The sequence below is a fragment of the Gorilla gorilla genome, chromosome 13, assembly GCF_029281585.2.
Source record: "Gorilla gorilla gorilla isolate KB3781 chromosome 13, NHGRI_mGorGor1-v2.1_pri, whole genome shotgun sequence".
Taxonomy (NCBI): domain Eukaryota; kingdom Metazoa; phylum Chordata; class Mammalia; order Primates; family Hominidae; genus Gorilla; species Gorilla gorilla.
Window position 1 is genome coordinate 106,609,980 of NC_073237.2, and position 286,733 is coordinate 106,896,712.

The window sequence follows — 286,733 nt, forward strand, 5'->3', positions numbered from 1 at the left end:
CGGCTCACTGCAGCCTCGACCTCCCAGGTTTAAGCAACCCTCCTGCCTCAGCCTCCCCAAGTAGCTAGAACTACAGGCATGCATGACCATGCTTGGCTAATTTTTGAATTTATTTTATTATTATATTATTATTATTTAGTTTTTAGAGATGGTGTTTCTCCATGTTGCTCAGGCTGGTCTGGAACTACTGAGCTCAAGCTATCTGCCCACCTCAGCCTTCTAAAGTGCTAGGATTATAGGTGTGAGGCATCGCACCCAGCTTTTTTGGCTGTATTTTTGTTTTTATGATTATAAATGACAAAGATCAACAAGGTTTGGAAGTTAATGGACTATGAGTAAATTTATTGGAAGGTAGATTCATAAGCATGTAAGAAAGACTGGAAAGTGAATGTCAAGAGAAAGAAGGAGGAGTCAGTGGCTGAGGGATGCCTATGGTAGTGAAGAGAACCACTAGGATAATCAAGATCTCTTTCATCCTTTCTGCATTCCTCCACAGTGCTACAACACACTCCAAGGTCTGTGTGGGAGCAGTTTTCCCAGAGGATGGAGGCAAGTTGATTGTGAGTTTCCTATTTTAAAACAAAATCTAGGGTTTGACTTTATTTTCTGAAGTCTGGGGAAGTCTTCGTCTTGGTACAATTATTGTGATAGAGGTAGGTGACAGTGAGGACTGAGGGGCAGCTCAGCTTTCTCTTAGGTGGCTGCAATTCTTTTTTGCAGGTGGGACCAGGAGCACAGCTCTGGGGAACGTTTCCCATTTGCCTTTTTCCTTCTCTTTCCCTGTCTTCCCCTTCCTCCCAAAATAGTGAGTTGTGGGATTACCAGTCCGGGTATCAGCTCTCTGTTAATCTTCCAGTTCTTGCATTTCTTATTCCAGCCACGAGAAAGAAGGCTAGCACTTTCATTGTGAACCAAGGTCATTATGCTGTTTCTCCACATCCATGAAGTTAATGCCTACGGCTTTTCAAATGTTGAGAAAAGAATTAGCCAGGCTACCCTAAGTACCAGGACATAATTACGTGGTGGAGAGTACCAGGTCCAACAGTTACTCTCTGATTAAATGAAAGAAAAAGCTTTTATTATTACACATATTGTATAGAAGATGGAACCAGAACAAAGGGGTTTCCTTTATTGTAAGGGGTCTCCTATGTGGTGCCAGTGGCACAGATGAAAGATCATGAGTCCTCTCTATGAATCCCTTGGCCACCTCATAAAATGGTACTATCCAGCAAAATATTATTTAGTAGCAAAATATATTTTAATTGAAAAATCTTTTTAAGTAACTAAATAAAAATGTGTACCAGGAACTTTCCCAATAGACAGCAGAATATGTACATTTTGTGAGGGTAGAGCAGCATCTATTTAATATAATTTTTATATAGAAAATACAGGCATATTTAAAAATGGAAACATGTAAGAAAGTATGTCACAAGGAATAACAAAATATATCACAAAATAAAAAAAGTAACCCCAAATAACAAGTTTACTAAACAAGACCCAGCACCATGTTGGACTTTCTTTGCATAAGTTCCAGGATGCCCAGGCACTACCGAGGAGAGATGATCCTGCTTTTGGGAGAGCCAGCTGGTTGTGCAGTGGTTAAAACCCAGTCCTCCTTTTCCTGGGGGGGGGGGGAAAAAAAAAGCAACCAAATAGATTCAAAAGAAGAAATTGAACTGAAGAGCTAACATCTCTTTAGGGGTTGATGAAAGCAGGATTGAAAGTCCCAGATACCTGGGCATTATCTGTGATGTTTATACGGATGGGGGTCATTCTTTGAGATAACTAAGAGGCATGGGAAACAAGTGCTAACTTACGGAAAGATCTAAGAAGCATCAGACCTGAGTTTTAGTCTTGATTCTGCCACTAGTTTTCTATCTATCTTACAATTCTCTCTTCTGTAAAATGAGGGGTTTGGATCTAATGAACCTAAAGGTCTCTTAGTCCATTAACAATCTATGGTTTTTCATTATGATATTTGCTTAGGATCAGTTTTCTGAAGATGTGCACAGAGGTCAGAGGAAACACAATTTCCTTCTGAACAACTGAATTATCTGGGGAAAAGGCCAGGTCAGTCTTATTTATCAGTAGAGAAGGTTAAACATTGAGGGATTTAATGGATGCCACAAGGCATTTCTCTACCAACTGACATTCATGCCAGGAAATTGCTCCATCTGTTAACAAGCCTTTATTGAGCAGCGACTTTTGTGCCTGTACAAGGCACTAGGCATATATATATATTTTTAAAACAAGATCTTACTCTGTTGCCGAGGCTGGAGTGCAGTAGCACAATCTTGGCTCGCTGCAACCTCCGCCTCCTGGGTTCAAGCAATCCTCCCACCTCAGCCTCCTCAGTAGCTGAGATTACAGGTGTGTGCCACCATGCCTGGCTAATTTTTCTGGGTATTTTTTGTAGAGACGGGATCTTCCTATGTTGCCCAGGCTGGTCTTGAACTCCTGGGCCCAAGTGATCCGCTTGCCTTGGCTTCCCAAATTGCTGGGATTACAGGTGTGAGCCATCACACTCGGCCCAGCAAACAAACTTTAAGGCATTCAGTCTCATAGGAGAGAAGGAAAAAATTATACGGTAACATTTATTGTTTATTTCTCAGAAAAGCACTCTTCCCCCCTCCCACTTTCTTTTCTTCTGGGAATTGACAGACTCTCCTCCCTTTTACCAAGTTTTTTGCCAAAATTACCCTTTATGTTGGTACAACATAATCCAACCTAGGACTGTAGTTCATTGATTTATGCTTGGCCAATGAATCAATCTGGACCAATCAGAGTCCTGGATTCTATGTCTCCGGATACTGTATGGTGACATGTAAAAAATTCTGTAAGAAATTTTGTCCTGGCCAGGCATGGTGGCTCATCCCTGTAATCCCAGCATTTTGGGAGGCCAAGGCAGGCAGATCACTTGAGGTCAGGAGTTCGAGACCAGCCTGGCCAACATAGTGAAACCTCATCTCTACTAAAAATACAAAAATTAGCTGAGTGTGGTGGCATATGCCTGTAGTCCCAGCTACTCAGGAGGCTGAGACAGAATCGCTTGAACCCATGAGGCGGAGGTTGCAGTAAGCTGAGATTGCACACTGCATGCCAGCCTGGGCATCTGAGTGAGACTCTGTCTTTAAAAAAAAAAAAAAAAAAAAGAAATTCTGTCCTTCCCTTCCACGTGAACTAAACAGAAGAAAACCACTCTGTAGCAAGACAGAGGATGGAGCAGACCCTGGAAGAGGTGGTGACATGGGAGGTGGAGAGGTACACGTGGCTTTCAAGTCCCCAGTCTGGTCCTCCTGATGCTCAACCACTCCTCTGTCTTTGGGTTCCATACAAGGTCCCTCTATTGTGATAATAAATCCTCTTCTTTGCTTAAACTAGTTAGAGTTTTAACAAGAATTACAGTATATACAGGAGGAGGAACCTGCCTGGTCCTCTGGTTTGCTAGTTAGCCTTCCCTTGAAGGTGAGCTACACCTCTCAGCTTAATTTGCCATTATTTTTCTTGGATGCCTACATCAAACTTTTGCATAAAAAATCTAGATCTTGTTTTCCTGATTAATGTACAGTATTTTAATACATGCTAATAATTATCCTTTCCTCAATCAAGAAAGAGCTCCTATCGACAGTTTTTAAATCACACAAACTCTCTCTGGGCTTTTCTTTATCTGAAAAATGAAGAGGTTGAAATATAAAACCTAATATTATAAAAAAGTACTAAATACTTTTTTTTGAGTCACTGTTTTTTTTTTCTCTTTTATTTCCTCTCTTTTGGCTCTCATTTTCTTAAATTCAACTCTGCTCTCAGGTAAAGGTATAATCTTGGCAGTTTCTAAATATATTTGTCCATTTCAAATTTGCTGTTTAGGGTTCAGTTTATTTTTTCTCCTTTTGCAGAGATGGCATATACTTGAGATGATGTGATGAAATTCACTGGCATTGGACAGATTTTTTTTTTGTTGTTAGGTTTTACTTTAATTGCTTTTTTTATATTTGCAAGTTGACTTTGACATTCCAATCAAAATAACAAATCAGGAAATGAAAAATAAAAGTTTTCAGTTAACTGAATTTTTCCCACTTTAAAAAATGAATATGGAAATACCCATTTGTTTTTAATGAGTCCTATATGATAGGGGTAAGTGTACATAATACAAATCTAAGTGCAGTGATATATATTGAAAGTCTTAAAATATAGCTGATAATATTTCAACATTGCAACATTGGTGAGGACAATGTTTGAATATTGAAAATATTTTATCTGTGGTATGTCACAATATGGCTGATATTTTCCTGATGTTTAAAAAGTTATAAATGATCTTTTAAGTATTTTCCCTTTGACTTATTTTTGCGATAGTATTTTTAAACTGTGATATTTATCTGGTCAGAAGTGAGAAACCAATGAAAAAACATTTTTACATAATCTTTTTGTAGTCAATGCTACGCATAGAAACACTAAAATACAAAATATTTTACTTTAAAATAAACGTTTCCTATCAATTCAATACTATTTTTATTGTAATGAAGAACTTAAACATCTATTGGGTCATTTTCAATAAAATTACATTGAGTTTATTTATTTTACATCCTTGCATCTGTAGGATGCAATCTTCTGTTCAAGAAGATGATTTATTTATTTATATAACCCATTTTTTTTTAACTGCAAAAACTGTGGAATGCTTCACAAATTTGTGTGTCATCCTCTAGCATGGGTCATACTAATCCTCTCTGTGAAGTTCCAGTTTTAGTGTATGTGCTGCTGAAGTGAGCACAAGACTGCTTATTTTTGAGATATTCTTGTTTTGTCAATCCTGAACTAATATTTCTTAGCTTTGGCTTTAGTTCAAATTTAGAGAGCCTGTCTCAAAATGGATGTTTTCACATACAAAATACTTACAGTCAAACTAGACAGAGATAACTTCTGGCTCTTACAACAATTTACTTGAATTTTAGAGTCTTCATGTTATAGGCGAACATTAGTTTTTGGTTATCTTACCTGGAACAGTTATGTCCCGTCCAAGAAGAAAGACAGTGACATCGGTTTGGTCTTACACATTTTCCACCATTTAAGCAGGGAGACTGGCAAACAGCTGGAATAAAAAAACCCATGCATTTATTTAATTAATACTTAGCAATTCTGGTGATATCCATAAAGGCACGTAAGATAATTTGCCTCTACTTCCTGCAGCAGCCACTGTTGGTCTTCATGTACCGTTAGCATTATCCATTTCTGCTGTTCTGCTTGACCTCACATCCTTATGTGGTACCACCTCCCTTTTTCCTTCCAAGCTGTTCAATTTTCACATTTAAGTCCCAGATTAAGTTCTACCTACTTATTGAAGCCTTTGCTGATCACTCCAAGTCCACTGATTTTCCTCTTCTCTAATCTTTTTTTATTTATGAAACCAATCTAACACTTTGAATGTTTTGAACTATAAATTTTTTTGTGTTCAATTAGATTGTACATTTCTTTCCACTGATTTGAAGCTCAAGATTGTAAATTCCTCGAGGGAGTTAGCATTGAACTCTATGATTGATTGGGTGATTAAGTCAGACGTCAACTTTTATGATAATAAATTAGGCACATGGATTGTCTAAAATAACAGATGATTCAGCATCCCTTTGTGTTTGGAGAGGAGACATATTTCACGGCTTTTGTCAGCTTTAACTAGAATTACAGAAACTGGTTAGCCACAGATAAAACCCTGAGAGGACACTGAAAGATTTACTATCTAGGTGTTTTTCTCACAAATCCATAATCTCATAACCAAACTCTTCATCTGCATAAATTTATTTGTTAAAAAACCTGAAAATGCTGGTATTTGGTCTAGATGAATTTTTAGCAAGTGTAACATATCAAAGAGAAAGGAGAACTCCCTGTAGGAAGGAAATAAAATGTCTGTTGGGATAAAGCTGGAAGTAAGAACCATTCCAATATCTGTAGCACAGAAAGGCAGGCTCTTTCCTGGATGAAAAACTTATATGTATATAATATACATATTTTTGGTGAATTATAAGTAAATGTCCTTTCTTCAGTCATTCATTCATAAAATATGGAGAAAATGTCTGCTAAGCAAGTAGCAGGCACTTGATAAGCACTGGTCCTTGTCCAGAGAGAACAAGAGAAGACAAGTGAAATACGTCTTTCCCCTTGGGGAGCTCTCTTGGTTAAGTTAAGAGTAAGAGCTGGCCAGCAGAATGCACTTATTAGCAATCTAATGGGAAAGAAAATTATGAAACAAAGCAGGATTAAAACAAACAAAAATAAAACTCGATAATTGAAAACCAACTCCCCATAGTTTCTGCTTGCTGATATAAGAACACGTTACTCCTTTTCAGGACTATGCTGAATTAGCAGTGCCTGACTGCACTAACAAACTAGTCATTACATTTACTTCCTTGTGTAAAAGCTTAAGCCTCCTTCCCTATCACGTCGGTGGTCCCAGTATTCCATTCAGGGCCACCTTTTCATGTTGCGTGTCTTCTGCAGTGTTATTTTTTCCTCCCATGAGTATTTTTCACTGATGACTTATAAATCTCTGTCTTCATCTAAATGAATTTTCTGGGAACCTAAACTATCATCCAACTGCTTATCACTCCCCTTGTATGTTTCACAGTCCTCTCAGACTCAGCGTGTCCATACTTAACTCCTTATCTCTACTCTCAAGCTTGCTTCTCCTGGCTTCTCTATCTCAGTAAATGGCAACACCTTCCACTCCAGTGCCCAAGCTGGAAACAGCTTTTAGTCTTCCAAGTAGTATTTGACTCCTCAAAATAGATCTGTAACCAAGTAGCATTGATTCTTACTCTTTACTGTCTCTCAAATCTGCTCTTTTGTGGTTGTTTCTCCAGACTTCATTAATTCTTGCCAATTCTGCTTTCACAACCCCCCAATGAATCTCTCTATTGTAAGTCTTGTTTTCTTCCACTTTTCATACTGCTGCCAAAATCAGTTTTCTAAAAGAAAATCCGATCACATGATTTTCCTGCTTAAGATCCTTCAGTGGCTTCTGTTGCTCTCAACACATAATTTAGCATCTTGCACTTGGCATGTGATGCGTTTCCTGATCAGATGCTGCCCATCTTTAGAGCTTCATTCCAGCCACTCCCCTGCATTTCCTCTATAGCTTTGGTTATCCTTTGCTGAACACACCTGTATATTTTGTGGTCCATGCCTTTAGCTGCAACGATTTTCTTCTGGGGACTCCTTTTGTTTCTCCTCAGATTCTATGCTTGAGTAGCTTTTTCTGAACTTCAACATTTGGTTAGTTTACCCATTTCACTGTTGTCATAGCCCATTTTATAGATTTTGATTAGCCTCTATCTTAACACGTCCTAGTTATCTATTTATAGGCCATTCCACATCCCTTCCCCTTTCCTAGATTGAAATTCTGGAGGGCAGGAGCCCCTGTTTTATATGGTTATGGTATGCTTAGTGCTTAAGGGTGTAAGTAGGATCTATGCTGAGGTAGCTGCTGTAAGATTTGGCAAAACGAAGGCTACAGAGTTCAGTGTCATTAGGAGCATATTCTTATTAGGGAGCTAAGGTGTTAAAAGAAATGCAAATAAACCAGATCTATTCATTAGCTTTAAACTGCATGATTCTAACTAGTTGTGTAACATTTATAGAAATGGAATGTTAGAAAGTAGATTATTGTGATATTGAACAAGTTTAGATATCAGAGGAAACTTAGGCAGGACTTGGGGGTTGAGTGAGGCTAGAATAGGTGGAGGAAAGAGGAAGATTATGCGCAAATGTAAGGAGACTGGGGAGGAGAAGAGGCTGCTTGCGGGGGTAGTGAGAAAACCGTCACTGCAGGGCACAGTGTGTGGTCGTAGGATAACAAGTGAGTTGTGCTTCAGCTGTGCTGAAGCTGGCTTATGCAGCACCTTGGAAGTCAGAAGAATTCAGGGTGGATGTGGAGACTAAAATAGAGAACCATTTTAGCCTCTTAAACATGGCAAAGACATGCCAAAGTAGTACATTGATGATGTTCAGTCTGGAGGGACACGGAGACAAGAAGGTCAACTAGGCCATGATCCAGAGTCTTTTACTGACTGGTGACAGTGGTGTGGAGTAGAATGTGAGAGATGCTGAGCAGGAAGGAACAAAAATAGTGATGGTGCTGTAACCTCAGATGAAAGGGAGAGTGAATCAAGAGTAATTCATTCATTACCTGCACCAGTAAGGTACCTGGAAAAAAGCAGAGCTTGTTTGTAGATGAGCAGGAGAAACGTGGGTAAATATCAAAGTTGATTTGTTATAAACAGACACTATATAGACTGCTTTCAGAGTTTCAAATAAGGCCTTCAAATTCAGCCTCCAGGACATATTTCCTTCTCTACATTCATGAATGGCTCAATTTTGGCTTTAGGTAGGGTGACAACTGCACGTCTGCTTTTGTTTGTAACAGTACTTTTCAGTCTCATTTCTCTGGTTTACTTATTAATAGTGCCTCTTTTACTCTCAAAAATGTCCTGGTTTGGAAGCTAAATTATATGGTCTTCCCAGCCTTAGGGTTCATGACAAGCTCTGGTGTCAGGAAGCCCTGTCTATACTTTACATGCCATTTATGTTTTACTCCACTGAGGAAGTGGTATAAACATTGTTTATAGGAGGAACATGGTATGTCAGAATTAATACTTCATAAATATACCAAGCCCTGTGTTTTAAATGGTGGCTTAAAATTTTAGGACATTAGAAGGTAGTTTGTCATTTTAAATTGAGTTATTTGACATTTACTAAAAATATCTACTATATTTCGGCACTATGCTAAGCACTGAGGATATAAAGATGATAAAAAAAAAATCCTTGCCCTCAAGTGGCGTATAATCTAGTGGGGGAAGGGACAGATAATCAAGCAATTGAACAGATGTCAAAGTACAGTGGGCCAAATGCTGTATTTGAGGTCCGCAAGAGGTGCTAAGAGGATGTTTGTTACTAATCAGTCAACTACCATTTGTTACTGTTGTCCATGATAAGAAACCATCTCTTTGATGAGTTTTGTAATATTTTTCCATTTCTTTTTCTTTAAACTTTTTTTAACTTTTATTTTAGGTTCAAGGGTACATGTGCAGGTTTGTTATATAGGTACACTTGTGTCATGGGAGTTTGTTGTACAGATTATTTCATCACTCAGGTACTAAGCCTAGTTCCCAATAGTTATTTTGTTCTGATCCTCTCCTTCCTCCCACCCTCTACCCTCAAGTAGGCTCCAGTGTCTATTGTTCCTATGTGTTTATGTGTTCTCATCATTTAGCTCCCACTTATAAGTGAGAACATGGGGTATTTGGTTTTTTGTTCCTTTTCTAAGGATGATGGCCTCCAGCTCCATCCATATTCCACAAAGGATATGATCTCATTCTTTTTTATGGCTGCAGGGCTATTACTAAAAAGTAAAAAAATAGGCTGGATGCAGCGGCTCATGCTTGTGATCTCAAAACTTTGGGAGGCCAAGGTGGGTGGATCACTTGAGGTCAGGAGTTCAAGATCAGCCAGGCCAACATGGTGAAACTCTGTCTCTACTAAAAATAGAAAAATTAGCAGGGTATGGCAGCAGGTGACTGTAATCCCAGCTACTCGAGAGGCTGAGGCAGGAGAATTGCTTGAACCTGGGAGGCAGAGGTTTCAGTGATTCAAGATTGCCCCACTGCACTCCAGCCTGGGTGACAAGAGTGAAACTCTGTTCTCAAAAAACAAAACAAAACAAAACAAAAACAGATGCTGGGGAGGTTGTGGAGAAAAGGGAACACTTATACACTGTAGGTAAGAGTGTAAATTAGTTCAACCATTGAGGAAAGCAGTATGGCGATTCCTCAAAAACCTAAAAACAGAACTACCATTCAACCCAAGCAATCCCATTACTGGGTATATACCCAAGATAATAGAAATCATTCTACCATAAAGATACATGCTTGTGTATGTTCATTGCAGCACTATGCACAATAGCAAAGACATGGAATCAACCTAAATGCTCATCAATGGTAGACTGGATAAAGTGTTTTTTTTTTTTCATTTTAACTTAAATTTTATTTATGTATAACCTTGTTCTTTCTAAAGAGTAAGCATGAATTTAGTAGTTTAGCTTCTTAGAGATTAAAAGAAGTATTATTCTGAACCTCTGTGTAATGTCTTCTCTATGCTCTGCAAAATGAAGCAGATGACATAAAGAAGACAGATAATTGAGTAGACTTAGATGCTATTCTTTGGCACATGACCTGGAAACGTGTTTAGGCAACCATAAAATTCAGTGTTGAGACACCAATCAAGGGATCATCTTGAAGAATTTTTGAGAAACATCAGTACTTTTTCGCTTTGCCACCACTTCTAAGTCACACTCTTCAATGTCCTCTGGAGTTTCATGGGCCTGAGCCACCAAGAAAACAAACCATGAAAGAGGCCTACCTGTATGACAGCGAGACCCCGTCCAGCCAGGCGGGCAGTCACACTGGTAAGGGGCCACACAGCGACCTCCATTCAGACAGGGAAGAATACAGATTGCTAAAAAAAAAAAAAAAAAAGGAGGGGTGGGGATTGAAATGGCGTTGATCAAAGTACACATCTTAGATATGTTCAAGGGTTCAGAAAACATTTTGCAGGAGTGAAACCTTATATGACTCACTAAATAAGTTTCCTGCATGTGTTCTGCTTATTAATGAGTATCATTGGGAAAACACAATCAGGAAAGTAAGCCTGGATTCTTAGCCACATGTAATGACTTTAAGGCCAAATCCACTTTCAGTGAAGACACTCGGTAATCAGTGTCTGCAAAGTGCTTTGCTTTATTTAACTCTTCACAAAATAAGCAGAACGGTCTCCATGTATTATAGTTTCAAATTTCCATTACAAATTACATAAAATGTTCTAAGAGGATTTGGCTGCCTTGAGGCTCTCTTCCTGTCTTGAACTAAATGTGAGAATGGGAATCAGATAGGCTGTAACATAGGGTTGGAGTTTGCAACGTTTTGGTAGCAATGGGACAACACACCCTTTATTTCCGAGAAGCTGAGGACTGATGGTGACTGAATGATGCCTCCCCAACACTGTTCATGACTATCATTCCTCCTGCTAGAAATCACTGAAATCTTTAAAGAGGCATAGTCTGTTTAAAAGATGTGAGTTTGTTGCCTTGCTCCCCAAAATCAAGTTCCATAACCCCAATAGTCTTTGCATCACCTAGGAGTTGGTTAGCAATGCAGATGTCAGGTACCAACCCAGATCTGCTGATCTCCCAGATGATCTGTATGCACAGCAAAGCTTGGGAAGCGCTGGTATAATGAAGGAGGGCAGGCACATGCTCAGTGAGCCAGACCAGCTAAGGCAGCAAGCCAGACCTGTCGTGGGGTACCCCAAAGTCAATGCTCACTAAGTCTTTGGACTCTTGACATAAGGGCAGGCTAAGTCTGGGAGCTCTAGGTGAAATGGAATGATTGGGGTGAGCTGGAAGAGAAAAGTGTGATTTCTCTTCTTTTTTAATCATTTGAGAATACTTGTTTTGGTGAGTTGTTAGCAGCCTAAATTTATTTCCATCATACATTTTCCTTTATAGATTAGTTGAAAAAAGTCACACTTAAAACATTTTAGTCTCTTATAAAGTTCCTGCCCTGCAGGAAAAACTGGTATAGACCAATGGCCATCACATGAATCACTCTTAATGGTTTACATACACTGCTCCCTTTGAAATATGAAACCATTTTATCCTTATATATATTTTAAGATATTGAAATAAAGTGTAGTTGAGATATTTAAAAATTTAACATCACTATCCATACCTCCCTGGAATTTCAAATTCAAATGTTTCTATAAGGATCAAAATTCTATATTAATTTACCAAGTATGGATATAGGAGTGCCAGCTTTCCTTATTTTCTTAATTAGTAGAAACTATTCTTAACAACAAAGAGGAAATGGTGAGCTGCAAATATTACCTGCAAAGTACATGTTTTGCAGTGGTGCACGTTTATACCAACTGCAGCAATGACTGTCATAGCACATAGTAGACCCTGAGTTAAGGGAAGAGGATAGCTTGGAGACTTTACAACAAGCTCCTTCTCAAGAAGACTTTTGCAAATTTGTGCCAGGGAGCATGTGAAGGTGACTTTAGATGGATCTTAATAACAGTATTTTCAAAGTCATTAATATTCTAGATCTTCTGCAACCTGTTGACACATATGTGCTCTGTTTGGTGTGAACAAGGACTTACAGCAAATGAATTCTTCCCAACAGTACAACCATTTCCTGGTAACTCCCCTCAGGTGGGAGCATCCAGGCAATTTGTCAGGACTCAAAGTAAGATCTGAAGAGCAACTCACGTTCTTCACAGAGGCGCCCCATCCAGCCCTCTGGACAGGAACAAGCATTTGGGCGTTGGCAGATGCCCCCATTCTGACATGGAAATCGACAGACAGCTGGAAAAGAAGCAGGATGGGTCACAAATGTAGGGAATTATGAAGGGAAGGAGTCAGAAAATAGAATTGCCCCTTTATATCTCATACTATTTCCTTGAGTCAAGCTTTCAGGAAGAGAGACAAAAATCGAATCTCAAGAGGGAATTTCAGTATGTGGAGAAGTACAGCATTTTATTGGCTGCTATTATTTCAGTTTTCCCTGTAGCTTTATTGAGGTGCAACAAATAAAAATTGTATATATTTTTTACAACCTGATGTTTTGATTTATGTATAGATTGTGAAATAATCACCACAGTTGAGCTAATTAGCACATTCATCCCCTCACATAGTTATTGTTTTCTTTCTTTCTTTTTTGTGGTGAGAACACAAGATCTATCCTTTCAGCAAATTTTCAGTATACAATACAGTATTGTTAACTACAGTCACATTGCTGGACATTAGAACTCCAGAACTTATTCATCTTGCATAACTGAAACTTTGATACCTTGAGCAACATCTCCCTATCCTCACCCCCTCCCAGCTCCTGGGAACCACCATCTACTCTCTGCTTCTATGAGTTTGACTGTTTTAGATTCCACCTATCAGCAAAGCCAGGCAGTATATGTCATTCTGTGTCTGGCTTATTTCATGTAGCATGATGTCCTCCAGGTTAGTCCATGTTGTTGTAAATGGCAGGATTTTCTTCTTTTGCAAAGCTGAATAATATTTCATCGTATCTGCCTATTTTTATCTGCATGTCTATCTAATCTATCTTCTTAATCATCATCATCATCTATCAACACACTTTTTAAATCCATTTATCTGTCAACAGACATTTATGTTGTTCAGTATCACACACACAACACTCATTCTGACTTTAGACTTTAAGTGAAGTCTGGGATATTCCTTTAAGGGATATTCCTTTAAGATGTCCCCCCTCAGCAACCCTCTCAAAAGGCTCTACATTCTTTTACATCCCATGTATTGGTGATCTCACTTCTCATTGTTGCTGCCAGACAATGAGTCCTCTTTCTCTTGCAATAGCCCCTGTTTCTTTTGAGGCTCATGCCATTCATCCATTGACTTCCTCAATCTTCCCTGCTTCACCAGTTATTAAAGTCCAAATCTGTTTTTCTTGTAAATTTGTTTGAGTTCATTGTAGATTCTGGATATTAGCCCTTTGTCAGATGAGTACATTGCAAAAATTTTCTCCCATTCTATAGGTTGCCTGTTCACTCTGATGGTAGTTTCTTTTGCTGTGCAGAAGCTCTTTAGTTTAATTAGATCCCATTTGTCAATTTTGGCTTTTGTTGCCATTGCTTTTGGTGTTATAGACATGAAGTCCTTGCCCATGCCTAAGTCCTGAATGGTAGGTGGGAATTGAACAATGAGAACACATGGACACAGGAAGGGGAACATCACACTCTGGGGACTGTTGTGGGGTAGGGGGAGGGGGGAGGGATAGCATTAGGAGATATACCTAATGTTAAATGACGAGTTAATGGGTGCAGCACACCAACATGGCACATGTAGACATATGTAACAAACCTGCATGTTGTGCACGTGTACCCTAAAACTTAAAGTATTAAAAAAAAAAAGTCCAAATCTGAACATTGTTTGTGGTCAACTCATCCAACAACTCAATTATTGAGTTCCTTGGTTTTATCTGTGTGTACTAGCGTATTTCTTGACTTCTAGCAAATATTTGTAGAATGAATGAAATCATTATTATGATGTATAAAAATCATATTTTATTATAAAAGTGTAAGTTTTAGAAGGACATAATACTAGGGTGCCTCATTACCTCTTTCTATTTTGCAAAACTTCAAGCGCAGAACCTAAGAGTTCTATGTGCTTTTAAAACTCAAACCGTAACATTAAAAGAAAATTACACAGCTGCTAAAAGAAATTTTAAAGCCGAGGAAAAATAAAGTAGTATGCATATTAATTGCTGGACAAATCAGATTTCTATACACATTTCCCTGCAGTTTCACTAAGAAATAACCATTCAAATATTTCCTTACCTCTGCAAATAGGAGGTGACGTCCATGTTCCATTTTCTAAACAAACACTCCTCAGGGAACCCTCCAACATGTATCCACTGTAACATGAGTAGGTGATCATGTCTCCATATTGATAATGTACGCCTCGAGCAATTGCATTTTCTACGTGAGCTGGTGGACCACATGAGATTTCTACAGGAAAACAAAACAATTAAGCTTGTGCTATTAACACAGACTGAGAACACAGTCTCATCTCTCAGAATGAATTAAAGAGCAAAAATAAGGGAGACATTTTCACCTACTTATCTAGAATAGTAAGAACTAAATTAACTGCTGCTGTTGAGAAAAATGAGACACACAGATCAAAGGTTTTTTGTCTTCTGATTCAAGTGTTGAAGGTGAGCCTGTTTTAAACCTAAGGAAAGCAGTCTGTAGGACACCAAGAATTAGCTCTTGTACCTCATCAAATAAATGGCTGCAAGAGACTTTCAAAACAGGATGCTTATTAAATTAGGAGAGAAAGCATGATGATTATAGACTACTGTTTCAGAGTAAAGATCATTAATTGTAGTACTGCATATTGTATCAGGGCTATTTTATTAATGCCTAGAACAGTGCCTAGCATGCAACATGCTCTTGAAAATGAGTCAGTGAATGAATATTGTCTCTAGTCTATAGATGCTCAGTGAATACAACTTGATGAGGTTTATGAAATTCAAGTTTTCATGTTAGTTTTCCTCTTTTCAATACTTTAAAAGAGTGACTTTCTGCTTTTGGGATCTGTAATAGATTGGATGACAATCCTCTCTCTTAAAAGGGACATATGCATATATTTAAATAGAAATTTTTATAACTGATATTGTTTTGAGAATTTTACAAGAAGCCTTAAGATAATTAGAACTATTCTGTGGTGGGACACAAGGCAAGGGCTAGATTGGTGTCAGGATTCTAATCAGAATCCAGTTTGTTCAACTTTTGAGTGAAGAATCCTTATGAGCTGGCTTCTAAAAGGTCACTTTGTTGTCATAATACTACCGAAAACTTGTTAGAGGAGATAATTTGTATGATTTTTCTAAAATTTTTTCCCCTCTAAGGTGGACAAAATGCCTACTATGCAACAGAAATCAGAAGGAAATAAATGAATTATGTTTATTGATTTGCATATGTTAAACCAGCGTTGCATCCAGGGGAAGAGGCCAACTTGATTGTGATGGATAAGCTTTTTGATGTGCTGCTGGATTCGATTCTCCGGTATTTTACTGAGGATTTTTGTACTGATGTTCATCAGGGAAATTGGCCTGAAGTTTTCTTTTTCTTGTATTTCCGCCAGGTTTTGGTATCAGGATGATGCTGGCCTCATAAAATGAGTTAGGGAGGAGTCCCTCCTTTTCAATTGTTTGGAATAGTTTCTGAAGGAATGGTACCAGCTCCTCTTTATACCTCTGGGAGAATTCAGCTATAAATCTGTCTGGTCCTTGGCTTTTTTTGGTTGTAGGCTATTTATTACTGCCTCAATTTCAGAACTGGTTATTGGTCTATTCAGGGATCCAACTTTTTCCTGGTTCAGTCTTGGAAGAGTGTATGTGTCCAGGAATTTATCCAAGGGTGTATGTATCCAGGAATGTATCCAAGGGTGCATGTGTCCAGGAATTTATCCATTTCTTCTAGATTTTCTAGTTTATGTGCATAGAGGTGTTTATAGTATTCTCTGATGGTTGTTTGTATTTCTGTGGCATCAGTGGTGATATTCCCTTTATCATTTTTTATTGTCTATTTGATTCTTTTTTTTATTAGTCTAGCTAGTGGTCTATTTTATTACTTTTTTCAAAAAAACAGTTCCTTGATTAACTGATTGTTTTGAAGGGTTTTTCGTGTCTGTATCTCCTTCAGTTCTGCTCTGATCTTGGTTATTTCTTGTCTTCTGCTAGCTGTAGGGTTTGTTTGCTCTTGATTCTCTAGCTCTTTTAGTTATGATGTTAGGGTGTCAATTTGAGATCATTTTACCTTTTTGATGTGGGCATTTAATGCTATAAATTTCCCTCTTAACACTGCTTTAACTGTGTCCCAGAGATTTTGGTACATTGTCTCATTGTTCTCATTGCTTTCAAAGAACTTCTTGATTTCTTCCTTAATTTCATGATGTACCCAGGAGTCATTCAGGAGCAGATTGTTCAATTTCCACGTAGTTGTGTGGTTTTGAGTTTCTTAATCCTGAGTTCTAATTTGATTGAGAACAATCAAATTAGGTGGTCTGAGAGAATGTTTGTTATGATTTCAGTTGTTTTGCATTTGCTGAGGAGTGTTTTACTTCCAATTATGTGATCAATTTTAGAGTAAGTACTGTGAAGCAATGAGAAGAATGTATATTCTGTTGTTTTGGGGTGGAGAGTTCTGTAGATGTCTATCAAGACCACTTGATCCAGAGCTGAGTTCAAGTCCTGAATATCCTTGTTAATTTTCTGTCTCGATGATCTAATATTGACAGTGGGATATTTAAAGTCTCCCACTATTATTGTGTAAATGTCAAAGACTCTTTGTAGGTCTCTAAGAACTTGATTTATGAATTTGGGTGCTCCTGTACTGGGTGCATATATATTTAGGATAGTTAGTTCTTCTTGTTGAATTGAACCCTTTACCATTATGAAATGCCCTTCTTTGTCTTTTTTGATCTTTGCTGGTTTAAAGTCTGTTTTGTCAGAAACTAGAATTACAACCCCTGTTTTTTTCCTACTTTTCATTTGCTTGGCATTTTGTGTCTTTTAATTGGGGCATTTAGCTCATTTACATTTAAGGTTAGCATTGTTATGTGTGAATTTGATCCCGTCATCACGATGCTAGGTGGTTATTTTGCAGACTTGTTGATGTAGTTGCTTCATCTTGTCATTGATCTTTGTACTTCAGGGTGTTTTTGTAGTGGCTGGTAATGATTTTTCCTCTCCATATTTAGTGCTTCCTTCAGGAGCTCTTGCAAGGGGAGGCCTAGTGGTGATGAATTCCCTCAGTGTTTTCTTGTCTGAAAAGGATTTTATTTCTCTTTCACTTATGAAACTTAGTTTGGCCGGCTATGAAATTCTGGGTTGGAAATTCTTTTAAGAATGTTGAATATTGGCCCCCAATCTCTTTTGGCTTTTAGGGCTTCTGCAGAGAGGTCTGCTGTTAGTCTGATGGGCTTCTCTTTGTAGGTCACCTGGCCTTTCTCTCTGGCTGCCCTTAACATTTTTTCCTTCATTTTTACCTTGGAGAACCTGAGGATTATATGCCTTGGGGTTGATCTTCTCATGGAGTATCTTACTGGGGTTCTCCGGATTTCCTGAACTGGAATGTTGGCCTTGTCTTGCTAGGTTGGGGAAGTTCTCCTGGATGATATCCTGAAGTATGTTTTCCAAATTGGTTCTATACTCTTTCAGGTACCCCAATCAATCATAGGTTTGGTCTTTTTACATAATTTCATAGTTCTCAGAGGTTTTGTTCATTCCTTTCATTCTTTGTTCTCTAATCTTGTCTGCCTGTCTTATTTCAGCAAGATAGTCTTCAAACTCTAAAATTCTTTCCTCCACTTGGTCCATTCAGCTATTGATACTTGTTGCACTGTGAAGTTCTCGTGTTGTGTTTTTCAGCTCCATCAGGTCATTTACATTCCTTTCTAAACTGGTTATTCTGGTTAACAGATCCTGTAATGTTTTATCCTGGTTCTTAGCATCTTTGCATTGGGTTAGAACATGTTCCTTTAGCTGAGCAAACTTCATTATTACCAACTTTCTGAAGCCTACTTCTTTCAATTCATCAATCCCAGCCTCTGCCCAGTTCTGTGCTTTTCCTGGAGAAGTGTTGCAGTCATTTGGATGAGAAGAGGAACTCTGGCTTTTTGAGTTTTCAGTGTTTTCTTCATTGATTTTTTTTCTCATCTTCCTGAGTTCTCCAGTTTTGATCTTTGACCTTTGGATGAAGCTTTTGTGAGGGCTTGTTTGTTGATGGCTGTTGTTGTTATTGCTTTCTCTGTTTTTCTTTTAACGGTCAGGCCTCTCTTTTGTAGGGCTGCTGTGGTTTGCTGGGGGTCCACTCCAGACCCTATTTGCCTGGGTCCCACCTGCACCTGAAGGTTTTACCAGCAGAGGCTTCAGAACAGCAAAGATGGTTGCCTGCTCCTTCCTCTGGAAGCTCTGTCTCAGAGGGGCACTGACCTGATGCCAGCAGGAACACACTTGTATAAGGTGTCTGGTGACCCCTGTTGTGGGGGGGTCTCATCCCAATCAGGAGGCATGGGATCAGGGACTCACTTAAGAAAGCGCTCTAGCTGCCCCTTGGCAGAGCAGGTGCACTGTGCTGTGGGGAATCCCACTAGTCCAACCTGCTTGGATTCCTCAGAGCCAGCAGGTGAAGGACTAAGCCTGCTGATCTGTGGAGACCATGGCCACATGGAGCCCCAGGGGCTCCATCTCAGGGAGATTAGAGTTCTGTTCATAAACCCCTGGCTGGAGTTGCTGAAATTCCCACAGGGAGGCCCTGCTTAGTGAGGAGGGAGGGGTTGGGGTCCAGCCTAAGGAGGCAGTCTGGCCACGATCTGTCACAGCTGCTGTGCTGCACTGTGGGGAATTCCTCCGCTGTCCAAATGGCCCAGTCTCCCTAGCACCAGCAGGGAAAAAATAGCAGACTGGAGCTGCAGTGATGGTGGCTGCCCCTTCCCCCAGAAGCTCAGTCATCTTAGGCAGCAGGCAGCCACAGTGATGGTGGCTGCTCCTCCCTCCGATAACTCGGTAGTCTTAGGCAGTTTTCAGCTGAGTGGCCGCCAAGAATCTGCACAGCTCTGTGCTTGGGACCCAAGGCCCTGGTGGCTTGGGCTCATGAGGGGGATCTCCTGATCTGCAGGTTGCACAGATCCATGGAAAAAGTGTGGTTTCCTGAGTGGGGTAGCACAATCACTCACCGCCTCCTTTGGTTGGGGGTGGGAGCTCCGCTTGCCCCATGTGGCTCCCAGGTGGGCCATTGTACCACCTTGCTTTTTCTCACTTTCTGTGGATTGTGCCAACTGCCTAGTCAGTCCCAATGAGAGAACCTGGATACCTCAGTTGCCATTGCAGGATTCACTCACTGTTTTTGTTCTTCTCAGTGGGAGGCTCCGGCCACAGCTGTTTCTAGTTGGCCATCTTGACCCCTCCCCGCAAAATAAACATTCTAATACTGCAAAAAGCTGCTAGCTGAAAATTCAGGGACTTGGGTTATTGTGTATATCTTCCTATTAGGAAATATTGCTAATATGCACCAATTCACTTATTCTTCAAATCTATAAGATATCTATAATAACTAAAAGAAAGGTATAATTGAGACTCTTAACAAATGACAGCCCTAAGACTCAGAGAAGTAAGGCACTAGCATAAGTTTAGAGTTAAACATTTTGAGGACAGAATTCAAACTCAGGTCTTTCTGACTTCAGAATCCCTATGACCTTCACAGGCATATTTCTTATCTCATTAAGTGGAGTGCAAGTGTACTGAAGATGAAGACCATTGTAGGCATGATACATTCTTATACTATGCAGCCTTGTGCCTTGCCTCTGGTCAGACTCAATGAATATTTTAATTGATTACTGTAGAGGGAGTAGCTTGGACAACAAATGAGCCTGGAGGGCAGGATGTTGGCAGGGGGATTTTTATTTTATTTTATTTTTTGAGATGCAGTCTTGCTCTATCTCCCAGGCTGGAGTGCAGTGGTGCGATCTTGGCTCGTTGCAACCTCCACCTTCCAGGTTCAAGAGATTCTCCTACCTCAGCCTCCTGAGTAGCTGGGATTACAGGTGTGTGCCATCGCACCCAGCTGATTTTTGTATTTTTAGTAGAGACAGGGTTTTGCCATGTTGGCTGGGCTGGTCTCAAACTCCTGACCTCAGGTGATCTGCCCACCTTGGCCTCCCACAGTGCTGGGATGACAGGTGTGAGCCACCGCACCCAGCCGGCAGTGAGATGTTTTAAATGGAGTTAGAAAAAGTGTGTGTTAAAAAACGTTGCATTATCACAAGGCTGCAAAAGATGCCTCCAGATTGCATAAATGCAGTAACAAAGCGCTAACCTATAGTGCTAGTGCTAGCAACATAGTGCTTGCTAGTGGTTCTCAGATTGTGTTTCCTGGGCCAGCAGCATCCTCATCAGCAACATCTAGAAATGTGTTTTAACAGGTTCTCTAGGTGGTTCTGATGCAGGCTCAAGTTTGAGAACCACTGTGGAATAATTTTCTGTTGCAAAACATTCATAGTCTATTAAAGGATAGTTTGGGGACTCTGACTGTGGAGAAAAATTTGTATTTTGAATTTAATATCTTGCTCATTCTTAGAGGAGCATATTTTGAAAATCTGTTCAGTGAATCCTAGTCAGGTGGGTTTTAGTTTAGTTCTGGAAAGTTTGTTTTTTAATGTTTGAAATTCGAAGACTAAAAAAAATTACAAACTAACTGTCATAGCACAGAGATCTAAGTATCTACAACTAAGTGACTTGATTGAAAACAACCTCACAGGGATGGGAAAACATTTTGCACTAGCGGCATGAACTGGCTTCCGCCTGCTGACTTACTTTCACATTTGGCGCTTGTCTGTGTCCACGTCTCGTCGGGGTTGCAGGTGATGATGCCGTGGCCCTGCAGCAGAAAACCTTCCCTACATTTGATGGACACATTCTGATCAACATAAAACTCCTTTTCAGACAGCAGAGCATTCTCGGGAATCACAAAAGGAACAGGGCATGGATTTGCTGTCAAAAAGAAAAGAAAATGCTTACTGATATTTCCCCTCTTTTCCTAATGTATTTCTTTGAAGGTGGAGTAGTAGTCCTATAAGAGATGGGTTCTCAATAATGATCATATAAGGTTGAAAAATATGGAACTTCCAACATTAGACACAGACTTTTGCATCCTCATGAAATTATGTGTAAAGATAAAGCCAGATAAGATCAGAAAACATGAAGTTATTCAACCACTAATGCAAGGTCCTAAAAGTTGAAGATGACAATTTATGCCTGAAATTATGGGCCACAACATTATTTTAGACTGATTTTTTGATCAGCATTGTGAAAACAAAAGGCATACTAGAAATCAAGGGGTATATCAAATATTCCCTTATTTGAAGAATATCAAATGCTTCTCATTGTCACCTTACTTTGTTTTATTGAACATCCTTCAGGGGGATGGAACCAGGAAACCATCAGACATTTCTATGTGAGCTGAATGTGACTTTAGACTCATACTGCTATGGGCAGGATATTAGAACTAGTGGAGTTTGCATGCTTTATTGATAAAGATGGATTCATTGCTATAGGCCCGAGGGAAACACAGGAAATGATGATGGCATTATGCGTGCTTAGTGCAAGTGTGTGGCACACATGTCAACACATATTTCAAGCAATTTCAGATTTTTAAATGGGCATAAAAGTATTTGAGTGAGGTACACTTCCACTGTTACTGCATTATGATGATACTTGAAACAGTTAACAAGAGCAGTCTCAACTTCTACCTTGCTTGTGAATATTGTTTTCATTTGAATGGTTATAACTCATTATCTTATCATATTTATATATACTTCATTATATTAACATCACATATTAAATGTATTTTCTTTCATTTCTTTCCTATCCCCAGTAGAATTCATGATACATGTATGTCAAAAATTTTTTCATTAAGTTGCATTTTCTCTTAGTAATCACTCATGGAATCTGACAAAAGCTGATTCTCAGACACACAAATATATTTTTAAAATATCCCAGAGAATTCAGCTTGGATAGGCATTAATTGCTTTCTCTGGGCCCATATCCCTTATGAGTGGAGTTTCCTCTATGTTTTGGATATGCGGGAAGCTAATCGTGAAATGAATCTGATTAAAATTTCTCCTAAAGTCAACACACACGTTTGCAGAGAGGGACTGGGTGGCTCCAGGTTCCATTTTCTGTGCAGTGTGCCTCAGACGGCCCTTCAAGACTGTAGCCTCTGTTGCAGGAATATACCACGTTGGGTCCAGTCGTTCTGTTTTCAATGTCAGCTTTCCCATTGAGAAATTCAAGTGGAGTTTCACACCTGGTCTCTAAAAACAAGAATAAAAGCCTCATATTAATTGCTTCCCCAATTCCTCTTTCCTTCTTTTCCTATGATTGCCAAAGATATTTCATGGAATATATAAAATATTATGGCCTACTCATGTGTGAAGCACAGTGATATTCATTGCACAGTGATATTCATTGAAGGAGAAAAATATAGCATACCTAAGTATTGGATTAATACATGCATGCAATTAAAGATTGGGATTTAGTCCTATTGACTCCAGCTGTCTTTATGTATTATTAATAATGCTGGGGACAGGGAGTATGGATGAGCAGGTGGGTAAAATAAAACAATCTCATTGTAAGTTGCTAATAATGGCCAAGAACTTTTCAAACAATACTAAATTTATTTCTTACAACACTTAAGTTGTAAGCCCAAATAAAATACAGGATGCCCTGTTAAATTTCAGTATCAGATAAATAACAAATACATTTTTAGTATAAGCGTGTCTCCAATATTGCATATTTATAAGTTTACATTTAAATTATTTTTCATCTGAAATTTAAATATAACTGCATGTCCTGTATTTTTGTTTCTTCTAAATCTGGCAACCTTACTTATAGCAACTCTGAGATTATCTCATGTAACAGTTGGCAAATTTGGTCAAGGTCATACTGCTTGTAAGAAGAGATAAAATATAAAATTATCAGAAGGTAAAAGACAATAGGAAAGTATAAAGAACAGGGACCCAAGAGCTTGTGGGGAATAGAATAAATGACATTTTATATGGCTTTTGGGGAATATGCTGACTTCATAAACTGGTGAGTATTATAGTAAAGTTATAAAGAATGATTTTGCATTATTGTGAGAAATGTTATTAACAGGGATGCTATGAGGAAAATAGGGTCACCCTTTCAAGAATCTCAAAAAATGGGCTTGAGTCTTAATTTTATAATTTTTGTGAAGGCAGAGAAGGTGGTTGTAGACTAGTGGTTCTCAAGTTTCGCGGTACCTTAGAGAACCTGGGAAGCATTTATGGCCTATTACAGACCAAATCTTTATATTGAGGGCTACTTTTCAGTATTATATTAAAAATTCCCCAAACAATTCAAATGTGAACTCAGAGTTGAGTCCCTGGACCAGATGCTAATGGACTTCTTTCAGCCCAAAGTTGAGTACGCTGGGATCACAGATCTTAACCTTGGCTGCACTTTGAAACCACATAGGGAGCTTTAAAATGCTATTGATGCTGTGCCGGGCATGGTGGCTCATGCCTGTAATCCCAGCACTTTGGGAGGCTGAGGAGCATGGATTGCTTGAAGCCAGGAGTTCGAGACCAGCCAGGCCAACATGGTGAAACCCCGTCTCTACTGAAATACAAAAAATTACCCGGGCATGGTGGAGCATGCCTGTAGCCCCAGCTACTTGGGAGGCTGAGGCATGAGAGTCGCTTGAGCCCAGGAAGTGGAGGTTGCAGTGAGCTGAGGTTGCACTACTGCACTCCACCCTGGGTGACAGAGTGACTGTATTTAAAAATAAAAACAAAAATACATAAATCCATACATACATTGTCCTTTGGCAGAGAAGGGAATACTGGGGATAAAGTTATGTGCATTAACCCACATTTTGCCAAATAAACTTGATTGTTCTCATAAAATGAGTTAATGTAAAATTTCATGCAAAATATTAATTGATTTGACAGATGGACCAACACCACGTTAAAAGTATTGGCTAGTACTGTCACCAAAAAAAAAACAGCTCTAAGCCTTCTAATTTATAATTATTTGAGGAAAACCCCCCAAAAATGCTAATAAACTCAATAATTAACTAGTTTTTAAACAAACTGTTTGCCATTCCAGAGTCAGTAATCTTGTGTCCTATTGCAGTTAATTGTTAATCCCTACTACAGTTTTTGACCCTTTTATTGGTTTACTGCCCTTGAGAAAAAGCCCATTAAAAGGTTCTCATACAGCTTATGGAGTTGGCTTACATTTTAATTACAAAACTAACCTATAAAGAAAATGTAGCCACACTGTTATTTTGTGTCCTCAGTGTCATTTTGGGGGCTGCTAAGTGTCATTCAACTCACCTTTGCATATTGCCACCCCTCCACTCCACTGTCTGTTCTCCTGGCAGACACGTTCCCTGTTCCCCTGTGAAACAATGGAGAAAGGTCATCAAGATCATAACTCTACAATAGAAAGATAATAAGGAAATGCAAAGTAATCTTAGCTATGGCCTCGAATTGCTCAGCACTGGAATGCTAAATAAACATGTTAAATAAATACAGTTTAAGGAGTAGATTTAGACTTTCAAAAATGTTTTTATCAAATTGCTTCAAAATTCACACTCTGGCAGACCGGTATAATTAAGGTACAGACTTTGCTTCACCTTTTATTTTAAATGGCAACTAATTATAATCTGTAGCTAAGACTGACAAAGAATGCATTAGAAGTAGTCAAATAGTAGTATTCTTAGAAATATATGAATCATAGTGTATCATAATATATGTATATACACACACATACACATACATACACAATAGAGTACTATTTGGCCATAAAAACAGATGTGATGTATACACATAAGTGTGTGTATATATATATATATATACACACACACACACACACTTATAAGTATATATATATACATACATACTTATATAAGTATATATATATACATACATACTTATATAAGTATATATATATACATACATACTTATATAAGTATATATATACATACTTATAAGTAAGTATATATATAAGTATATACTTATATAAGTATATATAAGTATATGCTTCTATATATACTTATATAAGTATATGCTTATATATATACTTATATAAGTATATGCTTATATATATACTTATATAAGTATATGCTTATATATATACTTATATAAGTATATGCTTATATATATACTTATATAAGTATATGCTTATATATATACTTATATAAGTGTATACACTTCTATAAGTATAAGTATACACTTCTATAAGTATATATATAAGTATATACTTCTATATGTATATATATAAGTATATACATTTATATATGTATATATATAAGTATATACTTATATAAGTATATACTTATATATACACATATATAAGTATATACTTATATAAGTATATATATAAGTATATACTTATATAAGTATATACTTATATATACATATATACTTATATATATACATATATATGTATATACTTATATATGTATATATATAAGTATATACATATATATATACATATATATGTATATATATAAGTATATATGTATATATAAGTATATACTTATATAAGTGTATATACTTATATAAGTATATACAAGTATATACTTATATAAGTATATGCTTATATATATACTTATATAAGTATATACAAGTATATACTTATATAAGTATATGCTTATATATATACTTATATAAGTATATACAAGTATATACTTATATAAGTATATGCTTATATATATACTTATATAAGTATATGCTTATATATATACTTATATAAGTATATGCTTATATATATACTTATATAAGTATATGCTTATATATATACTTATATAAGTATATGCTTATATATATACTTATATAAGTATATGCTTATATATATACTTATATAAGTATATGCTTATATATATACTTATATAAGTATATGCTTATATATATATACTTATATAAGTATATGCTTATATATATATACTTATATCTCACATTTTCTTTATCCATTCATCCATCGATGACACCCAACACTTAGGTTGACTCCATATATATCTTGGTAATTGTGTATCCGAAAAATGTATACAATTATGATTTGACAATCAGAAATAATATTAAGCATACATTCTAAAAATGCAAACCCCCAGAAACTATTTGGTTCACATGATCTTGGTCTAGCAATATATACTCTTTTCTTTTTACAACTTCTCAGGTGATTCTCAAGCAGATGGTAGTGAACTCCGCTGATTATAAGAGCAGCAATTTGTCAGTGATTCTCAGTCCTGGCTGCACACACGAATCACGAAGGGAACTCTGAAAAGGGTACTGCTGCCCCAGACTCAACCCACAGAAATATGGAATTAATTAGTCTGACGTGAGAACAGGTATTTGCATTAAAAAAAATGCTGTCTGATGGAAAAATTCAAACATATGAGAAATACCAACAGTAGGAAGAACAGTATAAGAAACTCCCGTGTAGACATCACCCAGTTTACCCAATTAACTCAAGGCCAACCTTGTTTCATGTAAGCCCCACCCCTTCCATGAACTCACATTATTTTGAAACAAATTCTAGACTTCAAATCATTTAACAATAATTATTTAAGTATGAATCTCTAAAAGATAAGAGCTCTTAAAAATTATAACCACAACATTATCACACCTTAAAAAGTAACAATTCCTTAATATTAATAAAATGTCGTTTTCAAATTTCCAATTGTTGCATAAATTTCATAATTTATTCTTTAAATAATTCTGTTGAATCAGTACCAAATAAGATCCATACACTGAGACTAGTTTATGTTTCTGTGATGATTAATTTTATGAACAAATGTACAGCAACCTGATGGGTCATTACTTTTTTTTTTTTTTTTTTTTTAGACAGAGTTTTGCTCTGTTGCCCAGGCTGGAATGCAGTGGTGCAATCTCGGCTCTCTGCAACCTCCACCTCCTGTGTTCAAGTGATTCTCCTGCCTCAGCCTCCCAAGTAGCTGAGACTACAGGTGCCTGCCACCACACCCCACTAATTTTTGTATTTTTTAGTAGAGATGCGGTTTCACCATGTTGGACGGGCTGGTCTCAAACTCCTGACCTCAGGTGACCTACCTGCCTCAGCCTCCCAAAGTGCTGAGGTTATAGGCGTGAGCCACCATGCCCGGCCTTGATGTGTCATTACATTAGAAGAAGTATTAATAGATAATTAACCTTTAAACTTTTGGAAACATCCTGGTATTAACTACAAAATTGAGAGCGCGATAATAGTGATTGCTCTCACTCTGAGCTCCATGTTAGAATCACCTAAGAAACTCTTTACAAATACTGATGTGCAGCAACTTGAGTGGGCCATGAGGTGCCCAGCTTAAACACTGCTTCTGGATGTGTCTGTGAGGATATTTCTGGATGAGATTAGCATTTAAATTAGTGGATCATGTAAAGTAGATTGCCCTCCCCAATGTGGAGGGTGGGGGGCATCTTCCAAAACACTGAGGGAACAAACAGAACAAAACATGGAAGGAGGAAATGGCCCTCTTTTTCTTCCTCACCACTTGAGTTGGGACTCAATCTCCTCCTCTGTCTTCAGACAGGGGTTTACATCATCAGCTCACCTAGTTCTCAGACCTTTGGACTTGGACTGAATTACACCACCAGCTTCTCAGGGTCTCCGGTTTGCAGACAGAAGATCCTGGGATTTAGCCTCCATTAACATGTGACCCAATTCCTCATTATATATATAATATAATATATATAATATATATATAATATAATATATAATATATATATAATATAATATATAATATATATAATATATATATAATATAATATATAATATATATATAATATATAATATAATATATAATATATATATAATATATAATATAATATATATAATATATAATATATAATATATATATAATATATATATAATATATATAATATATTATATATTACATATATGTTATATATATGTTATATATATATATATCTTCTCTCTCTCTCTCTCTCTCCTATTGGTTCTCTTTCTTTGGAGACTCATGACTAATGCAATGTCTCTTATGTCTCTCTAAACTTAGGTTCCTTCTCTATTTACTCCCCTCTGCCCTGTCAATTTATTTGTCTTGGACACTGAAAAACTGGGTCATTGGTCCTGTATCTGTTCCCACAGATAGAATTTTGCCACTTGCTTCACTGTGGTGTCTCTGACACTGTTTGTTGGATTTAGAGGCTTGATAAGTTCCATATTCATTTTGTGTGTGTGTGGTGGAGGTGGGAGAGCACAAAATGTTTTCATAGATGGGGTTGTTCACCCATCCAGAGACACATAATGTCTGGTTGTCTCCATTTTTTGTGACTTCAGCAGCCATGGATGATCATAACCTAAATCCATTAATTCTTAGGAGTTGTGAATTCTGCTATTTAAATTATATTTTATCATTATTAACTGTAACTTCCCCTCATCTACTGTTTGGTTATCTAGTCAAACAGGTAGCACTGGAAAGACAATTCTACCTCTTGAGTTGTCTGTTTTTAAAATAATGAGTTTGTTCATAAGCATCCTTTAAGAGTTTCTAACTAATTTTTTTTAAAGTATCATTATAAGCCTAGTGTCATTCATGACCTATTTGATGTGTTTCAGTCCATTGAAGTTATTACCCTTGTTAATGCTAAAATGGTCTCATCTTGACCTGTGGGAGCCTTGTCCAGTGGCTTCTGAATACTTTCGACGTGTAGTCTTTGTTAGGTTCCCTGCTATTTCGTGTGACAAGTTTCCAGGTAATATTTTACATTTCTTGCCTGAGACCTGCAATTGGTAATTTCTCCAAGTAACTGAACATCAATATTTTAAAAACTTTCTCAAGTGATTCTAACATGTATAATAGCTTGGAGTGAGAGCAATCACTATTGCACCTTTCTCAATTTTTCAGTTAACATATATTTCCACAAATTTTTAAATTATCTGCTTCAAATTTAATGACAGTTTGCTCTACATTTGTTCATAATTTTATATCTACATTTGTTCATAATTTTATATTACTTTTCTTCTTAATAAATTGCAAGATTAATATTCTTGCATGAAGAATGAGGTTTCAAAAACAGGAAAACACTCCGAATGTAATCACCATTACATTATCATCTTTTGAGGAAAGAAGATACATATAAGCCTGGTCCCAGACTGCATATACCTATCTTATGATAATTCTTGTACTGCATGGTCAGAAAATAATGAGACATGCAAAACATTTAACAGAAAACTGGCAATGAGATGACCAAATAGGAACAGCTCCAGTCTATAGCTCCCAGCATGAGCGACGCAGAAGACGGGTGATTTCTGCATTTCCAACTGAGGTACCGGGTTTATCTCGCTGGGGAGTGCCAGACAGTGGGTGCAGTGCACCGTGCGCAAGCTGAAGCAGGGTGAGGCATCACCTCACCCGGGAAGCGCAAGGGGTCAGGGAATTCCCTTTCCTAGTCAAAGAAAGGGGTGACAGATGGCACCTGGAAAATCGGGTCACTCCCACCCTAATACTGCGTTTTTCCAACAGGCTTAAAAAACAGCAAACCAGGAGATTATATCCCGCACCTGGCTCAGAGGGTCCTATGCCCACAGAGTCTCGCTCATTGCTAGAACAGCAGTCTGACATCAAACTGCAAGGCAGCAGCGAGGCTGGGGGAGGGGTGCCCACCATTGCTGAGACTTGATTAGGTAAACAAAGCAGCCAGGAAGCTTGAACTGGGTGGAGCCCACCACAGCTCAAGGAGGCCTGCCTGCCTCTGTAGGCTCCACCTCTGGGGGCAGGGCACAGACAAACAAAAAGACAGCAGTAACCTCTGCAGACTTAAATGTCCCTGTCTGACAGCTTTGAAGAGAATAATGTTCTCCCAGCACACAGCTTGAGATCTGAGAACAGGCAGACTGCCTCCTCAAGTGGGTCCCTGACCCCCGAGTAGCCTAACTGGGAGGCACCCCCCAGTAAGGGCGGACTGACACCTCACATGGCCGGGTACTCCTCTGAGACAAAACTTCCAGAGGAACAATCAGGCAGCAGCATTTGCGGTTCACCAATATCCGCTGTTCTGCAGCCACTGCTGCTGATACCCAGGCAAACAGGGTCTGGATTGGACCTCTAGCCAACTCCAACCTGCAGCTGAGGGTCCTGTCTGTTAGAAGGAAAACTAACAAACAGAAAGGACATCCACACCAAAAACCCATCTGTACGTCACCATCATCAAAGACCAAAGGTAGATAAAACCACAAAGATGGGGAAAAAACAGAGCAGAAGAACTGGAAACTCTAAAAATCAGAGCACCTCTCCTCCTCCAAAGGAACGCAGCTCCTCACCAGCAACGGAACAAAGCTGGATGGAGAATGACTTTGACGAGTTGAGAGAAGAAGGCTTCAGACGATCAAACTACTCTCAGCTACAGGAGGAAGTTCGAACCAATGGCAAAGAAGTTAACAACTTTGAAAAAAAATTAGACGAATGGATAACTAGAATAACCAATGCAGAGAAGTCCTTAAAGGACCTGATGGAGCTGAAAACCAAGGCTTGAGAACTATGTGACCAATGCAGAAGCCTCAGTAGCCGATGTGATCAACTGGAAGAAAGGGTGTCAGTGACGGAAGATCAAATGAATGAAATGAAGCAAGAAGAGAAGTTTAGAGAAAAAAGAATAAAAAGAAACGAACAAAGCCTCCCAGAAATATGGGACTATGTGAAAAGACCAAATCTACATCTGATTGGTGTACCTGAAAGTGATGCAGAGAATGGAACCAAGTTGGAAAATACTCTGCAGGATATTATCCAGGAGAACTTCCCCAATCTAGCAAGGCAGGCCAACGTTCAGATTCAAGAAATACAGAGACCACCACAAAGATACTCCTCGAGAAGAGCAACTCCAAGACACATAATTGTCAGATTCACCAAAGTTGAAATGAAGGAAAAACTGTTAAGAGCAGCCAGAGAGAAAGGTCAGCTTACCCACAAAGGGAAGCCCAGCAGACTAACAGCTGATCTCTCAGCAGAAACTCTACAAGCCAGAAGAGAGTGGGGGCCAATATTCAACATTCTTAAAGAAAAGAATTTTCAACCCAGAATTTCATATCCAGCCAAACCAAGCTTCATAAGTGAAGGAGAAATAAAATCCTTTATAGACAAGCAAATGCTGGGAGATTTTGTCACCACCAGGCCTGCCCTAAAAGAGCTCCTGAAGGAGGCACTAAACATGGAAAAGAACAACTGGTACCAGCCGCTGCAAAATCATGCCAAAATGTAAAGACCATCAAGACTAGGAAGAAACTGCATCAACTAACGAGCAAAATAGACAGCTGACATCATAATGACAGGATCAAATTCACACATAACAATATTAACCTTAAATGTAAATGGGCTAAATGCTCCAATTAAAAGACACAGACTGGCAAATTGGATACAGAGTCAAGACCCATCAGTGTGCTGTATTCAGGAAACCCATCTCACGTGCAGAGACACACATAGGCTCAAAATAAAGGGATGGAGGAAGATCTACCAAGCAAATGGAAAACAAAGGCAGGGGTTGCAATCCTAGTCTCTGATAAAATGGACTTTAAACCAACAAAGATCAAAAGAGACAAGGCCATTACATAATGATAAAGGGATCAATTCAACAAGAACGGCTAACTATCCTAAATATATATGGACCCAATACAGGAGCACCCAGATTCATGAAGCAAGTCCTTAGTGACCTACAAAGAGACTTAGACTCCCACACAATAATAATGGGAGACTTTAACACCCCACTGTCAACATTAGACAGATCAACGAGACAGAAAGTTAACAAGGATATCCAATTGAACTCAGCTCTGCACCAAGCAGACCTAATAGACATCTACAGAACTCTCCACCCCAAATCAACAGAATATACATTCTTTTCAGCACCACACCACACCTATTCCAAAACTGACCACATGGTTGGAAGTAAAGCACTCCTCAGCAAATGTAAAAGAACAGAAATTATAACAAACTGTCTCTCAGACCACAGTGCAATCAAACTAGAACTCAGGATTAAGAAACTCACTCAAAACCACTCAACTACATGGAAACTGAACAACCTGCTCCTGAATGACTACTGGGTACATAACAAAATGAAGGCAGAAATAAAGATGTTCTTTGAAACCAATGAGAACAAAGACACAACATACCAGAATCTCTGGGACACATTCAAAGCAGTGTGTAGAGGGAAATTTATAGCACTAAATGCCCACAAGAGAAAGCAGGAAAGATCTAAAATTGACACCCTAACATCACAACTAAAAGAACTAGAGAAGCAAGAGCAAACACATTCAAAAGCTAGCAGAAGGCAAGAAATAACTAAGATCAGAGCAGAACTGAAGGAAACAGAGACACAAAAAACTCTTCAAAAAATTAATGAATCCAGTAGCTGGTTTTTTGAAAAGATCAACAAAATTGATAGACCGCTAGCAAGACTAATAAAGAAGAAAAGAGAGAAGAATCAAATAGATGCAATAAAAAATGATAAAGGGGATATCACCACCGATCCCACAGAAATACAAACTACCATCAGAGAATACTATAAACACCTCTACACAAATAAACTAGAAAATCTAGAAGAAATGGATAAATTCCTCGACACATACACCCTCCCAAGACTAAACCAGGAAGAAGTTGAATCTCTGAATAGACCAATAACAGGCTCTGAAATTGTGGCAATAATTAATAGCTTACCAACCAAGAAAAGTCCAGGACCAGATGGATTCACAGCCAAATTCTACCAGAGGTACAAGGAGGAGCTGGTACCATTCCTTCTGAAACTATTCCAATCAACAGAAAAAGAGGGAATCCTCCCTAACTCATTTTATGAGGCCAGCATCATCCTGATACCAAAGCCTGGCAGAGACACAACCAAAAAAGAGAATTTTAGACCAATATCCTTGATGAACATTGATGCAAAAATCCTCAATAAAATACTGGCAAACCAAATCCAGCAGCACATCAAAAAGCTTATCCACCATGATCAAGTGGGCTTCATCCCTCGGATGCAAGGCTGGTTCAACATACACAAATCAATAAATGTAATCCAGCATATAAACAGAACCAAAGACAAAAACCACATGATTATCTCAATAGATGCAGAAAAAGCCTTTGACAATATTCAACAACACTTCATGCTAAAAACTCTCAATAAATTAGGTATTGATGGGACGTATCTCAAAATAATAAGAGCTATCTATGACAAACCCACAGCCAATATCATACTGAATGGGCAAAAACTGGAAGCATTCCCCTTGAAAACTGGCACAAGACAGGGATGCCCTCTCTCACCACTCCTATTCAACATAGTGTTGGAAGTTCTGGCCAGGGCAATCAGGCAGGAGAAGGAAATAAAAGGTATTCAATTAGGAAAAGAGGAAGTCAAATTGTCCCTGTTTGCAGATGACATGATTGTATATCTAGGAAACCCCACTGTCTCAGCCCAAAATCTCCTTAAGTGGATAAGCAACTTCAGCAAAGTCTCAGGATACAAAATCAATGTGCAAAAATCACAAGCATTCTTATACACCAATAAGACAGCCAAATCATGAGTGAACTCCCATTCACAATTGCTTCAAGAGAATAAAATACCTAGGAATCCAACTTACAAGGGATGTGAAGGACCTCTTCAAGGAGAACTACAAACCACTGCTCAATGAAATAAAAGAGGATACAAACAAATGGAAGAAGATTCCATGCTCATGGGTAGGAAGAATCAATATCGTGAAAATGGCCATACTGGCCAAGGTAATTTATAGATTCAATGCCATCCCCATCGAGCAACCAATGACTTTCTTCACAGAATTGGAAAAGACTACTTTAAAGTTCATATGGAACCAAAAAAGAGCTGCGTCACCAAGTCAATCCTAAGCCAAAAGAACAAAGCTGGAGGCATCATGCTACCTGACTTCAAACTATACTACAAGGCTACAGTAACCAAAACAGCATGGTACTGGTACCAAAACAGAGATATAGACCAATGGAACAGAACAGAGCCCTCAGAAATTATGCTGCATATCTACAACTATCTGATCTTTGACAAACCTGACAAAAACAAGAAATGGGGAAAGGATTCCCTATTTAATAAATGGTGTTGGGAAAACTGGCTAGCCATATGTAGAAAGCTGAAACTGGATCCCTTCCTTACACCTTACACAAAAATTAATTCAAGATGGATTAAAGACTTAAATGTTAGACCTAAAACCATAAAATCCCTAGAACAAAACTTAGGCAATACCATTCAGGACATAGGCATGGGCAAGGACTTCATATCTAAAACACCAAAAGCAATGGCAACAAAAGCCAAAATTAACAAATGGGATCTAATTAAACTAAAGAGCTTCTGCACAGCAAAAGAAACTATCATTAGAGTGAACAAGCAACGTACAGAATGGGAGAAAATTTTTGCAGCCTACTCATCTGACAAAGGGCTAATACCCAGAATCTACAATGAACTCAAACAAATTTACAAGAAAAAAACAAACAACCCCATCAAAAAGTGGGAGAAGGATATGAACAGACCATTCTCAAAAGAAGACATTTATGCAGCTAAAAAAACACATGAAAAAATGCTCATCATCACTGGCCATCAGAGAAATGCAAATCAAAACCACAATGAGATACCATCTCACACCAGTTAGAATGGCAATCATGAAAAAGTCAGGAAACAACAGGTGCTAGAGAGGATGTGGAGAAATAGGAACACTTTTACACTGTTGGTGAGACTGTAAACTAGTTCAACCACTGTGGAAGTCAGTGTGGCAATTCCTCAGGGATCTAGAACTGGAAATACCACTTGACCCAGCCATCCCATTACTGGGTATATACCCAAAGGATTATAAATCATGCTGTTATAAAGACACACGCACACGTATGTTTATTGCGGCACTATTCACAATAGCAAAAACTTGGAACCAACCCAGATGTCCAAAAATGATAGACTGGATTAAGAAAATGTGGCATATATACACCATGGAATACTATGCAGCCATGAAAAATGATGAGTTCATGTCCTTTGTAGGGACATGGATGAAACTAGAAACCATTATTCTCAGCAAACTATCGCAAGGACAAAAAACCAAACACTGCATGTTCTCACTCATAGGTGAGAATTGAACAATGAGAACACATGGACACAGGAAGGGGAACATCACACACTGGGACCTGTTGTGGGGTGGGGGGAGGGGGGAGGGATAGCATTAGGAGATATACCTAATGCTAAATGACGAATTAATGGGTGCAGCACACCAACATGGCACATGTATACATATGTAACAAACCTGCACGTTGTGCACATGTACCCTAAAAGTATAACAATAATAAAATTAAAAAAAAAAAGAAAACTGGTAATGAATACTTTTTTTGTTTTTGTTTTTGAGACAGGGTTTCACTCCTGTCACCCAGGCTGGAGTGCAATGGTGCGATCTTGGCTCACTGCAACCTCTGCCTCCTGGGCTTAAGCGATCCTCCTCCCTCAGCCTCCTGAGTCGCTGGGACTACAGGCACATTCCATCACGCCTGGCCATTTTCTGTATTTTTTGTGGAGACTGGGTCTTACTATGTTGCCCAGCCTGGTCTTGAACTCCTGAGCTCAAGTGATCCACCCTCCTTGGCTTTCCAAAGTGCTGGGATTACAGGTGTGAGTCACGACACCCAGCCAAAACCTACCTTTAAATACCATTATAACAATAAAAATAAAAAAGAGTTTCCTGAATAACTAAATGACAACATGGTGTAATGTAAAATAGGCCTCTTAAATTTCAAATTTAGTGATATGATGATCTAGCTCTCCCACTAAAGTAAACAGAGACCTAGGTGCTGCAGAAGGGATTTTAATATTACAAAGCAACAGCTGTCTCAGGAATGAAGTTGGTATTAGTTAAAACCGTTCTGTGGTTTTTTCAAGCCAGATTTGCTTATGGGAACTTGGCATCTCAGTGCCAAGGTATATGAGCCCATTGTTTGAGGAAATCCTGGCTTTGCATACCTAAATCCTTGTGGTTACCTCTCCATGATGACCGGTGGACTTCCCTGTTGCAGAATATGATTACCAGCAAGCCGAAACACAGTTTAAATGGTCAGTTGAAGTCACAGCATCTGTCTTGTCGTTTGCGAACTTACTTTTTTCCTTCCTTATCATGGCTTTCATGTTTTTTATTTGAGACTTATTTTGCTTTTTTTTTTCTTTGAGATGGTCTCACTCTTGCCTCCCAGGCTGGAGTGCAGTGGCATGATCTCAGCTCACTGCAACCTATGCCTCACGGGTTCAAGCGATTCTCCTGCCTCAGTCTCCCAAGTAGCTGCAATTACAGGTGCCTGCCACCATGAACAGCTAATTTTTGTATTTTTAGTAGAGACGGGGTTTCACCATGTTGGCCAGGCTGGTCTTGAACTTCTGACCTCAAGTGATCTGCCCACCTCGGCCTCCCAAAGTGCTCGGATTACAGGCATGAGCCACCGCACCCAGTTTATTTTACTTTTTAAAACTCTAAGTTGCCTTAAATATTTCTTGGAAAATGTTAAGAGTATAAGGGAACAAAGTATAATAGAATCTTTTGAGACCAAAGTCAGTAAAACAAATTTGTGCTAATACTGAAAATATCCCCAAGTATATTGGAAAAACAAATTATTTCTAGTTAAACAATTTGTTCGCTTACCTCTAGTTCATAGCCAGGCTCACACTGATAAATAATTGTGCTTTCAAAGGTGTATTCACTGCCAACCACAAATCCATGTTCTGGACTTTCAGGTTTCCCACAAGAAACTGGACTGCAAGATTCATCGGAGAATGGTGGCTCCCAGGTTCCATCAAGCTAAGTGACAAATAACAAAATGTAAGTTATGTTTAGAAGTTAATACATATGAATGAAGAAATTTGCAAATATTGGTTATTTGCAGAATAATCTCCAAAATGATAGTCAAAAGCACCTAGAGTTTGGTCCTACTTTTGCTACTTATTATATGTGGGCTTAAAAAACATACTTAAAAAACATTATTAGATGGTCTTAATAGTCACCCATAGACAATTTTAGACATTTCTTAAGCCCATAAAACAGGCATTTTCTTCCTAATAGAATCTATTCAAAAATCACGGGCAACAAGAAATATATTTTCATTATAATGCACGAGAACTGGAGGTTAATACAAATATTCTATAACTTACACTAATGCACTCTTAAATTTCAAGATTCTATATTTTATAATAAAGTTTATGAGAAACAGCAAATTTTAGGCCTACTACTCAAAGTTTAAGAAAATCAGCTTCCTTTTCTCCATTCCAACAAGAATACCTGAAAACATTTTATCACATATTTTTGAAGGGGTCATGTAGAAAAAAATATATATATATATAAAATTTTGTGTCTATAAAGAAATCAATAATGATTAAAATAAATTTTATAAAGAAATCCTCAATAAATGATTAAAATAAAAATAACCAAAATAAATTCCAGATACAGCAAAAGAAAACAGTAATATGTAGCTTTTAACAGTTATTAGTGTTATAATTACCCAGAAAGGTTTCTGCAAAAAAAAATTATTAAGGCACTACCGACACTATTGAAAAATTAAATGCAACAAATATACTAGGAAAATGGTTAATCTGTTGGGTAAGGTGAGGCACACACAGATATATCTCTTGAAGATTGTTATTCTATTGCTAATATTTTTCTGTTTTCTTTGTGGAAATATATATGAATTGGATAACAGTCTTAAACAGGATTTGAGGCTAAACCCTCATTCTACATATGAACCAAAAGTAATTTTGTATATATGCCTGCATCATGATTAACCATTTTCCTAGTATATACATTGCATTTAATTTTTCAATATTGTAAGTAATGCCTTAATAATTTTTTATTTTGCAGAAATCTTTCTGGGTATTATAACACCAGTAACTGTTAAAAGCTACATATTATTGTTTTCTTTTGCTATATGTGAAATTTATTTTGGTTATTTTTATTTTAATCATTTACTAATGATTTCTTTTTCTCCAGAGACTTGTGATGACTCCTTTATCAGAATCAGCTTCTGACTCATTACTTCTGTTCCATTTATTTTTACTGCTATGTAATTTTACATGAATACTACACTAACAGTTTTGTAACTCTGTGATATGTTTTAGTTTCTGGAGAGACTGGTCCTCTTTCAGTATTCATTTTTCAAAATTTGTATTGATCTCCTTATCCATGTATTTATTTTATGAACTACAGAATCATTTTGTCACATTACAAAATACTCCTAGGTGCTGAACATAGTTTTACACAGTTTACGCCTTTAAAAGGGTCTATTCTACTTTTCAGACCAAAAATTTAAACCAAAACCCAGTTGAGCAAAAGAGGGGGTCATACTATGTGTGAAGAAACTAATGAAGGTTGTGAAAAATAAATTATTGACTTAAAAAAAAAAGAGCTTACTATCTTTTTTAGCCAGTATCACAGAGTTCTCCAGGGCTTACAAGGGGACCCAGTTGTCTACATACCCAACCTGGAGAACAATAATTTGATTCCCTTAATTAAGGCAGAACTCTGTGTCAGACAGCTCAGAGTCTTAGACAAAGTTTCCTCTAAAATTTCTTCAGCTCTATATCTAAAAGGGACCATCTGGAACCATACAAAATTTGAAGGCATGTTAACAAACCACACGAAATTTGAAGGCAAGTTAATAATTTGGCAATTATTTAACTTGTTCCCCCTAATGTTTCTGCTTTTAGGTTTGACATTGACCAATCATTGAGTATGCATGATTTATAAATGGAAAACTGGGAGAAGGGAATGGTTCTTGAATCCCTACTATATGTCAGGCAAGTACTAGCAATTTTATATTACATTAGGTAATTTAATCCTTTCAATTATCACAGATTTACAAATAAAAAATAAGCCGAAGGAATATAAGGTCATAGAACCTATAAATATTTGAGATGGAATTTAAACAAAAAAGTATGCTTGAAGTGAAAGTCTGCTATACTATGCCACATTCCTCTGCTTTTAATCCCCTGACACCAACCCCAACTCCAGCAAGAGTGTATCAGTGACACATTTTTTCTTCTCCTGGTATATCTTATGGAAGTTAGGAGAAGGGGATGGGCTAGGAAAGTCCGCTATCTACGGTGCTGATTCCTTCCCCGCCACCGCCTTTTTTTTTTTTTTTTTTTTTTTTTTTGACACGGAGTATTGCTCTGTTGCCAGGCTGGAGTGCAGTGGTGCAATCTTGGTTCACTGCAACCTCCGCATCCTGGGTTCAAGCAATTCTCCTGTCTCAGCCTCCCGAGTAGCTGGGACTATAGGCATGCGCCACTATGCCCGGCTAATTTTTGTATTTTTAGTAGAGACGGGGTTTCACTGTGTTGGCCAGGATGGTCTCAATCTCTTGACCTGTGATCCACCCACCTCGGCCTCCCAAAGTGCTGGGATTACAGGCGTGAGCCACCGTGCCCGGCCCGATTCCCATTTTCAAACTAAAAGTGCCAAAATTAGGTAAAAAAATGTGAAAATATCTATAATAAGATTTCATGACAAATTAATTATAAATCTTATGTGCAAAAGAATGTCTATGCATAGAAATCAGCCATGGGTTATGCCCAATATGTTTGTAGATTTAGTGGAAAGACCAAGGTTGTAGAAGCAGGCACTTTCCTCCATTATTTATCTCATTTCTCACCAACAATACAAGATACGTGTAATAATACACTTTTTTTTATACAAATAAGGAAACCAAAGTTCAGAAATTTTAAGCAACTTTCTCTACTGCTTACAAGCAGCAAATAGCAGAGAAGAGGATTTGACACCACTTATCTGTCTGCTTCTGCAAACTTTTGTCTTTCCACTAAAACTGGAAACATATTGGGCATAGCCCATGGCTGATTTCTACACAAGGACCCTCTTTTAATAAGATTTACGGTTAATTTGTTATAAATACATTGTTATAGAAATCTTAATATTTTACCTAACCCTGGCACTATTTTAGTTTAAAGTGGGAATACTGCAGAAAAAAGATACATTTTACTATATTTTCTACCAAGAAACTTCTCAAATCCTTTGAAATGAGTGAAAACTTCAGACTTTTTTTTTTCTTTTTGGGATTACTATTATAGATACTGCTTGCTTGGCAATATATGTATATGTAGGCGTTACACATTCTAATTAAGACAGAATCTTACCTGACATACTGATATGTTAACTCCCTCAAAGGTATACCCTTCTGCACATGACACAGAAACTTGCCTATTCACACTGAAATCGTCCCCATGAACAAGTATATGTGTTATGTTTTCCGGGAGAGGACATTTTTTAGGACTGCAGGAGATTCTCTCAGGGAACCAGCGACCATCTTTCTGACAGGTGAATGTATCTGTAGCTGTATCCATCGTATAACCTTCCAGACATCTGCAATGGAAATGCAAAAATGAATGCCTTAAAGGAAGTACAATATAGTTTCTGATCTATCCTTGGATTTAGGAAGCTGTTACAAGGCTCAGTAGATATTTTGTGCAACATATTGATTCTACTGTCAGGCGGATGGCATTGCCATGCAAAAACACCAACATAACAATAACAACCGGTTGAGCTGGGTGCGGTGGCTCATGCCTGTAATCCCTGCACTTTGGAAGGCTGAGGCAGGAGGACCACTTGAGTCCAGGAGCTTGAGACTAGGCTGGGCAACATAGTGAGAGTTCATCTCTATAAAAAAATAAACAAAATTAGCTGGGCGTGGTGGCACATGCCTGTAGTCTCAGCTACTTGGGAGGCAGAGGTGGGAGGATTGCTTGAACTAAGGAGGTTGAGGCTGCAGTGAGCCAAGAACATGCCACTGCACTCCAGCCTGGGTGACAGAGCAAGATGTTGTCTCAAAAAACCAAAAAACAAAAAACCGGTAATAACCAGATCAGTTCTCAGTTATCCACATGAAAAGTTAGTCAAGACTAAAATTACTTTAAGTGTTTTTGATGTTATTTACCTTATTGTGGATATTATTATTATTGAATTCATTTTTATTCTATAAACAGCTAACAGTTCAGGAAATTCTAGACAGTCCAAAATGGACTCAGATACTAGTAGGAATACAGCGTAATTAATATGTATTATGAATACCTACTTAATATGTATTATGAATACCTACATGGACTTAGATACTAGTAGGAATACAGCATAATTCATATGTATTATGAATACCTACATGGACTCAGATACTAGTAGGAATACAGCGTAATTAATATGTATTATGAATACCTACATGGACTCAGATACTAGTAGGAATACAGCATAATTCATATGTATTATGAATACCTACATGGACTCAGATACTAGTAGGAATACAGCATAATTCATATGTATTATGAATACCTACTTTGTGCCAAGTGCTGTTGTAGGTCCTTTACATAAGATATTTCTTTTAATCCTGATTATTTGGCATGATTATGGCCTGAATTCTTCAGCTTTTTGCCTTATGTCCCCAATATTTGCATGTGTAAATATAATCACAAAGTTATAATCATAAAGAAATTTACTATCACGATGTTTAAAAAACAGCTTCACGATTCCAGAGCTTTTCAAGCTAGCTAGAGGATCTTGCTGTTTGTTTCATGAAGCTCAACAGAATATGACAGTCGTGATAATTACATTAGAAACATGTCTGAAAAAAGTATCGATTTATTTTTATACTCAGTGGATTTCTACATAATTGTAGGTAGAATAAAGCCAAGTGTTAAAAGCACCAGTGTTTGGAGAGCAGTTCAGAGATGATGTTTTCTTCCCAATCAGCAACATTTTTGATCAATCACGTTTCATTTTATAATCCTCCTGCCCGCACCCCTTGGAGACCCTAGAGCCATGATCTTACCTGAGTTTCACTTCACTTTCATAGGTGTGTGCCTCTCCAGTTGCCACTGCATTGGCGACAGATGGTGGGGACCCACAGGACAAGGGCTCACAGACTGGATAAGGCTGGCTCCATACCCCTTTCTCTGTACAAATCAGATCTGAACTGCCTTGTATGACATATCCAGACCTGCAGCTGTAAGTTATCACATTTTCCTTCCAAGAGCTGGTCTCATTGATGAACGCGTTTGGTATCATTGGAAGAGAACCACAAGAAGTGTGTTCACAGTGGGGGAACCCAGAGCTCCACTGGCCATTGGCTTCACAGGTGATTTCAGAAAGTCCTAGGAGCTTGAAGCCTTTGAAGCACTGAATCCGGGCTGCCTTTCCACAGTCAAAATCTGTCCCATTGACAGTTCCATATTCAATTACTGGTGTGGAACATCTGCAAGGCAGGCAGGAAGGTGAGCTGCCACTCCAGGAGCCATTGGAGAGGCACCTTCTTGATAAATTTCCATGGAGCTTATAACCAGGAAAGCACTGATACTGTATATGGCCCCCATGAATAAAGGAAAAACCATTAGGGAAACCATGGGCAAGATCTTCAGGAGGTCCACAGTTGACTGGTTTACAGAGAGGAATCTCTGCATCCCAGTTGCCATCTGACTGACAGGTGAGTTTTGGAGCACCGTGCAAGATGTAGCCCTCGTGACAGTGGAATGTTACTTCCTTCATGAAGCCATAGTCCAGGCCTTCCATCACCCCATTGGCCAGTTGTGGCGGGGTGGCACACCTGACAGGCACACAGTCGGGAGTGGCTCCACTCCAACTCCCATTGGCAAGACAAACCCGACTCCTGGCTCCCTCAAGCAAGAACCCTTCATTGCAAGTGTATTCAATCTCTTTTTGGAATGTATACTCGTCTCCTCTCACCTGGCCATTGGCTGAGACTGGGGGTGAACCGCAGTCCACAGGAATGCAAATGGGCTCATCCTCATCCCAGTTTTTGTCATCCTGGCATGTTCTCCTCTCAGTGCCATTCAGCACATATCCGGGGTCACACTCATAGTACAACGTGCTCAGGTATGTGTAGTTGCTTCCTTTGATGGATCCATTCATGATTGGATTTGGCTTTTTGCATGAAATGGCTTCACAGCGTGGGGAAGCACCACTCCACTTTCTATTCTCTAGACAAAGCCTTAAGTCAGAGCCCACTAGAATGTGTCCAGGTTTACAGCTATACTGCACAGCACTTCCCATGCTAGTCTCTGTAAAACGCAAAAAGCCATTTTCAGGAGCAGTAGGCAAGTCACATTCAATTGAAATGCAGGATGGTGCACTGCCATTCCAAGTTCCATCTTCCTGGCAGATCAGCACAGGGTTCCCCAGAAGTTCATATCCTGGATTACAGGTGTATGAAACCATGGTACCATACAGAAAGTTTGATGAATGTGTAGCAGGAGCCTCCTTTGTATTTTCCCAGGTTTTAGCCACTGCTCCCAAATGATAAGGAGGGTGAGGAGTCACGTATGGAACTTCCATCATGTCGTCGTCTTGCTCAAAATATCCCTGGTCATCTTTGAGTTTAGTACAGTCTCCAAAATCTATATGAGGCGGGAGGCCACAGTCTATTGGCATACATGTTGGGATGGAACTTGACCATCCTGACTCTTCACAGGTCTGCATGGCATGACCAGCCACCTGAAACCCAGGGAAGCAACTGTAGATGATTATGGCACCATAGCTGTAATCTGCACCTTCTACAAAACCATTTTCAATGGGTTGTGGGGAATCACAGTGGATGGCATTGCAAGATGGGGCATCTACATCCCAATCACCTGTCTCTAAACAGGTCAAGGCACTGGGACCTTCGAGCCGAAAGCCTCGGTTGCAAGAGTAGGTAACGGTCTGTCCATAGTGTAGGTCCGTGTAAGAGAATTTGCCATTCAAAATCTCCTTGGGTTTCAGGCACTCAATGGCTTTACATGTTGGTTTTCCTCCAAGCCAGTGACCATTTTCTCCACAAAGGGTGGTAGTATTTCCCACCAATTCAAAGCCTGGCTTGCAGGTATAGAGAGCTGTGCTGAGATAGGCAAGGCCTTGCACATCAATGATTCCATTGGGGATTTCCTCAGGTTGGGGACATTCTACTGGAACACATTCTGGCAGTGGAGAGCTCCAGGTGCCATCAGGTTGGCAGACGGTGGTAGAATTTCCTCTTAGGAAAAACCCACCTACACAAGAATACTTGACAGTACTTCCAAAATGAAGAGCAGAAGAAGGAACGGGGACACCAAACGAAATTAGGGGAGGTGGGGTACAAAGAACAATCTTACAAACAGGGAAAGAGTCATTCCATTGCTGGGATGGCAAGCATTTCAGGACAGAGGGGCCTTGCAGGACATGCCCTTCTTTACAGGAAAATGTCACAACTCCTACCTCAGTGGTCAGCTCCTTTAATACTAGCTGGTTTTCTAAGAGGGGCGGCTCTGGGCACTTGGCAGGCATGCACTTTGGATTTGACTTCTTATTCCATTTGCCAGATTTCTGACACGTCCAAGAACTGTCACCAACAAGCTCATAACCCTCATTACAGAAAAACTGAACCTTGGACCCTACTTCAAAGTTTTCTCCTTTCATGAAGCCATTCTGGATCGGGGGAGGTTTTCCACAGTCGAGAGGAACACACATCAGAGGGGATTCACTGTGCCAGTGGCGATTGGCTTGGCAGACAAATACAGGACTTCCGACTGACTTATAGCCCGGGTTACACTGATACCTCACTTCACTCTCAAAGATCCTGCCAGTTGTATGCTGTGCAACAGGAAGAAAGCAAGTGAGTGCGATTTGTATAACAGATGATGGCATTAACTAAATCCTTGGATAGTGAAAAAAACTAAAAGGTCTATGTTAAAATGAATCAATTAGGAAGTAAGCAAATAATGATTTATGGTTTTTCCAATAGATCCATTCTATTTTTTTAGATAAGTGAAAATGATAGTAGAAAGTCAACTTAGGCTCGGCATGACGATTCATGCCTACAATCCCAGCACTTTGGGAGGCCGAGGCAGGAGGAACACTTGAGGTTAGGAGTTCGAGACCAGCCTGGCCAACATGGTGAAACCTGTACAAAAATTAGCTAGGCATGGTGGTATGTGCCTGTAATCCCAGCCATTTGGGAAGCTGAGGCAGGAGAATCACTTGAACCCAGGAGGCAGAGGTTGCAGTGAGCTGAGATTGTGCCACTGCACTCCAGCCTGGGAGACAGAGCAAGACTCTGTCTAAAGGGAAGAAAGAAAAGAAAGAAAAAAAGAAAATCAAATTAAGTAATCCCCACTGCAGAAATCTTTACTACAGTTTTGAGCCCATAACAAGTAAAAGATCAGTAATCTATATATTGATTGGTGAACTGATGAGGCAACACTAAAAATGATAAATTACTCAGTTCAAAAAAACTTTCTGCCCAAAGAAATGCTAGTAAAGAAGCACATAAACAATTAACATGTATTTGTTAATGTTGTTAGATCATAAATAGTCAAATAAAATGTTTTTATGGGTATGTCTTAAGAATACTATCAAAATTTTGTTTATATTCTTAACATATTTCTTAAAAATTACTGCTGTAACAATAGAAAATAAACAATATCCTATCTTTTAAAACAAAAAATTAATATTCGTGATCTCAAAATTCAAACACATGTAATATAACAGGTCATAAACAAACAAAATTACTCATTTTGTTTATGCATTGCTTGTGTGTCTCCCATGCATGTAAGCACCATGCCATTACACATCTAATCTGTGTTGTTAAATGCTAGGTCGCTGATTCTCAGAACTGTACCTGGTGCCAAGCAGGAGCTCTAGAAATATTTATTAAATTTATAAATGAACACCTCTCTACTTATACTCTATACCCTCTTCCAATTAATAAATGAACCTCTCTACTTATACTCTGTACCCTCTTCCAATGAAAAGCTACTAAATCTAAGCAAAAGCCTTAAATAAAAGGCTTTTACTGTTTTGTTATTTTGAATGTAAAGGAGAAAAGGTTGTACTGTGTATATATGTGGGTTTTAAAAAAGTGTTTAATTAGAATATGGTCAATTTCAAATGGCTCTGGATTTGAGGGAATAGATTCTCATTCCTATTTTCTTGGTAGGCTTATTGAGAAGACACACATTAGCGTGAAAGCGGGACATATTTGGGTTGGACTGAACTCTTTTGTCCATCACAGTGAAATTACCTTTAGGTTTACCAAAACAGAATTGTAAAAACTACATTATTTGGTTTACCCTATCTTTTGTCTAAGCATTTAAAATTATAATATATTTCTCTAGGTTCCATTTAGACCTTGCCTTCTATAAAATAAAGCATATATCTATCCTGAAAAACCTCTGTAAAACAAAATATTATATTAAAACTGGTTTATTCTAACTTCCTATTTAGGGCTAAGCTGTTGCCACAAAGCACTTGAAATGCCTATACACTAGTAAAATGCAGAAAGTTATATATTAAAGATTCATAATCATCTTCATTAATTTTTTTTCCAGTCTTCACTACCTGTAGATTTTAGCCATTTCTGTTTTCCAATAATTAATTTGTTCATTGCCCCGCTTCTGAATAGTGGGTTCATCACAGTGGGCTGGCCCTGTAAGTAAGTGATGAAAGCCACAGACCATTTGCTAATTAGTCTCTTACCTCCAGAAAGTGATTCACAACCTTACGCAGATGAATTAATTCATCAAGAGATGAATTAATTATGAAAATGTTAAAAAGATTATCATGATTCTTTGTTAGTGATAATAGTAAATTCCAGTTTCCATGCCTTAGTGAACTTGGCAGTGTTTGGACTCAATTATTTGTTTTGTTTATTTATGTATTATGGGCCCTGCGACAAAAGCCATAGACCATTTGCTAATTGGTCTCTTACCTCCAGAAAGCCATTCTCAACCTTAGGTGGTTCACCACAAGATACCGGGTGGCACGTCGGTATAGGACTACTCCACTGCCCTGTGGCTTCGCAGGTGCTCTTCTTTTCCCCTTTGATGTAGAACCCCTTGTTGCAGCTGTAAGCCACCATGGCTCCAAAACTGTAGTTTGATCCACTTGCATAGCCATTCATGATGCTTGGTGGCTCTCCACACCGCACAGGGATGCACTGGATGGACATGGGGGAAGGGTTCCACTGCCCACCTCTCATACATTCAATCTTTGCTGAGGTGTTCAGTACAAAGCCTTCCATGCATTTAAAGCTCACAACTGAGCCAGCTGCAAATTTTGCTTTGCTCACAGATTCCAAGATGCTATAGGAAACCGATGGAGGTTTTTCACAGAAATGAGCTATACAACGGGGCATGTCTTGACCTTCTGGGGGTACCCACTTGCCCTGGGCATTGCAGAGAAGCTGGGAATTGTCTGCTAGGCTGTAACCATCAGAGCAGTAGTAGAATGCAATGTCTCCAAAGAGCCGATGGGCAGTCTCTGGAGAGGCGTGGTCCACAATGGGTGGCTCATCACAGGAGACAGCCAGGCACTGCTGGTCACTTCTACTCCACTTGCCGTCGGCCAGGCATTCAATGGTGTCAAGACCAGCAAGAGTATAGCTGTGAGGGTGGGAAGAAAGAAAGAATAACTAAGCATAATATTTGAGAAAAAGTGTTTGTGTCTTCTTCTATTTTTTAAATCTTTCCCACAATGACTTTAAATTTATCTTTAAAATAATATTTCCTCTTTGAATACTGAGCTTATTGATCAAATGACTTTCACTTGAGATATGTCAATACATTGTGATATTGTTTGTTCAGAAACATGTATTTAAATCTTCCCAACGACTTTATCTTTAAAATAATATTGACTCTTTGAATATTGAGCTTATTGATCAAATGACTTGCATTCGAGATATATCAATACATTGTGATATTAATATTTGCTCAGAAAGGGAAATGGATTTAAGATTTTTTTGCTACTTAAGGAACTCTAATAATTGCTATACATTTAAAAAATAAAATCAAGGAGTAAGCTGTATAGTGCTATTCGACTCAAATATGGAATTCTATCTGCCTTTAGATGGTTTTAACTTGATTTTAGCATTTGTCTTTATTGTTTGTTCTTAAGCTACAATGTACAATGCCATATTTAGCCTACATATAGCTCATTGTTATGTACTGACACCTAGAGAACTTTGAAACAGTGATTATAATTTCAGTCTCCAATGTCTCCTAAACCTTTACCCCATGTGGCTAGAGTTGAAAGGTGTCAATTCAAGATGGATTAAAGACTTAAACATTAAACCTAAAACCATAAAAACCCTAGAAGAAAACCTAGGCATTACCATTCAGGACATAGGCATGGGCAAGGACTTCATGTCTAAAACACCAAAAGCAATGGCAACAAAAGACAAAATTGACAAATGGGATCTAATTAAACTAAAGAGCTTCTGCACAGCAAAAGAAACTACCATCAGAGTGAACAGGCAACCTACAAAATGGGAGAAAATTTTCCCAACCTACTCATCTGACAAAGGGCTAATATCCAGAATCTACAATGAACTCAAACAAATTTACAAGAAAAAAACAAACCCCATCAAAAAGTGGGCAAAGGACATGAACAGACACTTCTCAAAAGAAGACATTTATGCAGCCAAAAAACACATGAAAAAATGCTCATCATCACTGGCCATCAGAGAAATGCAAATCAAAACCACAATGAGATACCATCTCACACCAGTTAGAATGGTGATCATTAAAAAGTCAGGAAACAACAGGTGCTAGAGAGGATGTGGAGAAATAGGAACACTTTTACACTGTTGGTGGAACTGTAAACTAGTTCAACCATTGTGGAAGTCAGTGTGGCGATTCCTCAGGGATCTAGAACTAGAAATACCATTTGACCCAGCCATCCCATTACTGGGTATATACCCAAAGGACTATAAATCATGCTGCTATAAAGACACATGCACATGTATGTTTACTGCAGCACTATTCACAATAGCAAAGACTTGGAACCAACCCAAATGTCCAACAATGATAGACTGGATTAAGAAAATGTGGCACATATACACCATGGAATACTACGCAGCCATAAAAAATGATGAGTTCATGTCCTTTGTAGGGACATGGATGAAATTGGAAATCATCATTCTCAGTAAACTATCGCAAGAACAAAAAACCAAACACTGCATATTCTCACTTATAGGTGGGAATTGAACAATGAGATCACATGGACACAGGAAGGGGAGCATCACACTCTGGGGACTGTTGTGGGGTGGGGGCGGAGGGGGGAGGGATAGCTTTGGGAGATATACCTAATGCTAGATGACGAGTTAGTGGGTGCAGCACACCAGCATGGCACATGTATACATATGTAACTAACCTGCACAATGTGCACATGTACCCTAAAACTTAAAGTATAATAATAAAATAAAATAAAATAAATAAAATAAAAGGTGTCTTCTGCATATGGCTCTGCTATTCAATCAGTATGAATAAATTTTTCTTAGTAATTCCCAGTCGTTATGCACAGATGTTTGCCCATATATAATGATGGATTGATGACTTAACAAAAATCTAAAATTACTCTCAAGTGTTCTGTCAATGAGATAGAACAAAAGATTAGGATATGCAGTATTAGAATAATTATATTTGAGTCATGCTTATTTTCATCACTGATCTCTTACTGAACAGAAAATTGATGGAGTTTTGAAAAAATCTCTAACACCTGATTAGCCTGTCATTTTGCTACTAATGAAGGGTAAGGGAAATAAAATAATTGAGTACCTAGTTTAATCCTGCTTAGATGTAATGATTTCTTCATTATAAGAAAATAAAGTGAATGGTGGTTCAGACAGGCTTAGAAACTTGCCTGAAGTCACACAGCTGTAAGCAGCAGAATTGGGATCAGAATTTGGTTGATCAGATTCCAACACCTACACCTTTATTCCACAACACTGCTCTCTGTCTCTCTGTTTTGAAAGTGAAGAAGGTTAGATCATACTTTCTGGGTGTCCTGGGCAAACTGTATTGCAGTGTCACTAATACAAATTATTTGACCCACCCATTAGCAAAGATTAATTCATTAGTTATCAAATATTTCTCCTGAGATCTCTTTTAGTTTTATAAAGCATCAGCTATTATAGAGAGGTTGAAATTCCTTCATCCTAACTGGCAATATTTATGAAATCTATAAGAGACAGAGAAATCAGGAAAAAAATAACAGTGTATCAGCAGAGCTATATGCAGCCACCTTACCTAAGTTCACACATCATGCTATGGATGGAAGTGGTCTCAAAATGAATACTCAGACATTCCCAATAGTTGAGTACAGCCCCCCGTTAGGGCCTGCTGCATTTCGTTGCTTTAGATAGGCTCAGTTCTTTGTATGAAGATCTGAACTTAGCTTGGAATAATAGCCTATCAATATCACAGTGATGCTTTAGAAGAACACATCTTAGGATAAACTGGCTGGAACAAATTTGCATTTTTCTGGAATCGTAACAAAAAATCCTTTGAAAATGGGCAGAATAATTTTCAGATGCAATTTGCAATGATTTGATTGACACACTGGGTAGAAGCTTACTAATGAGCATGTGCCTGGAGAGCTTTATGACAGAGCTCCCAAATGCATTATTAGCTCTTCTGTCTTAGCAAAAATGCCTTAAAAGAGCAGCCTACTAGATATTTAAACAGCTGCAATTTAATAAGAACAACAGGAAGCATAAACCAGCATCAATAATTATGTTTTCAATCATAAAGATTTTTGTCTGAACATATCTAATAATTGCATTTAGAAGTTTATATTTGAGAAGAATCAAAAGGAAAAATTTAATTAGGATTTTAGGGTGGCAATAACCCTTTCTTCCCTCTGCATTTCTCACCAAGGAGTATAAACATGAGCATGAAAAGGAAAATGAGAAACAAATGACCACTTACGTATTTGAGCAAACAACTGAAAACCCCCTACGTTTGAGGGTTTTGATAAAAGGTTTAAAAAAGATAAATGTTTTGATAAAAGATGAATTTGGAAGGCCAAGTTTAGGGTAGGACACAGAAATGAGACTTCTTGCTTCTTTCTTTCCCTGGCATTCATTATATCACTTAAGTCTCTTAAAGTCTCTGCATTTTTGTCCTAAGCTTAAGAGTGGATCTTGCCCTTATAATTCAAGGAAAGGCCAATGAAAAGCACAACACCAGTATAGGAGGAAAACTTGGTGAGACAGATGCAAAAATGTGTGTATGTACACATGGTAAGCATGTGGCTTATATAAGGCCCAGGAGGCTTACATTGTGTGCAGGGCAATGGTCTGCGCTAGGCAGCCCCAAGGGAGGAGACAGTTAAGAGGGACTGGAGAAGGAAATAAACTTTAATACTCTAATAAGGCCAACAGCATCTTGAGAAGTGGAAGAAGACGGTAAGACAGGTCATATTTTACAAAGGCCATGACTTGAACAGAGCGATGCCATCCTTGACTGGAACAAGACACAGGGCATGTAGACCTATGCCAATCAACTCCTTGGGGGAAAGAAATAGAAAATAAGTAAAGAGAGATAAGATGAGTGCTGACTTCTTGTTCTGCTCAACAATAGTCTGAAAACCCTCCCTCTATAATACTTGATGAATTACAACACAAATTATTTTAAATGCATAGCTGAGCTGACAAGAAAGGAAATTTCCATGTGCCAGAAATGAAGAGGAAATTACAAACAGAAAAGTAAACTTGTGAATGGATGCTATGGTTGACCTTGGATTAGACAAAGAAGGGAAGTCGAGAGGATAGAAAATATAGCTTCGGAGTTAAAATAGCAATAGTGGAGTCTGTACCTCATGTGGATTGGAGTTTAGAATTTACACCATTCACTTTGTATGGAAAATCTTCAAATTGATAAATCAATGTAAAATTAGGTTCTTGGCTGGTGATACTCCCGAAACACCTGGTAGAAAAAAAATCTACATACTCAGAAAATAAGGGGTTGCCATAGATAAAACAAGCCCTGTTTACTATAAGGGCACAATCTGAAATTATAACACACACAAACATGTTTTCCATCACAAATGGGTCGGCAGACAGAAAAAACTGCAAGGGTAGAGCACCAATAAGTGAGATAATAGAAAAAAAGCTCTAAAATATAAAAAATAGTATGAAATAAGTATGTTGAAATAAGGACAAAAGAAAGACTCAAAATTCTATTAAAAGTGACTATGAAAAAATGTTTGAAAAATAAATAGAAATTCTGGAAATAAAAATGTGGAACATAAAAATTAAAAACAATGGACATATTCAAAAACAGGCTACAGATATTAGAAGAAAAATCAGTGGACTGGAAGAAATATATGAAGAAATTATCCAAATGTAATAGGTTTTGAAAGAGATGAAAAGTGTGACAGATTAATTAACATGAAAAATAGAATGAAAAGGCCCAACATATATCTAGTAAGACAGCCATAAAGATATAAAAGAGAAAGTGAGAAACAGAAAATATTTGCAGTGAAAATGACTGAGAATATTCTAAAATTGGTGAAAGATATAAATTCTCAGATGTAAGAAGTACAATGAGTCCCAAACAAGATGAATGACAATAAATACACCATAGTCATCTCATAGCAAAACACTAAAACAACAAAGACAAGTTTTTAAAAAGTAACCAAAGAGAAAACATATTACTTATACAGAAACAAGAATTTGACCAGAGTTTCTCAATTTCAGCACTACTGATATTGTGGACCAGATACTTCTTAGTTGTGGAGGACTGTTCTGTACATTGTAGGATATTTAGCATTTTTCCTAGATTCCAACTATTAGATGCTAGTAGCATCTTCCCCCCAGTTGTGACAACCAAAAATGTCTCCAGACATTGCCAGATGTCCTTGGAGGGCAATATTGTCCTTGATTGAGGATCACTAAATTAGACTCATAATGGAATTCTCAATAGCAACATTAGAATCATAAGGCAACGGAATAATAGCTTCAAAATACTTATGGAAAAATTGTCAATGTAGATTTGTATACTCAGCTAAACTACAATTCAAGAGCAAGGGCAAAATACTATTAGTTTCTGACAAAGACTGTGTAATTCATGACTCTTGCTGGAAAAGATGCAAAGAACACCTTCAGGAAGTAGAAACATGAAACTCAAATGGAAGGAGTGTGATGCAAAAAGAAATAGTGGTGAAAAAATTAATAGACATGTAAATAAATATACATAAGCAGTGACTGCATTTAAAAAATGACTGATTTGGAAAGCTGTAAGATAAAAGGGAAGTAAAAAGGTACATAGTGATAAGACATTTAAGATGGGAGTGCTGACAGAAGTTAATGCTTTCTAAAGTCTTCAAGTTGTTCAGGAAGAAGGCAGAAATATTAAGTATGATCTTAGGATATGGAAAAATGTCTTAAGCCTGACAAAAAAAATCCCTAAAGGACTCTAAAGGAAACAACTGATAAGTATGGCTATATTAAAATAAAAAATTCTGTAACAAAAGGCACCATAGAGTAAAAATGAAGTCACAGATAAGCAGAATATCTTTGCAACTCATGTAATAAAAAAGGGATTGGTTTCCTGAAAATATAAGTCAATATGAAAAACAAAATGGGAAAGAGAACAGACAATTCATCCCTAGAATAAGAAATATGCACTTTCAATAACCCTTTGGAAGGTTGTATACCCAGTTAAACTACATTTTGAGAAGTGTTTATAGTCTTAAAGTAATTTCTGGGAAGAAACAATGGGAAAACCGTAAACAATGATGAAATTGGAAAGAAGAATCAACTGTGATAAACACTATTGTAGGCAAAGTTGTGGAGCTAGGGAAGCTATCTCACATATTATTGTTTAGAGTGTTAACTGGTATGGTCACTCCTGGGAGCATTTGGTACTATCTTGCAAAGTTAAAAATGTGCATCTTCCATGACTGGACAATTCCAACTCTTCATGTCTAGGTCAGAGATGTTCTTTTACATGTATGCCAGGAAACATGCAAGAATATTTACTTCAGCACTTGTATTCAAACAAAGTAAATAAATTAACCCTCTACCAGTAAGATGGTAATTTAGACATAGCTCGTTCTGACAAGAAAATACTGTCTATCAGTGAAAATAAATTCAGTTGATTTACATGTATCAAGAGGGATAAATGTAAAAAAAGATAAGGTTAAGTGAAAAATCAAAGCTTCAAAAGGATGCTTAGAATATGAAGCAACAGATACAAAAATTAAAATATATAAATTAATAGGATATTTGTTTATGGGGGAATGTGTATTTAATAAAGACAAATATCCATGTTTGTTACTTTGAGGAGCATAGATGAGTGATGAGAATGGCTTCTAATTATATCTGTAATATTGTGTTTCTTTTATAAATAGAGATCTAAGGTAATGATGACAAGAATTTAACATGCACTTTTATTTCAGCAATGGATACATGGGTGATTTTAAATAGAGAGAATTTTATTTTTTTGCATTTTTGTTTTGTTTTGTTTCTAGACAGAGTTTCGCTCTTGTTGCCTAGGCTGGAGTGCAATGGCGTGATCTCAGCTCACTGCAACCTCCGCCTCCGAGGTTCAAGCAAGTCTCCCGCCTCAGCCTCCCGAGTAGCTGGGATTACAGGCATGCACCACCACACCCAGCTAATTTTGTCTTTCTAGTGGAGACAGGGTTTCACCATGTTGGTCAGGCTGGTCTTGAACTCCTGACCTCAAGTGATCCACCTGCCTTGGCCTCCCAAAGTGTTGGGATTACAGGCGTGAGCCACCACGTCCAGCCTAATGTTTGCATTTCTATATATTTCAAATGTTTTGTTAAAAATTTGGCCAGAAGAAATGAACAAGAGAGAGGCTTTCCTTCCAGTCTGGCCACTTTCAGAGCACCCCTAAAAGGGCAAAATGCATATTAAAGGGGCATCATTTTTCTTCTCATCAAGAGTTTTAATTTCAGAAAAATAAAACTGTCTCCTAATAGTTATTTTTTTTTTCCTTTCAGAAAAAGATTACACGTGGTAGTGATTTGGGACTATGTGTACTTCATATTAATTTGATTAGCTAGCTCAGATAGCTTCCCCATATATTATTGAAATGTCATCACTTTATATGCTAATAATGATACAGAAAACAATAAAGCCATATTTACATCATACTTCATATATATAACACACTTTTATAAAAACGGTCTCATACCCTTTAACAATTACATAATTTAGATGGGCAGATCTGATTCAATCTTTTCAATGACAGAAGAAGTTTCCACAGACTATGATTTTGCATAGAACAAATGGGCCTGTAAGAGAATGTGGCCCAACACCTTCATGTCTTAGCTATAAAGTGGGAATAATATTTCTTCTGCCAAACTCCATCTTTGTAGAAGGAAGTACATGAGATGATTCACATAGAATTCCTCTAAATAAAAAATCCTCTTCAAATGAATAGATTTTTTAATCATTTTCATAATTGTCTTAATTGATTCTTTAAATCACTTTTAAATAAACAACGTTAGGCAGACATAAAACTCATCTTACTATATCTTCTAAGTGAACAATTTGTGAAGATGTGTATGATTTGTGAAGACAAGAGGAAAAGGTATAAATCTGTACATGTAGCATCATCTTTAATATTCAAAAATACATGCAAAGACAAAATTCTAGGAAGAAATGAAGTAAAATATTACCAATATTTGTCTTTGGGTAATAAAATCATGGGTGACTTTTAAATATAGATTTTGTATTTTCTAGTTTTATATGGTGATCATGCATTACTTTTTAAATCAGAAAAAGCCCCAGCAATAGTCAATATCTAGATATTGTTTGGAACATGTATATTTGCTAAGATTTCACAAACATTTAAATGACTAATTTTAAATAGTCCTATCAGTTCATTAGGGGTAGTTCTTATGTGAGTGAGTCCACAGGGGATAGAAAAGCTATTCCTGCACTGACATTTTAATATTAAAGATTCCTTGTTCACTTAAGAAGATGTTAAGATTTGGGCTTCAGTTATTTATGCAAGTCTTTAACTCTTATTATCTTTTCACAAGAAAATATTGTTGCCACCTGCTGGCAGTCATGTATTAGTGGAATGGTTTTCTATTCTTGTGAAGTAAAATCCAACTTCCATGAAAATACAGAAACTGCACCAATCATCATAATAATGGCTAAGTTTGTTGGGTTCATTGATTTTTTTTCTGGTTAGGCCATGTATTATATCATTTTATTTCTCACAATATCCATAAGTATGAACTCATTTTATGCAGGAGGACCATCAAGGCAGAGAGGTCACACTATTTCCCTAAGGCCCCACAGTTAGTGAACAACAGAGTTGAGATACAAATCCAGAAAACGGCAACTTTTCTGCTGTGTCAGCTTGTGAAGAACAACTGTAGTAAATCTGGAGTGTGAAAGCCCTATTGATGAAAATATTTATTGAGGATGCATAGAGAAAAAACAATGACTGCAATGAAATGCAACTCAGACGACCTGAGATTTAGCCACCCCTCCATACTTTATTGGCTGCATTGAGACCCTAAACTGATCATCCCAAAGGGAGTCTTTCCCTTCTCTGTCCCTCACAGGGCTTTTGCGAAGATCAAATGAGACAATGAGTCTGAAAGCCCTTCGTAATTTGTTTCCTGGTTTCCAAAGATGATCTCTGAATTAAATAAGATCCTTAGAAATGTAAAAACCTGAACTTTATTATCTTTTTTCCTCCCTGTAGATATGTCATCTTTATGTTATGACTTAAATCTTGCTTTTGGTTTGGCAGAATATAAATACACGAACGCCCACTTAAAGGTACTTTTTGCATCTTAGTAGTACAATATAAGGCTGGGTGCAGTGGCTCATGTCTGTAATCTCAGGCTGAGGCAGGTGGATCACCTGAGGTCAGGAGTTCAAGACTAGCCTGGGCAACATGGTGAAACCCTGTCTCTACTAAAAATACAAAAAGTAGCCGGGTGTGGTGGCAGGCGCCTATAGTCCCAGCTACTTGGGAGGCTGAGGCATGAGAATTGCTTGCACCTGGGAGGTGGAGATTGCAGTAAGCCAAGTTCGTACCAATGCACTCCAGCCTGGGCAAGGTGATAGAGCAAGACTCTGTCTCAAAAAAAAAGAAAAGAAAAAGTTAAAAAAAAGTATAATATGAAGATATTTTTTCACTGCATTGCCCAATGTCCATTATTGAGGGTCTAATTTGATATACTACTCAAATTCCAGGAAAATATTATTTCCACAGGAGAATATACTCCATCTCTGCAGGTAGGAAATAAAAGCATAAGGCTCTCTTTGTCTTTGGCTGCCAGGAAATTAAATTTCATGTCCAGTGGAGCCCATCTCTGCAGTCAGGAGCATCCACTTCCCTGGCTCTCAATGATCCTTTCCTTCACAGGCTCTACTCACCCTTCTTTGCAAGTATAAGTGACGGTGTTCCTGAAAGTGAAGTTATTCCCTGTAATGACAGCATCTTTGATGGCAGGTGGTTCTCCACAGAAGACGAGGTGACAGGCAGGTGGCGCTCTGTCCCAGATGCCAGAAGCCGTGCATTCAATAATGGAAGGGCCCTGTAAGCTGCAGGAAAGAATGATGTTACTCTTTCATTGGCTATGGATTTGCTGCTATGGAGATAAAACAGGAAGAGCTCAGGAGAAAATAAGGGACATTTGAGGAATTTGAGTACACAAAAACAGCATTTCTTCATATTAGATTGCTTTATATGAAAGCAAGAGAAATCTAAACAAGCTATATACCATTTGAAACAATGAATGGGTGAAAACAATATAACAACAGTAATCACTTGGTGCAGAGTGAAATATTGAATCCGCTTATGGGCAGTGGTGTAAGGCACTCCAGACCTGTGAAGAGCAGATTACTTGGATGAGAAGGGGTTCATTAGACTGGTTAGAATCCAGCAGGAAGAAAGACACTCACCTAAGTAGCCAGGAAATCAGGGCAACTAAGGTCAAAGGGAACTGTCCAGGCCATGAGCCTGGGCATTTGAACCATGCTACCCCTGACTCTGACCTCTGGTCTTCCTTTGACTTAAACCTCACATCCCTATGCCATGACTTATCTGCCTTTCTTCTCAACTTGATTCTGATAGCATGCTTTAATTCACTCCACTTTCTGTTCACTCGATCTGTTCCACTTCAGATCCTGTTGATCATGTTTCTGATCACAGTCTTTCTCCATTGTCCCCTCTGTTTAAACACACACACACACACACACACACACACACACACACACACACACACACACACCATTAGTTAATCTCCTACAGTTTTAAGAACCTAGCCCCTTATCTTGACATGCTTTTTCATAACATTCCATGCAATGTTGAGTACGTTTGGTAAGCTGTTTATAAAGAAATCCATCACAAAAGCATTTATCAGGTATTCTGTTTATGCGTCATCAACTATTTTTGCTTTCATGTTTAAAGTCTGAATGCTTACAGCAATTGAACTAGGACTCCCAGAGTCATAGTTAGATAGAATATTTCCTTGGGCATTTACCATTAGCTAGGTAGGCCTCGGGAAGCATACAGATTTGAGAACATCCTCATATTTATAAATTTGTTTTTAGAGTCAGCCAGTCACGTACAAATGAAACCTATTGAGTAAAGAATACAGGCACGGTGGCTCACACCTGTAATTCCAGCACTTTGGGAGGTTGAGGCAGGTGGATTGCTTGAGCTCAAGAGTTTGAGACTAGTCTGGGCAAAATGGCGAAACCCCCATCTGTACAAAATACAAAAATTAGCTGGGCATAGTGACGCACACCTGTAGTCCCTGCACTCAGGAGGCTGAAGTGGGAGGATCGTTTGAGCCTGGGAGGCAGAGATTGCAGTGAGCTGAGATTGCGCCACTGCACTCCAGCCTGAGTGACACAGTGAGACCATGTCTCAAAAAAATTAAAATAAAATAGGCAGCGAGTAACACAGTATTGTAGAAAGCTTGGTTGGTGTCTACAAATGTTACCTGTATCCTGTATCGCATGAATATGATGCAGTAGAAAGGTAGGTAAGCCCACTCAAAATATATTTTCCATTATTTATGTTTTCCGGACTAGAACACGTCACTGGTTCACACACAGGAGGGGAATGACTCCAAGAACTGTTAGCAAGACAGGATGATTCTTTATCACCGGCCAGAGTATATCCTTTATTACACCTAAAGAAGATAGAGGAAAATTACAGGATATAATTTGCTTTATTTTGCATGCTGTTATCTGTGCCAAAAACCTCTAAAAATATTAAGAATTTATACATATTGGAAAAATTGATTTTTTTCCTACTGAAATAATGCTTTTAAATTATTTTTTTTCAAGATTGAATACTGTATATCTTCCCCATAGTGAAGTAGGATAGATTTAAGAATTTGGCTTGCCTTCAGTTTGTGTCATGGATTAGTATCTACAAACAGGGAATCCTTGGCTTGAGAGTGATGTGGTCTAGTCTGTTTCTGAGATATCAAGAGTATTCATTAGCTAGGAGCATCCACTCTCAGGGTGCCTCAAGGGGGCACTGGAGGTAATGATAGGTTATTGGTCAGGGGATTTAAGGATTCTAGATATAACTACCATTAAATTATTGGATTAAGATTTGTTCACACTATGTATCATTCAATTAATTACATATTAATTCAAAAATGTCCTCTGGAATTATTTTCCCACCCCCTTTCTTTCAGTGTTATATCACTACCAGTATGCCATCAACATCTACAATATAGTTTTAATCTTAGATTCTTACCTATATGTCACTTTGCTGCCAAAGGTAAATGCTAACTCCTCAATGCAACCATTTTCTGGAATAGCCGGTTTACCACATGAAACAGCTTAACAAAGGAAAAACAAACACGTGACTTTTTTGAGACTGTGTGCAAAAATCTTTGAAATTTCAAGGGGCAGCTCAAGATCTTTTTTTGTTTGTTTGTTTTCTTTTTTTTTTTTTTTTTTTGGTGTGTGTGTGTGGGGTCATGTTTAAACATGAGCCTAATACCTCAGTTCAAATACAAAGAACATTGATATAACATAACACTTCATATGTCTACGCCTTACCTTTCTAGGATTGCCAAACATAAGAAACGTGGTAAATTTACTAAACATACCTTTACAATATGGTATTAGATGATTCCATTCTCCAGACTCCAAACATGCGATTTTGGTTACTCCCATCAACTGGTATCCTTCCTGACACGAAAATGTGACTTCGGCACCTACTGTATAAATCTCACCTGAGGAGTGGCCATTTTCCGGATTTCCTGGAGCCTTACATTTTATAGGTTCTAGAAACAGACAGTTTTGGTGGAATAATAAGTGGCTTTCACACAACCATGCAAAGTCTCACAGCAAAAGAATTCCACTATAGTTAAGAAACCTGTTAAAATCGCAAGAGAAAACCTCGTGAAGGGAAATGCATGAGGGCCCAGAGACACATTGGACATTAAACCAGAACATACATTTAATAAGCATTTAAGCAATAATAGTTTGAAACAGCAATGCCTAACAACAATATACATAATTTTTCTGGCTGCAAAGGTAGGCGCTCATTGGGAAAGTAGTGGTGGTGCCAGAGAGTGGCTTAGAAGGTCATTAGCCTCTTTCATCTGTTCCCTCTTCATACCCAGTTTTTCAGAGCAATTGACTTGGTGTCAGGCTGATGGAAAGGCTGAATAAAGCAGATTCAGGAAAGTTTCCAGCCTCCCTTCCCAAATAGAGTGTGGGCTCTGGGCTCTCCCTATCTACAGATTCAGGGTCGGTCTCCACTGCTATCATAGGAAGGAGAAAAGGCTAAAGCAAGGTTTGGGCCAGGGTTGAGCAAGAAAAGCGAATATAATACTTGAATTCTCAAAAGGGGAGGATATATTGCATCAATCTTTTCAAAGGCCATTTGAGCTATATAAGTCAAGGAGTTTAAACAAATTCTTAAAGTAAATGCAACTATGAGCTGATTTTGAGGAAAACAGCCAGAGGTAAGCATAAAGATGTATGTCCAAAGATGCTTATTAAACTGTTTTCCATAGTGAATATCACCTAATATTAACATACAGAGAAAAGTTACTTATGGAAAATCCATAAAGTGAATTATAAAACAGGAATTAAAATCCTGCTCTCAAACTATTTTGTGACATCAAAAATGTGCCTGATATAATATTACATGAAATAACTAAAATAAAGAACTGTTTATATGGTGTGTTCATATAGACATCTTATTGTCTTCCAGGAGTTACTCCTCACAACAAATGAAGAAATACAACAACGGGTTGAGAGATGATCTAGTATTATCAAAGCTATTTCAAAATATTGTAATGCAAGATGTCTTGGGGAGGCAAGATGTCTATTTTTTTTCAATGATATAATTTTATGTGACTGAGGCAGAGGAAAGATATTGATAGTGAAGATGTGATAAAGCATCTTCCTTGCTCTGACTGAGGCAGGGATGTCACCGATTATATTTCTATATCCACTCTATTATTCTTGTACTATGTAGACGTTTCAACATTCTAGCATCATAGTTGGCTGTCAGTTTTGTTTCTGAGAAATTGGGAAGTTGGGGGAGGCACAATGCTACTTTAAAGCACTTTTAGTTGTTACTGATGTGTCTTTTGTAAGAACTTTATCTTATCTGCCTACCTGTATGCCCTTTGAAGTTGAAACAATTATCTCACTTAGAAATAACATACACTTAAAATACATACTTGAATAAAAGAATGGAATTAGGAACTTTTAGTTCTACATATGTTGGTTACCTGCACAGTTTTTCCCATCTCCTGTGTACGGTGGGACACATGAACATATGTAGGATCCATCTACGTTCAGGCAAGAAGCATGCTCACTACAATCTGATCCAACTGCACACTCATCGACATCTAAAATGAAGACAGCTTATAAATATTAAAGTTGATTCCTTTTCCGTATGTATCAAACATCTGTTTTTACTTTTAAATCATTATGTATCACGTAATGCACAACACTTCATATATTTGTATAGAATTTAAATATAACAGTCATAATCACATTGCAGATATACAATAAAAGCTATTATTTCCCTAGTTTATAGGTGGGCAAGCATAAGACAGGGATATATAAATATAGTCTTAATGTGGAGCCTGATAAAAATTTAAAACATTTCTGGCACCTCTACATACAGCTGCTTTGTCACTATGGCTTGGCCAGAGCTTACTGGGATGAGATAAAGTGAACAAAGCAATGCCTCAAGAACCTCAGGAATTTGGGATGATTGTCATCTACAGAGCTAGAATAATCTCATATAGTAGTTGCCAACATTTATCTCACCAAGGCAGGATGGTGAAACGCCGTTCCAGCTCCCATTATCTGTACAGAACATCCTTGAGTCACCCAATAGATAGTAGCCATTGTTGCACTGGTAGGTTACTGTGCTGCCAGCATAAAAGTCATCGGCTGAATGGAAGCCATTCTCCAAAGGAGGTGGCACCCCACAGCTAATGCCTGTAAGGTGACCAGGAAGAAGACAACGACATTAAGAGCAAAATACTCCAAGAACACTTTATTTGTATTAAACTAGCAGTTCAGTTAAGCATGACATTTTTACTGAATGCAAACATCAGACTGAGGGTGTCCTAGGGATAGCAGCAGCCTGAACCCTCAGCTTCTAGCACATTGCCTGGCTCACAGTAGGCATGCAATTCATTTATTCAAAAAACATTTACCCACTAGACGCTGATAAAATTTGGATATTTGTCCCTGCCCAAATCTCATGTTGAAATGTGATCCCCAATGTTGGAATTGGGGTCTTGTGGGAGGTGTTTGGGTCATAGGGGCAGATCCCTCATGGCTTGGTGCTGTCCTTGCAATAGTGAGTGAGTTCTCGTGAGATCTGGTTAAGTGTGTGGCACCTCTCCCTCCACTGTCTCTCTTGCTCCTGCTCCTGTCATGTGATGTGCCTACTCTTGATGCCTTCTGCCATGAGTAAAATCTCCTTGAGGCCTCCCCAGAAGCTGAGCAGGTGCCAGCACCATGCTTCCTGTACAGCCGGCAGAACTGTAAGCCAATTAAATCTCCTTTCTTTATACATTACCTAGTCTCAGGTATTTTTTTTATAGCAATGCAAAACGGCCTAACACATAGACACTGTTCTAGGTGCTGGAGTTACAGCAGTGAGCCAAACAAACAAAATCCCTGCCTTATGGAGCTTATTATCTAGTGGGGTAGATAGGCCAAAAAAAAAAAAAATGGTGAATATATCAGGAGGTAACAGGTGCTTATCTAAAATAGCAGTCTAGCCTCCACCTAACCCTCATTTTGTATTATTATTATTATTATTTTTTAAGATAGGGTCCAGTTCTGTCACCTAAGCTGGAGTGCAGTGGTGCAATCTCAATTCACTGCAACCTCTGCCTGCCTCCTGGGCTCAGCGATCCTCCCATTTCAGCCTACTGAGTAGCTGGAATTACTGGCACACACCACTACACCTGGCCAATTTTTGTATTTTTTGTGGAGATAGGGTTTCATCATGTGCCTAGGCTGGTCTTGAACTCTTGGGCTCAAGCGATCCGCCCGTCTTGGCCTCCCAAAGTGCTGGGATTACAAATGTGAGCCACCACACCTGGCCACACTTTGTATTTTCCTAGCCTCTTTTATTTTTCTTCACAGCTCTTGCTTCTAGCCCTTACCTTTATTATTTACTATAAATAAATATTATATTTACTTATTTTTCTGTCTCTCCTATTAGAATGTAAACTACATAAGAATAGGAGCTTTTTCCCCCGAACCGCTGCATCTCCAGGACCTAGATCAGTGCCTAGCACATAATAGGTACTTTAAAAGTTGCTGAATAAATGAATGAATGAATGCACTCGACTGAAGATGGCTCTCCCTGTTTTCCCCTCCAGCAATGACCCATCTATCTCTGGGCCTCTACCTGTAGGGTGTGTCTTTCCAACCCTTTCAGTTCCTTGCATCACCTTGGATGCATGCACAAATGGTCCCTTTGGATCCTAATCACCCATCTCCTTCATGATGCCCAGCACAGTTCATCAAACAAAGAAAAGGTTCAATGAATATTTGGTATATTTGCTACTGTGAAGTATTCACTCTTTGTCTAGCATTCCTGAAAAGAGTTCTTATGTTTTCAATATTTTTCAAAAGTCACTGAAATGGCTTCAAGAAAGGCAGCTCACGTTCACAGTGAGGAAGTGGTTGTGTCCACTGTCCTTGATTCAGACAGTACTGCACGGGGTTCCCGACCAGCTGGAAGCCTGGATCACAGAACAGATTGATTTTGGAACCTGGCTTTAAATCTTCAGATGCAGTTCTCAGATGAGGCACTGACCCTCCTAAGCGTGGGCAATCTGAGGGCAAAGAACACAGGTGCAGAGCTTGTCAGTGGCATAGTGGTAGCATCACCAAGTCAATGATTTCAAACTGTATTCTGTATCAGCATTTGAGAGCCACCTTACTGATGTGAAAACAAGTTAACATGTAACCAGATCACTGGCAAGCAAAATCACTTAAAAAAAAAAAAAAAAAAGCATTTAAGTCAATAACTCTCCCTCTTTCAAAATATTTTAGGAATGTTAATGAAATGTTCTTGTAAGTTATCAAAAGCCATAAATTCTAGGACAGTCTAAGAAACTCATTTAAATAAATTTGATTTTATGATACAGTTTTGATCATTCAGTTTCAGTGTGCAGATTGCAACATCCATCACTTTTCTCCCTGTGCTACCTGTTCCTAGATACCTTCTACAAATTATAGAACCAAAAGAGTACCCCATCTCAAACAGGTGCATAGTATTTCGGTGGGCCTTGAAAAAAATAACCTCATCTCTTCTCTAATTTTCCTGATATTATTTTACTTTCATCCAAATTTCCTCCCTAATTATATTTTGTTATACAGAATATATTTTTGCATTAAAAAAACAAATCCTTTGGATGAAAATAGGGTAAATATGAATTACTAGTTACAAAAAGTAGATTGACAGTCACATACGATTGGACCGATAGAGAATTCTGAATTGTCTTCTTTTGCTAGACAGTCCCAGGGTGGTCAAGAGATAGTGGAGTCTATGAAAGAAGGAAATTCTCACCAGAACAAAATATGCTCTTAGAATCGATCTTCACTTTCCCCACAATTCCTGACAAGAAATCAGGCCATGCTAACACGTTTCCTTTACTGAGTTCCTCTGGGCAGGAGGTAGCCAGTGACTTCACCTGAAAGTTTAATAACACTTTAGATAAGCCTTACTTGTTCCATTAAGATGGAGTTATTATACGTCAATTTAGTCCTATTGAAAACATTCACAGATTTTTTAGAGATGGGGGTGGAGGGAAGCAGGTATGATTTCAGGGGCAGCAGGAGATTCTCTTCCGTTTCCCTCTCTCCCAGCTCTATCATTCCCTCTTCCAGCTACTTCTCCCGCTAGACTCATTGTTGCCTGAAATTTTGGAATCCTACACCTAGAATTCCCTATGTAAAGCCATGCGGTTTGTTAAGGGGTTGTAGAGGCTCTCCCCTTCTTCATTCTATGTCTTTGGCCTCTGACACAGAATTGAGGAAGCTGAGGCTTAGAGATTCTTAGAGGCTCAGCCTCTGTAGTAATAAGAGCGAATATTTATTAAGCCTTTACTATGGGCCAAATAATACCACAAATGTATATGTAGTATTTTGTTCAATCTTGTCAAAACTCTGCTATGTAGTTCTATTTATCTTTTATAGATAAGAAAACTGAAACTTAGTGAGATGGAATAACATGTTCAAAATCATCACAGTGAGTTTGGGGTAAAACTGGGATTTGAACCCCAGCTGTTTGACTCTAGGCTGGTTTTAGCCACTAGGTCGTATGTTGCTCTCTATGGATGATCTCGTGCCAGCCTTAAATTTCTGCATCTTCAGTCAGAGGGATTTGAAGCATTATTCTTTATGATTTTCTCCTGCTTCTTTGGTGATATTCTTAAATTTCATTGGAGAACATTATTTTGCAAAATCTAAAATAATGTTTTCCAATAAAATTTAAGAATATCACCAAGAAACTAAAAAGGGTGTTCACTGAAAATTACTGTAACTTCTGCCTAACTTCATCTATAACCACAGCATCAAATGATACTGGTGATAAATTCTGATAACCAAGAGCTTACAATAAGTTATGTCATCATTAGGCTGTTCGCATTTTTACTAGGTTTGTACCTTTGCATCTCATTACTGTCATACACTGAAAATGGAATTGACCTGCTGTGGAGACAGGACATAGTCCCAGAGGTTGAGCTGGCTTATGGAGCCCACAAAAGACTCAGCTGGGCTGAATCCCTCTCCTTTTTTGTCTTGCTCTTGCCCCAGAACTAACGCACCACCACCTAAGGAGAGAGAAAGAGAAAGAAAAGGAGGAAAACTGGCCTGATGGTCTGTTATTCCTAAAATCTAAATTTAATGAAAGCACGACTGATACAAATAAATGAAAGAAAATTACTGAAAAGCAAAATTCTGTAAATTTACTGCAGGTTTTATCAATAAGAACAAATTCAATGTTTTATATAGCAACTTAAAAAGACAGGATTTAGAATGTTGATTTATAAACCTGTAACTACAAAAACTGTATTCAATACATATATATGCATATAATATTTTATGTTGACAAATTAGGTGTTATTTTGCTTACTTTCTTGTAGAAAATCACCCTCCATGGAAGTGACTGCTCTTTATCTTTCTTATTCCTTAAGCTACAATGATATGATTTCTATCATCAAATCCAGGGAACTTTCTAAAGTTGCCAGGCATCTCGTAATTGCCAAATTCAATAAAAATTTCAGTATTCATCTCTGTGACTTCTCTGTATCAGCTGTTTCTGTTAAGCATTTCATCCTATTCAACTTGCCTTTCTGGGTGTGCTGGACAGTCTGTGTCTGCACTGCCAGAACTACCCTCCACCCTTCTCCACTCAGCTTTGTGTCCCAAAGGTTGTCCCCGTGAGCTGCATCACCCAGCTTCCTTGTCCCCTGGCTTCTCTTTGTTTCTGGCCAATGAAGAGCCAGCATGAGATAAGAAAAAGGGATGAGAGAGAACTTGAAACTCCTGTATTCCTTCCTGCCAGGCAACCAACTAGGAGTGGCTTTTTCTTCTATTTCTGAAGAGATCAGGGGATTCTCTCCAGCACTACAGGTTCCTAAATTCTGGCAACAATGCCTAACCCTTGTCACTTCAGGCCCATCCCTTACAACCATCTGTTGTTGCTAGTCATATGTGTTCTACTGTCATATTTTGGTCTTCTTAACCATGCTCACACCTTTGAAAACAGCCCTTCGTTAAACTCACTTTAGTGATGCTACCTGTTTCCTGCCAGGAGCCTGACTTGATTACACTACGCTTGATTTCTATCAGAGCATTCTCTCCTGGTTTTCTTTGAACCTTTCTGCTCATTCTCAGTCTCCCTTCTCTGCCTGCCTCTTAGAAGTGATCCCAAGAATCTACCCCGTGACTTTCTTCCTTTAACTACTCTTTTTTTTTAATTTCAATAGTTTTTGGGGAACGGGTGGTTTTGGGTTACATGGATAACTTCTTTAGTGGTGATTTCTGAGATTTTGATGCAGCCATCACCTGAGCTGTGTAAACTGTACCCAATGTGTAGTCTTTTATCCCTCACCCACTTCTCACCCTTCCCTCAAGTCCCCAAAGTCAACTACTCTTTCAATTTGATCTCCCTTGTTGGTCAATCTATGTCCAAAGATCCCTCCTTCATGATTTCCCAGTCTACGTGTTTTTAAATTGTATTAATAATTTTAAAGTTAATACATGCACAGAAGAAAATTTTTAAAATAAATTATAAAGAACTCCTCTTACCTAGAAATAATTATTTAATAGTTTTTTGTATTTCTTTCCAGTTTTTATTTTGTTTTAGTGTATGTGTATGTATGTGTGAGGTATTTTAAAACACGTAACTCAGTATCATACTATACAGAATGTTTGAATATTGTTGAAGGTGTTGTGAGACCATCTTGAACGTGTTCTCATTTCATGAGTTTTAGTAGTTATGCTATTTTTTTTTTTTTTTTGAGACAGAGTCTTACTCCTTCACCCAGGCTAGAGTGCAGTGGTGCGATCTCAGCTCAACACAACCTCTACCTCCCAGATTCAGGTGATTCTCATGCCTCAGCCTCCCAAATAGATAGCTGGGATTACAGGTATGCACCACCATATCCGGCTAATTTTTGTATTTTTAGGAGAGATGGGGTTTCGCCCACCGTCACCACGCATGTTGATCAGGCTGGTCTCCAACTCCTGGTCTCAAGTGATCCAGCCACCTCAGCCTCCCAAAGTACTGGGATTACAGATGTGAGCTACCACGCCTGGTCTAGCTATGCAATTTTAACACATGAATGGACAACAAAACATAATTTTCTTCATTAATTAAACAGCCCCTTATTACTGGATGTTGGCCTTGTTTCTAAGTTTAATACTAAAATGACACTGAGATAAACCTGTTTATTTATACATAATTATACGTATGCTTGAATTATTGATTATTTCCATTAGATTGATTTCTGGTAGTTAAACTGATGGTTGCAGGCAAAGAATTTCTCTAAGGCTTTTGATACGAGTTTCTAAATTGTTTCCCAGAAAGATTGTATCAACTTACATACTTGCCAGTGCTCTATACACAGGTTTGCTATGCTGAATCCCAGCCAGTTTTATGGTGTCACTAAAAACAACTTTGCCAATTTGATATAAAGCAGTATCAGACCTATATCTTTAGCTGTATTTTTGTGACTAGAAATTCAACATAGATCTTAAACTCAGTATGTGGAAAACCATATACACAATCTTTTCCCCTCTCACCAACTCCTTTTCTTAGAATTCTTACTTTAGCTAACAGACTCTTCAATAAACTTGGTCACTCAAACTGAAGCCAGTCATTCACTGCTATGCACTGAACTGTGTCCCCGCCAAATTTATATGTTGAAGCCCTAACTCCCACCATGGTGATATTTAGAGATGGAGCCTTTGGGAGGTGATTGGATTTAGATGAGTTCATGAGGGTAGGGCCCACATGATGGGACTAGTGCCTGCATAAGAAGATACACCAGAAAGCTTGCTCTCTCTCTCCCTGCCATGTGAGGATACAGTGAGAAGGTGGCTGTCTACAAGCCAGGAAGGGGGCTCTCACCAGGAACCAACCATACTGGTACCCTGATATCAGACTTCTAGCCTGCAGGACTACAACAACATTAATTTCGGGTATTTTTATTTTTTTATTTTTGAGGCAGAGTGTCACTCTTGTTGCCCAGGCTGGAGTGCAGTGGCGCAATCTCACCTCACTGTGACCTCTGCCTCCTGGGTTCAAGCAATTCTCCTGCCTCAGCCTCCCGAGTAGCTGGGATTACAGGCACCCGCCACCACGCCCAGCTAATTTTTTTTTTTGTATTTTTAGTAGAGACAGGGTTTCACCATGTTGGCCAAGCTGGTCTTGAACTCCTGACCCCAGGTGATCCACTTGTCTCAGCGTCCCAAAGTGCTGGGACTACAGGTGTGAGCCACTGTGCCCGGCCAATGTTGGTTATTTAAGCCACTTTGTGTATGGTATTTCTTTATGGTAACCCAAGCAGACCAAGACAGCCACGAAGGGTGTCAATTGGAACTCTGCAATATTTATGGATTCTCAAACATCCTGTCCATCCTTATGCCTCTGGTCAGCAAGCTATGTCCTTAGGTGGTTACTGTAAGAGTTTCTTGGTTTTATTTTCCTGTTCCTTCAATCTACTCTTTACTCTTCCATCATTGTTTATATTTTAAAGATAAAAATGCTTTTTTTAACCAGAAAATAAATATACGTTCATTATGAAAATATCATAAAATGAAGTCAATAAAAATCACCTGTAATCGCACCACTTAGAGAAGAGATAGTTGAAAACAAGAACACACTAAATGAAATGAACACAAACCACCACCCCACCTCACTTGATAATGCCATTTCCTTTTGAAATACCTTTAATGTCTGTTAATTCACTGAAGGAGAAAATGTGCATTTCTTGGGGAACATAAACAGGCTCATTACAGCCCAACACTATGTTATGTTTCAGCTTCTTTATCACGTCTTCCTTTTCTTCTCTTCTATATACACTATGCTACTGCTTTGGGGATCAGCCAACCATTCTTCCTCACACAAACCCCATTCATGGCTCCCTGCCTCTGCACGCAGAGCTCTTTCTGTCTGAGCTGCCTTTCCCTGTTCTTCTGACTCATCCTTCAAGACACAGGCTGGTTAAATTCAGCAGATGTTTATGAAGCTACCAATAATGTGTTGTTGACAATACCAGGCACTGGACTTACACAGATGAAAAAACATTTCTTCTTCTAAGAGATGATAATTCTAAGGGAAAATTCATGCATAAATACTTTCCGATACAGTGTGGTTAATGCAGCAATGGAGGCATGCAGAGTCAAAGAAGAACGGAAAGAAAAAGCTCAGTGAGAAAGGGCTGGGCTCAGGGAAATCTTTCAGACCTGGATCTTGAGGATTAAGAGTTAATCTCACGCAGAAGGAAGATATAGAGAGTTTCTAGGCAAAGGAGTGGGTAGAATGCCAGAAAGAATTGTATAGCATGATGTGTATGGTAGATACTGAGGGTGTCCATCCACATCCCCTGAGGTCCCCTCTTCCATTCTGAGTGCTACAGCTTCTAATGGTCCCACACCTGCTCCATCTGTGGGCATGTATCAATAAGCTAATCTAAGTGGTGAAGGCAGAAGGGGCCATGAAAAGGGCACAGCCATAAATTAAAAGAGTTAGGCCATAGGAATGCAATTTGAGAGACTCATTTTAACTCTTCCGGAATTCTCTGTTTCTTCATTTCTAAAATAGTAGCATAACTACTCTATTAAACTCACATGATCATTGTGACAAAAATATTGTGTAAATTTTGTAAAAATATTTGGGTAATTAGGCATAAATGGTATTACAAGGAAGTTTTGGTTTTGGCACTGGCTTCCTGTTCAAGCATATTTTACAAAGAAGCAAAGGATGATAGACCACGTTTTAAATTTATCAAGAGTGATTTCATCAAAATTATCTTATTAGATATTGCCCTAGTATTATGAAATAATTATATGATTTTCAAAAGCAGCCTCTATGTTAATCTCCCAATACTCCCATCTTACAACCACCTAATGTTTCTAGTTTGTCTCTGTTTCTCTTTCCTTCCCCTCCAAATTAATCTCCCCAATCCATTTCTTTATAAATCACCCTTGCTCCCTAAATTCATTAAACATCCTGAGCCTCCTTCTCTGCCCTCTCCTCATAACAAAATGCATGTGTCCTTGACTCTACAGCTCTGTCCTTTGGGTCTTCCATTTCTGGAACCTCAACACTCAGATGTTGCCTTACTGGCTGGATTGGCGCTTGGCAAATGCTCAGTGTGTGGATACACATCCAAGGATCTGTCTGTATGTTTCATTCCTCTCTTCAGTTATTCTGGGGTTTAAGGAAGAGTGGCTTTCTCTTTTATTTTTCATTTGTCCCAAGTTTCCCTCCCAGGAGAAGCATAATAAATGCTTCTTAGAGTTCAGATATTAACTCTCAGTGCTGTCCCTGCGCTGGGGAGTCCTTTTGTCCTCTGGTTGGAAACCTCTTTGTTTAGGAATTTTCACATACACCCTATTACTTCTTTCTGCTCGTGCCCAGAACCACCTAAGCTGACCTTCCTACCATCTCTCCCAGCCATCTTAAAATGCTTCAGTAACTCCCTATTGATTTTAGGGTGAAAACCTCAATTCTTAACCTACACCACATGGCTTTATGTGATTTGGCCATGTCCGCCCTCTCTACCTGCATGCCTTGCCTTCCCTCTTTCAGCCTGCATTTCAGATACATCAATCTTTTTCTAGCACTTTCAACAAGGCCCAGGCTCCTTCACTAAATTAGTGCCTGATCATCCTGGAGAGTAGGGACATATCCACAAGCCTCGACGGACTCCCCATTCTACATCAGCTCCTTGGGTACAGGCTTTCATAGAATGATGTTCCTTTCCTCCATAGTGCTTGCCTCAGTGTGAAATTACACATCATTTAGTGTGATTATGTGATGAACACCTCACTCCCTGACCACAATAAAAGCATCTGGAGAGCAGGGACCACACGACTTTTGCCCACCATTGGGTTTCCAGTGCCTTGCATAGGTGCCTGGCTCTCCTAGTGAGTGCTTAGGACGTATTCTTTACATTCACAAGTAGATCAATTTTGGTTTGATCCGCATGGATCTTCGTAGTATTAAAGTGAAACAATACATGGACAATAATTTCTTTCTTTTTTCTTTTTTTTTTTTTTTGAGACAGAGCCTCTCTCCATCGCCCAGGCTGGAGTGCAGTGGCGTGATCTCGGCTCACGGCAATCTTCGCCTCCTGGGTTCAAGCGATTCTCCTGCCTCAGCCTCCTGAGTAGCTGGAATTACAGGCATCTACCACCATGCCTGGCTAATTTTTTTGTGCGTTTTTAGTAGAGATAGGGTTTCACCATATTGTCCAGGGCGGTCTCCAACTCCTGACCTCGTGATCCACCCTCCTCAGCCTTCCAAAGTGCTGGGATTACAGGCGTGAGCCACCGCACCTGGCCAATAATTTCTAATAAATAAAATAAGTATTGTATTTGAGGCTTCGCAAAGGTCATCTCACCGCATTTTTATGAAGTTTAGTATTTTTGTGCTATATTTATTAGTATACGTATCCTAGTTTCATACAACTTACTTCTAGAATGTATTAGTCAGTTTCTAATACTTTAATTCATTTTTGTCTATTTAATTTTCTTTTAGTATACCTGAAACAAATGAGCAAAGTAAAAAATAATGTCATATGCATATACTTCTATAGATGTATCCAGATAGAACAAGCTTATTGCCATGTACAATGCTGAGAACCTGGGTCACCTAATGAAATTTAGTTTGCAGTTCTTCAAACTAAAACTCCTGGGATATTTATTAAAAAGTACTTTTTAGAAGACAAGCCAAGATCTATTTGAAAAGGGCCATAAAAGATGGATAGCAGTGGTCCTGCTTACATACTGATTACAAAACAAAACAATCCTTAAAATAAACAAAAAATACCAGTAATTAATCTCCTTGGAAGACAGTTTAGCAACCAGCTGTTAGTTCAGCATGCTTCTTGGTAGTCTTAATGTAGATCTTCAAAGGCATTTCTCACACAGAGAGGCAAACAGCTTACTTAGGAAAAAAGCTTCCAATAACCCACAGTTAGGATAATCAGGGAGTAGGAAATGAGAGAGATAGCTGTTAATCTTTGTTTGAAACCAAGAACAACAATGCTAGCAAACCTGATGTCCATTTAAGCAGCATCACCTCTAGAGTCCAACAGAATTATACTCATTTTGTTAAAACATACCAGGTATGGGCAAACCAACAGAGAGGCCAGCACCACCGTCAGATAATTTCCCATCGATATAGACTTTCCAGATGCCATTGGCACTTGTCCAAGTGATTGCAATATGATGCCATCTGCCATCATTCACCGAGGGACAGTTTGTTATCTTTTCCCTGCCATTCACATAAAGAACCCAGCTGTAGAGAGAAAGATTCCAGGGAATGTAGTCATTAGCCATATGTTGCAATCCTTACTGTGGGGCATGTTACAATTTTTCTTCTTTTTCTTTTTTTGTGGGTAAAGTACTTTGTGTAAACCCATTACTCTTTTTTTTTCTCCATTTGGTCACATTTTGTAGAAGCACATTTGATTTACTAATTATACTTTATTGTAGCTCACTGAAAATTGGTTTGTGTTTCTTAAACACTGAGGGGTAGGAAAAAGTCTTAGGATGAGCCAAGAGAAGTTGCTCCAATTTGAGAGAATTTACCAACTGGCTGTTTTGGAGAGAATGAGTCAAGAATGGAAAGGGTGAGAATTGTGTAAATATCAAACTGACATCCTTCTTCCAGAATGTAAGTTTCTTAAGACCAAGAACAAATTTCAGATGTTTCATAGATACTTCATCAAACAAACAATTAGTCTGTTTGATGGTTGCTGCTATGGTTTGAATATTTGTGTGCTCTCAGAATTTATATATTGAAATGTAATCACCAATGTGATTAGGAGGTGGAGTCTTTGGGAAGTGATTAGGTCATGAAGGCTCTGAAGAGACCACTTGCACCTTCACCATGTGAAGACAGAGTAAGAAGGTGCCATCTGTGGACAGGAAGGTAGGGCCTCCCCAGACACTAACTATGCTGGCACCTTGATCTTGAAGCCACCAGAACTGTAAGAAATATATTTCTGTTCTTTACAAGCCACCAAGTCTATGCTATTTATTATAGCAGTCTGAATGGTCTAAGACAGTTGCTCATGTAGTCATATGTCAGACAAAGTATGCCGATCCAAAGAAAAGAATAATTGAAACAACAAGGATGGCCAGCCAGAAGATATTTGCAATAACTGTGTCATTCAGGGAAATGACAAAGCTAATAAGCAGTTTAAAGTAAAAAGTCTTCAAAATCAAATGGAGAAAAAGAAACGATTACAGAAAGCTGATAATGAAGATAAAAATTCATTGACCACTTCTCCCAGCATCTTATCAGATCCTGTTTACAGATGTTTATGAAAAAATAATATTTTTTGCAATATTAATGGTTTCCTTTCTGCATTTTTCCAGTTTCTCTCCTTATTCAAGGAGGCGACAGGTTCTCTCTTTACATATATTTTGTCTCAAAGGAGGGTTTTTGCAAACTTCTTGGATTTTTGTTTTTGACAGATCAAGTACATTAAGAAGAATAGTTTTTGAGGATGGGAGACTTCTACCAGAATAGTGAGATTCCCTTGGATTGGGGATAGAAAAAAAAGCTCAGTCGGTTTTGAACACCAACAACCTGCTCATAAGTAGGCCAACGATTTCAGTGGATCTGAGAGGAAAAGGCCATGTGGTGCACCGCAGAATCTAACCACACTGAAGTTATGAACCTGAAGTTTTGCCAAGGATTTCACATGTTTAAAAAAGCAGTGGTTTTAAAGGGATCACAAACGCTGGGTCAGTGGACAGCTCAGTGATAAATAATGTGGACAGTTGGCCAACAATGGAAGTCCTGCTCAACTCTGTGACTCTTTGGCAAGACTCTGGGTACAAGTAAGGTTGGCTCTCCTGACAACCCATGGCGATGGGGCCCTGGAGTTGGAATTAGTGGATTCTAAAAAAAATATGCACACTGAGTTTGTATACTGATTTGTATGCAATACACTTGTCTCCCAAGGTCAATGATGGCACTGAAATCCCTTAACTTTTAGAGATCCTATTATATAAAAGAAAGAGCATCAGTATTTGAGTCAGAGTTTGAGACTTAGCCCTGCTACTCCCAAGGTGTGAGATCTGGGGCAAGTCATTTAGACTTTCTGAAACTTTATTCTACTGTCTATAAAATGGGCACAGCTCCTCAAGTCATTGTGACTATCAGATGAAGTAATACATATGAAAAGACTTAGTAAACAGCAAAACACAATACATGTTTGAGGTATTATCACTAAAAATTTACCTTCTTACAGAACTTGTTCAGATGCTCTATTTGATTATTGACACCCTGCTGTTTTCTGGGAATACCTGACCCTCTACTTTCCCATTTCCCATCCTCAATGTCAGTTCTAATTCGGTTCCAAGATAAGGTCTTAAGCATAGCCTTCCCGACACTTCTGCTTACCCGTTATAATCAGTCAGGAGCAAGGTATTGTCGCTGCCATTATCAACTGCATAGGAGATTGGTGTTCCATAGTTCATGTCGTCAGAGGATTTCATCCAGAAGGTACAGGTTAGAGCATGGAGAGATGGGAGCACGCCATCTAGCATGACATATCCATAGATGCCAGAAACTTCAAAATCCAGGTTAAAGCCTGTAGACTGTTCTGCAATGAATAAGAAAAGTGTGCAGACTGTGGCACTTGAAAGACATTTCCAATTGTCAGAGGAAGCAGTGCTATTGTCAAAGAAGCTCATTTCAGTGAATATGATTATCTAAGAAGCAGTTTCAAAATTAAATACATATTATTTACAAAATACATAGTGCATTCTTTTAAATAAAATAACCAGTGAGCATATAAGATAGGAAAAGCATCCAATAGTGAAAGGAAGCAGAGAAACAGGAAGTAGTTGGAAGGAGAGGTGAAACTGAAATGCTACTAAAGCCAGGAGATACTAAAGCGTGTCTGTATGCTGATGAGAATGACTCAGTAGAGAGGAAGTAATTGATGTCACAGGAGAGAAGGAGGAGGTGCTGCAAGGGCAACATGCTGCCCTACTCAAGGCTCTGGCTTTTCCCTATTTCATGAGCAATTCAGCTCTGCCCCAAACCTGCACAGACCACTCAATAAAACAAGTCTTACAGCTAAAAGACTCCAGTCTCCTGAGAAAGTATTTAGATTTGATCTGCTGATTCTCAAACATGTCCATGGATTCTCACCTCTGAAGTCAAGCGGCTTATCAAAGTATCATTTCTATTATAAATAAGTAGAACATGAAGAGTTCTACTCAATTCAATTTTCTCTATTTCCCCCCTAAATTTTTAAGCTTTAATTTCATCATCTGTGCCACTGAGGATAATAGTAGTAGTACCTAGTTTGTTGGATGGCTGTGAAGATTAAATGAGTACAAAGTGCTTGGCATAGTTTTTGGCCTACGGGCACTGCTTGGTGCAGGCAAAATTGGTATTGTTATTATATTACTATTGTTAGTATTGTTATTAATAACACTGAGTTGATACATACCTGTTTCACACCTTTTGCCTGAAAATCCTGGCTGACATTTACAACTGTATGAATTTAATTCATCCACACAGGTGGCCTGATTTCTACATGGGTTAGACTGACATTCATTGATGTTCAATTCACAGTGTGATCCTGTGAAGCCAGCTGCACATAGGCATCTGAAAGAAAACAAAATGTTGTAACAATTAGAACAGTTGTAGGAAGTCTCCCATTTATGATAATCTTATCTCAAAAGACTTTGAAAATCGAAATGCTGGAACACATTTTCTACACCAAAACAGTGCTTTAATTGCAGGTTACTTTTTCCAGTTCACTTGATTAAATCTATGTAAGACAAGATGTATTAGAAATGTGCAGTAGCAAAAATAAAGTAGAAAGTAGTTCTGGTACAGGTGAAATATAATTCATACATTGTGGTTTCTCTCCTCATAGGAGTTCTCAGAAAAATATGAAAAGTTTAAATGCTGTTCTAAAGGCTTTTATATGTTAAGCCAATTTTCACAACAATGAGGTAATACTAGTATTCCCATTTTACAGATAGGCTAAACTGTGGCTCAGAAAGATTAAAGAATTTGCCCAAGTCCTATTGCTACCAAGTGGTGGAGTGGGGTTTTGAATCAACCTATACCCTTTTTCTTAATCAGGATGCTATATAGTTTCTGTGCTATGCAACAAACATTTTAAACTCATCAGAGTGGAAAGTATATCTGGTAATGTCAAATGTTGACAAGAGTGTCATAAAATAGGAAGTCCCATATAGTGAGTAGGACTACAATTTGGCAATGTCATGAGAAGTTGAGAGTTTGTGTTCCCAGAGCCCTATAAATCCATTTCTTGTTTTCTGCTCTAGGAGATAATTGCACAAGGTGCACAGGGACCCATATAACAATGTTCATAGCAGGACCATTCTAAATGTCTATGGAGAGGAGAATGAGAAAATGAATCATAGTGTAACTAATTCCATCATGTAATGGAATACTAAGGAGCAATTGAAATGAACAAACCGAAGCCAAATGTAACCACCTTGATAATACTTGAAAATATCATGCTGAGTGGAAAAAAAAACCGAATTGCAAAAAGAATATGTTATGATACCACTTATGTAACATGTAACTTATATACTGTTTATAGAAGTCATATATGTAGCAAAATATAAAACCTGGATAAGAAAGATATATTCAGACTTCAGGACGGTGATTACTGCTGGGGGAAGAAGGTGAATATGTGTGTGTGTGTGTGTGTGTGTGTGTGTGTGCGTGCGCGCGCGTGCGTGTGTATGCATGTGTCTATGTTGGAGGGAATCCAGCCCTACCTTTAGAACTTACGTCTTTAAAACAGAAGATGTGAATCAAATATGGCAAAATACTAAGGTTTGATAATCACAGTGATCAGTACATGACTTTTATTATTGTAATTTTCCGTGTGACTGAAATATTTTGTAATTTAAAAGGACTGGTCCAATAAATGCGAGTTAATGTTATTGTTACTAGCATGTCATATGAAGACCTCTCTGATATTGACCTAACAGTGACTAATAGGAATAAATGGTGTTTGGGGGATGTAAACAAAATCTCAGTTGGAATTGAGGGATCTTTACTGGGTCTCTGCATTTGATGGTAAATCTATTTTGACTATAATTTCACTCATCTTTATCCTCCTGTGTTTGGTGTCATTACAACACTATCATATCCTCATCTATGAAATAGATTCACTTTTTCAACAAACTAGTTCCTTCTGAATTGGGAGCGTGTACCTTCACCTTTCTTCTAGTTAGGATTTAGACAACTTTGGTATTCATCAATCGTTTTAAACCCAGGAAAGAGTTTAGAACTCTTGTTGTTCATCTGGAAATTTCTCATTGTCTACAGTTATGTACTATATGCCAGAAAATGTCAAACACCCATGAGAAAGTGATGCTACATGATAAGACCTCATTTCCACATTGTAGGTGAAAGTCTCATTGGCAGAGCTGCCTTCTTATTTCTTCTGGATAGCGCCTTGGCTGTTTGTGGGAGGATGGTAATGGAAGGGGGCTGAACTAGAAGAAAGGGGATTGGGAAATGTTGCAATTGGGCTAGATCTCTTTTTTCTTTTTGGTTTTTACTTTTGCAAACTTATAAAACCAGCAGCATCTTGAGGACAATACAGTTTTCTAAAATTTTGCAAGCAAGAGAAATCTGTCTTGTGTACTACAGATGTGCTGTCTTCTGTACTTCCCTGCAAAGAGTGGGGGATGGAATGGGATAGTCTTGATAATGACAACAGGACAGGGTTGTTTTTCAAACTGTATTCTACTGGCACCTAAGAGCTGCCTCAGGGAGACATAGTCTTTCTGCCCCTCAAATACTACTATTTTCAGCCACAAAAGCTTAGCTTTGATTATTTTACTTTTTTACATTCATGTTAGATTTCTTTTGAACCAAAGGTTACTAAACTAAAAAAAAAGTTTGAAAATCATGGACATAGAATAAAGATGAGCACTATCACAGTATGATTGCAGATTCCATTTTGATTTTGTCTGGTATAAAAACTTTAGCTAAAGCACAGGTGGGATCATCTGAGGTCAGGAGTTCAAGACCAGCTTGGCCAACATGGTGAAACCCTGTCTCTACTAAAAACACAAAAGTTAGCCAGGCGTGGTGGCAGGCGCCTGTAATCCCAGCTACTTGGGAGGTTGAGGCAGGAGAATCGCTTGAACCCGGGAGAAGGAGGTTACAGTGAGCCGCGATCATGCTATCGCACTCCAGCCTGGGCGACAAGAGCAAAATTCCATCTCAAAAAATAAAAAAATAAAAATAAATAATTAAAATATGGTCTTTGTCTAGCACTACTGTATTTGCTTCTGAGTAACTATATTTCATCTTTTATGACTTCCCAAGTATAGAACGTTAGTTCCCAAACATGACTGTGCATCAGAATCATTGGGAAACTTAAGCCATAACAGGTTGCCTATTTTAAAATGATAGGCTCTACTTCAGGCTTAGTGAAGCAGAAATGGCGGTGGGAATATTCAACTGTAGCCTATCCTCGGGCCAGCATTTGAGAATGACTGACTTGAGACTCAAAGCAATACTCCATAAAGGCTGCAGAATCACTGAATAGTTTAAAAAATAAAAACAGTGAAAAGAATCAGACTTAGCCTTTTACCTGAAGTTATTGGCACCGTCTTTACAGGTAGCTCCATTTTTGCATGGCTGACTGAGACACTCATCGACGTTCTTTCCACATCGGGTACCCAAAAATCCAGGTGGGCATTTGCACAAGAATCCCCCAACCTGGTCTTCACAGACTGCATTATTTAAGCATGGGTTTGACTGGCATTCATTGACTTCTGTTTCACAATGCAGGCCTGAGGATGGAGAAGGAAGAGAAACAGCCAAAATTATTAACTCCCTGGGAACACTGTAACTAAAGTGTTGACTCCCTGTAGGATGCTGCTTCTAGAGGATTGGAATGGAGGCTGTGGAGCCCATCAAGCTGGTTTGAGATCCATTCTGTAATGGGCTCTGGCTTTTGTAAGTCATTTTTTTGTGGACTCTGAGTTTTTGATAATCTGTTTTTTTTTGTTGTTTTTTGTTTTTTGTTTTTTTTTTGAGACAGAGTCTTGCTCTGTCTCCCAGTCTGGAGTACAGTGGCGCGATCTCGGCTCACTGCAACCTTCACCTCCTAGGTTCAAGCGATTCTCCTGCCTCAGCCTCCTGAGTAGCTGAGACTACAGGCACCCACCACCACACCTGGCTAATTTTTGTATTTTTTTTTAGTAGAGACAGGGTTTCACCATGTTGGCCGAGGTGGTCTTGAAATCCTGAGCTCAAGTAATCCACCTGCCTCGGCCTCCCAAAGTGCTGGGATTACAGGCGTGAACCACCATGCCCAGCCGATAATCTGCTTTTTTAAATCTTACTTTTTGTTGAAATTAAGTTTGGTAATAGACATCTAATTGAGATAATGTTAAGAAATAAAGCTAGTAAATTCCATTCAAAACTTGCCTGTTTCTTTGATCGTGCCTTTTTCCTTCACTGGCCACTTTCTTGGATTTACTCTTTAGAAATTAAGCATACACTTTTAAACCATATTATTGTACATCTGTTTGCAATATGATATTACATGATTTGTCTCCAGTTCCTTCTTGAAAGTTTGCCTTTACACACACACACCACATACACAAATTATTTTTTGCTGAACCATTTGAGAGTAAACTGCAGACCTGCATGCCCTTTTACCCCAAACCCCTCAGCGTGTATTTCCTCAAAAAATGAGGACTTTCTCTTACATAATCACCATACAGTAATAAAATCCAAAAATTCACATTAATATATATGTTAAGAAATGTACTAATTTGTGGTGGTTTACAAGATTTTAAGACAACATAGGAAGACTGGAAACATCTTACCTACAAATCCTTTCACACATGTGCAACGATAGCCAGACACACCATCAACACAGATTCCTTTATTTAAACAAGGACTGGAGCTACACTCATTTATATTTTCTTCACACCGCTGACCTGCAAAGAATCATTCATCTTTGAGCTGGAGAAAACTTGACAGGACTTTAAGACCAATAGTTTCCAAGCAAGTTGTTCAGGCATTGGAATAGGGAAATTGGAAATCATGGCTAACATGTTTGTGACAAACATGTTGAAATACAATGTTTCTTCTACTCTGTGAACTGCAAAATGTATCTAGCAAGAAACCTAACATATTCAGCATGCAATGGAAAATGATAACCACGAATATCTGACCATACTTTTTTTAGTTAAAAAGATGTGTGATTTTGTTTTAATTTTTTTCTCCTTATTTGTTTGCTGGTTGTTCTCTTTTTGAGTTTATTCCCTTTAGAGTTAAGTGGTAACAGTTACAGCATTACAGTTACAAAGTTGGCAAAAATTATGGGAGAAATATATTGAATGAAGAAAATAACTCATTTTCTTCTGCAAATTAGGGAAACACAGCCAAATTTCTGTGCAGCTGTCCCATGTTTTGTGTGAACATAATTTGGGAACAACTAATATTATTCATAGCCTTTATTGTACACATCTAGAAACAGATCCAAAGAGGTCTGTGACATTGCCAAGGACAGGCACAGAAATGAGCCTAGAACCATAAATCTTCACATTCAAGAAAAGTACAAAGACTCGTTGGGTTGAAGAGTTCAGGATGCTTAAATTTATAACTCATGGCATTATGTAACACATATCTAATAATTTATGTACCTTGACAGTAAAATATGCTAAAAGGAAATTTCATAATAAAAGTTGTTTTTTGAGAACAGTAAATCTAACATAAAATCTACACTTTCATACAGACCATTATGAACACTTGTTTTTTCACAGTAAATCCACACAATAAATTTAATGTCTAATAAGTAACATACATAATACATTTCACATCTAGTAAATGTATATTTATTTTATTTAGAAACTTGGTTCTACTTTTCTCATAGTATGTGTCTGCCATTCTTGTCACAAGCTTTTACTATGATTCAACACCAGGTGTCGCTAACATGAGATTTGGAATTTTAAATAAAGAATTGTAGGATACAGGTGCATAATTTTAATACTGTCTATGGAAATGCAACCATAGGCAGACGGTGGAGAGGAAAGAGCATGAGAAAGAAAATGGAAACCAGGCAAGCAATCTGGATGTGGTTCCAGCTGTTGAATACACACCCTTGGTTAGGGGTGATGAGTCTGCTGGTCTGCAGTTGGTCTCACAGCATGTGGGCCTCTTAGAATATAAGCTGAGAGAAATTTGTTTCAAGATATGTGTGATGTGGCCCCTAAATGCAAGCCACACGCTTTGGTGTTCATAAGACAAAAATGATTTCTTCTGTTGTTGAGGTAAAATAGGCATATTTCTAAACAGCATGCCTGTCCACTATAATTGATAAGAGTATGCTATCACTTTATCAAGTGCAATATCAAGTCCACTCTACTTGATTGCTGATTTGAAGGATTTTCAAGGGCAACTTTGACTATTTAAAATGTCTCCCTATATATAAACTTTCAAATTACACTTCCAGATGAAATGCAATTTTACTGTATAAACTCAATATATCTTTTCATAAGCCTGGGACTACCAGTGTTGCGTGGATGTGAAATAGAGAAAATATATGAGTTGTTCCAAATGATTACTACTGTAAGTTATGTTAAACATTTTTATGTCTTTATGGAAGTTGTTTTTAGATACACAATAAAATTATTAGAATCTGGTTCCTTTGAAATGTTATCAGGATTTTACTAAACGTTTTAAAATATAGAAAATTATATACCCACACATATTAAAATATATATTCAGATATCTTTTTAGTATAATAATGATGAGTTAGGTACAATGCTGGATGATTTAGATTATCTCAGTACTCTCCATAATAATATTATGGGGTCATTACTATTTATAAAGTAGTAAATCCTAGTCTATTTTATTAGAATATATCATCAATATTATAATAATTATAATGTGGGTTAACAAGGGAATTGAGAATAAGATCACTGTTTCTGAACTATTTTTGTGAGAAGGTGCTGGAAGCTGCAACTCTTGACTTAAGATATACACTTAGAGAAATCTCCAAACTGCTTTCCAGAGTGGCTGAACTAATTTACATTCCTAAAAAAGTGTATAAGCGATCCATGTTTTTCTATAACCTTGCCAGCATGTGTTATTTTTTGACTCTTTAATAATAGCCATTCTGGCCAGGGGCGGTGGCTCAGGCCTGTAATCCCAGCACTTTGGGAGGCTGGAGTGGGTGGATCACTTGAGGTCAGGAGTTCAAGACCAGCCTGACCAATATGGTGAAACCCCATCTCTACAAAAAATACAAAAAATTAGCCGGGCATGGTGGCATGCGCCTGTAGTCTCAGCTACTTGGGAGGCTAAGACAGGAGAATTGTTTGAACTTGGGAGGCAGAGGTTGTAGTGAGCCGAGATCATGCCACTGCACTCCAGCCTGGGCGACACAGCAAGACTCCATCTAAAAAAATACAAAAATTAAAAAAAAAAAAGCCATTCTGACTGGTGTGAGATGGTATCTCGTTGTCGTTTTGATTGGCCTTTTCTGATGATTAGCGATGAGCTTTTTTTCATGTTCGTTGGTTGCTTATGTGTCTTCTTAGAGAAGTGTCTGTTCATGTCCTTTGCCCACTATTTAATGAGGTTATTTGTATTTTGCTTGTTGATTTGTTTAAGCTCCTTATAGATTCTGAATACTAGGCCTTTGTCAGATGCATAGTTTTCAAATATTTTCTCCCATTCTGTAGGTTTTCTGTTTACTCCATTGATGCTTTCTTTTGCAGTGCAGAAGCTCTTTGATTTAATTAGATCCCACTTGTTAATTTTTGTTTTTGTTGCAATTGCTTTTGGGGACTCAGCCACACATCCTTTGCCAAGGCCGATGTCAAGAAAGGTATTCCCTAGGTTTTCTTCTAGGATTTTTATAGTTTCAAGTTTTACATTTAAATCTTTAATCCAAGTTAATTTTTGTATATGGTGAAAGGCTGGGGTTCAGTTTCATTCTTCTGCATATGGTTGGCCAGTAATCCCAGCAATCCCATTACTGGGTATACATCCAAAGGAAAATAAATTGTTCTACCAAAAAGACACATGCACTTGTAAGTTCATCCCAGTGCTATTTACAATAGCAAAGACATGGAATACACCTAGGTGCCCATCAATGGTGGATTAGATAAAGAAAATGTGGTACTTATACATCATCGAATATTATGTAGTCATAAAAACTCCACAAAATCATGTCGTTTGCAGCAACATGGATACAGCTGCAGGCCATTATTCTAAGTGAATTAAAGCAGGAACAGAAAGCCAAATACTGCATGTTCTCACTTAAAGTGGGAGCTAAACATTGAGTACACATGGAATAAAAATAGGAACAATAGATGCTGGATACTATTAGAGGGGAGAAGAAAGGCGGTGTGGGCTGCAAAACTACCTATTAGGTACTATTCTCACTACCTGGGTGATGGAATTATCTGTACTCCAAACCTCAGCCTCATGCAATATATCCATGTAACAAACCTGCACTTGTACTCTCTGAATTTAAAATAAAAGTTGAAATTATTTAAGTCATAAATAAAGACAAAGATTTTGAATGCTAAAAAATAAGATAACACTTAAATATGTATTTAAGTTAAAAGGAGAGGCATAGTGGTCCTTAACAATTTCAAGGATACATGCGCCTAAAGTCCACAGTTAGTAATAATTATACACACACACATTCACACACACACACATGAACATCCACAGAAATTGGCATATACACTTCATAAATTCAGTAAAATACTAGTAAAAAGCTTGGGGATGACCTTGTATTTGTAGTAGGCTTTACATATTTTCTGTCATTTCCTCACCTCCATTTTTACTAATGAAGAAACAGGTTAAGTTAAATGTCTTGTCCAAGGTCACACATCTAGCTGGCAAAGATGGGAACATGCCTGCTTGTTTTATAAAGCGATTACATACTGCCATATTGATATCTTGTTCTCCTTACATAACCGGAAAAGGACAAGAACACTTTCCCAATGCAAATAAGTAACATTAGAAAATATGCTTCTTCAATATGTTTATAATATTCTATAAATGTATCTTTGACACATTCCAAATTTATCTCAGTGATGAAATGTTAATGATTCAAAGATTTATATTGTTGAAAACAGGAGACCTTCCCCTTACCTGTGTAACCTGATGGGCACTCACAAATGAATTCCCCAACTAGGTCTTTACAAATTCCATTGTTGAGGCAAGGCAGTGGGCTGCACTCATCGATGTCTGTTTCACACTTTAAGCCTACAACGTAAACCAAATGCTGAGGGACAATCCAAGGATGGGATTAACCGAAATAGAACTATGGTCATTTAAAGGTAATTATCTCAATAATCAGAATTTTTAAATGGGTAGTGTAAAGAAAAGGGTAATATTCATTAAGTGCTACCATCTATTAAGTATTTAATGAAGGTAATACCTCTTTCTAAACAAATTTAAGATATTCTTATAAAGATACATAGAAGATAGCAAAAGATCCCAAATTAGAAGTGGGGTAGGAGCACTTGGAAGCATAAAATGGAGACAGGAATTATGCTAACTGCAAAGTGAAAGTTACAATATCATCTGTACTTGCTACCAAGGTCACCTGGCTTAGGGGTGGAGGTGGGGCTAAAGCCTGCCAGATCACAGCTCACATGCCAGGTGTCCCAGAGTGGCTGCATCTTCCCACAGGGTGCACACAGGCTTTCTATGGGCTAGCTGTGCTGGAAACCCATATTCTTTCTCAGGGTCTTCCTCACTAGCATCAGCATTACCTGGGAATGCAGTAAAAATACAAATTCTCAGGCTGTACTCCAGACCTACTGAATTAGAAATTCTGGGGCTGGAGTCCAGCAATCTGTGTTTTTAACAAGCCTTCCAGATGATTCTGATGCACACGATTGTTTGAGAACCACTGTCCTATATTATACCCTTTCTCAACCACCACTCATTTACAGAATTCCCAAACAAGATCCTTTATTTCTTATGGAACGTCAAGGTAAATATTTTTAGAAAAATTCACAGAGACATACATGCACACAACACGAGCCAGCTATAATAAATGGAATGCCAATATTCTAGATAGATCTTGGCTATACTTTGTTTTTTGACTTTCCTTTTGCTTATTTTGTGGTGAATTCCTTTACTTAAATACCATTTCTCATGAAAAACTTTCAAGTTGGTTGTATAACATTGAAAAAAACTGTCTAGAAGAAAATGATTATCTTAAATTAATTGCAATTTTAAGGTATAGTTCATTTCCCCTCAAAAATTATGTTTCTGGACTTAAGTCAAATGTGAACCAAACTGTTAAAAACCCCCATAATTCATACATAATTCCTACATAATAAAGCCCAAAGCCAAATTGTTTTCTAAGCACAGCTTCCAGAAAGATAGAAACAAAGCATAGCTATTCATAAGAACTTCTATTAGTGTGTAGCAAATCAGAGAAGCTGCCAGTTCATTTAAAAATGTTTATACTGGACAATCTGTTCTATGTTGAGTATCATGCATATAATTTTTGATAGAATGAAGCTTTGAACATGACACCTGTATTTCAATTTAAATTGTGGGTTATGACAAAGACCCATAGGGAAGATGAGTCTTTACTCTTTATCCAAAATAGGCAAAGAAAACTGTCATTTGTGAAGTATGTATAATTTTTTCACCTATTGTTTATCTTGTTCAACAAATTTTGGCACATTTACATGGTCTAATGTATCTTATCAGATATAGTTAATGTACTAAAGTTTGATACTGCAAGTCATAATGATTTCATATAAAATATATTAAAATCTACATTCCTCTTGGTTATTTACCTGTATATCCAAGTGGACAGAGACAAACATAACCACGCCCAAGTTGCTGGCAGGTTCCACTATTGTGGCAAGGGTTAAAGAAGCATTCATGGAAAACCTACCAGTAGCATAAAAAAATCAATCAGAGACAAAGCACTCTATTTATGTCAAAGCAGTCCTGATTAGAGTCAGGTTTGCAACATTAGACAGCTCGTTCCTGTTTCCAGGTAAGTTCACTCAAGCTAGGTGGGTTGCTGCCTGAATAACACTGGTGCCTGCCATATAGGGGAGCAAATGATATATATCATTCTTGGGTGATGTTCTGGTAAACCTAAGGAGTGTTTCTAAATGTTGGCTGCATGCTAGAATACAATTGATATTTTGAAGGCATACTAAGGTCAGGGCGTCAACCCAGATCAGCTACATCAGAATCTCTGGGAGTGAAGTCTGTACATTACTGTCTTAAAAACTTGGCCAGGATTCTAATACGCCTCCACGTGACAGCCACTGCTTTAGGGGATCCTACAAATTCCTATGTCCACTAGGCTCAGTTTGAAATATGATTTATAGAGTTCTAACAAGTCATTATGTTTGGACGAGGCTGTAGGAAGTTGTAATCAGAAAAATATCCCCATTATCCATGAAAATACTAAAAGGCAAGGAATTCGTGACATTGGACAAGGTGAGTTCAGAGTAATGACTGAATCTATTAAAGTAACCAAGACTTAACAACTAGTCTTGTAAAAAATACAAAGCATTTGGTTTAGCTATATTCTTAATTTATGTTTCTTAATTTGTAAGGACTCATACTTCTCCCCAAGAAATCTTTTCTTTTCTGGCAAAGAAATTTAAATAATTTTCATGAAAGTTGGGTAACTCTGCCTGCCAATTAGAAAAGGCCTTTCCTTAAACCAAATTCTCTTACTCAAATGATGGGTTGTGCTTGTGGTAAGTGCTTATAGTGAATCAAAAGGCTCCCCGGATCTACTCATTCTTATTGCCAGGCATTTCTGGGAAAAACTCTCATTTCTGGTACTCAGAACATCTAATGTTGCATTTTGGGAATGTTCTAAACAGGAGTCATTGTAAATACAATTATTCATTTATAAAATTCATACATCTTGATTACTTAAAGTTTCAATCCTGGTCCTTTTCCTGTGTGTGATGTGTAAAATGACAAATTGCTTTCCAAGCATTCTACTAGAGAACATTTTATGCAAAATGAACTTGCCTGACTGCTGATTTCATGCCTCTTTTTAATATGTCCAAGAGAGGCAGGGGGCACCACACTTTCCTCTGCCGCTGAGAAAGTTGAACTAAAACCTAATCAATTAATAGAAAAACATGTCAGTGTGGCAAATATGCCAGTATGTGGACTATAACACTATGGTCAAGATTCTGGTTGTCAGAGTGGGTAAAGCCACATATATTTTGTTTCACTTATATTTTAAAAAAGAAAACAGAGATGGATGGCATACATCATTACATCCTAGACTCTTAGAAAGAAATTTAGAAGTTATCAAGTTCAGTGTTTCCAAAACAAGACTCTTTGTGTCATGGTCATCAAAAATACCTCAGAAGGACAATTTAACAAGTCCAGATGCCCAAATCCACCGAAAATAGTAATATTCAGAACTGAAGCTACAACAGAGACAGGGAAAAGTAAATGTCCAACATAGGATTACATAAGAAATGAAGTTCATCTTACTTGAACATTCTGTGATGGATCTGGAACCAGCGAATGGGGTAGTTCCATAAAAGGGACAGGCCAGGCAGAAGGCCTTCCCTGCATTAGGTTGGTAATAGTCACGAGGACATGGGTGACAGGGCATTAACCCAGAACGCGAGAATTTTCCTTCTGGACAAGGAACTGCAGAGGTAAAAACAAATCATATGTGCATATAAAGTAACACACCCTACATTTGAAAGAAGTGATTTAATCTGTGCATATAAGAAACCTACTGAATTATCTATATAATCTCTTCCATATATTTAATACCATCTTATCACCCAGGTAAATGTTTTGTTGGGTCTCCTTCCTGTCTTTAGTAACACATGTCAACTTAATAAAGTTTAGAATTGGCCATTTAATTGTATTCTGATTTTTCCACCTAACACGATATCATAAGTGTTTCCCAAATCATTCCCCCAGATTATTGAATAGATTTTAATAAAAATAAAAATGTTGCATCTCATTGACAGACCATGATTGATCTAACATTTTTTTCTACTATTGGATATTTAGATTGTTTTCATTTGTTTGCTATTATAAATAATGCTGAAGTAAATTTTTTGCATAAATCTTTGTATTTAGCTCTGATTATTTCCTTGGGATAATAGTTGACTTTGAGTAGTTGAATTAGAATAATTGGATTTGAGTAGTTGAATAGTTAGGTCTAAAGATTTGAAAAGATTAAAGCCATTGATATATAGTGCCAAATCATTAAAAAAATAAGTAGTTCCAATTTATACTCCCATTAGTAGTGTATGAAATCACTCTTTTCACTACATGCTCTCCAGCATTGGTATTATTAAATTTTTTTTCCAATTTGAGGGTGAAAACGGAATTAGTTATTTTAATTTGCATCTTGATGATAAATGAAGTTGCTTTCTTCTACTTATTAATTTTATTTCTCCTGAATAGTATTATTTATGGAGGTTTTTAATGATTATTTTATATATTAAGAATATGAATCCTTTGACACACTTAATTATTTTTGCCAGTTTGTGCTTTGCCTGTTAATTTTAACTGCTTTCATGACCAAGTAATTATGACTCCTCCTTATTTAATACTACAATAATATAAGGTAATATATTTACCTATGAGAGGTTCAGCGAAATCAGTAGTTTTATCGTTAGTATTTTTATTGGCTATTTTCTAAGTAATATGAATTGTAATTTGATTTTTTGACACAATTATTTTTCAGAAAGATGGTTTAAAATGTATAAATATTTGGAATATGCTTATTAATTTCTGTTTTTAATCATCTTATGGTCAGATAATTTACGTTGCATAACTAATTGCTACCTTTTGAATTTTGAGTTTTTTTGTTCATTATATCTAAAGATAAAAATAATAAATACTTCATTAAGAGTGTTATCACAGTAGAGTAAAAAGTATAACATGTATTATTAGTTCAGCCTTATCAATCATGTACTATAAGTTTTCTGTGTCCTTACTGATTGCCTACATGATCTTTATAAATTCAAAGGAGTGGTAGGGCGTGGTGGCTCATGCCTGTAACCCCAGCACTTTGGGAAGCTGAGGTGGGCGAATCACTTGAGGTCAGGAGTTCCAGACTAGCCTGGCCAAAATGGCGAAACACCGTCTCTACTAAAAGTACAAAAATTAGCCAGTGTGGTGTCAGGTACCTGTAATCCCAGCTACTCAAGAGGCTAAGGCAGGAGAATTGCTTGAACCCGGGAGGCAGAGGTTGCAGTGAGATGAGATGGCACCCACTGCACTCCAGCCTGAGCAACGTAGTGAGACTCCGTCTCGAAAAAAAAAAAAAAAAAATTCAAGGAAGGTATTAAAATCTTCCATGAAAATTTTATTTTTACAATTTACCATTGTGAGACATACAGATTTTGTTGTATTTTACTGCTGTTATTTGATGACAAAGGTTTATTATGACTAACTTATACTGCTTGTGAATTACGTAAAAATAACTCTTTTCTTCCTCATGTGATGCTATTGGGCTTTGAATTGAACTTTTTCATAAATTCCCTTTACCACCCCTACCTGCTTGTTTTTTGTATTCATGGGTCTGGAAATCTTATTATTTTTAACCTTTCACCGTCATTTGTGTTAGGCTTTTTGTAAATAACATTCATTTGAGAATTGCCATTTAACCAAATCTGAAATTCTCTTGCCATTAACGAGTGGAATATTAACAAAATTAAAAATGTCCTCAAACATAAAACAAGCTCGGGTTTTCCTCCATGATGTTTTGTTGCATTTAGCAGAGGGCAGGGGAACAGAGCACTCATGACTTAATTCTTTGGTTGGGGTTTTGACAGCAACCCAAGTATGAATTCAGGTTGGGTGTGTCCTTTCCTTGGGTGAACTGGCATCATCTGGATAGGTCTTAAAGCCATTATAAACTGAGAAAACTATTAAAAATGCTAAGACTTGTCTGCATAAATGTAAGTATGGAAGACAGAACACAAAAAGTAGCTACTCAGGATGTCAGCATCCTTATCATTTAGGGTTTGGTGTCCTTATAATAAAAATAGTACAGCAGAGATAAATAGCAATATGGTTGAAAAGTTTAGAGATGGACTGAGGTTCAAGGGAGCAGGGTATGCCATGTCATAGCATCTTTTTTTAATTGATTTGAGAAAAAACAAAGCATTTGTGATAATCTCAAGACATTTAGATCAAAATTTTAAAACAAAAATAGCCAAATTTTTTGCTAAAGAGCTCTTTTACCCAATTAACAAAAGAGCTCAATGAAGAGATGGTAATTCAATCAAGAGATGGCAGAAAATATCATAGATTTTTATGCAAATTTAGAAAAAATATTTCTTGCAGGTTTGGTCTTTACATGCATAAAATTTACATTTTTAAACTGTATCTTTATTTCACTAAGAACAAGCTAATTTACTCTTTGATTGATAGATCTCAGAGTGCTAGGTAGAGCTCTGTTATTCGCACAAACTGTAAACTTGCTTAGTTTAAAATGGGTTTCCTCAATCTCAAGTTTCCGAAAGTGATTGCCTATTTGGAAAAGGTAACTTACACACAGCTAATTAGTTAACTGAAAGCATCAATCTTCTGCTGGTAAAAGTATAAAACTTTTGTTTGAGAGAATATCTCTGAGTATGTATGAAATGCTGAAAAGATAAATTCCATCAGTAAAACTCAAGATGCTATAATGAATTTTAAACTTTTTTTACATATAATTTTCAGCACAAAGTTGCTCAAAAAGAAAAGATGTTTATGCCCCTAGAAACTAACAGAAGGTAAAAAATTGTACTAAGATGTAATAGTAATAAAATACTAACATTAAAAATAAATCTATTAGCTTCTAAAAATACCCAACTCATCACTGTAATGTCTATACTTTTTAGCATAGAAAATATAAAATAAATTTGCATGTGCAATTTTATTAGTTTAAGTTATTGTCCAAGGGCAGACAGTTGTCTTCAGAAATATATTTTCCTGCAGTGGTCAATTAGCATTTAATAGAGTATTTATATATGTAGTAAACATATATACACGCACACACATATATATGTATATATAAACATACACATATACATAATAGTGGCACTATCTAGAATGTAATACTAAACATGTACATGTACACACACACATAAATACGCAATTCCTAATGAACTAGTGTCATGAGAAAAGAGGGGTGAATGTTTCATTTTGATTCTTGGCCAAAGAAACTAGTCTCCCAGTCAAGAAAAATGCAACAAAACCCTCTTTTCACCTCCTCTATTGGAGACAGAGAGAGAGAGAGAGAGAAATAATCTAAGTATGCCAAAATGATATTAAAATCAAATGACAAACAGTGCATGGAAATGACCAGGAAAAAAATGTCATATCACTTGTGCTGTTCTCTGACAGTGTTAAGGGCAACACATATAGACCTGGAGCCAAGTGGATTTTGCCTTTTCAATGGGTTTTCTGACTATGATTAATAATACTATATTGTATACTAGAAATTTGCTAAGAGAATTTCAGGTTCTCTTACCACACACACCCAAAGAACGGCAACTATGTGAGATGATGTATACGTGCATAAGAATATCATAACATCATTTTGTACACCTTAATTATAGATCATTTTAAATAAATAAATAAATCAGTTTCCTAAGATGAGGTCAGAGGTCAATGACTTCCTGAGCCTCCTTTTAACTTCATCCTGGAGAGTCAGGGTAAAAGGTGGTGTTATCCTAGTCTAAACATCATCTTTTCTTCTCCTATAGATCATATATTAACAACAACAACAACAAGTACCTGTCGAACTTATTCTTCTGATGAAAATCATTTTTAATGAATGAAAAATTTCAGATTCTTGAGTGTGTACCTACAAACCCAAGAATATGTAATAACCTAAGAAGTTATAAAAAGTAAAATGTACAAAGAATATATTACTTTAACAAACTAATATACTTTGTGATACTTAAATATGATTGCTATCTTGAATAATAATATTTTAAGTGCCACATGATAGAGAAATACAAAAGCAATGTCTTAGCAAAAAATAAGATAAACAGTACACTATAAAAATAAATCAATACTGATAGAAAATAAATCAGTAATAAAAATAATAAATCAATACCAAAAGAGAAAATAAAGAAAAAGGAAGGAAAGAAAGAAAGGAAGAAAAAGAAAGGCCGATGAAAGAGAGGCAGGCGAAAGAAAGGCAGGTGAAAGAAAGACAGAAAGGCAAAAGAGAGAAAGAGAAAGACAAAAGCAAGCAAGCAAGAGAAAGAAAGTGAGAAAGGAGTTAAAAACTAATAAAAAATATATATAAGGGACCGTTTTAGAACTTACACACATTTAAGTTTAAAATAAAATGTTTATCCAGCACCGCAGAAGAATGTTAACTTTTGTCATTCCTAATTCCCACTCATGACAAGCAGAATGTGGTTAAACTTATGCTAGGAATATTAGGAGAGTAGGGCCAAAAATTTAGAGACTTTTTGGGAATTATAACTCCTTAATTATAATAATTTAGTATTAGACAAACCTCAAGGTTTATTTAGAAAGCTAAAAAAAAAATTGTCAAATGCGAACTTGTTTCACTATAAAAATCCTAGTTTCTTTTGTGGTTGGAGGAAGTGGGCAGGAAGAGAGAATTTTTTACTGTGGACTTTCTGCCAAAATTATTTCTTATATTGACAAAAGAGTCTCTAGCAGATCTATTTCAATCAGAATGTGAAGGCTTGTGAGACTTTTAATTAAAAGATCCAAAGCTGGTATTATCCAACAGACATGGTTTATGAGTTTCAGTTAGGCCCTAAATTTTCTTCTCCACTCTTCAGTGAAACTATTAGGTTGATGAATATTACTTGCCCAATGCCTCAGGTCTCAGACTTATATCTACCTTGATCCTACTAGACTGAGATAATTTAAACAGATGGAGTATATATAAACCTATAATTCAGAGTGTGTTTTGCCTGTTTCCTTTTCTCCCAATGCACTTATGAGAACTACAACTTCCAAGATGCAATGCTGGAAACGTCCCTTCCTGCCCTTGCACATTAACTTTTCCTACCTCTTGTTTACTGGTAATCTCTCTCTAACTGGATGAAATTAAGCATGGCTGGGTGCAGTGAGAGTAGGAAGTGTGCCTATGTGTCTCTGTGTAGCCTGAGAGAAGTAGGGAACCAGTAGGTTGGCTTCTTAAAAACATCACTCAATGTGGGAACAGCTTCTTCATTTCTCAGCTGCCATAGACCTTAGGTTTTTAAATAAAACTATAGAGGTAAGATACACAATTAAAAAAAAAATCTTTCATCAAGGAATGTTTGTTCGGTTCCCAGTGAGTAGCAGAGGTAGGCCAACAACCTTTTATTTTTAGTCCAGTTCTACTGACTTTGCAAATTACAGTAGTTGCAATTTTTTGGAATTTCTGGAAGTAGGCTGACCTTGACTGTCAGTCCTAATTTCATTGTCATTCTAAGTTTTCATCTTTTGTTTCTGTTTACATGTTCATGAGTATTTTGCTGGAAAACATCCCTCAGTAGGGATGTTAGTCAGAAATACTTAAAAATTGGAACTCTAATCTTTTTTTTTTTTCTGTTTAAACCAGTGGTTCTCAATGTGTGGTCCCTGGACCAGTAGAATCAGCATTACTTGAAACCAGTTGTTAACAGAAATATGAATTCTCAGACCCCTCCCCAGACCTACCGAATCAAAGACACTGGAGGTAGGGCCTCACAATCTGTCTTAAAAAGCTCTCCATGCTGACATTTGAGAACCAAAATTAGTGGCTCTCAGATTTTCCTAATCACTTCAAATAATCACCTGGGGAAACTTAAAAAAAAAAAAAAGAAAACCAATTCCCAGCCTCTACTCAGACAAGTTAAATCAGAATCTCTGGGAGAGAAGATCAGGTTTCAGTATTTTAAAAATACTCATGTAAATGTGAAGATGATTCTAATGTGCTGCCTGACTGAATAACTACTCACGAAAACCTTCAACTCGTTAGGAATGAAATTCATAATCCACAGAATAAAATATTTTTAGAGTTTCAAGAAACACTAGACAGAACTTCACTTTATAAAGGAGGGAATGAATTTCCTAGTTTAGATATATTTCTACCATATCACGAAGCCACATGTTTTTTACTGTATGAGGCCTGGGACCAAGTCTTGTACTTCTTTTGTGTTCCTAGCCCAGCCCGGTGTTTACACGGCAGGTATTTATACCTAAGTGTTAACTGGCTGAGAAAAGAAACTAAACAAACAAAAACCCTCTTTATGAAGAGAGAGTTATTTCCATTCTGTGCATAGAGTAGATGTATGTTTTTGCGGAACATATGTCACTCCTTCATGCATAGAACCTAGTAGGTTTAAAGAAATATCAATGTCTAATGCTTTGATAACCTCCACATGCAGAAATGTTCACGGCTCCTCTTTTCACAGTTGAGGTGTTTTCTGGACACGAGAGGCAGCTCCGGGAACCAAATTTTGGCTGATAAGTGCCCAGTGGACACGATTCACAAGTCTCAAGTCCACTGTACGAGTAGGTGCCTTGTTTACACTGAGCTGAAAAGAAAAAGGTACTATTATTATCAATAATGATATTAAGCTGCATAAAATTAGCACTGTGCGGGATAGGGTTTTCTGCATTTTAGTTTAGGATAGAAGGACGGAATGTTTCATCTAAAAAAAAAAAAAAAAAAAAAAAAAAAAAAAAAAAAAAAAGAAGGACGGAATGAGGGACCCAGAGAGCTCTTTCTCCTGTTAGCTAAGCATACACATATTGTGGCACCACCATGCTTCTCTATACTAAGTTTTAGACTGTTTCCATTTACTTCCATTATGACCTTTTACAGTGTTTGACGCATAGAACACGTTCAATAAATAGTTGTCGAATGAAGTTAGAAATACATAGCACAGAAGGACACTATGATAGGAACAAGTTGTACACTGGGAATTTGTTCATGTAGAAGTTCTCAATACATACACTGTTATCCTGAGTGGCAGAAACAAAACCCCAAACCTAGCTAGAGCCTTATAAACTACTCTGAAATCTCTGCTTTAAAAAACAACTGGCTGCTCTAAATAAGAACTGGCTCTGCTACCTCTTCCTACCTAGACACGCCATTTCATCCAAGGGCCAGTGGGGAGTAGAATATAAAAGCAGACATACCTTCATGCCCAGAGAGGTGAAGCAACTTGCTAAAATTCATAAGGATGATTTGTAGAAGAACAGGACTTTGGCCAGATGCCCTGACTCCCAGAGTACTGGCCTTTCTTTCTGCTTTTGACCTCCAAACAACTCTCCTTTTCACCATTGCTAACAGGTTTAGCGCATTTCCAATTACGTAGCACTGCTCTAGAGTTTATATCAGTCATTAAACACCCACACCTGCATTCAGAACTATGGCAAAGAAGCACACTTTTGAAATTCCTTATTTTAGGCATGTCTTGCTGTAGCCTTAATTATGAGAGAAAACGTTTCCATCAGGAACTCTTACTGAGAATAATAGTGAAAATATTTTGAAAATATTGAATATTTTAGTAGCAAGAATATGTGCACATGGGCCTGTAGTTATTCATTTCCAAGTAAACTGAGAACTGATCTCATCACATCAGACACTATTCTAACAAAAAGCAATCCAATAATTGCAAAGTGTCATGAAACTTCTTTCCATTAATTAATGTGAGATTCAAGAAAAGAATCCAGCTGATAGATATAGTTTGGATGTGTGTCTCTGCCCAAATCTCATGTTGAAATATAATCCCCAGTGTTGGAAGTGGGGCCTGGTGGGAGATGATTGGATCATGGGGGTGGATTTCTCCTGGATGGTTTAGCATCATACCTCTGGTGCTGTTCTAGTGATAGTGATTGAGTTCTCGTGATACCTCGTTGTATAAAAGTATGTGGCATCTCCCCTGTCTTTTTTACTTTTTTTTTTTTTTTTTGAGATAGGGTCTTGCTCTGTCCCTCAGGCTGGAGTGCAGTGGTGCGGTCATAGCTCACTGCAGCCTCCACCTCCCGGGCTCAAGCAATCCTCCCACCTCATTCTCCTGAGTAACTGGGACTACAGGTGTGCACCACCATGCCTGGCTAATTTTTGTATTTTTTGTAGAGACAGGATTTTGCCATGTTGCCCAGGCTGGCCTTGAACTCCTTGGCTCAAACAAACCGCCTGCCTCAGCCTCCCAAAGTCCTGGGATTACAGGTGTGAGCCACCATATATTCCCCCCTCCCACCCCAACCCCCTGCCTTGCTCCTACTTTCTCCACGTGACATGCCTGGTCCTTTTTTGCCTTCTGCCATGATTGGAAGCTTCCTAAAGCCACCCCAGAAGCAGATGCTGCTATGCTTCCTGTATAGCCTGCAAAACCATGAGCCAATTAAAACTCTTTTCTTTATAAATTACTCAGTCTCAAGTAATCCTTTATAGCAATGCCAGAATGGCCTAACACACCAGGCTAACTGATAAATGTGGATTGGAGTTTGACTTAGAGACAGCAATGGAATATTTCCAAAAGGAAAGCTAAATGGACTTCTTTAAAGTGGGGGAAACACTCAGGTAATATTTTATGTTTAAAAGAAAGAAAAAATAAATAAATAAAATTGCTTTCTGTATACTATTATTTCATTTTATTTGCCATTTAGATTTCAGGACTGTGATGGGGCTTAGAACACCCTACCCCTAAATATCGTACCTTGCCTTGGCATACTGAAGGAAATTTGAGAAAACCATAGAAGCAGGAAAGTGTCTCTGAACTTCTGCCTTTCTTTCCTTTAGGAGATCATAAAACCTAGAAATAATTCTCGGACCTTCCCCTTTGAAGCAGACTGTAAAACCCTCATGTGAGAAATGCCCACCCTATACTCAGAGGAAAATAATATTCTTAGCCCTGAAGACACAGGGACACATTGAAGAATCTGAACAAACAAGACTTGCTAAGCTCCACCTAGCTTATTCCCAATAGATCATTCTTCTCCACAACTATCCTCTTCTTTATCCAATTTAGCATAAAAATATATAGGTTTCCCTGATTCATTTCTGGAGGCTCCCATGTCACCTAAAACTTATATTGAATAAATGTGTATGCTTTTCTCTTGCAAATCTATCTTTTGCCACAGGGGCCTCAGACAAGAGCTTAGTGTGGGGTGAAGAAAATAAATCTTTCTTTCCCCCAAAAGGGAAACAAAAATTGGGCTGCTTCTAGTTGAAACATCCAGTAAGCCTCTACCTTTACAATCAGAGATGTTTCTTGAATGGATATATTCCGTGTACATCCCAGAGGGGCAAAGCTTGCACTCAAGTTGCCCTTCTTCATCTTGATAGGATCCAATCCGGCAGCTTTCACAGGTGAAATGTTCCAGATTATAATAGGTTCCCAAAGGGCAATTGACTACAGAAAAAGCAAACAGGAAACACTGAGTAAACTACAATGGTGGAACACACTGGGCTTTTTTTTCCTAAGACATGAAAGTAATAAAGCATGCTTGAAGGTGCTATTGTTTATGGGTTAAATTTTATGGCCAGAGGCTTATTCACAAGGTAAACCTTTCAGAAATATATTCCCAGAAACCAACAGTAAGACATTCGTTTATTTTTTAAAGATAAAGCAAATTCTTATTGACCAAGCTTAAGGCTTATATAATGGGGGTTTAAAAGTGTGGGTTAAAGCTGTGATAAGCCAGATCATCATGGGAAAGACAGTTAACAAAGAAAAAGCTGATGGAGAAAAAAGGAAAAAACAGTTAGTTAGGTTCCTTTGAGGATTTCAGATACTACAAACATTTTCTTAGTTGTTTCTCTGAATGCTTCCCCATTGAAACTGACTGCTTGTCATTTAGCACCCTCCTTTTCTTGAGATTTGGTAGGTTTGGGGTGGCTCGGAAATTCTGAGACCAAAATACAACATTAAACTGAAAAGCCTGCTACCAAAGTTAATATCCTTAATGGGGAAGACACTTGAGATTAGTACCTAGGTGATTCTGAGATGTTAAATGAAGTGTGTAATAATTACCCATGTACTTGTTAAACACGCAGATTTCAAGACCCCAACTCCAAATGCATTAGTCCTAGGATGGGGCCTGAGTCAAGATGCGCTTTACAAGCATTTTATGTGATGCAAGATCACACTGAGAAATGAGAAACACCTCTCAACGTGATTCCTAATTTTTACTCACAAGGTGGGGAGGAAACAAATGCAGGCTTAGAACAATTTTAATATGCTTTTGATGGGCTGAATTTGTCACACTATAAAAAACCCAACGGAGCTCTTGGACTAGCAATAAGAACTGTAGAAGAAGGACACAAGAACCCACGTTTATGGAGAGATGAACGTAAGATTCACGCCATTCGGTTCAGCTGAGTGTACACAGTTCCATTACAGGAGATTTCCTTATCTATAAATGATGATTTCTTCAGGGAACAGGCTGGAATTGACCCAGATCATGGCAGTCTAGAATTGGCGTTAAAAGTTAAGGGGTTTGGAGTGGGGAGGGAGAATAGGGAGTGACTTTAATGGGCATAGAGTCTCCTTCGAGGGTGATGAAAATGTTTTGGGAAGAGAGGTGATGGTTGCACACCATTGTGAATGTACTTCATGCCATTGAATTATACACTTTAAAATGGTTAATTTTATGTTATGTGAACTTCACCTCAATTAAAAAAAAAGCTAAGACTCGTGTTGGCTGCCTGGATGGGAATTTTTGCCACACTACTTACTATCTTATTTTATTTTATTTTTATTTTTGAGAGAGTATCTCACTCTGTTGCCCAGGCTGGAGTGCAGTGGTGCAATCATAGCTCACTGCAGCCTTGACTTCTGGGGCTCAAGTAATCCTCCCACCTCAGCCTCCCGAGTAGCTGGGACTACAGGCATGTGCCATCATGTTTGGCTAATTTTTGGGGTATTTTTTGTAGACAAAGGGTTTTGCCATGTTGCCCAGGCTGGTCTCGAACTCCTGGGCTCAAGTGATCCTCCCACCTTGGCCTCCCAAAGTGCTGGGATTACAGGCATGAGCTACAGAGCCTGGCCTCCACTTACTGTCTATATATATATATTACACTTTAAGTTCTAGGGTACCTGTGCACAATGTGCAGGTTTCTTACGTATGTATACATGTGCCATGTTGGTGTGCCGCACCCATTAACTTGTCATTTACATTAGGTATATCTCCTAATGCTATCCCTCCCCACTTACTGTCTTAATGGGTAAGTCTTACGGGCAAATTCTTAGCCTCTCTGGCTTCAGTTTTCTCATCCGTAAAATGTGCTTAATAATAATGGTACCTCACAGAGGTGCTAAACAGGATTAAACATGACAGGTGCTCAGCTGGAATACAGAAGTGGTCAAAAAGTATTCATTATCATTATTGGAGCTGTTACTGAAAGCTGTGAGGTCTAAAGATCTTTAAATAAAAATCAGATTTGAGTCCCTCCCTGAACTAGATTTCCTGTCCCTACCAACAGTAGTTCCTTAGACTCTTGAGACAAAATAGTAATAATAACAACCACACAACAAGAGCAAAATATGTTTCATTTCAATATCCCTTTATAGTTGTAAAAGGGCTACACCTATCTCATTTGACCCAATATGCACCAAATATTTTTGATCACAGGGAACAGTCTTACCACACATACGCCCTCTCAGCACTGAGCCTGGTCTGCAGAAGGGGGAAGCCTTTTTTGTTTCTAATGAATTGCTGTCGGCTATAAGTATTTCTGATGCAAGCTGAAAGGAATACATGGGGTCTTTATTGAGAGTCCTTTTCAGTTTATTTGTGATAGTTTCCAATGTCTGAAGGAGTCGTTGCTGATTTTCCCATTCAAGGGTATCATTTCTTTCATCGGGTAATGGCACACTAGCTGAGATAAAAACAAAATAAAACACAACACAAACACATGGTGTTTCAGAAAGTCATTTGTAGTTAATTTTTTACCAAATAGAAATACTTAAAATCTTTTAGTACTAATAAGTGGTCTATAGAAAAAAAATAAAAATCTTTCAGGAAAAATTAATTCAAAATAAATTTAACCACTATTTAGTGAACAACAAAGTAAGTACATGGATAAGACTAAGAACTATACAATTTGTTTCAGTCCTCTCAGATGCTAAATCTATATCACCTTTCTTGGGAGTTCTTTATTATAACATAATAAATTCCTGTAAATTCTTGCATCTTAAAAGTGCACCTTAATCATGCCAAGATGAGAATGAAGTAGGGTGCTTTTCGCCGTGAGACCTACAAAAGACATCTATGATACTGACAGCAAAAGATGACAAGACTTAGTTAACTGTGCTTTCCCTAATTCTCAATTCCAGAGTCATTTCCTAATAATGATAACAAATGGAAGATTTGAGAAGCAGGTTTCCAACCAAGAATTTTCCATTATATTGCTTTTTCAAATAGACAGTTTATCCTTACCTGTGATGTTAAAAATTAACTTAATTTTATAGTCAGATAATGGGGCACTTCTTTTAATCCGTGATGACTTGGCATTGCCGATGCTTGTGGCTGTTTCTTGCACAGTGTCCAGGAAGTCATCGTAAGAGTAATCCAGCCTATTAGCTGCACCCCAGCCACCTGGTCCTGGATAGTCGGGGCAGAGACACAAGTGATCACACAGTTGCTTTTTTGTCAGCGTTTAGGTTCTAATGTTAAGCCATAAGTGAAATTACACTTGACCATTTCCTCAAATGCCCATAACATACTGCATACAGGGTTTGGTCTACAATGTTATATATATTGTAATTTTTGATCACTTCATATTTAATACAGATTACCAATGAATAATACTAAAAGAAGAAAGAAAAGTCTCTATGGAACTACTAGGGCATTTATACCACTCTATCTTTGAGTTAATAGTTAATTATTTTAGCTTTAGAGGTAAATTTTAGAGGTAAATAAGAGCTGGGTGCAAAATTCTAGTCAATTTCTATTTCTTTGCAAGGCTTTCTCCAATCCTTTTTTCTTTTTTTAAAATTGGCCTTATAAACTATTAATATACATAAATAGATCTCCTCTCATGAAGATTACTCAAGATGCTTTCATCATATTTTAAAGGTAAGGGTAGTTTTCAAAGGCAGCACATAAGTTAAATGATTCTATCATACAACCACACTGGAGGCAACAAGGGTACATGGAATTCTCTAGATGCCCTTGATATCACTGTGATTAACTGCATGGGTTCAGATTGTGGCTTCTCGATGTAGGCTGCTGTATAATCTTAGTCAAGTTACTTTCATCTTTCTGAGCCTCAGTTTCTTCATTTATAGAGATGATTCTTACCTGATAGATTTGTCTGTGGATTAAATGAGACAAAATATATAAGCTGTCAAACTCAGTATTTGACTTATTATAAAACTATATTAATATTATTCTGGACATTCTATTGTTTTGTTATGTACTTTAGACAATAATTTATATTTATATAGGCCTCTCCACTTAAGTAAATTGTTTTGTGAACTTTTTGGCTTTATTTATGCTTTGGCTATTAAAATTAACTGGGATTAATATCGTCTTTTTACTTAAACATTTTCTCCACAAGCATTAAGTAGCTGTTATAAAAAAAATGAGCAAAGAGAAAAGTATTAAAAATTACTACAATTCTACCACATAGAAATAATCACCATGAACATTTTAGGCAAGCTTTTTTTCCCCACTATGAATGTATAAATATACACACAGATATACATTTATGCATATGTGCATACATACATATACACACACACAAACCTGGAATAAAAACAAACAACACACTTTTAACAAAACAAGATTATACTATGTACGTATTATTTAGTAATCTTTTTCAAATTTTATGGCATTTCTATGTGAAATGGCCACATAATACTCTCTTGTATGGTACAACACAAACAACCTACAGTTTCTATTTTTAGACTTTTAGGTTATTTCAAATGTTTAGAATATCCTTGCACATACGGTATTTAATCAAATCTAAGATACCATTGGTTAGAAGATACATCCCAATTTCAGGTCTAAAGGAAAAATATGCATCTCAAAATTTATGAAATGTGGTACATATTTGCACAATGGCATGATTTTTACCTTGAGAAATATTCTTAGAAATGAAATTTCTGGGTCTAAGTGCATGGGCATTTAAAATCCTTTAGATACATATTGTCAAATGCCCTCTTAATTTCTCCTTTCTATACAATGTATGAATATGATTTTTTCCCCTACATTCTTGCCAACTGTGGGTATTATAATTCTTGTTTGTTAATCTGACAGGTCAAAAATTGCATTTCACTTTAGTTATTTTATTTTATTTTTTGAGATGGAGTTTTGCTCTTTTTGCCCAGGCTAGAGTACAATGGCATGATCTCGGCCCACTGCAACTTCCACCTCCCAGGTTCAAGTGATTCTCCTGCCTCAGCCTCCCGAGTAGCTGGGATTACAAGCACATGCCACCATGCTCAGCTAATTTTGTATTTTTAGTAGAGATGGGGTTTCACCATGTTGGCCAAGTTGGTCTCTAACTCCTGACCTCAGGTGATCTGCCCACCTCAGCCTCCCAACGTGCTGGGATTACAGGTGTGAGCCACCTTGCCTGGCCTAGTTTTAATTTTATATTACATGATTATTATGAAGTCAACTTGATTTTATTATATTTACTGGTTGCTTATTTTTCATACATTATGACCTTCCAAGGCATGGTTATAAATGTTACACCGATCTTGTGACTTTCTACTGGGAATACATTTGGGGAGCAATGCTTGTTTTTAGGATCACAGGATCACGTGTGCCACCTGCCCATGCTTTTTTCTCAAGAACTGCCATTTGGACCCTTATTAGGTGACAAATATCGCTCATCTCATAGACTTGTGATGACAACTGACTCTCTCTAGGTGTAACCTTGTGCCCCCAAAACCTACCGCAACAATCTGGGAGGGGAAACCTGGATCGTGTTTAGCAGAAGAGGGTTGATTATTCTAGATATGTTACTGACAATGCCACCTTACTTTTTCCTATCTAAAACCTTAATTTCCAAAATGTTCACTAAAGTGCTGTACATAATAGTAAACAACCAAAAATAACCCAAAATCTACCAATAGGAAACTATTTCTATAAATTATGGTAAACTGATCGATGGGATAATATGTGGCTATTCAAACTGTACTGAAGTAGGATATTTAGTGAATGAAAATGTCCTCAATACAATGTTAACTAAGAATTTGTGTTCAAAATAGCATCAGTATATATACAATAAGCAGTTATATATATATAATAATATGTATATATCATAGTATGGTATATATACAGTATATATAGTATGGTATATATACAGTATATATAGTATGGTATATATACAGTATATATAGTATGGTATATATATGTGTATCTACATACATATATAGTTATAAATATATACATGTATTAACAGTCTTATTTCTGGGGTTGTGGATTATCTTGATTTCATTTTTTGTTTTTAAGCATTTTAAAAATTGTATAATAAACATATGCACAAATGATATTTTAAAAAATTTAAAAATCAAAAGCAACAGTCAACATCACTCTTAATGCTAAATCACCAAAAATATTACAGACATGACTAGTATTCGAAATGGAAAAGATGTCTGCCGTAATGCGAATTAATACTTACCATCTCATAACCTTCTAAACACATGACTTGTACTTATTCATTTAATGCTTAAAATGGTCACATGAGGTGAATACTCTTACATACCCATTTTATAGGTGAGGAAACTGAGGCACAGAGTGTGTTGATAGCTTGCTCAAGATCACACAGCTAGTAGGTAGTGAGGCTAGGATTTAGACTTAAGTAGTTGGTTGTAGAGTCCACGTGTTTAACCACTACACTCCTTTGATAACAATATCATTATTATCTTTTTTTTTTTTGATACCAAGTCTCACTTTGTTGCCCAGGCTGGAGTGCAGTGGCATAATCATGGCTCACTGCAGCCTCGAACTCCTGGACTCAAGGGATCCTCCCACCTCATCCCCCTAAGTAGCTGGGACTACAGGTGTGTGCCACCATGCCTGGCAAAAAATAATCTTAATAAAAATGTTCAGAGTATACATAGAGAAAACATCAAAATTCCACTTAAAGATATATTAGACTTGAATACATGGAATCTTAACATATTTTTGGTGAGGAATCTGAATATTTTACATGTGTAACTGTTTTATGTTAATGACTTCATTGTAACTTACACTGAATGCCATATAAAAGTTGCTGTTAGGACTTTATTACTATTCTCTTTTAGGATACATCAACATTTGAATTTTACCAGCATATGTGACTTAGTTTTCTTAGTTTTTGTCATTTTTAAGAATCCTGGCAAATAATTTTACATAATTTTTGTTACTAAAATTTGATATATCCTTAATGATCTTTCAGCACATTATCAAATTATTTAGCCATCCTAAAATACTTGATGAATAAATTAATAGAAGTTAATGTTTCTAGTTTGCCTCACTTTTCTGGAATTATTCTTATTTTGCAGATTAGTCTTGCCAACTACTGATGCCACAGAATTTAATTACCAATTGCAAAGCCATTTTCATAGTCATAATTATATTCTAGGCAATATTTTTTGGTCAGGTTCTCCTCCAGTCTGCAGTCAATGTCCTCTGCATCACTACAAAATGATGGGACCTGCAAGTAAAAAATGAAGAGGATAAAGTGTAAATCACTTTTCTGCATGCCTTGGATAAACATTTTGTTCCCCTGGCCTTCATGTCTCCATCAGCAGGAGGGAAGGGAGGGCCCCAGAGCTCTGCACATTCCTCAAAGGGATTCTGACCCTCCTCCCCTGCAGCCTCTAACTGCTGGTCACCAGGATTAGTTTCACACCTTTTATCTCTGTTTATGTCACTCACCATGAGAAGTCCAGTGCTCCTGGGATATCTCCTGTCTCTAAACTTTGGCTATATGGCTCTTTGGAACACTTTCTCTGACCCCATCTCCCACTCCTCTTCCCCAATCCCCCAAGCCTTCCTCTATGCCCTCTGAAGCTCAGTCAGTAATCAGCAAATCTGTTATTTTCTACCTCCTCTCTTTATGTTCTCTTCACCTTTGCCCTAAAACCTTTCCAATTTTCTGGAACATTTCCCAGAAAATATTCTAGAAATACTAGAAATTCCAGAATTCTGGAATTGGGGGCAGGCCTGAAGGTGGAGGAAGGTCCTTCTCACTCTTCATTGCTGTTTCCAGATCAAACTCCCTCACATCCCCTTAAAGGCTCACAGTTCTGAAGCTCATGCTGTCAACTCTACCACTCATTGACCCTTCTGGTGACAGTCACCTGCAGCATTTCCCCTCTGCGTCACTCCCTCATTCCAAGAACATTTGGTAACTGTCCCTGTTATAGTTCTTGGTGATTTCTATAGTCACCTAGCAAACTCTTCCATCTCCTTGGATTCTCAGTTCCTTTCCCTCTTCTCTCTTGTATTCCAGCCTTACTCTGTCACTCACTCCCGTAGTCATACCCTCAGACCTTGTCATTGTCAGAAACGGCACCTTCTCCTCTTCTCAGGAATCCAACAGTTCCTTGACTTCATCAGAATGTATAATCCATCGACCCTAGTGCCTCTCCTTTAGCCACTCATGTCTTCATGTCCTTGTTTACCCATCTAAGATTCCATGATCCATCACCATGGAATGTCTCCTCCCTTGCATGCCTCTTCCTCAATTTGTTTGCCTGGACAACACTTACCCTTGGTTAAATTAATCGTTCTGCTTCTCCACACCTGTACTACACAGTCAACTAAGGCTTGAGAAAAAATGTAACCCTGCTGGCTGCCAATCTTACTACATTTCTTTAGCATGCTTATTCATCCTTTCTTAGAAAATTATTTTACACCACCTCTCTCTTCTTAAGCCTCCAACAACTCCTCCCCATTCTTACTCTCAGATGATCATTTTTTTTATGCCGATCAAAATTGAACTCAGAAAAGAGCCTCCGTTCACACACTTCCATCCCCATGAGTACCCAGTACCTGGACCTATGCCCTTGTATGCTCTGCCTCCTTGACTCTTCTCTTTATCCCACAATCTATTTCCAATGTATCAGCAAGTCCTACTGAATCTACTTTCAGAAGATATAAAAAAAATCCATTCACTTCTCACCACCTCCAGTGCCACCCAAGCCACCATCATCTCTTGCTTTCATTTCCTATGTGGTCTTCTTACTCTCTCCTACCCTCTCCTCCTAGAGCCCAAAGTCATCAGTAAGTTGTTCCCTCAAATGGCTTTCCATTTAATTAGAGTAAAAGGCAAAGATTTACAGTGACTTTCAAGGCTCTCCACAGTCTGATTTCTCTTCTTACCCCCATCTCCTCTTCCCCATGTGATCTTTTTGACCATCTGTCACTCAGCCTGTCATCTTCTCTACCTTTGCCACTCTGACATCTTTACGGTGGTTCAAACTCTGAAACACACTCCTGCCTCAGGGACTTTGCACTTGCTGCTCCCTCTGCCTGGAACGCTCTTCCCCTAGATATGCTCGTGGCTCACTGCCTCACTCTTTCAGGTCTCTTCTCAAACAGGAACCTAGTGAGGCTTTCCCATCTTCTGCTTCATTTTATTCCATAGCATACGCCATCTGACATGCTACATATTTTCCTTGTAATTTGTTTATTGTTGGTCTATTCATTAACATGTAAATTCTATAAGCACAGGGAGTTTTGCCTGTTTATTCAGATCTAAATCCCTAGTGTCTGGAATAGGACATACTTACTAAATATTTACTAAATGAATATATAAGCATTTAATAGCACATTCTAACCCCTTACAGCATCTTTAACCTGCTACAATTTAGTGTCTGATAGACACTGAGTCTAACACACACAAAAATATTTAATATTTTAAAGATTTCTTCACCACTTTGGGGTGGAGTATAATTAGTATGAGTGTATTGTTGCCTTTCAAGTATAGGTCTATAGTAACAGAGGCCTAATGGGTGTAATATTTTCTTGGTTTGCTAGTAACAGTGACAACATTATTTCTCTTTTTGGAATTTGGTTTTATTGAATAGATTTAAATATAACGTTTTTACCAAGTGTTTTTGAATGGACATTCGTTAATATGTTAGGTGTACTTGTAACGTGCTTGGCATACAGTAAGCAGCACAATAAAATGTTAGCAAATAAATAAAGTGCTACCCAGTCTGCAGGGCATACAAATATGTATCTAGCATGGTTCCTGCCTTGAAGATGTTCAATACAGTTACATATATTGCTCTGTTTTCTTTCCTTTCTTCTTCTTTTTTTTTTTTTTTTTTTTAGACGGAGTCTTGCTCTGTTGCCCAGGCTGGAGTGCATGGCGCGATCTAGTTCACTGCAACCTCCACCTCCCAGGTTTAAGTGATTCTCCTGCCTCAGCCTCCTGAGTAGCTGGGATTACAGGCACACATCACCATGCCTGGCTAGTTTTTTCGTATTTTTACTAGAGACGGGGTTTCACTATGTTGGCCAGGCTGGTCTCGAACTCCTGATCTCGTGATCCACTCTCCTTGGCCTCCCAAAGTGCTGGGATTACAGGTGTGAGCCACCGCGCCTGGTCTGTTTTTTTTATAATTGTTGTAAGAGTCCTTTCTAAACAAAAATGCATCTTTTAAATCTTTTAAATGTACAATTATCTTTTAAGTGTCCAATTATCTTCTTACCATAAACAAAATACCACCTACAATGTTCGGCATTTTTGTCAAACTTTAAATAATAAAGGCATTCTCCAACCATCCAGACCTTAAGCTTCTCTGACTTCCTAAGGATGTTTTTAAAGATTCAAAAATGTTTTAATGCATATTTACTTCTAAGTCATTCTAGAAGTTCAAAATCTATGAATAATTTTAAATATTAGGTACATGTCTGGATCACAAAGAAGAGGGAAATAGGATGAGAAATTGCAGTTGTAAATGACTCAGAAAGGTTATGAAAGGCTTATAAAAGGACACACAATAAACGACCACTATTGATGTACCATTTTTCCCAGGGTCATCTCAAATGCTTCAGAAAACTTCTTCATCAGATCTGTGTCATCACAACGAGCTGCTTTGTAGAACATCTCAAAGGACTTGAACCCGTGGTTTGCAAAACGTTTTTCTAGAAAATGTTGGACAAAACAGCTTCAGTTGGTTAGTGTTTTTAAAACAAAGATTTGACTTTCTATGAAATAATTGAAACTGAATGTTTTAATTCTAACATAATTTGTGGGATTATTATAAAAACAAGAGATGACAGTTAAGGAGAGTTTCTAGGCATTAAATGATCATAATAAACCATGCACCAAGCAGCACTGGACTCAGTTATCCAGTGAAGACTTTGCTTCTGATATATGATTCTTTATCTTCCATTCATACAAAAAATGAGTATTTAAGGGAAGAAGATACATAAAAATTGTTTTCATTATATTCCTGGGAATTTTTGAAAAATCCTGGCTGGCTCAAAGTTGTTATATCTTATATAGCATACATATAATAATTTTAAAAAATAGGCATTGAAACATTTCTAAATATTATTTTTGTGCAATCATATTCCTTGAAAGTGTAATTGTCATAAAGACGAATTTCTCCCTGGATCAAAAGCTTGCATGGTAGATTTGCAAAATGCCCCTAAAGAATTCAGGGACAGTCTCCTACTAGCATCCCACCGTCTCAATCTGTGAAAGAGGTGAATGGTATTGTTTCTATTTACTACTGCAGTTTGGGGGGAAAATAGCTCTGTTAAGTGGGTTTCACATTTTTTTCCAAGACACTGGTATTTAAATTCCATATATGGTAGTGGATCAAAGATTCACTTCAAAGAGTATTTATTTACACTAAATGAATACATTAGGTTATTTTTATAACAATGTATATTTAAGATTATAGAATAGTTTAAAATCTAAATCAAATATGAAGAGACTATGATTGATGTACTTTATTCCATCATGTATGTTAGATTTTATTTTAAAGTAGCTCTTCTGCACACTATGAGAGTTTTTTCTCTATTTTTTTGTGCAACAGGGTCTCATTCTGTCACCCAAGCTGAAGTACAGTGATGTGATAAAAGTTCCCTGCAGTCTGGAAGTCCAGGGCTCAAGCGATTTTCCCAACTTAGCCTGCTGAATAACTGGGACCACAGGAGCACACCACCAGGCCCAACTAATTTTTTTTTTTTAATATTTTTGTAGAGATGGTAGGCTGGTCTCGAACTCTTGGGCTCAAGCGATCCACCCGCCTCAGCCTTCCAAAATGCTGGGATTACGGGTATACATCACCATGCCTGGCCACTGTGAGACTTGAAATTCATATTTACAGGTTCAGAATTACATATTGTCAAGTCTCCAGATATTTCTGATAAATAATGAGAGGGCTCAGATGGTTCTGCCTTAAACTGAATCTTGTCCTACAGCAATACAATCTATAATAAGACTTTAGTGACTAATATTTTAAATCCAGGAAAGAGTAATTCTCTTATTCACAAACATTTCAAATTCATGGCATCATTTTCCATTAATTCCTATCATAAGGCAATTTTCCTCTTTAACACTTAGAAATGTACACACATTCACACACATTAAAGAAGTCTAGAATAAAATTAAAACTTACTGGCACAGTCTGGCCATTCAGTGGTATATGTTGGTTTCCAGATGCCATCTTCATAAGCACAGTAATACTTGTCAGTAGACCCTTCTGTGAAATCATAGCCCTCCAAGCAAGTTAATGTACAGTTGACTCCAGTATTATCTGGAGTGCATATAAAATCCCCATTTACAGGTGTGAATGGAATTTCACAGGGAGAACCTGTGTAAAAAAAATTGTACTATTCATATATAGTGGTACAAGAAGCATAAATTAAATTCTAGGAGCTTAAGCAGAATTTTGAAAAGGACTCCTCCTGTCTATCACTATTTCTAGAAAAGCTTTTACCATATGTCTTTAGTGCAGGAGAAGGACAACACCTACTTTTTGGTTCCTAGATTGACATACATTGAAAAGCTGTACCTATGTGTAATTAGAGGTTGTGCATATTTTTATAAAAAAGTTAAAGTACTTCTGACTTGGAGTTATTATTATTATTATTATTATTATTATTATTATTATTATTATTATTACTTTGAGACAGAGTCTTGGCTCTGTCACCCAGGCTCAAGTGCAGTGGTGCTATCTCGACTCACTGCAGCCTCTGCCTCCTGGATTCAAGCAATTCTTGTGCCTTGACCTCCTGAGTAGCTGGGACCACAGTCACATGCCACCATGCCTGGCTAATTTTTTTATTTTTAGTAGAGACAGAGTTTCACTACATTGGCCAGGCTGGTCTCAAACTCCTGATCTCAAGTGATCCACCCGCCTCGGCCTCCCAAAACACTGGGATTACAGGCATGAGTCACCATGCCCTGCCCTTATTTTTGACATTCCTTTAATAAAAACAAAAACTGGATAACATTGTGCAGCAAATATGTTTTCAGAATCTGTCTTCTCAAACATTTAAAATAGGATCATGTCAATAATACATTGTAACCTTAGAGAAAATGTTAACAAAATGTTAACTAAAGACTATTCTGGGAGAAAACATTTTTATCTATCACAAGGTCAAGGAATGACAACAGAAAACCTAAACAAAACCTGTCAGTCTTCTAACTGTAAAAATCTAATGCTCATAGCCTATTTTCTTTCATAAAACAGAGCACTATAGCAATGACATGTATTAAATGTCAACTAGAATTCTGGGGGCTTATGAAGACAATACCTTTTATGACAATATGGATATCACATGTCCTGTTATTGCCTGAGGGGTCAGTGGCTGTATACTGTACTATAGTCTCCCCTTGAGGGAAAAGGTCTCCTTGTGTATGACTTCTGGTAATGACCAATTCAGCCCCTGGAAAGGAAAGAAGGCAGCCAATTTTTGGGTTGTATTCACAATATTTTTTTTTGAAACAGTCTTACTCTGTTGCCCAGGCTGGAGTGCAATGGCATGATCTCGGCTCACTGCAACCTCCACCTCCCAGGCTCAAGCGATTCTCCTGCCTCAGTCTCCCAAGTAGCTGGGATTACAGGCATTTGCCACCACGCCCAGCTAATTTTTGTATTTTTAGTAGAGACGGGGTTTCACCATGTTGGCCAGGCTGGTCTTGAACTCCTGACCTCAGGTTATCTGCCCACCTTGGCCTCTCAAAGTGCTGGGATTACAGGTGTGAGTCACCGCGCCCAACCTATAGTCACTTTATTAGTCTCTTATTTAATTTGAAGTTTCATGTCCTACTTATGCAAATCAGTTGGGCATTCCGTGTTGCTTTGCCCACTAGTAGAAAATAAAAGATTTAATTTTATGCAGTAACATAGAAATAGTAGATTCAACAACCCCATTAAATTAAGACTTTTTTTGACAAACAACTGATTTTCTGAAAGTCCTTTGAGATGTCCTACAAAGCAACTAGGCAATAGGTAAGTCTGCTACGACATTGGGACTTAAATTAAGAAATTACTTAATTTGCCTTTTTTGTTGTTTTCTGAGTTTTACTGACACCCTTAAAATAAACTTCAGTTGTATTTGCTTAGTTTTTTTCTACTTTCTTATGACCTTTTATAATTTTATTTGTCAAGTATTTAAGAACTGAGTCTGAATATATAGATGTGCAGTAGAGATGCCGATAAAATGCATGGTTTATAATTCTACAGCAACATAAGCTTGGAGACTAAAGAAATTCATTAGCACCCTGCTAGGTACAACACCTAGTGCAGGTTCAACAAATGCCCATGAAATACTGAATTAGGAAAACTCTCATTGATAGGTAAGATTGATAATGTTAAATTATAATTATTCTAGCATTAAAACATGTTAACTTATATAATTATTCATTCTCCCTAGACAGTTGTTATTTGCTTTTTCTCTTTTATCCCATTAAAAAGCTTTTTAAAATAAAAAAGAATTCATTGCTACTATGCTGACAACAAAGTCCCTGTCACCTCACCTGAGTTGTCTGAGAACTGAGGCTCATCCCAGCTTGCGGCATGCACCTTCTCTGAGACCTGGATGGGAGGTGGAGATCTGCACCAGTCTATGACAGGTGGTTCTACATCTGAAGAACATGAAATCAGACAAAGAAGTCACAGCTGATATTCACAAACGATGAGGAGGTTTTCAAAAGAGAACTGAAGTCGGCTTGTGCTGGCAGACAGCCTTGAGCTTGCAAGAAACAAGGCTGACTCTGTGGCTCCTGTGATATCTTTTCCCTGATCCCCAACACCAAAGGAAAGAGCTGCTTTTGCTATACTTCCCCCATCTGTTGAAGAAAAAAATGCCACCTTTCTAAAATCACCTTGGTCACAGTGTGTGAAAGGCAATTCCTGATGTGGTAGGCATTTAAATTGTGGGTTCTGTCCACGGTCGTTGAGCTGACCCAATTGGAAGGGAAGAGAACCATTCCAGACAAGCTGAAGGAATGAAATGACCACATCTGTCATTCCCATGATGTTCCTTTTATCTGAAGGGTCAAGACAAGGGCTAATAGATGGCTAAATAGAAGGACAATGGGCCAGAGATCTGAGTCATGTTGCAGAATAAAGCAAGATGTTAGTGTGAGTGGGCTATTGCTGGGAGGCTAGGAGGTTATGTCCAGAGGTGGAATGTTGGAGCTAAAGATTTCTAAGGTTGACAAATTCCAGATGAAGACAAAGAAAAGAGTGGGAACCTGGAAGTGAGGAAAGGAGAGAGAGGATGAAAGCCACAGTAGAAGTTAAAGCACTGGGAGTCTGTGTTGCTGAGCACTGGAATTCTGGCTGAAGGGTGGATGTGAGGTGGGGTGAGTGAGCCAGGTTTCAAAGCCATGACTGAACGTGGTGGAGTTTTTAGGATGTCAGTAAAGAGCAATAAAGTGGGTGTATAATCTAGGCAATACCATTCAGGACATAGGCATGGGCAAAGATTTTATGACGAAAACATCAAAAGCAATTGCAACAAAAGCAAAAATTGACAAATGGGATCTAATTAAACTAAAGAGCTTCTGCACAACAAAAGAAACTATTATCAGAGTGAACAGACAACCTACAGAATGAGAGAACACTTTTGCAATCTATCCATCTGACAAAGGTCTAATATCCAGAATCTACAAGGAACTTAGATTTACAAGAAAAAAAAAAAACCATTAAAAAGTGGGCAAAGGACATGAACAGACACTTTTCAAAAGAAGATATTTATGCGGCCAACAAACATATGAAAAAAAGCTCAATATCACTGATCATTAGAGAAATGCAAATCAAAACCACAATGAGATACCATCTCACATCAGTCAGAATGGTGATTATTAAAAAGTCAAGAAACAACAGATGCTAACAAGGCTGTGAAGAAATAGGAACGCTTTTACACTGTTGGTGGGAATGTAAATTAGTTCAACCATTGTGGATGACAATGTGGTGATTCCTCAAAGACCTAGAACCAGAAATACCATTTGACCCAGCAATCCCATTACTGGGTATATACCCAAAGGAACATAAATCATTCTATTACAAAGATACATGCACTTGTATGTTCATTGCAGCATTATTCACAATAGCAAAGACATGGAATCAACCCAAATGCCCACCAATGATAAACTGGATAAAGAAATTGTGGTACATACACACCATGGAATACTATGCAGTCATAAAAAGGAACAAGATCAGGTCCTTTGCAGGGACATGGATGGAGCTGGAAGCCATTATCCTCAGCAAACTAATGCAGGAAGAAAACCAAACACCATATGTTCTCATTTATAAGTGGGAGTTAAACAATGAGAACACATGGAAACAGGGAGGGGAACAACACACACTGTGGCCTTTCAGGGGTTGGGGGAGAAGGGGAGCATCAGGATAAACAGCTAATGCATGCAGGGCTCAATACCTAGGTGATGGGTTGATAGGTGCAGCAAACCAACATGGTACACATTTACCTATGCAACAAACTTGCACATCCTGCACTTGTATCCTGGAACTTAAAATAAAATTAAATTAAAAAGAGGGTGTATAGAAAGTAATTTTAATTTAATTATACATTTTATACATCTGAAGTGTTCTTATTACATGCCTTTGAGGTTTGAGGGAGATAGCAAAAACATTATTTTTCTGATTTTGTAGGTGAGGAATGTTAGACGAGGCAAACTTAAGAAACTTACTTGAGGTCAGTAAACTATTAAATTGTAGCCACAAGCATTAAGACCAAGTATTCCTATCCAAGATATATATGCAAATACATCCTCTGAAATTAACTGAACTGCACCTGTGAGAATATAAGGATTCCCATTTTAAGCCAAGTCTCATGAACATATGTTCAATTTTTGTCTTTTCCTCATGTTTGTTATTAGTGAAGACCTTAGGTTTATTACTTTACTACACTGTAAACTCTGTAGACTAGTGATGCAGTCTCTTTTGTTCATGTTTGGATCTCCACTAGATAGCACAGCATCTGGCTTATAACAGGTGCTCAAAACAAGTTGCTGGATAAAGGATAAAGCAATGCTCATAGCAGGTCAGTGTACTTTGAGAATGCTAAATCAAGTCAATTCATAGCTAAATTTACAAATCCAGCAGTATTTACTATTTTGCCAAAAGAAATGACAATTGAATATTCAAAGATTTTCTGGGAATATCTGATTTTATTCAGAAATTTTAAAGTTAAATCACAGGTGCAAGAGGGCAGTAAGGCTCAGTCAATTACTGTCAAAAGAATTGGAGGTGCCAGCAGATGTACTGTCTCCAAAGGAGAGGGACAGCCCACTTCAAAGCAAGTGAGACAGCACTCTGCGGCAGCCAAGGAGAAGCATTCCTGGCTTGACTCTCATTTGTCATAAGGGTGACACCAACACCCTGAAGAAAATAAGAAAAATGTAAGCTTTGGTGTATTTTCCTTCTCTCTCTCTGTCCCTTTCTGTCTGTCTCTCTCACTCCCTACGTCCCTCTCTGCTTCTGCTTCCTTCTTCCCCTGCTTCATCTTCCTTCTCCTTCCTTCTCTTTCTCTCTCTCTCTCTCTTTTTTTTTTTTTTTTAGATGGAGTCTCTCTCTGTCGCCCAGGCTGGAGTGCAGTGGCATGATCTTGGCTTACTGCAACCTCCGTCTCCTGGATTAAAGCAATTCTCCTGCTTCATTCTCCTGAATAGCTGAGAATACAGGCATGCGCCACCACACCCAGCTAATTTTTGTATTTTTAGTAGAGGCAGGGTTTCAACATGTTGGCCAGGCTGGTCTCGAGCTCCTGACCTCAGGTGATTCATCTGCCTCGGCCTCCCAATGTGCTGGGATTACAGGTGTGAGCCACCACGCCTGGACCTTCTCTCTCTCTCTCTCTCTCTCTCTCTCTCTTTCAGACGGAGTTTTGCTCTCTCTCTCTTTCAGACGGAGTTTTGCTCTTGTTGCCCAGGCTGGAGTGCAGTGGTGCGATCTCAGCTCACCGCAACCTCTGCCTCCTAGGTTTAAGCAATTCTCCTGCCTCAGTCTCCCAAGTAGCTGGGATTACAGGCATGTGCCACCACGCCTGGCTAATTTTGTATTTTCAGTAGAGATGGGGTTTCTCCACATCGGTCAGGCTGGTCTGGAACTCTCCACCTCAGGTGATCTGCCTGCCTTGGCCTCCCAAAGTGCTGGTATTACAGGATGAGCCATCACACCTGGCCCTCTCTCTTTTATAATTTGGGAATTCAGTTAAAGCCTAGTAGTCACTCAAGTACACATTTCACATTTCACTATGCTGACTCTTCATTATGAAAAATTAAAACTTGGCAAACTCCTGAACCACATTTCCAAGTCTAAAATCACTGTGTCAGATTTTTGAGAATCCAACATATTTTTCATGCAAATGGTAAAGCTCATGTTTAAAACAACACTGAAAAAGGAATTTTTAAAAACTAAGCATTGTGAAATAGTCTGATTTTTACTGGATTTCTTTCATCTACTTTTACCAAAACCTGTAATGTATAGGGTAAGGAACCAGTTTAATATATGTTAGTTATTTCAATAAGTTATGTAACATTTTTAAAACAAAATGAATTTAACATAGTGAATTTTAAAATAAACATAAGAAAAATAGACCTGAGATAAATGTTGCAAAATGTCAGTATGTTGTCACCTAGCTTTCACACAGAGCTTAAAGTATGGCAGGCACTAGATCAAGTGGTTTATATATTATCGCAAATTAAAAATCTCACAATGAGGTAATACAATCATTACTTTTATTTTTGGATAAAGAAATTGAGGTATAGAGCAGCAACTGGTCCCCTTGACTTTAAGTGGTGGAGATGAACATGAACCCAACCAGCTTGGGTTCAGAGCCCATGCTCTTGTCCACTACAGATTGCTATGTAGCCTACCTCTCCATGTATTTTGTTTTGGTAATGAGCAGAAGACCAATTGAGAGATGATACGGTAAACCAGGCTCAAAAGATTTCAAAGGACTGATTCGCAGCGGTGGTTCTGAGGATGGAGAGAATGGGACAAACTTCAGAGATATCAAGTAGGTGAAACCAACAGCACCTGATACCTTCTTGGATATTGGTGAGAGGGCAGGGAGTCAAGCATGATTCCAATGTTTTCGCTTGGTAGCTAGGTGGTTGGCTGTGTCCTTTTCTGAGCTAGGAAATAATTTAGGTTTAGGTGAATTTGAAATGCCTGTGAGACATTAATATGGGGAAAGTCCAGGAGGCTTTCAGAGTCCAGTTTGGATTCCAGAAAAGAGAATCGAACTGGAAATAGGAATATGGGAGTTGTCAGTTAACAAAATCACTCAGGAAAACTACAGAGAGAGATATAGAAGACCAGGGCTGAAACCCTAGAGATGATCAACATTTGAGAATTAGCCTGAGGAAGAGAAACCTACAAAAGAGATAAAGAAGGTTAGGTAAAAATAATGGAGGGAAAAAAAAGACATGAAAGACTAACATCAAAGAAGCTAAGGGAAGGAAAAAGTTTTGGTAAGAAGTGTGTGGTTAATAATGTAAAACGTAGCTGGGTGTGGTGGCTCACACCTATAATCCCAGCATTTTGGGAGGCCAACGTGAGAGGATCACTTGAGGCCAGGAGTTTGAGATCAGTCTGGGAACACAGTGAGACCTTGTCTCTATAAAAAAAATTAAAAAAAAAAAAAAACAAATTAGCTGGGTGTGGTGGCACATGCCTGTAGTCCCAGCTATTTGGAAGGCTAAGGCAGGAGGATTGCTTGAGCCTAGGAATTTGAGGCTGCAGTGAGCTATGATTGTAGCACAGCACTCACTCCAGTCTGGAGGACGCAGTAAGACCCTGTCTCTGAAAAAAATTAAATAAATGTAAAACATGAGGAAAGATTATGTAAAATTAGGACCAAAAAGTGTGCAGAGTAACACCAGAGATCATTGGTGACTTTGATGACAGTAGTTTATATGAGTGAAGGGGATAGAAGCCAGATTTGGGTGACTCAGAATAAATGGCAATTAAGCAGAAAGACATGGCAAGCATTGGGAACTTTCATGTGGGCTCATATGGGAAGAAATCAAAGAGAAGTGGTAATAGTTAAAGGGTTTGTAGGTTTCAAACAGGGAGTGCTTTGAGCAAGTTTCAATGCCAGTTGGAAGAATCAGTGACAAGGGAGTTGTTGATCATAAAGGAGAAGTGGTCTCTGGGGTTCTGGATTGCTTTCATAAACCTGCCCAAATGATTCAATGAAGACTTACTGTATTAGTCTGTTCTCATGCTGCTAATAAAGACATACCCGAGACTGAGTAATTTATAAAGGAAAGAGTTTTAATGGACTCACAGTTCCATATGGCTGGGGAGGCCTCACAATCATGGCAGAAAGCAAAGAAGGAGCAAAGCCACATCTTACACGGTGGCAGGCAAGAGAGCACGTGCAGGGGAACTCCCCCTTATAAAACCATCAGATCTTGTGAGACTTATTCACTATCATGAGGACAGCATGGGAAAGACCCACCTCTATGATTCAATTACCTCCCACTGGGTCCTTCCCACGACACATGGGAATTATGGGAGACACAATTCAAGATGACATTTGGATGGTGAAACAACCAAACTATATCACTTACCCATAACCTTGATATGGAAAATGCAGCTGGCCTGGTTGCCAGATAGGTCAGTTGCCGTGTATACGATAGCAACATCTCCAATTGGGAAAAGGTAAGGTGGGGTGAAAGCTGGATGAACGTGGACTGACACCTATTGGAGATACACAAATATTTTGAAAGTTAATGTCAAAAGTGCATTTATTCTTTTCTGATTAATATATTATTAGTAATGTTAACAATGATACAATATTTCACAAAGAGGAAAGGAAAAAGGTACAGCTTTCTGGCATATTTCTTTCCAGATTATTCTATTTACATGATTTATAGAATTGGCACACATATGAAATGTTTCTTCTTGTTTTTTAAACATAATACCTTCAAACATCTTTTATGCTCTTATGTAGTCCTTAAAACTTAAGATGACTCTTAAATGTTTCCATAATGTTCTGTAGAATAAATATAAGATAATTTAAGAAAAATCTGTTGAAGGACATTAGTTTGACCCAAACATTTCCATTGTAAACGGTTTTGAACAGATAATTTAAACATATTTTTTCTTCTTCTTTTCTTTACTGATGCATAATAGATGTACATAGTTTCAAGGTACATGTAATAATTTCACACATTCATATAGTTTATAAAGATCAAATGGGTGCACTTCAGATATCCATCACCTTAAATATTTATCTTTTCTTTATGCTGGAACCTTTAAAATTCTTCTCTTCTAGCTATTTTGGAATATACGATCGATTATTGTAAACTATGGTCACCCTACTGATCTATGTAAGACAAGGTCTTATGACTTCTATCAAAACATGTATTCCTACCCATTAATTCTCTTCTCTTATCTCTCCCTCCCCCACCTTTCTTGGCCTCTGATAACAACCAGTCTACTCTCTATCTTAATGAGATCTACTTTTTTTTAGCTCTCACCTGAGATATTTGTCTTTCTGTGCTTGGCTTATTTTGCTTATTTATTATTTCCTTGTAATAGAGTTCCATGAACAGAATTATTAAACCCAACCATTAACATTTTATTAGTAGATAATATAAAACTTATTTCCAAATGCATGGTAACAATTCATATTCCCACTGTCAACCACGTTTTCTGATCTATTTTAAATATCATCAATTTTTGGTAAGTCAAAAATCTGGCACCAGGTCATTGTTTTAATGAACTGTTTCTTAATGCCATATGCTAAGATTAAATTCTCAAGTTTGCATGTATTATATTTTTTACTTCTTGAATTGTATGTTTATTTTCTTCATCCATTGAAAATTGATAAATTTCATTTTCACTGTAGTTTTAAAAATATTTCAAATAAGATTAGAAAGCTATTCATGAAATGATTTGATAAGCATCCAAATATATTTGATGGTAGTTTTTTTTATGATTTAAACTGTAATTTGGAAATATATTTTCTGTGTGGTATGATTTGAGAGTATAACTTTACATCTTAAAAATCACTCACTGATTCCCCTTTATGATATTTTAAAATCCACCTATTATGAAGTAGTACTGCACCATTCTGTTTATTTTTATTTTATTAAATATTTTGATTTCTGATAGACCCAGTTGTTTCTTATTATTCTTTTCAATACTTTAATCTAGGTATTCTTCTACTTTCCATTACAGAATCACTTTTCATGCTCAAAAATATATTAACAGTACCTTTGAAATACATTTATTCTATAAATATTTTGCTTTTTAATTTTTTTCTTTCAGAAAAACTAGAATGAAACATTTTGTTTTTTAATCTACAAATATGGCATGTATTTCTGTTTGACTTCATTATTTCACCTGCCAATGTTTTATATTTTCCTTTAAGGTGCCATTTACCCTTCTTTTTAAATAGAAACCTAAATATTTTACATTTTATCTTGCATTGTAAGCAGAATCCCTTTTTAACCTATTTTAGTAACCTATTACTATATATAGCATTACATATTTTATAGAATGGGGTGTGTGTGTGTGTGTGTGTGTGTGTGTGAATTTATCTGTATCTTGGTAGTCAAATAGTTATTTTGCTCCAGGAAATTACATCAGGGATACAAAGAGTAAGTTTAAAAGTCTCATTCAGGACACAGAGGAAAACTCAGAGTACAAATCATGGAATAGATAATAGACATACAGAATAGAAATTAGAGATATAACTTACAAATCATCAGTGTTCCTAAAAAAACAGAATGAATGGAATAGGAAAAATGTTCTAAGATATAGAAGAAAACTTTGATTTGAAGAAAGCTATGACTGTACATAAAAAGGACTCTTGATGTACCAAAGTTGATAAAGGACAATCATCACTTAAACAAATCCCAGATAACTTAATGTACAATAAAAAATTCCCACAGCATTCAGGAAGAAAAAAAAAGCAAATTATCTAAAAAAAGATAATAATCAGCATATATTATCTTTCTCTTAGTCATTAAATGCTAGCCTGGAAATAAAAGATGTTCTTGTACATGCAAAGGCTTAATAAATATACCACCTATATATACTTTTTCTGAAAGAATGGATTTTGAACCTACCAAATGAGATGAATCACAACAAATCTCTCATAAGAGAGAAAAGTCATGGTGTGAAGAACTGTCAGCAAACACCAAAACTATGTAAACACATACTCAGTGTGAAAAATTGTGGGTGTTAGGATTCAAGTGTTATCAAAGATTTTTGAAGGGATGTAGAAAAACTATATTAATTAATCTATAATAAATTAGAATAAGAATCCCAGATTATATCAACAAACTATAAGCGGCTGAAAAGTTAAACTGATAATTTACTCCTTTTACTTGGGTGAAATGCAATAGATACTCTTATTTTCTTTGCCACAGATAATTGGGTAATGAAAGGCTTATGCATGTTTTTAAAACTTTATTAAAAAGACTATATTCCTTCCATATATAATTGCAGCTACAGTCCTAAAGTTGAAGATTATAAAGGTTAAGTAATCGCATATTCTAAAGAGCTCCTAAGAATGGAAAAGTCGCCAGGAGGCTGACACAGCAGTGGCTGGATATATATATTTCATATATATATATATGAAATAGGAGAATTGACTTGGGTAGAGTGTTGGGACATTTCCCCTGTCCTCTCCATGGGGCAAGGAATGGGGAGGAATACTGCCTTAAACCAAGTGGCAGGGCTTCAGACAACCACTCATAGAACATTGGCAGGGGGCAGGGGGTGCCTACAGCAAAGGGAGACCAGCATCCCATTCCCAGGCTGGATGCTTGCTGGGCAGAAGAAATCCACAGATTCACCCCAATGTGAGGAGTGCTGGGTGAGGCTGACACCCATGCCTTGGAGTTTAGGGGCACATATGAATGTAGACAGGTGGCTGCATCTCTCCTGGTGAATTTTGAAGGCAGGAGGCTTATTTGAGCAATATGGACAGACTGGGAGGAAGGCTGTTCTGAAAATGTGTCAGCCTGCACTCCCAGTTTTTGGCATGGTGAAGTGACATAGGCTGAAAGGGGAGATGGTAGTACTTGAGTTGTTCTGCCCTACACTCTGCTCTAGGGGTTTTGAGAGGTTGTGGGATGTATGACAGGGCTTGGAGCTAAGGGGAAGGGCAGCAGAGGTCCTGCCAGAATGCACCTTCATGGCAGGGAACTGTAAGGGGTTGGGGAGGGGGTGGTGCTCCTACAGGGCCTCCTGCAGAATGTGCACATGGACTGCACAAGAGAGAGAATTTTTTTTTTGCTTCTCAGAGTGCATCAGCAATACAGAGAGGGCCACACAGCCTTAAACAAATGAAAGACTTTTGAAACTTTCCTCAAAAATACTCCTTTCCCAGCTGTGTTCATTTCCTATTGTTTCCATAGCAAATTCCTAAAAATGTGGCAGCTTAAAACAACAAAAATGGGCCAGGCACGGTGGCTCATGCCTGTAATCCCAGCACTTTGGGAGGCCAAGGCAGGAGATCACTGGGTCAGGAGTTCGAGACCAGGCTGGCCAACATGGTGAAAACCCGTCTCTACTAAAAATACAAAAAATAGCTTGACATGGTGGCACTTGCCTGTAATCCCAGCTACTTGGGAGGCTGAGGTAGAAGAATCGCTTGAACCTGGGAGGTGGAGGCTGCAGTGAGCCGAGATCATGCCACTGCACTCCAGCCTGGGGACAGAGCAAGACTCTGTCTCAAACAAACAAACAATCAAAAAGCAAAAAACAAACAAAAACAACAAGAATGTATTATCTTGTGGTCTTATAGGTTAGAGACACTGATGGGTCTTACAGGGTTGAAATGAAAGTGTTAGTAGGGCTGAGTTCCTTTCTGGAGGCTCTGAGGGAGAATCTGTTTCCTTGCCTCTTCTAGCTTTTAGAGGCTGCCTGCATGGTCCTCCTCCTCTAGCTTCAAAGCCACTGACGGCAGATTGAGTCCTTCTCTCTGCACATCTCTCAAATCCTTCTGTTATAGCATCGCTCTGTAACCACAGCTGGGAAAGGTACTTCTCTTTTAAGGACTCATGTGATTAAGTTGGATTCACCTGGATAACCCACGATAATCCTCCCATCTCACAGTCCTTACTTTCATCACATCTACAAAGTTCCTTTGCTATGTAAGGAAACATATTTGCAGGTTCTAGGGATTAGGACAAGGATATCTTTGAGGTAGCCATTTTTCTGTTTATCCCACCAGCCCTGACCCTAGAGAGGCCAGAGACAGAGATGGGGAGGCATAGAAGGAGGAAAATAGCATCAATTGCTCCACTTTCCTCAAGTCAGTCAGGCCTCCTCTGAGCCGCAAGAGGAAAAAGCTTTGAAGTGGATACAAGATTCAAGCTTTTATTTAGACAGCAAGACTCTTCTTTTTAATCCTTGAAAGTGGTTTTTAATTATGGAAAGAACTATTGGTATACCCTAGAGTAACCAAAGCTTGTGACTGTAGAATAATGGTTATTTTCTATTGGTGCCTTTCCTAGTTCAGACTATTCAGTATCAGTTACACAATTATAGTTTTGATTGCACTGTACATATAATTTAGCATCCTACTTTTCTACCAAGAAATTTCTCTTTTTGGAAATTTTCTGAGGGAATAATCAGAGACAAAAGACAAAGACTTAGTACAAGGATGTTCATGATAGCATCGTGAGTTCTTTCTTTTTATTCTTTCTTACCATGCTTTGAGTTCATGTTCTATTATTACAATAAATATAGTGGGGTTTTTTCCCCAATTGTCTAAACTGCCTTCTCTGTCTTTTTTTTCTTTCAAACCTCTACATTATAAAGAAACCCAATTATTTACTTTTTTCATGCCTGCGCTAGAGAATCACATCAATTTTGGAGAAATTCACACAGTAGTGCAGATTAATCTCTCTATAAGTTTATGATCACAAAACTCAAATGGACCCCCAACTGTAGCCAAATAATCCTACTATATTTCTCTGGTCTGTTCACTCTCCTTCTCAGAATGAGTTTTTCAAAACTTCTCAATTCTCCTAAAACTTCAAAACTCTCTTACTTATTCCCTTTAGTTACGCTTCAGGTTTGATCACTTTCTGAACAGAAGCCATTCACAATGAATTGCCCCCTCTTTTCCTCGTATATTCAACTTCTCCATCTCAATTGGTTCTCTCCATTTCTATTTTTATTCTTTTAAGCACATTCAAGTTCTTCCCCCATGTGGTAGGCTGAATAACAGCCCCCCCAAAGATCATCCATGTTCTAATCCCTGGAACCTGTGAATACGTTACCTTACATGGTAAAAGGGACTTAGCAGACATGACTAAATTAAGAATCTTAAAATTAGGAGATTCTCCTGAGTTATCCAGATGGGTTCAATGTAATCTCAAGGGTCCTTATAAGGGGAAGGCAGGAGGGTCAGAGTGAAAAGAAAAAGATGTGGTGGAAATATCACACATGAGAGACTCTTCAACACACAAACCACCTAAAGTGCATTCAGCCCTAGAAATCACATTTGCCCTTTTCAAATCAGATTTAAAAGCTACCTTGATTGTAAGTATATTCAACACAATGATCGGAACAGCTATTTTTTCTATGCTGTGCTCTACATCCCCGCCCCCCCGCCCCCAGTGTATCCTGATTGGTACAACTTATATATATTTACAGGTAAGTGTAGAAATAACATAATATTTAAGTGCATCTTAATGTATATGAATACTAACCATGTACATATAAGAGGAAGTAAAATTCCTAAATGAACTATTTTTCTAACATCTGATGGATTATTTCAAGCTACTATACAAAGAAAATTAAAATACTGTGTTCTGAGCAATGCTGGATTTAGACAAGCTTGAAGAAGAAACACCAATGCTATCTCTTTCTGACTGAAAAATACACAATCATTTTCGGCCCATATTTTAAAAGATAGGTTCATAAATAGCAATTAGGATTGAGTCCACATCTTTTCTTTTCTTAAAAGATCCTCAGAACCTAGTAAAGGGCAAAGAATTCTTAGTCAAGTAATCTTAGTGGCTACAATAATACAACAAATCCATAGAATGAAAAGTTTCTGGTTTTGAGGATTTTATCTGAGATTTCTAATTAAAAATTCAAGGTTGATCATTATTCTGTCAGATGCCGCATTCACATTTACAAGTAGAGTTCATACACAAAGAGTATTGTGATGGTTAATATTGAGCGTCAACTTGATTGGATTGAAGGATACGAAGTATTGTTCCTGGGTGTGTCTGTGAGGATGTTGCCAAAGATTAACATTTGAGGAGGACTGGGAGAGGCAGACCCACCCTCAGTCTGGGTGGGCACCATCTAATCAGCTGCCAGCTTGGCTAGAATAAAGCAGGCAGAGGAAGGTGAGAAGAGCAGACCTGCTGAGTCTTCCAGCCTTTATTTTTCTCCCGTGCTGGCTGCTTCCTGCCCTTGAACATCAGACTCCAAGTTCTTCAGCTTTTGGACTTTTGTACTTATATCAGTGGTTTGCCAGGAGTTCTTGTGCCTTTGGCCACTAACTGAAGGCTGCACTATCGGCTTCCCCACTTCTGAGGTTTTGGGACTTGGACTGACTTCCTTGCTCCTCAGCTTGCAGATGGCCTATTGTGGAACTTCACCTTGTGATAGTGTGAGTCAATAGTCCTTAATAAACTCCCTTTAATATATACATCTATCCTATTAGTTCTGTCCCTCTAGAGAACCCTAATAAAAGTATTATCATGAGCATATTAGTAAGTCTTCAACACACATATCTGCAGTATATTTAGAATTCATTTGAAAAAGACGCACATAATTGCACAAACCTTACCTTTTCACCAGAGTTGTCTTTAGCTGTTGGAATCTGCCAGGTAACATTGGCAGAATCTTGCTGTTCCAGAGTCTTAGCCTCTATGTCCTTAGGACAGTTGATTTGAGGAGCCTCCACGTCTAACTCAGAAAATACACAAGTAGATTAATACACTGATATGTGGTCCTAGATCATTTAAGGAAGAGGTACAAATCTAGTTATATTAATACACTGTGACACATTTGTACATCCCAGTTACTGATTGTTCAGAATCTGCACCCACCTGCTTTCCTGATCATTTATCTCAGCATGGCTTACAAGCCCAATCCTGAACTAGTACCTATTGACCTCTTAGCCTCATTTCTTCCTTTTCTCCTACAGGAATTCACTCAGGCCATTGCCTTTCTTTTACCTGGGCCCTTACCTATGTTCTTTTATTTGCCTGAATTAGTGCCCTCTTCTCCCTTTACCTGGATGTCTAGTACTTGCTCTTGAACAGGTTTGGACACAGCTCCTTAGGAAGCTCTTGCTGATTCTCCAGGTCCATTTGAGATCCCCACTCCACAAGTTCCCATAGCCCTCTGGATTTCTCAACCATAAAACTCAACAAGCTATTTTGAAATTGAATTTTCTCCCCCAATAGAATTTAAGTTATTTGAAGGTCAGGATGTCTTGCCCCACTGTCTTATATGGTACCTGACATATAATAGGAGCTTGAGAAATATTTTTTGAATGAACTAAATTAAAAAATGTTGACTGTGACAGGAAGAAACTACACTTGAAAATGAGGCTGTCAAGTAGAATTAACTAGCAGAAACTGAAACGTACTGTCAAAGCAAGCAACAAATTAAAGCCAATGATATTTTTTACTTTATACTATGGTGCTGAATTAGACGTGCTAACATTACACAGATGCACACCAGTTATGGTAGTGCTTAAGTTTTTGTTATACGATAAAATACATCTTTTATTCTAATTTATGTTAAATTAGGTCTTCTGTAACTTCTGGTTGAATATATCTGAATTGATCTCATTGTGTCTCACGTCTTCTTGTTTCTTCAAAATTTAATTCAATTTATATTTTCTTTTTCTCAAAGGGACTTATACTTGGACAACTCTCACCCACAGGAACACATAATAGCATATTAACTCTGAAAAAAGTTTTTTAAAAGTATTTGATTTTTCATTCATGCTTAAACAATAGCTTGACTGGACCTGGAATCTAAAGTTTATATTTATTTGCTCTCCATATCCTGTACACATTGCTACATTTCCTTGTGGCATTTAAAGTTGTAAATGAAATAGGTAAGGTGAGTCTAATTCTTGTTTCTTTTGTGCAATTTCTTTCTTTCTCCATGAAAAGTTATTTAAGATTTTTCCATTAACTCTGCAACTCAGAAATTTCACTAGGAGTAGTCAAAGTATGCCAACCCAACACTCATGAGTTATTTGTGGTCTAAAGGATTAAGCCATTCTCTAGCTCAGAGAAATTTTCTTCTCTTGGTAGAGAAATTTTTCTCCATCTCCTCTCCTCTCTCCTTCTGGAACTCCTTATTAAATGGACATCGGGGTTTTTCCTTCTGCCACTGGCATCCCTCATCTTCCATCTTTTTGGTTTGATCAATTGGGAAATTCAAGCATTTCCTTTGTTTACTCATTCAGTTCTCCATTGTGAGAAAACTCTCAGTTTGGTCTTTTAAATTACTAATATAGTTTTCAACAGCATTCATTCCATTCATCTGCCCTTGTCTTTCTCTTAGAGATAGTTAGGACATTTTTTATTTCTAAGAACTCTTTTTTGTTTTCAATAACTCCTTTTTCATAGTGGTCTGCTCTTGTTGCAGAGAAAACGGCAATGTCCTCTTGTGAATGGAATATGATGCCAGGTTTCAAAGTGCTGATAGCTTCTTTTTGAAAATCGATTCAGTCTCACCTGCTTTATATAGACCAAGACTTCCCTAAAGATTTTAGTCTTATGGAAAACTTACCTGATTTTCAGCTCTACTATTTTCCTTATTTGTGTATTTCTTCTGTCATTGTCTGGCATTTTGTAATCAGATTTTATAAATCCACCACTTTGAACCAGAAATCCTCACAGAGGATATTGGGGTAGCACCTACCATATTATCATGGGTTTGCAGCAAAAGTTGCAAAGAAGGATTGTCCTATACTGCACCCATATGGCATTATTAAAAAATTTGATTTTTAGCCTGACTAGTGTAGAGACCTACCTTTACACACAGCTGCCTGAACTCCGACATTCCATTTTCCAGAAGTGGTACATCTCAGCATTTCTTTGACTCCAGATAAAATGAACCCTTGGCGGCAACTTACATAGCAGATTGTCCCAAATTTGGCTGGCTGCTTGCCACAGTTGTGGGGGGATATGATGACATCTTTGGGTGTCTGAAAGGTGGAACAGTGGCGCTCTATGGTAGGGAAACAGAGAGAATGTTATTTGTGTTCCCACAAATTGGAAATGCCATGGATTCTTTTTGCTCAAGAAAAATACAATTATGCTGCCTTAGGATTTACGTAAATTGCTAAATGATAACTATATATGACATTGAATGTATAATATATTGTAAATAACGCTAACCTATACCTTAGTTATCTTTTGCTATTTTTGCCAGTGCATCAAAACTTTCAAAAACTTCTGATATTTTAATTAACACTGATTTTGACTTTTATCATTTGCTTGGAGCACATTCATTTAGTTTGCAGAATATTATTTTATGGCTTAGAAGTAGAAAGTCATAAATCGAATTCCATATTTCATGGATTAAGTGATATATTCAGCAATCTCTATTTTATGAGCTTTTTGGTGCTATTTTTAAGCAAGCATATAATGAGAAAAGTTTCTAATAGCCTTCCTAAAATCACTTATATTTAGGGCCTTGACCTTGAATGCTATATTTAGCACAGAAAAAGAATAGCAGATGAATTAGGCAGAATGCAGATGGAATGGAAAATCAAGGCTAGGACTTAATACAAGGAGTGCATGTGAGAGGGGCAGCGTGTGCACACACCCATAGGCACATTTGTTTTTTGTAGTAGAGAATCTACTGGCAGCATTACTCACATCTTTACTCTGTATTTTCCATGTTATTGGAATAGCTGAATAAATAGGTAACATTTATTCAGTACCTACTATGTGCCAGGCATTATTCTAAGCACTTTGCATGTATTATTTAATCATATGCTGTAAGAAGTATTCCAACTTACAAATGAAAACTGAGCACACTAGTAACTTTCCTAAAGTCACCATGCAAGTAAGTGGCAAAATCTGTGTGCTACTAAACACTCCACTATCACACTTCCTCCATGAAATAATTTCTTTCCAAACTGTGCCAGCAAAAGCCATTTTTTTTCCAAGAAATGGTTTGTCTCTTTATTTCTGCACTGTGTGAACTGCATGCCATCCCAGACCTCCGAGTCTACTTTGATCAACAGGAAAATCGAAGCCAAATTTGTGGTTCGAAGATAATGACAATGTGGGACTCAGTATACTTTATTTAGGGCTGGGCCTATATAAAGTAAGAAAATTATCCTTTTGGCTGTCAAAGTTGTTGAAAATTTAATTCTTTTTTTATTGTTTGTTTATGGTACTTTCGGTGAGCGTGTCTTTAACTTTTATATAGTCAAATCTACTGAGTGTTTTTCTTTTTGAAGTATTCCATTGCTTTTATGCTTAGTAAGTTCTGAGACTGGTTAGCATTCACTTACATACGTTAAATACATTCTCTTCTGGTTGTAATGGTTTTATCTTTTACCTTATCTTTAAAATCTATGAAGAATTTATTTCTGTGTTCAGTGTGAATTGAAAACATACAGGAAACTTTATTTTGTTTTGTTTTTCACAAGGAGCTAGTCAATTTTCCCCTATGATCAGTTAAATAAATTTTTTTCCCTCAACCGACCTGTGATACTTCCTTAATTGTAATCTGTATGGCAATCCTTGCATATTCTTAATCTTTGCAGATTAAAAAAGATTTGAAAACCTGATAGAGCTACTTTCTATTTACTATTCCCATTGCTCTTCCTTTTCAAACTGATTTTAGTGATTTTTCATTACAATATTTTTCTAGATGAACTCTAGAATCACTCCCTAATTCCAAAAGAAGGGCAAAAAAGACAATCCCTTTTAAGCTATTGAATGAGTTTGCATTCAGTGTAGTACATATATATGTAATGCATATATATGTAATGCATATATATGTAATGTGTTAAGTTCTTTCCTTATGTTAATTTGGAAAGAACTTAACATAAATATATGTACTATATATTAATATAATTAATATACATATATAAATTATAATACATATATAAATTATGTAGTAATATAATATATACAAATTAATATAAATAATTTATATATAAATACATACTTTGGAAAGAACTTAACATTTTGAAAACATTTTATATAAATATTAAAATGTTCTTTTCATCTCTTGGTAACATTTTTCTGGTTTGCTTAATACAGGTTCCACACGTTTCTATTTAAGGTTATTCTGACATATTTTATATTTTCCATAGATCTTTTGAATGTCATATTTTACCATATATTCTGTTTATCATTGTGTATAGAAAAGCTGTTTGTTTTATTTTTCTTTATTTTTTCTAATCTCTGCTGGCAGATATATTTGCTATTTTAATGACTTTAATGAGCTCTTGTTGATTAGTAGATTCATTCTATTTTGTGGGGGGGGCAGGCTTGTAGTCTACAAATGATGATGATTTTCAATCCCAATATCTCTAATCTCATAATTTCTTACAAGAGCTAAAGCTTAGAGAATAGTACTAAACAATGTGAGTATATTTTTCTTTTGCCAAATTTGATAAGACTGTCTATATTGTTTCTCCATAAGTGGTTGCAGATTTCAGATTGACATTTTTTATTGAGTTATATCAATATGAGTTTTAAAAAATTTTACTGAAAATGTGTTTTAAATGATAATGAATGAATTTTTATCTTCTACTAAGCAACCATACAATTTTTTTCCAATTTGCTATAATGAAGTAATTTATTATATTGATAGATTACTTAATTTTAACTCCTTTTTGCAATCCTAGAATAAACTCCACTTGTTTTGGCAGACTATTTTCTTTTTTCAGTGTGGGTTGCTAGTATATTTGCTTTTACAGCTTTTACAGACCAACGTAATGTTGGTCTGTAATTTTCTATCTTTTTTGGTAATAATTGTCAGGTTGACAATTAAATAATAATACTTCAAGAATATGAATTGGCTGGCTTTCCATTATTTAGGCCAAACTATATGGTATGGAAATTTCTTAGAATTTTTTTTTTTTTTTTTTTTTTTTTTGGACAGAGTTTAGCACTGTCGCTGGGGCTAGAGTGCAGTGCTGCGATCTCGGCTCACTAAAACCTCTGCCTCCTGGGTTCAAGAGATTCTCCTGTCTCAGCCTCCTGAGTAGCTGGGATTACAGGCATCTGCCACCATACCTAGCTATTTTTTTGTATTTTTAGTAGAGACAGGGTTTCACCATGTTGGCCAGGCTGGTCTCCAGCTCTGACCTCATGATTTGTTCACCTCAGCCTCCCAAAGTGCTGAGATTACAGGCGTGAGCCACCTTGCCCGGCCAGAAAAATTCTATTTTTGAATTTTTCTTACTTATATTTTAAATTCTATTTTATTACTTTATTTAAAGCTTTGCTTCTTAACCATTCTACTGCATCCCTTCTCCCTTTATAGTTCTTTTTCATTTACATAAACAATTCTGGTTATATCCTTCTTTCAATTTTCCTTGCAGTTGTTTTATTTTCCTAACTTTTCAGTTGAATGTTCAGTTATTTTTATTTGTTCTTGTTTAATAATAAAGCAATTTTTAAGATTCACTGGTTCCTAATTTTGTCCTTCCATTAATAAGGTAAATGTAAAACATGTTTAACAAAGCAAGGGTATTATGAGGCATTTGCGTTTTAAAAAAAATCCATCCAAATTGGCCTCAATTAAAACTAAGAAAAAAGGCATGGTCATTTGAAGGTATAAACTTCTGTGAGTTAGAAAACAGAATTCATTGTAGAAGTTCCTTTACTAGTGGAGAGGAGTAAGACAACACATTTGTTTTTGTATCTGTAACACCTGCACCTGTACATGTGGATATGTATTTATACTCATTACCAGCTAGTGTGTAGTTTTAGGTCTTCACAGAATACTGGAGAAATCAGAGCAGAGGAAATGAATCACTCAAGGCATTACACCTTCTAGAAACTTACCCACACACCGGGGTTCTGGCCCATCCCACTGGCTGTTTCCTTGACAAGTAAGCTTATCACTGCCTTCTAGTCTGTACCCTTCATCACAGGCAACCAAACATGTTGTCTTATACAACATTTCCCTTGTAGAACAGCTGATGTGGCCATGTTTTGGCTGGCGGAGATGAGGACATGTTCTTACTATGTAAAATGAAAGCAATTAGATCACATTTTACTAAATAAGGATAAAAATAATAATTACAAGTTTAGCAATGCCTGCACATTGCAAGCAAGACAATTTGCTTTTCTTAAAATAGCAAACGATACATAATACACCACCATTTTTTGAGTTCTTATGGGACAATTGAAAGTTCATGTTTTACCAAATGCATTGTCTAAATAATATCACCGCATGCAGCCCTCTGCCCATAGGTGGGAAACTTAACCTGTCTAAGAGGCCTGGCCCTACATGGAAGATGGTAACTGTAGATTAGAGGTGATCACAAAAGGGAGGTACCTGATGCTCTCAGCTGGGCCTTTCCTGTGATTTTTCAGGCAACATTCCAACAAAAGGAAGTGGTCTTTTCCAGGACAGAGTTTTCAGGTTCATGATCAACTTGGTTCTTAGACCTCATGGGCATATCCTAGGCCTTCTAATAGTGTTAGCCTCTGCAAAGCTACCCAACTTCTGCCATCTTCGGTTGTGGTATTCTACTGTCCAACTGCAGTTCTTGTTCTTCCAGCTTTTTCACTTCTCCTTCCCACAAATATTCCTGCTGATCATAGCTCATGATGCAAATCTTGACTTACGCATTAACATCAGTTTATTTTTGCTGCTGTGGTAGAGGCTTATAGTTGCCCACCCAATAGCCATTCTCACCAGTTTTATTAAGCACAGTAATATGCCCAGCTAAAAGATTACAACTCTCCACCGCTACCTCAACTAATGAGAGCCAATAATATATAGCTGAGACTGAGCAGGACTTCTGGAAAGCTTTTTTTTATTTTATTTTGTTTTGTTTTGTTTTTTGTTTTTGAGATGGAGTCTCACTCTGTTGCCCAGGCTGAAGTGCAGTGGCCTGATCTCAGCTTACTGCAAGCTCCGCCTCCTGGGTTCACGCCATTTTCCTGCCTCAGCCTCCCGAGTAGCTGGGACTACAGGCGCCCTCTACCATGCCCGGCTATTGTTTTTGAATTTTTTAATTAGAGATGGGGTTTCATTGTGTTAGCCAGGATGGTCTCGATCTCCTGATCTTGTGATCCACCAGCCTCGGCCTCCCAAAGTGCTGGGATTGCGGGCGTGAGCCACCGCACCTGGCCTTGGAAAGCTTTTTAAAGGGGGCTGTCTCAATTGAGAGAGTACTTCTTTCCCTTCCCTGCTTCCTTCTCCTTTTCTTCCACAATACAGACATGAGGAATGGTAGCCCAGCATACTAGAGTATAAGTATATGATACTATGGGAACATATCATGCACCATGATGGTATAGCAAAAAGCATAGGAAGTCTGGGTCTCTGATGACAGTGGAGCTATTACACCAACTTTGGATTACCTACTTCTGTCCTTGTTTTAGTTAAAAGAAAAATGAACCCTTAATTGGCTTAACACATAGTTATCTGGGTCCCTGATACCAGCTATACACAATTTCTAATTCCGTCTGCCCAGCATCCATTAACTTTTCCTTTGTTAATTTTTTAGGGAAAGATCTTCCCCCTTTCTTGGATCATGGGATGTGTGTGTGCTCCAAACGTGCTCGGGGTAGAGCATGTTATCTAGGAGCCCATTTCCCTGGCCAGAGAAGTGAGCAGGCACAACTGGTGACATGGTTTTCTTCATCTTTGAATTCACCATGAGAAAGCAATAGGAAAGATATTCACTAAACTGCGGATGCTGAAAACGCCCCCATACCTCAGCCAGCCTCAACATCACCGTCAGAAAAAGTGCCACGAGTTATCCAGAGAAACCTGCATTTCCACGGTTCTGCCACCTTTGAGTCTCTGTCCTCAACATTACATCAGAGAAGCTACCGGAGAGCACTCACACTGTTCCAGCCTCTGCAGGTTCCCCAACGATGTCTGTGTTCTGAGTTTTCCTGGTAAGAGTCTCCAACTGCCCACTCAAACCCAACACTGTATGTTAGAGTCCATATCCATTGATTTCATCATGCCCTCTATTCCTGTTGATGGCAATCACTTAGAAAGTCCAAGGCTCTATAGTTATCCCTCATCCACCAGGGTTATCCACATGTAGCTGTGTTCCAAATCTATCCCCATAGACCCTTGGACCTGCCTGCTAGAATAACGATGGGTTTCAGTTAATCCCCTCATATCCTAAACTTCCTTTTGAGCAACTTTCCCTTCACTTGATTGCCCTAATAAAAATCATGCTGTCTTCTGTAACAGGGACTGGAGGTGAGGAGGTGTCTCTGTTGCTCCTGATTGTCTTCCCAGATCATTCTCTCTCCTTCCTTCCTAAAAACTTCCAGCTCCTTTGAAGTATCATATTATATATCCAATATCCTTTTTTAAATTCTACCTCTCTCTCCTTTCTCTTTTTTCTCTCTCTCTTTCTCTCACACACACATATACACACAGCTTAGTGACTTCCTTATCTATGTAAATGATCATTCCAGTATCCTGGAGTTATATTCCTGATCTCTTATTTTCTTTTCTCTCTTTTTTTTTATTATACTTTTAAGTTCTGGGGTACAGGTGCAGAACATGCAGGTGTGTTACATAGGTATACACATGTTATGGTGGTTTGCTGCACCCATCAACCTGTCATCTACATTAAGTATTTCTCCTAATGTTATCCCTCCCCTAGTCCCCAACTCTCTGACAGGCTCCAGTGTATGATGTTCCCCTCCCTGTGTCCATATATTCTCATTGTTTCACTCCCACTTATGAGTCAGAACATGCAGTGTTTGGTTTTCTGTTCTTGTGTTAGATTGCTGAGAATGATGGTTTCCAGCTTCATCCATGTCCCTGCAAAGGACATGAACTCATCCTTTTCTATGGCTGCATAGTATTTCATGGTGCATATGTGCCACAATTTCTGTATCCAGTCTATCATTAATGGGCATTTGGGTTGGTTCCAAGTCTTTTCTATCGTGAACCCTAGAAGAAAACCTAGGCAGTACCATTCAGGACATAGGCATGGGCAAAGACCTCATGACTAAAACACCAAAAGCAATGGCAACAAAAGCCAAAATTGACAAATGGGATCTAATTAAACTAAAGAGCTTCTGCACAGCAAAAGAAACTGTCATCAGAGTAAACAGGCAACCTACAGAATGATCTCTTCTTTTCTAATGATCATATCCTTCACCTTATCTCAGCTTCTACCATTGCCGTGCCCTCTAGACCTCGCTGTCACCAATCCAAGTTTCCTAGTCTCTGACAATCACCTCTTACCTTCTGGGATCACTCCTTCAAGTGCTTCAATCCATCAGTTCCCACACCCTCCAGGAGCCACTGATCTATCATCTTCCGTAGTCTCCTCTTTAGAGAAAACCCTCTAGAAAGAGTTTATAATCTTGTCCTACACTTCTTGTCCTCTAGTTCTAACTTAGACTCTCTCCAATCAGGGTTTCCAAGCAGGGGAAGGAGGGGGCGGCGTAAAGGAGAAAGGAAAAGCCGTGAAGAAGGGAGGGGAGAAGAAGGGAAAGAGAAAGGGAGGGGAAACATAGGTGAAGGAGATGAAGAGGAGAGGAGAAGAGGAAGAGCAGGGTGAGGGGAAGGGGAAGTCAGAGCAGGAAAGGAGGATAGGGTAGGGGGAGGGGAAAGAATAAATAGGGAAAAGAAAGAGGAAGATGGGGAAGCTGTCAAGACCCATGGAAAATGCACTCTCACTCAGAAGGCATGCACATTCCAGTCACGAACAGAGATTGGAGAGGAAAAAAGAGTTGGTGCCTGTTAAATATGCCAAATAATGGGGATGTATATTCATCTTGATAGATTATAGATAGAACCTACAAGCATTGGGCATCGTACAAAAGACAGAAATAACCCCTACAAAAGAATAAAGTTCAGTTTCCTCTCAGAGAGCTCTTATAACAATCTCTAAAGATTTTTGAACAAAACATCTGGGACTCAAGAATTTTGTTGAGACTCCGGGTGGGATATATTTTTTCTTCTTCTACTTTTCTGCATTTGCCAATTGTTCATATCATGCATATATTGAGTTACGTCAAAGACAACCTTAAAATACCAGGAAAGGAAGCTGGGGGCAAAATGTTCAAGTGCATATTCAACTGAAGTCATTGTTTGAATTTATTCTACAATGAACCCACTCAAATTATATTAATCAGCAGAGCATAAGTATTGTGCACATTAAATAAAAGTTTAGGATCGATTACTCCTTAGAGAAAATGCAAGAGTTAGATTAGAGATTAGATCATAAGCCCTAGCCTCTTTTATCCCTGGAATGGCTTGGACCAAAGTCAAATATTAATAAAAAATGATCCAAAACATTTTGCCTTCCGGGTTTTAATTTTTCCTGAATGTGCCCATTATGCAAATAGAATCTTTACTGTGTCTATCAAGTGCATGAAACATCTTGTCTTCTGCATTTTGACTTTTATTGAGTGTGTCCTTCATGTGTATCACAAGGCAAACTGTGAGGTGGGATTAAAAGGTGAATGAGATAAATTCTGATGTATAAAATTTGGAAAACCACATTAAACAATGTTTTGGCTTCAACAAACTGCCAAGATGACTCCAGCTTTCCTAACCTGAGACAAGATGGATTTATTACTGATAATAAATTAGAGTCGGTGCCTCATATAGATGCAAATTATACTGCTTCTCAGATGTTGGTATTAATAAACTTCCATTGCTCCCCACTGAAAACAAAACATATGCAGTAATTCCTATTTATTCCTTAAACATTTCACTCAAGAATGAACACAATACCATTTTAATAGGTACACACTTCTTAAAGAATTTTCAATTTATATTTTTTTCATTTCAACACGCCGAAAAATCCTGCAATTAATATTTCTTGACTTACATTTATGTTATCACAATTCCCAAATATTTATTTGGTCTTTTTAGAAAACAGCAACTTAGACTTTTAAGAGAAAAGTCTACTTGTAGTAGACAATGTAAGAAGCTACTCTGGTTCCCATCTTAAAGACTAATCAGATTTTTTTTTCCAGGCAAGTGCTTCCTGCTAGTGTCCAAATTGTGATATCTATTACTGAAAATAAAATAAATCTGATGTTAAATGTAAGGTTCTCATTGGTTGAACCTTTTTTCTCAGGTTTAGTTAGTTAAGATTGAGAAACCACAAAAGAATCCTTTCCTGTTTAGAAAGAAATGCAGAATTCTGGCCGGGCGCGGTGGCTCACACCTGTAATCCCAGCACTTTGGGAGGCTGAGGAGGGTGGATCACGAGGTCAGGAGATTGAGACCATCCTGGCTAACATGGTGAAACCCCGTCTCTACTAAAAATACAAAAAATTAGCTGGGCATGGTGGCGGGTGCCTGTAGTCCCAGCTACTCGGGAGGCTGAGGCAGGAGAATGGCGTGAACCTGGGAGACAGAGCTTGCAGTGAGCCGAGATCGTGCCACTGCACTCCAGCCTAGGTAACAGAGCGAGACTCCGTCTCAAAAAAAAAAAAAAAAAAAAAAAAAAAAGAAAGAAAGAAAGAAATGCAGAATTCAGATAAAACTGAAAATGAGTATAAGTGCTTTATGAAAAGTGCATAGGAGAAGTGAGAATCAAGTTTACCAATTATTAGTCAACATCCACAAAAACATTAACAATGTAACATGATATTTGTAAAAGGCTTTAGATTTTATGCAGGTCTTTCATTTCTGCCTCAATCTTACACATATTTTTGAGAAAGTATAATATAACTAAAATTATTCACTGTTCTTATAATTAAATCCGTAAAAATATACTACTTTCTCCATACTACCCACCATGAAACAGACACGAATTCCTACCCAACGGCCATATTTCATTGAATCCCCATTGTAAGACACAACATTATTTTATGTGCCACTAACAAAGAAACAATAATGCCAATTAAAGGGTTTGCTGCAACTGATTTTAAGATGCATCTCCATTTTAGAGATGTTAAAATGTTTTAAAAAATGTGTTTCAGATTTAGTGAAATATGGCATGTGTTTCAGATTTAGTGAAATATGGTATGCGTTTCATAGAACAATATCTGACGTAACTAAATACACTGAGCATTAGTGAAAGTGTAAGGGCCTGGGTAAGTACCTTCATTCAGTACAACTTTGTATACTGGTAAGTTAGCTGTAGCTTTGGTGGTGAAGTTGAATTGTAGCATCTCTCCTTACTCTGCTTTAAATTATTTTATTTATATTGGAATTGCAATTGAAATTACATAAAAGAGAACAAACATGCTTTTTTGTAGTCAAGGTCTCAATCTATCACCCACGCTGGAGTACAGTTGTGTGATGATGGCTCACTGCAGCCTCCAACTCCTGTGTTCAAGTGACCCTGCTGCCTCAGTCTCCTAAGTAGCTGGGATTACAAGCTTGTGCCATCACACCCATGCATGGTTTTTTAATATGAAGTGACAGAAGCAGGTCATCAATGTATATACTGTAGTTATCAATGTACATCAACGTATACATTTATCGATATGTGTATTTGTTAACTTCAAGTTTCCATTCATTCACCAGAGGTATCATCAATGATTGAGGGGCAGAAATAAATTCTGTGCTCATAATGAATTCGGTTTAGCAGAGGAGGTAGACAAGTTAATTACCAATAAAAGTGTGATGCTTTGTATTGTGACAAGTTAGTTACATTGGGAAGTATGTTTGCCAGAATCCCTTTATTGTGGTTCCAAGTTAGGGTTGATCAAAAGAGGAACTTGCACTTGATTTTGGAAGGCAGAAGTGAGGAAGTGGTCATTGTCGTCAGAGTCAGTGATAGAAAAATGCAGTGATGCCCAGGGGGTTCCAGCTTGCCCTTGCTTGCCTCCATTCCACGTCCTCACTGCTGATCCCATGACCATTGGTGGCCCCATGTTCATTGCAAGGTTCTTGGCTGCAGAGCCACAGGGGTATAACTACACAGAGGTAAAGCTTCTCTTAGACCTTCCATGAGTTTCTCCTTAGCAATTCCACTTCAAAGCTGGGTAGCCTCTCAAGTTGACTTGTCAAGAACTCCTCTGATCCTCCCACTCCTCTTCCGTTTCCAAGCTCCTTCTAAAATTGTGTAAGCTCTATTCCCTGAAATAAATCCCTCATCCCATAACATGCATGGTGACTGTGCCTCCTTGACTGACCCTGACACATAGCATAAGAAACATAATGAGGGGTGGGGGCAGGTCTGCAGATGCACAGATGCACGTGTAGACCTCACCCCATTCAGGAGAAGGAAGTTGGCAACAGTGGAGGGTTGAGAGGACCCAGAGCAAAGGCAGAGCCAGGCTGTGGGAACAGCTTCAAAGGGCCGGCTTCCTGAGAGAGCATGGCTATTTCTTACAGCTTTAGGGTCAGACGCAAGGCTTGGTTATGGAGGGTGCAGGCTTGAGAGGCAGGGGCCAGACCTTATCCTGAAAGGGCAGTCTTCTCTGATTTTCTCACTCCTCTTTGGAAGGCTACTGAGTGGCAAGTTAAAATGTAATATTTCCCATCCTCTACCGTAAGGTATTTGGAAGAAGGGGTAAAGATTTTACACAGAACTTAGAACTATTGACTTCACAAAAATATATTTTACAAGTTTTCAAGGATTCATTTTTTCAGTAATGGTATGTGGCTTTTTACCACTTGAGCCTGCATGACTGAAAATGTCTTTCCTTTGCCTTCACACATCAACAGTAGCTTGCCTGAGTTTAGAAATCTAGGGTCTATTCTTTTCCCTCAGAATCCTGGCAACATAGTCTTATTTTCTAACATTGAGAATGGCCAACAAAGGGGCCTAAGGCTAATCTGATTCATTCTCCTTGGTAGGTAGTGTTGTTTCTAACTATGAAATGGACACAGTTTTCTGTTTTTCTAGGGCATTCAGAAAATTCACTAAGATTATTTCCGGACATAAATCTGTTTTTAATAATTTTTTTTGTGGCACTTACTAAGTGATTTTAAACTGAATATCCAAGATTTGGGTTGTGAATATTTTCAAAATTTCAGCTCGGGGATATATCTTTAGATCTTCTTCTACTGGTGCATCTCCTCCATTCTGTTCTCTCTCTGGATTCCTCACGTGAAAAGAGTCTATTTCCTGTGACTATTCTCATGTTACTTTATTCTTTCATATTTTTATTTTTGGATTTTTTTGATTGACCTTCAAATGAATTTCTTGAGTTAGTTTTCTAATTTATTAATATGACTTCTAACTAGGTCCATTCATTGTGTCAGTAACCTTTTTTTTTTTTTTTTTTTTACTTCTAATACATATTTTTCCTCTCAAATTTCTTTCATTGCTTGGAATCCTGGCCTTATTTTAGCAATGCAGTTGCCTTTGAATCTCAGTGATTCCATTTTTCTTTCTTTTCTGTCAGGTCTCTTTTGTTCAATCTGCTGATTGTTTTCAGTTTTCCTTGTCTTTTGGGGATACCATGTAGGCCAATTTACATTTATAGATGAGTTCAGTATTGGTACCTAATAAATTGGTACCAACATAGATGTCTCCTGGGATTCACAAATGATCTTGGAGTCATGAGTAGGTGGTTCTCCCTTATGGATATGGATGCCAAGAAAACACCAGAAGACAGAACTAATCTTTAACCAGTGGTCCAGCTGATTTGTGGGGTTTTGGAGTAGTCAAATCCTCAGCAAAGTGTTCTGCCAAAAAATGACTAGTGGATGTGGTGGGAGTAAAGTTGCCAGATTTAGCAACAAACAAACCAACGAACCAGCATGCCCAGTTAAATTTAAATTTCAGAAAATCAACAAATAATTTTTTAGTATAAGTAGGTTCCAAATCCTGCAGGGGACCCACATATACTAAAATATTATTTATCAAAAATTCAAATTTAACTGGCATCCTGTGTTTCAACTGGCAACCGTAGGTAGGGAGCAGGTACTGTACTGAGAAGCTTTGTGGGCAGGGATTCTGAGGGAGGTCCTCAAGTCCCTTTGCTTGCCCCCCTTTTACCTTTTCTTAAATATCCTCCTCTTCTAACCCTACTTGTAAAACCCTAGGAAGTTGGTTGTGTGACAGTTGTAAGAAGCAGGAAAGTAGGTCCTGGAGATGGCAAGTGGAGGCAGATTGAGGCACTATTTTTTTTTTTTTTATTGCTTCTCTGTATTTGACATGAGATACTCAGATTCTATTGGTGGTGCCCACATTCTATTGGCCTGAGTAGGCTCCTTGGACTCTCACTTTGACAAATTCTCTACTTTCTATAACAGGCCGACTAGCCGAAGTAAAGGCTGGAGATTACAAGTTGGCTAACTGCTCTTGTTGCAGGATACTTGTGTGATTCCTTAAGTCCTACAATTCCAAGAGGCATCAGTCTCCACTCTGATTATTCTAAACTCTCCTTTATATCATGTCTTAGAGTCTTGAAATTTGAGGTTTGGGGTAACCTGTCCATTTACTTCCCAGGCAAACTTTTTCTTTGCTTGTTCATAAAAGGGCTATAAAAGGCATAGTTTACAATTATGTGGTCAATTGAACTTGGTAATTCTGATTTCAAATTTCCTATAATTTTTCTCTTTCTGTAGTGTGGGGTCTATGAAATCCAAAAAGAAATGAAGAACTGACTGGTTTACTAGAGTTTAAATCAAGGAAATCAAGCGAGACAATAAATAAACAATGTAAATTGGCAGTTTGCATACCTCTGCAGTAGCTCTCTGAACCGGACCACAAACCATTGGGTAGACATAAGATGATGCTGCTTCCCACAAGATCAAATCCAGGGTGACATCGGACCCCACAGGCTGCATTGAAGTGGTTGTTGCAAGTGTTTTGGATAAAGTAACCATTTTCGGGAGGCTTCAGGGCAGGGCAGTGGACAACTAACATTTACAAAAATAAAATTGAAAAGCAAAGTTAGCCTTTCGTCTATGACATATCCTTTTTTTTTTTCCTTTCAAGGGGGCATCTATGCATATGTGTCAATTGCCTACAGCATTTCCATTTACCGCATTTGGATTTTCAAGTACATATTTGGAAGAAGAACCCTTATATCCGATTCCTATTAGGTACTAACTTCCAATTAAATTTTAAATACAAACTAAATATTATTTTTTAAGCTCTAAAAAATTTATTTTGATATCTATATGGATATGAGATTTTATAGTTCTTGACCTCTATATGTCATTAGATATTTTCCCTCTTGACTAAGGTAGAATAAAACAAAGAACAAATAAGGCTAGCAAAGTATATTTGCTACAAACCCCAAAAGCCACAGCTTCTTGCACATGGTATATGCTATTTAAATATTTGTAATTTTTGACATGAATAATACTGAGACCCTTTACTTATAAAAATATATTATTTCAAAGATAAATGTGACTATCTCCAGAGCCAAGATGAGCTCATTTTTATTCAAAGTTGTTGTTAAAATTGTGGCTTTTCTTTTTTTGATTCATTTTAAATGTTTTCCAAGTACTAAGCCTTTCTGATTTCAAGGTGATGTTATTCCCAGCATCTCAGTTCCCCTTTCTCTGGAGCAGGATAGGGATATGTTCCGTGATAAGAATGTTATAAAAGCAAATCATCCCACTCCCCCAAAAAACATGATTAGAGAAAAGAACATTAAAGATCATTCTAAATGAATTGGATGCAAACACAAGCACTATTTCTCTCAGAGAAATCAGCTTTTATATTTCCTATTTTCCAACAGTGGGAGACTCACGTTCACAGGTCTGGCCAGATGCCCTGTATCCCTCTCTGCAGACACAGTCTTCAGGGGATGTGCTTCCAGGTGGAGAGGTGTGATTTTCATCAGGACATGGAATGCAACTGCTGATTCCTCCTGGTGAGCCTTCAGGTTTGTATGTCCCTGATGGGCAAGCTGTGGGCAGACAAGCCGGAGAAGTCCATGTTATGTGGCACATCAGCTGGTAGTTAACAAAACGTTTGAAATTAACATGAGAGAGAAAGCCAAACAATAGTTTTCCATAGAAATAGTGATGTAGGCTGGGTGCGGTGGCTCACGCCTGTAATCCCTGTACTTTGGGAAGCCGAGGTGGGTGGATTACCTGAGGTCAGGAGTTTGAGACCAGCCTGGCCAACATGATGAAACCCTGTCTCTACTAAAAATACAAAAAATTGGCTGGGTGTGGTGGCGTGTGCCTATAATCCTAGCTAATCAGGAGGCTGAGGCAGGAGAATCGCTTGAACCTGGGAGCTGGAGGTTGCGGTGACCTGAGATAGCACCACTGCACTCCAGCCTGGGCAACAAGAGCAAAACTCCATCTCAAAAAAAAAAAAAAAGAAAAAGAAAGAAAAGGAAATCGTAATATAATTTAAGCAAAGAGAGAAACCAACAGTTTTGTTTTTTAAAGAATGACGTAATTTGTTATTTGCAAGGTATGAAGTGGCCTCTCATGTCCCACAATTAGTTTCAAATACAACACAACACAGCATGAAATGTCTGGGCTGATTTGTGGGAAAATTCAAAATAGCAACGTATATTAAGTCACCAGGAGGAATCAATGATCCTCAATAGATTAAAAAAACTTTGATAAGTATGATGTCCCCTATAGCCCAACTCCCCCATCCTATGCACCTCATCTCTACCACTGAGCCCCAGCTCCTCTCTTAGCAAAGGAGAATAACTGCAGATATGCAAAAAGCACTTAGCCCATTGTTTCTGTTCACAGATCTTGAGAAAGGATGAGGAGAAAGTGAAGAGCTTGAGGGACATAATCCAACCGACAGGAACTAGGCCCTTTGAAGAAAAAAGAATTAAAGACCCTGCTTTTCCCAGGCTCATGGAAAAAAAAGATTAAAAGCAGAATCTAATTGACCTTGCTTCAAATCTTTCCTCTGCACAGACAATGTAGCTTTGAATTTGTAACTTAATCCCTCTGGAGTTATGCATCTGTAAAATAATTTAAATTTCAGAAATTCAATAATAGAGAAATTGTGGAATCAAGAGACTTGCAATGCTCAGTTAAGCCAATTAAATGTGGCATAGTCCCAGGTTGCATTTTATTATTAAATAACAGTTGCAACCAAGCAATGTGCATTTATGTGGGGATTTTTTTTTTTTTTTTGAGACGGAGTCTCGCTCTGTCCCCGAGGCTGGAGTGCAGTGGTGCGGTCTCGGCTCACTGCAACCTCTGCCTCCCTGGTTCATTCCATTCTCCTGCCTCAGCCTCCCAAGTAGCTGGGACTACAGGCACCCGCCACCACGCCTGGCTAATTTTTTGTATTTTTAGTAGAGACGGGGTTTCACCGTGTTAGCCAGGATGGTCTCAATCTCCTGACCTCATGATCCGCCCGCCTCGGCCTCCCAAAGTGCTGGGATTACAGGCGTGAGCCACCGCACCCGGCCTATGTGGGGATATTTTACATAAATTATCTCATTTAATCCTCACAGTATTAATAAGCAGCATTACAAGATTAATACTATCAATATTTGCATTAATTTCATTAGTATTATTATATCCATTTTAAACATCAGAAAATGGAGGCTTAGATTCAATGATGACTATAGTTACTCAGTTAGTGGGTGACAGAGATAGAATTTTAAAGCAAATATTTATATACCATTCACTATGTCCTAGGGACTGTTCTATATATTTTATAAATATTATCTTGTTAACTTCCTAATACCTTATGAAGTACCTAATATTATTAATCCCATTTGTAGATGGGAAAACAAAGGCACTAAGAGTTTAAATAACTTGTCATAGTTACACAGTGAGTTAAGTGGCAGAGCTAGGATTTGAATCCAGACAATTTGGAACCAGAGTCCATGTTCTTTACCACTACACGTGCTGTGAGTCAAACCCAGGCCCCTTGGATGCTAAAGCTAAATCATTATAATATACTAAATCATTATAATATACTAAATCATTATAATATACTAAATCATTATAATATACTAAAACTAAAATATAATATACTAAAACTAAATCATATAATAAACTAAAACTAAAATATAAAATAAAAATATACTAAAACATTATAATAAACTAAAACTAAAACATTATACTAAAAAAATCATATTGAAAGGTGGGATTCATAATATGTCATTATTTGAAAAGCCATGCTTCTAAAATTCTTGACTTTGTTTAAAAACAAAAGATACCATTTTCTCATGATATATAGTAGCACATTCCAGATCTGGAGAGATTTGTGACTATGAATGAAGGAAACACTTAAAAATAGTAATAATGATATAAGACATGATAAATAATTTAGCATAAAGGAAACACTACTTTGAAGCATTGTATTAGCGATATTGAACTACCGAATTATTTATATTACTGAATATTAATATTGTAATATTTCTTTCTGTAAAATATCAGTAAATATCTGATCAGGATCCTCAAAGAGATAAAAGACAACATGGTTTCCTTTAAACAGGAGTCAGCAGCTGTAGAAGAAAATGATCGAGATAAATAGAGAGAGAGAAAAGAAAGTTGAAAATGTAAATGCAAAATTAGAATTGTCATTGGGCCAGTAAAAAGAAGCCATATAACTCCAGAACAAGAGAATTGAGTAGAAGTAATGGTTGTGATATTAGTGCAAAGATACATTAATGCAAAGATATGAGAAGTAATGGTTGTGATATTAATGCAGAGATATATTCCTAACCTGGAGCTTTAGTGCAAAAGTACTCATTAAGTTCCAGGAAAAATTAACAAAAGTCACATCCAGGATGAAAGAAAAATATTGCAAGCTTATAGGAAAGGAAATTAAGATACTCATAAAGGGGAAAATCAGACTGATATTTCATTTTTTTTTGCAAAAACAAATGCCAGGAAAAAACTGAATAAGATACATAGCTTCGTGAAAAAAATTATGAACCCCAAATTTTATTATGTAGGCAAGCTATTGGTAAGTAGGTGGGAAGAGAAAGACATTCGAGGATGTGCATAGCTTAGAAAACAAAGCCATTTTATTTTATGTCCAGGCACGGTGGCTCACGGCTGTAATTCCAGCACTTTGGGAGGCTGAGGCAGGAGGATTAACTGAGCCCAAGAGTTTCAATACCAGCCTGGGCAACATAGCTACACCCATCTCTTAAAAATATTTTAAAAATTAGGCCGGGCATGGGTGGCTCATGCCTGTAATTCCAGCAATTTGGGAGGTCGAGGTGGGTGGATCACCTGAGGTCAGGAGTTCAAGACTGCCCTGGCCAACATGGCGAAACCCCATCTCTATTGAAAATACAAAAGTTAGCTGGACATGGTGGCAGGTGTCTATAATAACAGCTACTTGGGAGGCTGAGGCAGGAGAATGACTTGAACTCAGGAAGTGGAGGTTGCAGTGAGCCAAGATCACACCACTGCACTCCAGCCTGGGTGGCAGAGCAAGACACTATCTCAAAAAAAAAAAAAAAATTTAAAAAATTAGGTGAGCATGGTGGTGTTTGACTGTAGCCTCAGCTGCTTGGGAGGCTAAGGTGCTGCAATGAGCTATGATTGCACCACTGCAATCCAGCCTGGGGCCTGGATGATAGACCAAGAACCTGTCTCTTAAAAAAAAAAAAAAAAAAAAAGCCATACTTCATTTACTGAGAAAGAAATTTTAAAAAGATTTCAAGAATGAGAAAAAAAGGTACTTAATTGATAGTTTGAGATTAGGAAACCTGTGGAACATATAGTAAATTGCTAACTAAAATAACTGTGGAAATGAAAACAAATACTAAAGAAAGTCTAAGAAAGCAAAAGATTCTATTTTGCTTATAAATACATATTTAATATATGAGACTTGAAGAAAATGATCTTTATGGTTTTACAAGGTATGTATTCATGGGAGAATTACCAGGCTTTCAGGTTTGTTTATTTTTGCTGATCTACATTTTCTAGTTTTGTTACAATGAATAGGTATTATGTGGGCAAAACCAAAAGTAAACTAAGTTAGGCCCAGCACGGTGGCTCACATCTGTAATCCCAGCACTTTGGGAGGATAAGGCAGGCTGATCACCTGAGGTCAGAAGTTCGAGACTAGCCTGGCCAACATGGTGAAACCCCGTCTCTACTAAAAATACAAAAATTAGCCGGGTATGGTGGTGCACACCTGTAATCCAGCTATTTGGGAGGCAGAGACAGGAGAATCACTTGAACCTGGGAGACGGAGGTTGCAGTGAGCCATGATAGCGCCATTGCACTCCAGCCTGGGTGACAGAGGAAGACTCCATCTCAAAAAAAAAAGTAAATGCAGTTATATATAAAAGAGAGTATTGTCTCAAATCATATATTTTGTTTGTTTGTTTGTAGACCCCATCTTGCTCTTTAACCAGGCTGTGCTCAAACTCTCAAACCTCCCACCTCAGCCTCCCAAATAGCTAGGACAACAGGCACATACCACCATGCCCAGCTTCAAATCATAGATTTCATTTCATGGTTATCGGCTCTCTGACCTTGGAGACCACTATGACTTCTCATTCCTCCTCTATCTCCTTCAATATCTAAATAAAACTTCTGTTCTTTGGTTCTTATTCCCTAAAAATCTTCTACGTTACTTTTATCTTAGATGCGACCTCATCATCTCTCTTCTGGTTTTTACAACATCCTCCTTACTAGTCCCTTGGCCTTACCTCTACCCTTCAATCCATTTTTGATGTTGCGACCTGAACAATTTTCAAAACTATAAATTCAGTCAAATCATTTTCCACCTAAAGCCTGTACCAACCAGATAAGCCCCTCTCTCTTTAGCCTGGAATATAAAGATATCTTTGATCTGTCTGTAACCTTCCCACCTCTGCAGCTGCAATGAACCGGCATATCATAAGCTGGTTAGAACCCGCTTCAAGATCAACTAGTGCCTAGTTTTGTACTGTTCCCTTCCCCTGACTCCCACCACATTTTTGGGGAGTTTGAGCAATTTATTTCATTTCTCTGTGACTTGGTTTCTTCGTGTGTAATAGGAGTAGTACTTTCCTTGTATATTTTTGTTGTTGTTGTTAGGATTAATTGAGATCATGTGAGTAAAGCAACAATGCCTGGCATGTTGTTGGCATTTGGGAAATGTTAGAATAATGTCTCCAACCCTTCATTTTCTCAACCATAAAATAGATGATTATACTGCTTTTATAGATTTGTTGTGCCAGATAGATGCTCTGGCGCTTGGTAAATATTACCTTCCTTTCTTTCCCTTTCCTATCTTCCACTTCTGCATTTCTGCCTTCCTGCCTCTGAGTGAATCTCCAGCATCCTTCAAGACTCTAACTCATTCTTAAAAGGTTCTCTAACTTCTTCAGACAAATTTTGTTGCCTTCTCGCGGAACCCACAGAGTACACTACCCATTCCTCTGCACTGGCACAAATCACACTCTTTGTAACACACAGGTTTCTCATTCCTTCAGTGGGAAGTGTGCTCCTGTATGTTCAAAGAGTCTTCCAATTACCTGACCTGGCCATTGTCCGGCCAATTGCCTGAGCTGGCAGTCACTCAATCAAAGGAGGGCAAAAGAAAACAAGCCCTGCTGGAGAGTGGAAGGTGGGTTTGGTGTGCAAGGAGAGTAGTAAAGTCAGGAAGACTAACAGCAGAATGAAGTGAAGGGACAGTAGACTTGGAGTCAAGACAACTGAGTTGCAATCTTGGCTCTTCCACTAACAAGCTATGGGGTCACTGGCAAGTGACTTTTTTTTTCTTTCACTATAATATACAGAAGTTACAAGTAAGGATGTCTATGATCTTTCCAAGGCTAACATAAGATGATTCCATAAATAGAATAATACTAAAAAGCAACTTAAAGAAATCCTCCATATGAATGGTCAGATTCTGGCTACAGATTTTATAAATTATTTTTTAAAATAATACTGCATGAAAAGGACCTAATCTTATAGTATTACTCTCCAAAATCTTTCAAATAATCAAGAGTTTAAAACACTGGAGAACAGAGTTTTGAATAAAAATACCCAAAAGTACATTTGGAAATGTATTGTGAAATTCATAATGATAATGAAAAACAGACTTTAGGAGAACTATTTAAAGGCATTGCACAATTCTAGTGGGAGAGGTGTAATCAACTTCCTTGATTCCCAAGGGGGAAAATTCCTCATCCCAAACCAAGCAAAAGTTGAAAAAAATGAAATAAATCTTTGGTTTGAACAAGTTTCACAAGTCTCCGTAAAGGGCTATGAATTGTTTTCCCTTTTTAATATGCGATGTTTCCTTTCTGGAAATGTACCAAATATTATTTCTTAATTGTTCTTTTGTTGTTGTTAAAATAAGCACTTTCTCTTTTCAGAAACATCTTGGCGGTTATCAGCTACTATTACTGGAAGTGTGAATTCTTGAGGTTATCACGTTGTACTAACATTAGATTTTTCTTCAGCTGACCATGCAATTCTTTGACTGAAGTAAATAAAAACACCAATCAGTTTGGAATTTGTAAAACACAAAGAAATCTCCACTCTTTCTAATATATCTTACCCATTAAATATCAATTCCTTAGATGACTATTTTAGTATTAATAACATATATTAGACAGTGACTTACATTTTACAAAATTTCTCCTCATACACGTCTTAGATTAACTTCTAAAAATCCTGATAAATATTAGGAGCCTTTATTTCCTTGCACAATTCATTTTTAAAAGTTAACAAATCACTTTAAAGAGTTTTAGGGCAGTTGCATGAGCTGCATTTAGGCTGTGCACTCCACAACTTCAAGTGTGCCTGTTTATGTGAATAATAATGGCATCCCCTGGAGTTGTACAACACCAAGGCTCTACTTTCTGCTATAAATAGGTAAGAAACCAAGCAAAATCTGGGCCCGCATTCTCTTTTCGACTTTATGGATTTGATCTGAATAAGGAATCTGTTCCTACAAAGAGTTGTGCTAAGATTTTGAACATAGGAATACACTGCTCTAGAAGAGAACGTGTTTTCTCCATGTTGAACCAATGTTTTAAAAAATAAGACAAGGACCCAGGTGTGCTTATAGGGACTTTCTTTTTATGAGGCAGCCAAGATCCTTTCTATTTTCCTCAATGAATTAGACAAGGAGACTTTCAATTGCCCTGAATTCTATACATCTGTACCTCTGTAGAATGCATTAGCAGCCTGTCGTTCTCCCTGTGACTGGTTAGCTCATTTGGCCGGAGTACAGACTATTTGGACAAAGTTGTGAATTTGAACACTGATGTGGTGCCATGGCAGGAAATGGCACCCTAACTACAGGATGCCATATTGCAAATGTAAGCACACGCTCAGACTTGCCAGGAGATTAGTGATGGATCAGCACAAGTCTATCAAAAAACAAAAACCTCAAAGGACTGTGTACAAAAGAGGTTGCATCAGCAAAGTAATTTTTATATGTTGGGGATCAATATATGTGTATGCACACACACACACTCAAAAATACACACATATATTCACACATCAATACAACCAGCTGTGTAGAGAACATTTAAATGAATCCTTTGTTGTTGAAAGCTCTGTATTCTTTACTGTCTTAAAGTGTTTACCATCTGGATGAGAAAGGTGACATCATCCTGATTTTTATAATTAAAATTTCACTGGCAAGTACTTTTAGGAGAGGCCCTCTGGAGATTTTTTAGAATTATCTTTAACGTTATTTTTCTTTTCTAAAATAGCTAATAACTCAGAATCATGTAAGAAAGAGAAAAAAATTCCTAAACAAGTTTGGTTTAACTACTCTTTTAATGTTTGACACTTAGGTTGATTCTAATTTTTTACAAACTTGAACAGCTTTTCTCTAAACATTTTGTTCCCTTAAATATTTGATCCATTTTTAAAAAATTTTCTTAGGCAAAGGAATATTAAATTTTTAAACTCACGAGTCTCTTGTTAAACTACTTTATATTCCCATTATCAAGATTGAAAGTACATGAGTTATGGTACTCTTCATTTTCACTGGGTATTAGCAGTTTTAAAAATTACCAATGGATAATTATTTAAATGTGAAGGTCTGTGAACTTCAGTTGCAACAGGGTTTCAACTTGAACCTAGATTAGATCCATCCCTGGGATTCAGACTCGTGTAGGTCCAACAGAAGTTGATTTGTGTGAAGAATTTGAGAGCCTTCTGGGAGAAAACTCCATCCATGGCAGGGATAACATTAAAAAAATTACAATTTAGAACGGCATGATTGTTGATCACTTAGCTCAGACATCCACTGTAGCAGCAAAGCAAGGTTCTGCATACCAACTTATCTGCCAGATGTTAACCTTTATAGATGCTGGATTGTGGGATAGGCCAGTGGACCAGCAAAGGGGGTCAGATCAGCAAAGAGGTACTCAAGGCACTTGAACAATAGCAATTTACCAACCAGCACATAAGTATTTCAGGATTTTAACAGCTTTTACAACTGTATTGTTGCATACTTGCTGAATGTTAGCCTGTCCTAAGGAAAGAGAGAATCGGCATATGTCGGCCCTAATGACCCTTGATTTTAGCAGCTAGGAAGGAGAAAAGATTCTGAGTGTAGTTTGGTGTTTATTGTCAAATGTGTTTCCCTTTGGGTCCTATAAAGAGTGGTAACTTATGAGTAACATTCAGGCTGTAGTTGGCTTTGATATTTTTCTTTCTTCACTCCTCTACCTCACATTCAATAAGAAATTAGTCTGTAGTAGTTTGGAAATACGGATTATATCAGTTGTTATCCATTTCCATTATTGGTACACTAATTTAAAAGCCTTTTTATTTTAGGCCTTGATTGTCTCTAACCTCCATACATAGGTTGCCTCTTCTACTTTGCTTCACACTCAGTGACTTTCAGCCACAGGTGCCAAATTAAATTCCTATTGTTATACTGCTTTTATCATGCCACTTTTCTGCCCCAAGATGTTCAATAGCTCACTATTGCCAGTTAACCAAAGGCCATGTCTTCAGCCTGAAATTCAAGTCCCAGTACAATTTAGAATATAGTCCTTACTCTTACTTGTCTTGCCTTGAATCCCACTATACCCATAGATTTTTCCTACCTTCCCACCCATGCAAGCTACCTCCAGTCCCCATCACAGGCTTATACTTTTCATTCTCTGCAAGTCGTCTTCATTTCTAACTGTCCAAATCCTATCATTCAAACCAAGTTGAAATCCTGTCACCCCCACAACTAATGGGAAACATTTTTGAATGCCTATAGCATTTTGTATATGTTTGATGTCACATTACTTTTATTTTCCTTCAATCATAAAATTCTAAAAAACATTCAATTTACCCACAGGAAGACAGAAAAAAATAAACAGAGAAACAAAAATCAGAGAGAATAAACAGAAAACAAAAAATTAACTGGCAGACTTAAGCCCTACCATATAAATAATTACATCAAATATAAGTAGTCTAACAATACCAATTAAGTGATAGGGATTAAAAACATGATCCAGCTACATGCTGCCTACAAGAAACTCACTTAAACATAATATAGGCAAGTTCAAAGTAAAATTATAGAAAAAGATACATTGTGTAAACATTAATGAAAGGAAAGAAGGAATGTAGTTATATCAGATGAAGCAAATTGAAGGGGAAATTTATAGTGCTAAATGCGTGCATTAGAAAAGAAGTCTCAAATCGATAATCTAAGTTCCCACCTGAAGAAGCTTGAAAAAGAAGAGCAAAATAAACCCAAATTAAACAGAGGGAAGGAAATAGTAAATGTAAGAGCAGAAATCAATAAAATTAAAAACAGAAAAACAAAAGAGAAAATATAGAATAAAGATTTTGAAAAGATAAAAAAATGATTTAGGAAGACTAATACAGAGAAAAAGAGAGAAGGCACAAATTACCGATATCAGGTAAGCAGACTCCATGGACATGGAAAAGATACTATATACTATGCACAGCTCTACTTACATATCTGACAACTCAAATGAAACAGACCAATTCACCAAAAATTATAAACTATGATAATTCATACAGTATTAAAAATAATTTGAATAGCCCTATGGTTAAGAAAATTGAACTCATAATTTTAAAATGTCCAAAAAATATCCAGGTCCAGATGATTTCAGTGGAGAATTCTACCAAACATTTGCCAAATATCTACCAAAAAAAATTAGCACCACTTCTACATAATTTCTTCCAAAAAACAGAAGAGAAGGGAACATGCCCAAATTCATTTTATCAAGCTAGTGTTACCCTGATACCTAAGTGAGATGCAGAGTATAAATAAACAAAAAACTGCAGAACAATATCTTAGAAATACAGACACAAAAAAATCTTAACAAAATGTTAGCAAATGGAATTCAGCAATATGTAAAAAGAATTATACATCATGATTAAGTCAGGTTTATTGTAGGGAGGCAAGGCTGGTTCAATATTTGGAAATCAACCAATGTAATCATATTAACAATATTAACAGGCTAAAGAAGAAAATGCACAAGGTCATGTCAATTGATGAAGAAAAATTTCTGCAAACAAAATTGTCACCAATTTATGATGAAAACTCTCAGAAAAGTAGTAACAGAAGAGAATTTACTCAACTCAATGAAGAGAAACCTCAAAATCATACAATTATTATTATTATTATTATTATTATTATTATTATTATTATTTTTAGGCAGGGTCTCACTCTGTCACCCATGCTGGAGTGCAGTAGCACAATCACAGCTCACTGCAACCTTGACCTCTCAGGCTCAAGTGACCCTCTTACCTTCGCTGCCCATGTAGCTGGGACTACCTGTGTGCACCACCATGCTTGACTAATTTTTGTACTTTTTGTAGAGATGGGGTTTTACCATGTTGCTCAGCCTGGACTCAAACTCCTGGACTCAGGCAATCTGCCTGCCTCAGCTTCCCAAAGTGCTGGGACTTCAGGTGTGAGCCACAAATAATATTATTCTTAATAATGAAAGTCCAAATGTTTTTCCCTTATGATTGGAAATAAAGCAATTCTTTTTTAAAACAGTAGTGGAAGTTCTAACCAGAACAGTAAGGGAAGAAAATGAAATAAAACGTATTCAGATTAGAAAGGAAGAAATACAACTATACCTATTTATAAGTGATGTGATTCTCCTTATAAGAAATTTCAAGTACTCTACCAAAAGCAAAAAACCAAAACACTCCTAGAACAGGTAAGTTAAGCAAGGTTGCAGGACACAATGGAAACAAACACAAATCAATTGTTTCTGTGTACTAGCAGTGAACATGTGGACAATGAAATTAAAAATATGTTTACAATTATTTACGATTGCTTAAAAATAATAAAGCAAGCATATACAAAACTTATTTACTACACAATGCTGAAAAGGAAATCAAATATATAAATTAATATATCATGTTTGTGGATTGGAAAGTTCAACATGGTAAAAATGTTAATTCTTCCATAATTAATATGCAGATATAATACAACTCCTAGGAAAATCCCAAGAAGATTTTTTTAAATGTAGACAATATTCTAAAATTTGTATGGGAAGGCAAAGAAATTAAAATTAGCTTAGACAATTATAAACAAGAATACAGTAGAAGGAATTAGTCTACTTGCTTTCAAGACTTATTATACAGCTATAATAATCAAGACTATGCAGTATTGATAGATCAACAGAACAGAAGAGCAATCCAGAAATAGAGCTACACTAATGTGCCTGGCTGATTTTTTTTTTTTACTTTTTTAAAAAAATTATACTTTGAGTTCTGGGATACATGTGCAGAATGTGCAGGTTTGTTACATAGGTATACGTGTACCATGGTGGTTTGCTGCACCCATCAACCTGTCATCTACACCTGGCTGATTTTTAACCAAAGTGCAAAAACAATTTAACAGAGGAAAGATAGCCTTTTCAAGAAATGGTTTTGAAATAATCAGACATCCATAAGTACAATAATTAACCTTGACCTAAGTCTCAAACCTTATACAAAAATTAAGTCAAAATATCATGGATTTAAGTATAAAATATAAAACTATAAAACTTTTCGAAACAAACATAGGAGAAAATCTTCAGGAACCAGTATTAGCCAAAGAGTTCTTAGACTTGACACCAAAAGCAGAATTCATAGAAATAAAATTGATAACTGGACTTTGAACTTAAAAATTTTTGTACTGTAAAAGCCTCTCATAGAAGAACTAAAAAGTCAACCCACAGAATGGAAGAAAATATTTTCAACCTACATATCTGACATAGGACTAGTATGTAGACTATATAAAGAACTCATAACTTAAAAGCAGAAAAACAAAAACAACAATTAGACAATGAACAAAAGACATGAAGAGACAGTTCACTGAAGAAAAGATATAGATGGCAAATAAACATATGAAAAGATGTTTAACATCATTAGTCACTGGGGACATGCAAATTAAAACCAAAATGTGTCATCACAACACACCTATCAGAATAGCTAAAATGAAAAATAGTGACGACACCAAGTGCTGTCAAGGAGGCAGAGAAACTGGATCACTCATACATTTCTGATGGAAATGTAAAGTAGTTCAGCCACTCTGGAAAACATTTTGGCAAGTTCTTAAACAAAAATATGCAACTACTGTGCAATCCCACAATTACATTCCTGGGCATTTAGCCTAGTGAATTAAAGACTTATGTTCACATTAAAACCTATACACAAATGTGTATAGCAGCTTTATTCATAAAAGCCAAAACCTGGAAACAATCCAGATGTCCTTCAACAGGCAAACAGTTAAACTGTGGCACATTTATACTATGAAATACTACTCAGCAATAAAAAGAAATGAATTATTGGTACACACAACCATCTGGAAAAATCTCTAGAGGATTATGCCATGTGAAAAAAGCCAGGCTCAGAATGTCACATTCTGCATGGCTCCATTTATATAACATTTGTGAAATGACAAAATTATAGAAATAGAGAATACATTAATGGTTATAATAGGTTAAAGGTGGAGGCTGTGGCTATGGGTTGGTGGGAAGTGACTGTGGCTCTAAAAGAGGAACAAAAGGATTACTGTGGTGGTAGAAATGTTCTGTATTGAAACCATATCAATGTCAATATCCTGTTTGCGATACTGTACTATAGTATCTCAAGATGTTACCATTGGGGAAAACGATATACAGGATATCCTTTAAAGCGGGAAAGGATATAGAGGATCTCTGTATGTTACTTCTTAAAATTGCATGTGACTCTATAATTATTTCAAAAGAAAAAATGTAATAAAATTTTTTTTTAAAAGCAGAAAACAGGGAAGGAAAATTTCAAGTTATATCCAGAAATATTCAAAAAAGAGAAACTGCATTTTTAAAGGATTTTTATTTTTTCTTTAATGATCGATTCCTAAAAATTAATGAGGTGAATAGTATGAATGTTTAATATTTTGATAAAAATGTAAAAATTGTGCTCCATAAAGGATTCACTAATTTATACTTCCATCATCATTGTATGAAACTTCCTATTTACCTACATCCTTAATTAGAGGAAAGTATCAATTAATGTTTGCCAATACTATGGCTCAGAAATATTTTCATTTTAATTTGTATTTGTCCATTATTAGTGAGATTGTGCATATTTACTTATGTTTATTGCCTATTTGTAATTTTCTTAAGAGAATCTCATAAAATTTTTTTTTCAATAGCTTTAGGGGTGCAAGTGGTTTATGTTCCATGGATGAATTGTATAGTGATAAAGTCTAGGGTTTTAATGTACGCATCACTCAAATGGTGTATATCATACACAATTATAAAAAACTACTAGGTAGGTTTTTTTATCCCTCACTCCCCTCCCACTCTCCCCACTTCTGAGTCTCCAATGTCCATTATACCATACTGTATGCTTTGGCATACCCACAGCTTAGCTCCCGCTTATAAGTGAGAACATGCAGTATTTGGTTTTCCATTCCTGAGTTACTTCACTTAGGATAATGATCTCCAGTTCCATCAAAGTTGCTGCAAAAGACATTATTTCATTCATTTTATGGCTGAATAGTATTCCATGGTGTATGTATATATATATACACACACATATACATATATACATACATACACACGTGTGTGTGTTTGTGTGTGTGTGTGTGTGTGTGTGTGTGTGTGTGTATATATATATATATATATATATATATATATATATATGCCACATTTTCTTTAGCCACTCATCAATTGATGGGCACTTAGGTTGATTCCGTATCTTTGCAATTGTGAATTGTGCTATGATAAACACACACGTTTATCTTCTTTATGTAATGGCTTTTCCTTTGTGTAGATACCCAGTAGTGGGATTGCTGGAATGAATGGCAGATCCACTTTTAGCTTTTTGAGAAATCTCCATACTGTTTTCCATAGAGGTTTTACTACTTTACATTTCCACTAGCAGTATATAAGTGTTCCTTTTCACCATATCCGTGCCAACATATTTTATGTTTTGACTTTTTAATCATGGCCATTCTGGCTGGAGTAAACTGGTATCTCATTGTGGTTTTAATCTGTATTTCCTTGATAATTAGTGATTTAGAGCATTTTTCATATGTTTCTTGGCCATTTATATATCTTCCTTGAGAAATGTCTGTTTAAGTTGATTGTCTACTTTTTAATGAGATTATTTGTTTGTTTTCCTTGCTGATTTGTTTGAGTTCCTTGTGCATTCTGGATATTAGTCCTTTGTCAGGTCCATAGTTTGCAAATATTTTCTCCCATTCTGTAGGTTGTTTACTGTTGATTATTATTATTATTATGGCTATGCAGAAGCTTTAAAAATCAATTTATTAAAATAAATATTTTTAAAATTTAAATTTAAATTACATTTATTAATTTTAAAAATGAATTTTAATTTTTAATTTATTAATTTTAATTTTTGTTGCGTTTGCTTTTGGAGTCTTACTCACAAATTCTTTGCCTAGGTCAATGTCCAGGACAGTTTTTCCTAGGTTTAGTTGTAGAATTTTCAGGGTTTTAGATCTTGGATTTAAGTCTTTCATCCATTTTGAGTTAATTTTTTTATATGGTGAGAGACAGGGATCCAGTTTCATTCTCTACATGTGGCTATCCAATTTTCCCAGCACCAGTTATTGAATAGGGTGTCCTTTCCCCAGTGTGTATATTTTTGTCTGCTTTGCTGAACATCAGTTGGCTGTATTTAGCTTTATTCCTGTGTTCTCTATTCTGTTACATTGGTCTATATGTCTACTTTTATATCAGTACCATGCTGTTTTGGTTACTATAGCTTTGTAGTATAATTTGAAGTTGAGTAATGTGATGCCTCTATATTTGTTCTTTTTGCTTTGGCTCTTTGGGATCTTATTTGGCTCCGTATGAATTTTAAGATTTTTTTTTTTATTCTGTGAAAAATGACATTGTTATTTTGATAGGAATTGCATTGAATCTGTACATTACATTGAGCAATATGGTCATTTTCCTTATATTGATTCTTCCAATTAATAAGCATTGGATGTTTTTCCATTTGTTTGTGTCATCTGTGGTTTCTTTTATCAGTGTTTTGTAGTTCTCCTTGTAGAGATGGTTCACCTCCTTGGTTAAGTATATTCCTAGGAAGTTTGTTTTTTTTGTTACTATTGTAAAAGAGATTGAGTTATTTATTTGATTTTCAGCTTGATTGTTGGTGGTGGTGTATAGCAGTGCTATTGATTTGTGTATATTGATTTTTGTAATCTGAGACTTCACTAAATTCATTGATCAAATCTAGGATTCTTTTGGAGGAGTCTTTAGTGTCTTTTAGGTATAAAATCATATCATCAGCAGAGTTAGTTTGACTTTCACTTTTTCAGTTTGGATGCTCTTTAGTTCTTCTTTCTGATGGCTCTGGCGAGGACTTCCAGTACTATGCTGAATAAAGTGTTGAAAGTGAGCATCTTTGTCCTGCTCCACTTCTTAAGGGGAAGGTTTTAAACTTTTTCCCACTTAGTATGTTGGTTGTAGGTTTATCACATATGGCTTTTATATTTTGGGTATGTTCCTTTTATGCCTTGTTTGCTGAGGGTTATTATTATAAAGAGATGCTGGATTTTTATCAAATGCTTTTTCTCCATCTATTGAGATGATCACGTGGTTTTTGTATTTAATTTTGTATATGTACTGAATCATATTTATTGAATTATGTATGTTGAACCATTCCTGCATCCCTGGGATGAAACCCAGTTGATTAAAGTGAATTGTCTTTTTGATGTGCAGTTGGATTTGATTTGCTGGTATTTTGGTAAGGATTTTTGCATCTATGTTCATCAGAGATATTGGTCTGTAAGAAACTACATTTTGGAAATTGGTATATCCTGGTCACTACAGAGACATGCTTGGTTGGACGTTAGGGACATGTCTTCATGACTACCCATTGCTTTATGGACACTTTGATACATGGAATAGAATATGATGAAAAGTATACATAAGTATTATAATAACTGGAAAGGGCAATTCCTCCTGCATAAATTCATAAATTGGTATTCTTAGTCATACATCAGTTTTTTGTTTTTGTTTCTATTTTGTTTTGTTTTGAGACAGGGTCTTGCTCTGTTGCCCAGGTTGGAGTGCAGTGATATGGTCTTGGCTGGCTACAACCTCCACCTCCTGGGTTCAAGTGATTCTCCTGCCTCAGCCACCCATGTAGCTGGGACCACAGATGCACACCACAGTGACCAGCTAATTTTTGTATTTTTTGTAGAGATGGGGTCTCACCATGTTGCCCAGGCTGGTCTCAAACTCCTAGGCTCAAGCAATTCTCACACCTCAGCCTCCCAAACAGCTGAGATTACAGGTGTGAGCCACCATGCCCAGTCTTTATTCATATATCAGGATCAATAAAATTGTACAGCTTTTTACAGCTTCTCATGATGGTCACACAATTTTCTTTCAAACTATTCTTAGAAAATGTATTTTTTTCTTGTTAGTATAAATGGAACTTTATCACATTTTAAAAAGTGTAATGTTTCTCCATAACAAATTTTATTGATTTTAAACTATCTTGCCACCTTGCAAATCTATTCTATTAATATTAGCATTTTTCAGTTGATTCCTTTGGATTTTCCAAGTGAATGATAATATGGCATGCAAATAATAAAGCAACTTTCTTTGTTTTGAATATTAAATTATAGAATAGAGTAACCTTGCTTTATTAACATTTATGATTTTGTCTTAAATATTTCATGTATAGTGATTTTATTTTTTTATAACTTGTTCTACAGCTCATGATTTACTTTCATTTAACTGCTTCCATATTTTGACATTTGTAAACCTCAAGTTTTATTGGAAAATATTATGCCATTAGTATGGTTTGGCTGTGTTCCCACCCAAATCTCATCTTGAATTGTAGTTCCCATAATCCCCACATGTCATGGGAAGGACCCAGAGGAAGGTAATTTAATCCTGGGGGCAGTTACCCTCATGCTGTTCTCGTGACAGTGAGTGAGTTCTCATGAGATCTGATGGTTTTATAAGAGGATTTCCCTGCATTTGCTCAGCACTTCTCCTTGCTGCCACTACATGAAGAAGGATATGTTTACTTCCCCTTCTGCCATGATTGTAAGTTTCCTGAGGCCTCCCCAGCCCTGCAGAACTGTGAGTCAATTAAACCTCTTTCCATTGTAAATTACCCAGTCTCAGGTATATCATCATTAGCAGTGTGAGAACAGACTAATACAGCCACCTATGGTAGAAATAGTTTGATTAATGGATTTGTTAAATAGCTTGTTTAGTAAAAATCCACAGTACCCTGAATGCTATGTCTTGCACTGTTGCATGAATTAAAACACTACCCCAAACCATCAATATATGCAAATAGCTTTAGACACACACATGTGCACTACTGTGGTTTTAGGAATAAATTTGGAAACAATCTTAGTAACCAGATAACATAAAAGAGATAAATGTGTGATTAGCCACTTCCTATTGTTGAACTCAGCCTTCCAGATGGCTTATTTTGATACTAAGCCAGTGCTTCCCAGGGTCAGTAGACTTGTGTTCACCTTCACTTCTCCAAAAAAGGAATGGAAAATTCCCAGGAAGTTGGGAACCAAGCAGAGTTCCCATATGCTGTGTTCTAGTGTCTAAACATGCATCTGACTTTATTTATTTACTCCTTCATTCATTCACCAAAAATTTATTAATGCTTACTCCAAGTCCATATGTTTTTTAGGAGAGGCTATAAAAAAATAAAGGAGGCAAATCTTGCCCCAAAGGAATTCATAGAATATTAGAGAAAAGAAAACCTACCAAACATTATAATACCATATGGTAAGTGTGAACAGAGAGAAGATATTTATGACCCTCAAATTTCAGGTCTAGCTGTGTCAGAGCTATAAATCTAAGGGAGAAGGGATGAGAGGAAAGGTGTCATAGAAGTTAGTTTGCTGTAAATCGAGAAGGACTAGTAAGAAATGAACAGACACACAAGGCATGAGGGTATTCTAGGCAAAGGGAACAAAACTGCACAAGCATGGATTCATGAAAAGGCTTGAAGTGACTGAGGAGCCACTACCAGCTTGGGGTATCTGGAGCGTAAGATGCTGCAATGATCATACCCAAGAGATCATTCAACCCTAGTAGAATCACAGAATTTGATATTTCTTCTAAAAGTTTTTAAAAAGAATTACAGTAGTGTTTTTTGAATCATTTTAATGCACTAATCCAATCTGTTAATACGGAACAGGGTTTCTTAACGTCAGTATTATTGATGTTTGTAGCCTCTCAGGGGCTGTGTGGGGCACTGTGGGATGTCTAGCAGCATCCCTGACTGCTTATCTGCTAGATAATAGTAGCTCTTTCCAGCTATGACAACCAAAGTTTCCTCCAGAAACTTTGCCAAATGTCCCCTGGGGAGGAGGCAAAATTGCTTCCTGTAGAGCAACAATCCCCAACATTTTTGGTACCAGGGACTGGTTTCATGGAAGATAATTTTTCCACTGACTAGGGTAAGGGATGGTTTCAGGATGAAACTGTTCCACTTCAGATCATTTGGCATTAGATTCTCATAAGCAGCATGCAAACTAGATGCCTCACATGTGCAGTTCACTATAGGGTTCACTCTCCTATGAGAATCTAATGCTGCCGCTGATCTGACAGGAGGCAGAGCTCAGGCGGTAAGGCTTGCTCACCTGCCGCTCACCTCCTGCTATGCAGCCCTGTTCCTAACAGGCCACAGATCAGTACTGGTCCATGGCCCAGAGGTTGGGAACTCCTGCTGTAGAGAACTACCACTGAGGGAGCACAGTAATTTATGCCAATCAGCACTTACTACATGCCTGGCCCTTTAGCAAGCTTTTATTCACATCTTATTTAATGTTTCTCACGAGCCTACTATTATTAACCACATTTCATAGACTAGGAAACTCATGTCATAGAGATCAAAAACTGCCCAGAAAAACACAGTAGGTGACAGAATCAGGATGCATGCCACTAACTGGTATCAATAGCTATACATGATATGAGCACACAGTTGCATAATGACTGAATCATTCACAAACCACATGTAAGGGAATTGAGCATCCTTGAATTTTAGTATCCTCAAACCAATCTATTGTGGATACCCAGGGTTACTATCTCTGTGTGTCTGTGTGTGTGTGTGTGCACGTGCGTGTGTGTATTTTGGCATCACCAGCACTTAGCACACTATAAGGCACACCATGTTTTCAACAAGTTTGGAATGATGGGCAATTTGAACAAGCATAGCCCGATTTCCTCTAGCTTGGGCTATCATTTTCAAATTGCTAACATTGGCCATCATCTAAACTTGGCTAATCATGTAACATTTAGTGAACAATAACCCCATGCAGGCCCTGTGGAATCAAACACTGGGAATACTAAGCTACAATTTAGAAGCAACTGTTTATTGAAAATATAACCTGGAAATAGCAGCAAAATATTTCTGGATCATTTCTTTGATGGATAATGACTGAGCAATGAGTGCTATGGATGAATTGCAAGTAACAGCATGAACTCTAGGGTCAGAGATCTGGGTCTGCAGGCTAAGTCCACCACTTTTTTAAACTTTTACTTTAGATTCAGGGGTACATGTGCAGGTTTGTTATATAGGTAAACTCACATCATGAGGGTTTATTATACAGGTTATTTCATCACCCAGGTACTGAGCCTAGTACCCAATAGTTATTTTTTCTGATCCTCTCATTCCCCATACCCTCCACCCTCAAGTAGGCCCCAGTTTCTATTGTTTCCTTCTTTGTCTTCATGACGTCTCATCATTTAGCTCCCATTTATAAGTGAGAACATGTGGTGTTTGGTTTTCTGTTCCTGCGTTAGTTTGCTCAGGATAATGGCTTCTAACTCCATCTATGTTCCTGCAAAGGACATGATCTCATTCCTTTTTATGGCTGCATAGTATTCCATGGTGTACATGCACCACATTTTCTTTATCCAATGTCATTGATGGGCATTTATGTTAACTCCACGTTGTTGTTATTATGAATAGCGCTGCAATAAACATTTGCATGCATGTGTCTTTATGGTAGACTGATTTATATTCCGTTGGGTATGTGCCCAGTAACAGGATTGCTGGGTCCAGTGGTAGTTCTATTTTTAGCTCTTTGAGGAATCATCACACTGCTTTCCACAATGGTTGAACTAATTTACATTTCCACCCACAGTGTGTAAGTCTTCCCTTTTCTCAGCAATCTCATCAGTATCTGTTGTTTTTGACTTTTTAATAATATCTATTCTGACTAGTATGAGGTAGTATCTCACTGTGGTTTGATTTGCATTTCTCTAATGATCAGTGGTATTGAGCATTTTTTCATATGCTCATTGGGTGCGTGTATGCCTTTGAAAACGGTCTGTTCATGTCCTTTGCCCATGTTTTAATGGGGTTGCTTTTTTACTTGTAAATTTGTTTAAGTTCCTTATAGGTGCTGGATGTTAGGCCTTTGTCAGATGCAGCATTTGCAAATATTTTCTCTCATTCTGTAGGCTGTCTGTTTAGTCTGTTGATAGTTTCCTTTGCTGTGTAGAAGCTCTTAAGTTTTATTAGATTCCATTTGACAGTTTTTGCTTTTGTTGAAATTGCTTTTGGTGTCTTTTCATGAAACCTTTGCCCATTCCTATGTCCAGAATGGTATTGTCTAGGTTGTCTTCCAGGGTTTTTATAGTTTTGGGTTTTACATTTAAATCTTTAATCCTTCTTGAGTTGATTTTTTATTTTTTTTATTATACTTTAAGTTTTAGGATACATGTGCACATTGTGCAGGTTAGTTACATATGTATACATGTGCCATGCTGGTGCGCTGCACCCACTAACTCGTCATCTATGATAGACTGGATTGAGTTGATTTTTTATATGGTATAAGAAAGGGATTCTGTTTCAATCTTCTGCATATGGCTAGCCAGTTATCCCAGCACAATTTATTGAAAAAGGAGTCCTTTCCCCATATCTTGTTTTTGTTCATTTTGTCAAAGATCAGATGGTTGTAGGTGTGTGACCTTATTTCTGGGCTGTCTATTCTGTTCCATTGGTCTATGTGTCTGTTTTTGTACCAGTACCATGCTATTTTGGTTACTGTAGCCCCATAGTATAGTTTGAAGTTGAGTAACATGATGCGTCCACCTTTTTTCTTTTTTCTTAGGATTTTCTTGGCTATTCTGGGTCTTTTTTGGTTTGAACTTAAAATTGTATTTTCTAGTTCTGTCATGAATGTTATTGGTAGTTTGATAGGAATAGCATTGAATCTGTAAATTGCTTTGGGGGGTACGGCCATAGTAATACTGATTCTTCCCACCCATGAGCATGGAATGTTTTCCCATTTGTTTGTGTCATCTCTGATTTCTTTGAGCAGTGTGTTGTCATTCTCATTGTAGAGATCTTTCACCTCCCTGGTTAGCTGTATTCCTAGGTATTTTATTCTTTTTTGTGGCAATTGTGAATGAAATTACATTCCTGGTTTTTTTGTACATTGATTTTATATTCTGAAACTTTGCTGGAGTTGTTTATCAGCTGAATGAGTTTTTGGGCAGCGACTATAGGGTTTTCTAGATATGGAATCATGTCTTTTGCAAATTGAGATAGTTTGACTTCCTCTCTTCCTATTTGGATGTCCTTTATTTCTTTCTGTTGCCTGAATGCCCTGGCCAGGACTTCCAATACTATGTTTAATAGGAGTGGTGAGAGAAAGCATCCTTGTCTTAAGCCAGTTTTCAAGTATTTTCCTCATTCAGTATGATGCTGGCTGTGGATCTGTCATAGATGGCTCTTATTAGTTTGAGGTATGCTTCTTCAATATCAAGTTTATTAAGAGTTTTTAACATAAAGGAATGTTGAATTTCATCAAAAGCCATTTCTGCATCTATTGAGATAATCATGTGGTTTTTGTCTTTAATTCTGCTTATGTGATGCGTCACATTTATTGATTTGCTTATGTTGAACCAACCTTGCATCCCAGGGATGAAGCCTACTTGGTCACAGTGAACTCTACCTCTTTATAGTTGAATGACGTTAGAAAAACTACTTAAATTATTCAAAACTGTTTCCTCTTCTGCAAATGAGAAATGTATGTAAGGCAAAGACTTTGCAAGTGGCATGTGAGTGTTACATGCATCATTTTAAAAGAACCAATTTCCAGAACCTCAACATACATATATAACTAAATTAGTATGCTGGAGAAAGTGTCTATGGCACCTTTTCACAATTGCCTTTCATTTTTCAAAAGAAATGTGAACTTCTCACCCCTTCAAATTTTACTAGGGTACATTGCCCCGAGGTGAAAAATCTTTAGCATGATTCAAAATCTTGACATTTGGAAACCCTTCTTTAATCAAGAAATAATAAGCAGGGTCTTTAAGAAGCTTTTCTTTTTTTTATTATACTTTAAGTTCTAGGGTACATGTGCACAACGTGTAGGTTTGTTACATATGTATACATGTGCCATGTTGGTGTGCTGCACCCATTAACTCGTCATTTACATTAGGTATCCTCCCTAACTCATTTTATAAGAAGTTTTTCTTAACTACAGGCACTGTTTTACAGCATATCTCCAGAACTTATTCATCTTGCATAACTAAAACTAACAGATAGTCATTTAACAGTCCTAGTAAAGTCTTTTTGGAGGGCATCCCAGAAATTGAGAAAGTGAATGATTGCAATGATTGTGTAACAACTCCTTTTGCACGTCAAAATGTTTCAAATTCTTCAATTTCAATAAAGATGTAAAGGACCTAAGGGACTTGTAAGCTAATAACTCATTTACGATACTTTTTTGATGATAGATAACCGATGTTATTTTTGGCATGCAACTCAGGAGGAACTCCAAGAATTGAGTGACATCAATTTAACACAACTTATTCAAGTCCCATGTACGTATTTATATGAAGAAGGTTTTCAGCACTAAAATCCATAGAAGTGAAAAAAGGAAATAAAATTGATGTTGCATGCTCTCTTAACCTAACAATGAATAATAAAAATCCATGGATACATGAACTAATTAACAATGCATCTTATTAAGAAGTGAATTTTCAATAGTATTTTTATGTGTGAGAAAGTATCAAAATGTATAACATGCATGACAAATTATATACAAACAGCAATTGTGATAATAACTCAGTCTAGTAGCACCTTTGGTCACAGAACATTTAAAAATTAATTTCAATTTTTATCCACAATTTTTGTAGTGGAGAAGTACAATTCTGTGATCAACAGAAGGCTTTGGAAAAAAATATATTACATTAGAATAGAATTATGTAGTGGAAGTAGAATAGAAGAGGACTAAGAAAATAAGAAGCCAGCAAAATTTCTGTAATGAAAAGGGTGCTTGTTAACAAATGGATACTCAAAACATTTGCTATAATATTTAGATTTTAGTAGGTATATTTGAAACTGATACAATAATTTTATTTTAAAATGTCAATACAGTATTATGAATTACCATCTTTTAAAGTCCTGCCAAAAAAATTTAGATGGCCATTTAAAAATCAACGAGGGATTTGTAAATTTTCCATTTTTTTTTAGGGGTTACATGAGCAAGTGTTTGAAGATCATGATTCAGTTAGTAGATGTTAAATGTTTTCCCTTTGTTCACGTATCATTTTTATTGGAGAGAGTCTCTTATAATGGGGCTAGGGAAAGGAAGAAGAGAAAGATAAGATCTTATAACAATAAGCAGATATTGATCGCAATCCTTGAGAATTCTTGGCAACTGTATATATTTTTGAGTATTTCTAAGGAACACAACACACTGACTTTGGGGGTTTGTGATGCTTCACACCAATAGTCTAATTTTATGTGTGTTACAATCATGATAGACTGGAAAATGCACTATCAGGGCTGAATACCTACCTCATTCAATAGAAATGGAACAAACTAGCCTGATTTAGGCAACAGTTACAAATTCTCCAGCTTAAGTTGATGGAACCAGTGTCAACATGCTAGCAATATTCCTTCATAAAAAGCAAATGGGAATACATTGTATAAATTCCTTATACCTTACAAATCCATTATTACATACCACTGAAGATATTTTTGGGGAAAAAAAATCAGCCAAGCTCTGCTTACAGAACAAGATTTCCAAATGTTTTGGTTTTCATTCAAGAATTTCTAGAGCTCTTTGTCCTCTCTCTTTCCAAAGAAATGATATAATATTTAGACAGGAAAGTGTGTATGTGTGCAGGGTAGGAGTGGAGATTTGTGTGCATATATTTACATGTATAATAAGATACTCCCAAATAAATATTCCAGTGTTTCTATTTCGATAGTGTTTCCTCCTTTTATGAAAATAATATAGCTGGAGCTTTGGCTCAAGTTATCTGGCCTTCAGCCTTGGCCTCTATCCAGCTATAATGTTCAATCTGCTAATCATGCCTAACTCATTGAAATATAGTCAATCTCTGCAAAAGAGCACTGTCCTCAAGATGCCTGTTGTCTCTATACTTTGTGTCTCTCAAATCCCTCCAGGGGAAATTCAGAACAGCTGCAACTGCTTGGATTTACGACCAGAGTTCACCGACTACTCTCAATGTGATTTGATGATCTATCCATCTTAAAATGACTAATCTAGGAAAGCAACCACATGGTTTATTTGATTTGTTGCTGGCAAAGGTTAATCAAACGTAAATATTTTGGTTTTAAATAAATTAAAAGCATTTTAAGAATTTCTTACCTAGTACCTTTGTGCTAGGAGTCCTGTGGTGCTCAAGGCAAACATGAAAATCTTGCAATTGCCTAAGATTTCAGTAATGAGTTCTGTTCCACTTAAAATTCTGGTATTAAAGTTTACTTCTTCCTGACATCCTTTTTCTTGAGCACTTACTTACTATAGGCTCTGAAGACAAGCAGTGGGGATACCAAACGAATTAGAAAGTCACTGCCTGTTAGCAATACTTATGAAGGAGGAACAAAGACAATAGTTAGGTGTGATGGGAAAGGCAGCCAGAAAATGCATGAATAAAGATCCAAGGAATGAAATAGCATACAAGCTGCAGAAAACTAGAATTAGTTCGAGCTCTCAGCTCAAAGAATAAAGGAGAGGTCCAGTCATGCTAAGCCTTTATACCATGTGAAGGAGCCTGAACTTTATTGTATGAGTGGGTCATAATTCGAAAACATTAAACAGAGTAGAGTATGACCAGATTTGAATTTTATATAACTCATTCTGTTCTTTTCCTTCTGAGTATTAGGTTGAACAATATGAAGATGCTACTTTGTAAGTTTAAAATGATCAAATATTGATAATAAATATTGATAATATTATAAGGGACAAACTAATACTTAACAGATTTTTAAAGTATATATATATATATATATACACACATATATGTATGTGTTACATATATATGTATAATATATGTACATTACATATATATGTATATTTAAATAAGAAATGCTTCATAAATTTGCTAGTCACCCTTGCACAGAGGGGCCATGCTAATTTTCTCTGTAACGCTCCAATGTTAGTATATATGCTGCCAAAGCAAGCACAAAAATTATATTCTTAATTGTGAGTCTGTTTGTTAAATTTCTATCCCATAGAATAATAAAAATTGAAATTAATTTTTAAATGTTCTGTGACCAAAGTGGCTAGACTATAGACTGTGCAGCCAGAAAACTCGAGCTCATATCCCAGCTCTATTAGCGTGTTACCCTGGACAAATGGCTTAAGTTCTCAGACTTTTAGTTTCCTTATCTATAAAATGAAAAAATACTCCAGAGAGTTATTGTAAAGATTATGAGTTAATATAAACAATGCTTAGAAAATGGTCTGGTATATAGTAAGCACTATTTAATATTAGCTACTATTGTTATTATCAGTTATTGCTATCATCATCATCATCATCATCATCATCATCATCATCATTCTCACTATCCAAATGCCTAGGTGAAAGGTAAAGGATGAAGACAGTCATACTAGTAACAGAGGTAGAAATGTAAGTAACACCTTCTTTTCATTAGATCCACAGTTTTGCAATACTGTTCCCTTAGCTGAAATTTAATAACTAAACCCAGAATAATATTTTCTCCACCCTCTAAATCTAATTATGTGGTGTTAAAATACCAGACCTACATTCCTGAGTCATCCAAAATATTTGCAGTAAATGAAACAGAGTTATGTAGGGTTTTTTTTTAAAAAAAAACAACAGCAGCAGCAAAATACCAATGCTTTTGTAAAACATTGATTGATTTACCACAAGAAAAGTATTGATATCTGGGTATTCCTGTTTTTCTCCATTTCTGGTTTCTTAAGGAGTAATGTAACATCAAGAGAAAAGAACAAGAACGACAAGACCACTAGCTAAAAGCACATGATTAACTTGAAACTAATTCATTGAAGTTTTGAGTCAAGGGAAATTATAAACCAGTTCAAACATATCATATACTATAAAACTGAACTCTTTGACAGACTATTACTTGTCAGTGATTTCTAACAAATACCTCTAACAAAGACTGGTATTCAAGTTAAGATTTTCATGACATGGAACAGATCTACAATTATTACAATATTTTTGTGCATCAGGATCTTGTCCATGAGGTAGCTGCTTACTGTGACAGTGGCGTTCATTTCAAGGGAAGCCACCGCCTTGGCCACAGATTTGAGAGGTCATTGTTTGAAGACTCAATTAACCCAGACCACCAATCTCCCACAGCAACGAGGAAGAAAGAGAAGACCACAGTAATATCATGATGGTCAGCTATCTTTGGTCTCAAGGGTACCTGTGAGATAGCCTTGGCCTGGGAATTGGAATACCTTAATTCTACTTCAGCTCTGCCACAAATTTACTATATGATGATGGGATGGGATTTCCTCATCTTCTGAATGAATGGTGAGGAAAAACCCTTATGGGCATTTCTAATATTCTACTTGTCTATGAAACTAACAAATATAACTCATCTCAGCATCTGTCCTTATCCTAGTCAAGGTAAACAACCTCTACTTTTTGTCTGTTTTATTATTATTTTTTTAAACTTGTCATTGACTTGAAGCTTAATAACATCTGCTTTCTTCAACATTCAATGGCACATTATTCCTCTGCTTTCTCCCATCTAATATTCTTGCTTTTCACTGGATACTCATCAGATTAAAAGTGTATTCCATCTTTAGTAGGTGCAAGGGCTCTTTACTAGGTGCAAGGCCTGTGCGCCAGCATGCACTGGTGAATGCACAGGATAATACCCCTAGTCTAGCCTAGAACAGTAGAATTCATAAGATATACGGTTGTCACTTCATACTTGAAGTAATTATCTTAATGCTCATTCATTAGCTTTCTCATGACAATTATATTATCTCAAAATAATCGTTAATAATAAAATCCGCCCCTGGTTGAGAATTGATGTGCCACATACCATCTTATGTATTCTAAGTATATTCTCTATTAACCCAACTAGTTTTGCATACACATACACACATGCAATCTAGATACATATCTACATACATCTATATACATAGATATCTATATATATCTATATACATAGATATCTACATATTATTTATACATATCTATGCACATAGACATGCATATACATGCATGTAGATATGTATAAAATTATACTATAATTTAAGCCCATTTTACAGAAAAAACTCAGAACAGAAGAAATTAAGTTGCTCATAGCCATGCAGTTTGTAATTGGCAGAGGCTGAATTTAAGCCAGCTCTTTCTGTGTTGCGAAACATTTTGAACACAGTTCAGTGTCTGTTGCCTCTGAGAAGCTATGTATATAAGATGTTATTTTCAAACATGGGGGAAGACAGCAGTGTGATATCTTGGAAATAATATAGGACTTAGAGAAAAGTGTCTGGGGTTCTTCCCAGGGTTCTGCTGATGTTTGGGTATGTTATCTTGAGCAACATACTCATCTTTCCTGAGGCCTCAATTTCCTCTTGTAGAATGAGGGGTTTAGAGCAGATAATCTCTAGGGTTACTTCTGGATCTAAAAGGGAATGATTTCCTTCTGAAAGGCATTGTTTCTGCAGTGAGGATAAATACTCAGAATTCCAACTATTCAGAATGAAATTTAACATCCTCTCCTTAAGTAATAAAACAGCTATCGTCTAGTCATCCTTCAGATCTCAGCTGTCTAACTTGAAACTTCTGTGTCATCTGTTCTTCATACTATGGACATTTAAAAAGAAAATTTAATAACACATAACATTGTTGGCAATTACAAACTGATTTTTGCAGTTAGACTGTAAGTCCCAAGAAGGTAGTGACCATATCTGTCTGCTCACTATTGAATACCTACCTCATACCTAGCAGTGGGCTTGGTGTGAACATCCTCAATATTTATTTACCAAATGGATTTTAAAGGGGCTTACTGATGATGAGCATTTTTTCATGTGTCTGTTGGCTGCACAAATGTCTTCTTTTGGGGAGGGGGGAGGGATAGCATTAGGAGATATACTTAATGTAAATGACGAGTTAATGGGTGCAGCACACCAACATGGCACATATATACGTATGTAACAAACCTGCACATTGTGCACATGTACGCTAGAACTTAAAGTATAATTAAATATATATATATATATAAAATAAAATAAAAATAAAGGGGCTCACTGCTTCCAGATTTTTGGTCCTGGATGACTTAGAGCTAAGATTTCTTTCTGCCTTTCTGAAAGGAGAGTCTGGTCATGAGTCCTTCATGCCATAGGAAGGATATAATTTCTTTTCTCTTAGCTCCTATTGTTCCAGAGAAGCCAGTGATCAGTACTGCCTCCTACAGCTACACAAAGACAGAGGCACCTCTTGGAGTTCCAGTTCCACATTTCCTAATCTCTTAGAAACAAATATTGAAGATGACCATATGAAAATTAGTGTTGATGCAACTCTATATAATTTAAATCTTGTATGTAAGAAAGCATCACTCAGTATCAGTAAGCTGAGGCTTACTAATTTAAGGGCAGGGATGGATAAGCGAATCCTTATGTGCCTGGTGTTCTTGGCTAGAACCAACAGCAGAAGTGCTCCAGTCCCCTCTACTGATGCACTAATGACAGGCCCACCCGACTACATATATTTTACAGACTGCTGCGCCTTTCATCCTGGAATGTGTTATTGGTAGTAGACAAGGCTACTTGGGTAACTGGGGGCAGTGGTTTTGTGAACTGCCCCCTCTTTCTTCCTGCTGCTTGTCCCCTGGGATGCAAAATTCTAGTGCTGTGGAACAGCAAGAGTCGCAGCACAGAGTGGCTAAGGCTGTAGGCAGCCACAGGCCACTGGCTGTTTGGCAGGGAGCAGTTCAGTCTAGGACCACACGGAAAGCAGACATGCTGACTACAGCATCCAGCAAAGAAAATGAGCTCTTCTGCCTGGGTTTGGTGGGCTAGGATGGGGGAGTAAGGAATGGGGGTTGGAGAGAGTGCCAAGCTGGGCTGTTGATGAGAGTGTGGGAAGATTCAAAGGGAAGGAAAAACAAGGGGAGGCACTTTGCCAACTCAGAGGCAGTTGAGCTGATCCGCTCCCAACCCCCCACCTTTTTTCTGCTTAAGTGAGAAATCCTGCTGGGTGGGGTGGGAGCAGGGCCAAGAAAGGAGTGATTCTGCTGGGTGAGCATGGATGGTTGGACCCAGGAAGGAGGTTTCTGCCAGCTGGGATCAAGGACAGAGGAAGCAGGAAAAATTAAGGGAAAGGAGATGAGAGGCAACAAGAATAAAAGAGAGTAAAAGAAAGATGCAAGAGGAAATGTCCCAAGAGAAGGAAAGAAGAAGGAAAAAAGAAAGGAGAAAAGAAGAGAGAAACTTTCAGACAGACAAGAGAACCACATTTCTATGTGGAGAGCAGACCGATCTACAAAATGCCAGAATAAAATAATGTTCACACGAAACAAGCAATGAATGACCACATGGTACAAAATAAAGCGAACCCAGTGCTCCCAAATTTTCCTTGTGGGTGTTAATTTCCATGGGGATACAGTTTTCCAAAACAGCTAATCATGAAAGAGCTGCAAGCTATAAAAAAAAGTTGCTCTTTAGGTAAAAAACAAATCCAACAAATGCTATCCAACACAGAAAAACTATGTACTACTTTAAAATATTTGATTTTCTTAAAATATAATGTAGAGCGCAAGATTCCTAAGTTTCCTTTCTTGCCTCTCTAATAAGATATAAAAATATAAAGATCTTCTTATAAGAAAACCTAGAGATGGAAAAATTACAAATGTCCATGAAATAAATCCCATTCATTATTATTTTTTAATTGACGTATAACAACTATTCACACGCATGGGGCACAGTAAGATATTTTAAAAACATGTATATAATGTGTAATGATCATATTATGACAATTACCATATCTGTCACCTCAATTATCATTTCTTTATGTTGGGAACATTCGAAATCCTCTCTTCTAGCTATTTGAAGATGTGCAATAAATTGTTTGTTAACTATAGTCACCCTACAGTGTTACGGAACATTAAAACTTATTCCTCCTATCTAGTAGTAATTTATATCTGTTACCCAACTTCTCTTCATCCCCCATACCTTCTACCCTTCCCAGCCTCTAGGAAGCACTCTTCTCCTTTCTAATTCTACGAGATCAACTCTTAAAAATGTCCACATATGAGTGAGAACATGTGGTGTTTGTCTTTCTGTGCCTGACTTATTTCACTTAACAACTCCAGGCTCACCCGCGTTGCCACGAATGATAGGATTTCATTCTTTTTTTATGGCTGAGTAGTCTTCCATTGTGTATACAGACCACATTTTCTTTATCTGTTCTTCCATTGAATAGACCCTGAGGTTGATTCCATATCTTGGCTATTGTGAATGGTGGTACACGAAACATGCATGTGCAAATGTCTCTTTGACATACTGATTTCCTTCCCTTTGAATATCTGCCCAGTAGTGGGATTGCTGGATCATATGGTAGTTCTTTTTTTAGTTTTTTGAGGAACCTCCATACTGTTTTCCATAATGGCTATGCTAATTCACATTCCCACCAACAGTGTTTAAGAGTGCCTCTTTCTCTCCATCCTTGCCATCATTTGGAATTTTTTGTCTTTTTGATAGTAGCCATTCCAATTCCATTTTGAAGTGATGGCAGTTTTAGAACTTTCAATGCACTTTTGTGGAGGCTCCTGAAGAGTTTAAAAAGCTGTCAAGTGAACGATGCATTTTTTTATGTGTAAATCTTACCAGTTACATGCGGCCTGGGGACAAGAATTCCACTGGCTTCAATCTCATAGAGAGATTGAGGCACATTTTGGTTTACATGCCTAGAGGACAGATTTGGCTGTTTTATTAGAATAATTACAAAGACCCCAAATCTTTCTCCTCCCAGTTCTGAACCTAGGCTTCAAGGGGCCTTACAAGCTTCCATTCTTCTTCTTGGAACCCTGCCGTCCTCACCTGAACAAGCCTGGGCTAGCCTGATGGAGTATGAGAGGCCACATAAAGGACAGCCTTGTTGTCCTAGACAAAGCCATTTTAGGTCAGACTATTGTCAGACACCCAAACACATAAGAGAATCCAGCTGAGATCAGCCAGCAGCCTACTCAACTCACCGCTGATGGCAAATAAATGAGTCAGCACAGCTGAAGCCCCAAAGAGCTGCGCCACTGACCCCACACACTAATGAGCAATAACAAGCATGTATTCCTTATAGCCATTGCATTTTAGAATCATTTGTTACACAGCAACAGACAACTGATAAACACAGACTGGAGACTCACCTGTGCATTCATACTGCAGACCTTTCCCGTAATACCCCTTTTCACAGATGCACTCAAAATGGCCTGTGTGTGTCCCACATTTGCAGCTTGCCATTCGGTCACAGCAGTCCTTGCCTTCATCACAAAGATATGAGCAGTGGACCATATCATCTTGAATAAAACTCCCAGAAGGTAGATCTACAAATAACATATGACAGAGGGTGATAAAAAAAATGAGTCACAGTTCAATGTTACATTCTCTGGTCATTAAAATTTAAGTGCAAGCTGGAGAAAATATCTTTCCATATCCCTCTAATTCCCAACTGCTTCCTGCTCCCACCCAAATACGAATGTGTGTTATTTGTACTAGCGCGCTCTGGGAATTCGTTGAAGCCAGTTAAGTTATTCCAGTCTGGGACCTCATCATAAGTTCTCAAGGCCATGCAGGGTCAGGCAGAAATTAAGTAGTGTAGTGAGGAATCTCCAGATGCTGCAGGAAGCAGTGCAGTCGGTTCTGCAGGTCATTCCCCTGGCTTCCAAAGCAGCAGCATTCCACTGCCTCTGGGTGAGGTCAGGCCCCAGCAACAAGTCCCCAAATCCTTGTTCCAATGAGAAACAAAGCCACCATCCTGATCACTGCACAGAGATGTTAACTGTGAGCCACCAACTTTGGAATAAACACCGTCACTTCTATGGTATTTGAGCAGGTAAATAAAGACCATTCTTATTACTTGAGCCATGCTCTGAAGTGAGGCATGCTGGGAATGCAATAACTCAGGCAGACCTGTTTAGAAAGTGACTTGATAGTGTGGGTAAGGTTGAATATGATTGACCCAGAATGGATGGCCTAGAATCACACAAACAGTAAGTCCTTTATTCTTTTCAAGAAGTTTGAAAGTTTTAGACTAAATTCCAATACTAGGTCCATGGGGCTCTAAGCCCAGATATTGTGATGGGCTCATAGTAGGAATTCAATTGGGTGAGTTCCAGCAAGACACATGGGCTGCAACTGGACACCTTGGAAGGAGATTGGTGGTAGACTCAAATATAGAACATCCATCTCCATGCATCTAGATAGGGGCAAAGCAAAGGGAAGACTCCAGCCCCAAGGGAAAGAAACCAGTGCAACCAGGTACCCTGGTAAGCTCCTTCCAATAGACTGTGGTGTCGGTAAAAGATCTGTAACACAGGCCCTTAGGACTCAGCTCTGAGACACTGGACCACAGGTTTATTTGGCAGTAAAGCAAGTTAGGGAGCAAGGAAAACCTACTTGTCCAGTCTGGGTAACACAGTGAGACCCTGTCTCTACAAAAACAATAACAATTTTTTTAAAAATTAGCTGGGCATGGTGGTACACGCCTGTTGTCCCAGATACTTGGAAGACTGAGGTGGGAGGATCACTTGAGCCTGGGAGGTGGAGGCTGCAGTGAGGTGTGATCACACCACTGCACTATAGCCTGTGTGACAGAAAGAGACCCTGTATCAAAAAGGGTGAGAAGAAAAGAAAAGACAAACATAGCTGTCAAGACTAGTATACTAGCATTCAGGTCTGGAAGAGAGATAAGTGGAGGAGGTACAAATGGGGAAAGCTATTATTCTGTAACCTATGTCTCTCGAGAATGGCCAGAAACATGAACAGTAGTGAAACCCAAAGTGGATCCATCTAAATTGAAAGTAGCTGCAGAGAACACAGAGGCAGGGGAAATGAGGCTCATTTCCTTTGATCTGATCATGTCTTTCCAGTAAAAACAGGGTTTTACTTACGAAACCTAGAAACTCAACTAAAGTATTACACATTTTAGATATTAGTTTAGTGTAATAAATGTGGTGTCTTCTAAAACCCTATTGCATTATGGTAACCATAACCCTTTCCTTGTTGACTCTAGTTTCTGGGTCAACTTCCATCAGGACAGAAGTCCCCACTCCTAGAAGACAGGGGGATGACAGGAACTGAAATTTGTTGATAGCACTCATAATTTCATAATCCCATCTGGCAACACCCAGTATCTCCAACTGCAACCACCCTGTTTTCCCTCTTAACATATCACTTTCCTTGGAGAAAAGGAGAAACAAAGGTAGTCAGTTACTGAACTTCTTCCATGTGCTACATACTATATTGGTGATGTTTTAAATATCTTATTTAATCCTCCTGAAAACCTCTGTGATACATATAATAATAGTTTCCATTTTTAATGGAGAGAAAACTGAAGTTCATAGTTGTTAAATAAATTGCCTAGGGGAATTAATAATAATAATTTGTTAATTAATAATAAATATCAGTAATAGTAGACGGTTATTGACTGCTGAGTATAATAAGCCATCAGGAACTTTCTCATCCCTTTATATGTATTAACCCATTTAATCCTTGTAACAATTTTATGAAGTAGGTACTATTCTCATTTCCTATTCTATTTACAAGAAACCTAAGGAATATAAAAGATAAATGATATGTAAAAACAAAACAAACAAACAAAAAAACAGAAAACCTCAGCTAGTAGGTAACAAAATCGGGTTTTAAATCCAGACATTCTGGATTTTTAAGGCTTTGCTCTTAAAAATTAGATTTCATTAAGTTGCAGGCCTGGAACTTAGATCCAAACCTGTTTAAACACAAATCCATACTTTATTTCCCATACTCAGTTTCTTGCTGCTTCTAAGCCCTGTCCTAAGTCCTTGCTCACTTCACTAAAATCCCAGCCTCCAAAAACTTTGGCCAGCATCATCCCTCAGAGAGATAAATCTTTTTTGCTCTATGCATGGTGGCTCATGTGTATAATTCTAGCACTTTGGGAGGCCCAAGTGGGAGAAATGCTTGAGCCCAGGAGTTTGAGACCAGTCTGAGCAACATAGCGAGACACCATCTTTATTTGTTTTTTTAAAAAAAGAAACTCCAGTAGAGCTAACCCACTTATTATGAACATCACTAATTTCTTAGAACTCATGTTGCCATGGTTTTCCCCTCAAATTGAATCTTTCACATGGATACCTGCAAGGATCAAGCCTAATTTGCCATATCACTTTAATCTGAGGCTAGATTTCCTGTGATTTCTTCCTAGTCTGTATTTTCTTCTCCTAGCTCACTAAGACATAAACCTATATTCTGATAGGAAGTTTAATTTATATTACATAGCTAACTTATTATAATGTATAATTATGATTTAATTTTTAAATTATAATTTATAATTAAATTATAAGTGATGCACAGAAAGCTCTAATAATGGTACATTTGCTGATTTCCTTCCCTTTTAGGGTTAATGCTCTTAAGCTTTTACATAAGCATATTTATCTTCAAATGGTCAGGGCAAGAAGTATGTGTTAAGTATTTATTGTTCCTATATCTTCATGTGTATTTCTGGAAACATTCTGGTAAGTTTCACTGAGCATGTCTCTGAATGTTTACTTCCTCTGTCCAGATAACTGTAAAGAGATCTAAGTCAAGGCTTCCCACTCTGTGTGTGGCCTCAAAACACACCTAAATTCATTCCACTGATCCTAAGGTGGGAGCATATGGATATTTTAGTGAAAACACATAACAGCTGCTAAGAAAAAAAACAAAAGGAACTCTTGTTGCAAGGTCAGAATGTCATCTCTGTGAAGTTTAGCACATTTCATGATGCCCAAAGGACACATGGGCATCATATTCAGCAAAGACCTTGTGAGGGTTTGATATTACCCTCCCATGGGTTTCAAGCAGTGAGAGGGAAGGAAGCCTCATTTAAAAGTACCTTTGTGATGCCATTAGGTTTCCATTACCTTCATGCAATGCCCGGCGAGCTAAAGCCTCAAATTCTTCAAAACTGTGTAGCAGGTAACAGTGCTCCTCCTTTGGGGTGGAAGCCATGTCATTCAGCTCTCGAATGTTCCCTTGCCATATGCCAAAAGTGAAGATCTCCACTCCTGAATCTCGCAGTGACGCTGCAATTGGTCTAGGGTCTCCCCCATTGGAATATCCATCAGTGATGAGAAATACAACTTTTGTTGAGTTTTCTCTAGCATGAAGAAGAATTTGCTGTAATGAAATGGGGAAAGTTAATATGAGTGTGTACTGTCTTGCCTACTGTGTGCTTCTCTTCTTACGTAAGGCAGTACTTGCAAAGATCATTAGTATTTCACAGGCATGAGGGATGGAAGCCCTAGTCAGAGTAAAACAGAAATAGGCACAGATGAGAGCCTACAATGATCTTCTCACAGAGCCACAATAAACCTCAAAAGCATTTAAAAACTATCATCATCATCAACATTGCTGATGGAGCTTGCTAATGAAGCACAACAAACACTTATGGAATGAATTTTTAATCAATATTATCACTTATTATTACATTATTTTTATTGATTCTCAGGCTCTCAAAATATGAACAAAATCTGCATCCAAATTCCACAAATTATCTATCTATCTATCTATCTATCTATCTATCTATCTATCTATCTATCTATCTACCTATCTATCTATCTATCATCTCTATCCAAACCACTGCATGATCATACACCAAAATCCTAATGGGAAGGAAATTTAACAGAACATGTCTTTTCCAGAGTCAATAATGGCTGACCTGCTTCCTATATTTGTTTTTCCACTTGCTCCTCCAAAAAACGTAGAATTGATTCAATACTTCATCTTTTTGGACCACCCAGTACTAGCATAAAAATAGCTAGTTTTGGTGGTATCCAGAAATACTGATTCACTAAATCTGACACTGGGACTTTATTATTTTAGGACAAGTGAATTCTGTTTTACAATGATATATGCTCTTCCTTCTCTACAGATAGAATTTTAAAAAATGAAACCTTTTAAAAAGACATTTATATATTGCCATTGATGCTTTGTAACACCAGACTATAAGGCACAAGAACTCCAGTGGTGAATCTGGCATTTAATTCAATTTGCTGTTGTTGCTTTTCACTACAGATGAGTAGAAAAGATAAAGAAGCACCAGGGTATATTTTCTGGTAAGTTCTTAGAAGAAATTCCTATTAAAAAATAAATTAATTTTTAAAAAAGAACTTCATGTTTATTCCGCAAGAATTCAAGAAACACTACATGTTTTTCAGAAGGTAGGCAGGAAGAGTGACAACTGCATCCTACGTTGTGTTAAAGTGAAAAGGAGATATTATGATTTTTAAAATGTCTGATACAATTCACTTTAGGGTGCAGACTCACTATAAGATCCAGATTCTCTCAGACTATGAGATTCATGTCCGTAGAAAGCAATCTTCATTAGTATATAATCAGTGGGTATTCATTACAATTCAATAATTCTTACCTAAATTTAGTTAGTGTTTGTGAGGCAAAGCTAAAGCTGCTAAACCTGAATTTAAGGAAAATTAAATGAAACTAACAATGCCTCCAGAAATATCTGGAAAGCCAGCAGTTTGAGAAGAGGTATTCAAACACTTCACCACACTCTCAAAAACCAAATGAGATCAAGGAAAATCGTACAGATGGGACCACACCAAAGACAGGCACAGCGGGTGGCTTCTGCGATGGAGTAGCATTCGGGACGTTACCGGAGACATTCCCCAAATACACACACCAAGAAACCCAATCAACACTCTCAAAATTCTTGGCTCTTAAAGTTTAAAAAGCTGCCCTCTTGATGAATGACAGGAAGATTTGGAATGAATGCTTGGTAAGTGTGAAATTTTTCCACACTCTAGAGAAGAAAAAACCTCTGAGGAGAGGAAGAGGGAAAGAGTTAGGGGAGAATGAGAAATGTGAGATGTTGCTGTGAGACCCTGAACTCTCCACACTCTCTCCACACCCCTAACTCTGTCACAGAAGAGATGATTGACAAGCCTCCCTTTAGGCATAGAGGTCCCCAGGTCCTCTTTCCATCTGGATATCTGGGATGGTGGTACGTCCCAAAGAAGTGCCCTTGGTCATAATGACAGCGGACAATAGAGCAGTGGTACCCAACCTTTTTTTTTTTTTTTTTTTTTTTTTTGAGTCAGAGTCTCACTCTGTCACCCAGGCTGGAGTGCAGTGGTGCGATCTCGGCTCACTGCAACCTCCACCTCCCAGGTTCAAGCGATTCTCCTGCCTCAGCCTCCCGAGTAGCTGGGACTACAGGCACATACCACCACGCCCGGCTAATTTTTGTATTTGTAGTCGAAACAGGGTTTCACCATGTTGGCCAGGATGGTCTTGATCTCCTGACCTCGTGATCCACCTGCCTCAGCCTCCCAAAGTGCTGGGATTACAGGCGTGAGCCACCACGCCCTGCCGCATGAGCCACCACGTCTGGCCAGTCCCCAAACTTTTTGGCACCTGGGACCAGTTTCCTGGAAGACAATTTTTCCATGGAGTGGAATGGGGCTGGCGGACAGTTTCAGGATGATTCAAGCACATTATATTTATTGTGCACTTTATTTCTATTATTTTTACACTATAACATAGAATAAAATAATTATACAACTCACTATAATGTAGAATCAGTGGGAGCACTCAACTTGTTTTCCTGCAACTAGATGGTCCCATCTGGGAGTGATGGGAGACAGGGACAGAGTGCACAACTTAGATCCCTCGCATACAGTTCACAATAGTGTTCACGCTCCTATGAGAATCTAATGCTGCTGCTGATCTGACCGAAGGCAGAGCTCAGGTGGTAATGCTCACTTGCCCACTGCTCACTTCCTGTTGTGTGGCCCAGTTCCGAACAGGCCATGGATCAGCATCAGTCCACGGCCTGGGTACTGGGGCCCCCTGCAGTAGAGTAAAACTACTCCATTGGGTGGTAAAGGAGAGGGCACCTGATGAAGTTTATGTATTCCAGAGAGGTGTAGCAGAGAAAGAATCAATGCAATTTTAAGACTCCTCAAGGAGTCTTGCAATAATAAAGGTATGGCAGTAGATGACACCACAGACCTTGTGAGCCAACAGGAGATGTGTCTCTCTTGGGCAATATCCATGGGAAGAGATCCTGGAAGCCCCAGGAGATAGCTGCATCAAAGGTGATAAAACTAACCAATAGACATGCGGATGACCAGCCAAGACCATCATGACTATTGATGAGACAACTGGGCATCTCAGAGGATGGCAGCACAGGACATGTCAGAGCTGAGAGGTGAGTATGTCTTCCTTTGCTGTAACTTTGCCCAAGCCCCAGAGCTTCAAGTCAACTACAGGGAGGAAGGGAAGAGGTAATATTTCTCAACGTGACTTTGTTTTCAAAAGTGCAGTGCTTGAGAGCCTTCTGATTTTGAGTTTGCTTAGATGTGCCTCCATGAGGTTTCTGTCATCAGGAGAACTGGGGTCACAAAATGTAAATTAAATTTAGTATTGGGGAAACAGAGATTAAAAAATTTTAATCAGCAGATAGTGAATTTCTTTATCTTTTACAAACACTGTTTCTCTTCCTGATGAAACCTTGTGATATCTTGGAAAGTAAATAGAGAAAACTTTTTGGAATCCTGCCATCACCACCTATGTAGAAGGAGAGGCAAGGGCGAGAGATGAAGGCCAAGGCTGGAAGAGAAGGAGGTCACTTTAACCCCTCTGCGACACAGTTCAAAGATATCCAGGGGAGCCAGGCCCAGGTATTTCAAGGCCAAGGATGGCTTCAAACAGAAGCCTAGTCTTCTCCCTAAATGTAACTTCCTTGAAGGCAGGTATTTTTGTGTATTTTTTAAAGTCATAAAAACCCAGACACTAGAACAGTGCTTGACAAATGATACGCGCTTAATAAATATTTGTCACTAAGGAGTGGCCCATCGTGCAGCAATTCTTCCAGTTGCTCAAGCAAAAACCTTGGAATCATCCTTATCTCCTGTGTCTTCCTGTATCTTGCTTTAAAAAGTTTCCCCATCGCAAGCCTATTAAATATTCTCATATACTTTTCCTTAATGCTTATATTTTTAAAATATTTAAGTCCAAATAGATATCTTTTGTCTTTGCTGTGACATAGAGACTACTTTTACTTTTATTAAACAGGATAAGCAATTTTCCTGCAAATTATTTACTGATTAAACTGTTCTTTCCCTGGGTATAATCTCTGCATCCAGATTAATCGCTCTACTTGCTTATTCTTGGCCTACACCACCCTGTCTCGGCTGCTATAGCTTTATACTATTTTTTTTTTGTATCTGGTAAGGAAAGTCTACCACCTTTTTTTCTCTCTATTAAAATGTCTGTGGTTAACTTTGAATTTTTCTTTTCCAATAGAGCTTGAGAGTCTGCTTATGAAACTCTTCACTAAAATGTTTCTATCTAGGCCGGGCGCGGTGGCTCACGCCTGTAATCCCAGCACTTTGGGAGGCCGAGGCGGGCGGATCACGAGGTCAGGAGATCGAGACCATCCTGGCTAACATGGTGAAACCCCGTCTCTACTAAAAAAAATACAAAAAATTAGCCAGGCGTGGTGGCGGGCGCCTGTAGTCCCAGCTACTCAGGAGGCTGAGGCAGGAGAATGGCGTGAACCCGGGAGGCGGAGCTTGCAGTGAGCTGAGATTGCGCCACTGCACTCCAGCCTGGGCGACAGAGCCAGACTCCGTCTCAAAAAAAAAAAAAAAAAAAAAAAAAAAAAAAAGTTTCTATCTAATCATTTGATCCAGTAATCCCACTTCTAGGAATCTATCCCAAAGATACACTGGCAGATACACAAAAATGGACAGACCAAGGACCAGCCCCAGTAGAAATGGGCATCTCTAAAGCCCCCTACTGTGGTCTCCAAATACTATTACCCACTAAAAGGAACCAGGAATTGGTGAAGAAATGGTTGATTTCAGGTCTATGGCAGGGAATGTTCAAAATGAGTTTGCAACATCCTCTCATGTCAGAAAACAAAGATGCTGTTCAAGATCCCTAAAAACATGCCCAGAAGAATCAGAAGCCAGCCTGAAGAGGCTCCTTCTGGCCAAATAAAGGTCAATTTGAGTATCAATAAAAATAATAATTGAAATGGATTTAAATGTATCAAGTATAATATAGACATTTACGTGTATGTATAGATGTGTGTGTGCGTGTGTGTGTGTGTGTGTATGTATGTATTTACATTTTCAGTTAGTACACATTCCAGGGGAAAAGTGTTATTGACATAAATAATAATTGGAACAAAGTGAAATATGCATACACAAATACACACACATTTTTGTTGTTCTTGTTCAGAACCACCTTTGAGGAAAAGTCCAATTATCTGTTATGATTGAGATGAAATGAGACATTATTTGTCTTTAAAATTATACTTTTCCATATTCGAAGGGTAACTCCTAGTTCTAGTAAGCCAAGAGGTGGAAAGTTGTGTTTACACCATCCTTGCTCTTTACCAAGTAATAAACTTGCTTTCTGTCTGAGTTGTTCCCCTCTGAAGTCACAGACTCACCTCCACGGACACCCACCCTGAGCTTGTGCTCATTTTGATTACTGCTTCTTCTACAAGGTCACAGCAGTTAACTGTAAGCAAGACATTAAAAACGTGAGAATTTTCCTAGAAAGGAGGAGAAGTGGAAAAAAAAAAAAGGAAATGGTCTCCTCAGTGTGATATTCTCAATAGTGCCGGGCACAGAGTACATGTTCATAACTATTTCTTCAATCAATGAATGAATGAATGAGTGCAGTGGATAAACTACAGGATAGTCTGGAGCAGAGTTACTTAAATGAGTTGGTCTTGAGTGAGTAGTTAGTATGTCTGGGTACATGCACGTGTGTATGTTTTGTATAGTTTTGTACACCAAAGATAAAATTATGTGCGCCTTTATTGTCCTTCTGAAACAAATGAATGCTATTTTTAATATTAATCTAGCTCCTGTCAATAACATTCTTTAACATCCGCATTAGGATTTAGCAGTGATTTCTTGCTGTACTACTCATTACACACAAAACACTTCAAGCCATGATTCTATTTTTCTTCTCTTTTTACAGAGAACTGGTGAATATTTACAGGAACCCTTACATCTGTTGGCAAGATAATATATTAAGCTTAAAATAGCAAGAATAGCAGGACTAGTAGTCCAAGCAAAGAATTACACAAGATCTGGGTTTGGAATGCACTTTAAGGATAGAGGAGGGGTGGGGGATTTACTGAAAATAATTTACCCCTCGCCCCAATCTTTGTGCTTCATCATACTTGAATAAAAACTTTAATTCAATCAAAACATTTTTATACCCCAGATTTAAGAAGTAAATAGATCTGTGGTAATGTTTGTGGAATGTATTAGAAGGCCAGCACTTGATTCTCTTTTCAATATTCCTGAAATAGTTTACATCATCTGCTAGCCTTTGTGAGACATTTAAGAAACAGAATTTTTTGGTCCAGAATACTGAATGAGACAAACCCTCTGCTGCCAAAGAAAAACTCAACATGGACTTTGTATGGCAAAAGGTTATCACCATCTGTATTGTATCAAGCCTCCGATTAGCTTGTATAAATATCTGGCAGGAAAGTAAGCTTCCCTTGTCCAGCAATAGTCATTAGAATGACAAAAATGCAGGGTTGTGTAATATTGTTCTAACACCCGAGATCCATCACCATTACACAAGACTGCACCCCCACTCCATGTCAGGCTGCAAGAGAACTGTTTTGAAAAATGGTCTTGAAAGAAAAAGAGAGGTCACAGCAGATCTGGCACGGGGACAGTGTTTGCTCTTGGGCTGCATTAATTAAACTACGTGCCGATGTCATACCAACTGCAACACAACCTTAATTGCAATTACCCATTGTGACCAGCCTTCACTGAAAATACTAACTAGAGACGCTAATAAAGTCTTTTTTTGTTGTTGTTTTATTCTGTTTTTTTGAGACAAAGTCTCACTCTGTCACCCAGGCTGGAGTGCAGTGGTGTGATCTTGGCTCACTGCAACCTCCGCCTCCTGGGTTCAAGCAATTCTCCTGCCTCAGCCTCCCAAGTAGCTGGGATTACAGGCATGTGCCACCACACCCAGCTAATTTTTTGTATTGAGTTGGGGTTTTGCCATGTTGGTCAGGCTGGTCTTGAACTCCTGACCTCAGGTGATCCACCCAGCTCAGCCTCCCAAAGTGCTGGGATTACAAGTGTGAGCCACCACACTCGGCCATAACGTTATCTTTTAAAGAACTTGATCTATCTTGATGAGCCAATAGAAAGAAATATAAATAAATAAATAAATAAATACAATGAACTAATACCTACAATGACTATATGACAGCTATTCTCCAAGGGGCAGAAAATTAGTAAATTATGTCAGTGTTTCAATCTGTTTTCCACATATATTGTTTCTGTGTTAAGAAACATTTAGTCCAAACAACACACCATAAGCTACATGTAATACTTCACCCTTCAAATTCTAAAATTTCACCACGCTTTGTCTGTTATTTAGTTAATATTTCTAATTTGAATCTCAGGTGTTCTTCAGTTCAAAGGATGTTAATGGTTTTATATTTAACATTATTTATGGGAAAAGAATCTATTCTGTTCATTGTTTTCTGGACTTCATATATTCTAGTATGTTTTCATTTTTATCTCACCCTACTTCCAAGCTTTTCTTCTATACCACTGTTTTGGGTGTATGCAGTGTCATTCTCTTCTCTACTTCTAATTGAGATTGAATCCCAGCATTGCATTTATTTTCCTTATTACAATATTTCTGTCTTTTATACAGTTCTCACTTTATTCTTTTCAGCTTCTCAGCCAGTTTTGTTTGAATTTTAATCTGTTGTTTATCTTCTCTTTTCTCATCTCCATTTCAAAGTTTTATTAATTCATGTTAAGCACATGTAAATCCTTCCCTCCCTCCCTGCCTCCCTCCCTCTCTCCCTCCCTCCCTCTCTCTCTCTCCCTTTCTTTCTTTCTTTCATACGGAATTCTTATACTTTATATCTTACATTCTACCTTTATTTTATTTAGCAGAAAATTTTCAAAGAAGCCAGATAGAGTTGTGGATTTTTATTCTGCTTTTTCACCATCCATGAATGAAGACATATATTCAGTCATAGTGTTTGCAACAAACAATGAACAACTAACTGGGTAAAAGTAAAATGAGTGTTGGAATTTATGGTTGTAAATTTTGCTATCTATTATTATTAATGTTATTAAAGCAAGCTGATAACCTACCCAAATGATCAGTGAAGAGGTTAACCCTCTTATTTGTAACAAATAAGCCACAGCCTGTGTCTGAAAATGGATGGCCTAGATCACCAATCCCCAATAGAACTTTCTATAATGCTTGACATTATCATTTGTTCTGTTTCATACAGTAGCCACATATGGCTACTGAGCACTTGAAATGAGACTACTGCAACTGAGAAATTGAATTAGTAACTTTGTTTAATTTTAATTAACTTAAATTTAAGTAGACACATGTGGCTAGTGGCTATAATATGGGACAGTGTAAACCAAGATAGATATATCCTCATCCCAGGATGAAAAAACACAAAACATCTAGAGAAGGCCTATGAAAATATTCTGTAAATCCAAGATATACAAAATCAACTGGAGCATTTGGAAGAGTATGTAATTTAATACTAAAATAAGAAAATAAGCATAATTGGCCCGGTGCTGTGGCTCACACCTGTAATCCCAGCACTTTGGAAGTCAGAGGCAGGCAGATTGATTGAGCCCAGGAGTTCAAGACCAGGCTGGGCAACATGGAGAAACCCTGTCTCTACAAAAAAAAAAAAAAAAAAAATTGCAAAAAATAGGCTGGGTATGGTGGTGCACACCTGTAGTCCCAGCTACTTGGGTGGCTGAAGTGGAAGAACTACTTGGGCCCAGGAGGTGAATGTTGCAGTAAGTCACGATGGTGCCACTGCACTCCAGCCTGGGTGACAGAATGAGACCCTGTCTCAAAAAAAAAAAAAAAAAAAAAAGCATAATAAAATGGTGCTTGTATTACTAGGATTTAGAAAGTCAAAACCTCCATAAAAAACAGGAACTGAAAGCCATAGAAAGAGAATAGGCTAAAATGAAAAGAGATGTGTAAGAGAGGAATTTGATAAGAAACTAATGCATGAAAACTCAAAATAATGAAAGACAGAGATCCACATTGCTCATAGTGAGATAAAAATGCCAGAAATTCAAATTGATAAAGTTTAGTACAAATTTTAGTGTAGAAAGCTGCTGACTAATCTCACATAGCCACAAAATTTTATATAAATACTACCAAACTGAATTCAAATAATATTAAAAGAAACTTTCTCGTTTATGTGATAAGGCTTATTCCTCAAATATAAATATATATTAAAATTGGAAAGTCTTTTGCTCCAGTGCAACACAATTACCCCAATTAAAAGGAAGTAATAATCCAATATGCTGAAAAGACATTCAATAAAATTAATTTTTGCTTTGCTTATCAATAAAAATTAGGAATAAAAATATACCTCATTAGTATGATAGATTATCTATCTCAAAACAATAATGGAAACCATGTTCAACTATTAGAAAAACAGCAGATTTCCCAAGTAGATAAGAAATAAATCAGTAGTATTAAGTATTTTCAATATTATTTAAAATCCTTTTGAACTTCCTAGCTAACATAATAAGACACAAAACCATAGAAAGTGTTATACTTCTTAAAGCTTCTGCTCCTTCTAAAAAAATCAGAATTAGAAAGAAAACAACAAACTGGAAAATATATGTATTATGCTTATCAAATATAGTATTAATGTCTTTAAAATATAAATAATTTTTATAGCTCTCTGAGGAGGAGAAAAGAGAAAAAATAACAGAAATACAGTTGAGCATTTTTGACCAAACAAAACAAAGACCAAAAAAACAAATTGGATTTGCCAGAAAATATGAAAAATGTTTAACTTCATTAATACCAAAATAGCATAAGTTTAAAAATAGTAACACTGTTTTTTTTTTAACTTCTCAAATGGCCAAGGTTTTCTTTAAATTTCAAAATTGCAAAATACATAAGAAAACAGATATCTTTGTTGGGAATACCACCTGTCCTGGTAATATTTGGAGGACGGTTTGACAAAGTGATCAAAGCCTTAAAATTTTCACACGATTTGAACTGAAATTCTACAGCTAAGAATATGTTAAGGAAATAACAATGGATACATACACAAAATGATCAAAAGGATGTATGTGTATCCCAGAATAATCTGAATAAAAAATTAGAAACAATATAAAGTTCCAACAATAGGACAAGTACACTAGTTAAATAAATTATAGGGTAATCACATAATACTATTACAATGATATTATTGAACACTATTAAATTTAAGAAGTAGGCAACCAAACACAATGATTTCATTACTTATATGTACATTATATTAGTGTGCATGTATGTGGAAATGTACTGTATGTCTGTTTGTGTATGTATGAGTGTGACTGACTCATACAGTATATAGTCATGTATACACTCATGTACCACATAATGATGTTTTGGTCAATGACAGACCACATATACAACCGTGATCTCATAAGATTATAATGCTATATTTTTACTCTGCCTTTTCTATAGCTATGTTGAAATACACAAATATTTAACATACTGTTACAATTGTCCACAGTATTCAGTACTGTAACATACTGTAAGGGCTTATAGCCTAAAAGCAATAGGCTATTCCATATAGCCTAGGTGATTAGTAGGCTATACCACCCAGGTTTGTGTAAATACAGTCTGTGATATTCACACAATAGCAAAATTGCCTAATGATGCTTTTCTCAGAAGGTATCCCCATTGTTAAGCAATGCATGACTGTACATCAAAATGTTGACTGTCTCCTAGTAGTGTCTTTAGGGTTTTTCATTTACTTCTATGTTATAGTTTGTTGTTGTTTGCCATTTCCAAATTTTCTCTTTTATGCTTCCTTTGGACAGTATCATGTGAACTCAGAACTTTGAGTCTCACTTACAGTCTAATGGCTCCTAAACCAATGTCAAACTCTTCAACTTCCAACGTGAAGTTCCAGCGGCCCAGTATACACCTCCGTCTGAATGCACCACGAGGCTCCTCAAACTCAACATACCCTCTCCACACACAAATAGGGGTTCCCTCCTCCTGTTTTCAAGATATATCAAATATCTTTCAAGTCTGAAATCTGGGAGTAATCTATGGTGCCTTCTTTCTGACCTATCACATTTAGTAACCATCCAGATGCGTACATTTCCAAGTTATCTATCTAAATCACAATCTAATCGCCCCAGCCATGGTTCAGGAATTTCAATCTGGCTTCTTGAAAATCAAGAGTTGTTTTAAACATCTGTAGCTGAAGCTGTTCTTCTTTCAAATCCATTTTCTGACCTGTCATCAAAGTTATCTTTCTGAAATACTGATCTGATTGTCTTCAAACTTCCAATGTTTTCCCTCTGTCTACAAAATAAAGTCTAAACTTCTTTACATGTCCTTTTACTATCTAGTGCTAAATAATGCTTCCAACCACAACCATTACCACACCCTTGCCTCCTGTCTACCCTCTCCCCAACCCCACTTTTGCACTCGATTTTAGCTACACCAATCCATTTGGAGGTTCTGAAATACACCATGCGTTCTTGATGTTTGCTCTGCTTGGAAATTCTTAACAACTCTTTCCACCTCCCGATACGTCCACCTCTGATTTTTACTAGTTCTTCAAACTTTAGATCAAAGTTTCCTCTTTTTAAACTTTCCCAAATTCTTCTGCTATGCATAAAATCAGTGCCCCCACTCACATTCCATTATATTAACCCCATCGTAATAAATTCTTGTAGGTCTGACTACATCCCAAGCCAGATGGCAAGATACTCTATGGCAGGAATTGAATCTTATATTCTCACTCTTTTGATAACAAAGATTAACTATGAAGTGAGAGAATGAAAGCAATTGCCTTAATTTGTACTAGCTATATTTCCACCATGCAGAATAAACTAATACATTCTAGGCCAAAACGTTTTTAGTAAATTCTATCCTGCAATCATGAAATGAAAATTCATATAAATATTATATGTAAACTTATTTTACCAGATCCATATTGAGCATCTATCATATACCAGGCACTGTACTAGGGATTTACCAATTGTATTATTTGATGACACAACCATTAACTAAAAACAAACAAAATAAGTAAATAAATAGATAAAACAATGACAAAAGCATAAACTGGAAAAAGTATTCTGCAGTAATTGAGCTTTCCTATTCATACTGTAATTTTAAGTCAATCACTGTTAGTATGCTTCATTTATTTTAAGTATTTACTTGGGCTTCATAGACTGAGAGTCTAGAAAGAAAGAAAAAGATTGGTTGGCCCTATAACATTTAGGCTATTTATTATAGTCTAGCCTAATCACAGAAGAACCAGAGGGTCAAAGAAGAACTAAGTCTCAAATTTATGGTCACGAGGTTTTCCACCCACATACATATTTTAGTTATTAAACATGGATATAAATCATTTTGAAATGGACCCATAGGGACAGTACATCAAATTGGGAAATGGTACGCACAGGAGTTGATGAGTAGCAGACTTAATTAAAATGGTTTAAAAAAAAACATGCAGAATACCAAACAAATTTCTAATAATGACAAATTCCACCATTTGGAATAAAAGCACAGAGGGAATAAAGAAAATATGAATAGCAAAAAAAAAAAAGTCATCAGAATCCAAATGAAAATTGGAGGCTAAATGACCTATCATTCTTAAACAAATGCTAATTTATTACAGGATAAAAAATCAAATTTAATTTTATTATCAATATTGTTATGAGTAACTCCATCATTTCAGTTGAGATGTTAAATTCCTATACAATATGATAAAGTAGCACTTAGCCCAAAAAATCAAAGATATTAGAGAAATTATTCACATGCTAATGTCAAGAGGTCAAAGGAGAAAGTAAGATAATCTCAAATGGCCCAAGTATTACATATGGTATTTGGACATCAGTGTATGATTCTACAAACAAATTAGGGAAAGAACAGAGAGGTACTTACTTAATATGACCAAGAGAGCTATCATAAACCAATGACCAAAATCATGCCTGAAGCATTCTTATTAAATTCAAGAACAAGGCAAGAATGCCTCATAACTTTTTTATTATTATTATTATTTTTGAGATGGAGTTTTGCTCTTGTTGCCTAGGCTGGAGTACAGTGGCGCAATCTTGGCTCACTGCATCCTCCGTGTCCCAGGTTCAAATGATTCTCACTAACTCAGCCTCCCAAGTAGTTGGGATTACAGATGCCTGCCACCGCATCCGGCCAATTTTTTTGTATTTTTAGTAGAGATGGGGTTTCATCATGTTGGCCAGGCTGGTCTTGAACTCCTGACCTCAGGTGATCCAACTGCCTCAGCCTCTGAAAGTGCCTCATCACTTTTATGTGAGATGTTTAGCTGTTGTAACAAGGCAAGAAATATAAATAAGTGTAAAAGAACTTAATCATGTTTCAGATGAAAGAGAATAAATTGAAAGATAATATTGAGAGGTATTGAGAAAAATTTATATACAAGAATAACTATTTCAACTGCAAAATTTTGTGGTAACTGACCAGCAATAGGAGATTTCTAAAATTCAATTGTGGTCTATCTACATGAAAAAATATACTTGAAAGGTAATTTTAGAGGAATCTATTATATGGAAAAATTTTCATTATGCAACTTTAAAAACAAAAATGACAGCATGTGCTTTTACCACATATCACATATAATTACGTATGCCCACACATACATAAAAAGAGTGAGAGACAAAAACTGTAATTATTATTATGTTTTCCTGCTTTATCTAAGCTATTAATTTGTATATTTTTCCATAATAAGGAAAATAAGCAAAAATTATTTTAGAGAAACATGCAAATAGAAGAAGAAAGTTAGTAAAGACTTTTAATGGTTACCCTTGAATTAAATTTATTCACAAGTGTGTAAATAAATTTTGCAATTTATAGGGCCTTTGAAAATTTATTTGCCAAATTCACAAAAAATGAGGGCAACCACACTCTGTTGTGTGGTTGGATAATCACTTAATTAGCTTAAACAAAGATTTACTGGATGTATATAGGAATATTTTTTTCTAACCCGAAAGTAGGGAGAAGAGCTAGTTCTCAAGAGGGATTGAAACCAGGAACAAGCAAGCCAGTAGAAGCCATGGTGGCTACTTCCTCCAACCTTACATTTATTTCCTCTGGAGTTACACAGTATGGTGTCTCCACTTCTCTTTGTATATCTTCTTCATTCTCTCTTCCTTACATTGATGAGATTTCTATGGTTCTCTGTGCAGCCTTAACTCTGTAGTACCTGTCTACTGGTAATAAAACCAAAAAACACCTACTCTTTCAGGGTTCTTTGTGCCCTAATTCAAATTCCCAGGAAAAAGAATATAAATGAACTATCTCAATCTCTGGATTGCCACCTGCAATCCAAACAGAAAGCGACAACCCTCATGGGTAGGCAGTGGACTGAAGAGGAGGGGCATGGTCCTCAGTGAAAGTGGCTGTTGATTGACTGGACTGCAAAAAATACGAGCTACAAAGAGAAGAAATAATTTAATGCTATGCTTAGGCTTAGCCAGTAGAACAATTATTTTGGAAATGTATCAGGTCAAACTGTTCTTCCAAAAGAACACCAAATGCCAGGAAGCATGCATAGAGATTGGGAGAATTCAAGTGTAAAAATATTACTGAGAAAGAAGAAAAATGTGATTTATGATTCAAAGCTGTTAGAAAAGAAATAATGTCTTCTTACCAGGTATTTTAATACTTACCATAAAGAAAAAGTTTAGCAGGAATTTAGAACGCATGAAAGACATGGAAAATCTAACCATTACCTTGCAAATACTTAGGCTTCAGCAACAAGCCAACTCTGGAACGCTTCAAAAAGCCAAATATATTTCAAATCAAATCTGACACAAGGGGGATGCAAAGGAGTGGAGGTTGAAGGGAGTTTTTTTAAGTTCGTGAACTTACGGTGTACTTTCTTTGTTATAGTTATCTTAAATTCATAAAAAAACACATTTAATTTGTGACATTTATTAGCATTCCAAATAAACGACATTTGGAAGTTTGTTTCATTTTTTTTATTTGTTTGTATGATTGACCATATGACCACATAAATAAACCAGGATGGAGCAAAATATTCTGTTTCTTATCTTTAAGAAACTGAAATTAAACCCCAAATGATTCAGGGTTGACTTTGATTCATAGATCAGAAGATTAATTATCTGTATGTAAATTATCAATCAATGACAGTAGTCGTATTTATATACATTATCTTTCAAATGTGTTGACTTTTAAAATTATTTTGAATAAAATGTAGTCTCTGGTGGATTAAACAATCCTTACAATTCAGTTACATGCTTCCTCTTACAATAGGGGCAGTGTTCTTTAAATATGTCCTGGACATATAAATGAATCTAGTTTATTACCTACCATACTTGAAGAAAGATTTTAGTAAGCACTGATGATCATGGAGCTAATTGCTACAGCAAGGTTTTGGGGTTTTGTTTTGTTTTGTTTTTTACCTGAAGAAAGTACTAAAATAGTCGAAGGGAATTGGGTTTTTGTTTTCTTTTGTGAAATGGGTAGTGTATGAAAAGAATAGGAATGTTATGATGCAGGGGAACGCTGAGTAACTCAGATTAGGATAAATTGAATTTAGCTTGAAGACCAAGTCTTGTATTGAGGTTCTGCATATACATTTACAAACTTAAGTGTAGGCTGAATGATTGTTTGAGAGTAATACTTAAGGTTACTTAGGACTAAAAGAAAATTTGATTTTTGCTTCGGTTACATTTTATTTCAATAAAGGGTGTAAGGTGGAGTGCTGAACTTGGATTAAAGGAACCTAAGACTTCATAAAGCTAGATAAATAAAAAGGACAGAGGCAGATATCTTGCAGCTAAAAGATATGATCTCCTACTGCCTCAGAGGCTTGGTCTCTGCAAGGACTGGTAGAAATATATGTTAAAGTATATGAGGCAGGAGATGCTAGCTGATATGATTATATCATGTAAGAATGGCATCTGAGAGAGGGTGAAGTGGGTGTGAGATAAGGGTGGTCAGCTGGGATTATCAGGCAACTTAGAGAGTGCCCATTCAAATGACAATCTCCAAACATCCCCTTCTTTTAGTCCTGTATCTGCTCCAACCTGCCTTCCGCTTGGTTATGGACATACCCAAGTCCCTTTCATGGCTGCCGTTTCTGCCTCCTGACTTTGCAATGAACTTCACTGGTGAGTATGTATTAGTGTGTCTTGCATCTACTAGATCTGACAACATGACATAGAGGTAGTTTTGCATGGTGGTTAAGAATTTAGACTTTGGCCCAGACTGCCTGGATTTGAATCCTAGTTCCTCAACCTAACCAGTAGTATCACCTGGTCAAGTTACTTACATTCTCCATGGTTCAGTTTCTTCATCTGCATTTTGGTAATAATAATAATAACCTAACAGGCCAGGTCCAGTGGCTGACACTTGTAATCCTAGCACTTTGGGAGGCTGAGGCAGGTAGGTTGCTTGAGCCAGGAGTTTGAGACCAGCCTGGGCAACATGGCAAAACCACATCTCTACAAAAAAATACAAAAAGAATTAGCCAGGTGTGGTGGCTCACACCTGTATTCCCAGCTATTCTGGAGGCTGATGTGGGAGAATCACTTGAACCTGGGAAGTCGAGGCTGCAGTGAGTCGTGATAGTGCCACTGCATGCCAGCCTGGGCAATGGAGCAAGATCCTGTCTCCATAATAATAATAAATAAATAAATAAATAAATAAATAAATAAATAAATAAATAAATGATAACCTAAGTAAGAAAGCTTGCTGTTGTGAAGATTTAATAAATTCATATGGGTAAAGTGCTTAAAGTGGTGCCTGATAAGTAGTAATCATTCATTATCATATACCATGATTCATCCAAGGAACTTTTAACATGTTGCTAGAATACATCTGTCAAGTAGATACACCAATTACAATGCAACCAACATTTTATGCAGAACAGTGAATGAAAACCAGTAATCATGCTTATCACTGGTAGGACATGGGATTAGGGAAAACTGTGACTCTATAACCAATAACCACACAACTCCACCTGAGCCAAAAAGTAGGTGGTAATGCTTTTGGCAGAAGAGCAGAAAAAGAACTATCTGAATCTGTGCAATATTGAGGAGAACATTACAGGAGTGGTTAAAGGGCAGTTGTGACAGTGATATGGAGAGAGGACATGAATTTAAAAGCCCAGAGCCTACAGATTCCTTCAGAACTCACTGGATGAGCTTCTCTCTCCAGAGGTGCTGTAAAGTTTACCTCCTTGATCACAATTTGTGGGAAAACAGGTAGGAGCCCACATCTGTCTGAGATCCTTCTAAACACTTTATATTGCTCTCTCGGGAAAGTGATCTGAAGGATGAATTTGCTAAAATTATCCTCTCATTTCAAAAGTCAAGCATCCACTGAATAGTCCTTTGAGATGTTACAACTATTTTGTTTCAGTTATTTGCAACAGAAACATTCAGGAAAACACAATATAATGCTTGATATACTAAAATGAAATGCACTAAAGATATATCTTTTCAAGAATTCTAAAGTTCTAATGAATATCATTTTCTAGGTCTTGTAGGAGGTACAAAGTCAACTAAGATGTGATCTTTGCCCTAAGCAAGCAGAGGGAAGACAACAAACACCACAAGAGAGTTATAAACCATGTATATACATCTCTGTAATTTCCTTATCTAATATCTCCCTACAGTATTTCCCCACATTTTGGCAAAATATCAAATTGGTGAATACAAATTAACTCTGAAAAATTCCCACAAGAACAATACTGCTGTGACTTCAGCCACCTTTGCCTACTAAATTTTGATACTCGGTCTCATCCCATGCAACAATAGGAGAAAGAGGAAATATTGAAAGAGAAAAAGTGAAAGGAAATAAAGAAAAAGGCATTGGTGCTTTCTGTGTTTGCGGACTCTCAAATGCTGGCCCATGTGTGAGTTCTTTGAAGAACACTCCACATTTTCTCAGATCCCACTTCCAGTACTGTACCTAGTAATTTCTTACTGCTGGAGTTGTCTGCTTAACGGGCAATAAAGTGATTTCAGTTGAGTTATTTTCCATAGTTCTTCACCTGTGGAAATGTCACATACCCTTGCTTGGCCAAATTGATAGTGCAGGCTGGTCCTCTTAGCCTCCCTTTCAAGCTGCCACAGAGGACCCTGCTGATGGCCCACCCAGACTTCCTAGACATCCCCTGCCAGCATCTGCATCTCTGCCTGAGGGCTTTCTTGGGTTCCTGGAGATGACTCTGCCTACTTGCAGGGGACAGAAAAGTGACAGAGAATTATTGCCCTCCAGGGACCAATCCTTGGCAGTGACTGACATGAGGTAGTCTCTAAATACCTGAGACCTATCACCCTTAAGCTGCGATACTTCTAAGGCCTGAATTCTACACTGGCTCCCAGTGTTCCCTAGTGGAATTAAGAACAAAAACTGTTTCATGGTGCTGTTGGCTGGCTTCCTTTCCTTGTCTCATTTCCCCACTCTCACATCAATGTTTACTGGGACCAACTCCCAAATACGCTACTTACACTAGAATCTTCATCTTAGGTTGTGCTTCTGGCAGAGCCTAGATGGAGACATCAGATGTGTCTCCAGCTCACTTCTTCTTCCATAAGTAGGCACAGGGGCAAATCAAGGCTCCCGCTCAAGTTCTAAGAGTGCACATAGTTTATGAAATTGAACTTACATTATTTAGAGAGTTTTATATACTCATGGTAAACACAGAGTGTGTGATGAACATTCTTTCATAGGGAATTTTATCTCAGATTATTTTCTCATGGGAAATTCCTTGATTGGTAAATATTTAGTTTTAGGATTTATACTTTTATTGAAAACATACTGACAATTTACGATATTGCTCTGGAAATATGATGCCAGTTTCTTAAATATGTAGATAAATTGTGAATGCTCTGTGTTCAGAGAAAAAGGCCTGTGAAGAGGAAGATCTCGAATGCACAAGAAAGAAGGAAAATGCTTGGTGAAAGTTCTACCTTGCTGAGGGAAGGGACCCTTACTCTGACCAATGTAAGAAAATAAGGATGATTACAAATGCACAAGTTTATGGGTTGAACTACTGAAAATTTAAGAGTTTATATCTAATAAAATTAGAAGTGTTGGTATTTTAACCATGAACATACACAAATATACATTTTAAACACCATCTTTGAAATTAGAAAGACAGGCCAGGCGTGATGGCTCATGCCTATAATCCCAGCACTTTGGGAGGCCGAGGTGGGAGGATCGCTTGAGCCCAGGAGTTCAAGACCAGCCTGGGCAACATGGCAAAACCCTGTCACTACAAAAAATACAAAAATTAGCCAGGCATAATTTGTGACCCTGTAGTCCCAGCTACTTAGGAGGCTGAGGTAGGGGGATACCCCAGGAGGTTTGAGGCTGCAGTGAGCCATGATCATGCCATTGCATTCCAGCCTGGGAGACACAGTGAGACCCTGTCTCAAAAAAATAAAATAAATAAAAATTACATTAAATTAGAAAACAAACAAACATACTTGGCATTAGCAACTGGTGCATCCTATCTGCTAGTGCTATAGGATGGGCAATTTAAAAAATTGAGGCTTTGGGAGGCCGAAGGGGGCAGATCACCTGAGGTCGGGAGTTTGAGACCACCCTGACCAACAAGGAGAAACCCCGTCTCTACTAAAAATACAAAATTAGCTGAGCGTGGTGGTGCATGCCTGTAATCCCAGCTACTTGGGAGGCTGAGGCAGAAGGATCACTTGAACCTGGGAGGTGGAGGTTGTGGTGAGCCGAGATTGTGCCATTGCATTCCAGCCTGGGCAACAAGAGTGAAACTCAGTCTCAAAAAAAAAAAAAAAAAATTGAGGCTATTGGGGCTGTTTCAGAGAAATTAAGAAAATAGTTCATCAAACTCATGTCCTCAAAATATACTTTATATACTCTGGCAGTAGCTTACAACTGGGAAAATATTTAACTTGGTGTTATTACTTTTTCTTAGTAAATGACTCAATCATGTAATAAGTCCTACTAAGAACTTCCCTTAAATTATTTTTTTCTCTATTTATCTTGTGGAATTAAATTTTTCCTTAATTAGTTTCAAATTACATTTATTCACATAAAACAAGGTAGCTATCACTATTTCAGTAGATGTAGTAATTAGAATCTATCTTCAAGCTTACAGCTTACACTTTTAGTACATCTATGAAATAACTATATGCTTTGAACTTGAAAAATCTTTATTGCTTCACCCTTTACAGAAATAAACTATTAATTTCTTGAATGACCCTATGAGAAAGACATATAGCAGAGAAGATGAATACTTTAAAAATCTTTTCATAAAGATGGATAGGGGAAAATGCATCTACTGATGATTCACATATTGCATTTTCTGAGTGCTATCTTTCATTTCAAGCGAAGCATTGTAACAACATTCGTGCTAAACAGCAACTCTCACAGAGTTTTTCCTATCCACGGCTGATCTCTAAACCAGAGCAGGTTACTGTATGGAAGCAGACTCTGACTCTATGCCGGCAATCCAGTCTTCATATGGTCTGGAGAGATTTAGAGAACAGTCTTTAAAATCTATGGGAAATGCAGAGACAATACATAACAGGAAATTCCTTTCAATGTAGACATGTCTTCACCTGGCAGCTTACTAGAGAAAAGATGAAGAACCATGTTTTCCTGAGAAATGTTCATTTGTATTTATCAAATTAACACTAAAGTATTAATTTTATTTTCTGGTATACAATTTTCCCTGTCTCTATCAGTATCATCTTTTATTTGTGAGTGAATTTCATATTATTTAGAAGCTTCTGACTTCTGGGAAACTAAGACAAAAAGTTTCTGTTGCGTGTGTGTGTGTGTGTGTGTGTGTGTGTGTGTGTGTGTGTAGACAGTCTTGCTCTGTCGTGCAGGCTGGAGTGCAGTGGCGCAATCTCAGTTCACTGCAACCTCTGCCTCCTGGATGCAAGCAATTCTCCTGCCTCCGTCTCCCAAGTAGCTGGGATTACAGGTGTGCACCACCACTCCCGGCTAAGTTTTGTAGTTTTAGTAGAGACGGGGTTTCACTATGTTGGCCAGGCTGGTCTTGAACTCCTGACCTCAGGTGATCTGCCTGCCTTGGCCTTCCAAAGTGCTGGGATTATAGGCATGAACCACAATATTTAAATGAGTTGCTTAGCAACTCTGATAATTTTTACTAAAAGAAGCATCATCTGCCCTAAGGACTAAGGTATTTTCAGTCAAGGCCAGACTCTTTTATCTTGATCCTGGCCAGGCCAGTGGCATTTGAGGAAGAAATGGAATGGGATTTCTTGACGTCATCTCCCTGGTTAGACATACACTCTTCCAGATGCCTCCTTTTTTTTTTTTTTTTTTTTGAGACACTGTCGCCTGGGCTGGAGTTCAATGACGCGATCTCAACTCACTGCAACCTCCGCCTCCCAGGTTCAAGCGATTTTCCTGCCTCAGCCCGCTGAGTAGCTGGGATTACTGTCATGTGCCACCACAGATGGCTAATTTTTGTATTTTTAGTAGAGATGGGGTTTCACCATGTTGGCCAGGCTGGTCTTGACCTCAGGTGATCCACCTGCCTCAGCCTCCCAAAGTGCTGGGATTACAGGCGTGAGCCACTATGCCTAGCCAAGCTTAGCATCCACATTTTCCTTCTTTTTCAGCAATAAAGCTCCATAAAACTAAGGGTAAGCATGAAACCAAGTGTTCCCCAATGAGATCTATGTGGAAGTACTGTGTGGACTACCACAGAGTCTCCTTAAGAGCGTGACTGTCTCTGTCCTTTTCTCCTTCTTGGCATTTGGAATGAATCCCTGATGGTAGGAGCTCCAGTAGCCAACTGAGACCATGAGGTGACCTGAAGATGATGGAGCAGAGCTGAAAAGAGGGAACTGGATCCCAGAAGACATTTCAGACCTGTCATTTTCCCTCTGAATTTTCTACTCAAGGCTTAATTTGAGAAAGAAATAAATGTCCATCATGTTTAAGCTAGTGGTACCACAGATTTTCTATTAGATCCAGCTAAGCTACTCCTAGCCACTTCACTCATTCTAGTTTACACCATCTAGGGGGTTAACACCATCTCAGCCTCTGCCATTGATTGTTCCATGTCAGGCCATGAAATAGCACTCAAGGACCACAGTATGAAATTCCAAGTGCCAGGCGGGGACTCCAGTGAGCTGAAAGAATACACACCCAGAATTGCTACAATTTGCTAAGAGTAAGCCAAAAAGCCAGATTTTTGAAAACATGCTATCTCCTGATTTTAAAATGTGTGATTAAATTATACACACACACACACACACGCCAAGTGAAATGCACCCTTCGAATGAATATTTTACAGCCATGGTTTATGTTCTCTGGGTTACACTGTTTGGCTTTACATCTTGTGTAACAGTTTAGCAACACTGGACATGGAATCCCCTACTTCTCCTTAGCTTTTGATACCTACCTCCAAAGGTAATATAGTAAGATATAGGAAAAGAGGGGGCACAAAAAGACCAGGTGATAAATCAGAAGACTGGATAGACTGTCTTTGGCATTTACTTAGCTATGTGATTTGTGTGTAATTATGGTCATTGTTAAGAGAAATCCTCTCTATGCACATTTGTATCATTAGGTCATTGGTGGAGAATTTTCCTACCCTTTGGCCACAGCTGTGAGGGAGGACAAAGCAGTTGGCTCTCTCCATGTGTCTAAGCATTTACAGTCTTTGACCAAGCATTTTCATGATGTATTTCAACCAAACAGAATATAACACTGGCAGCCAATAATAATAAGTGCCTTTAACAGTAGCAGTAGGTACACATTCTTATTACATACCAGTGTCCTATATGCAGGAAATAACAAAACTAACAAATAAAATACATGTAGTGCTAGATTAAGAAGAAATTTGAATTCGACATTTAAGAATTATTCACTCTCTCTTCAAATTAAAAATTTTAGGCCAGGCACAGTGACACACACCTGTAATCCCAGCACTTTGGGAGGTCGAGGTGGGCAGATCACTTGAGCCCAGGAGTTCGAGACCAGCTTGGCCAACATGGCGAAACCTTGTCTCTACTAAAAATACAAAATTTAGTCAGGTGTGACGCCGAGATGGCGTCACTGCACTCCAGCCTGGGTGACAGAGGGAGACCCTCTCTCTCTCTCTCAAAAAAAAAAAAAAAAATGAGTACTACTTTTTCACCTGGGAAATATATGTGAGGTCTGGAACTGTTGTATGTACTGAGGATTTATTTTTTCATTATTCATTCATTCCATTCCATTCCACTTATACTTCTAAAGTTCTGATAAGGTTGAAAAAGAGATCCCTATATAATACTAGGGATGATTTGAGAATTCTTCAAAAGCTTAAGAAGCACAAAAGAGAGAGCATTTCCAGACGTAAATTTGGAAATATATCTTTTCAGCATAAAGAACTTAGCTGATGCAACAGTGAGCAATTCTTGATGTTAAAACTACCCTCTGAGTGTGGAACAACTGAGTCCACTGCAGATTACATAAGTACCCCCACCCCTTCCTATAAAAAAAAAAAGAACCCGAACTTTCCTTATTATTTCAGCACTGGGGCCATCAGAGAGACCACTGCAAAACATACAAAGGCTACTATCAGCCTATTGTATGAACAAATCCTAGTGGCATCTCACAGATCTTCAGGGTTTGTTAGAAAACATAAAAAGAGACACTTTCTTCCCATAAGCCTGGGAGAGATGATTACTCTCCAGGTAAAGGTGTGAATATCTACTAGTGTGGACACATCATGGAAGATGCTCTTTCCCTGAGCTAGGAAGCACTTCTGCCCATACATTCCCAGTCCTCTGACCATCTAAAGCTTGGATGTTTGGCGAGACAGCGCATCCCCCACCAGAGGATCACATTTCTGGAATTCTGGAACAATGAGGAAAGCAGATTTTTTTTTTTTTTCAAAGGAAGCTTCATGCGATGTTTGTTTAACGGATATTTAGCAAAAGCGAAGTGGAAATGAGGGGCTCTGGTTTTATTTTGATGTGAAATACGTAGGATTGAGAAGAGCCTGGCATTCACAGTGGGACCAATTTAAACATATTCACTTTAGGAAAGGTAACTTACAAACACATGGCAGGAAGAAAAACCAAGAAGAAAGGTCGTTATGAGATAATTACTCCCCCGGAACAAACAGCTGAAGAGCTTTTTATTAATTCTGTAAAAGGATTTCATGTAATTAAGTTCAAGGTGCTAAACTTTCCCCCAGGCTACTGACTGTGTACTAATTACAGAATTCACTGCTTTAGTCCTTGCGCTCTTTGAAGAGTGCTAGGGGGTGGTGTCTGAAGAGACTATGTCTACACTGCACTTTATCCATTCAAATCAGGTGTGATAATGGTGAGTACCCACTCATATACTACCCCTCGAGTTGTCCAATTCTGACACCAAATAATAATCATTTAAAAAGAGAAGCAACACTGTTAATCCTTTTTATTTGGTCAGTCCCATCTGCTGAGAAATAACAGCAAATTTCATGTTGTTAAAGAAAATTTCTACATCTCGCGGTTTTTATATAAGAGGAATAAGATGTCTGACTGAGGGGTAACTGTGTGCTTGCACAGTGTGCCTATGCACCATACATGTTTATGTGTTTGCCTGTGATTGTGTCTGTGAACAGTTGTGTGAGCATTCAGTTTCAAACAGAAAAGGTTTGAAAAACTGATTTTTCCAGGGAGTAATTAATAATCTCAGAAATGTCCCTGTGATTTTCAATTTCACACAAAGGCTAGGTCACAATCAGTTATAATAATACCACTCTGCACACACGTGGGAATCTGACAAACGACCTCATTTCCATGATGAAATGTACAAAGTTTCAGGTCAAAACCCACACAAGATAGCTTGCCATTTTCAAACTAACTTTGCAGCTAAATGCTTCTGCCTGATCCCTATGCAAAAATTCAAGCCTCAACCAACACCATTTCTAAATGTTGGCCATCTTCTACCAATTTTCTCTAAATCTTATATTTTAGTTATACCTAAGAATGCTCATCAGAGGCTTGGAAAAGTTACAATGCAGACATGTAGGCTTCCAGTTTAGACAGGGACTGAGTCCAGTCGACCTTCTTTTTTTTTTTTTTTTTTTCTTTGAGAAGGAGTCTCACTCTGTCACCCAGGCTGGAATGCAGTGGTGTGGTCTCGGCTCACTGCAAGCTCTGCCTCCCGGGTTCACGCCATTCTCCTGCCTCAGCCTCCCGAGTAGCTGGGACTACAGGCACCCACCACCACGCCCGGCTAATTTTTTGTGTCTTTAGTAGAGACGGGGTTTCACCGTGTTGGCCAGGACTGTCTAGATCTCCTGACCTTGTGATCCACCCGCCTTGGCCTCCCAAAGTCCTGGGATTACAGGCGTGAGCCACCGCGCCTGGCCGAGTCCAGCTGACCTTCTTTTGTACCTTCTTATAGCCCAACCAAAATGAGAAAAAATAAAAATAAAAAAGTCAAAGGGAAGATCAGCTAATACAAACTTTCGAGAAATCCCTGCTTGTTAGATTACAAATGGATCCAGGCTGAAGAGCAGCACTGGGAACCTTGTTGGCAATTCCTCTTTTCAAGACAGGATGTAGTAGTTGGAAGGGGAAAGCTGAAGACAGAGTAGGTCTTGAGGGGAGCACTGTGTACTGGATTCATTACCCATTTTACTGTTTTGGATCAACATTCTCAGAGGCCCCGGGCAAGTCTGGCCAAGCCAAACAGAGGAGCTGGCACATGGCAGATTTTTCCCTGATGCAGCAGGGTTCTTCCTTGATGGAGTAGACCATGGCATTAGGAATAAGGCCAGCCATCAGGACCTCATGAGTATTTAGAGCGGAGACCAGGTCCAACAGGGAACTACAGCTGCAAAACTATACCCTGCCTGGCGCGACTGCTTCAACACACAGAGAGCATTTTTAGGGTAGCTATTTATCTCTTAAAGGCAAAAGCCTTTAAACCTTCATAAGCAATGAAGACAGCACAAATGAAAAAAAAAATAGATCCAGTAGACTAACAAAACATTTGTTGCCATCACCTTAAACAAAATTAAAGCGCTGAGAAAAAATATTTGCCACACACTTGGGTCACTGACAGCTGACGGTTAATACCATTAAGATTTAAAGAGCATTTGCAAATCAATAAGAAAGAGAGCCACCCCCAGTTAAAAACTGGATAATAATCCTCAAATATCTTAATAGGTATTCAAAAAAAGGAGCTATATATGGACAATAACATGTTTTTAAAATATTCAGCCTCACTAATAGGGAAATGCAACTTAAAATGGGACTCCATTTCTCACTTAGAAAGTTAGGGGGTGGGGGATGGAATCTTCAAATGATATTAGCCAGCGCTGGCTGGTCTGAACCCCAGGTCCTGACACTGGGGCTGCATGTGGAGGGCAGGTTGGCACCATTTTCTGCAGAGCAACTTGACACATGTATTAAATGCCTTAAAAAAACATGAATATTCTTTGATGCAATAATGGCACTTCAAGAATTTGCCTTAAGGAAATGATTAGAGATATGGGCAAAGATTTAGTTACACAATGTTTGTAACAGCCTAAATACATAGTAATAGGTAGTCTCTCACACACACACACACACACTCACACACAAAAGCACATTCTACAGTGGAAAACTGTGACCCTGAAAAATAATGATAGTAGAAATATGTTCCTTATTTTGGAAAGAAGACTGAAATATATGGTGGGAATACAAAGTCAAATTACAAGAGGATGTACAATTGAATCCTTTTTCCTGGGTAAACATAATTTAGGCATAATATACGTATGAAAACATGTCTGTTACCTAGACAACTGAATAAAGTCAAGGAAGCTATGTACCAAACTATGACAGTATATTTCCAGGAAATAGTTTTCCTGATTATTTTATTTTCTGCAATAAATATTTATTATCAGTAAAATAAAATATATATAAAAAGAGAAAAAAAGAATCTAAGAGACTTCAACAAGAATCCAAATATAGAAGGCATATTTTTAAAAATCAGTGTTTCTATACGTCAAGAAAAGTTGTTTGAAATTTAATTTTAAAAGATGCTATTCATGACAGTAATATTGAACAGAATATATTTAGATCTAAACTTGAAAAATATATACAGGACTTAATTTCTAAAAATCTACAACTTTGTTAAAGATGTATAAATGTATATGTATAAAGAATACGCATAAATGCTATTAAGCAAATTATATGAACCAAATAGTGCTGGGACAACTGCTTATTCATTTAAAAAATAAAATTAGACATCTTTGTCACACTATGCACAAAAGTAAGTTCCAGATGGATTAAACTGCTAAATAGAAAACTATTTCTCTGATCTGGGAAATGAGAAGGCTATTCTAAGACTTTGAGAAAATATAAGGTCTTACACTTTTGAAATGGAAGAATTATTACTATAAAATACATATAATCCCCAAGTTAATTCAATATTTTCTATATTGAAATCAAAATCCTTACTGACTTCATTGGTAATATGTAAAAATGAATTTAAAATTCATATTAAATAATAAGTGGGTAAGAATTAACTAGAAAAAGAATAGACTTTTTAAAAGGAGAATTTGCACTACCAGATATTTAAATATGTTGTAAAGTTACAATAGTTAAGTCATTTTGGCAATGATACAAATGAGATACAGAATGGGATGAAATAGAAAGCCAGGAAGAGATCAAATACCCATAAGCATTTAGCACATGATAAACATGACATTCAATTAAATTGGAAAAGGACAGATGGCTATTAAGCAAGTAGTGCTGGGACAACTGGTTAACTATTTATTTTTTAAAATCAAGTTAGACCTCTTTGTCATATCATACACAAAAATAAATTTCAGGTGGATTAAGCTGCTACATGGAAAACTATTTCTCTGATTTGGGAAATGAGAGAGCTATTCTAAAACTATGAACAAATATAGGATCTTAAGGAAAATGTTTGATAGATTTGAGTGTATAAAAATGTAAACCATTCATCTAACAACATTTCCATAAACAAAAATAAAAGGCAGTGAACTGGAAAAACATTTGCAACATATACACGAAAGAATTACTGGCCTCACTATATAAAGAGCTTTTGCAAATCATTAAGAAAAAAAAACAAGCCAATGTGTTAAGAAAAAAAAACAAGCACTATAATGGCAAAATGGGCAAAAACTATAAATATCAAAGGAAAAAATACAAATGTCCAGTAGATGTATGGAAAATGTTCATCCTCAAAAATCAAAAATGTGTATTTGCTAAAATGATGCCTCTATCACCTCTTAAATTGACAAATATATTAAAAATAATAGTATGATATTGGTGAATATGTGGCAAATTTACTGCTGAGATACTCTGCTGATGAGAATATAAATTTATACAACCCTCCAAGGGAGAAATGGACAATAGTATCAAGAAGTTACAAATGTTCATAACCTTTAGTTCAGGAACTTTTATAGAAATTCTTCCTAAAGATGTAAACAGAGGAGTCCACAAATATTTATGTTCACGATAACTTAGTAAGGAAAAATCCTAAGTGTCCAACAATAGGTGATTGTTGCACGCAATGGAATAGTATGCAGCTAATGTAGAACATTTTAATTAGGATATAACAAATGAAAAATGTAGGCTACAAAACAGCAAGATATTAAAAGTATGAATGGATGTACATACTGGGCAACTGTTCAACAACCTGCAAACAGTGGCTTTTTTAAAGTGATGAAATTTTAGGGTTTTTTTTCCTTTCTCTACTTTTTGTTTAATTCAGTCTACAAACACTGGCTTGCTATTATGTGTTAGATATTTCTATATGTTTCTTTTTTCCCCACTGAATATGGATTAATTTGTAATCAGAAAAACAGACACACTTTATAAGTCCGACATCCCAAACTGACTTCCTCTTCCAGATATTAAAAATCTAATAAAGGATTGGAGCAAAAATAGGAAGGGCACGAATCTTACATTGAAAGCATAACTTTAAAAAGAATTGGGGTTAGGTTAATATCACTCCATGTCCTACCTTTAGAAACACTTTGTAAACCATGCTCACCTGTTTCAGCTTGGATACCGTCTGCTCCTACAAACGTGAATGTGATTAGCGTTTCAAGGATCCCTTCCTAACAGGGTCCTCGAAGCCGACTATCTAAGGAGCCTGACATCTCTCTAAGCGTTTTAAAATCCATTATCCCATTGGAACCTCCACAACAATAATAGGCGGGTAGGGATGACTCTGGTTTTGTGGATGGGGACGCTTGACTTGGGGAGGTTATGCCTTGCCCAGGACTGAACCCCGGGATAGAGACGGGCAGGCAGCGGTGGGTCGAAGGGCCCGGGGACTAGGGCCCGGGTCGGGAGGGGCGGGCGCCTTACCGCGGCTTGCTGGAAGGCGCCCTTGGTGTAGGTGCCGCCACCTCGGTAGGAGATGGCAGGGATCTCTTGGAGGAGCAGCGCGCACTTGTGCTGGCGCGCGCGGCGGGTGGAGATGTAATCGACGCGCGGCACCACGTAGTTCTTGGACGAGAAGGTCACGATGGCCACGCGCGTGGCCGTGGGCACCACGGGGAAGTCGGACAGCAGCTTGCGGACGAACATGAGCTCGCTGCGGAAGTTGACTTCGCCCACGCTGGACGAATCATCCACCAGGAAGACAAGCTCCAGGAGCTCGCTGAGCTCCCGCAGCAGCCGCACGCGTCGCCGGAACGCCTGGCCCAGCCGCTCCACTCTGCTCCCCGCCGCTTCGTCGCCAGGAGCGGGCGGCGCGGGGATACTCCCGGGGGCCCCGGGCGCGGTCTCGGGGAAGAGGCGGAAGCTGAAATTGCGCGACGGGGACATCTGCTGAAAGGTCGCCCAGCCCGAAACGAGCGCCAGACCCCAGCAACAAAAGGCCAGGCGAGGCCACATCGCGCTGGAGACAGAGCGGCTGCCCCGGAGCGCAGGCGGCGGCTCGGGCGGGAAGAGGCGCTCGGCGGCCGGACTCGCAGAGGGGCGTGCGCGGAGCTGGGCGCGGGGCAGCGGCCAAGAGCCTCAGCGCCCTTTCATCTGACACTGGGGACAGACACAATCCAGACTCCTCAGCAGCTCGGGAACTCCGGAGGGAACGGCGCGCGCTCTCTACCCCTCTCGCTTTCCTCTTTTTTTTCTTCCCTCTCTCCTCCTCCTCTCTCTCCCTGAAGCCTATAAAATGTTTGAAGGAAAGGGGGCAGTCAAGAAAAATCTCCCGCTTCCCTCCTTCTCTCCCTCTCTCCCTCTCCCCGCTCCTGTCTCCTTTCTGTATCTGTGACTCTATCTCCCTCCTCCCCCTCTCATTCTCCTCCCGGGATCAAGCCAAAGGCTCGGAGATTCCATGACACCAGAACTCCGCGTCTGTCAGGCTGTCAACATTCCCGCAGCAAGCGCACCAGCGCCGAAGTCCTGATTGATCCCATATGTCTGGCAGGAGCTGCAGAGGAATTCACTGGAGATGGATCCAGATACCGAGAGTGCCACAGTAATTGGAAACACTTTGTAGACGAAAACATACACGCGGACTGGCCAGGGAGTTGAAAGCATCCTTTGAAAACTGCTTGCTCACCTTTTGTGTTTCTTTTCCCCCATTCAGTGTCCCAAAGCCCTCGCCAAATAGATGATTGTACAATTTTCCTGATGGGGATTTCTAATCAGTGGTGTGTGTGAGCGTGCAGATTAAGCCCTTAAGGGCCCCCTCAGATCACACCATAAAGGAGTTGCATCTAACCTTATGCATTCCATAGGAATGATTTGTCATGGTGCTTCAGTCGTGCATTTATTCATACATCTGTTTGTTCATTCTTTCCTGATTTTAACAAATATTTTTTGAATGCCCATTGTGTGCCAGGAGCTATGTGAGGCACTGCAAATATAAGGAACAAAAATTGACACGGATTCTATCCTCAAGGAACTTAAAGGGTAACAAGTGAGGTGACCATTAACCAGATATTAACATACAAAATATATGTAATTACAACTGACCATGCTAAATAAAGGAGAGTTTAGGTAGACAGACTTGACCTTGGAGAGGCCAGAGAAGCCTTCTCTGAGGACGGAAAGTTTGTGCTGAAGTCTGAAGCATAAGTAGGGGGTCCCCAGTCCCCTTTCATGTGTTCTTGATCTATTTCAACAGATAAGATCCACCTGGCTTTAAATGGTACCTGGCATATATCTGCTTTGAAACAAGTTGCTACCTGGGGTGGTTTTTCCAAAGCAAGACCTCCAAAGGGGAGAGCGCACGTGTAAAGAAAAGGTGCACTTTGCATGAGGGTGGGGCCTTTGGTTAAAAGATTCCAGCTGGGAGTCAGGAACACCGTGTAGATAAGCCTACGGTTATGTAAACCACCTGAACGGAGTCACTTCCAATCCTTGGCTCAGCATCAGTATCTATTTCATGATGGAATTCAGTGATCTCAGTTTCCTCTGTTTCTAATAGTGAATGATTTAACTCCATCTGTATTTAACAAAAGACTTTCAGTGACAAGTATCACAATGTATTGTGTAACATGTTAGGGCTCTGGCATCAGTTTTCCTGGGCGAAATCATGACTCTGCCATTTATTAGTTGTACAGCCTTGACTCAGTTTGTTCATTTGTAAAATGGAGTAATAACGATAACATATTAAGGGTTGTCATAAGGATTAAGTCATAAAAAAGTAAAATTCTTAGGACAATGCTTGGAACATAGCATGTACTCAATAAATGCTGGCTGGTTGCTCTTATTGCCACCTTTAATCATGAATGTTCTTCAAATTATTTTCCTAACAATACTTATTGACCACCTGCTATGTGCTGGCATGTTAGATACGGAGGATTTAAAGGTGAATAAGACTGAGTTCCAGTCCTCCAGAAGTTCAAAGTACATTAGAAAAGAACATAGATTTGCAAACAATTACAAAGCAGTAGGATGACTGCAAAAGCAGAGAAGAAAGAGCAAGGAGGAGAAAGATCTCGTTCTTCCTGGGGAATGAGTAAGACTTCATTTGAGCTGGGACTTTTTTAAAAAAAAAAAAGTTTTTCCAAATATCATCTACTCTGTGTTATTTAAAACACATCATGAAGCCCTTTATGTGCAAAGCACCGTGGCATCTGCAATGTGTGCCATCTCCTGTGTTCCCCACACAAACCAAGGAGGTACTCAATTGCTTTAGAACTCTTGCTGCAAGTAAGTGGCACCTAATGTCTCCTCATTTAAACAAAAAGGGATTTCTTGGTTAGTATAACTAAACTAGGGAAAGGGCAGAGGGTACAGCTGGTCTCAAAAAGGCTTGGAAAAGGAAATTAAAAACTACTTAGGTCTTTAATTTTTCTCTCAGTTTGGCTTCTTTTTGGATGCCACATTTAGTCTCTTCTTCAGATTTATAACCTGAGAAAGACTTTTACCCCACCAACTCAAGTTAATAATATTTGGAGATGTCTGCCATAGGCCTAGACACATTCAAAGCTCTCTGGATAATTCTAACACATGCCCCAAGGGTGAACGCCTAAGAACAGCACTCTGGCATTGTGTACCTCCAACGGGAGGAACAGTCAGGCCTATGTTACTTGTCCTCATGGTAAGAGAGTGGGGACACATCAGTCAGAGAAGTCCTGCCTAAGTATTATTAAGACTGCTGCTCCAACTCTTGCCACCGCTCCCCAGAGCCCTGTAGTCCCTTCTACTCTCTAATCTAAAGTAGTGGTTCCTAGCGGGAGAGATTTGTATGTCTCACTCCCAGGAACCTTAGGCAATGTCTGGAGACATTTGGGGATGGGGCAGTACTACTGGCATCTAGTGTATAGGAGTAAGGGGTGCAACTAAACCTCCTACAATGCACTGGCAGCCACCACAACAAAGAATCATCTAGCCCCAAATGACAATAGTGGTGAGGTTGAGAAACTCTGGCCTATACCACAGTAATAGATGCAGAAGATGATAAAAACTTGTTAGACTAAACATTAAGATTAGAAAGGCTGGGCACAGTGGCTCGTGCCTGTAATCCCAACACTTCAGGAGGCCGAGGCGGGTGAATCATTTGAGGTCAGCAGTTCGACACCAGCCTGACCAACGTGGTGAAACCCTGTCTCTACTAAAAATACAAAAAAAAAAAAAAAAATAGCTAGGCATGGTGACACATGCCTGAAGTCCCAGCTAGTTGGGAGGCTGAGGCAGGATGATCCCTTGAACTGAGGAGGCAGAGGTTGCAGTGAGCCTAGATCGCACTACTGCACTCCAGCCTGGGCAACAGAGTGAAACTCTGACTCAAAAAAAAAAAAAAAAAAAAAAAGAAAGAAAAAAGAGGAAAAGAAAAAGCAACTTAAAGGTATAGAAATGACAACATGGAGCTGAAGTGCAAAAAAAACCTACCCTGACTTCGTGACTTCATCTCATGAAATAAAGACTTCTGGAAAAAAAAAAAAGTGTGTTGGTGGGCTAGGGCAAGAGGCATGCACTATATTCTTCTCACCACCTAAACTGTGATTCAGAGTCCCACATTTTGTTCAATCAGGAATGGAACCTCAATCCTATCTACCCACTGGGACCTCTGCTTGAGTCGAGGACACCAACTACACCCTCCCTTCACAGCACCCATCTTTCTACATTGAAGCTGATACAGTGAACAGATAAGTTGCAATGTGCATATGGGGAAAGATGGAAGAGGGACCGAGGAAGAGAGCGGAGAGTGGTGCTGGCAGAGATCCTCCTGAGATTCCAAGCATCAAGTCCAGTCATGGGAGCAGAGGCAGGAAAAATGTCTGTTTCCACGCATGCTAGTTGTCATGTTTTGTTTTAAAAACAAAACTATAACACAGTGTCAGTGAATCACAGCGGCAGGCAGTGGAGATAGGAGGAAGATGCCACCTTGTGACTGCATTATGGCTGTATTTATAAGAATATCTTTCTGCCGTGAATTTAACAAAGACATTCTCTCACATACAGAGGTTGGGAACATCTGCCACTCTATATGTTTCTTTTTAAAAAAAAATTCCCATCAGTTTTTTGGGGAACAGATGAGTAAGTTCTTTAGCGATGATGTGTGAGATTTTGGTGCACCCATCATCTGAGCAGTATACACCGAACCCAATTTGTAGTCTTTAATCCCCCACCCCTTCCCACCCTTTCCCCCTGAGTCCCCAAAGTCCATTGTGTCATTCTTATGCCTTTACATCCTCATAGCTTAGCTCCTGCTTATGAGTGAGAACATACGATGTTTGGTTTTTCCATTCCTGAGTTACTTCACTTAGAATAATAGTCTCCAATCCCATCCAGGTTGCTGCGAATGCCATTAGTTTATTCCTTTTTATGTCTGAGTAGTATTTCATCGTTCACAGTTTCTTATCCACTGATTGATTGATGGGCATTTGGGCTGGTTCCACTTTTTTGCAATTGCAAATTGTGCTGCTATAAACATGCCTGTGCAAGTATCTCTTTCTTTTCCTCTGGGTAGATACCTAGTAGTGGGATTGCTGGATCAAATGGTAGTTCTACTTTTAGTTCTTTATGGAATCTCCACACTGTTTTCAATAGTAGTTGTACTAGTTTACAATCCCACTATCAGCGTAGAAGTGTTCCCTGTTCACCACATCCACCTCAACATCTATTATTTTTTTATTATGACTATTCTTACCGGAGTAAGGTGGTATCTCATTGTGGTTTTGATTGCATTTCCCTGATCATTAGTGATGTTGAGCATTTTTTTTATATTTTCATTGGCCATTTGCACATCTTCTTTTGAGAACTGTCTATTCATATCCTTAGCCCATTTTTTATGGGATTTTTTTTCTTGTGAATTTGTTTGAGGTCATTGTACATATTAGTCCTATGTCAGATGTATAGATTGTGAAGATTTTCTCCTGCTCTGTGGGTTGTCTGTTTACCGTGCTGACTGTTTATTTTGCCATGCAACAGCTCTTTAGTTCAATTAAGTCCCAGCTATTTATTTGTATTAATATTTATTTGTATTTGTTGCATTTGTTTTTGGGTTCTTGGTCATGAAATTCTTGCCTAAACCAATGTGTAGAAGGGTTTTTCCAATGTTATCTTCTAGAATTTTTATGGTTTTTGGTCTTAGATTTAAGTCCTTAATCCATCTTGAGTTGATTTTTGTATAAGGTGAGAGATTAGGATCCAGTTTCATTCTCCTACATGTGGCTAGCCAATTATCCCAGCACCATTTATTGAATAGGGTGTCCTTTCCCCACTTTAGTTTTTTGTTTGCTTTGTCAAAGATCAGTTGGCTGTAAGTATTTGGGTTTATTTTTGGGTTCACTATTCTGTTCCATTGGTGTATTTTTTATACCAGCATCATGCTGTTTTGGTGACTATGGCTTTGTAGTATAGTTTGAAATCAGGTAATGTGATGCCTACAGATTTGTTCTTTTTTGCTTAGACTTGCTTTGGTTATGCAGGCTCTTTTTTGATTACATATGAATTTTAGAATTTTTTTTTCTAATTCTGTGAAGGATGATGGTGGTATTTTGATGGGAATTGCATTGAATTTGTAGATTGCTTTTGGCAGTGTGGTCATTTTCACAATATTGATTCTACCCATCCATGAGTAAGGGATGTGTTTCCATTTCCATTTGTTTGTGTTTATGATTTCTCTCAGCAGTATTTTGCAGTTTTCCTTGTAGGGGTCTTTCACCTCCTTGGTTATGTATATTCCTAAGTTTTTTTGTTTGTTTATTTGTTTTTGCAGCTATTGTAAAAGGAGTTGAGTTCTTGATTTGATTCTCATCTTGTTTGCTGTTGATATATAGGAGAGTTACTCACTTGTGTACATTAATTTTGTATCCTGAAACTTTGCTGAATTCATTTATCAGTTCTAGGAGCTTTTTGGAGAAATCTTTAGGGTTTTCTAGGTATAGGATCATATCATCAGCAAACAGCAACATTTTGACTTCCTCTTTACTTATTTGGATGCCCTTCATTTCTTTCTCTTGTCTAATTGCTCTGGCTAGGACATCCAGTAATATGTTGAATAGAAGTGGTGAGAGTGGGCATCCTTGTCTTGTTCTAGTTCTCAGAGGGAATGCTTTCAACTTTTCCCCATTCAGTATTATGTTGGCTGTGTGTTTGTCACAGATGGCTTTTATTACATTGAGGTATATCCCTTGTACGCTGATTTTGCTGAGGGTTTTAATCATAAAGGCAATGCTGGATTTTGTCAAATGATTTTTTGGCATCTATTGAGATGATCATGTGATTTTTTAGTTCTGTTTCTGTGGTGTATCACATTAATTGACTTGTGTATGTTAAACCATCCCTATATCCTTGATATGAAACCCACTTGATCATGGTGGATTATATTTTTGATATGTTGTTGGATTCAGTTAACCAGTATTTTGTTAAGGATTTTTGCATCTATGTTCTTCAGGGATATTGGTCTGTAGTTTTCTTTTTTGTTATGTACTTTCCTGGTTTGGGTATTAGGGTGATACTGGCTTCATAGAATGATTTATGGAGGATTCCCTCTGTCTCTACAATTGATACCAATTGTCAGTACAGTTGGTACCAATTCTTCTTTGAATGTCTGGTAGAATTCAACTGTGAATCCATCTGGTCCTGGACGTGTTTTGTTGGTAATTTTTTTATTATCATTTCAGTCTCGCTGCTTGTTATTGGTCTCTTCATGGTATCTAATTCTTCCTGATTTAATCTGGGAGGGTTGTATCTTTCCAGGAATTTATCTGTCTCCTCTAGGTTTTCTAGTTTATGCATGTAAAGGTGTTCATAGTAGCCTTGAATGATCTTTTGTGTTTCTGTGGTGTCAGTTGTAACATCTCCCATTCTATTTCTAATTGAGCATATTTGGATCTTCTCTCTTGTTTTTTTGGTTAACCTTGCTAATGGTATATCAATTTTATTTATCTTTAAAAAAACAGCTTTTTCTTTCATTTATCTTTAGTATTTTGTGTTTGTTTGTTTGTTTCCATTTCATTTAGTTCTGTTTTGATCTTGGCTATTTTCTTTCTTCTGCTGGGTTTGGGTTTGGTTTGTTCTTGTTTCTCTGGTTCCTTGAGGTGTGACCTTATATTGTCTTTACTGTTTCAGACTTTTTGATGTACGCATTTAGGGCTATGAACTTTCCTCTTACACTACCTTTACTGTATCTCAGAGGTTTTTATAGGTTGTGTCACCATTATCATTCAGTTTGAAGAATTTTTTAATTTCCATCTTGATTACATTGTTGAGCCAATGATCATTCAGGAGCAGGTTATTTAGTTTCCATGTATTTGCATGGTTATGAAGGTTGCTTTCGGAGTTGATTTCCACTTTTATTCCACTGTGATCTAAGAAAGTACTTGATGTAATTTCAATTTTCTTAAATTTAGTGATACTTGTCTTGTGGGCTATCATCTTGGAGAAAATTCTATGTGCTGATGAATATAATGTATATTCTGTGGTTATTGGGTAGAATGTTCAGTAAATATCTGTTAGGCCCATTTATTCCAGGGTATGGTATAAGTTCATTGTTTCTTTGTTGACTTTCTGTCTTGATGACCTATCTAGTGCTGTCAGTGGAGTATTGAAATCCCCCACTAAAACGTATTGCGGTCTATCTCATTTCTTATGTCTACTAGTAATTGTTTTATAAATTTGGGAGCTCCAGTGTTATGTGTATATATATTTAAGATTGTGATATTTTCCTGTTGGAAAAGGTTTTTGTCATTATATAATGTCCCTCTTTGTCTTTTTAACTGTTGTTGCTTTAAAGTTTGTTTTGTCTGAAATAAGAATAGCTACTCCTGCTTGCTTTTGATGTTCATTTTTATGGGATGTCTTTTTCTACTCCTTTACCTTAAGTTTATGTGAGTCCTTATGTGTTAGGTGAGTCTCTTGAAGGCAGCAGATAGTTGGTTGGTGACTTCTTATCCATTCTGCAGTTCTGTATCTTTTAAGTGGAGCATTTAGGCCATTTACATTCAATGTTAGTATTGAGATGTGAGATACTATTTCATTCATTATGCTATTTGTTGCCCATATACCTTGGTTTTTTGGGTATTTTTAAATCGTATTTTTGTTTTATAGGTCCTGTGAGATTTATACTTTATTTTATTTATTTATTTATTTATTTATTTATTTATTTATTTATTCATTTTGAGACAGAGTTTCACTCTGTCACCCAGGCTGGAGTGCAGTGGCATCATCTCGGCTCACTGCAACCTCCACTTCCCAGGTTCATGTGATTCTCCTGCCTCAGCCTCCCGAGTAGCAGGGATAACAGGCACCCACCACAATGCCCAGCTAATTTTTTTTTTTTGTATTTTTAGTAGAGACAGGGTTTTGCCATGTTGGCCAGGCTGGTCTTGAACTCCTGACCTCAGGTGATCTTCCCACTTTAGCCTCCCAAAGTGCTGGGATTACAGGTGTGAACCACCAAGCCAAATTTCATTTGTAAATTATCATACAGTAAAATTGAGTTTTTTGTGTGTAGAGGTCCATGAAATCAGGAACTGTTCTGTATCCTATTTGTGATTGTGGTTATGTAACCACAGATCCAATTGTTTTGTAATCAGAACACAGAACAGTTTCACTGATTAAAAAACTGCCTTTATAGTTACACCTCACCTCACCCCTAATCCCTAGCAACCACTGATCTTTCCTTCAACATTATAGTTTTGTCTTGTCAAGAATGACATGTAAATGAAATTAAACAGTATGTAATTTTTGGAGACTGATGCTTTCCACTCAGCATAATAACCTCATCTAAGTGTTTGTGTACAGGCCTTTGTGTGCACTTATGTTTTCAATTACTTAGGGTAAATACCCAGAGGTGAAATTACTAGGTTATTTGCTGAAAGTATGGTTTCATTCTAAGAAATTGCCACAGTGTTTTCGTGAGTGGTGCAGGCACCATGTCTCATTCACAGTAGGAATGTATGAGAGTTCTAGTTGCTCTGCATTCCATTCAGTGTTTGGTATTCTGTGTGCGTGTGTGTGTGTGTGTGTGTGTGTGTGTGTGTGTATACATATATACAGACATACATATACACATATATACGTATATCTGTATATATATGTATGTGTATACATATGTGTATATATGTAGACATATATACATATATGTATATGCATACATACATCTATGTATGTGTTTTTATAAATATATATATAAAAACACATACATAGATGTATATGTATACACGCACATATAACCATTCAAATAGGTGTGCAGTGGTCTCTCATCATGGTTTTAATTTGCATTTCCCAAATGGCTAATGATATTGACATTGATATTAATCTTCAACTCCTGAATTTCCAAGTTTCCCTCTACTTGCTTAGTAAATATTTGTAGAGCAAATCTACTAGCAACAAATCCTCGTAGTTTTCTTTCATCTGAAAATGTATTTATTCCATTTAAGTTCCTGAAGGATATTTTTGCTGGATATATAATTCTGAATTGATAGTATTCCCCTTTTCTTTGTTATCTCAAATCTACTATTTGCCCCATTCAGTAAGTTTTTGTTTTCAGTTATTATATTTTTCAGTTTAAAGTTTTTCACTTCCTTCTTCATTGCTTCTATTTCTTGCATGAAATTTTGTATTTTTCCATTTGTTTCAAGAGTGTTTATGATTGCTTGTTGGGTCTTCATATGATAGCTCTTCTAAAGTTTTTATGATATAATTCTAAGATCTTTCATCTGGGGCCATTTTTCCTGTTGTGGGAAGTCAGGGACCCTAAACGAGGGACTGACTGAAGCCATGGCAGAAGAACGTGGATTGTGAAGATTTCATGGACATTTATTAGTTCCCCAAATTAATATTTTAATAATTTCTTATGCCTGTCTTTACTGCAATCTCTAAACATAAATTGTGAAGATTTCATGGACACTTATCACTTCCCCAACCAATATGCTTGTGATTTCCTATGCCTGTCTTTACTTTAATCTCTTAATCCTGTCAGCTGAGGAGGATGTATGTCACCTCAGGACCCTGTAATAATTGCATTAACTGCACAAATTGTACAGCATGTGTGTTTGAGCAATATGAAATCTGGGCACCTTGAAAAAAGAACAGGATAACAGCAATTGTTCAGGGAATAAGAGCGATAACCTTAAACTCTGACTGCCGGTGAGCCGGGTGGAACAGAGCCATATTTCTCTTCTTTCAAAAGCAAATGGGAGAAATATCGCTGAATTCTTTTTCTCAGCAAGGAACCTCCCTGGGAAAGAGAATATGTGCCTGGGGGTATAGGTCTATAAATGGCCCCCCTAGGTGTGGCTGTCTTTTATGGTCTGTAGACTGTAGGGGTGAAATAGACCCCAGTCTCCCATAGCACTCCCAGGCTTATTAGGAAGAAGAAATTCCTGCCTAATAAATTTTTGGTCAGACCAGTTGCTCTCAAAACCCTGTCTCTTGATAAGATATTATCAATGACAGTGGTGCCTGAAACTTCATTAGCAATTTTAATTTTGCCCCGGTCCTGTGGTCCTGTGATCTTGCCTTGCCTCCACTTGTCTTGTGATATTCTATTACCTTGTGAAGTACTTGGTGTCTGTGACCCGCACCTATTCGCACACTCCCTCCCCATCTGAAAATCCCTATAAAAACTTGCTGGTTTTGTGGCTTGGGGGGCATCACGGAACCTACTGACATGTGATGTCTTCCCTGGACGCCCAGCTTTAAAATTTCTCTCTTTCATACTCTGTCCCTTTATTTCTCAAGCCGGCCGATGCTTAGGGAAAATAGAAAAGAACCTACGTGACTATTGGGGCAGGTTCCCCGATATTTTCCCATACAAGTAGTTCCCCTTTTTTTGGTAGGACAAGTAATATTTAATCATATCCTGAATATTTTAATATTATGTTATGAGATTCTGGGTCTCCTTTAAATCCTATTGAAAGTGCTGATATTTTGTTTTAGTTTACAGTTAACCTGGGGAGGCTCAGATAACAAGATGTAACCAACCTTCCGTGGGTATTGATTCCAATGTTAATTCAAGTTTCAAAGTTTCTGCAATACTATTACAGTTTTTCCTGTGTGTGAGCTCCTCACTGGTCAATCTGGGATATGGGTAGTATTCTATCTGAGATATCCTTACTAATCAAGTTCAGATTCATGGATGAGCAGCTCAGGAGTGAGCCCAGAAGTTCCTAAGCCCTTTTCTCCCCACATGTCCCCCATTACATTCTGGTTTTCTGGGGCTCCCTTTTTTATACCTCTGCCCCTGAAGCTGAGACTTGAATTATCCTGCTCTCCTATACACTTCTGTGAGTGTCCTTGCATCTGGGTCAACTAGGAAAACAGAAGCATAGGAAAGTCAAGGTGAAACTATTTTAAAATCAGTTCCATCTTAAAACTAGCAAGGACATTCCTTGTCAGTCACCATCAGTAGTCATAAGATGTTTACAGTAAGGAAGCAGTTCAGTAATGCCTGCAAGGACAAATTCTTACAAGAGTAGAATGTCCAGATGTCCTGATATTGCATAACAATATATGCTTTTAAGATAGTTAAAAGCCATGCTTTGATGCACGTATGCACTAGAATGCTAAGAACAACTATCTTTCAGTCAACTCAACAAAGTACTAAATTTTGTCGTGTTTACATTAAGGAACCAGTTCAGTAATCCCTGCAAGGACAAACTCTTACAACAGCAGAATGTCCAGATGTCCTGATACTGCATAACAATATATGCTTTTAAGATAGTTATAGTCATGGTTTGATGTACTTATGCACTAAAATGCTAAGAATAACTGTCTTTTAATCAACTAAACAAAGTACTAAATTTTATTATGACCACACACCCGCATGTAGACATAATTAGCTCAGCTTTTTCATATATAAGACCCCTATATGAGAAGGGTTTAAAACAGATGTCACATTCCTCCTCTTACTTTCTGAAGACACCCTATTGTGCATCTGAGTAACTTTCAATAAACTATCTCTTCTCACTGCACTCTGTGACGTGTCTTGAATTTTGAATTCCTTCCTGTGTGAGATCCAAGAACCCTCTCTAGGGATCTGGAATTGGGACCTCTTTTTCTGGCATCAAAATGACAGGAGGACAAAGAGGTTTTGCCCCCATCCTCCTAGATTTACAAGTCTTCCATTAAGAGAAGAAGGTTCTTTTTCCTCCAAGGTTTGGCTCCTGCAGATTCCTGTTGCATTACAACCTCTACCGTGGCTGTCACTGTCAAGAGATTGCCTAAGGGTGGGGAAGTAAGAAAACAGAGAGAAGAAAGACAAATGAAATTTCTCTCTCTCTCTTACCCACTCTCTAAGGTAGAATTTGAATGCCGCTTCTGGAGCTCTCTCTGTCTGCATCCATGCTTACTTGGGGTTTCAGGCTGTATTGAATTAACACCAGGGGATCCTAGAGGGGAATAAAACTGGTAAAAAAACTCACTACTTCTTCCATGGCACCTTAAATTCTAACCTTCTGCCCAAAACCACCTGCTACTATTAACTTTTCAGTGCCCTCAAATTATGGCTCCATGCACTCTGTGCAGATTTTATAGTTGTGTAACTGCTCAGTGGGTTCACCTTTCCCACTGCCTAGACAGAGCAGATTCATCAAGACAGGGGAATTGCAATTCAGAAAGAGTAATTCATGCGGAGCTAGCTGTGCAGGAGACCAGAGCTGTATTGTTACTCAAATCAGTCTCCTGTAAGCATTCAGAGATCACAGTTTTCAGGGACAATTTTGTGGGTGGGGGAAGGCCAGTGAGTCGGGAATGCTGATTGGTTGGGTCGGAGATGAAATCATAGGGAATTGAAGCTGCCCTCTTGTGCTGAGTCAGTTCCTAGGTGGGAGCCACAAGATCAGATGAGCCAGTTTATTGATCTGGGTGATACCAGCTGATCGATCAAGTACAGGATCTGCAAAATATCTCAATCACTGATCTTGGGAACAGTTTAGAGAGGGTCAGAATCTTGTAGTCTCCAGCTGTATTACTCCTAAACCCTAATTTCTAATCTTGTGGCTACTTTGTTAGTCCTGCAAAAGCATTCTAGTCCCCAGGCAAGAAAGATGTTTGTTTGGGAAAGGGCTGTTATCATATTTGCTTTAAACTATAAACTAAGTTTCTCTGAAATTAGTTCAGCCTAATGCCCAGGAATGAACAAGGACAGCTTGGAGGTTAGAAGAAAGATGGAGTTGGTTAAGTCAGATCTCTTTCACTGTCTCAGTTACAATTGTGCAATGGCGGTTTCAGCTGCATTCAGTGGGATGGGCTGGGCTTAATACCTAGTTGATGGGATAATCTGTGCACCCAACCTTCATGGCACACGTTTACCTATGTAACAAACCTCCACATCCTGCACATGTACCTTGGAACTTAAAATAAAAGTTAATTCAGAATAAATGGATTTAAGTCAGGGTGGAGTGTGCTTACTCCATTTTACTCAGAACTAGATTCATTACTTTATGTTTTGAATAACAATTGTATTTTGTTCCTCAATTATTATTATTATTATTATTTTTAAATAGAGAAAGGTTCTCACTATGTTGCCCAGGCTGGTCTTGAACTCCTGGACTCAACTGATCCTCCTGCCTCCATCTCCCAAAGTGTTGGGATTACAGGCGTGAGCCACTGCATCTGGCCCTCAATTACTCTTTAAAAGTCATCTGTTCATTTAAAGTTCGGTACTTCTTAAGAAAGTTTTAGTAATTCATATTTTCTTAGGAAATTGTCCTTAAATTAGCACATCTTAAAATGTATTAACCAGAAAATTTGAGTAGCATGTGCTTTGATTTATTGTATCCTCCTTCATATCTGTAGTGTTAGTTTCTTCCCAATATTGTTTATTGGTAATTTTACTGTTTTTTTCTTAATTGCACCTGTGAGGGTTTTATCTATGTTGTTATGCTTTTTAGAGAACAAATGCTTAGACCCTTGTTCTCTGATACATTAAATTATGCTTTTATTCTGAACAATGTCTTTTGTAGTTCCTTGACTTAAATCCATTTATTCTGAATTGACTTTTATTTGAAGTTCCAGGGTACACGTGCAGGATGTGGAGGTTTGTTACATAGGTAAACATGTGCCATGATGGTTTGCTGCACAGATTATCCCATCAACTAGGTATTAAGCCCACCACCTATTAGCTATTCTTCCTAAGGCACTCCCTCCTCCCACCCCCCACCCTCCGACGGGCCCCAGAGTGTGTTGCTTCCTGACACGTGTCCATGTGTTCTCATCGTTCAGCTCCCACTTACAAGTGAGAACATGGGGTGTTTGGTTTTCTGTTGCTGCATTAGTTTGCTGAGGATAATGGCTTCCAACTCCATCCATGTTCCTGCAAAGGACATGATCTCATTCCTTTTTGTGGCAGCATGTATTCCATGGTGTATATGCACCACATTTTCTTTATCCAGTCTATCATTGATGGGCATTTAGGTTGATTCCATGCCTTTGCCATTGCAGTGCTGCAATGAACATAGGTGTGTATGTATCTTTATAATAGAATGATATGTATTCCTTTGGGTATATACCCAGTAATGGGATTGCTGGGTCCAATGGTATTTCTGTTTTTAGGTCTTTAAGGAATTGCTACGCTGTCTCCCACAATGGTTAAGCTAATTTACACTTCCATCAACAGCATATAAGCATTCCTTTTTCTCCACAACCTCGCCAACATCTATTGGTTTTTTACTATTTAATAGTAGACATTCTGACTGGCTGAGATGGTATCTCATTGTGGTTTTGATTTGTATTTCTCCAGTGATCAATGATATGAGCTTCTTTTCAAATATTTGTTGGCCACATGTATGTCTTCTTTAGAGAAGTGTCTGTTCATGTCCTTTGCCTACTTTTAAATGGGGTTATCTGTGTTTTTTTTTTCTTGTAAATTTGTTTAAGTTCCTTACAGACTCTGGATATTAGACCTTTGTAGAAGGATAGATTGCAAAACTTTTCTCCCATTCTGTACATTATTTGTTCACTCTGTTGATAGTTTCTTTTGCTGTGCAGAAGCATTTTAGTTTTATTTGATCCCATTTGTAACTTTTTGCACTTGTTGCAACTGCTTTTGGTGTTTTCCTCACAAAATTTTTGCCATGCCTATGTCCTGAATAATATTGCCTACATTTTCTTCTAGGATTTTTATAGTTTGGGGTTTACATTTAAGTCTTTAATCCATCTTGAGTTGATTTTTGTATACAGTGTAACGAAGGTGTCTAGTTTCAATTTTCTGCATATGGCTAGCCAGTTCTCCCAGCACCATTTGATAAACAGGGAATCCTTTCCCCATTGCTTGATTTTGTGAGATTTGTCGAAGATCAGATGATTGTATGTGTGCAGTCTTATTTCTAGGTTCCCTATCTTGTTCCATTGGTCTGTGTGTCTGTTCTTGTACCAGTAGCATGCTGTTTTTGGTTACTGTAGCCTTGTAGTATAGTTTGAAGTTGGGTAGCATAATGCCTCTAGCTTTGTTCTTTTTGCTTAGGATTGTCTTGGCTATTAAGGCTCTTTTTTGGTTCCATGTGAATTTTAAAAGTTTTTTTTTTCTAATTTTGTGAAGAATGTCAATGGTAGTTTAATGGGAATAGCATTGAATCTATAAATTGTTTTAGACAGTATGGCAATTTTCACGATATTAATTCTCCCTATCCATGAGGATGGCATGTTTTTCCATTTGTTTGTGTCATCTCTGATTTCTTTGAGAAGTGTTTTATAATTCTCATTGTAGAGCTCTTTCACCTCCCTGGTTAGCTGTATTCCTAAGTATTTTATTTTAGTTTATTTTAGTTTAGTTTATTTGTGGCAATTGTGAATGAGATTGCGTTCCTGATTTGTCTCTCAGCTTGGCTATTGTTGGTGTATAGAAATGCTAGTGATTTTTGTATGTTGGCATTGTTTGCTGAAACTTTGCTGAAGTTGTTTATCAGCTGAAGGAGTTTGAGGCCAAGACTCTAGGGTTTTCTAGATATAGAATCGTGTTATCTGAAAACAGTGATAATTTGATTTCCTCTCTTCCTATTTGGATGCCCTCTATTTCTTTCTCTTGCCCAATTACTCTGGCTGGGACTTCCAATACTATGTGGAATAAGAATGGTGAGAGAGGGTATCCTTGTCCTGTGCCAGTTTTTAAGGAGAATGCTTCCAGCTTTTCCCTAATCAGTATGATGTTGGTTTTGGGTTTGTCATAAATGGTTCTTATTATTTTGAGGTATATTCCTCCAACAACTAGTTTATTGAGAGTTTTTAACATGAAGGAATGTTGAATTTCATCAAAAGTCTTTTCTGTATCTATTGAGATAATCATATGGCTTTTGTCTTTAGTTCTGTTTATGTGATAAATCACATTTGTTGATTTGTGTATGTTGAATCAACTTTGCATACTGGGGATGAAGCCAAGTTGGTTGTGGTGAATAAGCTTTTTGATGTGCTGCTGGATTTGGTTTGCCAGTATTTTATTGCAAATTTTTGCATCAATGGTCATATTAGTTCATTTTCACACGGCTGCAAAGAAATACCACAGACTAGGTAATTTATAAAGAAAAGAGATTTAATTGACTCACAGTTCCACATGACTGGAGAGTCCTCAGGAAATTTACAATCATGGTGGAATGGGAAGCAGGCATGTCTTATGTGGTGGCAGGTGAGAGAGAGCATGTGAAAGAAGTGAAGGGGAAAGAGCCCCTTATAAAACCATCAGATCTCAGGAGAACTCACTCACTAACATGAGGAAAGCATGAGGGAAACAAACCCCATGATCCAATCACCTCCAACCAGGTCTTTTCCTTAACACCTGGGGATTACATTTTTGAGATAAGATTTGGGTGAGCACACAAAACCAAACCATATTATTCTGCTCTTTGCCCCTCTGAAACCCATGTCTTTACGCATTTCAAAACCAATCATGTCTTCCCAAAAGTTCTCCCAAAGTCAACTCATTCCAGCATTAACCCAAAAGTCCAAGTCCAAAGTCTCATCTGAGACCAGGCAAGTCCCTTCCATCTAGCAGCCTGTAAATAGCAAGTTAGTTACTTCCAGATACAATGGGGGTACAGGCATTTGATAAATGCTCCCATTCCAAGTGGGAGAAATTGGCCAAAACAAAGGGGCTACAGGCCCCATGCAAGTCTGAAATCCAGCAGAGCAATTATTAAATCTTAAAGCTCCAAAAGAATCTCCTTTAACTCCATGTCTCACATCCATGGCACATTGATGCAAAGGGTGGGCTCCCATGGTCTTGGACAGCCCTGCCCCATGGCCTTTCAGGGTAGCGTCCCCTTCCCCAGCTGCTTTCACTGCTGGCGTTGAGTGCGTGTGGCTTTTCCAGGCACGTGGTGTAAGCTGTCAGTGGATCTAGCATCCTGGGGTCTGGAGGATGGTGGCCCTCTTTTTATAGCTCCACTAGGAAGTGCTCCAGTGGGGACTCTGTGTGAGTGTTTCAATCCCACATTTCCCCTTTGCACTGCCCTAGTGGAGGTTCTCCATGAGGGCTTTGCCTCTGCAGCAGAATTCTGTCTGGACATCTAGACATTTCCATATATCCTCTGAAATCTAGGGAGAGGTTCCCAAACCTCAGTTCCTGACTTCTGTGCACCCATAGGCCCAACACCATGTGGAAGCCACCAAGGCTTAGGGCCTGCACCCTCTGAAGCAATGGCCTGAGCTGTACCTTGGCCCCTTTTAGCCATGGCTGGAGCTGGAGTAGCTCGAGACACAGGGTACCAAGTCCCTAGACTGCACAGAGCAGGGGAACCCTGGGCCCAGCTCATGAAACCATATTTCCGTCCTAGTCTTGTGGGTCTGTGATGGGAGGGGCTGCCATCAAGATCTCTGATATGCCCTGGGAGACATCTTCACCAGTGTCTTGGTGATTAACATTTGCCTCCTAATTACTTATGCAAATTTCTGCAGCCAGCTTGAATTTCTCCCCAGAAAATTGGTTTTTCTTGTCTATCACATCATTAGGCTGCAAATTTTCCAAACTTTTATGTTGTGTTTCCTTTTTAAACATAAGTTCCAATTTCAGATTATCTCTTTCAAGTTTAAAGTTCCACAGATCTCTAGGGCAGGGACAAAATGCCTGCCAGTCACTTTGCTAAAGCATAGCAAGAGTGACCTTTGCTCCAGTTCCCAAGAAGTTTCTCATCTCCATCTGAGACCACCTCAGTCTGGACTTCACTGTCCACATCATTATCAGCACTTTGATCAAAACCATTCAACAAATCTCTAGGAAGTTCTAAACTTTCCCACATCTTCCTATCTTCTTCTGAGCCCTCCAAACTGTCCCAACCTCTGCCTGTTACCCAATTCCAAAGTAAAGTTGCTTCCACATTTTTGGGTATCTTTATAGCAGTACTCCCTCTACCAGTACAAATTTACTGTATTAGTCCATTTCACACTGCTACAAAGACATACCTGAGACTGGGTAACTTCAAAAGGAAAGAGGTTTAATTGACTCACAGTTCCACATGACTGGGGAGGCCTCAGGAACCTTACAATCATGGTGGAAGGGAAAGCAGGCATGTCTTACATGGTGGCAGGTGAGAGGGAGTGTGTGTAGGAAGTGAAGAGCCCCTTCTAAAACCATCAGATCTCAAGAGAACTTGCTCACTATCACGAGAACATTACGGGGGAACCACCCCCATAACCTAGTCACCTCCCACCAGATCCCTCTCTCAACACCTGGGGATTACATTTTGAGATGAGATTTGGGTGTGGACACAAATGATTTCTGCCTTAATTTCATTATTTACCCAATAGTCATTCAGGAGCAAGTTGTTCAATTTCCATGTAGTTGTATGGTTTTGAGTGAATTTCTTGGTCTTGAGTTCTAATTTGATTGCACTATGGTCTGAGAGATTGTTATGATTTCAATTCTTTTGTATTTGCTGAGGAATGTTTTACTTCCGATTATGTGATCAATTTTAGAGTAAGTGCCATGTGGTGATGAGAAGAATGTATATTCTGTTGTTTTGGGGCAGAGAGTTCTGTAGATATCTATCAGGTCCACTTGATCCAGAGCTGAGTTCAGGTCCTGAATATCTTTGTTAATTTTCTGTCTCAGTGATCTGTCTAATACTGTCAAATGGCAGCCTGCTCCTTCCTCTGGAAACTCCTTCTCAGATGGGTATCCACCAGTTGTGGGCCTGGACGTGCCTGTAGCAGGTGGTTGGAGACCTCTGTTGGGAGGTTTCACATAGGAGGAACAGGATCAAGGAACCATTTAAAGAATCACTCTAGCACTTTTGGGTAGAGCAGGTGTGCTGTGTGTTGGGGATCCCTTCAGTCCCAGATCGGTGTGGGCTCTTCAGGGCTGGCAGCCTGGATTGACTGAGAAACTCGAATAGCCAAGATGGCAGCCTGCCCTGCCCCCCAGGCACTCCATCCCAGGAGGAAGTTAGAGCTTTGTTGGCCTTAGAACATGAGCGGGGAGTGGGTTGATGTCCCAGCTGGGAGGACCTGCCCCATGAGCAGGAGTGGATCAGGGATCCCACTTAAAGAAGCAGTCTGGCCACGATCTGGCAAAGTAGCTGTGCTGCACTCTGGAGACTGTTTCTCATCTGGACCATTTGGAGTCTCCAAAGCCACTGAGCTGGAATAGCTGAGTCGATCAAATCACAGAGATGGTGGCAGCCCCTCCCCACAGGAGCTCCATTCCAGGGAGAGATCAGAGCTCCGTCCATACAAAACTTGCTGGGGGTGCTGTAGCCCCAGCAGGGAGGTCCTGCCCATTGAAGAGAAGTGGACTGGGGTCCTGCTTAATGAAGCAGTCTGGCCATGATCTGGCAAAGCAGCCATGCTGCACTGGAGGACCCTTCCTCTTCTGGACCATTTGAACTCTCCAAAGCCGGTGGGCTGGAAGGCTGAGTCGACCAAACCACAGAGATGGCAGGTGCCCCTCCCACTGGGAGCTCCATCTCAGGCGGGCTCCACTCTGTTGCCATTGGCTGGCTGGAATTCCAAGCCAGTAGGTCTTATCTTGTGAAGTGCTCTGGAAGTGAAGCCCACAGACCGACGCTTCTTGGCTCCCTGGATTCAGCCTCCTTCCTAGGGGTATGTACCGACCTCCTGCCTTGCTGAGGATCCTAGGGCCGAATATGTAAAGCTCCTGGGTCTCTGTGCATGCCTGAGCAGCTGCTTTGCCGAAATTCCGCACAGCTCTGTGTGTCAGACCCAAGGCCCTGGTGGTGTGTGCTCACAAGGGGATCTCCTGATGCAGGGGTTGCAAAGATCCATGAAAGAGGCGTGGTTTCTCAGGCATGGTTGCACAATCACTCACAGCTTCCCTTGGCTGGGGGTGGAGGGTTTCCTTGTCTCTGTGCCACTCCCGGGTGGGCCATCGCTCCACCCTGCTTTTCTTATTTCTTTGTGGGTCAAATTGATTGCCTAGTCAGTCCCAGTGCAAGATCCCGGATAATTTCAGTTGAAGGTGCTGTATTTACTTACCCCTTATTCTGCTTTTTAAATAGAGCTTTTACAGATAAAATTTTCCATTAACTAAATCTATGTGTAGTATCATTATTATTTTCTAAACAATCTATAATTGGAGTTTATTTTCCTCTTTTGCCCAGAAATTATTGAAGTAATGGTGTGTTTTATTTTTATGTTGTTATTTTAACTCCAAGTGTTTATTTGTATGGTTTTTTTGACCTATTTTAAATTAATTCCTGACTTTATTTCACTGGAGTTAAAAACAGGCCTGTACATCCTCTGATCTTATTGAAATTTCTTGTGGCCTACTATATGACATGCAGTAAAACATACCATTAGATTTTGAGAAAAATAAACACTTTTGGTTGTAAGATATGTATAATTTATCTTATAAATCAACTTTATTACATACATTATCCAACTACTCTATATCCTTAGTCACTTTAATCTATTCCATCTGTTTGAGGCTGAAATTCTGTTAAAATCTAGTACAGTTTTTGACCATTTATATTTGTATTTTTCCAGGGTTTGCTTTATATTTTTATGATGTTTTAAATTTTATGCATAAATGCTCATATTTACATATTACTGTGAATAAACATTCATTTATTAACAATGTAACTTCATAACTTTAATAGCATAAAATCAGTCTTTATTCATCTAATATATTTACCTTGAATTCTATCTATGTCTGGATGACATTGCAGCTCTTTTTTTTTTTTTCCAGGAATGAAGAGTTTAATGTAGGATGTAGACTTTATATGGTAGTTGGGAGAACTGTAGGAGTGAGAGTCAGGGACATCACCAGCAGAGATCAGGGAATCTGCCACCACAGATCTGTGTCTGAAACAGCTGGATGGCACTTCAGCTTTTATTATAATATTACTATTATTATTATTATTATTATTATTATTATTATTGTCATCACCATCATTACTATTTCCGATTTGCTTGGATATTTCTTTACTCTTTCTTTTTACCTTCTTTTTTAGTCTGTGTCTCTTTGAGATGCATTAGGATATTAACCCATTTTCACGAATTGTTTTAACCAAAACATTTAGTTTCCTGTCACTTTATTCCAGGTTCTTTGTTTTTAATGCTTGTTTGCCGCCTTCCTTTGTTCCCGTCCATTTTCTTTGCAGGGTAGATTGGACTCTACTCCTCAGTTCCATGGGAGGCATTGCTTCAACACCCCTTAATTTGGGGCTCAGCCTTGTGACTTGCTTTAACAAACAAGATGTTCACAGAATCGCACAAGCTTGGGCTTGAAATGTATTAGCACAGTGAGCTCTCTCTTGAACCTCTGTTTTTGCCATAAGAAAAAACATGCCTGTATTAGCCCATTGGTCCCAGGAGACAGCAGGGAGATAAGGAATGCAGAGCCAAGTCTCCGTAGCCCAGCCCATAATAGCCAGGTGCAGGAGGGCCCCCAGCTGAGATGAGTAGAGCCACTCCACCAAGCTGAGCCACTCCACTAAGCCCAGGCAGTGTGTGCTTATGATCGCACATACTAACATTTGTGGGGTTTTGTTGTTGTTATCTCATTTGTGTATGCGTAGATGTATGTGTGTATTCATCTCTATGTGAATATAGATAACAGACAAATTGTATTACCATGAACTTGGATGTTGTGGCAAACACTGTTAGTTGGGTCCCCAATAATCATTCCCATCCCCTTTACCCTTGACAGGTTCTCACTACTACAGTGGCTGAAGAAAACAGAATCTTATTTTCTCAGAACCTCCACTTGCAGGACATGGTCATGTGATCCAATTTGACCAAAGAGACATAAGGGAAAGTCAGTTGGTTGCTTCTTAGAAAGGTTTTTCATCCCTGAGAAAGACAGGGAGCTCAATGAGACCTTTTCCTCAATGGTTCTCTCCAGTCCCTCTAATACAAACACCCTAGTTTCTGACTTTTGGGGGGCCGTGTGAGAATATAATGCCCTGAGCTGTCACAGTCTGCTTGTGACCTGAGGTGAAAGGGCTCAGAATGAAAAGTTAGCATAGTTCAATTCCCACCTATGAGTGAGAACATGCGGTGTTTGGTTTTTTGTTCTTGCGATAGTTTGCTGAGCCAACTAAAAAAAAAGCTAGCATAACACTGGTAACTCACAGAGCCAACTCTAGGACATCTATTGTGTTGACTTTCCAAATGATCAGGTGAAACCTTTTATTTCTTATTAAATAGGACATTTCTCATCCATAGCCTTAATCATAAATGCTATGTAGACTTTTTCTCCTCTGTTCAGTGTGGCCTTTGTCTTTCTATATGGAGAGACCTAGGGACCAGTTCCTGAATCGTTGGCTGCTTTTAGGAAGTAGAAGGGTGTACTTGCTTCTTGGCCCTAGATTTCTCATTTGAGAAGTGACCTTTTGTCTTTATTCTTTTCTCCACTGTGATTTCAGATCTGGTGTGTTTTGGAACATTAGGTGAGGTCCCTATGGGCAGACACCTGGTCCCTTGAGCAGCTTTTAGGGAAAGGAAATTCCCTTGAGGATGAGTCATGCCGTGCATCCAATCCCTGGCTTGGATGTCTGTCACTCAGCCTTCTACCCCTCACCCACACAGTCCCTGGTACAGCCTCTGGTTGGGTATTTTGCGCAGCCTCTGTTCCAGGCAGCCAATGGGACACAGCTGGGGTGAGGTCAGTGAGTCACTTGCCTTGAGCACAAAACTTAATGAGGTGCCAACAACTTTAGTAATCAAGATAAATGACATCCTAACGCAATATTTTTAAAATAGCAGAATGAATGCAAACAAATGATTAACAAAATACCACAATTTTAACTAACAAAAGGATCTACAGTGCACTTGCATGACTTGCCCTTCACTTGTTCCACCCTCACTGTAGCCATTCAATGGGCATTCTCTTACCATGTTCTTCAGCCTCCTTGTGTCACTCTATCTCACCTAGCGATGTGCGACCCATTCCTGGGGATACTTTATATTAAAAATCTGGATAGTACAGGCAAATAATCAGCTATTCTTAAATTAATTTACCCTGTCTTTGAAGGTCAGGATGGTGCCTTGCTAGTCCCATCAATCCATCCTCTTTTCATCCAACCCATTAGTCCTATCTAAAAAAGGGAGGGGCCAGAAAAATAATCTGTACTCCCAGACCACATCTTCCAAAATCTCTATTTCATGCAGAGGTAAAGGAGCTTTTGACCTGGCCAGCTAATATGGTTTTTGTTTCTCAGTGGGAATACAGGGGTGTTCTAGAGGAGAAAACTAGAATGTCCCTTTAGTCGTTAAAGTCTCCTACAAGTTAAGATTTCATGTACTGTTCTCCTATACTCACATATGCATAAAAACATCAGAAATATATACATCTATATGCCATGCCTTTACATTATTTTCCATTTGAAATAAATCAATTAATGTTTGTCAATCAGAAAGAATACTAAATGATGTGTAGCGGGTTAAAAACGCCACATTATTTCTGAACAGCTCTAAAATGTTTAAATCATGTAACTCTTTAACCATTTTAATTACAAATACCCACAGAGGAACCTATGCACCAAAATAAACACAAAAACAAAAACTCTTTTCCGTCCCATTTATTCCTATTCAATCACTCTCAGCCAGAGGAGAAGCCTGTCAGGACACAGCGGAGTCTGGATCCTTTCTTCAGCAGGTGTAACCTGGGCCATCCCGCCCCAGCACTACTGTGAGTATGTCAGCGCTTCTATATTGTCACCCAGCCTAAAGTTTCTCACGGGCCTCATCTTTTCCGATTTTGCAGAGAATGGGCTGCATTTTTATGCTGGAGCATAAGAGAAAGCCTCCAGGTAGCTGGCTCAGGGTTGGGTTTCATGTACTGGCCCTCTCTCTTTCCTTTCAGAATTTCAAAATGCAACCATAATTCCCTCTTTTTTTTTTTTTTCTTGACACGGAATCTCGCTCTGTCGCCCAGGCTGGAATGCAGTGGCACCATCTCAGCTCACTGCAAGCTCCGCCTCCTGGGTTCACGCCATTCTCCTGCCTCAGCTTCCCGAGTAGCTGGGACTGCAGGCGCCCGCCACCATGCCCGGCTAATTTTTTGTGTGTGTTTTTAGTAGAGGCGGGGTTTCACCGTGTTAGCCAGGATGGTCTCGATCTCCTGACCTCGTGATCCACCCGCCTCGTCCTCCCAAAGTGCTGGGATTACAGGCATGAGCCACCGCGCCCGGTCATAATTCCCTCTTTATACCAGAGTCAGCTGCTTATGAAATTCTGTAGCTATCTGCAAAATTATTTATCAAACCACTTAAAGCATGTGTATTCTACTTTGTGAAATGTGTGATTCTGCCAATGTTAGGCTACTTTAGCAATGGGAAGACCATCCAGGAAGGAGTGAGTCATCCTCCCAGTGGCCATGCCTTTGAATTGTGCTATATTCGTGAAACTTGTATTCACCGCCATCCTCTTCCCTTCCCCCACCCCAAATGTTCAGAGTGAGTGGATTTGTCTGGATAAATGCAGAGAAGGCCTCCTGTGCCTCAGCTGCTGTTTTACATTCTGCTGTTCTTCCTTGCACCTCACCAGAGTGACCAATCTGAGAAACCCAGGAGCTGTGCTCCTCCGAGAAAAAGAGAAGCTGAAGAGCACTCACTGACGTAGGTCATATTATTTCCTGTTTTACTTATATATTCCTCTTTACAGTTAGTTGAAGTGGAGACAAGAGAACGTAAGGGTGAAGCCAATTGGGGAATTCAACAGGAAGTGTTTCATTTTGCTTTGTTTTTACCTTATCAGTTTGGTCTATTAAGGAATCAGGGTTTGAAGCAGAGGCTCATGACCCTTCTCACAGAGACTTCTGTGCTTTTTCCCCAGATCCAAGGCACATGGACATACAACAGTACAGGTCCCTGCTGAAAACACAGAAAATGCAGAAGAATCCCCGGAACACAAGTGACCACCAGAGCGCTGTACTGCACTTTTTCTAGCCCTGCACCAAGACAGAGGCTTAATTTAGTCCAGAGATTCAGAAGGGAAATCCAGAATAAACTAAACCTAATGGAGTGAAAAAAGAGAACATTCTCATCTCTTTAGCTTTGGCAAGATGCCAGACAACCTGTGCCAATATCCCAGAATCCATCACCTGTCGAGCTTTTACTAGAAACATCAGGTTTCCCACATCCTGGGGTACAAAATTCATCCTCAATGCTGGTTACCTGCCCCATGCAGATGCTGGCATTTAAAATGTTTTGTCGGTGGGTCACGCCTGTAATCCCAGCACTTTGGGAGGCCAAGGCGGGCGGATCACGAGGTCAGGAGATCAAGACCATCCTGGCTAACATGGTGAAACCCCGTCTCTACTAAAAAAAAAAAAAACACACAAAAATTAGCCAGGTGTGGTGGTGGGCACCTGTAGTCCCAGCTACTCGGGAGGCTGAGACAGGAGAATGGCGTGAACCTGGGAGGTGGAGCTTGCAATGAGCCGAGATCGTGCCACTGCACTCCAGCCTGGGCAACAGAGCGAGACTCCATCTCAAAAAAATAAAAAATAAAAAATAATAATAATAAATAAAATGTTTTGCCTCCCTCAAAGGAAGTTACCAGTAGTGATACCTCCAGTTTCCGACACCCTTTTGATATCCTCTTTTGTACTTTAGGGTACCCTTAAAAATTTAAAACCTCAGTTGTCCTTTAAATTTATTCTGAGGCCCTGGTTTCCTGCCACCGCAAAATTCAGTTATGCTTGTGCTTTCTGTCACATAAAAAACAAATAAGTTAATTTCATGGCCTTATATTTCTCATAATCTCTTCCTCTCCTTCTGATCTTTTCCACATACTTCTCCAACACATCTGGAGCATGGGGGGTTTCTTTCATCAGCATTTTCCAAGCCCGTGTCCTCAGGAGGCAAGGAAAAAGCAGTGTGATTCCTTCCACGTGTTCATATGCTTGCAAGAGAGACACCAGAGATGAATCATGAAAAACACGCCAAAGGAAAGAGAGCCCTTCCCAAGACCTAGAAAGGAGTTGAGGTAAGTCATCTATTCATAGACCACAACTTTGTCCTCCAGCCCTAAGAATAAAGGTTTTCAACCTTGGCTATACCTTAGATTTTTAAGAGTACCTAGGGTACTCTTAAAAAATGCCTATCCTGGGCCAGGCGTGGTGGCTCACGCCTATAATCCCAGCACTTTGGGTGGCCGAGGCGGGCAGATCACTATGTTGGCCAGGTGGGAGTTTGAGACCAGCCTTGCCAACATAGTGAAACCTCTTCTCTGTGAAAAATACAAAAATTTAGCTGGGTGTGGTGGCAGGAACCTGTAATCCCAGCTACTTGGGAGGCCCAGGCAGCAGAATCGCTTGAACCTGAGAGGCGGAGGTTGCAGTGAGCTGAGATCACGTCACTGCACTCCAGCCCAGGCGACAGTGCAAGACCCGGTCTCAAAAAAAAAAAAAAAATTCTTATCCTGAACCACGTAAGTAAGAATCTCTGGAGTGTTTTGTTTTGTTTAGTTTTTAAATTCCTCAGGTTATTCTAATATGCAGTCATAGTTGAGAATCATTGCCTTGGTATGACAGACCAAAGTTGTCCCCTAAGAAATCTATTTTATTTTCTCCTGAGCCATATATTATGAAACTCTTCCGTCTTGAAGTGGAAGGAGATGGGCAACTTTGAGTGCCCCATACATCTCTGTAATCCTCCATCAGAGGTAAGAGAATGCGTCCTACAAATGTACTACCTGAATACCAGAATATTAAAGAGTGGGTATTCACAAACACACCCCATACATGAATTATGTACATATGTGTAAATTACATATGATAATTAGGAAATGTTGTTTTAGCCACTGGAAGTACAGAAAAATTATTTCATGGTACTAACATGGCTTTTATCCATTCTAACTTTATTGAAAATGAAGCATAGCTATTCTGAAGAAGTTAGGAGAGTAAATGTGCTGACTTCTTAATGAAAGGAAAAGGGGAAATAACTCCATAAACTTTATTGCAAATATTCTTAAGAAAAAGATAAAAATTAAAACTTTAAGAATGCATTCCTAATTACTTAATCTCAAACTTTTCATTATTTCTTTCTTCCTTTCTTTCTTTTTTGTCTTTGAGATGGAGGCTTGCTCTGTCACCCAGGCTGGAGTGCAGTGGCACGATCTCAGCTCAGTGCAGCCTCTGCCTCCTAAGTTCTAGTGATTCTCCTGCCTCAGCCTCCCAAGTAGATGGGATTACAGGTGTGCACCACCATCCCCAGCTAATTTTTTGTATTTTTAATAGAGATGGGGTTTCACCATGTTGGTCAGGCTGGTCTTGAACTCCTGACCTCAGGTGATCTGCCCTTCTTGGCCTCCCAAAGTGCCGGGATTACAGGTGTGAGCCACCGCACCCAGCCCATTGTTTCTATTTTTATCAAAAGTTTGCTGTTCCTTCTTTCAGGAGAAGTTGAATGATTGTTCTTATTTGTTGAACATGACCCTAAATGAATTTCATGAGCATGAGCCTCTTGGGATTCTAAATGCAAGAATTCTGTGTTGATGCTCCAGATGGGGCATATAATCTTTGGGACCTTCTCCTTAGCAAAAATGAGTTTCTCCTTTCCAAAAAAGTATATTTATCTAAACTACTAAGGATTTCGTTGGAGACTTTCTTTTAGAAAAATTATGCAAAGCAGCCTTCCTAGAAGTAATCAATAAACTTCGATAACACCTACACGCCCAACAGCTTCTGCATCTCTGCAATGTTTTCGTTCCCCCTCTATCTATTCTATATCTGGTTGCCTTCTTTCCATATATATGTAAATGGAGGAGACACATAATAGTTTACATAAAAATTCTTTCTCTCCTTTTAAATTATGTTCTGATCTTATAGTTTAAATCCAGAGAATGTGTTGTACAGACAACTCAGAATGAACTTTTTGCTTTTCGGTCTCTTTTGGATGATTTTGCTCATTGCAACACAGTAATTAGAAGGATAATCAATATTTCCACTCAAGCCTCTCAAGCCTAAAAATTATTTCCCACAAACTAATAAGCTAACGGGAAATTCTGTGTTTGATATTACTTTTTGAATTTTCTGTGTTAGTACAATAAAAAGTAATAAATTTGAAAGTCATTAGATTTGATAGGCTGTAGGCCAAAAATGTTCACTGCTATGGCACATAGATAAATAAGTAAATAGATAAATTAATACATAAAGACAAAGGATACTATGTCTCAGATGCAAATTTAAGGAAATAGATCAATGAAATGGCACAGAAATTTCTGAAACAAACACCAGAATAGTTAAGAATTTAGTGCATAATAAAGATTGCATTTCACATCAGTGGAAAAAGAAGGATTGTTTAATAAATATGCTAGGATAATAGCTTACTTATGAAAAAATATAAACTTAGATTTCTGATGGATTTAAGAGATAAATATAGAGATTAAATCATAAATAAGTCAGAAGAATATATAGATAAACATTTATAAGATTGTAGGGTAGGAAGGAATATTTTAAGGCTGAACACAAAGGAAGAAACCACAAAGAAAATGTTAAATTATTTGATCATATAGCAATTACCACTTTTATTCATCAAAAACTCACCAATAAAATAAAAAATAAAAATAACAAATTAGAAAATAGTAGGAAAAAAATTTAATTATCCTTATATATAAATCCCTCTTATAAGTCCATATTAGCAAGACAACTGGAAATATGGACAAAGGATAATGGAAAAGTAATTTACAAAAAATAAGTTCAGATGGACATCAAACATATGAAAAACTATTCAACCACAATTATAATTATGGAAATACGCTTTATAACAAAAGCAAGAAACTTTCTTTTGTATTTCATGTTGGCAAAAATTAATGAATATATGTATATTCATCCCCAGAACTGGCTAAGGCTGATTTGGCAGACACAAAACACATGTGCTTCCATGCTTCCATCCTTCATTGAGGTTAAGCATCACTAATTTATCTTAGCATTCTTTGCTGCCATATTCAGATGTGGTCTTGCAGTCATTCTCAAAAAGGAGTACCAGGTCAACATTGATATTTAATCAATGATGGTACTCTAGATGAAATCTAATTGCCCTTCCCAGGGTTTGAAGAAAGTGGAGCTGTTCTACATGGTTAGTCCTTGACAGTCTGATTCAATAATATGATCTTTTTTTTAAAGCTATGATAATGGCCATATCCTTCAGCTAGAAATCTTTTCTAAGGAAATAGTCAGAGATGAGCACATGCATTCATATATGATAGAATTTACAGTACAATTACAAAAGTGAAATGTTGGAAATCTTGGAAACTAATATATAATAATAAGAGAATGGTTAAAGTATATTAAATATAAAGAAAAATACATAGTTATGCTTATGTTTTCAAAACTAATGTTAAAAATGCTTAATACGTACTGTTAAATTGATACACAGTTGTGCAATTTTTTTAATGTGCACATAGAAAAGATGAGAAGAAACATACAAATATGTGATAACATTTATCTTAAGGTAGAACAATAGTTATTGATTGTCACTTATTTGTTATATTTTAAACTATAGAAAGTAATTAAGCTACAGATTATAAATTTGTATCTATATGCAGATAGATATTATAAAATGTACATCAGTTGTGTCCTATAGCTTAATAATGTAATATTGTAAACCTCCTGAAATGTCCATATTTAACCTAAAGGAGTTTTTCAAATTTTGGCTTTATGTGACAGACCATCCTAAACTTAATGACCTAAAGTGATAATGTCTTACTATCATCCTTGATTCTATGTGTTGACTGGAATCAGTTGAGTGGTTCTCACTTGGGATTTCTCATGTGATGGCATTTAGACAGCGGCTGGGTCTGGAGTGATCTAAAGGCTAAAATGAGCAAGATGTCCAGATGTCCAGGATTCTCCAAGAGAATAGCTTAGACTTTTTATACAGTTACTCAAAGCTCCAAAGACAGGAAGCAGAAACTGCTGGATCTATTAAGAGTGATGGCTGGTACTGACATACCATCACTTCCACCATATTCTAATGGCCAAAGCAGATATAAGGCCAATCCAGAAAAAGGTAGAAAAATGGACTCCACCTCTTGATAAGAGAGTGGCCAGGTCACACTGCAGAAGAGCAGGTGGAATGGAAAATATTATCATGGACCACTTTGTAAAATACTCTCTGCCACTCATTATTAGAAGGAAATTTCTCTCTTTTAGAGATCTCCTTCTTGTTTTTCAATTTGCCAGCCCGATACCCAAGTATTCTATTCCTTCAAAGAGCTTTAATGTGCTCAGTGGATCTTAAGCTGATATAAAGTCTAAAAAAATAGGAATGTCTCTCTTACTTCTCCACTTGATAAAGGACCAATTTGAAGTAGCTTAATTTATCCTTTGCAGAAGTGTGATTTGATCTCAGACTCACAAACTTCAACAGTTTAAAATGAAGTAACATACTCCACTAACTTCTGTTCACCCTAATTGTGCCTTGTTTTCCTCCAGCCAGATGTTTCTTATACTTAATTTGCCTAATAATATTCAGACTAGGAAACCATTCTGCATTAAAATGATGCACTAAACATACCCACACTTATTTTCCATATCCTTGGCTCTTTCTAGATCTGCCTTGCAGTTTTCAACATACTTAACTTCTTTTGAATCCAGATGGAATCTATGTTTACCAGGAAAGAAAACAAAACCCGTAACAGTATTTTATATTCTTTCATTTACATGGAAAAGATATGAAGATATAATATGTGCTTAAAATTATACACACAAGGCAGTGGTTTAAGACAGTGTGGCAGGCAACTTCCAAAATGGCCCCAAATTAGCTCTGCTTCCTGATATTCAAGTGCTGTATAATTCCTTCCCCTTGAATGAGGGGCTGGCCTTAATGATTCACTTCCAACAAATAAAATATGGTTAAAATGTTGGGATGTCACTTTCAAGATTAGGTTACAAAAAAAGACTCTGTTTTGCTTTTATCTCACTCTCTTTCACTCTATCTCTCTCTCGCTCTGAGGAAGGCCAGTTGCCATGTTGTGAGATGTCCTATGGAAAGGCCCATATGGCAAGGAACTGATGTCTCTGACCAACAGCCAACAAGGACCTGTAGCATGTAAGCAGCCATATAGTGAGCTTGGAAGTGGAGCTTCTGAAACCTGTTTACAGCTGTATGAGTGGCCTTGGAAGCCGGTCCTCTCCCTGTCAAGCCTTGAGATGGCTGCAGCCCTGGGTGGTACCCTGATTGACTGCAGCCTTATGAGACGCCTTCAGCCAGAAAACCCAGTTAAGTGACACCAGGAATCCTGAACCACAGAAAATGTCACATACTAAATGTTTGTGTTAAGCTACTAAGTTTTAGGATAATTTGTCATGGAAGCAGCAATCTGGGCAGCAGCAAAGCCCAGAGAGAGAGCTCATTTCTCTGACTAGAAGAACAAAGAAAAGGGACACCTATGGTCCAAAGAGTATGGAGGGGATCATCATTGTTCTCTCTCTCTCTTTCTCTCTCTCTCTCTCTCTCTCTTTCTTGCTACTTCATCATGAGGAGCATCTCAGCTGCACAGACTACACACAGAGTAAGGGGCTAAAACTCAGATACCATGGCTTTCTGGTTAGAGAAATGTGCTCAATGGATCTTATGGTCCCTATGGAAAAGGGACCATAAGAAAAGGAACCATAAGAACCAGAGAGTGTGATGGGAAGTGCCAGGTAGGGGAGAGCTGGAGAAAGATATCCCCTAATTCTATGTATGCACTAACATAAGTTCTCACTATGACCTGCAAATGCATGGAACAGACACAAAGAAGCATAGCTTTGAAAAGTGAACTACAATGTAAACCACCAGCTATATCTCAGACTAACCCAATGAGGTACATGCATGGAGCGGACCCAAGCAGCATAGAAAAGGCTTTGAAAACTATAACTGCCACCCATAAAAGGAGAGACAGAGCTCATGGTCTAAACCTAACTGGGCAAAAACAAAAACAAATTGACATCTCCAACAGGTTTTAACATGCCCACGAATCTCACAATATGATCATCAAAGTTTTCAGCATACAACCCAAAATTACTTTAAAAAGAGAAAAATCTGATCACTTTTCAAGGAAAAAGATAATCAACAAGTGCAAACCCTGAGATGGCCTAGATATTTGAATTATCAGACAAAAATGTTAAAGCCGTTGTTATTAACATGCTCCATAAGGTAAAGGTGAACACTTTTAAATGAGCAGCAAAGTGAAAGTTTTGAGCAGAAAAACTATGAACATCAATGAAATGGAAATTTAAAAACTGAAAAATAGAATATAAAATTTTTTTTAATTACTGGAAGGGCTTAATGGCATAGGGGAAATGACAGAGGAAATAGCATTGAATTTGAAAGTAGGAAAATATAAATTATCAAATCAGAAAAACAAAACTACAGAAAAGATTTTAAAAAAAAAGAACAGAGTCTCTGGTACCTGTAGAAGAATATCAAAGACATTTGCGTCATTCAAATCCTAGAAAAAGAGGAGAAATAGATTACTGCCAAGTATTTTTTGAAGAAATATAGGTGAACACTTTGTAAGTTTTATGAATTTAAGACACAAATTTACAGATTCAAGAAGTTCTGAGAACCCCACATAGAATAAACTCAAAGAAAACCATGCTAAGACACATAATTAACTACTTAACCAAAGATTTAAATATTTATATATAGAGAGAGTGGTCAGTGACAAATAACACATTACATTCAGGGGAACAACAATTTTCTTATCAAAAGCTGTGGAGGCTAGAGATAGGGAAATACCAACCTTCAAGTGCTGAAAGGGAAAAAAATTGCCAGCTCCTAAGCCTATATTCAATGAAAAGACCTTCAGGAATGATAGCAAACTAGAGACATTTTCAGCTGATCGAAAGCTCGAAGAATTGGTAGGCAGCAGACCTGCTTTAAAATAAATGTAGAAGGAAGCGCTTTAGAAAAACAGAAATGTAGATATCAAGGTAGACATACAATCATCCCTCAATATATACAGGTGATTGGTTCCAAACCACTACATACACCAAAATTTGCATATACTCAAGTCCGGCATTTGGCCTGGTAGAATCCACGTATACAAAAAGTTGGCCCTCATGATTTGCAGGGTTTAGATCTTCAATACTGTATTTTCGATTCACATCTGGTTGAAAAAAGTCTGTGTATAAGTGGACCCACACAGTTCAACCATGTATTGTTCAAAGGGCAACTCTAAAAGCCTATTTTTCTACTTTTAAGTTCTTTAAGTAAGTAGAATTATCAAAAGCCAAAATTATAATATTGTCTGGTGGGGGTTTCCATGTGAGTAAATGAATATATATTATATATATAATAGGCACAGATATTATATAATTATTATTATATTATGTAATATAATTATATGGCCATAGGCAAGTTGCCTCACCTCTCTGAGTATTAGTGTTTTCATTTATACAACAGGGATAGTAATCCTAACCCTAACCCTAATATTATATTAACATAAATAATAATATAATATTATAAGTATTATATTATAGATATTATATATATTCACTACATAAAGAAGAGAGCATAAAGGGACCATGTAAGATTTCTACATTTCTATATGTTCTAATTAAAAAACAGACCATCAGATTCAATTTTTAAAAAGACAATTATGTGACTACAGGAAACACACTTAAATATAGATATACAGATAGATAAAATAAGAGAAAGATAAAAGATACATCATGAAAACACCAATCAAAAGAATACTGGAGTTGCTTTATTAATATCAGATAGAATAGACTTCAGAATTAAAAATATTATCAGGGATAAGAAAAGACATTAAATACTGAGGAAGGGGTGAATTCTCCGAGAATACGTAATAATCCTAAATGTGTATGCTCCTGACAACAGGCATCAAACTATGTGAAGCAAAAACTGAGAGAACTGAAAGAAGAAATAGGCAAATTAACAAATCTATTTGAAGATATCTACACTCAGGAATTAGAAGAACTAGACAGAAAAATCAACAAAGATATAGAAGACTAAAACAACACTAGTTGACATTTATAGAATACACCACCCAACATTAGCATAATACACAATATTTTCAACTGTTCATGGAATATTCATCACGAAAGACCATATGCTGGGCCATAACACAAGCCTTAATTGATTTACAATAATTGGAATCATGCGAAGTATGTGCTTTAACCTTTAAGGAATTAAATAGAAATCAATAACAGAAATACATCTGGAAAATCCCAAAATATGTGGAAATTGAAAAATCCATGAGCCAAAGAAAAAACCTCAAGGGATATTAGAAAATATTTTGAACTAAATAAAAATGAAAATACAACATATCATAATTTATGAAATACATGAAAAGATCATTAAATGCTCATATTAAAAAAGAAGGAAGTTCTCAAATTTGTTAGCCTCTTTCCTTAAGAAACTAGTAAAAAAAAAAAAAAATCAAATTAAACCCCAAACAAGCAGAAGCGCAGAAATGATGTATATAAAAACAGAAATACATGAAGTGGAAAACAGAAAAATAGTAGAGAAAAATCAATGAAACCAAAAGGTGGTTCTCTAAGTAAAACTCTATGCAGACATTCTATGGGTGGTGGGTATTATAAATAAAGTTTCGGTACCGCAAAAGAAATAGCACTTGAATATAAAATTTTCTTTTTAATTATCAGCAAGGCAAGGTACTTCTGTAGAAGGGTGCGCCCTTACAGACGGAGCAATGGTGAGTGCACACCTGGACTAGGGAGGGAAAGGGGTTCTTACCCCGACACACATGGCCTCTGATGCTGTGTCGTTCCCCTATTGGCTAGGGTTAGACCACACAGGCTAAACTAATTCTGATTGGCTACTTTAAAGAGACAGGGTGAGTGGTTTGGTGGGAAAAATGGTTATGACAGAGCAGTTCATCGGAATGAGTCAGGGTGGAGCAGGTAATCAGAATGAGTCAGGGTGGAGCAGGTGATTGAAATGAGTCAGAGTGGAGCAGGTAATCAAAAAATGTTGCTTTATGAGGAAGTTAAGTTTAAAAGTAGAAGGCAAAGAATTGAACATACTGACATATTGATTCTTTGAAAAGAAATTTAGAACTCATATCTAACATGGGGGAGTGGGAAGAGGAAGAAGATACAAATGACCAGTACCAGGACTGAAAGGGAGATATCACTGCAGACCCTACAGACATTAAAAAGGCTAATAAGGGAATACAATAAACAATTTTATGCATAGAAATTCAACAGTTTAGATGAGATGGACAAATTCCTTGAAAATTATAAATGCCAAAAGTCACCCCAAACTGAATTTTTAGTGACTGGAGGCATTTATCTCAGTGGACTCTCCAGACTTTGTTCAGAGCCATTGCCTGCTTCCATCAAGCTTAGTCTTGAATCTTTACCAATCTTTGATTTATTCCTCTTACTGTTTTTTCTATTAACTTTGAATACCATCCCTCCTCCTTTCCAAGACTTTATTTATTGTGAGTGATAATTGACATAACCTTCAGGAACCTCAGAAACCTTAGGCATCTGCAGAAACATTTTGAAGCATATCAGACTAGCCTCTCTTTCTAGAAACCTGATTCCCATTCCCCTCTGCCAAACCCCTCAGCGGCGATGTGTATACTTTGTATTAGTGCATATTCAGGAAGGTTCAAAGCACTTGTCTGCTACTCTTTACATGGCCACACTCTCAGTCAAGGGCCTTTCTGCTTCCAGCATCATTACAGATGGATTTGAGGCTTTGGGCTATCTCCAGGGGAGCCATCTCCTCCAGGTTTTTGTTCCTTTTTCTGACTCAGAACTTAACCATTCTGGCAAAACTTTCTGTGGTGTGGCCATAGTTACAGTACAGCATTTGCATTCTAGGGTCTTACAACACTATCCCCCAAATCCATCAATTTTCAGTAGCATGTAGCTTGTCTCATAAGATTTATTTCCTGCTTTAAAGGATGAACAGTCCTCAGAGGAACCAAGTTCCTTGCCCAAATAATTTTGGCAAGGCTAAGACACTGAAGGACATCTATACGCCTTGTTTTCTCATACATCTTAGGCGTGTAAATTCTGGTTTATGGGTTCACATCCAGAGTCCCTCCTTTCTTTCCAGCTTTCCAATTAGTTTCTGTTAATTTATACGGTAGAAACTATACATATTTCAAAGACGTAGTTCTTAGCTCTGTCTCAAAGTGCTTAAGCAGTTTTTATCAATTTCTTCTTATTTGGGAGTGGTATCCCCAAGCTAATACCGCCTGTGAGGGAAAAATATATACTCTTAGGCAACATTTTGCTAGTAGCTTGATAATCATAAGAGCGTCTTCTTGCTAGCAATATTTTGAGTACAACAGCAACAGAGTGTGCAATGGATTCACTGGTTAAGCCAAAAAGTTATAATGTTTGAACCTCCCAAGGGCCACCTCCATATTTAATATGAATTTCTTTAAACCACCAGAGCTGGGCCTCATTTCTCCCATACTCTGTGGGAATTCTGACTTTCATCCAAGATCTTCCCTATGACTTTAAGAGCAGAAAGACATGGTCCTTGTGGTGTCTCCCAAACTGGACTCCTCTTAGTTACAAGTGGACTATGACTGACTTATTAAAATGATCCTCATCTTTCCAGAAACACTTGAATGCTGCCACCAGTATATTTTTTAGCTGAGACCTTCCTCTTCCTTTTTTCCCCATAACCAGAATCTGTGGTCTGTGCTAACGTTGCTTCTCCATGAAAATTTCACTCCCACTCCACTCTTTCTACCTTTCTGTAGATGCCTGCACTTTCACCGCAAATCATGAAATGATTACATATTTTTAACAGCATTATTGAGATTAAATTTATTTACCATAAAGCTCACCCAGGTAGCAGTGGCTGCCTGCTATCCCCTTTCATAGAATTAGCCTTTTCTTTAGGCTTTGCTCTTCTCAAAACAAATACTTCCCTTTTTGTTCTCTTGTTTCCTCTTGTAAGTCCCTAGGATTATTAAACATAGGGCTTGAATTTCACTTTGAAATGTTTTCCACGTTTGTGGTAATAATGTCACCTGAGGATTTCTACTAGATTAAGTAAAGGAAGAAACAGAGTGGGAGGGGAATGAAGTGTGACAAACTCTCCTATAAAAGATAAGGCAAAAATGGCAGTCAATTATTGTTTCTGATAAATGTAATGTCATCCAATAATTTATAGTAATTCTGAGAACTATAGCCAGTAAAATGAATTTGCATAGTCTGTCTTCTTTAGGACACTGATTGTCAAACTTGAATGCACACTGGAATCACCCGAGGAATTTAAAAAAACACCGACACCTGGATCCCACACAAGGACGCTGATTTAAATGGTATGAATTGCAACCTGAGCATCAAGATTTTTTAAAGTTCCCTAGGTGATTCTATTGTGCTATGAAGTGACTCTTTTACTGCAAACTTGTTAGCATGATCAGAATCACCAGGGGAGTTTGATAAAATAGATTGCTAGAGTTTTTGATTCGGTACATTTGGGTGAGACCAGAGAATTTCAAGTTCTAGCAAATTTTTGGCTAAAACTGATACTATTTTTCTGGAGACTATATCTTGAGAATCACTGCTTTAGAGCACTTTAATATGCAAATGAATCACCTGAGGATTCTGTTAAAAGGCAGTTTTGATTCAGTAGATATGGAACTGGACCTGAAATTCTGCATTTCTAATAAACTCTTAAGTTATGCCAGTGCTGCTGATCCATGGATCACACTTTAAACAGCAAAAGATTAGAGTACAGAGGTTAACAATTATAATTAGAGAATACAGTAAATAAATTTTATTTTGTAAAAATATTGAGAAAAAAATTAGCACCAAAGCACCAATTTAAAGGATATTTTATTCCTTAATTTCCATATTATTACATGGATACATGATTTTTTAAAATTCCATGATCTTTGAGAAATTAACAAAATATTTTGGAAATGTTGTATAATGAGGAATTCAAAATTACTCTCTTTTTTTAAGGTAAAGGTGTCAATATTCAAGAATGCCCCCCAAATCATTGAATGATTACATATTTTAACAGCTTTATTGAGATATAATTTACTCATTTGAAGTGTACAATTTTATGGTTTTCAGTATCTTTTCATCATCACAAAAGAAAACTCATTGTTCATCACTCCCCATTTTTCTACTATCTGAGTCCTAGGCAGTAACTAAGCTGCTTTCTGCCTCCATAAGTTGCCTATTCCGGACATATTATATAAATGGGATCACACAATACGCAGTCTTTTGTTCCTTCATTTATCATAACACTTGCTTTTCCATGATATAATCCCATCAACATTATATATGGATATTTTTCTGGTGATATTTAAAAATTAATATTCAGCTGTTCCATCTATTGGTTTATTTTTAAGTGTAAATAATCAATTCTAACCAAGAATGTAGAAGTAAACCAGTAACTCACATTTCTGCTTTTAAGTATACTAAGAACAGTATCAAATTTGGCTCTCACAGTTCTGAAACTTAAGAGGAACACATGGAGATTCTGATTGTGATATTTATATCTATGTATTTTTTCCCTTGATTTTGGTAATTTACAATATGGGAATAAGACCATCTTCCAAAACCTAATTAGGAATACAGTGTTTAGCAGATCAGTAATATGTGTATTTCTCTCTTTCTAATTAGAATAATCCTCACCAGCCTCAGAGTTCATGTCTGAAAGTATAGAGGCGGCAGATAACCAATGCAAGTGAACAGGGGTGAAAATGGATGAAAGTCCATCTGGGCTGTCTGCAAAATGAGAAGGTTCTAGACACTGTTTCTTAAATACTTTGGAGGCGAGGATCACAAAATGCTCTCAGAAGTTTATGAAAGCTATGGAGTCTCCGGAAATATTCAGAATTTTGCATGTAATTTTCATAGATTGCAGATTCCCTGAAGAACACCAATAGTTGAGGACTCCTAGAACCCAGGTTAACAGTAGCTAGGGTTCATGCAGTACTTGACATGTAGTAAGTTATAAATGTTTGTGATGATGAGAATTAAAAGCTTTGTTTCATGAAGTGAAGAATGAGAAAAAAAATACTTGTTTTTATAAATGGAGTTTTTAATGATTACAGAAAATATCTTTCCAGAGCCTGGAAACAGGCTGTTTGTTAACATTCATTATCAGTGTTTATTATTTTTAATGCTCATTCTTTTGTTTTTAATTGGCAGTTTTGGCAATATGGAATAGTCCATTTAGGAACTCCTGACTACTTGTTATTTACTTTATACCAAGCACGCTGATAATCAATTTACCTGGATTAGCTCATTTAATCCAAACAAATCCCAATTAGTAGGTTTCTCTAATAAAGAAGTTGAGACTTAGAGTAACTCGTAATGGTCCCAAAGACTGTCATGTGTAGGGAACAACTTTGTTTCATGAACTGAAGAATGTATAGAACACAAACTGTATTTTTTATAACCACCTTCATTGGCAAAATAATTGCTGAAAATTTCCTCCAGATTCCAGCAAGCATTTGTTAATAATAATTTGTTGCTTTGTGTTGATGTATAATCTGGCTTTCACTGATATTTTAGTAAGGACTCTGGACAGGATAAGCATGGATAGCTAGCTAGAAGCTATTCTCACTCTTCTCTTCAGCATGGTGACTCGAATTTCCATGGTATAGTTTCAACATTGTCATTTGGTTTCCTCATTATCTTTGGCTTTTCCAAGAGCATGCTACCTAGATTATAAACTGAACCTTATTTTATGTTCTATAGCTCCATAGCTTGTTTCTGCTTCATTCAACCTGATTTCATGCTAAATATGAAAGTAGCTATAAAATTCCTACTTTAAAGTGTTAATTGAAAGATTATGAAGAAAAGAACAGGGTTTTAGTAAAGACTATATTTAACTGATGGTAAAGACTATCATGACCAAATTTATTTGGCAAATGTTTGCCACTAATGTTGACAGGTAATGTAAACTGCTCATACTATAATAATCTGCTTTCTTTTTTTGTCTTCTTCCAGCTTCTGGATGAAGCCTTCCACCATTTTAAAGCTCCTTTTATGGATATTTCTGGTTTTGGTCTCAGATTTTCATTCTCCAAACATTCTCTTTAGATGACCACATTCACTTTCAAGTATTCATGCCAAATAAATCTTTATTTCCAGCTCAGACCTCCCTCCAAACTCTTGGTTTGTTTAGTCACTTGCAACACAGATTATTCATCCAGATTTCCATGGGCATCTCAAAATCAACACATCCAAAATGAAGTTATCATCCCTGATAATCCTCCTAGCTCCTGTCCCATTCATCTCCCTCCCATCTCTCACCCATAAAGAATTAACTTCTGATGTTTCTCACTAACCAACCCATAATAATGACCTGCATTAATTAATCCATGTGCAATTCAGAATTACTTACATTCATTTATCCATGTGATATTTTCACTCATTAATCACCATCGTCTGCATATGTAAACAGGAACAATAACATCCATCTATCCCAGCAGGGGTTTTGCAATTACTTTAAAGCCTTTTCAAATATTTTTTTGGTGATTAAAATGATGGAGATATTTCAAATGAATTCATGTATAAAATGCAAAATATTCCAACTTCGTAAACTGTTTACTTCTGGCTTAGAAAATGTTAATATTTTTACTCAACCCATCTGGCTCTGGAGATACTGTGTGTGTTTGATAATTGTATGTGAAAATTATTATTTGCATCTTTAAAAATTACTTAAGGAATGCTATTTATTCTTGTTATTCCTATCTATTTTTGACAACATAATACAACTTTAAATTCAGAAGAAAAATTGACAAGACATATTTTAGCAGTTTAAAATGAACATCACAGATACAAAATGATCAAAGTAAAATATTATTAGCTGTAGATGACTCAAATATTTCCTCGTCTTACTGTCTTTTGTTTTGATGTGATTTCCTTCCATCCTTAAAAAATCCTGTAGCACCATCTGCTCCTATAACACTTTGGCATGCTTAAAAATTTCATTTCCAGACTTGGCAGTTTTGAAATACTTCCATGGACATTTCTTAAAGAAAATAAGTTGGAAGAATTTCCATTCCTCCCAGCTTGTTTCTTAATAAACAGCAGACGAAGTACTGAAGAAACACAGAGCTATATAAATGTTTTATTATAATCAGACATTTCCCTTCTGATTTTCCCTCTGACCCTGTGGCTATATTATGCCTGAGGAAACAGTATTTTATATGCTATGTGCACAGTTTATGCAACAATTTTTTAATATGCAGATCTGGTTTTATAATCTGAATTCTAAAATGTAATGAATTTCCATGAAGTCTTGTATGTTTCATGGATAAGCCAGCATTTAATAAATGACTAGATTACCCAAACAAACACTCCAAGGGAAGTTGGAGACTAAGCAAGTAATATCAGTAAAAATAATCCAATAAACTAAATAGATTCTCCTTCTACGAAATTTAACCATACATTTAGAAAAAATTAGACTTCCAATTTTTGACAGCGGTAATGGAAAATTAAGTGGCTCATTTTTTCAATGTGTATGACTCCAAGTCGTTGAAACTGATACAGAAGTATAAATAAGAGGTATTAAGTGATGCTGAAACTGTGGTAGGAGAAATAGCAATGGACTAATGGCCTCCTCAGGGAAGCCTAAATATAGGTGTTGTATTGTTTACAAATATATTCATCCTTTTAGTCACTTATTCAGCATATATCAAACACCTACTATGTCTAGATTTCATATTAGTTTCTGCAATGAATCAATAATTTCCTTGTCATTTTAAAATAATATTTATCTATCATCTTAGAGATGCAACTTGGTCCCCTTCCTCCAGCAATTTCTACTCTAACCCGTTTTTCACATAATAGCCAGAGTAAATTTTGTAAAGTTACAATTGTATTGTATGATAAAGGTCTAACTCCTTAATATGGTTTACAATGCCCTTTACAAAAGTCTCACTTTTACTTACCCTCTTAGTCTCTGCCTTTCTACACTTACTGTCTAGCCATACTGAATTACTTCGCTGTCACTTGAGACTTAGTTCTTTGCATGCTCTTTCCTCCACCAAAAATATTCTTTTTTCTCCTCTCCTTACCTGGCTTCTTTTTAAAAAACTTTTATTTATTTATTTATTTATTTATTTATTTAGAGACAGAGTCTCTCTCTATCACCCAGGTGGGAGTGCAGGGGTGCAATCTCGGGCTCACTGCAACCTCTGCCTTCCAGGTTCAAGCGATCCTCCTGCCTCACCCTCCCAACTAGCTGGGATTACAGGCATGTGCCACCATGCCTGGCTAATTTTTGTAGTTTTAGTAGAGACGGGGTTTCACCATGTTGGCCAGGCTGGTCTCAAACTCCTGACCTCAAGTGATCTGCCTGAGGCCTCCCAAAGTACTGGGATTACAGGCGTGAGCCACCGTTCCCGGCCTCTTTACCTGACTTCTTTTCTTTACCCTTTAGTTTCTGACATAAACATCTTCTTATCAGTGAAACCTTCCCTAAGGAACGATGCCAAGTCAGATGACCATAGTGACCTATGCTTTCCACCTTGCAGCACATAACACAGCAAGTTATTTATTTCCTTGCCTCTTCTACTGGACTGTAAACCCCTTGAGGACAGGACATATACTTTGCTTGCCCTGGAAACCTCGTTATGTGAAATAGCACTTTGGCATACCTTGGCAAAAAAAGGCTGAATGAGGAAGTGGAAGAGTGAGCCATGCATTCTTCCTGTCTCTCTGAGTGAGGTCATTCAAAATGGCAAGGTGTAAAGACGAGGGAGGCATTCATTTGCCTTGCCACTTGACTACATGGGTTGGAATATTTGATGGTAAATGCACATACTTAATCATACTCTTTTTTAAACACTACATTTAAATTCTAATTTACTATTAAAATATTTCCAACTTAAATCAGTAATGCCTTAATTTTTCTTATGGAGAAGAGTATGTGACTTATTCTTCTTGTTTACTTTAATGCATTATGATGGACTGAAATACAAAACAATTCCAAGATCAACTTAAATATATTTTTCTTGTTTTGGAAGCAGAATAATAATAACAAATTAACTAATCTAGAGAAATAAATATGTTCAGTAGAGAGATAATTGCATTTGCTTGGGTAAAATATTTTGGCTTGCTCAGTATCACATGTATACAGCTGTATTTCTAAAACAATTGTATTCATAAATAACATTTCTTTAAATATTTATTGATAATGATATGGCAATCTAGTATACTATGATTTTAACCTCTATCTATAGATTCTAAGATCAAATATGTAAATGAAATAAACATACATCTATGCATATTCAACTAGGAAGCATTGTATTAAAACACTAATGATCGTATTAAGGGTTGAATTTTATTTTCATTTTTTTACTTTTCTATGTTTTTCCAAACTTTGAGAATGAGCACATAGAAAAGAAAACCAATTAACATTTTTATATATGAGATAGAGCAGAAAAGATAATGACATTGTTCAATAGAGAGATAGTAGATATGGGTGTTCCATAAGTTTCTCGCTAGCTTTAAAACTAATTTTATGAGTTCTCAATTGTACTGTCAAAAAATATATAGATTTCAATCCAGTAGAGATTCAAATAGAAATATCTGTCAAATATTCTTTCTTAATAGATAATTAATGAAAAAGCATACAATATGACTGTCATAAAAGGTGAATGCCTTTCACCTCATGGGCACTTACGTATCTAATGAATCCATGAACTGGTCAATGAATAGAAACTGAAGTTTGTGTATTAAAATCCTGTCTCTGCTGCCCTCCAGTGGCTTAACTGTGAAGAACGTCAAAAGAGAAAATCAAGTGCCGTCTATTCCCAGATCCTTATTTCTGGTGAGTATGAATGCTCAGGTGTGTGAGCTTGGGATTTTTCTTGGACAGTTTTGTATTTGTCCTATTAGATATTACCTTTGTATATCAAGACCAAATTCCCAAGACTAAATGCATTACCCATCTCCTCCCACCTGCAGAAGGGTAAGCTGGAGCAACTGCCATAAATGGTGCCAATAAATACTAGCATTTGTTCGTGGACAGTTTATAGAGATTTTTCAATTGTGTTATCACAGAAAACTCCTAGTAAGAAATAGTGGTGATAGCAATTGCATCTCGTTTATTAGAAATTTCTCTGATTCCCTTTACAAAGTGGGTGATGGTGTCAGTGTTATCTTTAGGTATGAAAACCCTATGAACAGCTTGTAGTCTAAAACTTACCATGTGGTGCTGTAGAAAGATGTTAGCTTAGCAGCAAACATCATCAACAAATATCTTCTGCAATCTGGTAACCATTAGAATTATATATTTTTATTGCCCTGGACTATGAGAATTACATTCTGAATTCATTTGGTATCTTGTGTAGGCACAGGAGAAAACCTTTTTGTATCTAAGAAAATGGGGTTTTCGACATTGACTATCACCTGTTCCCCGATCTCCTATGACTCAGACCTCAGACCCCTGGAAGCTGAAACCTCGGGGGTTTCAGATAGTGATCTCCAATTGAGTTCTTGTCTAGATGAATTCTTAAAATGTTTTACCTTTCCCTGTTATTGTGGTTCTGGAATATTCTTTTGGTTTTAGCCAAGGAAATCTCTCAATTTCTTCAAAAGTTTGCTACTGTGCCTCTAGGTGGTACAATTATTTCCATCTTTTTGCTCATTTGCAGCCTGTCTTTTTGGATTATAGTCTCTTACTACTTAAGCAATTTCTTCCTTTTCTGTAGTATGTCTCATTTGTCCTTCATAATAATGAATGTCTGTGTTTTTTATTCTCAGGTAGATTACTGGAATTTTACGTATATTTTATTGGTGTTCTCATGAATGCTTGGATTTAACAATTGTACCATTTTCCAACGTTCTATGTCATAGTAATTTTGCAATTTGTTTTCAATTAATAATATGTTGAGAATAGTGTACATAAAATGCATTTTAGAACTAATCCTAAGATAAAGTGTCTCATCAAAGCATATTTTATGACAGTAAAGCAGTAGAAAAAATAAGTTAACTAAATGTCCAACAAGTGGAGATGTATTATATAAATTCAGTACCATCAAAAATGTAATATTACTCAGTAATTAAAATTATATTTTATTTAAATGTTCATTGGCTTGTGACAAGTCTATAACATATCAAGTAGAAGCTAAAGTTATATTTTGTAAATTAAAAAAATTTTAAAAGGTGAGAAGTATATACAAGATTTTTCCCTTTTTTAAGAAATGGATATGCATGTGTATATTGTATGTATGTTTATATGTTATGTATATGCACACAAAAATGCCTAAAAGGATATAAGTTACTAATAGTGATTTTATCTTTGGTGTGGTTGTCATTATTTAAATCTAAAATAAAAAAAATCTTAACTCCATTATCCTTCATGAAGCCCTTAATCTAATCGAATAGTTCCTTAAACTCTAGCATATACTACTTTTACGCTGTTGGTGAGGCTGTAAACTAGTTCAACCGTTGTGGAAGTCAGTGTGGCGATTCCTCAGGAATCTAGAACTAGAAATACCATTTGATCCAGCAATCCCATTACTGGGTATATACCCAAAGGATTATAAATCATGCTGCTATAAAGACACATGCACACGTATGTTTATTGCGGAACTATTCACAGTAGCAAAGACTTGGAACCAACCCAAATGTCCAACAATGACAGACTGGATTAAGAAAATGTGGCACATATACACCATGGAATAATACTATGCAGACATAAAAAAGGATGAGTTCATGTCCTTTGTAGGGACATGGATGAAGCTGGAAACCATCATTCTCAGCCAACTATCGCAAGGACAAAAAACCAAACACCTCATGTTCTCACTCATAGGTGGGAATTGAACGATGAGAACACATGGACACAGGAAGGGGAACATCACACACTGGGGCCTGTTGTGGGGTGCGGGGAGAGCGGAGGGATAGCATTAGGAGATATACCTAATGTTAAATGACGAGTTAATAGGTGCAGCACACCAACATGGCACATGTATACATATGTAACTAACCTGCACGTTGTGCACATGTACCCTAAAACTTAAAAGTATAAAAAAAAAATTAAAATAAACAGCTGAAATGAAAAAAAAAAACCTCTAGCATATACTTTCAGTTTCCTAAACACTCTCATAAATGTATTGTAGTGCAATGAAATCTAACACATTATAATGCCATCTTTATTCTATCGTCTCCTATCAGTTCTTAGTGGAATAAATTTGAGATCAGAACAGTAAGATAATTCTATTGACCAATGGACATTACTGAATCGGGGGAAATTCCAAAGTGGAAATGCACTGTGTCATACGTTTGTTTATTATAGTTGCAGCCTCAGCATTCATAAGTTGTTAGGAATCCCATAACAACTTAGGACTGACATAAGTTGTTTGAATCCCAGTCATACCCCGTCACCTTTGGCCTAGTTAAAACTCCCCCTTCCTGCGAGGTTGTTTGCAAAATAACATGCTTATGCCTCATCCCACTGATCCAAAACCTAATGCATCCCACCATTGCCAAGCACAATAACACCTAATGGTCAACACCAGAGCTCTAAAAATAAGTTCCTCATTCACACATGTTTTCTTTACACTAGCCAATCCACAACTTCTGCAGGAAAAACTAAGGGATAGTGCCCGTGGCTTTGGTCCTTCCTAAAGACATAGCCCCACAGGTTCCCCGCCTCCCCATCTCATTGCCCACCCACTGGTTGAGCTTCCTGCTGCCACCTACAGATTTCCCCATAGGCCTCACATTGGCACCCCCAACCTCTCTGGAACCGGTGAGTAATAAATTGCTTCTGTTTTATGCATTTTGGTTTCACAACCTCACTGCGTCTCACTTGGCTGACACACTTGAGCCTAACTTTCCCCCTATCAGGGCTCTCCTAGGGAGTGTCTATCTCGGCTTATGGCAACTCTCAAGAAAGAGATCGCAAAAACAAAGCAGACAGAAATGATAACAATAGAAATCATAACACACTGCATTGGAGAAGTACAGGGAGTTTTCTTCAGACCTCTTAGGTTCTGTGGCTGGGTCTGAGAATTAAAGTAACAGAAGACATATTAACAAGAGAAAGACATATTAACAAGAGAAAAACATACAAGTTTAATTTTTTTCGTATGTACACAGGAGTCTTCATAAGGAAAATTAAGACCTGAAGAAGCTTTTAGGCCTCAATAGTTATCTATCTTTTTAAACAAAGAACAATAAATTGTGAGGATGTGACAACAAAGAGGCTTGGGCCAAAGGCAGTAAATGTGGGACAGTGACTAGGAAATATATGGGAGAGACTAGTGGAAGATGAGGACTATTATAATAGATTTGTTCGTACGATTGATTTTGGTGTCAACTCCAAGTCTCCAGTGATAAAGATGGTCTTCTCTTCCTGGTACAAGAAGGGCATCTTTTTCATGGGAAATTTTATGGCCTGCTTTTAGATAAAAGGTGTTCAAAGAGTATTTTCTGTATCTGCTGACTCTCAAGTGTCTCCAGCTCAAAATAATCAATATGCAAAACAGTAAATTTGGGGGTGACATGTTCTGAACCCCTTTAGAAGAAAAATACATCAAGCTTGGTTAATAGACAAAAAATAAAACAAGATAAATGGATAAATTAAAAAGACATTTGTCATTGAGACTTATGGAGAGACACACAGCAAAAGGCAAACAAATTGACCAATCTGTGGAATGCCTTCCATTCCTGTTGCAACAAAAGTAGACAAAAAACACAATAATAATTTGACCTGATAGAATTAAAATTTTACCAAAAGCTGAATAGAGCATATAACACTCCCAATTTTCCTGGCAATGGGGCTGTCATTTCTATAATAATTACATTTTAATGAGGATAAAACATATCCAAATAAGATAAGCAATAATTAAAATCTGAGTCACATGTGTTCTACTTAGTTCCACTTTAAGGAAAGATGTGAAGAGGAATTGAGAGATTTTTGTTGCAGGCCAAAAATAAAGTTATGAGAAAATAATTTGAGTGATACAAATGAATGATAAAATTAAGCCTTTGTTCTGAAGAGCCTCTGGGTATCACACAACTGTGTTTGTCCCAATGTCTTTGATGGTGATAGCCACATTGTCTCACCTGTTCTTCCCATCAGCATTTCTGATTGGAGAAAATGAAGACTAGAAAGTGGCAAAAGCTCATTCTTTCAGTGGCCTGAGAAACCCAGTAGCCATAATGAAAAATGTTGACAGATTTTAACTATATAATTACTTAAATATTCTTTCAGGATAATGATGGTTCATAAACAAGATTAAAAAGGCAAATAATACAAGAAAATGTTGCAACACATGAGTCATGAATTAATGTCTTAAATCTTTCAAATCAATAAGGAAAGGCAAAACTTGACTGAAAAGTGAACAAAGGATGGAGCAGGTAATTCATAGGAGTAATGCAAATGGTGTAGGAACACAAAAAGTAAATCATCTTCTCTGGGAACCCTAGAAATGCACATTAAAACAAAAATGAAATTGTCTTTTACTCCATCAGTTTAGCAGTGGTGTAAGTGCAGAGGCATTCTCATCTGTTGTTACTGAGAGGCAAATTAACAGAGCCTTTGGGAAGGCAGTGTTACACCCTCTACAAATATTTAAAACGTGAAAAGCTAAGACAGCAATTTCACTTCAAGGAATTTAATCTCTAAAACTATAATGCACACATATATACACATAAGCAAACAGGGTAAAAATATTTATGTACGAAATTGTTCCCTGTAGAAATATTTGTGTAGCAGTCAAATTGTAATCAATATAAAGGATGAAATAAATTATAATATGTGCTTATTACTAGTATGCTGTAATGCAATGTTTCCACTTAAAATGGGTTAGAACTATGTGTACAAACATTGAATGATGTCTTTAACATAGTTTGAGTTCAAACACATTGCAGTTATGTATATATTATATATGTATGTATATATATGCACATTAAATCATATTTTAAAAATAAATTCAGATGAGTTGTATGATTAAGTTTTCTGTCTGGGTATCACCATTTATTTTTCTGTTATTTATTAAACTGACCTTGGACAAGTGACCTGACTCCATGTCCTCCATGTCTAAAATGGAAATAATAATTTGGTGAGTCTTAAATGAGTTGATAAACGTAAAACAATTAGAATCTAAGTGTAAAGCCTGGCACAGGGTTAAACTGTATGTGATGTCTATTATTATAGTATTTTTATTATCTAAATTGAATTATTTTAACCCTTCTTACAAATAATGTTTTCTCACATAGACATTATTTTTTCTTTTTTTCTTATTAATAGAACCCTGACCTTGTTTTTTATCCATGCACTTTTGTGTATCTAAGTGCTTAAGAGGAAGATAGACTCAATTCCAGTCTCATCAATTAAATCTTGATTAGTTTAAGCCAGTGATAAGCCAAAATGTGAACATTTTAGGTCAATGAGATATGACAGATAATTACCTAGATTTCTGGAAAGAATTCTGGGATCTTGAAAGGAGGCATAAACGAGAGACTGTCTTTTCAAGTTTTGTTTGTTTGTTTGTTTTATATCTAGATGTTGGTTTGTAATGATATGAGGCCTGAAGCTGCTGCAGTTATTTTATCCCTGTGAGGGAAGTTAGCACCCACAGATGATGATAAACGGAAGAGATAAAAAGAATCTGTGTCTTTGTTGACATTGCTGAGCTACTGAATTCATCACTCATAGAAGGCCTTATTATATAAGATAATAAATATTGTTTTTCAAAAACTATTTTGATTGGGATTTAAATGTAAAGAACACCTCCCAATAAATATATCCATAATCCTGATACTTTGAAAAATCTATCATCTTCTATTCCTCTGCCCTCACACCCACGCCTTCCTCTATCTTCTTGAATAAATGAAACATATTTATAATAACTTATGGATCTGTTCCCCTAGCTTGATTTTTCTCATATGAGTTATGCTTATATTTTTCTCTTGAGTTATATTCATATTTTCCTCGAGTTATATTCATATTTTCCTGCTTCTTTGCATTCCTGATAATATTTAATTGGATGCTGAACATTGTTAGATGCAGGATTTTGTTGTATTCCTTTAAATATTTTTGGGGTTTTGTTCTGGGATGCAGTCAAGTTACTTGGAATTAATTTGTTCTTCTGATTCTTGCCTTTAAGCTTTGTTAGTGTGTGTCTAAAGCATACTTTAGTCCTAAAATAATTTGGCCTCAGTATTTTTTAAATGATTCTACCCCAAACCCATGTATTAAGAGGTCTTTCTACGCTGGCTGGTGGGACGAAGAACTATTCCCAACTCTTTGTGAATTTTAGAAATGGTTCCCCTTCATTCTATCAGATCTTTCCCTGGCATTGAGTAGCTTACTCACACTCATATTAGGTCATTACTTGGTTATAAAGACTCAAGGAGACTCCTTTGCAGTGGTCAGGTCTCTTTCTGTGTAGGTCTTTCTCCTCTGGCATATTTTCCCCAGCAAATTCTAGCCACTTAGTGTACCTCGACTTGGAACTCAGAGTGGCTGCTGGATGCTTTTGGATGTTCTCTTTATGCTTTGCAGCCTGGAGACTCTCCATCGATGGTAAGCTTGGCAACCACAGGGCTCACCTCATTTGTTTTCCTACTCTCAGGGACCACTCTTCTAGCTGTCCCTTGTCCAATGTCTAAAAACAGTTTTTTCATGCACTTTATTTGGTTTCTGGTTATTCAGGGTGAGACATTTTCTAGTTTAATGAGATGAATTCTACAGCTGTGAAGTACTCCTTTGTGTAGTGTAACATAGTTTATTCAACTACCTCCATATATACAAACATACAGTGTTTCCAAGACTTTGTCAGTACAAACAATACTTTAATTAATGACTTGTACATATGTAGTTTGTATTGCTATAGGAAACTTTAGTGTATATTTCTAGCCAGTGGGAACACTGGGTTAAAGGTAGTTTTGTTAAATACTCCATAAGTGTTGTAACAACTTGTATTCCTGCCACTGATATGGACATATGCCTTTTTCTCCACAGCCACACCAGTTGAGTGTGTGTTGTTATATTTTAAAAATTTTGTCACTCTGGTGGGTGAGAAATGGGTCCTCAATGCACTTTTATTTTGCATTTCTCTCATGATAAGCAAAGTTGAACATTTTTCCATATGTTTAAGTTCCTTCTACATGTGTGTGTGTGCATGTGTGTGTGTGCGTGAATTATTGCAAATATTTTCTCTCGGTTTTTTTAAAACTCTGTTGTTTTTCTTTTTTTGCTATGCAAAAGTATTTATTTTTATTCCTTTATAGTCAAATGAATTATACCATGTCAATTTCTCGTCCTACTTAGAAAACCTTTTTTCCTCACTGAAGTTAAAGACGAATTCACCCATATTTTCTTCTACCACTTGTATGGTTTTTATAGTCTATATTCAGATTTCTGAATCATTGGAGTTTATCTTTATCCCTGGTATACTGATTTTAACTTTTTTGAATTGGCTACTTAGCACCATTTATTAAAATGTCTGACTTTGTCCCAGTGATTTTTGCAACATTTATTATATATTAAATTTCCATATGTACTTGGGTATCTTTGAATTTTTTATTTAATTTCATTGGCCTGTCTGCTTGTTTGTGTGCCAGTACCATACTGTTTTTATTAGAGAGGTTCTATAATGTGTTTCAACGTCCATTTCCTGGATATTCTTACATGTTTATTTTTCCAAATGAATTTCAGTATTAACTTATCTAGCTTCATTTAAAAGCTTGCTGCTGTTTGTATTGAGAGTGCACTAAATTTATCCATTAACTTAGAGAAAGCTGATGTATTTATGATGTTGAATCATTCCAAGAACAAAGAATATTTTTCCAATCGTTCAAATCTCCTTTTGTGTTTTAAACACAAGTGTTTTAAAGTGTTCCTCATATAAATTTTACACATTTCCTATTAACTATATTTCTAAGTATTTTACTTTTGTTGCTATTGTGAACAGGGTTTTAAAATACATATATACATACACATACACAAACACACATCTTTATTCTTTAGAACACATATTCTAATACATATATGTAGATTTATATATACAGAGATGGAGAATATATATACTTTAAAAAGTATTCATCAGTTCTTATTTTCTTGAGTGTTTTCATCAGACAAATATTTGTTTTTATCTAAGACTTTTTTCATTATCTATGAATATAATCAAGGCTTATTATTACAAGTGTTATTTGAATAAATTTCTTAATATTGAATCAATCTTGCATCCTTGGAAAAAAATCTACTTGATTGTAGCATATTGTTTTCTTAATGTGGTGTTTGATTCTGTTTACTAATATTTTATTTAGAAACTTTGCATCAATATTGATAAATAATATTAGTATCTTTAATTTTATACTTTCTTTACTAGATTTAGGTATCAGGTTTAGGCAATGGAAAACATATAGAGACTGGTCTATGAAAATCTGGTAGAACTTTCTGGCAATTGTTTATTGGTTCTGTCTTTATCACTTTTTCTATTTCTTCATGGAAATTAATCTGTTTAAGCTTTGTATGTCTCATAGGTAATTTTTGTAACCTGTATTTCTGTGTAGGTAGAATCGTGTCCCTCCCACCCTGTCCCCAGCTCCGTAAAAAAAGATACGTTCAAGTCCTAAACTTCAGTGCCTGTGAATGCGACTTTACTTGTAAAGGCTTTTTGCAAATGTATTAGGTGGTACAAAAGTAATTGCGATTTTTGCATTGTTGAAATTTGTGTTTGATACTGGAATACATTCTTAAATGTGGTTATGTTAGACATCATTTTAACGCACATTTCTCACTTTATGTTTTTTGCTAATGACTTACTACTTGCTGTTTATTTTATATGTATTTTAGACTATGGAAATGATGTCAGACAAAAAACAAATTTGAGCGATTTTCTTAATTGAGTTCAAAATGTTTAAGCAGCCGAAACAACTCGCAGCGTCAACAATGCATTTGGCCCAGGAACTGCTAACAAACCTACAGTGCAGTGGTGGTTCAAGACGTTTTGTGAAAAAGACAAGAGGCTTGAAGATGAGGAGCATAGTGGCTAGCCATCAAAAGTTGACAAAAACCAATTGAGAGCAATTATCGAAGCTTATCCTCTTACCACTACACAAGAGGTTGCTGAAGAACTCAACGTCGACCATTCTGTGGTTGTTCAGCATTTGCAGCAAATTGGAAAGGTGAAAAAGCTCAGTAAGTGGGTACCTCATGAGCTGAGCGAAAAATTTTTAAAAACCCTCATTTTTGAAGTGTACTCTTCTCATTCTACATCACAACAATGAACCATTTTTCAATCAAATCGTGACATGCAATGAAAAATGGATTTTATATCACAATTGGTGACGACCAGTTCAGTGGATGGGCTGAAAAGAAGTTCCAAAGCACTTCCCAAAGCCAAACTTGCACCGAAAAAAGGTCATGGGCCCTGTTGGTGGTCTGCTGCGGGTCTGATCCACTACAGCTTTCTGAATGCTGGCAAAACCATTATATCTGAGAAGTATGCTCAGCAAATCGATGAGATGCACCAAACACGGGCAGCCAGCATTGGTCAACAGAAAGGGCTCAATTCTCCACAACAATGCCCAACCATTTATCGCATAACCAACACTTCGAAGTTTTGCCTCATCCACTATTCACCTTACCTCTCACCAACTGACTACCCCTTTTCAAGCACCTCGACAACTTTTTGCAGGGAAAACACTTCCACAACCAGCAGGATGCAGAAATTCCTTTCCAAGAGCTCATCGAATCCTGAAACATGAATTTTTATGTTATACGTATAAACAAACTTATTTCTCGTTGGCAAAAATGTGTTGATTGTAATGGTTCCTGTTTTGATTAATAAATATGTGTTTGTGCCTAGTTATAATGATTTAAAATTCATAATCCAAAACTGTGATTACTTTTGCACCAACCTTTTGTATTTCCCTTTTGCCCATTCTGCAAAAATCGTTTAATGTAAGGCTTTTAAATTCCCAGCTGAACCTTTATTTGTTGCTAATAATTTTTAGTTCTTGGCTTTGTGATAAGAGAATATGTAATATTTCTAGTTCATGTTACTGACTTTTTGTATGTGTAACATGATCTCAAAGTCAATTTTTGTGACTTCCATTTACACTTGAGTAGGTGCACTCTCCATTAACAGAGTTTAAAGTTTTGTATAGCCTTAAAATCTACCCCATTTATTATGTTGTTTAGGTCTTTTATCTTATTTACTTTTTGTCAACTTAATCTGTCTTATGTGGAGAATACTGAGTTAAGTTATAATGAGTGTGTTTCCGCTTATGTCTTCTTGCATTGTTGTAGTTTTTGCTTCAGTGAGGGAATTCTGTTATTTAGTGCATAGATATTCATAAATATAACTTTGTTGTGAATTATGGTTCATTCTAGCATTAAGAAGTGAATTCTGGTTCATTTTAACATAAAGAAGTGTCATTTTTATACCTTTAATGCTTATAAAATTGAATTTTTCTTTGTCTAATATCAGAATTGCTACACCTGCCTCCCTGACAGATTCCATTTGCCTGGTATGCCTTTGTCTATCTCTTTATTTTTATCCTTTGAGTAACTTATTTTAGAGATGTCTCTTGTGTGTCCATATAGTTGGTTCTTGTTTTGTGAGTCAAATGGGAAGTCTTTTCCTATTAATATATGGGTCAAGTCCATTCACGTTTATTAGTAAGTGTGATTGTCTAGTCTCACATCTACATATTATTTGCCATAATTATGCATTTTATGTTATAATTGCTGAGTTTTTCCTTTACTATTTTTTTTGGCTGTTCTACATTTACAATTTCTTTGGCTATTTAGAAAGTTCTAGTGATCATCTTTATCTTAATGCCTTTTTAATGAAATTGATAGATAAAATTGTATGTATTTATTATGTACAACGTGATGTTTTGAAATATATAAACGTTGCGGAATGGTTAAATCTAGATAATTAACATATGCACTAACTCACAAAGTTATCCTTTTTGTGGTGAGAACATTTAAAATATACTCTGTTAGCATTTTTCAAGAATACAATATATTGTTATTAACTATAGTCACAATACATCATGATCTCACTCATATGTGGAATCCATATTTATAGATTTTTAAATATCATTAGTTCTCTGTTTCCATATTTAACCTTTTACTTACCACTTTGTTAATTTTTACTGGTATCCATTAGCTTTCACTTGTTCCCTATATTAAAAAAATTAATGTGCTTATTTTATTTTCCTCTTTCAATTTTTCTTCTCTCATTCTTAGTCACATCATTTACATTTGTCAAAGATAAGACACATAATATGATATATAATATATGCTATGTGACATGTTATTCTATCACTGTTATCCTCACTTTTGTCTGATCTCACTTGTATCTACAAATTGAACATACTAAATGCTCACCATTAGTCTTTTTTCTAGAAGTTTCACTCATCATATCTTGGTTCAAAGAAGCCCATTGTCTAATGTATTTCTCAAAATGGGCTGCCGAGGATAGAATTTCCTGATTTCTTCCATATTTGAAACATTGACATTTTAAAGACAACTTGGCTTTATAAAATGTTTGGTTCACATATTCTTTCCTTGAATCTTTTGAAAATGCTGCCCCAGTGATGCTTTGCTTTGTATGTTTGGTTTTTCCTTATTATCTGGGAAATTTGATCCTAGTCTAATCTTGTCCTTGTAATTTATTTGTTTTTTAAAAAACTAGTGGCCCTGATAAATCTTTTTCTTCATTTTAAAGTTTGATAGTTTTACTAGAGTTTGTCACAGAGTTGATCATTGTGGGTCAGTTTCCTCCAGTACCTGGTGGGTCCTTTCCATATGTAAACACAGATCTTCTTTATTTCTAGAAAGTTTACTATAATTTTTAAAAATATTAGTTCTATTTTATTGTTTAATTTTTCTTTTGAAACTCCAATTATACATAAATTGGTCCTTTGCCTGAATACCATTTCAACCAATTTTATTTGACCTTTTTAAAAAGGCTTTTTCTTATTTTTTCATTTTATTAGTTGTTTTTCCACTTCTACTTATTGCCCTTTATTAAGTGATCATTCACACCTTTTCTTCCTTGGGTGCTCTAGGTGCCTTAGTCTTCATTTCTTATGTAATTTTTGCCCCTGAATTCAGTCAGCTCTCATTTCATTTCTTCCAATTCTTGACTTTTCAATTTCAGATGCAAGGTCTTTTGCTGTTATTATTGTTTCATATATCAAAATGCTTGTTTGAGGATACTTAATTCAGTTTTAAAAACTGTAATAGTTTTGTTTTGCTTTGCTAGTCTTCCGCTTGGAGAAAAAGTTCCTCAGATAAACTGTTTTTATTTTAATTTGTTTTCCTTTAACAGTAATTTGTACAAAGACTATGTCCCTGCTTGGTGTAGTATATAAGAATCCTAATTCAAAATTTCCTCTTTCTATCAATATAGCAAAGTAGACCTCATTTCTAGATAGCTTTGCTTTCTGTAGGGGTTTGGGAGAATAATTGTGTGTTCTTTGATATTTTTACTTCCTTTTGTGTTCCAAGATCTTAAATTTCTATCTCTTGCTTCTTTTTCTCATTCACTGTGAATTTTCCAAAAGGTGCCTCTTCTATCCTTTTAACCATTATTGCCTCCAAATATTTACTTTTTTTTAAAAATAATTGCCTCCTCATATCTTAGGTATACTTTTAAGTCTTTTCCATGAGATCAGTACTCTTTTCCAGTATTTTCCTTTTTCTTCTTGAGACAGAGTCTCACTCTGTTGCCCAGGCTGGAATGCAGTGGTGACATATTGGCTCACTGCAACCTCGGCCTCTTGTGTTCAAGCAATTCTCCTGCCTCAGTCTTCTAAGTAGCCGAGATTACATGCACACACCCACATCTAGCTAATTTTTGTGTTTTTTTTTGGTTGTTGTTGTTTTTTGTTTTTTGTTTTTAGTAGAAACAGGGTTTCACCATGTTGGCCAGGCTGGTCTCAAACTCCTGATCTCAGGTGATCCACCTGCCTCCGCCTCCCAAAGTGCTGGTATTACAAGTGTGAGCCACTGCGCCTGGCCTTTTTTCAGTATTTTTATACCTATGGTTGATTTTCTTCCTCTGGAAGTGGTTTTTTTTTTTTTTTTTTTTTTTAGGTTAATCCTAGGCGCACTGCTAGTTCCCCTCTTTTCTCTTTTATTCAGTTTTTACTTGACTGTTTTATTTTCCATGAATGCATTTGTCATGAGTAATTCAGTAGTATTTTGTTTTTATTTTTCTTACTTCACAGGTTATATGAAGTTTGGGCATTCTCTACTAATAAAACTCACGAAAGCAGGTATTTTGCATGGTTATATTGGTTCTTTTTGTTGTTCTGACTTCTTTCTTTAAAAGTTATGCTGGGAGGTTTGAATATTCACCACTGCCATTGTTTTGGCTTCCCCTAAATTCCCCTGATTTATTCTCAGGTGGCAAATTGTAATATATTATCAACTTGATTAAAAGTACTTTTGAAAACAATGTGTATTTTTAAAACAATCCCACACAGCAGCACAAGATGCTTCTCAGTAAATCTGGATTATAGCACACGGACATGGATTAGATTTTGATACCGTCATGAAATATGAATGAATGAGGAAAAAATATAGAGTTACTCTGGTACAAGTTAACTTTTGTCTTCTCTTCAAAGGAAATAAATATGGGACTGAAAATTCTAGAAAAACATCTCTCTTAGAAGATGACTGGAGCCCTAGATGGGCAATGAGCACGGAATTAAAGAGAACACCAAGATAAACGTGTTTAAGTCTTCAGGCTGTGCTTGAAGAGAACTTGCTATTGAGCTACCAGAACCACTGTTATTGATCCTCAGAGATATGAAGGGGCATGAGACAGTTGCGAGGAGATTGCATGTGGGTAAATAGTGTTCACATTTCCACAAAGTGAAAGATGAGTTATGTAAGACAATTATAACAATGAGCCTAAGCTGGGTCGCAGAATGGTTATTAAAAAGGTAGTTTGGAATTACTAAGGTGAAGCACTAGTTGAAGAGAAGTCCATTGTGAAGAAGCACTATCATGTTAGCTGGACTACTTTCTTTGATAGGATGGATAGGTTTGGGGGATTACTGTAAATATGATGTATCTGGAATTGAGAAGACATTTGACAAATCTTTTATTACATCCCTGTGGACAAATGGAAAATATAGGCTGTATTATAGTATCATCTGATTCCTATTATTTCCTATAAGTATTAGACATATCTGTGTCAGATACCCCACCATATAAAAGAAGTCCATTAACACATTCTTTTCCACTCCCATGTCCTAAACAGTTGTTCCTCATTCATTACCCTGATTTATTTTCCCATTTATTATTTATTTATTAAGGTATTTCACTTTATCTTGAGCCTTGGAACTATTACTTATTATAATTTTCTGGCTAGCATCTACACTTCACTAGCATTCTAAACTTGGCTAAGTCTCTCTTTGATCACTTCTATGACAAGGAATTACTGTAAATTGAAGATGATAAAACTGTAATGCAAAATGTAGGAATAAAAGAATGGTAGACTCTGAACACCATACGTAAGAGTTAAACTAAGTAAATTTCACAATATTTCTTCTTATATATTCCACTTTTCTTCTTAAATATTTTATAAAATTTAATTATGATAATTACTGACTTCCCTAAGTTCCGAAAAATTTTATTGTTGTTCTGAAGGAACACTCCAAGATGATCAGCAGATGGCACTGCTAACTTGAAAAACCAATTCTTAGATATATTAAAAATTGATGACATATTTTTAAAGCTGTTAACAGTTACTATGATGTATTACAGAATAGTGAGAAAACAACGTTAAACAGGTGGAAGAAATTTAAAATGATCCATAATTGTATATAAAATAACTATTAACATTTTAGTAATTGGCCAAGTTTTATATTCACATAAATGGAATCTATCCTACAAGAGCCTACTAACTGAATTTTGAAAATAAAAAATGTATTATATCAAATTGCCATGTCATTAAATCTTTCTCGGCAACATTATTTTTTATCGTATATAAATACACCGTACTTTAGTTAACCAATGACTTGTAGTAGGAAATTTAATTTATCTCCAATTTCTTATTCTCATAAATAACACTGTTATGAACATCCTTGTGTCTAATTCCTGAGTTATAGGTCACATATTTAATTGTCTCCACAGGATAAATTCCCAAAAGTAGAACTGCTGTATTAGAATATATTTTTTAAATATTATATTCAAATTGGACCCAAGAAAGGGTATAATAATTCGCACTCATTTTTTAAATTTATACACATTGAATGTTACATTAAAAATCATTTGTCTCAAAATAGGTACAAAATATAACTTTATTTAAAATTATGTCTTTGATTAAATGTTTTCAAATATTTTGTAGGTTTATGATCCACTTGATATTTGTGAATTTCATTTTCATGTCTTTTAACCCTTTTAAAAATAGAATAATTCATAATTTCTCTACTTATTTTGTGAATACTCTATATATTAAAGTCATCATTGCAATTAAGGCTATTCTAAATAAGCTAATGTCGCTAACCCAAGTGTTATTTAGGAGAGTGTTATTTTACTTTAGAAAAAAATATGTCTTTTTTTAAGTTTATTGAATTTTTCTTTGAGTTTTTTATGATAAATTTTAATAACTTTCTCAGGGACCACGAAAAGGATTAGTCTATATTTGTATGATATAGAATTCAAATATTATAACTTTCTTATATTTCTCAGATTCTCTATATAATGTTATGTGCTTTTTGTTGTTGTTGTTGTTGTTGTTGTTTTTGAGATGGAGTCTCACTCTGTTAGCCAGGGTAGGGTACAGTGGCGTGATCTCAGCTCACTGCAACCGCCGCCTCCTGGGTTTAAGCAATTCTCTGCCTCAGCTTCCCAAGCAGCTGGGATTACAGGCATGCGCCACCACGCCCGGCTATTTTTTGTATTTTTAGTAGAGACGGGGTTTCACCATGTTGGTCAGGCTCGTCTCGAACTCCTGACCTGAGGTGATCCACCCGCTTTGGCCTCCCAAAGTGCTGGGATTATAGGCGTGAGCCACGGCATCCAGCCAATGTTACATATTTTTTTAACCACTTGATTTCTTATGGAGAAGAGATATCAAAATCTCTGACAATTGTATTTCTTTTCATTAACATTTGCTTTTTCTTTACATATTTTACCATTTATTATTCAATGAATTAAAGCTTATAACATATTTTAGTGTGATTTTTTCATTTTGATTTTAAAAAGCCCTTTGCCTCATTTTAAGTTTTGCTTTTCTTAACTCAAATTATACTTAGTATACTTTCTAATTAGTTTGTCAATGAGTATATTTATTAGTATATCAATTGATATATGCTTCTAAAGTGATTGAAACATTTGATCTTTTCAGTACCATTAAAAGTTTTCCTAAAAATATTTCTTACCGTTTTTCAATGGCTTCCTTCAAACTGTAGCCTAACCACGGTCTGTGACAGCATTACATATGATGAATTAATGAGATCTGAATTCCATAGTATAAATGTTGTAAAGAAGAATGCGGAATATCTTTATGTGCTCAGTATTTAGGAAGCTGCCTAACTGGACTAGAACAGTTCCAATTTAAATTAGTGGATTTCCAAAAATTTTGGCTATTCGATTAATGACAAAGTTTTTGGAATAATTTAAACTCTTTAAGCAAGGGATAGGTGTACTTGCTCATCAAAACATCTACACCAGGTACATATTATTATTATAACATTTTAGAAAGGAGGAAAGAGATTAAATTACTTTCCCAAGGTAATATAGCCAGGCTTCAAACCCACACAGTAAAAACATCTTACAGCTTGTGGTTTTATTTCCACAACAATGTTAGAGAGAGAGAGAGAGAGGCCTGCAAATAAAAACTTCAAGTGCTGATTTTACCTAGAACTCCGTAAAATTACTTAATATAGCATTGATTGTCAACTGTGGCTGGGTGCACAGTGGGAGTACCTAGACATCTGCAGTGGAAGTTGTTTTGACAGCTTCAGGAGTATTAGAAGACAGTCCTTTTGGCAGGCCTGGTGACATTATTACAGAGAACAATAGAAGAAGTGACAGTGATGAGAGGCTCTTACAGCTGAGGTTTGACAGGATGTCTCATTGAAGAGGCTGTTGCAAGAAAGTAAGATAACAGCAGCTGTGGGGGTAGGAGAAGAGATTCAGTTGTGAATTCAAGTGCAACCCCCCACCCACTCACTTACCCTGGAGACTTGCAATGTACATGATAGACTGTGCAGAATGCCTGATGCTACATGGAGTGATGGAGTTGAAAGCAGAAAATTTTGCATATTCCTTGACAAATAGTCCTACTTTTGCCTCTGGTATGGTCTAGAGAAAAGACAGTATTCCTCTACCAAGACAGAGAAGCTGTGTCGAGGGGGCAAAGTTGATGTAATTTGGCAAGAATTACCTTCATGACATCAAGGGATTGATTTGCACAGCCATAATTCATTCCTGGGCTGTAATGCTCTATGATAGCTGAAATCCAGTTATCCTTATTTTGAGTCAGTTGGTCCTTTGACTGAAGCAAACTTCAAATGATGAAAACTTAACGGGGCTCAGAGAAAAGCTAATGTAGGATTTAGAAAGATCCACTCATGGGATACACATCATCGTTTTTCATGGATGATTACTAAATTAGTCAGAGCAAATATCTATAATTTTACCTGCAGAGTCACAGCCCTAGCTCTGCCAAGTACCCTGAGCTTTGTGTGATCTGAGGGACAGCATACATAGCCTTGGTGCAGTCACCAGGGGTGACCACAGAATTCCCATATTCCAGGTGACACTGACCTTCAAATTAAAACAAGCCTCTGTCTTAATGGCTAAAATTGGTGAGAAATGGAACCAAAGTTTTTCCGATTTTGATAATGAAACAGTGTAGGAGTAACCAGGCAAAAACAAAATTAAAAAGGTGACTTTCAATAGTACAAAAATTAGATTTGCTTCAAACTCATGCAATATTGAATGTCCGTCAATAGTACGAAAAGACTATATTCGATCTACTGCCTTTTACAAGTGGAGTCTTTAGGAGACAATTTTTCATACACAAAGCCTTAGAAAACAGCTACTATGTACCCTTCCTGAAAAAGAAAGAAAAATATTTTACTCAATAGAAAAATGAATCAAAATTTACAAGTCAAGGCCAGGTGCAGTGGCTCATGCCTGTAATCCCAGCACTTTCAGAGGCTGAGGTGGGTAGATCACTTGAGGTCAGGAGTTTGAGACCAGCCTGGCCAACATGGTGAAACCCTGTCTCTACTAAAAATACAAAAAATTACCCGGGCGTGGTGATGGGCACCTGTAATCCCAGCTATCTGGGAAGCTGAGGCAGAAGAATTGCTTGAACCTGGGAGGCGGAGGTTGTAGTGAGCCCAGATGGTGCCTCTGCACTCCAGCCTGGGCGATGGAGCGAGACTCCATCTCAAAAAAATAATTCGCGAGTCAAGATAGTTTTGTGACATGTAAGAACTGATGAGTGCAGGAATAATGTGTAAAGTTGACTGAAGTGTTGTAAGCATAACTGCAAAACTGGGCACAGATGTAAAAATTGTATGTAAATGTTTATTTATAAATTTTATATATATGTCTGTGTATAGTTGAAAGTAATGCATAATCATAGTGAATAATTTGGGGAATCAGAAAATTCAATTATAAAATAAGAATATAAAATATATTTTATATAAAATATAGAAACTTTTTATATAAATATAAAATTAAAATACTAAAATATTTAAAATTTATCTGCTCTTCTACCTCTGAGAGAAAATTCTAAAGATTTCAGTGTATTCTCTCTCTACATATATGCATGTGTAGAAACCATACTATATAGGCACATTTTATTCTTATACTTTAAAAACAATAATGGCACTTTGGGAGGAGGCCAAGGCAGGCTGATCACTTTGAGGTCAGGAGTTCAAGATCAGCCTGTCCAACATGGTGAAACCCTGTCTCTACTAAAAAATATACAGATTAGCTGGGCGTGGTGGTGTGCTCCTGTAGTCCTAGCTACTTGGGAGGCTGAGGCATGAGAATTGCTTGAACCTGGGAGGTGGAGGTTGCAGTGAGCGGAGATCACGCCACTGCCGTCCAGCCTTGGCGACAGAGTGAGACCCTGTCTCAAAATAATAACAATAATAATAATAATAAAATGGATCAAAATTTATATTCTTAAATTCAAAAAACATGATTATTTCAGCTTTTTTTTTTTTGGCTGTGATGTCTAACATAGATGTAAATCTCTTTTACAGTTCTGTGTTGGATAGAGTACTGAATGTGGGACTAGTTGGTGTAAAGGTATTGTCTTTATGAAGCTTTTGATAAAAATTTTTAACTAATTTGCACAATCTTCATCTGTGAATGAGAGTACCAGTCTCACTATGTCATCAATAGCAATACTTATCCTCAAAAAATATAACTTTTCCATTTTAAAGGCATTATATTTTATTCCATTTAGCACCTGTGTCATCCACAGAAATTCAAGTCAGGGCATTCTCCCTGGAATACATGTGGCTAGTGAAGGAGGCAAGGAGTCATGTTCTATTTAACTACAGTATCTGAATAGACTATGTCTACATCTTAATGGCACCAACCCCTCAACCATACCATCCCTACTGTCTATCACCCCTGCGCACTACTCTGCCCCTATATTGTCTGTCTTTCTAGTTCTGAGCAACTGTCGTATTCTTACACCATCTACCTACCACATAGACTGGAACAAAGTAAGTTAGAGCTTGGGTTAGAGGCATGGTATATTCACTGCTTTTCATTGACTAACATTCTCTTACTATTTGCTAACTTGAAACAGAGAACAAATTCTTAATGGTTAGTACATTTGATTTAACTTCCTTGATAAAGTAAAGCTTAATAACATTAGAAATTAAGACACTCTTATAGTCATCAGGAGCTGATCAGTACACAGTTACTCTGACTTATCACAATACTAGCTGTATATTAGCAAATTGTTCCTGCTTTTTTCTCTTCATCTCCGAAGGTGGAATAAATAACTGTAAGAAACTTCATATATATAAAACACTGATGTTTATTATTTGTATTTCTTTGAATAGATGAATTTCAAAATGTTCATATTTTATTAGGTATTTGTAATTCTGTGAATTTTTGTATCCTTTGCTCTATTTTCTATTGGAATTTCTCTTTTTTTCCCCTTATATAAGCTCTTGTGCACTATATGTAGTAGCCAGTTCAAATCCCTAACCAATATGTACCCTTAAATTCTGTTTGGCAAATAATAGTTCTACCTTATTTCTGATGTGTATGTGTGAACTCTATTTGTGTAAGATTCCTGGTTATTTTTTAACCCATTTCTTTCAAAGGGAGAAGAAGCATTGTAATCCAATCGATGAGTTTGGGAGCACAATCTTGGGCATATATAGCCTGACCCCCTTTTCAAGTTTTTTCTTTGGCAGCAAACTTCCCCACAGTGAGACAAGAGGCATAAGTTGTTTTTTGCTCTTTTACACTGTAAGTTCATCAGAGGCAGACACCATAAGGGAAGGCCTGAGTCACTCCAAGACTGCCTGTGCATGGATGGATATATCTGCCTAATTTAGGGGAACCATGTTAGTAAATTCACCTGCCCACCACTGTCCAGCAACATTCTACAACCTCAGTTTAATAATGATAAAGATGATATTTTGGCCTCTATCCTATTGACTCATCTTCTTTATTGTTCATTTGGTTCAGAAGTTGACCAGAGTAGAGGTCTTATTTATTGAGCCCCTGAATTCCAATTATTTGTTGTTTGCTTCTTAACGATGTTTTTATAATACAAAATATCTTAATATTTGTAAAGTCAAATCTCTTGATGCTTTCTTTTATTCCTCACATTGATTTTATTCTTAAAAAATATTTCCCCAAGTCAAGATCATTCAGATTTATCTCTATTTTTATCTACCTATTGCGTAGTTTGGTTTTTGTTGTTCAAAGCCATGTGGAATCAGTTTTTGTACATGATGTGAGGATTTCTTTTCTGAATAGTTAAGAAAGCATCCTGCAATCAGGCAGGAGAAATAAATAAAGGGTATTCAATTAGGAAAAGAGGAAGTCAAATTGTCTCTGTTTGCAGATGACATGATTCATGATTATATATCTAGAAAACCCCATTGTCTCAGCCCAAAATCTCCTTAAGCTGATAAGCAACTTCAGCAAAGTCTCGGGATACAAAATCAATTTTGCAAAAATCACAAGCATTCTTATGCACCAATAACAGACAAACAGAGAGCCAAATCATGAGTGAACCCCATTCACTATTGCTTCAAAGAGAGTAAAATACCTAGGAATCCAACTTACAAGGGATGTGAGGGACCTCTTCAAGGAGAACTACAAAGTACTGCTCAGTGAAATAAAAGAGGACACAAACAAATGGAAGAACATTCCATGCCCACGGAGAAGCAGAATTGATATCGTGAAAATGGCCATACTGCCCAAAGTAATTTATAGATTCAATGCCATCCCCATCAAGTTACCAATGACCTTCTTCACAGAATTGGAAAAAACTACTTTAAAGCTCATATGGAACCAAAAAAGGGCCCGCATTGCCAAGATAATCCTAAGCCAAAAGAACAAAGCTGGAGGCATCACGCTACCTGACTTCAAACTATACTACAAGGCTACAGTAACGAAAACAGCATGGTACTGGTACCAAAACAGAGATATAGACCAATGGAACAGAACAGAGCCCTCAGAAATTATGCTGCGTATCTACAACTATCTGATCTTTGACAAACCTGACAAAAACAAGAAATGGGGAAAGGATTCCCTGTTTAACAAATGGTGCTGGGAAAACTGGCTAGCCATATGTAGAAAGCTGAAACTGGATCCCTTCCTTACACCTTATACAAAAATTAATTCAAGATGGATTAAAGACTTAAATGTTAGACCTAAAACCATAAAAACCCTAGAAGAAAACCTAGGCAATACCATTCAGGACATAGGCATGGGCAAGGACTTCATGTCTAAAACACCAAAAGCAATGGCAACAAAAGCCAAAATTGACAAATGGGATCTAATTAAACTAAAAAGCTTCTGCACAGCAAAAGAAACTACCATCAGAGCGAACAGACAACCTACAGAATGGGAGAAAATTTTTGCAATCTGCTCATCTGACAAAGGGCTAATATCCAGAATCTACAAAGAACTCAAACAAATTTACAAGAAAAAAACAACCCCATCACAAAGTGGGCAAAGGATATGAACAGACACTTCTCAAAAGAAGACATTTATGCAGCCAACAGACACATGAAAAAATGCTCATCATCACTGGCCATCAGAGAATGCAAATCAAAACCACAATGAGATACCATCTCACACCAGTTAGAATGGAGATCATTAAAAAGTCAGGAAACAACAGATGCTGGAGAGAATGTGGAGAAATAGGAACACTTTTACACTGTTGGTGGGACTGTAAACTAGTTCAACCATTGTGGAAGACAGGATCTAGAACTAGAAATACCATTTGACCCAGCCATCCCATTACTGGGTATATACCCAAAGGATTATAAATCATGCTGCTATAAAGACACATGTACACATATGTTTATTACGGCACTTTCCCAATAGCAAAGACTTGGAACCAACCCAAATGTCCATCAATGATAGACTGGATTAAGAAAATGTGGCACATATACACCATGGAATACTATGCAGCCATAAAAAAGGATGAGTTCATGTCCTTGGTGGGGACATAGATGAAGCTGGAAACCATCATTCTCAGCAAACTATCACAAGGACAAAAAACCAAACACCACATGTTCTCGCTCATAGGTGGGAATTGAACAATGAGAACACTTGGACACAGGAAGGGGAACATCACACACCAGGGCCTGTCGTGGGGTGAGGGGAGGGTGGAGGGGGGAGGGAAAGCATTAGGAGATATACCTAATGTAACTGACGAGTTAATGGGTGTAGCACACCAACATGGTGTATGTATACATATGTAACAAACCTGCACGTTGTGCACATGTACCCTAAAACTTAATGTATAATAATAAAAAAAGATTTTTAGTAGCCATTATATAGAAATTAAATCAACTGATTTTTGTATATAGATCTTGTATCCTGTTTTGAAAAAAAAAAAAAAGAAAACATCCTAGTGCAACTTTTCCAAATAGTCCTTTCTATTCACAAAATTGTGATAACTTTATCATATACCAAATATGTATATGTTGTATATACACGCACACACAACACATACATATTGGTATATGACATATATAGACATACATATGTATACATACATGTACACACAGATATATGTGTATATATGCATGTAAGTGTGTGCATACATATTAGTATATGTCATTTTTCTGGGCTATCAATCATACATGCTGTTGGTTCTTTTGCCAAAGTTTTATTTTACAAATTACCATAGCTACATTTTTTTAAATCAGGTAACGAAAGTTCTACTTTGCAAGGTCTGATTATGAGGATACATGTTATGATAAAATACCATCTTTCAATAATCAAGTTTGTAAGCAAATATTTAAATGAATTTTCCAGAATAAACTTTTATGTAACTGTGATCTTTAAACATTGCTCACGTGTATGAGGAGTGAGAAGCCTGATGCCTGTGAGTCAGGCTGTGGACTGTACCATAGCCGCATAGCCAGCTCGTGCCACCAGCTGGCCTATTGCATGACAGAGAATGGTCTCCACAAGTCACAAATTACATCTGTTTATGCTTCTATTTGTTAGACAATCTGGCACCGGGAACAGCTGAGCAGAAGGATTTGAAAACAGCTTGTTTGATTGATGTATCTAGAGTTATCTCTAAATCCAAATAAAATGTTAAGTGCTACCGAGAAATCATAAATCAGGCATGTCTCTCTTTGAGCTATGAGAAGTTCTTGCTAAAGCTTTTATGACACCCATTTGAGAGAAATACAATTGGCTTGTATTCAAAATAGGATTTAGGCCTGTGTGTACCACACGATTAATTAGGTCACATTTTTAACCTGATTCAGCTGTGAGATATAGCACAGGGCCTAGCATGTAAGTCATGGTGATGGAAAAGGTTGGAACTAGGGTTTTCAACCAGGTAAGAGAAATGCAGAGCGCATCAAGTACAAATGCAGAAGGTGGTTGACACTAACGAGTATGTTCGAAGAGTAGTTGTGATCAATGACCTCTGTTTACGGGGAGCAAGACGCCAATCAGAACAGGCAACAACACAGGGAAGCTGAGTGCCAACTACTAGGACATCACTTTGGCGGGATCCCAGCACTGAATCTTCATCAGTTATGACAAGAAAATTTTACATGCTTATGTCTGTGAAAACTCTAAATGCCCAGGAGACAGAAGAAATCCACTTTTTCATTAAGCAAAACTTTTGGGGAAAAAAAAAAAATTTCCAGGCCAGGCACTGTGGCTCATGCCTGTAATCCCAGCACTTTGGGAGGCCAAGGTGGGAGGATCACTAGAGCCCAGGAGTTCAAGACCAGCCTGGACAACACAGCAAAACCCCCATCTATACATTTTTTTTAAAAAAATTAGCTGGGCATAGTGGTGTGCTCCTGTAGTCCCAGCTACTCTGGAGGCTGAGGCAGAAGGATCACTTGAGCCCAGGAGTTTGAGGCTATAGTGAGCTATGATTGTGCCACTGCACCAGCCTGGGCAAGAGAGGGAGACACTGACTCAAAAAACAAAAACAAAACATTTCTGTATGTGTTGTATTAGGTGTTGCCAATTAATATCAGCTCTGCCTAACTTAGGCTGAAAAGGAATTATTAGAAGACTGTTGTGAAGTTTATAGCATCAACAGGAAGGCTAGAGAATAAAACTTGAAAAAATGGGTAAAAGCCAAGGAAAGCTAGGTGGGAGGCACAACAGTTTAGTCAAAGTCATGCCTAGGAGCAGATGGGCTCTGGTGACATCTTGTCACCAATACTGCTGCTCCAGACTCGGCTGCTGCTGTGCACCATGACAGTGAATGTATTCTCCAGTGCCTTTTTGCTTTGGCTTGACTTACTCAAGAGTCAATGCCATGGTCAGGAGCATCCCATTGGCTGATCCTGGTCACGTGCCCACCTGGCTTTGCCTGCAAGGGGAAGAGATCTGGAACCTTCAGCTTCTTTAATGTAAGGCTGGACTTTGACTTCTTCTCAAGTCCCCAAGTGTGGGAGGGGAGAAGTTCTGGATGTTAAGTAGCAAAAAGTACACACACACAACCATACACACACAAACATATATATATATACTATAACTGAAATTTTAACATTTTGAATACTTATTACTTATGTAATAAAAATTTGTTTCTGTTTTTTTATAATAATTTACTTTTATTTTTCTTAAGGTCTATTTTTTCCACTTTTGATGAAAGAGTCTCTTCTGTTTATTCATTCTTTTGTTAAAGGCCTAATACATCTCCCTATAAGTAGGGTGCCTGGATTCCCCTTATATTTTCCCATACTTCACTTGAGTCTTCATAATGAAGTCTAATCTCTAACTCCTTCATCCAGTAGCCCAGATTGAGTGCATAGTGATCTGGAGCAGTAGGTAGTCCTGGCAGGTACATCTCATTTCAGGAGAGTTTTTCATCTGTGTCTCTCAACACTTATCTAACGGTGCAAAATCATTTACGGCTGTACCCCATTCCTGGTGCAGTATATGAAAAACTATGAGAACCGAATGAAAATGTGCCTCCTGCAGGAGATCGTTCCTCACCTGCCTTCATCAACCCCCAGTTTTAGCATTCTGAACAGTTAGTGACCTAGACCTTGACAAAAGTTTTCCAATGTCACCCTTGCCAGCAGCCAGTGACTTGATAAAGCCATCTATGGCCCAGACCTCATGGGATAGCTACTCCTGAATCCCGTTACACTCTCCCTAGGCAGCTACAGCACTGAAGTCTGGCGAGCAGGCAGCCTCTGCCAAAGGCCCTCAAAGAACGAGATTTTCCTCTAATTGGGTGGTCCATTACTTATCCAAGTCCTAGACTAGATAAATAATGGTATCTATGCCATTCAAAATCTCTTGTTAATTTTTGAAAGGTTCTGCTTTCTAAGGCAAGTGATTTGCAAGCCGGTCCTGCTCAGCCTTCTTCATACATGTCTCATCTGTCCTGTAAGTAACAGAAATTCTAGCATTTGGATGGTTCCCTAGTTTCTGATGTGAATGTAGTCGTTTCACCATTTTCTGGGTGATTTCACTAGTTACTGGGGGAGAACATGCAAAATATCTGTCTGTTGTCAACTGGCCACTTTCCTCCAGAACGCAAACCGATACCAATTTGTTCTCTGATTTTATTTCACCTCTTTGAATCCTTGTCTCATGACTTGCACTTGACATTCAGGGAAAGGTACAAGGGAAAAACAAACTAGGCCAGAGAAGACATGGCATGTATCTCTCAGATCCTGACATCTTGTAGGCTGTTTTCTGTAAGCTCTGCTGCTCTCCCTGCCTTCACATCTACCTAGCTAACAACTGCTTAGTTCAAGCACTGTCCTCTCCTGGTGGGGCGGGGTGGTCATCTCAGGCTGCCCCCATGATTGCCTAACTCCTGTAAGTGCCCATACTCTGTTCTCCCAAGAGCTCTAAACATGCCTAACACTTATTGCACTCTCTCATAGTTGTTGATATAGTCACCCATCTCCCTAGCCAGACTGTGAGTTCTCTGGTAGAGACTCATCCACCTGTCACCGCATTCCTGGCGTCAAGTTCAGTTAGTTAAATGAATAAATAGGTTTGGAAAAGAGATGGGAAAGAAAAGAAGAAAACAATTTATTAGAATATCTAGATTTTTTTCTAAATTGGTAACATTCAAGATTAATCATGCTTTGACAGTTTGGAAGAACAAAAGTGAAGAATAAAGAAAGAACTAAACTGTGATACTGATAGCCTTTTTGTTTCTGCTCTGTTAAAAGTATAGTACGTGTGTTGGAAGTGAACTTACTGATTGTGAATAACTAATAATAGAAAATAACGATAGAAACATATCTTCTGATGATAGTTTCTGTATAATTCCCATTTCTTTATAATAAATACACTATTATTCAGTGGTAGAAAAACTAATTGTTCGCTGTGAAAATGCTACCCATTAGCATCACTGTTCCTAAACAATATACAATCTTCTCTTTTATGGCTGTCAGCTGCACGCTGCCTGGAAGATACTTTAGACATGAGCCAGCTTTTTACATATAACAAATGCCCAGTAAGAGACACTTAGAATTCCAGTTGGACTGAACTTGCCCCTTCTCCAGAGGGCACATAAATGAATACATACAAGGAAATCCCCTCCCATCATGCACACACATATGCCCGCACGCAATCCTTGGAGCAGCTGTGTTATATTATAAATTGGAGGCCTTTTGTTAGTTCAGATGTTTCAGGTCTGCAAAGGCACTCTGGAGAAGAAATAAATATTATGAGTAAGTCTCGTTTCCATGCTTGTAGTGGGGAAATACTTTCCAGCACAGTTTACTACGGTTTTATACTAAAACAATCTCGTAAAACAATACCAGCATTACTCACTCAGCACATGACTGCTAAGACAAGAATGGTGTCTGTTTTATTCCCTAAATATTCAAAACATTATTTCATTCAGACTCTGTCCCAAATAGACTTTCTTTTCAGTAAAACTAACCAGAATAATCATGGATTGTGTGCTCACTAAATCTATTATTCTTTTTTAATACAAAATAATTCGTCTTTTTTCCCACTTTACCAAATATTGCATATTTATAAAACTTCACCAATAAGAGAGATCCAATATAAGCATTTAAAGGAAAGGCAGCTTGGAGCTGGGTGGGAGCTCAATCTGGAATCCAGGTCATTCCATTTAAGGATCTGGTCTTCTGCTTTGAAGGCTCAGGATCTGAAGTTGCTTATAAGCTTGGTAACAAGAACAGAAGGTACTGGAGATAGGTATAAATGCACATTTATTAATTTATAAGGGGAGAGGACTCAATAATCAGTATACTAAAAGTCTACATAATAAGTGCATTCTCCTCTTATTGTCAAACTATACATGAAGCCAACTGATAAGATTTTATTAAATATGAAGTCAGAATAAGGGTACACAGAGAAATTTATTTTAACGGCACTGGCCTAAGAGAGATATATTTATCTCCCTATGAGATCTTGTCAAAGGGATTAGAAACACTTTGCCATGCTCTTACCAAAGCCTGGCACATTCTCCCACCCCAATTCTCTGCTTACTTTTAGTAATCCATTTAATCTTAGCTTAATTATCACTTTCTTAGAGAAACCATTCCTAGTCTTCTTATCTAAGAAGGGGCCCTGATGTATACTCCAGAGAACTCTGTAATTTTCTTTTGTAACACTTGTCTCAATCTGTAGCTCTACATTTATTTGTTGTTTTAAGTTTTGTCTGCCTCTAGATTGTAAGCTCCAGGAGAGCAAGCATATTTGTCTTGAGCTCTACTATTCTCAGCATCTAGCACAGTGCCTGGCATAGCTAGGAGCATTCAGTACACATTTGTTGAATGAATACATGAATGTACAAGGTAGTGGCTGAGAGCACAGGTGCTGGATTCAGGCTTCCTTAATTGAAATCATTGCTCTGCTTCTTAATAACCACGTGAGGCTGCAAATTACAAAATTAGTTTCCTTATCTGTAAAATGAGAAAATGATAGTATAATACCTACCTCATAGGTATTATACCATCTAATGAGGATTAAATTCCAATGAGGATTAAATAATAGATACAAAATACTTGGAACAGTCAGTGATTGGCACAGAGTAAGCACTCAAGCAGAGTTAGCTGTTAATATCATCTTACAAAGAATAATTCTAAGAAAAGTCAAAAGCCTAATTTCTAAAACTCAGCTTTCTTGGGACGTTCCTGGAATAGTACTATCAATACTAACCTCTGGAGATATTTATTTATGTTTCCAAGGTTTAATAGAACCACCTTTTTTATTATAAAATTCTTAAATTAAATAAGTGACTATTAAAACAGGTTATACCAAAGCCCTTTCAGCATGAAATAATTTTTTTATTATACTTTAAGTTCTGGGATACATGTACAGAATGTGCAGGTTTGTTACATAGGTATACACATGTCATGGTGGTTTGCTGCACTCATCAACCCGTCAACTACATTAGGTATTTCTTCTAATACTATCCATCCCCTAGCCCCTCAACCCTTGACAGGCCTGGTGTGTGATGTTCCCCTCCCTGTGTCCATGTGTTCTCATTGTTCAACTCCCACTTATAAGTGAGGATATGCGGTGTTTGCTTTTCTGTTCTTGTGTTAGTTTTCAGTATGAAATATATTTTATCTTATTTTCACAATGTTTTGAATGCACTGATGTGTACTGATCTATTATGCACAGATTTCAGAACTTAACTCTGATGGCAACTGTGTTCTCATTTCCAAGTTGTTGGGAGGGACATCTCTGTAACAGTGAACTATGAACAACAATATTACAGGTGGAAATCATAAAATTTAGAAAGGAAAAAATAAGAACATAATAACTATATATATGTTATATAACATATAACTATATAATAACTTTTTTATTTTATAAAAAAAGAGGTGGTCATTATTGTATTTGTTTTATATTGTTGTAAGGGCTTTACTATGGGGCAAAACACCTTATTTAACAATAATATATTATTATGTTGTAAGGCAAATCTTGGTTGTTAAGTTGGCTGTATAGTTGTTAAGAGTCTTACTCTCTGGCTCGTTCATTCAACATTTATTGAGTGGCTAATAGGGCTGGTTTATGACATTTTGGATTTGCACTAAAGCATGGTACAAACAAGATTCTGTTTTTTGATAAATTGGTATTTTGATCATCACAACTTTTATCAATTATTTTTTATGTATTACATCTGTTATTTTCAATGACAAAATACTGACAACAATAATGTATGAAAATGCATTGCTAAAATAACCAAAGTAAGGGCAACCACCCTTTTCAAATTTTCTTATCCTGTATATACCTGTAGTGCACCCTCTGGTCATTAGCTGTAGCTGCTACTCAAAGAGCTTATTTTCAATCACAATTGAGCATCTTTTACCTGGAATTAAAATATTCATTTCAAAACATATTCTTTTCTTTCCTTTGAGGACATTATAATACTTAATCCTAAATCGGGACTTTAGGAAGTGGCTTTCTATATTTGAGCCTTAATTTGTTCACCTTCTCACTTGTTGGAATCTCCATCCTTTTATTTTCTCACATAGGGGTTCTGCTGTTTTCAGTCCCTAAGATAAGATTATATCCTGTGTCCACATGAATATCCCACAGATTAAATTAGTGCACTGTCCTCAGAATTGAATCAAACTCAAATATCTTGTACAATTACTCATCTGTTATTCACTTTCTCCTTATCAAAAAAAGGACTTATAAAAACTATAATTTGTACACTTGAATTATCAATTATAGAGAGATGTGTTAAAAATCTTCCACAATGGTTGTAGATTTGCCATTTTCTCATAGTAATTTTATAAACTTTTCTTTATATTTTATAATGACTATATTATTAGGTACACATACCTACAATATATGATAGCAGGTCAAGAATAGACATTAATGAAACACAATGTATATGTATAAAGCATATTTATTATTCCACTCCCACTTATGTGCTCATGAGAGACATCAGTAATTAATCACAGCACTCCATTTTGATCCTAAAGTTGTTCCAGAATATGTTTTAACACAGTGCCCTGTGCAATCATCTTAGTTGTCACTCAAGGTACTTCCTGTTTGCCTTTCCTTGCCCCACCTTATTTTCTTGAAAAATAGAATGTACTAAAAAGGTGGGATTTGAATATCCCATCAATGGGATGAACATTATAAAATATTAATATATGGTGTTGGAACAATTGATACTTTTAAAAAATGATGTCATGTTTCAAATTTTCATCATATGCTAAAAATCAATTGAAACAATTAATGTAAATATAACAAACTTTTAGATGGTCTAGAAGAAGATATAGGTGATTATCTTTTCTTGAGATCCAGAGACCTTTTATGAACATATAAGCAGAGGCTAGTGAGAGGGCATACAGAAAATCTCTGGTAAATTAGGCTTCATAAAAGTTAAAATCTTCCTTCTTTCAATCATAAAAAGCAAATGGAACAAATGAGGAAAAGGTAGGCAGTGTATGTAATACTAAAAGTTCTTAATATATAGTGATCTTATAAATTAAATAAGAAAAAGCTATTCTAGGTGAAAAATGACTAAGAACAAAATCACACAACTTGAAAAAGAAGTATTAATGGTGAATATGCATACTACAAAAGGTTAAATCTGACACTAACACAAAATAACACAAGATAATTTTTTTCCTGTCAATTTATCATAGTTCAAAAATAACAGTGTCATGATATAATGTACATTGTTGAAAATATCTGAAAGGAAATTTGGAAACACAGATCAAGAAACTCATAAATATTCACAGACTTTGATTCAGTAACTCCATTTCTATTTTCACCTGGATGCCATAGTTTGAGGATTGCATATGAAAAGAACGGATGAGATGTTGACATTTTATTCCTAATGATTAGAAATTGGAAGTAACTAAAGTAGGTGATTACACAGATTACAGTATACCCATATATTGGAAGAAAATGTATAATAACCAATTATAGTAAAATGTATAAATATGTGCAATGTACATAAAATCCTATTTAACACATCTTCTATGTATATATGTAATATGAAAGAAGATGAGAAATAAATGTACAAACATGGTAATAATATTTGTTTCCTAAGTCTTGGCACTACTGAGAAATGATCGTTGTTTTTGTTTTTGTTGTTCTTAAACTTTTATGGTTCTTTTCTTCTTATTATTTTACAATACACAACTGTAATCAGAAAAATATTTTTTAAAAAGAAAATGTGAGGGAACAAATAGTGCCTAAAAATCATATCAGTTTATTGCAGTCCCCAAGTATTTCCTAATCTGGAAAGATACAACCAACAACTGTTTCATTAGGCTATTGCCAAAGAAACATCTAAAAGTTACTTCACTGATGAAGACAGAAAACCACAGAAAATTTCTTCTTGGGTACATATTGTAATAACACATAAAAGCCTGTGTAAATCACAGCTCAAAATTACCAGGATTTTCCCTAGTCAACACAGTTCAATCCAGCCACTGCCCTGGGCTAACTTAGAGGAACCTCTAGTCTGGTCCGTAAGCCACACACCCAGGCTTTGAGAAAGGGCCAGAAACATAGCTGGTTTGCTTTCCTAATCCTGGTGATGACCAGGACGTTATAAAAATAAGTTTTATCTCTGGGTGTATATTTTTATTAAATTAAATCTCCTGAGAGCATCAGAGTTATGCATAGACCGTATTTATTAATCTTGCATCAGCTCTAAGTGATTGTTTTAAAAATAGGCTATGAATAAATTGACACGTCATACTGATTCAGTCGTGCCGCATAGTTTTCCTAGCATAATTTGGTGCTGCTGAGCTTCTGGGAGACTAACCTGAAGGATTCTCTTTCTTGAGGTGATATATTTTGCAAAAGGGGAAAATTATTTTCCAGGTAGCCATGACATTAGCATTACACATTTTTGAGCCTTTATTTAGCCAGTATCGTCACTACAACTGTACTGCACTATTTATAGATGATGCTAGAAGATTCCGTTATTGTATTCAATCACACACAGAACCATTTTCATACTGCATGTGCCACTAGTAATTGTTGCTAGTTAAGGAGTAGGGAGAGTTGATTGTATTCATTTTCTTATCTTTCAATAACCTGGCAAGAAAGAGGAATAGAAGTTTTGGGAAGAAATTTGCAAAGCTACTTTAAATATAGCGTTAGTAGTTTGAATACATTATGCTTTCATTTTCTGAAATAGGGATTCTGTAAGTGAAATTAAATCAAACTGAAATTAATAGATGCAGAGCTCTCCTAAGGACTTGTCATGTGAAATGTTGTCTATAACCCTTTTTTTTGTGCTCATATTAACCCTTAAGTCTGCAATATGAATTACTGCTGTTAAGGTCACTATCTGGCCAAATCAGATGGATACTTCCCATGTCTAGACCCCCTCACCCTCTCAGCAGCATTTAACCAATTTGATCTCTCTCTCTTTGGGAACTTCCTTCCCCTTCTTCTCACAAGAATGCACACACCTGGATTCCTCCAACTTCTCTGGCGATAGTTTCTTACTCTCTTTTGTTTTACTAA

General features: G+C 37.5%; 1 protein-coding gene and 2 non-coding genes across 3 annotated transcripts; all 3 read right to left on the bottom strand.

Moving 5' to 3' along the window:
* Window positions 1-1,336: 1,336 nt before the first annotated feature.
* Window positions 1,337-211,135, bottom strand: SVEP1 (sushi, von Willebrand factor type A, EGF and pentraxin domain containing 1). Its single transcript, XM_004048429.5, has 48 exons — window positions 208,768-211,135; window positions 179,299-179,554; window positions 175,567-175,743; window positions 143,334-143,492; window positions 142,312-142,491; window positions 132,561-132,740; window positions 128,554-128,751; window positions 126,344-126,462; window positions 119,142-119,271; window positions 113,073-113,180; window positions 111,848-111,979; window positions 110,707-110,901; window positions 109,098-109,219; window positions 105,662-105,773; window positions 101,561-101,725; window positions 100,767-101,000; window positions 98,371-98,532; window positions 95,542-95,703; window positions 88,682-88,843; window positions 88,205-88,296; window positions 86,995-87,091; window positions 85,325-85,438; window positions 81,034-81,147; window positions 79,788-79,989; window positions 76,641-76,798; window positions 75,581-75,782; window positions 73,287-73,462; window positions 66,136-66,260; window positions 64,997-65,120; window positions 64,089-64,259; window positions 62,224-62,397; window positions 61,677-61,796; window positions 60,036-60,212; window positions 59,678-59,762; window positions 58,908-59,099; window positions 57,334-57,501; window positions 46,891-47,563; window positions 41,983-44,774; window positions 40,304-40,529; window positions 36,804-36,959; window positions 24,491-24,554; window positions 22,271-22,444; window positions 20,946-21,122; window positions 14,407-14,577; window positions 12,308-12,403; window positions 10,402-10,497; window positions 4,993-5,086; window positions 1,337-1,621 (listed from the first exon to the last, which is right to left on the bottom strand). The coding sequence occupies exons 1-48, from the start codon at window positions 209,296-209,298 to the stop codon at window positions 1,600-1,602; spliced, it is 10,716 nt and encodes a 3,571-aa protein (XP_004048477.5). The 5' UTR covers window positions 209,299-211,135; the 3' UTR covers window positions 1,337-1,599.
* On the bottom strand, window positions 4,662-4,768 carry LOC115935964 (U6 spliceosomal RNA). Its single transcript, XR_004071547.2, has one exon. It is a non-coding gene; the product is annotated as a U6 spliceosomal RNA (small nuclear RNA).
* On the bottom strand, window positions 169,275-169,383 carry LOC115935967 (U6 spliceosomal RNA). The gene has a single exon (XR_004071550.3). It is a non-coding gene; the product is annotated as a U6 spliceosomal RNA (small nuclear RNA).
* Window positions 211,136-286,733: the final 75,598 nt, after the last annotated feature.

Excerpts from the sequence above, each read along its gene's own strand:
- SVEP1 (XM_004048429.5), bottom strand. The coding sequence starts at position 209,298 with ATGTGGCCTCGCCTGGCCTTTTGTTGCTGGGGTCTGGCGCTCGTTTCG. Across the intron at positions 110,902-111,847 it reads TATCCATATTGTCATAAAAG|GTTCTCCCTGTGAAATTCCA; the intron begins GTATTGTCTTCA and ends TTTTTTACACAG. Across the intron at positions 76,799-79,787 it reads GACGGTGCCAATAACTTCAG|ATGCCTATGTGCAGCTGGCT; the intron begins GTAAAAGGCTAA and ends GTTTTCTTTCAG.